Genomic DNA, 288,358 nt, shown 5'->3' with positions numbered 1-288,358 from the left:
GAAACTCACCCATAATGAATAGCACTGATTTAACAAAAGTTAATGAGTGGAGTGGATAAAAGCTAGAGATGTCTATTTTGCATTACAAAACATTTTAACATTTTTTTTTGTCTGGTTTGGAGCAAAACCAAATTAAACATTTAATGTTTCAGAACTTTTCATTATATGAGGACACCATCTAGAAAAAAGGCTGCATTTTTTTGAAAATAAAATTTTCCCCTCTGTATGTATTTTTCAGTTGTGCCTAACTTTTATGCCTACAATATTTTATGGCATATAGCAAGAATCAAAATATTAAATTAATTACTATATTAATATATTTATATGGACAGCTGCTTTTCATTGAATGCCATTTGAAACATCTTACTATTTAGATCTGTGTTACATTGGAAAATTTTGATGCTGATTAATATATGTGGGTGGAAAGTTTTCAAGATAAGTGAAAAAAGTTTTACATGGTAACATATGCTTAAATATTTCAGGCTAAAACTTTCTAAATACTGAAGATTATTTTTTTTTAAATATAAACAAATAAAATGTTTGGGAAAATCACAAAAATACATGGCAAAAGACGTATGCCAAAATTGGTAAAAGTGTTATTGGAGAAAAAAAGCATTAGTTGTCATCAGTGGAATTTCCTGACTGAAATTGTCAGTACATAGTTAGGACAAAAGTAATTTATATTTGGATGCCTAATCAATGGATGTTCTCTTTGGGATGTTCTCTGTGTAGAAAAATGTTTACAACATTCACATACCCTAAGAAAAATGGTGCCTTATAGCTCAGTGGAAAAGCTATGGTCCTGGCTCAACCCTCAGTTAGTAAAATACCGTTTTTACATTACTCACTGAAGTGCTAAGTTCCAGTTTTAAAAGGCACCATCATTTCAACCTCTGTGTAGATAGCAAAAAGCTAATCATGAGTTAAAAGTATTGGGAAATTAATATCTGGTTGCACAAATCATAAATATCTTGACATCATAAGTTTAATGTTTTCCATAATCAATCCAACGGCTTAGATTATTTACCTTATGAGTCCCACAAGAAAAAGAAAGCTGAAATACCTGTATCATAATATTTCTCATAACTGATTAATGTTTGCCTTGGGAATTACATGATGTTCAGTGTATTTATTTTTTGCTACTCCTAATGCTAGGTAGAACTTTCCATAAAAGATAAATGTACTCTTGGTCCCTTAAGCAATACAGGAGTAGCTAATATGTGTATGTTACAATAGTGAATAGGCATGCAGATGTATGCTATGTTTTCTATTTTCCAAATGAGTTTTCAGAGTCAATTGGGTTAACAGGAGAGGTAATATTTCAAGAGGAGTTTAAACAAACTGGTTTGTTAATTTTCCCTGGGGATCAAAAGCGGGAAATAGGGAAATGGCTAATAAGAGCAACCTAGAGCTAGTGATATTGTGCTGATAGAAGGAACTGCATTAACTTAAATGTGCCACATTGATTTAAGGTGTCTGTGATGTATTATAAAATGTGTTCTTGCCCTGCATATACCATTGGAAAAGAAACCATGCATTTTATTAATGTAGTATCTTAAGACCTTGGTAAAATCTTAGCCAAGGCAAACTTATCTTCACTGCCTTGTGTTTATTTGATTTAAGATGAAAAGACTTGAAAATATAGAAGAATTTGTAGGAAATGGTTAAAATACATAAATGGCTGCTCTGATTCTTTCTGATCTATAGGACTTCCAGTGTTTTCCAATGCTCTCTTGTGCATCTTTTTCTGAATGAGGGCAGTGTTTGAAAAAGGGCCCCACGGAAGCACTGTTTCCACAGTTGTTTGGTCCCCTCTGGAGGAAAAAGAATAAGTACATGGGCAGGGAAAGGTCCCTGTGTGCTTCACCTCCTCCCTGGGACATGGTATACTGTCAAGCTCGTTTCCACTACAGGTTGGGTGAAGCCACAGAGAACCCACACCATGTTGCTTCCAAGCCTGTGGATAGATTCTAATGCACTCAGGCAACGTGCCCCAGAGAGTCCAAAATATGGGTGGTTGTCACTCAGCATGAGTAAGGATAATGGGTATATGCTTGTGAGCAAATACAGGGAAAAAGAGAAAGGAAAAATTCTGTAGTGCCGCTTTTCTTCTAATTCAGTTACAAAGTAATAACCGTATCTTCCATTTAATTATAGATACTACTGTCACCAATATTCATACTAAATGTAGGAGTAAAATGTTACCAAACCATGATTAAACCCCTTATTTCTGTTTTATTTTGCATTATACTAAGAATCAGAAAGCAAAGTTTAGTAGCCATGTTGACCCTTACTTCTTACCATACCTTACAATTTTTGAGGGCCTAGTTTTTAAAAGTCACATTGTCTGTGACTTTATTATTTTTATAATTGTCCTTTTCAGTCCTTTGACAGTGATGGTTGTGTTCATGTGGAGAAGAATAAAAACATGACAGGAAATCTAGGCTAGTTTCTTCCCAGCTACGTTACTTCTGTCATGAACTTGGGTGTTACTTAGCCACCAAGGAAGAAGGACTAGCCAGTAACTCATCTTGAGTTATCTGATGTGCCAGGATGAATGTGGAAGTTGCAGAAATGATAGCCAGATTGGTATGGAAGGGCAAGGGACAACAGGCATGAAAAGATTTTCAGCATAAAGCTTTCAAAAATTATGTCAAGTACCATTGATACTAAGCAAGAAGGAGGGCCTTGGAGAGTCATTGTTGGGCACTGCAATGTAGAGTCCTATTTGGTTGTCCTGCAAATCACATATAATATTTTTAAACCATAGCACCCAAGTGTCTCCTACAGTATTCCTTTCCCTGCTCTTAAGAGCAAAGGCTGATAAGTAAGCTAACATGCTAAAATGGGAAAACCTACTGCCACCATAGTTGCACTGTCTGGCCTATGGTGTTCAGCAGGGCTAGAGTTTAAATGCTTTCTTCAGTGCACTGAGCTGAATGCTCCGTTCCTCAAAGAATTAATTAATTGTCTCATCTCCACAGTTACAAGGCTATTGATCCCCATTTGGTCATTGTTGTGTTTGTATTTCTGCTCAAAAAATCTTTCAGATCAAAATGTTGGTTTGTTTTAAATTCCACTGTTCATAAATGTTACAGTACTCACATTTAGCCATCAGAGAAAGCAAAGGAAGCATTGTTTCACTTAATGCAAACTGAAAACACCCAAGGGGAAAATTAATACATTCTATGGACTTGGAAAGGTTATGTCACATGTTTTGACAAAGATGGAAAAAGCAGTAAATCAAGACTCAGTTTGGCAGGCCAGAGTGAATATGGCATCAAAGCTGGTATTTTAAAGAAACTTAGGTGGTTTTTTTCTCATCAATACCGTTTATCTCTTCTCTGCTTTTCTTTTATATGTATTATCCTTCCAGCAAGTTTAAATTAGCTACTGAGCAGAGTACTTGCCTACTGCTGCTATAGGCTGCCACCTACCACAAGGCTGAAGATCTTTTCAAATGCTAGTTTAAAACTGAATATAGTGTAATATCAGAAAGAGATGATAGAGTGTTTTTCACTGACTCTTTTTATATGTGCACCTCTTCTTCTCATTCCTCATTACTTCCGTGTCTCTTTTCCTTTAGCTTTTGTTGTGCTTACATAAACACAGGAACCTTGAATATGAAAAGTAAATTAAAAAAACCCCCTCTTCCACCTTGGGATTAGGCATGGTGTTTGTCACAAGACTTGCGCTCTGCTGGGTTGTATCCTTTACCTCAACCATAACTTGGTTTTACCTATTGAGACTGTAGGCTTTTTGAGAGTCTTTTTGTTTCTCCCTGTTAGTAAAGCCTAGCTTTTGGGATTACCATTTAGTCTGTAGTAGACCTTAGGCATTGCCATAGTAAGTAAAATTGCAACCCAGAACAAATTATTCTCATTTTGGTTTTGTTACTGGTTAAGAGTTTAGGTGCAGTAATATATTACAATAGTGGTGATGCTGTTACTTCACTTATACCTTTCTTTGTCTCATTGTAATTTTGGTGAAATTAACTGCAGAAAAAGCCAGAAACCTTTTCTGACTCCTTTATTTGGACTTGTGTGCTGAAAACAGGACAGGATTATAATTTTAATAGTGCATTTTATGTTTTTTTCAAAGCTCTTCTCGGGCATTGGAAGGAATCTTTTCCATGCATGCCTAATAACACACCTAGTTAAAATATTCATTTCACTCATATTCAGTGAATTTGTCTGAAACTTTTAATCCTTTGGGGACATTCTTAACAAAAGTTTTGCAAATAGGTTTGAAACAAATACCTTTCCTGATTTTGTTATATGTGCCTTCAGGGCCCCTAGGAGTTATTTACATCAACCAATGATATGGGCTTCTCTGTATAGCCCCAAAAAATCAAATAGTATCCCACGCAGGATCTAGCCTCTTTTACATCTCACTACCTGGCTTACAAGGTTGTATATCTTTCAGCTGAATCATTTATGACAAGAGAAGCTGTTAAAGATTCTTTGGCACATTGTTTAGATGTAGCTGCCAATGAAAAGACATTAGTAAGTTAGCTCTTGCAGCTGTGCTTGGATGTACCCAAGGCAGTTTCAGTTTTACTATTATTCAAAAAATCTGGCAATTCGTATTGTTCCCCCTGTGTGTGCTCTTGAGCTGGGCTCTTCAGGTTCACCTGGTTCCAGAGCTAGCGTTAGTTTCTGCTTGTTTTAGGGACAGCCTTTTGTAGAGCGTGACAGGGAGCTGTGTATGGTGTGGTGTTGAGTGATAGGCTCATCAGATGTCAAGCTATAACAGTACAGGGGTCTCAGAGTGATGGCAATAGTTCGCAAGCCAGACTTACACTACCCAGATATGGCTCAACAAACACACTTGTGCCTTGGATTTTCTGCTGTAATTCTAACAGCTTGTTTTTCTGTCTTGCCCAGCTGAAGAAGATGATAGCGCTTTGTGTATGTGTGATGAATGCAGGTAAAGTGTATTCATACGGTCATATTTCAGTGACAGAAAGCCAGGGTAATCCCTCTGCTGAAGTCAGTGTAATGTTTATATATGTAAGTTAACTACTGCTGTCTGAGTTACCAAAGTGCCGCTTATATTAATTTGGGGTTTTTTTTGTGACTAAGTACTGCTTTGAATGTCCTGCTACAGAATGCAGAGATTCCATAAGGTGAAAAGCTGGCACTGGTCAGCATTGTTTTGTCACAAATGTTTGTGAGAACTTTTGTGTGGTCTGTCAAAAAGAATAATTATTAAGAGTTGCATTAATCACCTATATTTGGTGATACATTTGGATAAATGTAACAAAAACAGAAAAATATGATAAATATGTCAGCATGATTTATCTGCAGATGCAAAAACAGTTCAGTGAAGCTTTTAAATACATGCACTGAAAACTTCTCTAGAAAGGATGCACTGCTTATTCATAATCATTTGACTAGAAAAATGCAAGACACCATTTACATGATAGCCTTGGAAAGCTGTTTCTTTGTCTTTGTCAACCTTTTCCCTGGCAGGGTTGTTTCCTACAAGTTGTATTCCTCTACTCTGTCCGATTTAATTCTGCCACCTCGATGACTGCTGGAAAGTACATTGCAGCACTGACTTACCCAGAATGGCAGTTAGTACCAAGCAAATACGGCGAGCTCTATTAGCTCAATTTCTAGTACTCAGTATGGGACAATATTGTCTGCCATCCTCATTCTGCCCAGTGTAATAATTGTTTAGTATCTCCCGTATTGTCCTACATCCCTTCTTTCTCCTAGCTGCTCTGCTGCATCTGCTTCTAGTTTCACCTGCTGAGACGGAAAGCAAAAACCGAGATTCCTAGAATCATCCAGCTGTCATAGAAACAGACAGCTTTTTCAAGTTTACAAAAACCTCCCCATACTTTTCATGCTATAGGGAGTTAAATTTCAGATCCAACAAATGCACACAGCAAGCATAAAGTTTGAGCATCATAGAAATTCATGGTTTACTTAAAATGTGCTATTAATGACCTGATACTAGATTTTTTAGTAATTCACTTTTGGAAGGATGTAACTTTTTTTTTTTTTCTGCAAAAATCAGACTTTTTTATTAGATGTGTTTTGCTTTCCAGTTTAGGCTGTAAGAAATGTTTATCATAAAATATGAAACCCTAAAATTTTAATTATACACTGAGAAATCAGGTTAAGTGCAAGCAAATATTTACATAGGTTCACAGGTTTCTTTGTTTCTGGTCCTATTTAAGATGAAGCACTGAAACATTTGCATCTCTCTATCAGATAAAATCACTGATGCGGTAAAGTGCTTAACTGCAGAAGTTCAGGGGACAAGTCATGTCATACTGGCTAGACTCGTGTCAGGTTGAAGGGAGTTGTGCTGTTTGGTTCCTGGCAAATGATACTGGAGATCATTGTATGTAGCTGGGTACAGGGTTTCTCCCTCGTAGAATCACTGTAAACAGCTGCCACTTCTTATTGCGCAGCACTATTACTGTACCTACTGAACAATTCTTCCTAGGATTTACTAGTTAAAAGTTCCAGGCATACCTCTAATATTTCCTAAAACTGCTTTCAAAGCATAATAAATGAAACTGGAAAGTTTTCTTTAGCTGGATGCGCTTTTTAGTTGATGTTTTTTTTTTGTTTTGCAATGTTTTCTTTATGTTATCCTGAATGGTATAATTTTTCTTTTAAAGAATTCTGAGCACAATATTTGATAGTTTTATGATATGAATTTCAAGAAGAATGCTGGAATAGGACAGGACAAAACACAGATGTTCTCTTCTGCCTCAGAAATAAAAGTAGTAAAGGTCTAAGGGCACTCTACTAATATTCTGATAACAAAGATTGAAGTCTTATTAATATTGACTTCATCTGTGGTTATACAGCATTTGACACAATTATCTTGACAAATTGCTGTTAAATGGAACAGTCTTCTGTACAGATGTTTCTATGCCAGCCGGTCTAATAGCCTGGCTATTTATACATTCTGCTGTACATTCTGTGCATCTTTGTGATGGATTTCAAAAGAGCTAAATTGAATATCTTTGCCTAACTACAGTACGTTCTAGGAAATGTTATCCCATGGCTACTTGTCCTCAGTGTGTGACAGATGATACAAATCACCACAGTATGCCCTCCATTAACTTGAAACATTTGCCCTGATGTCCTCTGGAAAGTCTTGGTGCATCAGAAAATTAATGTATAAAGATTGTACCTGTTGCAAAGTTTTTTCTTCGCTTAGAAGTCCTGATAGGTCAAAAGAAAATAGATTTAAATGCTCCCTACTCAACTACAGTACTTAAAGTACTACTTAGTCAACCCCCGGTGGGTGCCTTTTGCACCCTCCTGAGTGCCTTTCTGAAACTGATCTAATACTGACTCTCCTTGAAATTTTTTAATGTTGTTATAGTTGGGAGTAGCAGACTGCAATCATTGGTGGTGTTTTGTGGTTAAAACTACCTGCAAAAAATGTTCAGAAAGTAGTGTTTTTATAGGAAGTATAATTGGGTTGAAGATGGTTTTCTGCCAAAGTTCACAAGGTATGATTGCTAAGTGCAATATTTGATAAGACACATAAGAGAATAGGCAAATATCTAAAAATAAGTTCAAAGAAGTAAAGAATCAGAAGAAAGTATGAAATATTAATTGAGATTTTTACACAAATGGAATGAAAAATATTAATCAACATAGAGCATCCCAAATAAATACTCAAAAATGTTTGCAAGGAGATATTTTGTCACAAAAATCAGACAGATGATACAAAAAATTTCTGTTTGTTTTTATTCAAAGGCACCATGCTCAGAATCATCTAATTACCTGAAGAAACTGCAACACAGCACATTTGAACATTATTTTCCTCCATCTTTTTTTTTTTCCAAAAGTATAAAATCCTCTTGATACACTCACATTCCTTTTCTATTGCGTTGTTGTTTATATGCTTCAAACAAAGATCATAGTTCCTTTGTGTTAGGTTTTATACAGACATGAAAAATGAATGTAGCATCTCTCCAAAGATGTTGCAATTTTATCACATAATGAGAACAAGAGTAAAAGAAAATTTTGGAGATAGATAAATTTTAGGAGTCTTACTGGGAACTCTGGAAAAAATATAGGAAATATAGAAGATTAAGAGTTAACAGTAGGCAGTTAATCTTATGTGCAAATACTTAAGATAGTAACTGCAACATAGGAACCATCTAAAATATATCTGCTTTGTTTGTGTAAATATATTGTTACCATACAGTATATGAAATTATAGACTGAGTTATAATGTAGATATGAAAAAACTGGTCCTAGTACAGCATCTGAATCATTGTTGACTGTCTTAAAGATAAATCTCACAAAAAGAACAGAAGAATTTGAACAAACACTATTACAACTGAAGAAAAAAAATTTAAAATATAGATTGGCTTTTGGACTCCCAGGTTGAGATTTGCTGCTGCCAAATTGTAGAAGCAGCCATGGTTTTCACTTGTAAACTGAGCAAGTTTGAGCTGTAAGTGAGTAGGAGATACATACATAACCCATAATGCTATTTGAAAGATAACAGCTTCACTTTAATGGGAACTAGTTGATATAGCTGGGAGAAAATGTCCTCATCAGTGTTTCAGAGAGGGTACTGGCTCATGGTAAGAGTTAATGCTCTTTATTTTCTTACTCTGTTCATTCTGGTATTCTGAAGTTTGGCTAACTTTATACATTCATGTGTACATACACACACATATATAAAATAATAAATGCATGTCAAATTTCATTATCCTTTCAAAGAAAAGCTGAGCAGGAATACCATTTTAAGTTGACTTCGTTAAGAAAAAGGATATTTAAGTTCTGAATCCTTAATTAACCCTGTTTTCTTAGGCAGTACTTATTTGTGAATTGATGACAGTATTACTCAACAGAGTCAAAAATTCTTTCCTTCCTGGAACTGACGTGATGAGAGAATGCAGGTCGCTGTGATATGACAACAGGTTCACTCCCATGTATGCTTTTGTGAACTTGGCAGTTCACTCCTAACTGGTCCTCACCGCCCGAGGTCAGGTTTCCTGCCAGTGCAGGACAGAGTAGGAAATTCCTTCCATCCTTTCTTTATCAGCCTTTAAAACACTTTTGATAAAAGACCACTTGAAACCATTTCCTCCAGCACAGAGTTAACATAACTTCCTGCCCAGATCCCATATAGTCTTTACCAGTCTCATCGCAGAACTGTGATTCCTTATTGCAGACATTTCTTTCTAGCCCAAAGAAGAGGAGGCAAAATTAATTCTGCTTTACCCCTGATGTCCACCTCAGAGAAGAAATTGAGAAGATAAAAACAGAGTGGGGGGAGAAACTTTAAGCATGCGTGAGAAGTGTGCAGGCTAAAAGAGGAACTGGGTTTTTTTCCATGTGCATATTCCTGCACGCGGTTGCCGTATGTTTGTTTAAAGCACAAAGATAATTTTATAGCAGTCCGTAAAATAAGAAGTCATCCCACGTAAAGGCAGTTGTCTATGCTGAATGGTACTATACAGCACAGCCATAATTTGGCTCGTCAGTACTGTATCAAAAAGTCTCCATAATTGCTACAATATGCACTTTGCACAATTTCAATGTGTTGAATTTTTGTCATTTATTCTTAAACTAATCCTCCCTTAAATGTTCCCTTTCTGCTGATGTGAATTGAAGAATTCTTTAGTTAACACCATTAGCTTTTCATGGTATCTAAATCTCTTCTGCCATGAGCATCAATACTACAGTGCTGCTGTCTCCAAGCAGTTCTGCATCAGTGCTTTTAGATGGAACATGACAGATACAGTAATGTTCTCCACGTAAATTGCTCTCTACATATAGGCAACAAGCAAAATAACATGGAACATTCATTGCCCTGTGACTGCAAAAATTACAACTGTATTCATTGTATGCTGGTTCAAATGCCTGAGCCAATCATAATATACAGCAGTCTTAGTGAATTTTAAAAGCCACGTTCTAAGCAACAATGCACTGTCTTGCTCCCACGGGGTTCCTGGAAAAAAGGATTTCAGTTGTAGACAAATTTCTTCCAATTTTTTTCTAATAGCATGGAATTGAAAGCTAGCTAAATAACTGGGTTACAAACCGGTTTTTAAGCTGGTGGTCTTGATTGTTCCCGATGGCTATAATACACAATAAATACACCGGCTTAACTATTCTGCTTAATTTTATGCACATATCCAAATCTAAATAAGCAACTGTAACTCAATGAAATACATAAACTTTTTGCAGAACCAAATGTTAGATTCTTTATAGAGTTGCAGTCATTCACTCCAGCCTAAAGCTAAAGCTGATAAAATTGTCATTTGCCATTTAAACGCAATCCTTTCCTTGTTGGAAGCGATGGGTAGTTTTGCTATGTATGTTAATGACAATATAATTCTCACTCCCCACCCCCACCCCTTTTTTTTTAAGATGATGCAATGGTGTCCATTATTCTTCCTTAATTTCTAATGAAAATCTCTAAAGAATACCTTATTCTATAGTAAAGGATGTGTTTTAAAGACACCGTCTCTTTTTTAAAGAAAAGCTGTGTTATATATTGTGTATTAAATGTGCTATAAAAAGTGGGATATTCTTGGTATGTTTTTATGGTGTGTATCTTCCTTACACAGATTTCTTTTTGTTACACATCAGTTTATCAGGAAAATGCAATTGAAGTTGCTGTTACATTTAAGAAAAGTAAGAAAGTTATGAAACAGAACATATAATTAACATTATTGAGCAGAACAGAGCATTTTAAAAAAACTTACCGTTACTCAGTTAATGTAAGAATACTTAGCATACTGTGTGTATTTTAAGTTACTGCCAACTAACAATCAAGCAGTTTAGTAGTAAAGTCCTTAGAATTTCAGTCTGCAAACGAGTTGTAGAAGAAAAGGCCTGCTTCAGTTTTCAGACTGTTTGGCAGTGCAGCTTAGTGATATCCCCCTCTGAAGTGGCATCTCTTGTCTTTATGAGACTGTATCCTTGTCAGATGAATCCTGGCAAGAACCTTCGCCTGTGATAGGCCAAGGTTCATTGTGGGAACATTGGACTGTCTGGCACAGAGCAACACAGGAATCACACCTGCTTGGCTCCAGGATATTTGTTTTTCTATATGCAGGGAAACGGTAGGATGTGAAAAGAAAGGAAAGAATGCTTAATTGTAAAGTTTTAAAAGATCACATTAATGGAGGGCACCCTTCTAACCCTGTCAATCACTTTTCCCATTTTCTTCCTCCCTGTCTACTTCAGATGATCACTCTTTGGTTTCTCATTCTCTTTCAAAAGTTTTTGTATGATTCCACTGTATTTTGATTGTCAGTCTGCCTGCTACTCCCGTTATTTTAAAATGTGCCATATTTTCCCAAAGAACTGATTTCCCACTTGATGATGTTCTAGCTGGTAATTTTCAGTCTGGCTTCTCCTTTCCAGTATGTCATGCTACTTTGACCCAGATTATCAATGTCCTTTCATACCTTAGTATGTTATTGCCCTTACTGGCTCAGTTATCTCTTACTCTTCATCTCTGTCTGTCAGCTTTCATGAATCTCCTTTCTTCATTCTTGTACTTTATCAACTTTACTAACAGCTGCTGCTCCTGAAAATGTTTGTAATGTAATGTTGGTACCTTTAAAATGTTTTCCTTGGTTTATTGATGTGTTTCAAGTTTCAGAACTAAGATCCCTTCTTTTTTTTTTTCTTTCTATCTCTGTATGACATTGTTCGATCCCAAAATTTTGGCTGCCTCTGAAACATAGAGAGTTCCTAATCATATACCAGACATTTTTGCTGCTCAAATCTTCCAGAGCTAATAATTTTGCAGATATTTTCTCTGGGATATCTGCCTGGATTTCAGATGAGCACTCTAGAAATGACTGTCACAGTTTAAAGTGTTGCTGCTGCTCTAATCCAGAAAAGGATAAAGATACTCTGAAGATTTAAATGATGGGAGATAGCAACAGAATAGTCACCCTTGTACTCAGAGACGGCAACAGCGTAAGTCTTTGTGAATATGAAAATAAATAACTCTTCTTTGACATAGTAGAGAAGAGCAAATTGGTGGCAAGATGGAAGACGATGGAGATAATCTAATTTAAGTATATGTACTAGCAGAACATTTGTAGCCACTTCTTGAACTGATGCAGGAGGGCAAGTCTTTTGTTTAAGACTACCCAAGAAGTGTAGCAGTTAGATCATGTGGAAGTCATATTCTAGCAGTCATTTTACCTGGGTGATGGGTTAGAGATTACTTTTTTCATGCTGCTGTAGAAAAAGAATTTGAAATATTTAGCCATTACTTGTACATGTGGACCTACAAAAAGGTGAAACTGAAGATCTGCCCTGCCGCTTGGCTGGAGTGCGATAGAAGATGTCATAGTGATCCACAGAGGACATACTGCAGAGAGCTTATGGGGAGGATTAAGAACCCTCTTGGATATGCTGAGCTTTTCCTATGGCTAAAATGTTGCATGAAGGCACTAACAAGCCTGAAACAGAGTTGTGGTTAAAAGCTACTTGTTCTGCATATGTGATGTCTGTATGACTTTTGTATTTCTGTTGTTCAAAGTAAAGCTTAGAGCTACTGGAGAAGGTCAGACAAATTAAAGATGGGATGAAATTTGGCTGTGGAGAGGTCATCAGAGACATTGATAACAACAGGTTAAGCTAAATGAAACAGGCTAAAACATGGGTTAGAACTGGGGGAGAGGAACTTTTAGGTACTGTGAACTGGTCATTTGATGAAAGCAAAGTTGGACAGGAGAAAGGAGACATGGTGGTAGTTATGGGAATCCAAGCTTATTTTTAAAGAGGACACGTACCTCATTTTCGTCACGAGGGACATGGTTAGAAGGCAAGGATGTGTTTTTGTTGGTAGGCTTTATTTTCTAAATGCAACTTAAATTACAATCTAAACCTAGCATAAAGTTTACTACTGCGTGGTAACTTCGGAAAATATTTTGCTCCAGTCAAAGCGTGCTTACGGTTTATGCAATCACAGAACGCATTTACATTATGTGTTAAGCCTTGTTTAGTATGCCAAGTCAACAGGCTATTTGTCAGGCACAAACAGTTGGTGGAAAATATCTATCTGACCTGTGTATTGTAAGATGTTGCCTTTCGGGAACTTCAGAGACGTATATTCATGCTGACAGACTGAATGAAACGAGTCTTCTGTAGTTCTCCTTCTGACTTCTGTTCCTTGGAGGTAAGCACAGCTACCAAAAATGGAAGGAAAAGGAAGAGCCAAACCCCAGCTGTCTGGTGTCATCTAAGCTGTTTGTGCAAGTGCATTTCCTCTTTGATGTTCTTGGCAATGGCAACTAACCAGCTGGGACGTGTGTCAGCTTTTTTCCGGGGAATGGAGGGGAGGAGGAACATTCATACACATACACTCTTGTCTCTGGTCTCTTTTGGGAAGCAGCAATTAACAGCTGAGAGGTTATTAAAAATTTCTTCCTAAATTACATCTTATCTATGGCTTGCTCCTTTTTAAACAGTATAACAAACCTTGATGAGTAGCAGGGCTCATTTTAAGACCATAAGACTAGAGGCAACAATTTCACGAGGAAATAAATCATAATCATGAACCTCTGGCCTAGGTCATGTCAGGCTAGCTCTAAATGTGGGCTAGCTGGTTCAGACAGCAAACACCATGAAACCATGGCAGCACCTACCACAGGTTTACCACCTGGATAATCATTCAGCTTCATGATTTCTGCGGCTGTTAGCTACTTCATTATCAGCCACCCAAATAAGCTAACAGCTCGCACACCTGCTGCATTTACCCAAGAAGCAGGCATGTCTGTGGTGGCTTTTGCCTGAGGTCATGATTATTTTTTTTTTTTATTTGCAAGAAAAAGCTGTAGCTATAAACCTTTAAGATGTGGACACTTCACTGAGACTTCTGTTAATGTGCTGCTTTTCATTTCACGCTGTTTATAAGCTCATTAGGTTATGGGTCTTATTTTTTTATTTCTTATTTTAGTAATATAAGTTTTATGACTTCATCCAGTTCTGAGAAATGCAGAATGGCAATAACTTTCCCAGGGAACAGTTTTGTGCAAACTTTGTATCAAGATTTGTCAAGGCCGTATAGGAATTTTCAATAGCAGTCACTTGACACATTTTCTATTTCCAAGAAATAAACATTACCGATCAAGTAAACAAAACGTTTTTCTTGCCTTTTATCTTTTGAATATAGAGATAGAAAATAAAATGTAGGACTGCATGAAATAGTAGATACTAAAATCAATCTGTTTGTACATCTCTTCTCCTCCTCTCATTTCCTAAACCCTAGTAAAGTTGTAGCATTGCGCTTTATTCCTCAGTTGTTGTATACCTTCTAATCTGTCAAATTAATCAGGCATCCTAAAGTTTTTGTCAATTTATCTATCATGTCAGACAAGAAGTATTGGACTAGCATACACCCATCACACAATGCACTAAAAATCAATGGAAAGTAACCCTGTTTACTGCAGGATTTTACACTGAGTGTAGTTAACATACTGTCGTTCAGTAAACAAAGTACTTTGTAATGTAGAATATATTAATTTGCTATAAGGTATTTCAAAATAAGGTGACATATTTCAACACTTTTCTTAGTGCCAACATTACAAGTATGAAGAGACAGATTTTTTGATAGATTGCGCAGCACATAGCAAATCAGAAGTTACTTTTGGTGGTTGCTCCTTTAATGAGATGTATCACACAGCTTGGATAAATTAGCTGCTGTGTGAAGCAACTTATCATGCCAGAATATACAGTATATTGTCATGGGCTTTTTTTCTTTTTTTTCTCTTTTTGATTCTCTGGTATTCTGATGAATTATTTGCAGCATTTCCCTTTCACTGCTGCTAGAATAATCAAGTTATGTTTCTTGAACATCAGTCTATCATTTTCATTGACTTCCTCCGTTGTCAAAGACATAGGGAGGAGGAAAAAAACCCCACTGCTTAATTTCACAAGACATTCTTTCTGTTTCCTTTGCTCCTTTGTTTCTTTGCTTCCTCTGCTTTCTTTGTTACAGCTTTTAACTTAGATAAGACTTTTAAGTTTCTCCACTTCAGTGTGAGCTAATGAAGTCTCATTATTTATTTATTTTCTAAATGAACTGTAGTTTCACTACCATGGTCCTCTGAGCTTTAGATGCTTTCTCGTCCATAGCATCAATTGATCATCTTCAGGATTATTTTTTTCTCTACGTACAGAATATGCTTAAGAACTTCTGTGGGTTTTTTCTTATTTTTTTTTTTTTCCTAAACTTCTGGCAACGAGAAAGCAACTGTTAAAATTCTCATGTTATCATATTTAGCAGGACTTCAGGCATAATTACTGGAGAGTCCACAACATATTTCAGCCTCAATTTCCTAGATTAACACAGTGGTAAAATTATTTATTTACAACCAGCTGCAGTAGAAAGTGTACATCTCTAATTGAACAATTAATGTCGTGAGCATTTGCAAAAATTTATTTATTTTAAATAAATAACACATCCAATTCACAAAGACCAACCTATAACAGTTTTGTTACAGCAGAGCATTTTCTAAGTGATTTTAGATGATATGTTCATTTCAGAGGAAATTCATTTACATTTCAAATTACTGAACTTTGCTGACCTCCTGGAACAGTTCTTACATCCAGCAGTAAAGATAAATGGATGTACCATTATTCCTTGGGAAAGTTTACTACACATCTCTCTGGAACATTTTTGAAGCTGAGTTGCTTCCAGCTTACCCAAGCCTTGTAAGAGCATCATGAAAAAACCAAGGTCACCTCTGTCTTCTTTGGGTGAGGTTTCTTAGAATTCGTAGAGTACATATGTTTGTATGATCCTACTGAATTTATCAGGAGATACTTCATTGAAATCTAATCATACATTTACTAGTCTGTGGGTATTATAGATGTTCTTCCCATGTTCATCTTCTATACCCTTTGGAAATTTTCTTTAAGAATTGCATTAGTATGTTCTAGTCTGACCAGATTAAGGTTTCACCTTTTTATATCAATAATTCTAATACTAAATTTTTTAGCTTTACTTATCTCCTAAACATTTAACTCCATTGATAGGACTGATGTTTATTTTCAGGTTGATGATACAGTCTCATGTGTACATTGTCACTCTTTCTTACGCAGTTGTCAAGATATCAACCTACTGTCAAAAACACAGATACAGACCCTAAACATAACTGTGGTACTGTGATAATAAGCTTTCCAACAGTTGAGGATATTTATCAATGGGCAAGTCAGATGCATATTGCTTTCATAGCCTTGCAGGCAACAAAGTCCAGTTTTACATCTTTTATTTTGTATGGTGGAAAAACTTAATCCCAAGGAACAGAACTCCCAAAATGGGACACAGCCCAAGAGGACAAGATTGCCCCACCAAATGTTAAGTATTAGACCACAGAGTCCTGCCCACAGAAGCGTGTTAGTTCAGTAACATAATAGAAAATCCTATGGCATTGAATCATCAACTGTGGAATTTCCCAGAGGACTTTCTTTATGTGGGGGTCTGGTATATAAACTAAGGGAAGCCAAATGATAGTCGTGATTACATAGATTTCAACTGAAAACACCAGGTTTCCTTTCTCCTATCTCCCGCCCCAGTGAATCAGTATTTCCTAACATACTCATTTATTTCTGGAAAATTATGAGTAAATTTGTGGGAGGGATAGAGTGATTGTATCTTTTCCCCTCCAGTCTTCTTTATAATATTCTTTGTAGACTATGGCTTACTTTTCCCCCTGTGCTGTAAGCTCAGTATGGGTCTTACAAGCTTAAAGAAAAAAAGTGTTTACATGGTTGGAACCCTTTGTATTGGATTTATTGTTTTGTGTATGCTAGGACAGTTATGGGTAACAACATAACATATTCCTTTAGTGTCACATACAGTACACTTTATACATGAATTTCTGTAGTTACGTCTCCATTAGCAAGTAGTGCAGTTCAGGGAGAGTGCATCTTCAGCATAAAACATTTGCTGCTCAGGACACAATGTACACTTTATATGTCTTTCAAAGTGGTTTACTTTGAATATCCATTAGCACCTGGAGCATGTTAGGTGTGCTCCTGGACCATGACTTTTGGTTCTGTTCAATTCAAAAGGAATTCAGATCATTTCCTAACCTTATACCGAATACAGGGGGATGCTGTATGTACACCATACAACTCATGGCGTATTCTCTCTGACCTCTATACGGGTCATGTAGGTTAGTTTGCCTATTTCATCATTATGTTTCTAATCGTGACATGACCATTTAGGGTTCAAATTTGTGCAAATTGGTCCATTTCTCTTAGAAATATCACCAATATAGACATACCTGGTTTTGTATTGAGATTGAGGCCAACAAGCTCCTTTGCTTTTGGCCATAAGGCTAATTTCAAATGTGACTGATATATATGCATCGATTTTCTGAGCCATAAAAGTAACACACTTAAAAATGCCTTTTGAAATACTTTATCATAAACAACTTCTCCTTATACTCTACATACAGCTTCTTCTGTAATTATTTTTTCACTTTGTAAACCACAGATTAAACTGAAAATTATGATAAGCTATAGCAACCTTAGTGAGCAGAACAGAAAATTTAAGAAGGGCTCTGTGGTTAGGCAAATGATGCAGATTGTTCAGTACACTACCTGACTCCGTACACTATCTCGCTGAAATAAATTTTTACAGGAAGAGAATAAAGACAGGAAATATAGCGGGATTTTGATGGACGCAATTCTGGCCATACAGTCAATCTTGTGATATTAAAGTTCAAACTAAAGATACGTTGTTCTGATCCACAATCCCCTGAAGTGAACTTCCAGTGATATCCATTTGTTTAGATCTACTTGATAAACTATATTTGTACAGCATAAGTCATTGGTATGGCTTTAGTCTTTGTACAAAGCACTAAAATTATGTACAGAGGGAAGTCTCATTATCTGACAGAGTGTGGAGTTAGATAAATATTTTTTTAGCTACTAGAAAAATAATTATCCCCCCAAAAGCTCTAATTTACAATATAATCTGTAAATATGCTTTTAATGAGCAAATCACAAATCACACTTAATGAAATCACACAAGCACCTTTTGGTGACAGAGGAGACAAAAATTTTACAAATTTGAGCCAGCCAAAAATATTTTTATATGTAACTCAAAATATATTCATAAGGCAGCTAAAATTAAAATATGTAGAATATCGTTACAATTAAAAAGCAGAAAACCACTTTTAATATATATTCAAAATGATAAAATAATTGCTAAATTATGCAAATTTTATGATAGACCAGAAAAACAAGTAGATTTTTATTTAATTGCCACCTTTTGCTGATTCAAGTATGCTAATCACAGGGAGCCCTAATAGTTCTATCAGGCTTTACTAATGTATTCAAGTAAAATGAACAAAATAATTAAATGTCTAAATATTGATTTTAAGTGCTCCAAGTATTAATGAAGTTTTGCTCTCTCCTTAACATGGGTTAAACTGGTTTGGATACCTTCATCCTTTGGGGTTGCTGCTTGAGACTGAGCAAACAGGATCTAAACATGATGCTGGCAATTTCTTCACCCCAGTGTAGAGAAAATGTATCCTCATCAGTTGTTGCAAGATTCTTATTACTTCTGTTTCCTGATAACCTCTGTAGGACAATAGACTATAATTTTCAAAAGCTTCTACATAGTGTATGATGTGTCTAAGTTTAGAAAAGGTTGGCACATATGCTGTTCAGTGAGGTGGGTGAAGAGTGGAAAAGGAGGTTCATGATTGTGTTTGTTAAGCCTTCAACACTTGGACACGGCTCTGGGGGAAGGATAAGGATTAAGACTGCTATCCCACCCTAGACAGCAAAAGACCAGTCAGAGGAATGATTTACCTTTGTGTGACTGGGATTAGCAAAGCTCTGCTACTTTCCAATTTAGCTCTGTGAACAAAATCCTCTTTTTCACTTATGCTTTTTATTATTGGAATTTAAGTAATACAAAACCATTGGAGACTGTTGTGGGGGATTGGTGTTGAGAGCAAGAACTCTTAAACTCTTTCTTTCCTTCCCAGCATATTTGACTTCATGTTATGTATAACACCTGTTCTCTGACATCCTATTTCCAGCTCCAGTATGTGACTGCGGCTAGTAATAGTAGCACTTCCAGCGCAGCCAGTGTCCATGTCATTTTTTACTGCCTTTACTCCTGCGTTAAAATTATTCCTCTACTATTCACGTAGCAGAGGATTTCATTATGATGCCATTTCTGGGATTCAAGTTAAGAGAATCTGTTGTCTGGACATTGTGGCACTTAGATGCTTCAGAACCAGTAGCCTCAGTGACATGCCTTCTTGAGATGGCAAGAACTGGGGGAACGTTGGTGCTTCTTATGGGCTACTCCCATGTGGCTTCATCCTAGTGCAAATTTTGTGCCTTTACTGCAAGAATACTCCCATGTTATACTGGGGTACCTCCACCACCACTGATGTCCAGACCTATGTGTGCTGGTTTTGGCTGAGAAGGGGTTAAATCTCCTCCCCATGGGGGGTCGGCTGCCTTTCCAGCTTCCCGCGCTCTGCCGTGTGGCAGGGGGGGCTGGGAGGAGCAGGGCCGTGGTGGGGGCAGCTGACCCTGACTGGCCAATGGCAGGTTCATTCCGTACCACGTGACACCGTGACCAGTATATTAAAGGGGGGCAGTCTGCGGCTCGGGGGAGGCGCAGTGGCTGGCTGGCGGGCGATGAGCGGCTGCGTCGCGTACAGTTTGTTTCAGCAGTTAATTCCCCTCCCCCCCCCACCCCCGGGGCTTTGCGCCTCTCGTTGTTCTCCTTTACATTGCATTTCTGTTGTTGTTTCTTTTAATTTTAATTATTAAACTGTTCTTATCCCAACCCACGAGTGTTACCCTTCTGATTCTCTTCCCCATCTACTGGTGGGGGAGTGAGCGAGCGGCTGTGTGGGGCTGAGCTGCCGGCTAAACCAGGACGCATGTTATCTCTACAACCAGTGAGAGGAAACAAGTTCTTATTGAGATATAGAAGTATGAAAGGGGTATTCCAATCTTACATTATATTGATAACTAAATACTAAAACAATATCCATACCGAAGGTATGCGTTGTGCTATCACCTTTGACATGCGGGCACTTATGCTGCAGCAGAATCTACTTAGGTTGAACTGAACACAAAACTTCTTCCAAGCTAGATAATTTAGTATGAAGGTTATGAAGGCTTAGGTTTTTCTGTCTGCTTCACAGTGCAGAATGAATCTCATTTCATCCTTCCTTGAGGAATCAAGGATTAGTAATTGTCAATCGGGTAATGTTCCAAACTCTGTGTGTAACTTACAACATCAGCAGAAAAAGAATAAAATAACACTAGTGCCACATCAGTCGTTAGCACTTAATGATCTGTGTCTTGATCATGGCATGATAGGCCCTGATTCAGAAAAGCGTGAATTCATGTCCTGTCCTGTTGTGCACCTGTTCCTAAGCAAAATATTGGTGCATGCAATTAGCTGGTCAGATAGGGCATACCATAACTAAATGTACACGTGTGTGTTTGAATGTGTATAACTAAATTCTGTCATTTTTGGATGTTCATCCTTTGATTTTATTGGGTTAATTGTTCAGAGGTTGGTAGCACACAGTCCTTCACCAATGGAATCGTAATGTGAATGTTTATAAAAACATGATCCAAAAGTCTGACTCTGGGCCCCTCTAGAAGGACTAGCTATTTAGGAAAATTTGAATTGATCTTAAAATATTAATTATTTTCATTCAAATTTCTGTCTCTGTTTCCTTCAAACTCTGGCTTAAAACAATGAAGAAAATTTTTTTCCATCATGAAGATGGAAGAAAATCAAGCACAAATACCTGTGGCTAAAGTCATTACAGCAATTCTTTCACATCATTTGTCCCTGTGTTAGATTTTTTGTTTAACATTTTAACAGTTCCTGAAAAAAATGAGACTGATGGAGGCCCATTGGGGCTGCAGTTTCTCTTTTATTATTGTTTTTATTGAATTAATGTCTTGAAGACGCAACTGTGGGTTGCGGTAACAGATTAGGAAGATGCTACACGGAAACAGAACAAAAGCATGACTTCAGCTCTAAAGAGTAAAAATTCTGGTAGTAATGAGCAGTACTAATAACAAACATTTCTCAGTTGAATCTGCATAGCCAACAGATGAGGGCCCATTTAATAATTCAGGGAATTATCGTATAATTTTATCATACTATGAATTAGAAAGACAAAACCAAAATTGATTGAAAGCTATAGAAGAAACATTAACTGTAACCTCTGAAGAAAAGAAGAAAGGGAGTCCAGTGTGCCAGCAAGCACTGGTTATAGACCTAATTTTGGTGGAAGAGGGGTCACTTTATCCTTGAGCTTCATACTGGGCCAGGATGTTGTTTATGATTAGAACACTCACTGACATTTAATATTTGCCACATTAGTTTTCAAGTATACATAGATTCTAGGTAAAGCTGTTATTAGATAAATGTCATCGTTTCAGTTATATAAACAAACAGGTTATTATAGAGTCCTATGTTTTCCAACTTCCACTACACAATGTTCTTTTGTATGCCTCAGACAATAAGCTGACAGCTCCATGGAAATCTCTTCCAACATTCAGTAGTCAAAAGTGTTATAGAGTTCACTAGAAATAGAAGAATGCATAATGTGTCGAAGCAATGTTTTAGGCATTTATATTAGACTTTTAATGGAAAAATTAAAAAGTAATGCTGCTTTGCATTGCGGTAACTGTACATCAACAGTATGTCTTTATTTCTGGCACATGAAGGGTAGTTTCCATAGCAGCAGCATCTGTAGCACTGAGCAACATGGAAATTGGATTTTTTTCTCTTGTATTTCACAGATTAGAAAGGTAAAACATATGGAAATCGGGGAAAGTAGATACTACAGAAATGATATCTTTAAAACCTGCTTTTCCTTTCCAGAATTCTGAACTTGTAATGGAATAAACAATTCTTGCACTTCATTCCTGCTTGTTTAAGCCTCATATATGGCTTAATAAATGTTTATAACAGCTATTTTTGTTTTTAACTGATAGAACTAGAAAATTGCAGACCTACCTCAGTCTACCTCCTGGTATGGTATAATTTATTAGCTGGCAATTCCTTTACTATTGGCCAAAAGTGAGTAATACTTAAGGCCTATATTGCACTGAGACTATGTTTTTATATTTCATTAATTTCTGTACTGATAGCACTTGATGTACGCTACAGATAAGAAATACCATGTGTGAAAAGTGTGTGCTATTTACTCAAATTGATGACGATTTTTCTATCAAATTCTTAAACTTAAAGCAGGGGCATACTTTGATTTTGTTATGTGCACACAACTTAAAAATGCAACTACATATTCTGAAGTACGCAGTCTCTTATTTTACTAGACACAGAAACATAATAGAAATATCTTCAGAACAGAAACAAAAAGACTGAAAGGTATTGCAGACCTAACCCACTTTGTTGTAGGAAAGCTTAGATCAGAATCAGAAACAAAAAATCCTGGTATCAGAGTTCCTTCTCTCTAGTTTAGCAGGAAGTGGCTCTGATTATTTTTCTTAATATGTAACAGCAAGATTTTTATTTACATTATTATATTGTTTTTAAATGGAGTGAAATGGTCACAGTTGCATAAAACACTTCTGAAGCTCCTTCCCCGTGAAAGAACATGAAAGAACTTTATACAAACTGGATATTGAAAATATTATTTGAAGCATGTATTATATGGCAAACTTAATTTCTAAATATTTTACCAAAAATTGAAGAGGAAGCTGTATAGTATTGAGGACTGGTATGTTAGGAAAAGTATACAATTATACCAGTAAGCCATTCTTTTCAGAATACTTTTGATTTTCATGTTTGGGCCAAATGCCTTGTGCAGATACTCCTCTGTGATGGTTATTATTTTAGTAGGGAATAGCAATTTAAAAATTATCATTTTATTGGGAGTTTGGTTCCTAACTCCTTTAAGCACTCTGAAAAGTTCTTTTAGTAACATTTTTAAATTTTGTTTGCATTTTGCAGTTCTTCCTACTGACTTGCTGTAAATGTTTAAGCAGCATCAAGTCTATAACCATCTTTTAACGGCATTACCTTGCAGTGTTTAGAGATTTTAAGAAATAGCACACCTCCTGCAGGATTCATTCATAAAGAATAGCTATTAGCTATATAAAGAATAAATGCTCTTTGTTTGTTTCATGCAGAAGTACTACTTTTCTTAAAGCACAACTTGTGTCTGCCTATTTCAAAGAGGAGACCTCTGTAGAGCTTGTTTAATGTATATTGATATATGCATAGAATCAAGCATTCCAGTCAGTGAACAGCATATGTCCTATGTATCTGAGGCATGGGAGAAAAAGCTTTACACATTTCATGGTGATTCAGACAGTATCTTCCAGTGTTTGGTAAATTTATATTTATATTGGTATTTTTTTTAATAGGAATTCATGGGGGAAGAGAGAAGAGTGAGTTTTAATTCAATTTTAAAGACCATAGCTTGAATCTTACATTATATTAAGAATATTTAAGTAAAATCATGCTAAGTTAGAAAGCTCTACAGTTACTACCATCTTTGCTTTCCTTCCTTTTTTCTGAGCTCTCTTCATCTGCAAACCTAATAACCAAGTATGTCAAAAGATATTTGCATCCATTTTTCAGCTTACAATACTTAGAGTTAAGATATCATTCCCAAATCACTGGAATTGGTTTACTAATGCAGAATCTATATAATATCGCAACTTTAGATTATGACTATTGTATTTTCCTTCATGCTTCATCATCCATATATTTGCAGGCATTACGTTAGGACGTAATGTGGCAATATTATCCTTAGTAACTGCATCAATAACTTACCGACACAAGTAAAGATAAGGAATGAAGTTTTATGAGTCGTTATTAGTGCCTGGCCTTTTGTGATGTACCTAAGATAACGCTTCGGTCTTATTCTAAGTTACACTTTTGGTGGATAGTCATGGCTCCTGAAAGCATGTATGTCATCGAAAGAGATTGTGTGAAGTTTTACTTTTCTTCCACCTTCTCCATTCCTTCCTGGATCTGGCATTATGGAAGACAAAGGAGCTAGTGAGTGCTGGGAGTTCTTCAAGAACTCTCTACTGGAAGCACAAAGCCAATTTATCCCCTACAAAGAGAAGGGAAGTAAGCAGAGCAAGAGGCCCCCATGGCTCAACCATGACCTCCTGGGTCTACTCAAATCCAAAAAGGAAGCATACCAGAGATGGAGAAGTGGAGGATTATCCGCTGAGAGCTAAAAGGGCATTGCCAGAGTGTGCAGAGGTGCAGTTAGAAAAGCAAAAGCCCAACTCAAATTGAAACTGAATGTAGACATGAAAAATAACGAGAAAGGTTTCTTCAGACATGTCAACCATAAGCAGAAAAAGAAGGAAAAACATAGGCCCACTGTTAAATGGAAAAGGAGAGTCAATCACCAATGACACTGAAAAGGCAGAGGTCCTCAACACCTTGTTCACCTCTGTCTTTACCAGCACTGTCAGGTCCCAGGCTCTGGGAACAAAATTGCCGGTTGATCCTAACACCGACCCACCATCAGTGAAGGAAGAGTTAGTACATGAATTACTACAGGAGCTTGACCCCTACAAAGCAATGGGCCCTGACGCCATCCACCCGAGGGTGTTGAGAGAGCTGGCTGACATCATTGCAAGGCCACTCTCCATAATCTTTGAGAAGTCATGGAGAACGGGGGATGTCCCAGAGGACTGGAGGAAGGCAAATATTACCCCTATCTACAAGAAAGGCTCGAGGGAAGATCCGGGTAACTATAGGCCCATCAGCCTTACTTCAATCCCTGGGAAAGTTATGGAATGAATCCTCCTGGGGGCCCTCTCAAGTCAAATGAAGCACGTGATTGGGAAAAGCCAACATGGCTTCTCTAAAGGCAGATCGTGCTTGACAAACCTGGTGGCCTTCTATGACAAAGTGACTTGCCTGGTTGACGTGGGGTGGGCAGTGGACATTGTCTACCTGGACTTCTCCAAGGCCTTTGATACGGTTCCCCACGGCCTCCTCCTGGAGAAATTAATGAGTTATGGCCTAGACAAGTGGTCTGTGCAGTGGGTGGGGAGCTGGCTGACAGGCCGCACCCAAAGGGTGGTGGTAAATAGCTCCTTTTCCAAGTGGCAACCTGTCACTAGTGGAGTCCCCAAGGAATCGATATCGGGCCCAATGTTATTCAACATCTTCATAAGTGATCTGGATAATGGCATCAAGTGTAGCCTGATGAAGTTTGCAGATGACACCAAATTGAGTGGGGAAGTAGACACTCCTGAAGGGAGAGCTGCTCTGCAGGGAGATCTGGATAGGCTGGAAGAGTGGGCCAACAAGAACCTTATGAAGTTCAACAAGGACAAGTGTAAAGTCTTGCACATGGGAAAACATAATCCGGGAGTGCAGCACAGACTGGGATCCACCTGGCTGGAGAGCAGCTCCGTGGAAAGGGACCTGTGGGTCCTGGTGGACAGAAAGCTCAACATGAGCGAACAATGTGCTGCTGCAGCCAAGAAGGCCAACAGGATGCTGGGTTACATCAAAAACGGCATCATCACCAGAGATAAAGAAGTCATTATGCCACTCTACTCAGCGCTTGTCAGGCCACACCTGGAGTACTGTGTACAGTTCTGGTCCCCGCTATACAAAAAGGATGTGGACAGGCTGGAAGGGGTCCAGCAAAGGACCACCAAGATGATCAAGGACTGGGAAGCCTGCCATATGAGGATAGGCTGGGAGAACTGGGTTTGTTCAGCCTTGAGAAAAGGAGGCTTAGAGGAGATCTCATCACCGTGTACCAGTACTTAAGGGGCAGCTACAAAGATGATGGAGACTCCCTTTTTACAAGGAGTCCCATGGAAAGGACAAGGGGGAGTGGACACAAGTTGCTCCTGGGGAGATTCCGATTGGATGTGAGAGGGAAATTTTTCACAGTGAGGACAGTCAACTATTGGAATAATCTCCCCAGGCAAGTGGTTGACTCGGCCACGTTGGACACCTTCAGGAGTCGTCTGGCCAGGGTGCTGGGCCATCTTGTCTAGACTGTGCTCCTCCTAGAAGGGTTGGACTAGATGATCCCTGAGGTCCCTTCCAACCTGTGATTCTGTGATTATCCACATGCAGAACATGAAAGAGCTTCTGTCAAAGGTGCCTGTTTTGAATGATTGTACTGCTTCAGACCAAACAAGTCTAGTAATTCTGACTTTGGTGGTCGCATGTACCAGACGCTTTAATGAAAAACTGTAAGGACAGAGGAAGTGCATCGTGGTAACTCCCCACTTTCTCCCTTCCAGCTTTTGGCAGTCGGCAGTGGAGCTCAGTATTATAGCTGTATGTTTTTGTTTAATACTTTTAAATTCATGCTTCTTTCATAAATTTGCCTAATGGTTTTTCAAAAGCATTTATACTTTCCAATTCTACAACATCCTTTGGTGATGAGTTTCACAGTTTAATTACATGTTATATAAAAAAAAGTGGTAAGTTGCATTTGTTTAAAATTTGCAGCTGAAAATTCCATGGGATACTTCTCACTTCTTCGACTGAGTGATAATTTCCAATTCCCCTCTGCATACCATTCATACTTATATGTATCTCTATCGTATTCCCTCTTAGCCATTTCCTTGTAAGCTAGTCCATTTAATTGCTTTTCCTATGGAAATAATTTTTGATCTCTGATAATCCTCTTATCCTTCTTACATCTTCTTTTGTTCTACTGTATCCTTCTTGAGATGGGGTGGCCAGAATTGCATGAATGCCACGGATTTCTTTAATAGCAATAAGGTTTTCTGTCCTAAGCCCTTAATGCTTTCCAAATAATTCCTAATGTTCTATTCTTATTTTTAGCTGCTGCTGAGCAGAGCTGACATTTTCATAGAAGTATCATTGCAAGATCTGCAATGGCTTCAAGATCTCTTTTCTGAGTGGTTATAGCTAAATTAGCATCCATCACAGGGTAGGCATAGTATGGCTTTTTTTTTCCTTCTCTGTGTGTATCACTTTGAATTTATCAAATTGAATTCTACCAAGCAGTTTAACATGCAGTCGCTCTATACTGTGAGATACTTGTGCAACTCTTTGCTATCACTTTTTTCTTTCTACTTTTTTTTTTTGCTTGTAATTATATTTTGAATAATTTTTTACTATTAAAAAATATCTACCTGCTCAAGTCCTTTCCAGATCTTTCAGAAATACTCTGAGAAGCATACATCACCATGGGATTCCACCGGTAACTCTTGTACATTGTGAAAAGTAACTGTTGAGCTCTGTCTTTCATGCTTACTGAAATATATTGATACATAGATACCTGTTTCCCACTTATTAATGCTTTCCTCTTAAGAAACGCCTTTAAGAAAGAGCCTTTGGTGAGGACCTTTGCCATAAGGTTGTTAGAAATTCAGGTGTATAGTATATATCAGCTGGATTACTCCTATCAAGATGCTCATTGACTCTTTCAAAAAACTGATAGATTTTGAGGCTTGACTTTGATCTACAAAAATGTCTTGACTGTTGCCCACTCAATCTTATTTACCTACTTGTCTTCCTATTCTACTCTTTATTATATTTCCACCAACATGTCTGTTGTAGAAGTCAGACTTACTGCTCTATAACTCCCTACAATCTCCTGGAACTTTCATGGAGAATTTGCTTCACATTTATTACCTTTCATTTCTTTGTTATCTAGGCTGATTTTTGTTAACCACCAAAATATATGAAATTCATACTTGCATTTCTTTAGAATTCCTGGATGAATTCTGTCTGTTCAGGACAATTTACTCTTGTTCATTTAGTTATTTTTTCCTATTACCTCTTCTACTGGCTCTTCAGTTCCAGACAAATCCTCTGACGCAACCTTCATAAAAAAGGCTCCTTTAGGGCAACCTCTCCAGCTCCTTCCTTTTGCATTTTGGTGAAAATAGTTAATTCTTCTGCTCTAGCCTCATGTTCCTTAACTGTTCTTATTACATTTCTCATGCGTAAGTCCTAAAGTATGTTTAATAATATTTTGTTTGAGAGGAATTTGAAATAATTATAGTAACAATTCTAGTAGTTTACATGCATTGTGTCCTATTTTCCTCTGTTTGACCATTCTAGGAATTTCTGTAGATGTTAGACGTTGATGAATTTCCTTTTTTTTCCATTAAAGCTCTATGATGATGTTGCCTAAATAAATAGCGTCCCTGACATCATTAAAATTTTTGTCCTTTTCATTGCTCCTTTTAATAAGGAGATTTCCTTTTAACAACAACTTCTCAGTTACACAGCTTTTCCTTCCTGAAATGAATAACTGCTGCAATAGAATTTTTTGTTAGGATGTTTTGCTGCTCCTTTAGATCAGAAAAACCTCCCCTTTCACAGCCTTCTAGGCAACACATAAGAGACGAAACAAATGCAGATTCAGTCTCACAATCGTGTATTAAAAATATTCATAGTGATTCCCTTTGGAATATGTCATGACTTCTGAAGTGTCTACCAACTCCTGATTCTGAATTTCCACTGTATTGCAAGTTCTTTATATCCATAGAAATGAATACGTAACGGTAGCAATTTATTTGACAATATTTAAGGCTCATTTTCCATGTATAAAATCAGGCGACGTAAGGTTGTAGACAACTTAGAAAGAAAAGCCTTAAATTTATTAAAATAAAAAAAATATTTAATGTGACTGGAAATGCGTTACATTAATAAAAGCCACTTAAATGGCTGGCACTGGCACTGTTCAGTTTATGTCTTGCACAGAGCCATTGCTGAATAACAGTCTATACTGGTCCTGTATATTATTGTTATCTCTTTTGAGGGGAAAAGTATAACTATATTCCATTCTGTTAGAATGTCTGTTTTATGAAATTTTGGACTTAACTGGAATATAATTTAAACATTATTTTGTTATTCTTTTAGATAGAAAAATACTTAATTTCACATTCTTTTTGTACATAAATATATGTCTTTCTGGAGGGTGGGAATTTTATGGATCATGTTCTGTTGTTTTTTGGTATTTTCCTCATATAGCTTCACAAAAAGTTATACTTTTTACTCATGTATTTACTTATACCATCTGAAGATCTAATATACCACTTCGTTTCTATCTTTAATTGTATTTATTCTGTAGACTACTTATTTGATCTTTGCATTTCAGATAAAGAAATAGTACTAGTATTAAAGATTTTATGCTATATAATTTTCTGTCATGATTTCAGAGGAAAAAAAACCCTAACGTGCCTAGGATGAAAAAGGAGCACAAACGTAGATGGCTGTATTAATGACAGATGTTTTGGAAGCCTCTTAGAATGTACCTGTAATATTTGCAACTTCTCTTTTTTCAAGGAAGTTTAGTACATTTAGAAAACGTCAAAGAGATTTGCAAATATAATTGTACTTTTTAATATTTTTTCCTCTCTCCTGATTTAAATAAGAAGCAGGTTTACCATATACGTGTATGCATATGACTCACTGAATTCCTTTCAGGTATCCCTCTCATCTTCTTGCTTTTCCTGTCTTTTATGGATGCGAGAAAGTGGGTGCTGGCTAAGAGAAATTATGAATTTGGAAAACAAAAGCTTTACTGAATGGACAGAGGACTGATTAATTTATTCAGGAAAGATTATTGATGCGATCAGGGAAAACAAATGAGTCCTATGAACAGTAAGGGCAGGCAAAGACAGCATCTGAATGGTGGCCTAGAATGCGGAGTGCTGAATAAGCAAACGAGTATTTGCCTAATCCAAGAGTTAGGCATTGTGTATCAGTAAGCATGTAGTTCTCTGTGACGCTGCCACTTTTGCTTTTTTTTGGGATAATGTTGATATGGACATGCATGCACAAAGATATGCGTACTCACACATGTATTTGCAACGCAGATGAAAAAGAGTGAAGCAATGTGTTAGCAGAAGTTTGTTTCTGTGCCCTCATTCAAGAGAACATACAGAAGTACTGATGCAGTGTTTGTATGGTTACAGATACACGTATTGTAGCTGTTAATGTTCATGCAAAGATGACCTACAAGGCACTTGTCTGGGCTGGTAAACTTTCTTGACAATTCCAAAATGTTAACAGGCATTTTAAAATCTTAATGTAAAATTAAAGGAGACTTAATGGACAGCATTCTTTTAAGGCATTTTCTAAAGGCAAACCCCCCAAATAACCCTTAAGTATCACATTTTTATTTTTACCCCCACCTAATGTGACACTTCTTAATTTCCTTTTGGCAAGCCAGTTGTAATCTTTAGCTGGTAACTAATTTGGTCATAAAATACCGAACCAGATTTTTCTGGATAATTAACAAGTCGGGCAAATCAGCAGAAGCAGGTGTAGTATATTTTCAGTACCAGTGGAGAAAAGCAGTTAGCTGGTGTTCTAATTCTCATTTCCAGTAATGAACTATGTAACATTCTGGCTGGCTAATGCAATTAGCATTGTCTCCTCCTCCCCTTACTTCCTCACTTTAAAAAAAAGAAACTCAAACCAGGAATTTATAAAAGGCCAAGAATTACTGACCTTTTTTGCAGTCTTCTTACAATCATGTTATTAACCTCCTAGACTGAGCCTTTTGCAGAACAGTAATAAAAAATTCATACAAATATGTATCACGTTACAAGCCGAGACAGAAAACAATGTTTCCATTCTTCAAGCAATTAATTATTGTGATTAATGTATTCCCCCTTCTCTAAGCACAATTCTGCCAGACAGAGCCAGCCCATTGACATATCGTAGAATTATAATGCATATCTAATTAAAGGTGACCTGAAAAGGCAGGGTGTTTAGCCTTCCCTGTCAGGACCAAGAAACTGTTAATCAGAAAGTGCTTGCTTTCCACACCACCCCACCCCTCCCTTTTTTTATTTTTGTGCTAATTTCAAATCTTCTCCCTGCATCAGTGAGCAGATGAGATCTTCAGCCAGCTTTCATCTTTCAGAAAAATGAATAGTGCAGAAAGAACATTATCAAATGAGCTGTTGAAGAAGTCAGTGAATATGTCATTGAGTGTGACTGCTTCCAGAATGAATTTAGATTTATCTCTGTTATCTTCCCTCTCCCGACTCTCCACACTCTGTTTGCACTCAGTCCACATGTCAAGCAGGGTGGGTCATAATGAATCATGAGGGACAGTTACTTGTACTATAGTGACAGGTCCAATTGTGATACAACTTGTTCTGGAATTAAGTTTGTTAACATTATAAATTGTCTCATTTGACCAGAGGTTTAAACACCTAGAAGCTTTTATGCATGCAATTTCTTCAAGTATTTCATTTCCATTAGGCAGCTGCTGCTTTACAGTATTCCACAAATGAAATTGTTTCATCACATCAATAGCTGCACAAAACAACTGTGACAACAAGGAGACTGTTTTTGCCCCCATCTTGCAAACAAGTATCATTCAAATCAATAAACTCTGGCAACTGGATAACACCAAGAGAAGATATTATTTAAGCTCCATTTTTAAGCACATCTCCAAATGCTTATGCTGATGCAAAATTCTGACACGAGCCAAGGAATTTTCATGCTGTCCTCTTCAGTTCCTGTAAAAATAATCCACTGAGTTAGCAACGTCTTAAGCAGAAAACTAATAAATATTTTCATTTTTCTTTTCAAAACCAGTAGTTATAGTTTTTTTCCATATGTGATGCAAAGTTGTTGTCACAATCAAGATTATTTTTTGCATGTGATGGAAAATAGTATGATTGAATTGCAATATTTTACCCACAGGGAGAAAATGAAAGACTAATATTTTTCTTTTCTTTTCATATGTTGTCAGTATTACCATGTTACAGAATGTGATATCAGAAAACCTGCAAAGTCAGCACACCTTCTGAAACATTTGTTGTATGCTGTAAACCCTTTGGGTACTTGACTACTTAGTTCATACTTGTAATCATACTTGACTAGGCTAGTCCTGCACGACAAATGTGTCTTAGATGCTTTTCAATTAAACAAAATTAACAAGTAGTATCACTGAAGTTTAAAAATATATTTTGTAATTAATTTATCAAAATCACCAGGACAACTTGTTGGTGCACCTGTTTGTTTTTTTTTTTTAAATCATAAGCCTCTTTCATGTTCAGAAGTCAGGGAAGTTTCTGCAAAGTTGTTTCCTTATTGATTTTTCCATGGGTTTGTTGTTTGGCAGGTGGAGGTTGGCATTATTAGATGTATATTTTTCCTCAGATGTCTGTAAGGGCATGAGTGCACATATATGCACGTACACACTGTTATCCCTTTTTTTTTTTATATGCACACAGAGTCCAGATGTCCCCTGGAAAAGCCTAATCGGTTGTGACATGGCCATTTATGCTTATACGTACACCTTAAGCTGGAGAAGGTGTTTGGATAGTAGTCCATCATAGAAATAAGCAGAAGTCCTGAACAAGTATTTTAGTGTGAAATACTCTCACCTTGAATTTGCTTTCCTTGTCAACCTTTGACATAACTAAGGCAGACTAGTTGTTTTCTATGAAAATGCCTATGAAAAATCATGTCCCATTTCCACTGTGTGCCAGAATAGGAATTTTTGGGTTCATCTGGTTGCCTGTGTCATGCATCACCTGTAAAGCTATTTGTCATTGTATTTCCTGCTCTGAAGTTAAGTATTGAAAATATGGTGACCCAGCAGTGATTGCTATTGGTCCTGTCAGTTGTCTTCAACTGACACCAGTCAGAGCTGCAGAACTGTCCATGCTGTTGTGGTACAGATAAGGACTGCATATCAAAAGATGGGAATGTTATCATGTACCTTACTGATCAATCCCAGCCTATCCTGCAACTCTGATAACAAGCATATGTTGTCTGAAAAGAATAACTGAAAGGCAATTAACATATTTTTAGTTTTGAAATTTTAGTTTTCTTCTGTTATTATGTCTGGGTCCCAATGCTTACACATTGGTGTTATTGATTAAAGGATGATGGACGTATAAAAAGGTAATGAAATCCAAATGCTAAACAGTGAATGGGTGGCATTCAAAATGCATCTTAAAGCCAGGGCAAGTTTTGGTCCTAAGATCTATCACTACAATGGGAAAACTGCAAAGAAGCATAAGTGAAAATACTCATTAACAACGTGATGTATTTACATTTCTTTGTATTTTTAGCAGTTCCAAATCATATTGCTATATTTTTTTATTCAGGGCTGTAGTTGCAAAAATTATTTACAACCTCTGAACAAGGAAAAGATTGTGTTTGCTTAGGAAGTGCTATTTTGCAGAAGAGAAACTGAGGCCTGGGCCAACTAAGCAATTTTCTAAAAGACACAGAGGAAATCCATCTCAGAACTGAGAGCCGAAATTCTTCCTCAACCTTGCCCATTGCCTTTATTAAAAAGTGATCTTTTCCTTCTGTCTGACCCTCCCCCATGCTTCTAAGACTGTGAATAACTAAGGAACATAATAAAATTGATAAGCTAAATATACTGAACATTATTCATCGTAGTATCTCCAACCATTAGGCACAAGCAAGTGCCACTTGTGTATTCTTCTGAAGCATTTATAGCTATGTAAGAAACTCCTGACACAGGTGAATGTCTACACAGATTATCTTCAAGTCTTAGAAATTCTAATCTTTTTTTCTAAACTCAGAAAAGCTGTTTTCCAAGTTATAGCATACAAAGGAAAATGTATGTTTTCTTTGCTCTTCATAATGATCAGAAGGTAGTTCTAACATTAAGCCATCCACAAGGAACATGTTTTGTTATCTTGGCCACAGCGTTAAACATCAGTTTCTTCTTTCATACAAGTACTTTGTTTTAGGCTATACATGTGTGCATATACACATACATGTGTGTATATATATGTACATACATTGTTGACTGTCTTCTTTCTAAACTTTCCCCAGCAAAATACTTCTAACTGATGAACAAGAACCATCCCCTACCATGCATTGCCACCTGATTTTTTGCTTGCTCTTCATTTGCCTAAGCCAGGTTACTATCACTATTTGCTTGGAGGTTTTGAGAATCTATTTATGCCCGTCTTTTAATAAGCTTTCCCCCCCATAATAAATTCAAATGAGCTTTTGGGGAGCTAAGTTTTCTGATGAGAAAATACTTCTTTACTGTGAGGGTGCCAGAGCAGTGGAACAGGCTGCCCAGGGGGGTTGTGGAGTCTCCTTCCCTGGAGACATTCAAACCCCGCCTGGATGCGTTCCTGTGCCCCCTGCTCTGGGTGTGCCTGCTTGAGCAGGGGGGTTGAACGAGATGATCTCCAGAGGTCCCTTCTAACCCCTACCATTCTGTGATTCTGTGATGTACAAAGCAGTGTATAACCCTTCAGTCTTCATTGAGTTTATGCGCAAGTAAGATTCCTGTTAATTTCAGGGGGATTTTTTGCTTCATTAAGGACTAAAGATTTCAGGATTCTATCCCCCCAGTCTCAGAAAACATCAAGTAAAATGTTTGTTGCAATTATGCCAGAAATAAAGCCTGCAGGTAATAAACTATCACAAGCACTGATAAATCACAGAACTAGAGTAAAGCATTTGAATAGATCAGGAGACACTTAAATAAGAATTAGATGTTGTCTGCATGAGCCCTGGAGTCACCAGCAGTATTTTCCTTTAGTCAGATAGTGCTACAATTGATTGTTTTGAAGGTCTTCTAGCTTTACAGTACAAATGAGAAATTTTACGCAAACAAATTTTGCCTAAATTTAAGAGACACAGGACATGAAAATTTGACACTGAAGAATGGTAACATTTTTGTTGCTTGTAAAATATCTCACTTGCCTAATTATTGATATGACACAACATAGATAATAAAAACATTTCCAAGGTAAGTTATACCCCTGTTAAAGCATAAAACCCATTTTGTTAATTATTCCAGAATTCTATTACAGAACACAGTTAATTCCAAATACTAGAGATTAAATGCCAGAACAGATTTAAAAAAGTATTTGTCATTTTCCTTATTGTGTGATGGGGAAATCTTCAAAATACTGACACAAAACCAAGGAAATGCTGAAATTTTGCCTCATGTTTTAAATCTCTTCATTGGGGGAAATAAATATCAAGAACATTTTTGGTTAACTGTCCCAATGCGTACATATTCCAGACACAAAACCTTTTATCTGAATGCTTATGCCTCTATTAGTCCCGAGTATGAACTCGTTACCCAAATGATGGACCTATTCAGGTCAATGAGTGATTTGGTGGAACATGAAACATGTACAACTTGGCCTGTGTAATGCTGATTGAATCTGGGTTGGCATCTCATTTCTCCATGTAATGTGTACTACTTTCATCTATCATCAGATACCTTAAATCAGCATGGAATTAATGCAGTAAAGTACCTTGGGCAAAGACTAAGCCAATGCTTTAAGCTTAGGAATCATCCATTTGAGTACTGCATGCCAGTTGACGCTTCAGTTCATATATACGACAATGACTGATCATAGCTTGAAGTAGCACTCAGCTCTGGTAAGGGCTGCTGAATCAGGTCCTGTTATTGGCAACAAAAACTGGAAAAAGAGGAGTGGGGTTGATTTCAGTTATGTGCATAGAAATCTTCGTAATTCTATTTAATTTAGAGAAGTCACTCCAGATTTACACCAGTGCTGCTAAAAATCAAAATCTGGCCCATTGTCTTAGCAAAATACACCAAGTCAATATCAGTTCATTACAGAGAGGGAGAGAGAAAGGGAATGAGAGAGAAAACAAGGATTTCGTTAGCAATGCATTCTGTAGTATAAAAGATAAAAAGGAATATCCAATTAACACACCACTATAATTGCTTGCAGACATTCTTTTTTATTTAAAGATGAAATAGCTAAGAGTTCTCATCAAAACTAGGGTCACAGCCTACATATTAAATGAAAGAAATTGATTGGGCTTTATTACACCCTGACTACTGCAAATGTGCCTCAATCACTGATTGCTATAAATTTATTCTTATAAACTACTAATTGCCCAAGTCATAATGGTAACAATGGTATAATGAAATTATCTTGATCAAGCTGATGCACAAATTTTGCTTGACAACATGAGCAGTGTGAGAAAAAAGGAAATAAGACATGCATACAAATACATAATGTTTCATTAAAATTAAAACCAATGTTAAAACAACTGTTCTCTGAAGTATACAAAGTTCTGTATTAGAAGGGCTTCCTTTAGAAAAATCATTTAAGAAGACAGGCATTTACATTTATAATAAAATGATCTTGCATTTTTTATTTGTCTTGAAAATTAATGACTTACTTAATCACATTTGATCAAAGGAGATAAGTTGATGTAGTCATGTGTTTCTGATTGCATTAAGCCTGATCCAGAGTGGCATGATGGATATTTAATAGTCTTGCTGTCCCTCTATATCTTGTCACCATTTCTTGATATGCATGGATACTGTAGAGTACACCACAGCACAAAGCTGTACTTTTAATAGAACACACTAAGTTTAGAAAAAAAGGCAATTCTGGTGGAGCTTACATGGTGGAGCTTTTAGATGTAGGTTATCCACCATAAAAATTTTTTTCTTTAAAAGACAAAAACCTCAGGTAACTCTCTACATAGCTTGAATAATTTTCTCCTTTTAAAAACACATTTTGCTTCTATGCTGCCTCTTTTAAAAGATATTGCTGTAGTATGTTTCAAGGACTAGGCAGAGAGAAAGTGTGTAGAAACAAAGATAACCATCCAGAAAATGTAGGAAATTTCTAGAAGCTGGAATGCAGAGCATTGCGTAAAATGCAAAAATTGATGCTATTTATACTGAGCTAATAGCTGTTTCTACAAGTATCAGCTGAGCCATTCAGAGGGAATGTTGGTATGTATGAGGAATTATTTCTGAGTAGTTCAAATGTAGTACCAACTGTTTCAGAATTAATCTCACCAAAAATTTTACTTCATGCCTAATTCTTTCTCACTGGAGTGTTTCATCAGTATGAAAATAGTCTTTTCTTCATGGCCACGTCTTGCTTAGTCTCTCAAAACATAGGTCCAAACTTTTATACAAGGGTACAATATTTTCATCCTTAAAAGAAATTGCTCCTAAAAATGGTATAGATGACACAATCCTATAGGAATGTTAAAAACTCAGAGAAAACCAAGCTGGAAGGGTTTCAGGAGGCCCTTTAGCTTAGCCGGCAACCCCTACCCAAGTTGGGCAGTGTCTTTGATAGGCTGCTCCACATTTTACATTTGTAACTATTGCAGTCTCTCTTTGTCCTATTGCCAGGAAGCTTATTCCTAACGGCTAACTAAATCCCCTTTGCTGCAATTTATACTTAGTGACACTTACTCTATGCACAAGAACCATGGAAAATGGTTTATTCCTTTGGTCTTTGCAAAATCTTTTATGTATGGGAGGTCTGTGGCTCTGCCTCTCCACTTGACCTTATGCATCCCGCTCTTCCTGCTTCCTTCATACAGGCTTTTAAGCCCTCATACCGTGACAACTGTTTTAAATATATATATATACACACACGGGCAACATTCAGGAGTTTAAGCCAGAAAAAACAAAACTGCCAGCCTTGTGGGAGTGAATTGCCTTGAGGGGTGCACGCAGAGGCCACCATTTTCCCACCCCTGCCAGGACCTGCTACCCGGGTCTGGTCCTCTCGGAGGCATGCTGAGGCAATGGCACCGCCGGCGCTGCCCCGCCCGCCGCCTCCCGCCCTGGAAGCTTCGCGAATCCCCGCGGCGCCTCAGCCCGCGGGGCGGGGCGAGTCGCGAGGCCGCCCCCTCGCGGACGCCTGCGGGCGCAGGCCGCCTGGTGGTGCGCGGTGCCTCCCCTCACGCTGCGGCGGGGCGGGGTGAGCGCAGGGCGCCTGCCCACGTCGCCAGGAGGTAAAGCACAAGGCGTTAAGCAAATTTAACGTCTGGGAGGGAGGGAAAAAGTATTTTGCTTTTATTTTTTTCTTTTTGTGCCTCTGTTCCCCCCCATTCCCAGTTTAGGGGTCCTCTACCTTTCAGTAATGGTTTCTTAAGTATGTGATTTCCAACAGTTTTTTTCACTTCAGCTGATTTCTAACGCGTGTTGGTGGTGGCTCTGTGGAAAACTGTAACTCAGTTGTTGTACTAACCTAGAATTTATCAATTTAAAACGGCTTGTGCATGTGAACATCCAGCCACTGGGAGTTTCTTGAACCAAAGTACTTTTTTTAACAGTTTGTCCATCTCTATCCACTGTATACTAACTGAATTTTCCCCAAAGGCTTCACTAGCTGGTAGTACTTTTCCTGTAAGATAGATGCATTAACTTGTTACCGCGAAGGGCTTGATTGGGAGCAGGTTTTTAGGATTGACTGGATTTTTTTCTTGTGAATTGATTTTTTTTGTTTGTTTTCTCTAAGAGTAAAGTAACTGCATGTAATATTTTAGAGCAAAAAATTATTCAAATTACTTATGCAACAAATGTGTTGTTAATTCTTTGGCACTAATCCTATTCTAACCAAGTGTGTGGTAGTAACTAATCAGATATTACTGAATCATATTCATGTGTTTAGTGAAGTGTTTGGGTTCTGCTGTGGTGTCAGTGCAGTTGTGGATAGGGTTTTTTAAATTCATTTTATGAAACACAAACCGATGGATTACTCTTCTTGGCCGCTCAGTAGAGAGATCAAGGGTTATAGAACAGGGAAGCTTTAAAATTAAGTTCTGTCACTAAATACAGTTTCATATATATTGGTGAGACAGCCTGTAGGTGACTGTCTCTAGGTTATGCGTTCCATGTGTATGTGCTATGCCAACATGTGTATTTTAATGTTCATATTAGACCAGATTTTGTGTTTTCCATGATAAGCATTCTGCAGTTACATGAACCGTAATACTGGATAAGTACTATGAATATTGATAGTTACTGTGTACTACTTGCTTTCCTTTTATTATTATTTTGCTTTAGATTGCTTTATTAGTATTATTTAGTCTGGATGAAATTGCTTTAGTGTTTTTTTAAACACTGTTAGATGGGACTTCCTGAAAACAAAAAAAAATGTTCACTCCTGGAAGCCAATTTTTAATTTTTTCTTATCATTATGTTGCTGATATTAGTTACTATTGTTGGGTTGACTTGTCCTATGTCCTATGTATTCTAAAAAGTACGTGTATCTACAGATGGACATGTTTATAGATTCAGGCTATATATGAGAGAGAAACTGGCCTGTACAGGACATAGGTGGCCTAAAAATGACAAATCTCAGAACCGGTGTCAGAGAACAAGAACCCATGTAACAATACTTACAAGAGAATGGTGGGGGTGTTGCCAAAATGTTACAAAATTGTGATTTTGATCTGTTATCTACTGAGAAGGGTGAGAAAGTTCCTTGATATTATTAATGTAGACACTGAATGATACCTGGAATGCTATGCTGTGCAATATTACCATTATTTCTGGAATTTGTAGAACAAGAGTGCAAAAGCTGGATTTTTAAAATGGCTTGTTCGTGTAATGCTGTGATACTTGTTCTCTGCCTTACTCATCCATTCCTTTATCCATCCATCTCTCTATCATGAAATGACAATCCTAACTTACTTTAAACTCTCCAAAGGTACATTCTTAAATTTTAATGTTGGAAAAGCTTCATGATGACTAGTACTTGGCTTAATGTGGTATAGCTTCTGACAGCTGCTGCTGTAAGAAAAGCAAAGGATGACTGCATTACTGTCAGTTTCTGTCAGATTCTGGTTGCCAAACTCTTGCAGGGATGATGACAGTGAATAAAACAAGAGTGACAAAAGGAGTCAAAGCTGTGATTTTTGAATAAGGAAGAGTGGACACTTGAATTGCATTTTGTTGGTGGTGTTCATTGTGTTCTACATGTGGACTTCTTTGTGGCATGGTGCTTGAGCCCTTGCATTATAATTATTTGCTCTTGAGGACTTGTACCTTCTTCTGGCACTCTTAGAAAAAAAAAAAACAACCCAAAAAAAACGTCGATGAGCACAGAGTAGGTCAGAGTATGAACAAAAGTATAGCTCTAACTGTGGAATGTACTTGAAGGAGAAGGCAGTCTTAGAGGTGTGACCCCCAAGTACACTGAAACCTGTCTGGATAGCAGCTTGCAGTTGTAGGTGCAATGAAAATGTGACCTTATTTTCAAGCCAAATAAGAGTGGGGGGCATATATTGAATTAATAAACTATCTCCTCATCGAACACCACTTAATTTTCTTTTTCAAGCTAATTTATGTATCTTCATTTATCCAAAGTTTGTTTTTCTGGATGAGTTTCTGAATAAAAGAGCTGGTATACTTCTCTGTGTTAGATAGAAATAGAACAATAGCTGTAAGTGCCATTTATACACAGGACCATTATCTGTCTTGTTCGATTTATTTCCAAGCTTTCCCACTCTATGATGACAAAGTAGTAGAGCAAAGGCATAGAAACAACCTGGTTTTACATATTACTTTTTTGTTGTGAAGTATAATAGTGTGACACAGTTTGCAACCAACTGCAAATCTGTGTAACTAAGTGCCAGCAATTGCCGAGGTTAAGGGTGAGGCTGAGGGCATTGCCTGGATCCTGGTAACAGAAGTCCAAAGGATGAAGTGAACCTTTCTCGCCTGATTGTATTTCCCTGCTTTCCCCAGTGTCCTCTGCTCCCTGTCCTTTCCATCTGTTCTTGACCCTACACCTGTGATGAATAGGCTGCATGGGAGATAATGACATGTATATGTTTTGTTGACTTGGGACCTAAACCAGATTTTGCTGTGTGAGGTTTCTGCAATGGTAGGTGAGTTTCTGCAATTGACAGACATACAGTTAAGCCACAGAAAAGCTCTGCATAGTCTTAACCGTTTTATGGATAGATAAGGTAGGAGGGAGTAAGTGGGACTGAAAACAAATCAATGGGCAAGTACTGTGACTAGTAATAGGAAGCAAATACCCTTTTGATAGTAATTTCTCATATTAGTTCAGAACTCTATCAAATGCTATTGAGAGTGGGTACCTGTGGCTTATTTTCTAAATTTATACGAGAACATTATTAGATGAAATCCACTATATGTTTTGTATTTTGTGTCATTGTTCTTCAAAGCTGAGATTCACTATTCCTACATGTTTTCTGATATTGCCAGCTGAAATGTGCTGTAACAGTCGCAGGAGAGAATACTGTGACAGATTGCAAAACAGTGTTGTTTATGTTTCAAGTTCCATTAGGAATAAGCTGATTTAAAAATTATATCAACTGTGGTATTTAAAATTCTGGGAAGTGTTTTTCAAAGGGCCTTGTACCGGGAGTTAATAAAAGATTTGTGTAGCTTGCTTAGGAAGTTTGCTTTGTTTTGAACTAGAGAGAATTTTGTAATGCTGAAAGCAGAGCCTAGGTGAACAACAAGGCTGATCCAGCTTGATGATGTCTGTGTTCCTAGTTCTAGAGCAGCATTCAGATATCTTTAGAAACAGGGATTTACTGAGAATATTTGTTATTTATTCTAGGAAAAACAAAACTATTGCTTTTCCCAATATGTACTTTTTTTGAGCAATGTAGTTTGAATGTTGTTTTGTATTTGTAGGAAGGGTATGTGTAGCGCTGGCTGAGTTCCATAGAAACTTTTCCCATGCTGGACTGTTTCTTTTTCCTCCTCTCCTTTCTTCCTCTTCCCTTCTTTTTTTTTTTTTTTTTTTTTTTTTTTTTAAATATCTCTTCTCCCTCCTCTCCTATTTTTTTTTTTCTTAGGGCTAACTTTGGTTTATCAGAGGTCAGAATTTGCAGTTAAAGCCTGACTGCATACAAGAGAAACTTCTACAGTCTTCCCTAGTCATGATGCTTAGGCTTCTCTGGAACAATAAAAGGTTATGTGTGATGAGTGTTTAGTTTGCTTTATTTTACCCCCTTTGATTATTGTAGTCACAGAATAACTGGTCAGAAGAGCTGTGCTTCTATCTCATCTGGAGTTTTTATATCATCTCAGTGTTTTATAAATGAGTTATGTGCTTGTATGTTGGAGCTATGATGAAGGTTTATGATATGATTTTTAAAATCAGACCATTAAATTTAGGGTATTATATGAGTGTAAAGCATGCCATGGGTATTATTTCAGAGATACATACTCTCACTTTTTAACTTTCTTCAAGCTTAAAATAGATGCTTCTAGTCCTAAAACAAGAGCATGATCGAAGGTCACATAGTAATTAGCTCTTGGACACAATTAATTGACATTAGAAGGGTATTCTTCAGTTGTTTTGTGATGCAGAACAAACGCTTCATTAATCAGTACCATATCAACCTAAGATTGAAAACTAATAAAATCAAGTGCTATGACTCGACATTGGTGGGGGACACCACTTAATACGCATATTTCTTCATGCAATTTTCAGCATAAATAGCTGGGTTTTTCTCTTGAATGTGAGGATTTTAATAGACTTTTCTTTAATAACCCAAGACTTGTGTGAAGATGAGAGAGAGCAAAGCTATCTTCAAAAACAGGAAAATAAGGGACAAGGATTTTTCTGTAAAACATCTAGACTTTTCATTTCTCACACAAATTGTAGAGGGAAAAGTATTGCAAAGACAGTGCCAGTACTTTTCTTTGCAAACCTTCTTTGTAATGTACATACCAATTCTTGTGTAATAATAAATGGTTGAAAGCAGAGCCAACCCAAACTTCGGGTGTTTGGTTTTTGAAAAATTATATTCTAAACTTAACTGGTGATACAATTTCAGCACATTTTTTTAATCTTTTGTTTAAAAAATAAAAATACACACAGGAATTATTTTGTTTTTAGTCTTCAGAAATTATTTAGGACAAAGCTATGTGACAGTCATTCTGAGCATCAAACCCATTAAGTGTGGGTCTGGGAATTTGGTTTGATTTATTTGGGAGCATGAGGCTATGTGTTGCAGAACCTGACTAGGTCAGAGTTAATTTTATTTAAAATAATAGCAGGAGTCTTTCCAACTCAACTGGCCGCTGCTCTTTGCTTTCTCAGGAAGGTGTGAGATCACTCATAAAAGGACTGCTTTAAGAAACCATGATCTTGGGAATTTCATTTGACCCAGAACTTAGACGTATGTGATCTTTGCTGTCATTAGTTATCTCTCTGCAGAACAGAATACTGAGCTTTATGGAGAGAGAGAGGATCTTCCACTCTTTTGTGAGGATTTTGAAAAAGTTTTGGAGAAGTTCATTCTTTGGACTTGACAGATAGGTTTTCTGAAAATTTCCGTATGTAATAGATAGAATGGATAACCTTTAGGTGAGATTTCAGGCTTGTGATTTCCTGATGAGAGGTAAAGACAACTCTGAAACTCTAGACGAAGTCGCTGTGAAAACTAGAAGACAGAGGGTATGGGTTCTAAAGGGTTGTACAGGTGCTTCTTGTAGAACCCTTCTGCAAGGAAGTTATGGAAAAAAGTGGAGTAAAAAGTACATGACAAACACTAGAAAGGCATTTTTATTTGTACCATATAGTGCTAGGATACAGTTTATAAAAATGTGGGGGAGGAGAAAAACATAAAAAAAGGACCAGAGTATTCTATGACTAAATGAAGTATGACGGGAGAAATGCTGCTTGAAACAGAAGGGCCAAAAAGCAAGATTTGTTAATTTTTTTGGTGTACACTGCAGATTGTAGCTGAGCATCGATATCATGCAGCCTCAGTCCTAACACCATCTCTGATTCCTAATCTGACAAAATTCTGAAATTTACTTCCATTCATTTGCATAAAGTTCTAGGATGAAACTGGACTCATTTCACTCAATTTTAGAGAATCTTGGACTAAAGGTGTATGTCCAGCACTTTGAAGTCTGAACTCCGATCTGCTCCCGCCAGCTTAAGGACCTGTAAAGACTATTACCAGCTCAGCTGCACAGGGGAATATCTGTTACATCCTTTGTCTTGCATAGGCACGCCTTTGTGAAGAGAACTTCACAAGCAATTTGTTTTTTATTCTGTGATCTATCACTCCATCCTCTTAATCTTTCTTTTAGTGCTGAACTTAGTCATCATATGCTTCAATAGTTTTAACAGTCCATAAATTATAGACAGTAAAATGCCTTGCGTTTTCCCACCCACCCATTTGCCCCCTTTATGTCCTTCATTGCCTTCATGTTCTATTCTTTGCTTTCTTCTGCATAGACAACTCTTGTCTCAATGGGTTTTACTTCTGTTTTTCAGGCTTTGACTCTTCAGTGTGCAAATTTCACTAAGCTAAACCTCTGTAGGGCTGACTCGGCATCCAGTGTCATTTGTCAATTTCATTGATCACTCTCTGACCAACAGTATGAAGGGATACTTGCAAAGTCAGCAGCTAGCTACTGGCCTTTTCTGGGATTATACTGTAAGAACCTCCAAATTAAAAATAAAGAGCTTTCTGATTTCTCTGCAGTGGGACTTTCAAAATGGATTAAAAAAAAGTCTCTCAACCCTCTTGCTTCGTTCAACTGTAATTTTTATTAATTCCTTCTGTTTTCCAGAAGATGACTCTCCTGTGGAAAAGGAAATCGTGCTTTACATGTTTATATAATATTACATTTTATTCCATTTCTTGTTATAACTCTACATCCGTATGAGTCAAACAAGAAAGCACTTTGCATACTAAAGTATGTCCCTACTCTAATTTTCAAAGGGGCATGATCTAAATTTAAAGATGTATTTTCACTATTTCCCACCCACCCCAAGCCCCGCCTTATATCATCTCTGTAATCCATATAGGAGAGTGTGTGTTTGAGAGAACAAATGGTTGAGTTGGGGTTAAATATGTTTCCTTCTCAAGTATCTGACAAAGAAACTATTTTATCATGATTTAAAAAAAAAACTATAGCATTTTGGCTGCTACAAATTCTACATATACTGAATCTATTTTCTTAGAGGATCCAAATTTTTTGAAGCATAAAGTCTTTCCTAAATAGCTCTTCGATGAGTATTTCCATGGGAGCTGGATAGAACAGTCCTTTTCCTGCTTCTCTGTCCCTTCTTTCTCTCCCCATATATATGTTCTAGACTCTGTCTCTTTGTTGGGAAGCAGATCTGCAGCTTCTCCATGGAAGTGTCATAATTTTGTCAGATAGAGCAGCTAAAAATTTGCACAATGGACAATTATGTACCTGTATCTTGTATTTTCACTTCCTGAATACTACTGCACCAGCAATTCCATGTGAAGCAGATGCAGTTGTCTGTAGACAGGATGTAGACCCTGTGCATTCCCTTCTCCCCATTGGTCTTTCTCCTTTCTGTCGCTATTTAATAGGACTCATACATGAAGAGGAGCGGAGTTAAAATCTGTGATTGTGTGACTGTTATTTGTATGCCTAATTTTGTACAATGTAGTGATAAAAAAATATACTCCATTGTCATGCTTGGTAATGATATTTTAAAATATTTAAATACTCACTTAGGGAGTAATTTCCAGTGTGGTTCTTTCTGAAGACACTGTAGGCTTCAAGCCTGCAACCCTTTGTTCAGGGGCTTGAATGTAAACAAAACTGTTTTCACTACTGAATTCAATAGTCATGAAGATTCTGTGCTTCATGGATGATCAGAATACCTTATTGGTCTCTTGCCTTTTCTTGATATAATACAGAGCTCTTTCGGAGCATCATCCTGGCAAAGTTTAACTTATTGATGTGTACTTCCCAGACTCATGATCGATAAGAATGGTGATAGTGCTGCTGTTTTGGAAGATGGCTTAATTGAAGTGGTTGTTCTAGTAACAAATTAGCAAAGGAGTCATATGTGGTGTAGCATCTCACTGAATTAGCTGACTGCAGTTCTTTTTTCTTAGCCAAATCTAAACTCCTTTCCTTCCAAACTGAATTGTAGTTTATGATATAAAAATCAAAAGAAGAACTAGTTTTGATTTAAAGATGACAAAACCTGCCTTTCATTCTGTAATGTTGATCATTGGTAATTGCAAACAAAAGGAAAACAGGCACAGGGAAATGTTACCGTGTTATTTCATTTTTACAAAACTTTAGCTACTGGGTCTTTTTAGTGAGGTTTTAGAAGGATGTCTCTTATAATGTAGATTGTCTGCTATGCTCTTTATCTAAACAATAATACATGAGCATCTTCCAAGGTGCCTACACCTCAACAAGGCTTAAATGCTACTTTAATCTACATTTTGAAGGTTTGTACATCCCCTTTCGTCATTGTGCTTCTACATATCACAAAAATATAATTAGTATTATTGTTGTTACATTTCTGATTTCACTCTTTCAAATAGCAAGGGAAACTAGTTACTAAAAGTTGCTATATATTTTTTTTAAATGTATACGTATCTTTTTCCTGTTTTGTGTCTTGGAAGCAAGGATAGGGAAAAAGCAAAACTGAATGCTGGTTGTGATCAGGATAGCTGTCAGGATGCTGAACTCCAAGTCTAAAATTCATCTACTAGATCTAGCTACTATAAAACACTTTGTTGATGAAGTACTGAGCTAAGGTAAAATGGAACCTAGCACTTTCAGGAAGCTGAGGTCACTCAGGAAATTTGAACGGAGTTATGGTGCTCAGTCTGAAGGAAAATGATACCAAATACTACTCTGAGTCAAATATGAGATCAATTTGTCACAAAATTGGATGGTTATAAGTAATAGTGACTTGCTAAAGTTGCAAACTGCAGCGCACATTTTTGATACCAAAAATAATCCTCTTGAATCCATGGAAAAACAGAACAGGTGTTTGAAAGGCGAATCTGGGAGTTCCATAATTTATTTTTCCCAAACTTAGCCTCTTTGTGAGACACTTGTTTCCCAGGTGAATTCTAGAGTGTTTTACTCAGGCTGTTGAAGGTTTTAATGTATTTAGTGTGTCATTTCTCATATATTCCTGTGATAATACTTATGTCATTAAATGAATACCCTAATCAGAACAAAATATTTCATGTAATGTCCAAATTATTGATAATGTTTGGTTATTCACCAGTGGCTAGATCAGGATGTCATCTTGACTATACGTCTAATTTTACTACTTTAGTAAACCCCATCTCTATACCTTTCCTGAATGATAAATGGATATCCCTGCTGTGTGATTATGACTTAAAGTTGTAGGGGAGTGATTTGTTGAGTTAGGGTGCAGGGGAGGAATGTTTAGGTTTTTCTGCCATTAAAAATCAGTGAAAATACAAAATGATGTGTTCCAAAGATGTTTTTGTTTTTGTGAGTGACTTTCTGCTAAGGAAAAGTTAGCACAGCTTTTAAGTGCTAAATTAACAGGAAACTTACCTTCAGTTTAACCAAGTTTATTATCATAAAAGTTTGCCTTGTGTGCTATACATATTATACGCCTGTGCCTTGTGCTCTTAGGCACTGAATGTTGTCTGAGTCAGATTCTAATCATCTGACTCAGCACAGTCACAGAAAGGAGAAAATAATCTTTTACTATGATTTACTAAACATGCAATTTATATTATAGGATTCATTGTAAAGGGGCAGATTATGGCTGGATCTTGTGAATAGCGAACAGCAGTAGAACTGAAGTTCCTACAAGGAAAGTGTCATAGGAAAAAAAGACACCTTTGGGAGAGCCAATGCAAGAAAAAAACCCCAACAACCAAACAAAAACCATAAACAAACTCAAAACACCTCACACTTTAGCTTCTTTCTTTCTTCCCCCCCTTGCCAAAGCAAGTGAAAAAAAAAGGTTAAAAACATGCTAGGGTAGTTTGGCAGTGAGCAGCACAGAAAGTAAGAATAAGGATTCAAACAGTAGTTACATCCTTCGTGAATTCAGGCTTGGCTGATGAAACCGAAGAACCTGTGGTACCCATGAGACTAAAACTCTCATTAGAGGTTGTGGCCTTTAGCTTTTTCTTTAGTTGTTTCTCTGCAATTCTGATGCATTCAGGACTGAGATTAGTTCTTTGCCATATTAGGTACTCATTGCAACTGGCTGGAAGGCAGAAGTATTGCTGAGCTCTAGAAACTGGATGAGGCATGTGTCCTTTGTTGGTCCCTGGTCTATGCTGTCTTTGCACTTTTACTCTTCCTGCCCTTAGGAAATATGCCTCCTGTCATCTTCAGGAATTCTTGTGCTTCTAGGAGTAGATTGTCAGTTGCCTTTCTTGTTTTATGCATCTAATGTCCCTACATACTAAAATCTTGGCGAAATGACAGATAATCTCTCAACCATGAAGAGAGGCCTTCCATCTGTGTGCTGTAATCTCAAAAGCAGATACTTCCCCACAGAAGCCTTCAGAGAACAACTGTGATATAACTGTTCCAAGAACACAAAAAATTTATGTAATATACATATTTTATTCCATAAACATTTGCATTAAGGTTAAACATTTAATAAACTTTTGCTAGTTGCCTTTGTTTACAGTAAGGAATTTACTGTGCTTTTTTCTCCCCCTCCACCAAGTAATTTAATTAGCTATCAGAACTGAAAGCATGAAATGTTTGAGCTGCAAAGTTCGATTGATTTTTAAGTAGTCAGCCTTGATCTTGGAACTAGTGTTATTTGAATAACAAATACCAGTGTGAAACAGAGACAACAGCTAAGCTATAACAAGTGTTAGGAACTTCAGGTAAACAGAAATTCATCTCAGTTCCACACAGAGTTCAGTCCCCAGCTTTCTCCCGCTGGAATGAGTAGGCAAAAGTCTACTGACTACATATACCACACAGACTGCTGCATTACTACAATTCCCCCTTCTAATAATGAGTGGTAGGACATGCAAAGCTTGATGTAATGGTATCCTGAGGTATATACAGAGTGGGAAATTAAATATGATGGATACTGTAACATGGGGACTGCAAGGACAGTATAGTATGACAGTGGTAAGAAATGGTCAGTGAGAATAAAGAGAAAATTCTGGTGGAAGATATTGCACAACAGTGTTGCTGTTAGTTCTTGCAGGCTTTTTTTGTTCTGAATGGTTCACCTCTCATTTTCTGTAACAAAGAGCAGTAGCTGCCAGAGATGTCTAAGGTCCATTTGGGCTCCAGATTCAAGGCATAGTTTGCCATTGTCTCAATCCAGATTTTCTTAAGCATAAAACCAGAACAATGCAGCAATAGCTAGAACTGAAGTCTGCAGTACAAGGTGAACGACTGGGTGAGAACCTTAAATACTGGGTTAACTTTAAAGGAACTTGGTTGGTTTTGGACAAGCAATTCATGTCAAATGTTGCCAGTTTATAATAATGGAAGTCTGAAAAAGCTACTGAAGAAGAACCTCTGAAAAATTATTTCAAACAAGCAGGAAAAAAAGTTCACAAAATCCCATCATTCACAAAGATGAGTATTTGTCTCCATGTCTGAAAGGAATTTGGGATTTTCAAAGCCACAAGCTTTTGGCAGTTTTCTTGTTTTAATCCTAGTAGAGCAGAGTTCAGCCCTAATGAAAAATAAAGCAACAATAGAAAGGAGGGAGAGTAGGATCATACTTCAGCCGTCAGTTTTTTTACTTGTAAGCAGTGAGCGAATTTAATAGTGGAAAGTGGAAAGAGGAATTACATCTAATCCCATCTGGAGACTCTGGTTCTCCATTTACTGTTTATGAGTAAGATGTCTTCCTTAGCTTTCGAATTTGTAAATACCAGTCACTTTTTGGCCATGACCAACACTTCTAGGATGAGAAGAGGCCTTCTTTCAAAGAGATTTACTGTCCTATTACATGTTGTGCCTCATACAGTCTATAAAATGAATAAAGCCTGAATATGAATCTTAAAAACATGTCAGTTATTATCTTTGATTACTAGAGAAACTTGCAGTCTTGTATGGACCTGCCTTTTTTCTTAAAATCATTAAATGTGCAATACAATAGTTTCTGGCAGTTTAGACTGTAAGAGTTGGACTCCCACAAGGCTAGGTGTTTTCATTGACTCGAAGGGTCTGAAAGAATCCTCTTTCATGACAGCAAGATAAATGTGAAGTTCAAACAAAACTGTGTTAGGACTCAAGTTGTTTTTAATATTCTTTCTTGCCACACATAAGACATACAGGATCGAGAAAATAATTCATGCATAAAGTCTTCCCTTTCTCTCTCATGAGTTGCAGTGACAGAGAATATGTCTGTGAGTGGGTAAAAAGTCAAACCTATACATCTAAGCATGGATTTACAGTTGATTTCTTAATGCAAAGTAATTTCTTGATACAAAGTCACTGCATACCTTCAAATAATATTTAAATACTCTGTTAATATTATGGAGAGTTAAACAGAGTTTGAAATGCTGCTGATCTTACACATTTAAATAATAATAATAAAAAAAATCTGCTGACACAAATGTATTAGAAACAAACCTATATAAAGGAGCAGTTAACCCAGAACTATTGTGAGATATATTATATATTGTTTGACATACTTTCATATAAGCAAGCAGAAGTACCCCATCCTTTAGACTGTGGTAATGTGCCTTATTGTTAAATTCAATAGGAAAAGCTATTCATACTGTAGTATGATTGAAAAGAAAATTGAATCCTTTTGATGTTATAAATGTGTCTATTACTGCATGTGCACACAAATTTTCCATGGAAATTATGGTGAAAGTAGTGATTCTCCTAGAAAAATGCATTAGTGTTGACATGTTCAATTTTAGCCACATCAGAATATAAATACCCTTTAACCATGGTCAAATTGTTGGGAATGTATATAGTGTATCTACATAAGTCAGTTGTCTGTCTAAAAATATATGTTCTTATAGTCCAGTTATGTTCTCTGTTTCAGCTGAAAGGGAATTAAAAACAATTGCTTACACATATCACTGTTTTCTTACAATACTGTCTTTTAAAACATTTCAGTATGCAAAGTATGTTTTATATAGCTGTTTGTGATTACTTTTAATTTTGAAAAACCACAGTATGCTTAACAGGATTTTTGTTATGAAGCAAATTATATGTGAGAGGTTGACTGTCCATTCACTTGCATGACAATTGGTTCTGTGTATGAAGTGCTAAATTTTCCTTGTAATGGAAATAGTCTGTGCTTCTCTTCATTGACAGTTGAATAAAAAGAATAGCTAAAGATTTATGGTAGTGGCACTTCCAAAGTTTGCAGTTTGTCCAGGATCATAACTGGAAAAGACAAATGTTTTTTTCCTATCTATGAAGCCCACTGTGTGCTGTCAGCTAAAATTACACACACTGTGTTAAAAAGTATCACTCAATGCACTTTGTATATTAAGGTATATTAAGTTATATGGTATAATGCAATAAGAACTAACCTGACATAAGCAGACATGAAAACATTATGTATACTGCATTGTAATTATATAAAAGCAGCAATGTTTTTTAGGAGGGAAAACTTTAATTCTTCAGATCTCACTTGGTATATCTATGGCGGTAATACTGCCTGTTGTTTTAACCCAATGAAAGGTACACAATATGTGTTGTTTTCTGGTTTGGTGGTGGTGGGTTTTTTGTGGTGTTTTTTTTTCAGGCTTAGCAGACAGAGATTTAACTTGCAGAGTATTCTAGCTAACTTAATAAAGTGATAGAAACTTAAAAGGGTCCTCAGAAGGGCTTGCATTTCCATATTTATATGACAGATAATTTTATTTAATACCTGTATAGTTAGAACCTGTCCTAACATCAGTCTTTCGTACTACTGCAGTGATTTATTCCGCCACTCCACTGGAGTAATGGAACTAGTTACGTGAAGGAGTGCTTCTACAAAGTTTCTCCTCTTGTGCACTTACATTTAGCAATATCTTCAATATTTTTAATTGAGAAGTATTTATTTTAAGGTAAAAATTCAGGTTGCTTTCCCCCTCCCCATCCCCTTCCCCTAGAAGGCTGAAGAGCCGAGCTGTAAATGTGTTTTTCTGTAAGCAGATGGTTTCCTATACTGGACCCTAATACAGTTGTTTGATAATTCACTTGAAAGGACACAATCTCCTAATATTTAGGACATATATATGAAAATATCTTTTCAACTTAATAAGAATCCTGTTAATTATTGTTGTCATTTAGGGCAGAATACTGGAAAAAATATGTAACTAGTTGGTCTAATTTCTCCATATATTACTACTTTGATGTTTAAAATTAAACAGTGAAAGCAATGGAACAGAAATAGAAGAGTGATACAACATGAAGTACAGAACAGTAGAAGAGGTTAGTTGGTAGCATTCTGATAATGGAAACAGCAGTCTGTCTTGGTAAATCCCTAAAGTTCTTATTTAGCCAAGAAGAGAGCTGCCACCAAATCACAGAAATAAATACACTAAGAAGGAAGCAATTGTGCATGGAATGTATGGAGAAAGAAAGGGTTGATTTAGTTTACAGTAAAGTGTGGATTCTTCTGACAAAATGCAGACTGCCTTCAATGTTCAGGACCATTGTAAAACAAGGAACTTGGTCATTAAATTATTTTTAACACCCTAACCTCCAAACTATGCTTGTGATTTGGACAGTGATAATGATTGAAACTCAGTTTATTGCTTAAAACTCGGAGTCATGTATGAGTGCATGAGAAAAAGTGAATCTTGATTCACAGAGGTGACTTTTTCTGCATTGAAAGAAATTATTGGAATTGCAATTGCAGAAGAAAATGGAAGAGAATGGAAGAGAGTGAAAATTACATTATTGTATTGATTAGCTCATTGATATCCTTTGTTCTAAATCATCAGGAGGCTTTAGGTTAGCTGAAGGAGGAGAGGTGAAAAATATTTCTCTGTTCTACCTTTCTCAAAGAACTAGGAACAATAGGATTTTCAAATGTGTTCTAATGGCTGGGGAGAGCAAATTCTTTTTCTGTTTGATAAATCGTGTGCTCTTAAACACTTAGGAGTTTTCCATAATCATACTGTTATTTTCTTTTTTCTGTGCGGTGTCCGCTGCCCCCCGCCCCCCCCCGCCATCTATCCCTCAGTTTCTGTTTCCGTTAATCTCAACAATAGTGCACAGTCTTAGCAGGTAACAGGCCATTGCTGAACATGGATAATGATACCAACAATGATTTTTAGGAATGAAAGTTTAAAGATTGAGTGCAAGATGAGCCTAGATGTTTGTTTAAGTAAATATATTATGATACAGTTTTCAAATTAGATTTCTGAATATACTTGAAAGAAAATTATTTAACAGAAAATAAACCTCAAGAAATATTGTAAACAATAAAAACTTACTGAGGCTTTGTTCAAAGAAAGAAGTAAACAACTTGAAATGAAAAACTTCAGCTTTGTGTGTGTATTCTGAAATGGATGAGCAAAGAGCTTCTAGAGAAAATCAAATGGAAGAGGGAGGTTCGCAGTATGTAAAAAAAGGTACTGGCAACTTGGGAGGAATGTAGGAATATTGTCAGGGTGTGCAGAGATGTGATGAGGAAGGCCAAGACCCACTTGGAATTAAATCTCGCAAGGCATGTCAAAGACAAGAAGGGCTTCTTTAAATACACCAGCAATAAAAGGAAGACTGGGGATACAGTGGGCCCACTGCTGAACAAGGAAAGGGCCCTGGTAATGCAGGATGCAGAGAAAGTAGAGTTACTGAATGCCTTCTTTGCCTCGGTCTTTACTGCTAAGGCTGGCCCTCAGGCACCTCAGCCCCCAGAGAAGAGAGGACAAATTGGGAAAAAGGAAGACTTACCATCGGTTGAGAAGTATTGGGTCAGAGACCACCTATGCAAACTGGATCCTCACAAATCTATGGGCCCTGATGGGATGCACCCACGAGTGCTGAGGGAGCTGGCGGATGTTCTTGCTGAGCCACTCTCCATCATCTTTGAAAGGTCATGGAGGACAGGAGAGATGCCCGAGGACTGGAGGAAAGCAAATGTCAGTCCAATCTTCAAAAAGGGCAAGAAGGAGGACCTGGGGAACTATAGGCCAGTCAGCCTCAGCTCCATCGCTGGAAAGGTGATGGGGCAATTCATTCTGGAGGTCATCTCCAGGCATGTCGAGGAAAAGAAGGTTGTCAGAATTATTCAGTATGGATTCACCAAGGGAAGATCATGCTTAACCTACCCGATAGCCTTCTACAATGGTGTGACTGGCTGGGTTGACGAAGGGAGAGCAGTGCATGTTGTCTATCTTGACTTCAGTAAGGCATTCGACACTGTCCCCCGTAGCCTCCTCACAGGCAAGCTAAGGAAGTATGGGCTGGATGAGTGGACAGTGTGGTGGATTGAGAACTGGCTCAACCACAGAACTCAGAGTCATGATCAATGGAGCAGAGTCTGGGTGGAGGCCTGTCACTAGTGGTGTTCCCCAGGGGTCTGTGCTGGGTACCGTCCTGTTCAACATATTCATCAGTGACCTGGATGAAGGGAAAGAGTGTACCCTCAGCAAGTCCACTGATGATACCAAGCTGGGAGGAGGGGCTGATACACCAGAAGGCTGTGCTGCCATCCAACGAGACATGGAAAGGCTGGAGGGCTGGGCTGAGGGGAACCTGATGAAATTCAACAAGAGCAAGTACAAGGTCCTGCACCTGGGGAGGAACAGCCCCATGCATCAGTACAGTCTGGGGGCTGACCTACTGGAAAGCGGCTCTGTTGAGACGGACCTGGGAGTGCTGGTGGACAGCAAGCTGACCATGGGCCAACAATGTGCCTTTGTGGCTAAGGTGGCCAACAATATCCTGGGATGCATTAAAAGGAGTGTGGCCAGCAGATTGAGAGAGGTTATCCTCCCCCTCTATTCTGCCCTAGTGAGACCATTTTTGGAGTACTGTGTCCAGTTGTGCACCCCCCAGTTTAAGAGGGATATGGAACTCCTTGAGCAAGTCCAGCAGAGAGCTACGAAGCTGATCAGGGGCTGGAGCATCTCCCTTATGAGGAAAGGCTGAGAGACTTTTTTAGTTTAGCCTGGAGAAGAGAAGACTGAGGGGGGATTTCATAAATACCTATAAATATCTGAAGGGTGGGTGTCAACAGGATGGGGCTGGACTCTTTTCAGTGGTGCCCAATGACAGGCCAAGGGGCAATGGGCACAAGCTAGAACACAGGAAGTTCCACCTGAATATGAGGAAAAACTTCTTTACTGTGAGGGTGACAGAGCAGTGGAACAGGCTGCCCAGGGAGGTTGTGGAGTCTCCATCCCTGGAGACATTCAAACCCCGCCTGGAGGCGTTCCTGTGCCCCTTGTTCTAGGTGTGCCTGCTGAAGCAGGGGGGTTGGACAAGATGATCTCCAGAGGTCCCTTCTAACCCCTACTATTCTGTGATTCTGTGAAATATGACCATATCTGGAGGAGCAACCCATTGAGCATTTTGGCATGTTTAAAAAGCAGAAGTCCAGATATTCAACTAAGATACACATAGGCTATTTCAGAGTGAAAATTACTTTACACCCATCGAATTCCTCCTCTTGTGCTGAGTTTAGGCTCTCAGTATATTTGGAATACTCCATGACCATTTTGAAATATTATTATCTCTCCAATAGAATGATAAATCATCTTCATCTGTAGTCAGTTATCTAATATATAAATTTTCTGCAGTAGTACCAGAACACCTTTCATGAAAATTAAACAGATGAATCTCTGTCTTTCAGTCCTGCCAGCATGGATGAACTATAAATGTTGAATGTAAAATATATTGTTGGGTACACATTAGTTAAAGTGTGAGAGCACTGCTATTTTGGAAAGGAATTATGTACTTTTCTTTGTTTCCATTCTTTAACTCCTCCCTTCCTTTCTTTCCATGCTCATCAACTAAGTTAGTGTATCTTTTCTAAATTGCTCGGAATCCAAATATGGGTGGGTATATTTACACAGAATGAATTATGGCTCAATGCGTTCCTATGTCAACATGTGCCATGATGATTTCTTATAAAGTAGATCATTATTCTGTGTGGCATAAATAGTATTACCAGACCAATATGATTAAAGCCAGTGAGTCATTAATTAGCATCTAATTAGAAGAGACTAGTAATGTGTCCATGTACACCATCTATTGTGTTATATTTTTCTTCACAGAAAAAAGCTATACAAGCTTGCATGATAATGTCAATTTTGCTGGAAAAGTCTGTGTTATATTTGCAGAAATGAAACCCTAAGTTGTAAGAAAAATATTCTTTGGCAAGCAATATCTAAAAATGCAAAAAGCATTTCTCTGAACACATTCAAGGTAGATGTTGTATTGTTGTGTGACTATACTAACACACATGAGCGATTTAACTGTTAATACATGTGGAGTAGAAACACAGCCTTTTTGTGTTCCAAGGCATTTGTAAAGTAAATTCACTGTGGGGGAGGGGAAGAAACAGTGTGAGCAAAACGAACCTGCTTAAGCCTAGACTGGCTCCGTATTTTCCACTTTTCACTGTCAATTGATTATTAACGAATCATAATGGTCTCAGATAGTGATGGTGATTCAGAAGAATTTCATGTAGATGAATCACAAAGCATGGAGACAAGGGTTTAAAAAAATCCATAAAGTGTGGGTGAAATATGTATGTTAGGCCAGACTGAGTATTTCAGTTGGACAGGTTTGCTTGAACATGAATTAAACAGTTTTACAGAATTGCATGATACACACTCATAGTTTCTTAATAAATAATTTGATTTTATTTCTCTGTTAAAAATATGTTATTACTATATGTTTAAGACTGTGTAAATGAAACTGTGATCAGAACATCATTACCATTGACACTTTCTTCTTCCAACTTTAAGACAATACTTTCAACTTGGTTTTGTCTTTCATGTTTGCAGCCCATTCTTGACACTCTAGATCATAAAGGTCAGCATGAAGACTGGAAGACTTTTTGCAAATACAGATTTCATGAAAGTTCTGATAAATCATGATTTCTACCAGTTTTTGAACTCTAATAATGACGCATCAGAAAAAGTTTGTGGGAAGGAATTTGTCCCGTTCAGAGCAAAATATAGGTTTGTTTTGGATCACCATCCAAGGTTTCAAAAAGGATAATAGAATCTTGCCTACAGATTCATAGGTGCAGAAAACAACATGTAAAAATTGAACAACTAGGCTGTATAAAGTAAATTATGCTAATTCCCACAATTTAGGTATTAACCCACCTTAGCAATCATCTTTGGTCATCTTTGTCCAAAATATTTTTTTTCTATTTAACGTTTTCACTGTCATTATCTACTATATCCAGGTTTCCCCTTTCCCATTATGAATGCCTCCTAAAGTTTCTATGATGTGTCTAATACACTAATGCTGTAATTTTAGACTAGTATATTTTTTTTGTTCGGGGTTTCTCAGAGTGCTTCCCAGGCATTAATTATTTAAGCTCATTAAATTCCTTTTGGAATACCTATTATATCCATGTTATACTTTTCATGTGGATAATTCAAGCCCAAACTACGATGACATTAAATTTAAATCAATGCAGTACTAGAATTTAGGTGCCTTGCTCCCCTGTGTTGAACCTTCTGTTACAGATTTAGATTTTTTTTTTTATGTAATGCATAACAAAAAAATGGAGCGAGATTCAAAATTTCAAACATGGAGCAGAAAATTAGCAAGTCTAAGATTTTGCTTTTCTTTCAGGGCTTTGGTTACATTCGTTGGGGCTGCCATGAGTTATACTTGTCCACTTAATACAGGGTGCTAACTTCAGGGTTACTGCCTATACTTTTTCTAAGTTGCAGTGATTAAGATACACTTCCCTTTCAGGAGAAGAAAAATGAGGGGAGGTGCTTGCCCTAGAAAGTGGGATAACTTAAGGTCAATTACTTTTACAGTCTGAGGTTCTTCAGTCCACATCTTTGGTCTTCTACTGCAGTTCCACACTTAGCAGCTCCAGGCTGGGTTGAAGAGGCTTCTCACAGAAGTCATTTTATGCTGTAGTAGCGAGAAATCTGCTCTGACAGACAAAGTGCAAAAGAAAGCATGATCTTCTAGCTTAATGGTCCTAGAGCAGTTTCTGTGTTTTCTATGAAAAAGTCTTTGTCATCCCATATTTATCTGACTAATCATCTACTTGTATAAAAAGATAAGCACAACCACATCACTATTGTAAAAGAAAAGTAGTAGGAGCAAATTCATTTTCTAGGTATCCTTTCCAGTGTTTATTAGAACCTCAGAGGACACTTGCTCTGTTGTAGTCCTCAGTTAGGCCTAGTGTCTGGATCTAAACCATGCTCAAGCAAGGTACAGGTGACAGAAGAAGTATCCTACTGTTTTAAAACCAGAGAAAGATGCATATTTTTTTTTTTTAATTAAAGCATTCCCAAAGTTAAACAGTTTTGAGAGGGTTGGTTTTGTTTGGGTTTCTTGTCCCCTAGGTGAACACTGCATTTAGGCAACTAAAATCTGCTTATTCTACTGTCAGTGCCATAGCCTTTGACCGGGCTTAACTCTAAATGACTCTTAAAAAGCAGGGCAAGGGGGCAGTGGCATACTCAGAAATAAAACTGGTATTGTCTTGACCTCTTAAATCTCTTTCAAAGACTACTGGAGTATTTCCATTCAAAGCTCCCAATTCTTGTCTTTAATTACTAAATCATTGTAGTTTTCCCCTCAATAGAGATTTCTGATTATAATGATTAGGGCTGTGACCGTTGTCAAACATGTTAGGCAGAGTTGCCTAGCTTATAGCCACATACTTATGCCTTTCCCAAGAAAACAATAGTTCCATTAGAGCCAGACTTGGAAATTTGTTCTTCTTTTTGGTTCTGGTTTGCTTGATCTGAAACCTAGGAATTAGATGACTCTTCTGACATCACATTCCAGATTTTTAGGTTAATCCACCACAGTAACGTTTTCAGTCTCTCATCTGAAAAGTATTATTATTGGCCAAAGTTAAGGTCTTCCAAGTTTTCAGAGGCTCTGAAGATCCTGAAGATACCGACAAATTTGACAAATGCAATGAGACCCAAACTTTGACAAACCTGGAATTCAAGTGTTTGCTTGTGTGTGTGTGTAAATCAGCATTAGGGCTTGGAAAATTTGTAGCTGAACCACTAAGTGAAAAATTTGGCTCTGTGAGAACAAGCACATGTTTTAACTGAGCTGCAAAATGCATTATTTTGGTTTCAGAAGAAAACTGGCTAAGTCTTATGATAAGTCATCTGGTGCAGACAAATATACTTACTATTCCAAAATGAGCATTCAGAATCAAATGGAAGTCATTACTTGTTATAGATATTATCTTTTTCATACTGATTTATACTTTGTAAACCAGAAAGTTGAAAGTAACCATGAAGGGTGTAAACCACAGAAACAAAATCGGCAGACTTAACATAGGTGCACTTCCCCACTTCTGGAGTGCAATTCATGGAAACAGTAGGTTTGGAAGTACTGCCAAGGTAGGCTTTAAAGTAGGTATGTATATACTCTTTTTTTGGGGGAGGGGGAGTGAAAATAGGGTGTTGGAGATGGTTGCTTTCATGAAGAACACAGAAAGAAACCCATGTTTCAAATACGTTATAGTAAATCTTGTTTGATCTATGCCTACAATGTAGTATGTTAGATTCTGTCACCTCTTTGGTTGTGACACATGGATAAGTTTCTGTGGGCTAACAAACCTTAGGCATCTTAAATTAATGCCTATATATACATCCTTGCCCCCCAGCACTTTTATGGTAGCTATACAATAGTTCTGCCTCTTTCACTGTAAGATTATGTGGCTTGAATTATTTCACATTTATTGTAGAATATACAGGACAGGAGAATGCTGGCTGATGCATGGAGTAGTGGTCAGCATTCCGTCTTATTTGCATGCACAAGCTTGCACTCAGTCCACATAATATATTTTTGTAATGATGATGCTCTTATTTAGTCTTACTAAGGGCACAAGAAATGATTGAGGATAGCTAAACATAGCTCACTGTGTACAAGTAGCACCCAGGAAATATCTAAAATGTTTAATAAACTTTTCACAGTTTTTTTTCTATCAACAGTTTGAATAATAAACAAGAAATTAAAGCAGCTAATCCAGCTGTCATTTATACTGGGGTAGGGCTAAGCCTGGAAGGCTATAAAATAGGTCTGTGTAAAACTGATATGAGAATTTAATTAGGCACGAAGTATCACTAGAGTGAGGAATGTAAGCAGGAATAGACATTGGTTGTTGCTAACATGTAAGAAAATTAATCTAAGTGTCTTTTTACACGACATTTGGGAAACAAATTACAGTCAATAGAATCAGTGATAAAATGTATTTGTATTCTAGGTCCTTCAAGATGCCAAGGAAAGTTTTTTCAGGGAAATATTCATTAGTAACCATACAGATGCAGTTTCTTCCCATTGAAATCCATGAAGCTGTGGGCACTCAGCATCTCATAAGGGACTGCACTGCCACCTCACAGCATAGGGGGCCTAATTGCCTTTCATCTCACTGAAGTTTTAAATAGAAAAAGGTACAAATTAGATTGTTTCTCATCAGTCAGCAAGCTGTTTATTGCAGTAAATGAGTCATGCCCCTGTATTTCTGCCATACTAGTTCAGAGGTCTACAGGTGTGATACCAACAATCAGAGATCTTATTATAGCCTGTAGGTGTAAAATTATTTTTCTTTCTTTGCATTCCTGCATAGATTTCATTTGCATTTTTTCCAGTATGCTTTCATATCCATCATCAGAAGTTCTCAGTAGTGATTACCAGCTTTTGTTGTTGTATGTTGCTTTTCTGCTATTTGGTAGTCTATTTTTAATATTGCTTCTGACTACTGCATGTGCAGGCTTGTCTCAGCAGTTCAATCCTGAGTGTCAGGCATTCAATTAAACAGGGTATTTTGTTTTATTCAAGGAGACTGCAGTGTGTCTAGCCCAGTAACTATCTAAGTGAGTAAGAAGTAAGGAAGACAAATAGTTCTCCTGAAAATGGCATAACATCTGCAGCCAAATGTGAAAAGATCACAGGATTAGCTTTTCTTTAACACTATTATTTCCTTTCAATAGAGTGTAAAATTTTGAGGGATGAAGTTTAATACTGGGTGTTATTGCAATAAGATTGGTTTTGCATGTGTGACATAGCAGCAATAAATTTGTATACCAGTTTTGGATAATACTACTTGGGAATATGCATTTTAGGTTTTTTTCTGAGCTCTTATACAAGACCATTTTAAGGTATGCATTTTCACGTGTGTATATACTGATCTATGTATAATATTTTGAAAGTTTTACATTCTGAGCAACTTTTTTTTCTTCCATATGCTTGAAGTTCTTGACTTCACTTGGACATTGAAATTTGAATGCAAACTTTATACAGATATGATTAAGAGTTTAAAATTCCATACTATATGCTACAAATATAGTATTAACAAAATACGTTCACATGAGCTGTGAACTTTTAAGAAGCACCCAATGACTTAGTAGCCAGTGGCCTGTTTTCAAAAACAACTTTATACATATAAGATTATAGCTATGTTGTCTGTTTAAATTTACCTAAAACATGCTCCTGAGGCTTGTCACTAGCATCACCTCATCATCATGCCGGCATTACCAACCCACTGAAGTAAAAATAGATGAATGTGTTTTAAATGGCTTAAATAATAAGGTTTTGCCAGCTTGACTCATGTTGGCTGAAACTGGTGACTGAGTGTTCCCAGGAGCAAGCCACTGTTGGAGCAGAGGGGACAAAGTTTGCATGAGTGTGTGTTAAGTAGCTGAGGACTCAAGTTTATACCCTGTTGTGGTTTAACCTGGCAGGCAGCTAAACATCACGCAGCCATTTGCTCACTCCCCCCACCCCCCCCAGTAGGATGGGGAAGAGAATTGGAAAAAAGGTAAAACTCGTGGGTTGAGATAAAGACAATTTAATAGGACAGAACGGGAAGGGGAAATAATAATAATGATAAAATATACAAAGTGAGTGATGCACAATGCAGTTGCTCACCACCCGCTGACCGATGCCCAGGCAGTTCCTGAGCAGTGGCCATGCCCTGCCTCAGCTAATCTGCCCCCAGTTTCTTTGTTCAGCATGACATCATATGTATGTAATATCTCTTTGGCCAGTTTGGGTCAGCTGTCCTGCCTGTGTCCCCTCCCAACTTCTTGTGTACCTCCAGCCTCCTCACTGGCAGGGCAGTATGAGAAGCTGTAAAGTCCTTGACTTAGTGTAAGCACTGCTACACAACAACAAAAATATCAGTTCATTATCAACATTATTCTCATCCTTAATCCAAAACACACCACTATACCAGCTACTAGGAAGAAAAATTAAGTCCATCTCAGCTGAAACCAGGACATACCCCTTCATCTACCCCAGCAAAAGATGGAGGATTGCATGTGCCCACAACATAAAGTGCCTTTGGTTTACTAGACACCTAAAAAACTGTAAAGTCATTATTGAAAATAGGATATGGAGTTATAGATTTTTCCCCACAAGAAACAGTCTTCCTACAAGAGTTAGTCATCCAAGTGGGGCATATATTGTGACATATATTCAAATTTAAATTTTGAATGTAAAATATCAAATAGTCTAAGTGATAGTATAACTAATAGTTTACAGATTATTAGAACATTGACAGCTGTTACTGTACGTTTAGATAACATAGGGTGCTAACTACACTGACAGTCTGAGTCTGCATTACAGTTAATTGCCATTTGGTAGCAGTATTTTCCACTGGAATTTATTTGCAGGTTAAGTGGCAAGAAACTGATGATGCAAAGTTCATAGGTCCAAGAAATTTAAACAGAACAAGACAGGCTTAATGTCTACATACAGGGCTAGTAAGCTGAACATTTCTTATATGAACTACCTAAATGGAATTGACATTTCTGAGCGTGATTTCATTAAATAATGCAGTCTTTCTTACATCCAGCTCTCAAAGACAGAAATACAGTAAAACTAGATCTGTTAGTATAAGCTATCTCTCATGATAAACTCTTACTTCTCAAGCTGTACTGTATTTTTCAACCTTAATAGAAGTCAAAAGGAATGACTTTTTCTCAACAACAGACTACTGCCTTCTCTTTTCTCTTCAGATAAGGATAATGCATTGTCAAGAGCTGAACTAGCTCCTGCTGGTGTATTAATTAATACTACCACCTGGATCTATCAACAGCAAGACAGCCAGATTCACACTAGGGGATAAAAAACAATCTGCACCTTGTCAGCCCTGCCACACTGGGAGTAGTCACAGGTCTGCACCCCCTGGTAATTACTCACCCAGGTCTTCACACTGCCTGCATTTCCATTTTGATTGTTGACATTGCACAGTACTGCCTCATCTGCCTAAAAAGGTGGGGAAAAGTGAACAAAGTGTGTCAGGCCTGGTAATTACACCACTGTCACCTCTCACTCTCCCAGCTATTGGACCCCATCAGTAAAATGATAGTTGTCAGTCTCCTGTTAACATTTTCATTAAAAGGGAATGATTATGTTGAGTTGAGTGAATGAGTTGACACTAAGAATTAACACGTTCTGAAGAGCTGTGGAAACGTTTGGAAAGGATTTATGTACCAAGACCCTAAGTGGAATGAGAAGGAAAAACTACAGGTTGAAAAAATTAATAAAAAACTGGAAAAAAAATCTTAATTCAAATTAATGTTTTGGGCTTGGAAGAATGGGTTCAAATTCCTGAGAAGAAAACAAACCTGTATTTTTAAGGGTCTGCATATGTTTAACAGAAAGCACATATGAAATCATGAATTAAACTCCTCTGAGAGGGATTCTCTGTGTTGTGCCAGCAGATTTACATTTCCAATATATTCCAAATTTTTTTGTAAAGTATTTGTGGTTTTCATCTGTTGGTATCAAACAGACCATTTATTTCAGGACAGGAGGAGGAAACGTCAATGGTTTATATGTGAACCAGAAAAACTAGGCTAAGTATATGTCAACAATGCTGACCCATATTTAAGGACTGACAGCATAAGTCAGGGCATGCTCTTGTTGTGGATTCCACAGGATGAATCCACAGTGTTCATTAAAACTCACTCATTTGGATTTGTTAATTTAGAAATTTGTTAATGTATCAAAACTGATTTACACTAGAGTTGACAGGCTGATTTGGGGGAATGTGCCAGTGATACAATTAGAGAACTTCAGACATGCTTCTACTGTGTTTGCTGAATTCTTTTAAATCAATTGATAGATAATTGATAGATAAGGAACCTGTTAACAATATTAGAATAGTAGAATCATTAAGGTTGGAAAAGACCTCTAGGATCATCAGGTCCAACAGTCAACCCAACACTACCATGTCTCCTAAACCATGCCCTGAAGTGCCACTTCTACACTCTTTTAAATACCTCCAGGGATGGCGAATCTCAGGGCAGCATGTTCCTATGCCTCACCACTCTTTCAGAGAAGAAATTTTTCCTAATATTTAATCTAAAGCTCCCCTGACGCAGCTTGAAGACATTCCCTCTTGTTCTATCGCTAGCGACCTGGGAGAAGGGACCAACAAACACCTCGCTACAACCTCCTTTCAGTAGTTGTGGAGAGCGATAAGGTCTCCCCTCAGCCTCCTCTTCTCCAGGGTAAACAACACCAGCTCCCTCAGCCACTCCTCATAAGACTTGTTCTCCAGAACCTTCACCAGCTTTGTCACCCTTCTCTGGACACGCTCCAGCAACTCGATGTCCTTCTTGTACTGAGGGGCCCAAAACTGAACACAATATTCAAGGTGCGGCCTCACCAGTGCTGAGTACGGGGGCACGATCACCTCCCTGCTCCTGCTGGCCATGCGATTCCTGATACAAGCCAGGATGCTGTTGGCCTTCTTGGCCACCTGGGCACACTGCTGGCTCATGTTCAGGTGGCTGTCAGCCAACACCCCCAGGTCCTTCCCTGCTGGGCAGCTTTCCAGCCACTCTTCCCCAAGCCTGTAGCCTTGCATGGGGTTTTCTGTGACCAAAGTGCAGGACCCAGCCCTTGGTCTTGTTAAGCCTCATACAATTTTCAAGAAAGACAATCCAGCAAGGTGAGGCGGGGGAGTTGCTCTTTATGTGACAGAGCAACTGGAATATATCGAGCTCTGCCTTAGAGTGGAAGGAGAATGAGTTGAGAGCTTGTCGGTAAAAATTAAGGGACAGCCAAATATGGGTGACACTGTTGTGGGTGTTTGCTACAGGTGACGTGATCAAGAAGAGGAAGATGATGAAGCCTTCTACAGACAGCTGGAAGTAGCCTCACAATTGCGGACCCTTGTCATCATGGGGGGCTTCAACCATCTTGATATTTGCTGGAAAAAAAAAACAAGGTGAGCCATGCAAAATCCAGAAGGTTCCTGTGGAGCATCGAGGACAACTTTTTGATTCAAGTGGTGGAGGAGCCAATGAGACAATATGTGCTGCTTGACCTTATCCTAACAGACAATGAATGGCTGGTTGAGGATGTGAGAGGTGGGGGTAGCCTTGGCTGCAGTGACCATGAGATGGTTGAGTTTAGGATACTGCGAGATAGAAGCAGGGCTATGAGTTGGGTTGCAACCTTAGACTTCAAAAGGGCCAACTTTGGCCTCTTCAAAGACCTGCTAGGAGGAATCCCATGGGCTAGGGCTGGTGTAGATGCACTTGAGCTGGGCTATCAGGTTCATCTGCAGCCAGCAGGCACAGTGCCATGTAAACCTTCCCATGATCAAAAAACCCAGAATTCCACCAATGACACCAGCCTCTGAGCTACATGTTGATCAGATGAATTTTCCTGTTCCTTTCAGTATTGTTCTTCCTTGCCACTGACAGGATTGAGGAAAACACTACCCGCACTCCACATAGAGTGATAAGGCATATATGGAGAGACAGATGTTAAAGGAGATCTTGTTTTAAGGCTATGAACATCTTCATCACTTGTGGGATATTGGAGGAGAGAGGCAAGGAGGTCTTTGTGAGTCAGAAATCCAGGATAAGACTGTTAAGCTTGGTGCTATTTATCTTCCACTTCTTAACAGAATGAATTGTCAGGTGAAGATCAGGTATCAGTAGTTTAGATATATGTGGAAAATGCTTTCTTGCATGCACCATTAAGATAATGTTGGCTAAATACTACTTAATGAACACTTAATGGTGTTTGTAACTCAAATTGACCACCTGCTGTACCAAGAAGAAAAGAATTCAGAATTTATAGTCACCTTGAAGTCTAAGGTATCTCCTGTTCATACCAGTAATCAATAGGACTTTTGTATTTGTTATATTTTATCAGAGAAAAGTAATATAGATATTTATAGCCAGTTCTGAGGACAAAGATTCTCTCATACTTCTACTACAAATAACCATCTTACCAACTGAACAGAAGGGTTACTGTGAGCTCCAGAACAGAATTTCCATGATGTCCATTTCTTATATGTGGCTTTATTATTATTGTTGGTATTCTTATTTTTATGAAGCATAGATATATAAAATTTCTGCAAGAAAAATCCCTTTTCATGATCAAAAATGCAAGTTTGTTGAATCAGAATATTTCAAAAAGGTTCAAGGAGAACACATAGCTTTGATGGAGGGAGAGCACTTTCTAGTGATTTCTTTTCCTTTGTTAGTGTTTCAGCAACACTGAGATTTGCGTTTTGTGCCTTCATTCTCATAGGTAAACTCAGTTAAATAATGTCTGTACATAGAGATGTACAGGAAACAGGTAGACAGAAACATTGCATACAGTCTGAAGGGTTTACTCCAAAATATTCCAAGTGGCAAAGAAATCTTTGTGTCTGCCACAACATCTGCAGGAACCTGGTATAGATGAGCTCATTGTGCAGATAAACTAGATTTTTACCTTTACAGCACTTTTACTGTTGGTTCTACAAAGCACCTCCTAGGTGCTTTAGTCTAATACAAAAGATAAAAATCAATACCAAAGCAAGGACCAGCCTTCCAAACAAAACAGAATTTGTAGTCAACCAGAGTCATTATATCCATACAAAGATTCCCCAAATAGTCTTACTGGGATATGCCACTTAGTAGAGAACACCAATGCTCAGTGCTTGGCTTTCCATTTGTTTCTCTTGGCATTCCTGTGTTTGAACTACAAATTTGACAGTTTTGGTCCTTGTTTGAGAAACACATCTCTGTGAGTTTTAAAGATCAGTAACAAAGGGGTTCACACTGTATCTTCCTCAAATTGTAAGAGGCAGATGTTGGGAGAACAGTTGAGGTCAAAAGGTTTTAACTTTTGAAGTTTATTTTAATTTGCTCAGGATTTTCTAACTTTTAGTATCTTCTGCCAGCTCTAAGTCAGGACGTGTGGCCATTGTCAGTGTATGGAGTGTGATGGATTGAAGAGATGGCTGAATGCATAGCTCTTCACTGCTTTGGGGGTGGAATACTTCTTTGGAGTTGGAAATGAGACATGTGTTGTTTCTTATACCATACTTTTCAGGCTATTTTGTTGCTCAGGAGGGCTGTTGCTTTTAGGGACTGTAAATTTTGTGCTTCAAAATACTGTGTTATTAAATCTCTGTTGCCCACTGTTAATGAAGAGGATGACGACCAAACCAAGAAATGGGTAGGCACAGTATTGGTTTGTCCCTAGTATGTTTTTCTTGTACCTGTTGCCAAAGTAACCAGCTGTGTGTTACTTTGTGTTTACATAGCGCCAAACCAAGGAATTCAGAAAAGTGCTCTAAGTAATAGTTAAACAAAACTTTTCAGCCAAAAATGGTTAATGCAAAATAAATAAAAGTTGCTTTGAAGCAAGCCTTCCTGAAATACAATTTGAATTTACAGTACAGAATTCCTTTATGAAATAATTTGCAGAAAGATAATGTTTATTTCTTATGTCAAGTTGTATAAACTGCAGGTAATATAGGTAAAGAGCATACATTGCCCTAGCTGTGTTACTGTTCTAAATAAATGTTGTGTTTGTGCATCTATTCCTTTTTCTAAAGCAGCAAAACAAATAGGCTGCTTAAAAAGCAATACCCTGACAGCAGTTGTGTGACCAAAGGTGCTGCTCATTCTAGCTCAGTTTTCTAAGTCTTCCATTCAACTTCTTTCCTCCTTCAGCCATTTAAGTATGGTTTAGTATGAGATATGCGGTGGTAATGTAGTACTTCACATCCTCCTTTTCTTTCACCTCCTGTTTTTGTGTGATTGAGATTAAAAAGATTTTGAAATAATTTTGTGATGATGCTTGTAAACCAGATACAGTGAAGTGCCAGAGACAGTAAAATTACTGCATCACAATACTGGCAAATAATTTTAAAAACCAAAATATGACTTTTGATTTTGTTTTGGTTTGAAATCTATTAAGGCAAATGAGTGGGGTCTTCTCTCACCTCCTCTTATTTTGTAATTGCTGTGTCAGGTCACAAACCCTTTATATAAAAGTCATATAATAGTAATAAAAAAAGCTCTCAGCTTGAACCAAATGAGTCAGTAGTTCTACTGTAGCAGAGTGTGGGAGCTGTTTTTTTAAACCAATGTGTAATATATCAGTATGCTCAGAAAAAGAAGAAAATGTCCTTTTCATCAAATATAATTCATTACTAACCATAAACCAGTCCACAAATAGATGCATCCCTGTCATCTTGTACTCTGCAATTTCTTTCCTCTCATCTGAGGTTCTGGGCATTCAGAAATCTGGGAGTACAAGATTGTCCCCCTGTCCATAACAATGGGGGTTATGGACAAAAACTAATGAACATTCAAAGGGACTGGTCTACTAGATACAACTATCATGATGCTGTTTTTAAGGAGTGATCATTTGCATTTGAAACACAGAATTGTTGACATAAGCCGTTCCCTTGGTATATTGTTTTGAGTTATAAACTTACTCTGTAGGGTTTTTTGTCTTAAGTTTGTTTTGTCATGATAAAACTTTCATTGATCAAATATCTTCTCCTGAACACCTTCCCTGTCTTTCTTACTTGTAATCTATTATTAAAGTGCTTATTTGAATTGAAGGGTAAAGGGAGAAACTGTTTTACTCTATTAAAAGTTTCTGAATATACAGGCAGGCATCTACCAAGTAGAACTACCCAGCTGAGGAACATATACCTAGTAACAGATATCAGTTAGATTTAGAGAGAAGTCTGGAAGTTATGTTTTGCTAATTCATGCATTATTCTAATATCACAGAATCACAGGTTGGAAGGGACCTCAGGGATCATCTAGTGCAACCTTTCTAGGAGGAGCACAGTCTAGACAAGATGGCCCAGCACCCTGTTGAGCTGAGTCTTAAAACTGTCCAATGTGGCCAAGTCAACCACTTTTCTGGGGAGATTATTCCAATGGTTGACTGTTCTCACTGTGAAAAATTTCCCTGTCACGTCCAATCAGAATCTCCCCAGGAGCAACTTGTGTCCATTCCCCCTTGCCCTTTCCATGGGACTCCGTGTAAAAAGGGAGTCTCCATCTTCTTTGTAGCTGCCCCTTAAGTACTGGTACATGGTGATGAGATCCCCTCTGAGCCTCCTTTTCTCAATGCTGAACAAACCCAGTTCTCCCAGCCTATCCTCATATGGCAGGCTTCCCAGTCCTTGATCATCTTGGTGGTCCTTTGCTGGACCCCTTCCAGCCTGTCCACATCCTTTTTGTAGAGCAGGGACCAGAACGATACACAGTACTCCAGGTATGGCCTGACAAGTGCTGAGTAGAGTGGGAATAATAACTTCTTTATCTCTGCTGGTGATGTCCTTTTGTTAGTTAGCTATTTTAGACGTTATATGTTCACAGACTTAAAAAGAAAACAAACCCAAACATTTTTAACAGCTTTAAGTAGACATGTTGTTTTTACATTCCCCTGATACAATAAACACTATAAGCGATAAATATAAATGTTGTGTAAAATAAAGACCAAATTTGGGGTTTGATAGGTTAGTTAGAACTAGAATTCTGATTTTTTTCCTTCATCTCACTGACGCATTTTTTCTCACAGAAGGCAGAGAAAACGTTCAGTCCTTGTTTCTTTTAATTTTGATATGTCTGTGATTTAGTCTGTAATATTTTTGTGCATTCTTTTTTCAAAGTATGTGTACAGTATGTTTTTATGAGTAAAAGAAGATGCCCATTTCATTTATCTCTAAACAGAGGAGATCTAGAAGGCAAAGCCTAAAACGATATTCCTTCTGCAGAATGTATTGTTCAGGTTCCAGTGATTATTTCTTTTTTTTCCAGAGAGCTACATTAGACAAGTTTAGGAAATGATGTTGTTTTAAAACTACTTATTATTGAATATTTTGATTATCAGAAAAGAGTCACAAAGTTCTCAGAGGCATATTTGCTTTCCATAATTCCTCCGCACCTCCATGCCCCCAGGACACAGTTTTAAAAAAACTCTCTTGATACTTGAGAGACTTTACTAAAAATTGTTGAGATGAAATGTGACAACCTGAAAGAAATTCCTTTTTTTTAAGTATATTACAAGGGAATGGAAACAGACATTTAAAAAGAACAAGCTTCAACAAGAAGTAGTTATGATATAGTTTTGGCAGACAAAACAAGATGTCTTCAGCTCAAATTTCTCAAGATCTGAGGCAGTAAATCTCTGGCTTAAAATGTGCTTAAATGTTGGACCCTGTTTTGCAGTCTTCAGGCATGGAACTGCTATAGAAGAAGTCCAGTTCCATGGACATATCTAATATGGAAAAATTACAATGCATTGGGATTAAGTCTTTAGGTATATAATTGTAGAGAGAGAGGTTCTCTTACCAGCTCTGTCACACACCATACTGTATCTGCATCTTGCCGAATTGAATCAGGCTGTAAGTCTGTTACAAATTCCTCTCTAACATGGAGAATAATAATACTTGCATCTTGATCTCGCATGGCCCTTGGAGTGGGAGATGTTGAGAAATTGCTATGATACTGTCTGTAATACAAAATCTTTACTACAGTGCATTTTATAGAACTGTAGAATTATTAAGGTCGGAAAAGACATCTAGGATCATCAAGTCCAACAGTCAACCCAACACTACCATGTCTCCTAAACCATGCCCTGAAGTGCCATGTCTACGCGTCTTTTAAATACTTCCAGGGATGGCAACTCCACCACCTCTCTGGGCAGCGTGTTCCTATGCCTCACCACTCTTTCAGAGAAGAAATTTATCCTAATATTTAATCTAAAGCTCCCCTGACGCAGCTTGAAGACATTCCCTCTTGTTCTATTGCTAGCGACCTGGGAGAAGGGACCAACAAGCACCTCGCTACAACCTCCTTTCAGGTAGTTGTGGAGAGCGATAAGGTCTCCCCTCAGCCTCCTCTTCTCCAGGGTAAACACCACCAGCTCCCTCAACTTCTCCTCATAAGACTTGTTCTCCAGAACCTTCACCAGCTTTGTCACCCTTCTCTGGACACGCTCCAGCAACTCGATGTCCTTTGTGTACTGAGGGGCTCAAAACTGAACACAATATTCAAGGTGCGGCCTCACCAGTGCCGAGTACGGGGGCACGATCACCTCCCTGCTCCTGCTGGCCATGCGATTCCTGATACAAGCCAGGATGCTGTTGGCCTTCTTGGCCACCTGGGCACACTGCTGGCTCATGTTCAGGTGGCTGTCAGCCAACACCCCCAGGTCCTTCCCTGCTGGGCAGCTTTCCAGCCACTCTTCCCCAAGCCTGTAGCCTTGCATGGGGTTTCTGTGACCAAACTGCAGGAGCCGGTACTTGGCCTTCTTGAACCTCATACAATTGGCCTTGGCCCATTGATCCAGCCTGTCCCGATCCCTCTGTGGAGCATTCCTACCCTCAAGCAATTTGACACTCTCACCCAGCTTGGTGTCGTCTGCAAACTGACTGAGGGTGCACTTGATTCCCTCATCCAGATCACTGATAAAGATTAAACAAGGCTGCTTTTTAAAAGCAATTTTATTCTATGTGTATTTGATTAGTCTATGCTAGAAGACTGTAGTAAAAATGTAACTCTAGATTTTTTAAGCTACAACATGTAGAGTATTTTTTACTTTTCCCTTCACATTGTCTAGTCAAATATCTCTTAACATTAGCTGTATGTAAAATTCTCATAATTCCTTAGGGTACAAAACCTAGACGATGATACCTGTTTGGCACTACACATCTAGCAATATGCTGCTGTGATAACAGTGTCTTGCAATTATGGATTCATTAATTTTGAGCAGCCAAAATCATTACACTAGTAACATATGACAGTTTGGGACTTTGGTTTCTTTCAGCGGCTGTAAATATAACAAAGCTTGTGGTGCTTTTCTTAAATTGTTAAACATATATTTTATACAGCCTTCCATATACTTCTTACTCTTTCTTCTTCACTGGCAGATTCCAGAGTTGGAAACAGGTGTACACATAGCATGACCAAGTAGCAAGGTGCTAAAAAACTGTAAAGTATTTATTTTGGCGTATTTTTTTCCTCACTAAATGATATATTTCACTACCATTATATGGAAATCAGCCACACAAATGACTTGCACATCAATACAGAAAATTAACATGTCTATTTTTAGAGATCCTGATTTTTAAGCAAATACATCAGAGACAGACAATATGCAACATAAGCTACGTGTACCTAGGCTGATTTTAACACAGTGACAATACATTAATTTCTTTGAACAATATTAATTTCCATATATTTCCAATTCCCAGTTGTTTTCTTGAGGTCTTAGTCCAGCTGTGTAAAGTCCATTTATGCATTGTATAGTAAAAAGGAGGCTCCCTTGCGTGAGAAGAGCTCCTTTCATCGTTGTGCCTGTGGAGGATTGAAAGTGAAGTGAGAGAATTGCTTCATAGTGTCACAATTCCAGGGATTTTAACAATAAACAAAAAAAAGGCAATTGATGATTTACAAGAATATTGCTCTCTCACTGCTAGTAACAAGGATCTCCATGACCTGTTTTGCTCCCTTTAAAAAGACAAAACCCAAAAAACCCTAAAAACACTAATCAAAACTAAATCAGGACAATTGAACTAGTGTACTGAAACTGTCTTAGAAAATGCAGTTTCTTTGCTGCACACTATAGATGTGCATTCTGGTTTTATTCCCCTCCAGACTTCTTAAAATCACATTGTTATCTTAGGCTTTGAAATGTAAAAATGCTGGGACTTCAAAGAAATATTGTGATGGTCAAATAAATTTAGAAGGAGAGTGTATATAATGAATACTTAACTCTGGAGGTTTACTTCATTTTTTTGTGAAGATATCCATTGTAGGAACTTAGAGCTGGAAAATGAGGCATGAAATTGTTTGTAGAAGGTTCAGTAAATTGAATGTTAAGCATTTGTATGTTTGCTGCAAAGCTAAGCTTGCAATTATAGTCATAATATGGGTATCTTTGCATTTGTTCTGTAGCTTGTTTAACAAAAAGCAGATAAGAAAAACTTACAGCAGTTGGGAAAAACATTTTGAGGAATATAAGAAGAATACAAAGACCAGCTCTGCAGGAGATACCGAGGAGGACAGCCTCCTTGATTAAAGTGGTGTTTTACTCTAGCTGAGGATCTGAGAAGTGCAGTGAATTAACCTTCTCAAAACTTCCACAGTGGGATTCAAACCCGCCGTATGACCTAGAGCCAGATAGACTGCCATTACACTACACAAAACTACTAAGATCTTCTGCTACCATGTTTATATGGCTTCTAGTATTTGAGGTTGCTTGTTTAAAGCTGGCTTCACTGCCTTTGCCAGTGTTCTTTATTCCCACATTACTTGCCCTTTAGCAATGTTCTGCTTGCAGCAGTCTGAAATCTCTCTTTTGATTCTGTTGCCTTTAGTCAATATTGCCTGATGTACAAACTTTCCCTAGGTTAATAGTAAGTTGCATCATGTGATGGGTGATCACTTTCTCCTGTGAGAGAGGATGTCATATGACCTGCCATATGGCTAGAGCTATGTGCACTTGGGGCTTGTCATGGTTTAGCCAGCAACTCAGCCCCACACAGCCGCTCACTCACTCCCCCACTGGTGGGATGGGGGAGAGAATCAAAAGGGTAACGCTCGTGGGTTCAGATAAGAACAGTTTAATAATTAGAATAAAAAAAACCCAACCAACAACAAAACTGCAATGGAAAGGAAAACAATGAGAGGCACAAAACCCGGGGCAGGGAGGGTGGGGAACGGGAATGAACCACCAAAAACAAACTGCACATGATGCAGCTGCTCACCACCCACCAACCCAACACCACCAGTCCCCAAGCCATAACTCCCCACCACGTGCCACATGAACTCAATGGACATTTTAATGGACATTTTACAGGGAAGGTCCATGAACTAAGGGGATGATGTCTGCGTATTATGTCAAAGGATGGGAAGGGGAGGGGTGGTGGGTGGTACGGTTGTATTGGATCGTATGGGACCTGGGTATGGCGTAAATGGTATGGAATAAGGGGTGGAGAATGTACTGGTTTTGGCTGAGAAGGGGTTAATTCTCTTCACTGTAGTGCCTGTAGCAGTCAGGGACCTTTGCAGCTTCCCATGCTCTGCCATGTGGGCAGGAGGCTGGGAGGGGCAGGGCCTACCTGGGGCAGCTGACCCCGACTGGCCAATGGGATGTTCATTCCATACCATGTGACACCATGACCAGTATATTAATGGTGGCAGTTGGCATGTGGTGGGGAGTTATGGCATGGGGACTGGTGGTGTTGAGTTGGTGGGTGGTGAGCAGCTGCATCATGTGTAGTTTGGTTTTGGTGGTTCATTCCCGTTCCCCACCCTCCCTGCCCCGGGTTTTGTGCCTCTCATTGTTTTCCTTTCCATTGCAGTTTTGTTGTTGCTGTTTTATTCTAATTATTAAACTGTTCTTATCTGAACCCACGAGCGTTACCCTTCTGATTCTCTCCTCCATCCCACCGGTAGGGGAGTGAGCGAGCGGCTGTGTGGGGCTGAGCTGCCGGCTAAACCACAACAGGGTGAATGGCATTTTTGAAATGGGAAAGAGGCATCATGGAGTGGTATGCTAAAACACTTTATACCACCTGTGATTTTCTACTCTTACCCAAGAAGCCCCTGGAACATAGGACAGCATAATGAAATTAATGTTCTGCTAGCCCAGCATTAGTCCATGTGCCTGCAGAATAGTCATCCCAGTTTCATATACTTTTTCTCCATATCCTATTTCAAGTAACAATAGCAGTTTTAAACTTGCGTGAAGGACAGCTAGCTCAAGCCAAAAGAATTACCCAGAAATTGTTTCTTATTTCTTCCTTACTCTCTCACAACCTTCTGAAAAGAAAAGATTTAAATAATTTTCTCATAGCACGTGGTGAGGGTAAAGCATTTCAGTCTTCTAGAGTCACCATAGTCTGAGGAATAGAATTGTGGTATTACCAAATTGCACAGACTCGTAGTAAAGTTGAGTCTGGGTCCCAGGTTTTAGCTGTGCACAAGTTACCATGTAGTGAAGCTAAGTCTCTGATTTTAGTAGTGCTTCTGGTAGTTATTAAAATATTCCGGGGGATAGATGTCATGGATAAAAGCAACCCTATGGCTTTCTGTATTATCTGATCTTTATACAGTTATGTCTTTCACAGGTTGCTCATACTGAGTTTGATTCTAATCTTCCTTACCCAATTTTGCAGATGTAACTGGAGGGGTTTTTATCATTTGTAAGCGGCAAGGGCATTGGTGAAACTTTGTTTTGAGCACATTGTAGAACTAGGGAACATGGCGATTAGTTGTGCCTGTATTGTGTGAATATTCACAACTATGCTAACTTCTGAAGACTCACTTTTCAGTGGATATTTGCACTACTGTTAGATAGTAGAGATTGTTCCAACTGTTTCTACTCTATTGTTTTAGATTCCTCAAAAAATCTTGAGAATGATGTGGCATGGAATCATTAAATAAAATTGTTAGAAACCCAGGTTAGTGGGCATATTTGTGAGACTCAGACAAATGTTCACTTGGTTCTGTGGTTGTAGCTTGCAGCATTGTCAGCATTAGATGCATTCTGAACCAGACAGAGAAACCCCATTAAATATTAGATTTGCAAATTTAAAATCTGCAAATTTATTTCCCGCTGTCTTCTCTAGCATTGTATCAGTTTCATTGAATTAATATAAAGCAGTGAGTGGGCATGTTAGTGTGAAGCTGGTAAAATGAAGTCAATGATCAAGTTCCAGTAATTCTGTCAGACTTGTTTGGACATGGAATCCATGGATTGTGGTCCAATGCAGCGGTTTGGGTTTGGGTTGCTTTGTTTGTGGTTTTTTGTTTTGTTTGGTTTGGGTTTTTTTATGGTTGGGGTTTTTTAATTTTTCATTTAGATGTCCTGCGTAATTTTCTGTTTCCTTCAGAAAACAGCTGAAATTCATGCACCCTTGATAGATGAATTTGAATGGTTTTATGTCTTTGCATTTTAAATTGTGCTAAAATTCTTATCTTGTACAGTATCTGAACAGGTATTTGGATCTAGCTACTAAACTTATAAACCATACATGGTGTTAGACATTCAGCAGGGCTTACTCTCTTCTCTCTGGTATGTTAACATCTCACATCTGTATTGAGATTGTTTTAGAGCTCTATCCTTTTTGATGCTGTTTAGTTTCTGTTAAGTCATGTTCTGTAAATTGTCGATAAAACTTTTCATGCCTACAAACGTACACTTGTGTAGGTGGACAATGTTGTGTTATATTTTGTCCTTCACCAAGGCAATTACTACCGTATTACATATCTCATCCAATCACAGGCATCTATAGAGACTCCTATTACTGCAGACTGCCATTTAGAATTCTTTTTTTACTTGTTATTGTCTTGCACCATTTTTCTTTTTCTTTTTCTTTCCATGACATTTTTAGAAGATTTTTGACATCTGAGGGAAAATATACATTCAGATGATTAGAATGTTGCTGCCTGGTCTCTGCTCTAGTCAATCACAAGACAGCTAAAAAAGCACTGGAGTAAGAGGAAGTTAAAAGGCAGTGATACGTGATCTCTTTTCTGTGCTGCTTATTGAAAGATCTAGGAGTATGTTATCTAGAAAATGCTTTTGCCTTTCTTGCTTGTTTTTTCATCAAGAGGTATTCATAACCATATCTTTTAATCGCTCTGTAAGTTTAACACAGACTGTTCTCCACATCAGCTGAGGTCAGTTTGGGTATTTTACCATTTTGTTTTAGTTTCCACGCTTGTCAATAGCAGTGAAAATATTCTGTGGTTTTGCACAATGCTTAAAACACTGACAGACTTTTCCAAAAGCGTTATTTTTGCCTTTTTCTAACAAGAAAGCAGGAATGCCAAGAGTTACTATAGTTACCTAAAGTTATCACAGGTCGCTATGAAGTGGGTAGAAAAAATTTGGTTTTGTTTAGTCCTCTGTCAGGGATTCTGTCAACACTAAGATGCTGATGCATCCAAACCTGACTTTTATTTTATTGTATAGGCATCAGTCCATCACAATACATTGTAACAGACAATCTGTTTACAGGACACATAACAAATATGAAATGTGTTCTTCTCCTCCAAAAAAGAATGTGAAAGGAATAGGCCCAAGGAAAAATAAGATGAAAAAAATAATATATTGCTTTTCGATGTTGCTCTTCTGCTTGCTTGCGTACTTGTTCCCCTTTGCACTCTGTGCTCCTGTTTGACTTATGTTCTCCATTTCCCGTGGACTTCTGCAAATACTGAATTTAAAGCTGATCACACTTAAAATACCTTTTACAAGTTAGCTTTTTTTTTTTTTTCCATTTTGGGCATAGATTTGTAGAGGAATACTAGTTGAACTAGTAAGATGTGCAGATTAGTAGAAATCATTAAAACTAGGACTCTTTACACATAAAGAATCTCCATCTCCAAGATATTTTTAATGAGCCTGTATGTTCCTAATTTGGGGATTAAAAGAAAGACAAAGTCAATGCTTATTTGAACCAGAATATGAAAGATGAGGAGAAGGCTGAGGTACTTAATGCTTTCTTTGCCTCAGTCTTTAATAGTCAGACTGGTCATCCTCAGGGTTGTCAGGCCCCTGTGCTGGGACATGGAGATAGCATGCAAAATGAAGTCCCAGTTGTTGAAGAGGTGGCAGTCACCGACCTGCTCCTTCACCTGGATGTTCACAAGTCCATGGGGCCGGATAGGATCCACCCGAGGATACCGAGGGAGCTGGCAGAGGAGCTTGCGAAGCCACTCTCCATCATTTACCACCAGTCCTGGTCAACCGGGGAGGTGCCAGATGACTGGAAACTAGCGAATGTGACGCCCCTCTACAAGAAGGGTCGGAAGGAGGATCTGGGGAGCTACAAACCTGTCAGCCTGACCTCAGTGCCGGGAAAGGTCATGGAGCAGATCATCTTGAATGCCATTACGCGGCACATGCGGGACAACCAGAGGATCAGACTTAGCTAGCATGGGTTTATGAAAGGGAGGTCCTGCCCCACTAACCTGGTCTCCTTCTATGATAACGTGACCAATTAGTGGATGAGAGGAAGGCTGTGGACATTGTCTGCTTGGACTTTAGTAAGGCCTTTGACACTGTCTCCCACAGCATTCTCCTGGAGAAGCTGGCTGCTCACGGTTTGGACAAGTGCACTCTATGCTGGGTTACAAACTGGCTGGCTGGCCGAGCCCAGAGAGTGGTGGTGAATGGAGTTGAATCCAGTAGGCGGCTGGTCATGAGTGGTGTTCCCCAGGGCTCAGTGTTGGGGCTTGTTCTGTTCAATATCTTCACTGATGATCTGGATGAGGGGATTGAGTGCACCCTCAGTAAGTTTGCAGATGACACCAAGCTGGGTGGAAGTGTCGATCTGCTGGAGGTCAGGAAGACCCTACAGAGGGACCTGGACAGGTTGGATCATTGGGCAGAGCCAACGGTATGAGATTCAACAAGGCAAGTGCTGGGCCTTGCACTTTGGTTGCAGCAACGCCATGGAACGCTACAGGCTTGGGGAGGAGTGGCTGGAAAGCTGCCCAGCAGGGAAGGACCTGGGGGTATTGGCTGACAGCCACCTGAACATGAGCTAGCAGTGTGCCCAGGTGGCCAAGAAGGCCAACAGCATCCTGGCTTGTATCAGGAATCGCATGGCCAGCAGGAGCAGGGAGGTGATCGTGCCCCCGTACTCGGCACTGGTGAGGCCGCACCTTGAATATTGTGTTCAGTTTTGAGCCCCTCAGTACACAAAGGACATCGAGTTGCTGGAGCGTGTCCAGAGAAGGGTGACAAAGCTGGTGAAGGTTCTGGAGAACAAGTCTTATGAGGAGAAGTTGAGGGAGCTGGTGGTGTTTACCCTGGAGAAGAGGAGGCTGAGGGGAGACCTTAAGAAGGTTGTAGCGAGGTGGGGGTTGGACTCTTCCCGCTAGTAACAAGTGATAGGATGAGAGGAAATGGCCTCAGGCTGCATCGGGGGAAGTTTAGGTTGGTTATTAGGAAAAACTTCTTCACCGAAAGGGTTGTCAAACATTGGAACAGGCTGCCCAGAGAGGTGGTGGAGTCTCCATCCCTGGAGGTATTTAAAAGAAGGGTAGATGTGGTGCTTGAGGATATGGCTTAGTGATGGACTTGGCACTGATGGGTTGGCGGTTAGACTTGATGATCTTAAGGGTCTTTTCCAACCTTAATGATTCCATGATTCTATATGCAGCATGTCTCTTCTTTAGGCTACATCTGCTTTCTAAATATTTGTGCACATATTGGACTTAATTTAATATTTTTCCTCTTCATTTTAATTAAGGTAGAGAAAATAGGTTGGCTTCATCTAAGTTTTAAATAATTACTTCCACTAAGAGAAACTTAGCTGCTGCATACATGGACCAGCTCAGTATGTGCTGTTTGACTGTGTCAGGCCCAATGCAATTTTGTCCCCCATTTACTCCAAGACAACTTAAAGCAGAGTCCTTCTGTGATATCATAACTGTCGAAAACATTTGAGAATATTTGAGAAACCTGTAAATTTACAACCCATTTCATCAGCATATTTTCATGAAGCTGTGAACCAAAATAAAATGTTAGTACAGCCAGAACTTTACTTCCAGGTGGCTTGAAAAATTCTACTAATGGATTGGGATGGACAGCAATACTCAGTATATCAAAAGAAACCTGATTCCTTCCTCACATATACCTTTTTTTTTTTTGACTTAAGGCTGATATCATATATGTGTGATGTCAAACATGCTTAGACATCTTTGGTTCAGAATAGTATTTTCAAGGAAAGACTCCCAGTATAGGCAGAGTTGATGTACAATGATAACAGTTTATTTTGCATGTTAGGTCTTTTGTAGAAAATGCATGTATTTGTTGAAAAATGGAAATTCTGCTGCTGTGCATGAATTCCTTCAGATGCCCATCTCAGATATACCTTATCTGCCTGAATTAGGCGTAGAAGAGATCTAATGTGTTATTGTTTGTTCAGTGGTCATAACTCAGGTACCAGCTTTATATGAAGTTTAATAATGTTATGAACCAGATATAAAATAAGTGTGTGTAGGTGTGTACATATAATTTTCTATTACCATCTCTCTGTAGATGCAATTCTCAGGGCATTAAGTACATACTTTAAAGACTCAGTGGTAATTTCAGTCTTCAGCACAATACTTGAGAGGGCAGTTAAAGAAAATCTATTATCCCTTCTTCCCTCAGGAAAGAAAAAAAGTGAGGGAAATTAGTTCTTATTGCCAAATTACACTTTATCCTGGAGGGACAGTTAAAGAACTGCCATTCTTATGTCATATATTGCACATTCTGACTTTCTTCATTCACTGAAAGTACCGGTTTACACAGCATGAAAGAACAGGTAAGGTAACGTCCAATCAGTTTCTCTCTCAGTTGCATGCACATCCATACATAATAATGTTAGTCAATTTTATCCTCAGTTTCATTCAGTTCAGCATATGAGATGAGTCTGGGCTTCCGTGGCCAGACTAAAATATAATTGTTTTCTTTGATCCCAATGGGCAATATACCAAAGACACGTTTAGCCTATGTGGATGCATAACATTTGTTTCTTCAAGCCATTTGGTGAAAGATGCTACCAATTCCAGAAGCTTCAGAGTTTGAGGACAGAATGAACATACTCTATATGAACAATCAGAACATGTAAAGTTGTTTTGCCTTTTTTTCACTGATATGATTCTAACTAATGCATTATCTTCTATGATTTTTAATTCTTTACAACTCAGTAATTTAAACTTGTGCCACAAAATTCGTGGAAGGATTACTACTCCTAGTTTGCTATCTCTTTTTATTCACTATGCAGTGACAACAGTTATTATATAAGATACCTAATAATGTAGAATCTCATCCAAGGTATTCATTCCCATCCACTCATATTTACATCAAATAAAGAGTAACATTTTGTACAGATTTATGACTGCCCTCATCCTTAACGTGGGGCCTAAGAATGTGACTGGATTTTCTGTTTTGATACATGAAGGTATAAAACTTCCATGCATACAACGGTTTAAATTAAAACAAAAATAAAGGGAGAGGGAGTGTAGGTAAATCAAGCTGATGGTAGATTTTACAATCAACAAAGGAAGTAAGGTAAGACAGATGACCATGTATGACACCGTAAGATCAGGCAGTGAGCAAACTAATCTACACTGGTCCTGCTCTGAGTCAGCAGTGTGCCCTTGTGGCAAAGGTAACCTCAGGTGCATTAGGAAGAGTATTTCCAGCAGGTCAACAGAGGTGGTTCTTCCTCTCTATTCAGTGCTGGTGAGGCTGCACCTGGAGTAGCATCCAGGTCTGGGCTTCCCAGTACAAAAGAGAGATGGATATACTTCCTAATGGTGAAGGGCCACAAGGATGTTGAAGGGACTGGAACATCGGTCATCTGAGGAAAAGCTGAGAGAGCTGGGATGGTTCAGCCTAGAGAAGAGACAGTTTATGTCCTTAAAATATGTACTTATAAATACTTAGAGAAGGCTTATATACTTGTCAATGTATATAAATACCTGAAGGTATAAAGAAGATCAAGTCAGGCTCTTTTCAGTCGTGCCCAGTGTCAGGACAAAGGACAGTGGACACAAACTGAAACACAAGATGTTCTGTCTGAACATCAGGAAACTCTTTTTTTCTACTGCAGGGGTCACTGAGCACTGATACAGGTTTCCCAGAAATTTTGTGGAGTCTCCATCCTTGGAGATATTAAAAAAATGTCTGGACGTGGTTGCGGGCAGCCTGCTCTAGGTGGGCCTGCTTGAGCAGGGGGGCCGGACAACGGCACCTCCAGAGGTCCCTTCCAGACTCAGCCATTCTGTGATTCTTTGAAGGCAAATTACAACTTCAAGGGCAAAACCCCTTTTTGTTCCCCAGAGGAATATATAGGCTATAGCTATTCCAATTTTAGAGGCTCTTGCTTTCCAGTCTAAGCAATGTTTAGTATCCTTCTAAGTACACATTTCTTAGTATTTTAGTTTGCGCTCCTATTTCTATCAGCAATATTTGGGGCTGAATCTAAGATTAATAGTTTTGGGGTGCTGATGGAAAGAAAATAAATTATTTAACACAATTATAGTTTTCTTATTTCGTAATTGCTTTTGTACTTTCTTGACTCATTTAACCAATGGTTAATTCTAATAATGAAGGATAACAGAAGTTTCTCTTTTAAGATTTGCTTGCTTTGTAAATGTACCACTCCTTTATTTCCTGTACTCATAGGAAGGGAAAAACTTTGAAGAACTTTGCTATTTGATTCTGATAAATACACAGTCACTTAGCCTGTCTGCCTCCCTAAGCAGAGGAGATCCCTCCTTTATTGGTGAATACTAGGCTTGGCTCTTTTTGTTATCCAATGATTTTGCCTTTTTGCTTCTGTGGTCTGTTCTTCTTTTTAGTATTAATGTTCCAATTGCATGTAAGTCTTAGTCGTGAGTAGGTCCCTGCTGTGCCAAGTGCTTTATGGACACATGCCTCAAACAACTTAGAAAAAGACAAAAAGAAACAGTAGTTCAGGAAAAGTCAGTGTTAGGGCTACAAATGGAGTCCAGGCCTATGTTTTGGACTAATGCGGTGTGTAAGGAAGGATGCTGGATGCCACTGGGTCCTTCTTCCAAGTCCACTTCCCATAAGCATAGACTATCTGGTCTAACTCTGTAGAGCAGGGGAAAAAAAAAAAAAAAAAAACAGAGCAAAAAGTTTTTTTGTTTTATCTTTTCAAAAAGCCAGGAAAGTTAGTACTGCCTGAAGTTACATAATTCGTGCTTCCTGAAATAACTTTGGACAAGTAGCTATGGGAAGCCATGTACCATGCTTTGTGGAGACCTGTCAGGAGAATAACTTCTGGAGAATACAGGAGAGAAGGCTGTTGGCTCTTCCGCTAGAATAAATAGGACACTGACTCAAATTTTGTTTCCTGCTTGTAGCATGTACTTGTACAGAGAAGGGAATTTTACATGATTATTCTGTAAACCTTCAGAAAAATCCCGCAGAAGAAATATAGTAGGATTAATATTATATAATTTTAATGTAAAGAAGGATCAATTTCATAAATACCTCTACAGATATATGATGTAAATTAGTGATATTTTTATTTCTGAATTTAAAACGTTTTCTCCTCCTAACAGATATCTTTGTTTTAAACAATATGAAAGAAGCTTTAGGAAAAAACTAGTAATATAAAATTAAAGAGATCCAGGACGACACGTATTCTTCTCTGTTTCGTGATACAGCTCGATTTGATATAGAATTTGTTTTAAAATAATTTTGGTTTTCTGCTGGGCTATTTTAGAGTCAGTTTGTGAAGCTTTTGTGTTCACTCATGAGCCCTTGTCTCAAGTAATTACACAGACTCAATGAAATTACTCCGGTGAGTAACTGCTTGGCAATATGAAGAGATTGTTTCAGAACCCAGCCTGTAACTTGAGCAGATAGGAGATAGTGTTAGCCCTCTGAGATGGTTGATCCATTGTTTGATTTTTATATTAAAAATATTTAAATATTTTATTAACCATTTTTCTGTTTTTCAATGTTTGGCTTTTGATTTCTTGAAAAATCCTGCCCTTAAGTCTTATTGAAAGCTTGAAATCTGAAGATTCTGATTCCAAATCACCAAAAAAATGATTGGGATGTTTTGATGTTCTAAGACGACTTAGCTCCATCACAGATTGCATTATTTGTGGTGCTTCTCTGCACTGAGCTGTACGTACTTACCAGCTGTTATCCATCACTCTATAAAGAAATGGAGAAAAACTAAATCTCTTAGTGATCACACTGTGTAGGTATGAATTGATGAATTATTTACAGGAGTAGTACTCTCTTATTTACTGACAAATAAGTCTAATATGAAGGCGGTTTTTTTTTCTTTTTCTTCTTTGTTCCGAACAGAGAATTTAGTCTGTGCTACCCAAGGCAATTATTTTTCTATAATTAGAAAGCAATCATATTATACAGATACCTTTTGGTCCTATAGGATAGAAAAATATTATCCATAATTTCTCATTGGTTTCTGGATACTTTCCATCTGTATTTTAAGTGAGCTTTTGTTGTTCCTGTTAACAACAACAAAAACCTCAGCTGGATTCTTAGCTACTTAGTAACAATGGCCCAGTTTTCATCTTTGTGTCCTTTCATTTCAAAATTGCTTGTGCAGGTGTTTGCTATACAGCTCTTTTCCTTTGACACAACTAGAATGCATGTGATTTGTTATCAGTTTGATTTTAGACCAGGCTGCTTTGCAGGGATTGCACTGGCAGAAGTCTTTAATGATTGATTCCTCTCTGACCACTGCTAGCACCCCACAGGACCATTCTTGGTGCCTGTTGTAGTGAGTCTTACTGCTCCTTTGATGCAGTTGAAGTCTGTTCTTTGCCACTTTCTTGGCGTCAGCGTTCAAATACTTTGTTAAGTCTGAAAAAAGTGGTTGTCTAAATGAAATTGCAGGACATTGCCTGCAAATTTGAAAAGCCATCTTTTCCTCAATAGGTCTGTGTCCTGTGTGGTCCCTTTCTCCTGATGTCTTCCTCCCCTTCTAGTGTCTTTCAGATGTTTTGCTAAAAATCCAAAAGAACTCACATTCCAAAGCACTATATCCAACTGAATTCTTTCATAACCATCCTGTTATTGTCAGAAAAAGGACCAGAAAAAAAGGAATGTTTCTGGTTGGGAAATTATATTCTACTTTCAAGATAAGTAAGGAAAATTATGTCAGTACCCTCTAGTAATGTTTTGACATGTACATTTTTACCTAAGTCATTACATCTATTAGCAACGAAACACAAAGCCCCCCAAATGTTTCTAGCAGTACACTCTAATCCTGACCCAGAGAACAAGCTAAATCATCATGGCGGTTTCTGATCTCACTGTATTATCTCATAAATGCACAGTGTGACTATGGTCTTTGAGATATAAACACAGTTCTATTTCCAGGAGACAGAGATCAGACACACATTTCACAGAGTATATAGCAGATATGAGATTATAACTGTGTGGGCTAGTCACAAAGTTCCAAGGGAAAGCTATTGAAACTTCTGAACTAATCCTGTATCCGAGTCACTCTTCCTAGACACTTATTCACAGGAATGCCATGTTTGTATTCAACCATTTTTGCATTAAGACAAAGTTGTTCATATAATGTTATTTGCTTGCATCATATTTGAGAATTCATCTTCCTTTATTTTAAATCCTTTTGATAAAGTAATTTCAAGTGTGTTGTGAGTTGCCTTTCCTCTAATACCATTAAGAGGAAGCAATCAAACAGCATCAATAAACTGCAGAAAGGGGAGGAAGAAATGAAGGGAAGACAACTCTACACTGCAGCAATGACTAAAATTAATTCTGTTTTCCCAAATCCATAGTAGACAGCCAGGAATTTTGAACTAGTAACACCTGCTTGTGGCAAAGCTGTATTCCTGTCTGATTTTTTTAGTTTTCCTTTTGTTTTTTTTTTTTTTTTTTAGTGGGATTTCAGTTATGAACTGGTATGTGTTTACATTTAAGCTCTGAAGTGGAAATGTGCAAACTGGTCTGCTTCTCAGAATAGTCTTGAAGTGTCATAACTGAGCTCCCAAAGAGCAAACTTCACACAGTCATTAGCTGTTTTGGAAAACCTTGACTTTTACACATTAGAGTTTGGTGATTTGGCAGGGAGGAGAGGGTGGTGGTGGTTTTTTTGCAGGAGGATGGCTGGCTGGGAACGGGGGATGGTTGAGCACGACAGCAGGCAAGGAAGAAAAGCATTTTCCTGCAAACTTGTTCCATTTCTATTTGACAAACATATTCCCCTAACTTCTACTGGACTTTTTTAATATTAAGAAGTTGAAAAAATTACTGTCTTGTAGGTTCCAATAAGTATACAGAGAACATCTGTTTGTCAGCCATCTGTTTCAGAGTAGGCCTCCTCTTTAAGTAGTGGTTAAAAGTCATCAAATGGATAGCACTAGAAAAGATGATTCTTACCATAAGGAGTTCAAGCAAATTCTCTCCAGTAGAGGGCGTTGATATTTGGACATACAAGCCTACATTCTTTGGGGATAATGTTACTAACAGGAGATAGAGGATAAGAGTGGCAGCAAATCTTTTCTTCTAGCCTACAAAACCATTTATAACTATATGTTCGCCTGCATCATGGTTATCTCCCTGGGAATTGGAGAATTTTTTTTTTTTCAGCAAAAAGCAATTTACAGCAAATGCCAATGATAAGCAAAAGAGAATGCTTTTGAGGACAATTGCAATTCAGAATCTGGGAATACAAGAGAAAGCAGTGCTTGGCGTATATATGAACTCAGTAAAAATGTGACCTAGCTATGGAGGAACCTGAATGAAAGAAGAAAGGTACAGGACAAATGTAGAAATGGTAACTGGCTCTAAGGTGTTTAAAATAGAAGTGGTTCTTTGTATAATTAAAACAAACTGTCTTAATGACTGTTTTTCTGATTCTAAGTAAGGCTCATAGGGTCTGAGTGCAAAAATTGTATACTCCTAACAAAAAGAGAAGCATATCATTAGGAGATGGCTAGCTGATGACCTGGTGTGACAGAGCTGCCTAGTGACAACACTGAAATCCTGTGTCTTGCTCTCATTCTCTAGCCAAGTAAATGTTCCTGCATTCCCCAAGCATAAACCTCTTCAAAATGTTGACTCTTGTTTGCAGACCTTCTGTCATAAACCTATGGTGAGAGTAAGTGAGAAGAAGTAACCTGATGCAATGGGTATTCTGGGAGGTGCTTGCAGTGCTAGATGATGCCAATTCAGTCTCTTATACTCAAGCAATCTTTTCTGTAAGGGAGCAGGGGAAGGAAAAGGTCCATGGGGATGATATTAGTTATCAACATACATTTTTTTGGTGTCTACAAGAGATCTGGGGATATTTTCCTGTAGGAATGTGTTTAGTTTTATAGCCTTGTTTCCTTTTGCAAGTAAGTGACTGTGTAATCTAGCAACCTGAGTTGAATAGCCAGTCCTTTAGGTCTTTCATAGCCTATGAATACAGTAAGAGCACTCAACCCTTCTGAAGATATGCAAATGTAGGCATTTAAAAGATTTACATTCATCTTTCACAGGCCTCAGAAATATAAATATGAAATATCCAGAACCTTGTCACTTCAGTAATAATTAAGCTGATGGCCTATTATGTTCGATTGCAAATCAATATAGTATCTTTTGGTGCCACTTGAGTTCTCGAGGGTTGGCTTGGGGCCAGCACTAGTTATACAATTGAAGAGCTGCAGCTGCATCGAAAACTTCTCTGCCATTTCCATTCAGAAAGAATAGACTGGTAACAATGGTGGCCAGCCTCTTCATAGTAATTGTGTGCAAGTACACATTTTGAAATAGTGTTTTTGTTCAGCAGGTGCTGTTATTTTAGTTTAATTTGAATTTTGAAATATGGAGGAAAGAAGGGGCCTAATCTTAACAGCATCTAACCTACAGCTGTTCAGAACAGGACAGCAAACAGCATATGTTGCTTAGATGAAAATCATAATTGCTTATTCTTCCTGGCATATTAGCAGACCAGTGCTGAGCCTCTGAAATTATCTAGCATTTTCAGGCTTTTACTGTACAAAGTGATCTACAGTACTCTGGAAGAACAATTCTAGAACATCTGACTGTAAGTTTTCCCACTGGCAGCTACTTGGTTTTACATCAGAAAATACAGAATGGATAGATAGGTCACCAAGACAGTGTCAGAAGCACTGAACTCTAGAAATATCATTAAAGCAATGCAAAGTCTATGTTGTTTCAGTCCACTGTAAAAGCTGAGGAAACAGCTTGTAAAATGGTGATTTCTTGGGAACTTCTGTCTGTTCATTTGCCTTGTCTCCTTTCAAAGGAAAGAAAGTCCACTGGGGTTTGAGGAGGACAGAAGTCATAAATTTTTGGAGTGTATACATTAGTCAAAAACTTTTACTGACATTTTTGTGCAGTTTTCTTTTTTTCTATGACCTGCTGTTTGGAGATTTAAAATCTGAGATAAATTCCTTGTATTTCTTGAAGAAATTTTCTGTATAAGTGTTAGAACACAGGATATACCAGAAGAGGCAAAATCAGAAAGACACAGAACAGGCATTATTAGAATCAGAGTTCAATGCTTTAAATTCCTAATATCATAAGTCTGTCTCAAAAATCTGAATAAAAGCATGTGATTAAAAAGGTGCTGACAATGACACTTACCTTGAAAAGTAACGGACTTGAATTTTAAGCATTCCATATCATCTGACAAAACATGCATGGTTTAAACTAAGGTACAGTATTTAGCTCTTTGCAAGATCAGGGCTTAAATGAGAATTTAATGTGAATGGACATCTTTAGAATTGGAATATTGTTATTTAGATGCCTTAACCCTGATACTTTTCCTCATGGGCGTCTGCTTATGCCCGAATCTTCTAGTGGTCATTACAGAATGAGTGCCATATAACTTAAGTCACGCAACAGTTTGGCTCAAGCAAATTTGTTAAAAGACCTCAATGACCATTCCATATATATATATATATATAGTACTATTTACTTGTTTCTACTTTGGGATTTGTAAAAACAATATGAGAGTTTTTTCGCAATTAATATCCTGACTATTTCATCAAATAATTTCTAGCTGTAATTTAATTTAGATCAATATCCTGAGGGAAGGGAGAGACATGAATGTGTATTACTGTGCTGCTCATCAGCCCTGCTGAAGATGCTGACTTTGAACTAACCTCTGAGGGAAACATAAAATAATACACTTGCAATTCAACATGCAAATAAAAACAAAGAATAAGGTTTCTTCATGAAATATTTCCCTGGAAATGCAGAGGTTTATATTGTTGAAAATGTTAAAGGAAAAAAGTATGATACATGAGAGAGGCACTGTCTGTTTTTGACAAAATAGCTTCTTTAAAAAATGAGGTGCTTTTTTCTTAACACTTTCCAAAGGAAGACAGAAAGTCAAAAGTACTGAATAATGTACAAGGTGATTTTTTTTCATACATCTTCTAGGAAGGCTGACTAGGTGAGGTGCTCTGCTAGGTCTGCTACTCATGAATAAAGAAGAACTAGTTGAGATGACAGTCAATGGCAGCCTTTGCTGCAGTGACCAGGAAATGGTGGAATTCAAGATCTGGAGGGAAGTGATGTATGAAAGCAGTAGAATAAGAACCTTGGTTTTCACAGTGCTTCAGCTTATTTAAGGAACTGGAATGTGGGGTCCCATGGGAGGCTGCCCTTCAGGGCAGAAAAACTGGTTAATTGCCAAGGGCAACCACCTCACAGCACGGCAGCGATCTATTCCGGTGGACAAGAAAATGAACAGGCATGGCAGAAGGCCATCTTAACTGAACAGTGATCTCCTGACCAGGCTGAAATGTAAAAAATAAGTGTATGAGAGGTGGAAGCAGGGACAGAGTGTGAAAGAAAAGCCTGCTTGCAGATGTGAGAATGTAATTAGGGAGGCCACAACTTGGATGGAGACAAAGCTGGCAAGAGATAGGAGACGTCAGGGCCTTCTACAGGTACGTCAGCAACAAAAATGAAGACAAAGAAAATTCTCGTCCCACTGCTGAATGGGGCTGGTAACCTTGTGGCGGGCTACTCAATGCCTTCTTTTCTCAGTCTTCACTAGCAAAATCTGTTCTCTAGCTTTACAGGTCTCTGGGCCTAATAGTGAAGTCTGGGAGAGAAAGGTACTATCTATGGCAGAGGAAGATTGAACTAGAGCTTAACTGAAAATGCTTTCAAGTCCATGGAGCCAGATGGAATGCATCTGAGGATGCTGATGGAGCTGGCTGACTCATTTAGGAGGCCTCTGTCTTCTTGGAAAGGAAGTGTTCACAGGGGAAAGTCCCTGAGGTCTGCAGAAAGGCAAACGCTATGCCCATGTTCAGAAATAGGCAAGAAAGTCGATCTGAGAAACAACAGGCTGGTCAGCCTAAGAAAATAACATCAAAAATCTTTATGGAAACCAAGTACATGAAAGACAAGATGAGTGTTGGGAACAGTCTGCACAGACTTACCAAGAGCAAGCGATTTCTGGTCGACCTCGTTGCCTTCTATGAGAAGATGACTGAAGCTGCAGAAAATTGGAAGAGCAGTGTGTGTTATTTACTTTGAATTTAGCAGGGCTTTTCACATCTTTGCAAAGTATCCATATAGCTGCAATTGAGAGACATGGACTGGATGGGTGGATTACAAAGAAATGGACTGACAAAACACCTCAGTGAAACTTGAAAAAGACAGATAGAATGACCTGTAGCTGGGGCAGAACCACCCTATACATCTGTAAAGGCTGTGAGCCTTTGAAATTACCTCCAGATATCCCTTTAAGCCTTATTTTTCCTATGATTTATTCTGGAATTTCATGCACTTACAGGCCATTAAAAACTGATCTTGACTCTTCTGCTTGGATAGGTAGGGACAGATTCTGACCTTTAACTTCTGACCCCAACAGCTTGGTGTATGGAGGAGTTTGTAGTAATCTTTCCAAGGGTGTTCACCTACTTCAGATTTAATGTGAGGGCAGAAGAACTATCCTTTCACCTCCAAAGTGACATGTTATTTGTGGGTGCATTGTGGTAGCTTACCTGTCAGCAACAAGTCTAAAAATGTGGCAATCCCTTGTTGAAGTTATGCCAGAGTAGAAGGTCACCACTTGACACCCTCCACAACCATGTGTGGTTCTCCAGTGGAGATTTTTCCTTTCTACCTAGTTATACATAGCTGACTATACATTCTGGTTTTGTCAGCTGGGCATTTTAACATGCAAGATCTTTCAGGGTAAAGTCCGCTAAACATATATAATCATCAAACTGTATAGCTGTTTTAAGAAATTTTGGGTATGCTTAGAAGGAATTTTGCAAGTGGAACATAAAGTTAAGTGAGGTTGGAATACACAGGTTTATCAGATACTCCAACTACCTGAAATGCTCTTCATTGCTGTCTGACTCAATATGAAATGATGATTGCAGGTAATCCCCCTTTATAAAACACAGTGCTTCTAGAATCAATAAATTCCAAGCATTGTGATTTTATTAGTGGATAGGCTACGAAGAAATATAGTTAGGGTTGTGCTGTTGTTTATAGGTCTTAGGAATTTTGTTCTGCTGTCATATAACAGCTTACCTCTGTAACAACTTCAGCTCTTCTTCCCACTTCCACCCCCACCCCCAATCTAGGCAAACCTGTAACTAGATGAATTGGTTCAGACATTTCAAAATAATGGTGGGACCCAGAAGTGTTAGAATTTTATATGGAATAGGGTCTATTAACCTCAGCATATCCTATATAATCCCAGCAAGTATTTTAAAATTGCAGTGATAATAAACATCAATTTTTGTAGTTGTGTTTTGCTTACTGTTGTACTTTTTCAAAGAACACCTACACATATCGCTTGGTACCTCTATTACAAAGTTTGCCTAATGTTTTGTTATGGACAATCTTTTGAGAGCTTAAAACTTTGAAAAAATGTTAGCTGCTGGATTTGAAGTTCAGCATCCTGACTGCATGCATCAGGCTGAATATTTTTGAGAATATCAGCTAAAATAGTTTTGCCATATTCAAGAACAAGGCAACATTTCTAAAAAAAAAGTTTTACATACATTAAAAACTCCTGTTGCTCCTTTCTTTTAAACAAATCACATATTTTAGTACTAAACATTTTTATCTTTGAGTGTTTGACTTTTTAAATGTAAAAATATTATCTGAATTGAGTTTTTCCTCTGTGTTTTCAGAAATGGAAGGTAGAGGGGGAAGAATCATGAATCAGGCCGCATATTGCAGTGTACTAAAGTTGTCAATGCATTAACTTATGATCAGCAGTAGGCCTGGAAATTGCAAGGTCACAAGTTTCAGTCTTTCTGTAGGGTATTTGCATAAATGTTACTGTTCTGAAGCCACTTAGAAAGTGCATCAGATGTGATTGAATGAAGCGACAGTAATGAACACCACTTCTTCATAATCGCTCTCACAATCACATGTATGTCTTTGAAGGAAGAAGCAGGGAATTAAAAAACAAACACCATTGCCTCCCTCTGCCCCAAATTATCTTGCAGAATTAAACCCTGAGCTTTTTTTTTTTAAAAAAAAAAATCTTATTTGTTTTATTCTGACTAGGGATATAGAATGCATAGTGAGAGACATACAAAGAAAAATGAAGAAGCAGGTGAAGGGCATAAAATAAGTACATATATAAACTGACTGAGAGGTCACGCAGTGGTCCTCTTCTTGTTTTGATGCCTCCTCAGTGGGATTTAGTGAAGTATTTTGTGTTGCTCAAATGTGTTTTGGCAGGTTGGCTGCAGAGCTGACTGGCTGAGTGTAGAATGAGGAGTGCTATGTGGACTGTAGCTGGCTGAGTTGGTGTAAGCACTGGAGGAACTTGATTTGTGCAGAAGAATTGTTAAGATCCATAGCTTGTTATGGGCTGCTCAATGAACAGAAAGTGCTTCTGTAGACTTCCCATAGTCTGAATTTGGAGAGATTTTTCTCTGGTGACCAGACCCTCTCAGGCTGACCGAGCCACAGAAATCTTACTCAGATTGTCTAGAGTGACATATACAAGTAAGAAATAATATTATGATAATTACTTTGAGCTTTCCTAGCAGGACCCCAGTCCTGGATGTTCTTGTGGCCCTTCTGTAGTTCATTAGAACCATCCAGACACTGTAGTAATGTATTTCTAATATCTGCTGTTTCATGATGTAAGCCTGAATCTCATTGCACTTTTTGTTTCTTGTCTCCACTGCTGTTAAGGACTACACTGAAAAAGTTTCCCAGTATTTCCACATTTCAAAGCCTTTTCTGAAATTTTATGGACCATTAGAGATCACCACAAGGTGTATTGGGCAAATAACCTTTGATAGCAATTATAGTTCTTCAGAGACTAGGGATATGCTGTGGAGAACAGAGGAAATTTTGAAAGTCATGCCATGCATCAGCTTAAAAAAATAATTACATCAATTCTTCTAGGACAACGAAACAAATTAGTTATGAATTATTTCAGCCAGCAATTTAGAAGCAGGAGACTGAAGATAGCCAGCAGATTTCAGCACCAATGAGATTGCTGCTGATGGCAGTTTTTTTGTTGTTGGTTTTTTTTTTTTCTTTTGTAAAAATGAGATCAGCCAATATTTTACAGAATCCTTTTTCCTACTAAAATGGATTCTACCCTTCAGTACCTTCCCCTTTTTCACTAGCAGGTCTCCAGCTGGCCTGGGAGGCTTATCACCTCTATCTGGTTATTAACAGTCCATTTGCTTAAGTACCTGCCATAATTACTTTGTATGGTTCCTCTGAGAGACACTTCATTTAAGGAACTCTAGGAAAAGTTCTGGTCTGACTGACAACCACACAGTTGCATACCTGCCACCTGCTAGCATCTCTTAAGCCAAAACAAGTTTGTAGGAGAGAGATCCTGCACTCATCTGTATTTTAAAGATTTTATTTCTCATCTCTCTCTTCATGTTCCCTACTCCTTTTTTAAACCACTTTTTTTTTTCCCCCAGCTTTAGCTCTTTACAAAGTGTCAGCACTGTATTCCAATTATAGGTGCTATTCTGAACTTTTTAGGTAGGATACTGTGCAACACACATAAACCAGAGGGATTGCATGAACTGAATTTAGCAGAATTTGGATCAGAACAGCCAGAAGAATGCTGTGAGTAAAGGTCCACAAAGCCTCCTGAGGACAAAACGTCACAAAATGACTGTACTGTGTAACACAAATTTGAAGAATGATGTAAGATGTAGTTCTGTTTGTTGATGGGGTATTTTTGTTAACCTGCAGAAGCTGTTCCTTTACAGGAAGCACAGGTTTCTTGCTTCACCTTAGCATATTCACCTAACTGCATTGTCTTTTCTACTCTTGCAAGACCATAGTCCAGAGAAAAATCTTTAAAGTTATTCTTTACTTATTCTTTATCTAGAGGATATAGTAAAACATCATCTGTAGCATGTCGTGTTAGTGATTTTATTTCTTGGTTGTTTTTTTTTAGTTTCATTCTCTGTAGGTTCACAGCCCCCACTTTCTTTAAACTTTACCTAAAATGTTGAAATGAAATGAAATAATGAAATCTTTTATTATCCCATTTAAACAAACAATACCACACGTTTCACATGACTTAAATCAAAGCCCTCAAGTAACTTCGATAAAGTTAGGACCAGGTTAACTCAGCCTCTGTATATTCTTTTCACAGATTTGCCCTGAGATTCAGGTTTGTAACAGACCTTGAACTATAAACGAGCCAGAATACCTAAGCCTGTGCCCAGACACAAATTTTCCTGAAATAACGTTGTCCAGGATTTCAGGCTTTTTATGCTCAAATGAGTACAACAGAAGGGATGAGACTGAAACTGGATTTGAGAATGTAAATATTGTGAAGAGTGACAGGTAGCCTTTCCCTTTTTGAGTAAGACACTATAGTAGTTAAATAATTTGTATTTTCACAAGTCTCTTCCTGAGTGAAAGTGTCGTATTAAGCCTATCAAAGACAATGGAAAGTCTTAGTGGATTTGGGTGTGAATACTATGTTTCAGACTTCATGTTTCCCTTTTTGTGCCTGTGTTCCTAAAAACAATTAGAAAAAAAAAAACCAAAACAATACACCACTATACTGTGTTAGGTTTAATAGATTCACTCCGAGATTTCTGCATATTATGCAACTGCTGTTTTCTGTAGGAGAACAACAATAGGATATTTATCCACTACATGTGACTGTAATTACTATAGCCATTGAAAAAAAAAATTAAAAAGGGCAAACTATCATTATGTTTAGGTTAGCCAATATGAAACATGAACATTCTTGTTTAGTCATTTTAATGCACCACAGTGTAAGTGCAGTAGATTTCAGTCTTGTGGCCAGCAGAGCTATACCTTCTCATGTATATCTTCAATGTATCAGTCAAATGAGTATAGCACATTGAAAACAAAATTTGGTCCCATGGATGAGGCAATAGTACACCTGTCAGAACAAAAAGTTGCCATAAAAATGGCCTTCAGCAGGGCATTATATAATTTGTACTTCTTCTGTAAGCCTTTTCTTGATAGTTCTAGAAATAGGAGTTTACACTGAAGACTGACAGAAGTTGAACTGGAGAGGTGTCAACATCATTACTATGGCAACACTAAATGTTGGGTATGTGAAGAAGTAGGTGAGACCCCTGTGGATCATCAAATGCCAACCTGGCTATTATAATGAATGGTAATTTGTTAAATTATTAAGCATTCTATTGATTACCCCACAGTAACTAAATGGCCTTGCAGTTGCTATATAATTACTGAATGACTGATGGTCTCCTTTCTCCTTGTGATTTTTGTAGAGTCTTGTCTGTTACGGTAACAAGAAGAGAGTCTAAAGCTTTCTTACCAATCATTGGTCCTGTAAGGTGCTAAATGCCTTTGATTCATTGATTTTATAATGAAGTTGCCATGTTGAGTTCCTTTGAGGATTGGCCTTCAGGGTACTATAAAACAAAGTATTGCTGCCGCAGGAAACTGGTCTTTCGGGTAAGGTACTGATCTGAGATTTAAGCTTTGTTTATGTTCTCTGCTAAGCCCAACAGAGAGCCTGGGTTTGTACTCTAATTTATCATGTATTCAGATTACTAAAGCTCTTATTATAGCTTTTACCTGCATAGGTCCCATGGTGAGTAGAAAGTTTGAGCACTTCATTCAGCTCTGTTCTATGCTTTGAACAGCTGCTGAGTTGTGGCCAAGAGTCACGTTTGAGAGATGCTCTTAATTGCCTCTGAGCCATTAGGTGCCACTTCTCTGCTGAAATCAAAGCCAAGTGCACATATCTCCTTTTCTTCATTGCTGAAGTGGCAAATTTGCATCTCATCTGGGAAAGGGATGCTGTTAGTCATTGCCTCCCATAGGCATGAGGGAGGAGTGCAGTCCTGTGTCCATGCTCAGTTTTGAAGTTGCAGCTAATAGCTACAACTTCCCCTTTGAGACTGGAACTGTAGTTTACCTCCTGCCCTCCATTACTGTGAGGCAAACTCCAGTATGAGCTGAGTGTTTTCTTAACTCTCACTGCTCAATGCTAGCAGAATTTTGTTCCCAATAAAGGAAAAGAAAAGGAGAACTTGGCATTCTTAACTCCAAGTTCCCTTGTTAGCTACTGCCGTACTCAATCTGCAGACACCCAAGTCTGACTTTGAACTTAGAACTAGTTATAAAAAGCAATTATGATTTTGCTCTGGGCAAACTCATAGTCCTTTGGCAAAAGGATTTTAAAATCCTGGATTCTCTGGCCAAATGTAAAGTGTCAAGCATAAATGAAGTGAACTGATAACAGGCCAGAATAAGCTATCTTCATGAAAAACAAAGTGGTCAGGGTAAATGTGCCCTTAAAAATAATAATAAAATTCAGCATCTTCCTTTGTAATGGGACTTCTGCTCTTTTAGGACTCAGCATCTCTGGAATGTAAGTGTCAAAGATAGCCCCCTCTCACGCCTTCATAGTTGAGGATGGGATTTGGGATTGTGTTTTAGAGGATCTGGCAAGTTACACTGATGGCGATAGCAGTGGGTTTCAATGTCTAATTAAGAAGAGGGACATGCCTACTAAATATTTAAGTATCACAGAAACACAGCATGGTAGGTAGGTGTTGGAAAGGACCTCTGGAGATCATCTCATCTAATTCTCTGCTTGAGCAGGCACACTTAGAACTGGGTGCACAGAACTGCTTCCAGGTGGGTTTTGAATATTTCCAGAGAAGGAGATTCTACAACTGGCAGCCTGTTCCAGTGCTTCGTTACCCTCAAAATAAAGTTTTTCCTCATATTCAGGTGGAACTTCCTGTATTCTAGCTTGTGCCCATTGCCCCTTGTCCTGTCATTGGGCACCTCTGAAAAACATCTGGCCCCATCCTCTTGACACCCACCCAGATATTTATAGGCATTAATGAGATCTCCCCTCAGTCTTCTCTTGTCCAGGCTGAACAAACCCCCAGGTTTCTCAGCCTTTCCTCATAAGAGAGCTGCTCCAGCCCCATAATCATGTTTGTAGCTCTCCACTGGACTCTTTCAAGTAGTTCCCTGTCTTTCCTGAACTGGGGAGCCCAAATCTGGACACTGTTCTTCACCTTTGAGTAAGTCTAGGACTGCAGTTATGGTAGAGATTCATGTTACAGTTAAGAATGACTGCAGAATGGATGGCTGATAGGGTGATCCTCTTAGATAAGATGGGTGTAGATATCAGGTGATGTGAATGGTTTCCACTTTAAGTCAGGAAATTAGTATTTCCCATCTTTCTGTTCAAAGGAAAGGTTAACTTCAGAGCTGGGCCTGAGCAGTCTGGAGTTGTGAAACCTCTACCATTAATGATTTCAATCAGACTGACAGACAAAAACTAAGAACCTCTCTCATGAATCTGAAATTTCATATTTCTGATGATAATTATATATAAAGAAGTATATGTTTTTCAAGTGGTGTCGCATGTTTAGGTTTTAGAAATTTTGAACTTTCAGAGTGTGATTTCTCCTGATTTCTGTCAGATTTGCAGATTTTACCTGAGATGGGTGTGACTCAGTTCAGCCTATTCTTGGCATTTCATTTAGTAGTGGTTCCTAAAGTTTCTCATTTTATGGATGGGATAGGATTTTAGGGAGAAAGGATTATAAAGATGGCATTACTTCTATTTTTTCCCTAGTCCAACATTAACAGATATTAATATTTCATTTTTTATTTTGGGGAGCATTTGGTTGGACAGGCACTAACAACACAAGGTATGTGTGAAGCAGTGGTGCATATACTTCTTCCTGATGGAGTTTGGCTCCACCACTTTTGTCTCCCATGTGAGAGTTCTAAGTATCAGTTTATAAGCAGGAATATGTTCTGTTCCCATGAAATAATTAAATGTTCATTGGACTGAAAAGGTAAACAAGAAGGAACTTTATGATCCGGTGGTTGGGATATTAGTGTGGAGACAGGTGAGTGAATCTCTACCTGCTGCTTCCATGAATATTTAACATAAAATACTGAGATATTTAGGGGAGCAGGAAATGGAAGCCTATACTTCCTCTGCCTTCCAGTATTACCTTCCTAACCAGTGGACCATGAAGTGTTCTTTCTTTTGTGTATTATTTAATGCAAACTGGAAATATGAAATTGAAGTTTTCTTGTCATGTAAACTGTATCTTCATAGTTTGAGAAATCTCCTGTGATTTAGACTGTAAGATTGCATCTTCTGAGATAGAGAAGTAATTATTAAACTTAGAAACCCTAGGTCTCCTACATTCTGAGGAGGTATTCCCACCACTGTTTTGTTCAGGTACAGACAGTTAATAGTATATGGCTGTGTTTTTTGTAAATTTTAAGTAGGCTCTGAGAATGCTCACCACAATAGAGTCTATAAACAGAATAATTAGAGGAATGTCTACTTCATGAATTCTTGCAAGATATAGACATGTTAGGCTGTTCATTGCTACTACAGTGTAGGCAGTGTTAACATGCTCAGTAGCAGGCTTTTTTAGAGCCTTAGTGATAGAATTATAGGGACCTTTGACCCTGCAGGGATTTGGCAGCGGTTGACAGGGATTAAATGACACAGAGTTTAAGCACTGAGGTGGCAGCTAGATAGATAGTCTTTTTTTTTTTTTTTTTTTTATCTCACTTCTATCACCCCTTACTCCCTTAATATCTGTATAGTAGTAGTTAGGCTGATATTTTAAACTGTTTCAGAGTTTGTTTCTTAAATGAAAAAGAAACCTCGGTAAAGAGTAAGAATCACAATTTAGCTTGAATTTACTGGGGAAAAAAACCTTTTTTTATATATAAAAGCAAACATAAATAGACGTAAGTAAAGAACTGTCATACGTTTTTGTGTTAAACCTGTTTCAGCCTCTATGGTTTCTAACAAACATGCTTATAAAAAAACCAGGAAATTTGAGAGAGCTGAGATGTGTTATTTAGGGGATGCCAGTAAAGAACCCCAGTATCAAAATTTCCAGCTTTTATTCTGTTAAGGTAATTATGGAGATGTCTTGAAATAAGTTAAAAAGGCACAGCAAGGAGACACACCAAACCCGTTCCCTTCATTTCTACCATAGTTTCTGTACATTTTTTTTGATGTGTTGAATAAGAAATATATTTTCTACTTCCCATACTGATTAAATGCAGATGTAATAAAGATATTTCTAGTGTTTCATTAACATCTATCATGATATCATTTGGCATGTTATCAATGGAAGAAGAAAATATAAAAAAACTGAAGTAATTATGCTTCAGTATTACAAGGCAGAATATGTATGCTCAATGGGGTTTGTTTTTAGAAAGTAGAGAAGAATTTGAGTTAAATTTTTGATGTAGAGATGAACTCTACATTTTTTTCTGAAAAAAAAAAAAGCATACTCTGAAACAGCAAAAAACATCTCCTGACCTATTTGAAGCCAGAGACTGCAATTTGGCATCTATTAGTAAATATAAGAGGATGTCCTGGACTTAAACTCTATAATAATACATTAAAATATGGATATGCAATCCTCTTGTCTTCAACATAAAAATGCAATGCTAATTGTTAGATGAGGCTGAAGTTCAGTATTAAAAAAAATCTGGCTTATACATTAATATGAATCAAGATTCCTCAAACTTAATTTTAAAATATTTTAATATATATTTATCATTAGCTGTCAAGACTTTTATTTTGCAAATCTCTGAAAAGTTAATGTTGTTTACCTTCAGAAGTTGAAAATATATTCCTTTCTAAGGAAGTGTCCATCTAAGAAATAAGAGATTAAGTATTTTATGTCTTATAACATGCAGGCAAAATCTCCAAATAAACTCTGCAAAGTGTTGTTTGTTTATGGTGTTGGGGTTTTTTAAGCAAATATATTTATGGTATGGAGATGGTGAAGGTTTTGCTCACAGATTTGTGTTTTTGAAAAAGAAGCCAACTTTTTCTGACTGTTACTATTGTGCATTGCAGACTGTGAAAATCAAAAGATCTGATTTTCCAGAGTGATTCAATTGACATTTCCTTTCCACACTCTAGACTTCCAAAATGTTAAGATATTGATTAAACATCTGGTATTTTGGTAGGTTTCCCATATCTTTAAAAGAACAGCTCTCAAATGGTTTGGAGACTCCAAAAGGCTCAAAAGAGGAGCGTGCTGTTTCTCATTTCAGTGTAATTGAACAGATTTGGGGGGAGAGAAAAACTTACGAAAAGTTTTATATATCCGGTGTTCTATAGATGTATGTAAATAGATGAACTAAATACTCTAAGTGGCATCTCTTTTCATTTTAGATTGCCATCGTTTTACTAATTTGCTGTGACTAAAAGGGGAGTACTTCTTTACCATCTTTTTGACAAAATGGCAACAATAATTAAAAATATGTCCATAGCTTGCTGCCATTATCTAAGAAGCCCCTTAATAGATTATCTCATGGCTGTGTCACCATTCTTCTCTCTCTAAGCATGGCCAGTAATAGACACCTACAAAAAATTTAAGAAAAAGGGCCAGTGTAGAGCCGTCCTTAGGCAGGTCCTGCCTGACCAACCTGATTTCCTTCTGTGACAGGGTGACCCTCCTGCTGGATGAGGGAAAGGCTGTGGATGTTGTCTACCTGGACTTTGGCAAAGCCTTTGACACTGTCTCGCACAGTATCATCACAGAGAGGCTGGTGGCTCATGGCTTGGACAGGTGTACTCTTCGCTAGGTAAAAAACTAGCTGGATGGCTGAGCCCAGAGAGTTGTGGTGAACGGAGCTAAGTCTAGTTGGCGTCCGGTCATGAGCAGGGTTCCCCGGGGCTCGGTGTAGGGGCCGGTCTTGTTTAATATCTTTATCAATGATCTGGATGAGGGAATCAAGTGCACCCTCAGTCAGTTTGCAGACGACACCAAGTTGGGTGAGAGTGTTGAATTGCTTGAGGGTAGGAATGCTCCACAGAGGGATCGGGACAGGCTGGATCAATGGGCCAAGGCCAATTGTATGAGGTTCAAGAAGGCCAAGTACCGGCTCCTACAGTTTGGTCACAGAAACCCCATGCAAGGCTACAGGCTTGGGGAAGAGTGGCTGGAAAGCTGCCCAGCAGGGAAGGACCTGGGGGTATTGGCTGACAGCCACCTGAACATGAGCCAGCAGTGTGCCCAGGTGGCCAAGAAGGCCAACAGCATCCTGGCTTGTATCAGGAATCGCATGGCCAGCAGGAGCAGGGAGGTGATCGTGCCCCCGTACTCGGCACTGGTGAGGCCGCACCTTGAATATTGTGTTCAGTTTTGGGCCCCTCAGTACAAGAAGGACATCGAGTTGCTGGAGCGTGTCCAGAGAAGGGCGACAAAGCTGGTGAAGGTTCTGGAGAACAAGTCTTATGAGGAGTGGCTGAGGGAGCTGGTGTTGTTTACCCTGGAGAAGAGGAGGCTGAGGGGAGACCTTATCGCTCTCCACAACTACTGAAAGGAGGTTGTAGCGAGGTGCTTGTTGGTCCCTTCTCCCAGGTCGCTAGTGATAGAATGAGAAGAAATGGCCTCAAGCTGCATCAGGGGAGGTTCAGGCTGGTTATTAGGAAAAATTTCTTCCCTGAAAGAGTGGTCAGGCATTGGAACAGGCTGCCAGAGAGGTGGTAGAGTCACCATCCCTGAAGGTATTTAGAAGACACGTAGATGTGGCACTTCAGGGCATGGTTTAGGAAACATGGTAGTGTTGGGTTGACTGTTGGACTTGATGATCCTAGAGGTCTTTTCCAACCTTAATAATTCTATAATTCTATGATTTTGTAATGTAGTAAAGATATTCTGATTTATTTTAAATCTGCTACATGGTTTTTTTCTGGGACATTCCTTCATTCTTGTGCTTTGTGAAATAGCAAATAATTGTTTCCTCTTCACATTCTCCACATAATTCATGTTTCTATAGATGGCACTTATCAGGTATCTCTTCTCCAAACTAAAAAATTTTTTATATTCTTATATGGTATGGAAACTGTTTTAATCTTTCTTGTTGACAACATTTGTGACCCTTCTATTTCTACAGGACCTTCAATTTTCTGTGCATCCCTGTATGTTTTTAGTTTGTTATTTTAAATACGAATAATTTAGGAGGCAATGAGAAAGGTAAGGAGTGGAGCAAAGAGCAAAAAGGGTGTCATGTTTTTAGCTGGGATACAGTTAATTTTCTTCACTGCAGCGGGCATAGTGCTCAGCTTTAGACTTAGTATGAAAACGATGTTGATAACACACCAATGTTTTGGTTGTTGCTGGGTGGTGCTTGTACTAGTCCAGGACTTTTGTAGGTTCCCATGCTCTGCCGGATGCACAAGAAGCCAGGAGGGGAGGGGGCACAGCTAAGAGAGCGGATTCAAACTGGCCAAAGGGATATTCCATATCATGTAACGTCATGCCCAGTATGTTAACTGGGAGGAGCTGGCCGGCGGAGGGAGGCAGCAATCGTGGCTTGGGGACAGGCAGTGTTGGTTGGTGGGTGGGGAGCGATTGTATTGTTTGTGTTTCTGGTTTTTTTCCCCTTTTCCCTTTTCCTTGTTGTTAAATTATCATTATTGTTATTATTATAATAATCATTATTATCATAATTATTGTTTTATTTTAATTATTAAACTGTTCTTATCTCAATCCACAAGTTTTTTTGCTTTTGCTCTTTTGATTCTCTCCCCCACCCCACAGGGGTGAGGGGAGTGAGACAGCAGCTGCGTAGTGTTTAGTTGCCGATTGGGGCTGAACCATGACAAAAGGGAAGGCTCTCCTAAATTCTACTTTCCTACTTTTCACTCTTCCACAGGAATTTTTTTTCCTTCTGGAAAGTAGATTGCTTGCTTATCCTTGCAAATATTTACATAAACTAAAAATGCAAAATAATAGACAAAAGGTGTAAACAACTCAAAATTGTCTGGAATTCTGTGCCATGAGTGGACAGAATTATGTTTCCTTTGCAGTGAAATTCTATTTCCAGTTTAAAAAAATGGCATGTTTTAAATCAGCTTCGGTGGGGCCAGATCTCGCTCTGGGAAATATATAAAACATTTCAGTTTCTACCATTGCAAACCAGTTGAGTAAAATTTGGGGAATGTTTAAGTTGCTGATGTGCTACTGCAGCTTTCTTGTCATCACTCAGATTTATCTCATGGTTTGGGCTGTAGATACTTGTTTGAATTAGATGATGCAATCTAAGCAAGGATCCTCAGAAGATTAAGAATTGAATTTTCTGTTTGATTTTATTGTTAAATGAGAAGAGTTTTCATCAGAATAAAAAACTTCAGGTTTTAGATTATACGCTAATTAATTCTAAGATTATTACCAGAGTCTTATGTTCTCAGGAAGGGAGGTAAAATATTCCCCTCTGTAAAAATTCCCTCTCTCCTTGAACGTTTAGCATTCACTTAGCATGCTTTCTCAGCTGTTAAATGTGTAACTTTATGGATGAAAGCCACCACTGCAATGTTCTTCAGCTGCTCTTAAAGTCTGAGGGCTGAATGAATTTCAAAACTGATACATCTCATATGTATGAGTGCCAATTCTCAATTTTTAACTCAAGATTCATTTCTCAGCAAACCTTTAACCACTCAGCCCTCAGCTGTGTGGTTTCAATCTCAGTATACAGGTCAGGAAGTAGTAAAAGGACAGGTTAGCTATATTAGCTGTACTGCTCCAGATACAAACTTGTCTCTCTCTTCTTTTTGGCCAAAATGTAGCTGAATAGCCAGTAACGGAAGCAGCTTTCAAGATGGGTAATGAAGGCAAGAAACTCACACTGAGGCTTAGTTATTCAGTAGGTTTTTTTTTTGCTGTCTTTCTCAGTCGACACCATGAAATGTGAGAAAGGGAGCAAGCAGAAGCTTGAAGAAATTTGGTAACAACAAGGTAATTGTTATATTACTAATGATCTTAGTGTTGCTTGCAGGATTAGGAAGACCAGCTATATTAATAAAAGCTAGTTAAAAATATTTACTGTGATAATTTTTTGTCCAAAATTATATTTATGTTGAAATCAAAGTGTTCTTTTTCTGAAACAGAAATATCTTGGTTTTGCCAAGATTCATAATGCGAAAAATCAAAGTAAATATTTGGGTTTTTTCCTCATGAAAAAAACATCTTTTTGATTTTACTCATTGAATTTCTTCTCGTTGTGTGTATACTTTTGAATTTATATCCATACAATGATATCATTATGTCCATTACCATTGTAACTGTTTAATAAATGAACTGTAGTTGCCACTGCAGTGTCAACTTTATCACATGGGTAAAGGTGTCTTGCTGGGTTAATGGAGAGTAGATGATCTGAGACACAAAAAGCATTCCCAGTAAGGCAGTTCTGTCTTTTTAAAGTGTGTGTATTTATTCCGTATTTGATACAATTTTATGTGATTTTCAATTATGCTGAGAGAATAGTTTTTCATCAGTAGGAGCACACACGTACCTTATGTTCTAATGTGGCTACAGGTTTCTGGAATGCTGCATATTGCTCACTGCAAAGCTCAAAGTTAACCTGTAGCTAAAACCAGCATGAATCAGTTTGAAACATTTTGAAGAGAACATTTTGAAGAAGATATTGGTAAAATGTTGGTGAGTTATGCAGGGTAAAATGAGCATATATTTTAAAGAAGAATAAATTGTTTCTGACAGAATTTAGCAGTGATAGCACTGCTGAAATTGTTCAGGTTAAGTAATAATTTCAGATTTTTTCAAGGCTGATTCCAAAGCTCATTAATTTTTTTCCATTGTCTCCAAGGGATTTTGGGTTGAGTTCTTACTGAAAAGAGATTGAAAGCAAGAGTTCTGGGATAGTGAAGAACTTTCAGTGGAGTTTTGATTTTTGCCTGCTTAATTCCAGCTCATTTGTCTCTTCTAGATCCTGAATTCTGGAGAAGGTAAGAGTAAACTGTCATGACTCAGCTTAATACAGAAAGCGAGAGTGGTTAAGGCAGTTAAGAGAAATGTGGAGTGTTATTACTACCAGTGGACTATTCTCGTGCTCTTTCAATTTCATTCCAAGAACTAAATGGATCCTTCAAAATCTGGCTAGCTACCAAGGACACAATCAAACATCTGTGCACCAGATGCATAGAGCAATATATCCAGCTGTGTTACTGCAGCTACATCTGCAGAACACTGCATATGTCAACTTCCATGGCCAGCAGGCTTTGGGAATACTATCTATAGGAATTGAAGCTTGCAGCAGAAGTGAAAGAAGTGGTATTTTGCTTTCCCCTATTTTATGTCTTCTGTTACGCCTCTACATTTCTTAACTGAATTGCTTGTAATTTTGAATTAATGGAGGGAAATAGCATGTGATGTTTTACCAGTAGAGACCTGATTTCAAGTTTTGATAAACAGAAGAAAAAGAAAATGAGTTTCATCTCATCCTGTACTTTCATTTCAAAGTTGTATTTTTCACTTAGAAACTATTCTAATGAAAGTATTCAGAAAAACAGTCTTTTCTTCTTTTGGAGCTGGTGGTGTCCTATACATTAGCTGAGGAAAATTGAGGAGCTTTTCTTCCAGAGGCCACCATAGCAAACTTCCAGAGGAATCTGAGAATTTCTGTTTGACGTGGTGAAGCAATGACTTTATATCAGAAGCAATGAGTTTATATCAGTAGGATATACTGTAGGTTTCCCTACTCAGAAGCATATTCAGGTTGTCTTGCTACATAAAATAGCAAAGCTGTGTCATTCATTGCAAGATTTACTTTACACATTTCCCTCCTTTCCTTTTCCATTCCCCTCAGGAATCTGTCGCAATTGTCGTACAAATAAAAGCATGGAAAATACTATTGTATCTGTAGATCTTTAATTTCTCCTTCCTATCAGTATTACTCTGCCTTGATAGGGAAAGGATTAGCAAGGTAGCAAAAGGAAATGAAAACATTTTTTTGCTCAAAAAGGAGCAGAAGCAGCACTTCATGGATGTAGATTAATAGCAGTGGCTACTCTCTTGAGCTGGTAATATTCCTTGCGATTCTTAGGCAAGTCTTTTTCAATTACATTTATAATTTTCACAAACTAAACAAAGTGCTAATTTCACACTACTGAATGCATAAACGATTTTTCATACTGATATGTTTGCATGTCTAAACTTAGCTGGTATATTTTTAATTTAAAACGTCTCTTAAACATTTTTAAGGGTAGAGCTACCTCAGTAGTTCTGAACAGTTCCCAATTTAGATTTTTTTTTTCACAAGAAAAAAGTGCTACACTAGCAACATTGAAAGTTATTGATGTACTTTTTCAGTTTTGTGTTGCTGAATCATTCTGTTCAAAGTTCTTCAGTAAATATTTATGTTCAATCAACTGTGTTCAAAGTTATGATTTTACTGATTGCAATGATACATCTTCAAAATTTGACCACATGCAAATATATATTGGTTTTTTTTAATTCAAATTTTTATTATTTGGGGATCATTTTGTACATACAGAGAAAATGCATTCAAACAGTTTAATCAAAACCATCTAAAACAGTGCCGCTATATTATGAAAAAAGAGCAGAGATTTGCAAGGAAAAATTACATAGAACCAAAATGTTTCACTTTATTAATGTATACTCATACCAGACCATTTATACAGCTGAAAATACTAATTATTGACTACATCTTACACAAAATTCCCTTTAGCTTTGATTGAGTGTTCTCTGTTTATTTTTGAACCTTCTCCTTCTCTGTATCCTGCTCTCCCAGTAGTAATAGCTAGATTTTAGACAAATCTTGCCCTGCATATTTGCCACGTCTGACACTGTCAAGAACAGAAGAGTATTGTGGTAGCAGGAGACATAAACAAGATAAAGTACATTTTCTCTAACTTAAATTACAGGCAGTGTTATCTAGGCTCTGAAACTAGTTTGTATCCAGATAATAATGGGAAGCAAGATGAAACATTTTTGTTTCCATTCCAGGCCTTTTAATAGCAAATATTTCTCTTTAGAAGAAATGTTTTTCTAACTTACTGGACATTTTCTCTCCAAAAATGGAAATTCCACTCTGTTAGTAAGTAACTCATTAAAGCTACTAGCTGCTTTTCTGCTGGTTTGTACACTAAACTACCTGGAACTGGAATATAGGATACAAATTGTGATTCACAGTATGGGCCTGCTGGTGTTGTTCAGTGACTCATACATTAAGGAGATGGCAGAGTCAACTGTATTTATATGATCTAGAATAAAATTTAGTTGTTGTGTGATGTTCTTGGTTAAATGGCATAAAGTTGTTAAGGTAACTTGTAATTTAAGGGAGGAGAGGAGCTGATACTGGTAGTCATAGTATTATGATATTTCAGTCTGGTTTACAGTAGTGAAAATGTACTTTTTGTATTTTACTTTTAAATGATACTCCAGTAACAAAAAACACTCCGTTTAAAACATACTCCGCATCTTATGCAAAACACATCTCAGATAAAATTACTGTAGTCAGAATGTGGGAGAACAGAGTTTTATTCCAAGATTACAGTGTTCTTACTAAAGTTCCAAACTACCTATACACTTCTAGAGTACTCCTGTATGGCTTTAAAATTTGATTCCTGTATTGTTGAAGTCAGCCATATCAGTCACAGTTGCCTTTTGTTTAGGGTGGGATTTTTTCTCCTGTCTTCATTGCCTTTGAAAAGATATTAGAGTTGTGTAAAAGTTTTCCTTTATTGCTGACAAATGCTGTTCCTTTGATATGACAGGTGTCTAGGAGCTGTACACTACCATGCTGTAAGTAAAAACATATCTGTAAAATTCTGGAACTAATGTCCACCATCAGATGTGAAAGAGTGCTCAAGACAGAGTTACTGTTGAAAGAATACATGGGCAGATTTGAATAAACAGAGAGAATAAGGATGAAATAGGTTACAAAAAAGAAATAATACTGAAGTCCTGATGGTCTGAAGAGTAGTATCTTTCCAGAAAATGTATAAAAGCACCTGGGAATAGGGAAGAAAAAACCCTCTGACAGCTGCAGTGAATATTGGAGATCATAAGGAGTATTAACAATGCTAGGTACAGCTGGGAGACATGGAAACCAAAATAGTAAAAGAAGCTTTTTTCATGGATTGTAAAGTAGACAAAAGAAAGCCTGAAATAGTTAACTGCTCAGAGGAGGTTGTAATCGCAGTATTATTGCTCTCTGTTGTATATTAAAAACTATGCTCACCTAATGCTTTGAAAAATAATTCTTGCATATTCAGATCTTTAACAGATCTAATATTTGTTTGAAAGTATTTAATAGATGTTAGAAATTTTTGTGTGTGACTCTATAATTGCTATCATAAATAAAAAGTACCTTGGAAGCAAAACTGAACTCCTGTAAATAATTTTGATTAATTCATTTTAAAATAGTCAGGAGTGATAAATCTTAAGTTCCGTGATTTACTTTGCTAGTACAGCTGTGCCTGGAATTTCAGGTAAGTGATACTTGTTACTATTGTAATCTCATCAAATAGGTCATGCAGAACTTTACTGGTAGGCAAAGGTGAATATGAAAGGTGTCTTCAAGTCTTTGGGCACATCCCTGGAGTACCTATGATACTCTGGCCTTCTCTTAATATTTTCTAAATTTTGTTCACAGATAGTAACAGGCAAATTTGAACCCATTTAGAAAGAAAGGTAAAATTTTCATTAAAATTCTCATACTTGGTGGTAAACAGCAGATGGCAAAAGGACAGGCTCTCATATCAGTAATTCTATGGTGGGCAAATAAAGTGCATGTCAAGGCAGTGAAGTAAGCTATCAGTACCGGTGTAGGTCTGGCTTTGTTCCTTTCACTGTTCACAGAATTTGTCTCTAGACATGATTCTGAGTCCGCCTGATGCAGATTATTTTTCCTGGCTTCCATTGTTCTATACAAACGTAAACTGAATTCCTGGAAGGTCCTTCTTTCTATCACTTTGTGCTGTAGAAGTAGGGTATTATTCCCATCCCTTTTGAAACCCAGGAGTGGTCTACACTTAGTAGAAATTCCTAAGAGCTGCCAAAAGTATTCATTGATACATGATGCGCTAACCAGTTTTCTATAAGGAATTGTTATTAGCACTACTGTCATCTTACACTGAGAGAGAAGGAAGGGGTTTAGGAAAGCATCATTCACTTCCTTGCAGAACAATTGTGAACAGTCTCCAGAATATTTGTTTGCATTTTTATGCAGCAGCTTTGTCTGGCCACCTAGAATATCTGTAGCTGCTTTTTTTTTTTTTGGCCCTCTTTACCTACTTTCCTTTTGGAATGCTGATGTTGCCAAGTTTTAAGCTACTAAGCTAGTTTTCAACTTCCCTTGAAAGATTCTAAGGCAATGGTTTTCCTCAAGCTAGTACCCTCCCACAGCTTGGCTAATGGCCATAGTAGTAAAATTTTCTAATCCAAACTACTTGTAGATAGAATCTAAATATTTTTCAGAATTTTGTAACAGTTTTAAATTATCTAGTGTATGGATGCTGGCGTTTGTCTGGGACACACTTCCTTTGAATGGAGATAGAAAGAAGTATTTAAAAGTCCTAATAAGAGATCAGGCAGAATCTCACCTAGAAGATTTCCATTAAGACATGACAACTTTGCTGTGAGTTTGGGTGATGAGGAGTTTTCACCCAAGAATCTTACTTAGTTATTCCTTAAAAATAGTAATTAGTCGTTTGTTTAGGAGGTTAATTTAACTTGTGGTACTGTACATTCTCTATGTTTTCAGTATCCATGGATATTCTGTGTCATGTTTTCTTCAGATTTGCGGTCATCTTAATCATCTTGTCAAGACTGGAAGGGGATTCTTGGTGTTTCACATAATTTTCATTCTTCCTGTTCACATGTGAAATATCCATGTCTAAGGAAGGAGTCATAAATCTGATATGTTGACAGGAATTTTTTCAGAGTTAGGAAACATCTAGTTCATCTTAGTTCAAAACTTTGTAATGACCCCTTGTTTTTCATAATTAGGACTGGTACAGCATTGTCATTTAAGTATTATTTTTTCTGGTAAAATTGATAAAAGGTACTGTGCTAGTTTCAGGTGTGAAGATACGGAATTTGAAACCAAAGATCATAGAGACCTTCTAGTGCTTGCATTTTCTGACCCTTCACTTTCCTAAGGCCTTTCGTGACCATATAGTTTACGTTTGTTTTTTTTTTTTTAAATGAGAACAACTTTTATGATATTTCCATTTGCTTTTGCAGGTAAGTTTCATGTAACCAAGCACAGAATTTATTTATTTATTTATTTATCGCTTGTAGGAGTGGTTATAGTCTACATCTTCCAAAAGAAAACCTATCTTAAAATTTAATAAAAACACTACAATAATATATTTCTCATTATTGCACTTTTTCAGCTGTAGAACTATTAGTCAGGCTGCTAAGTCATTAATAATGCTTCTTTCCTTTTTTTGGTTTTTTTTTCCCTACTTGTAACTTGTTCATAGTATCATGGATATATTTAATTTCATTTTCTTCCTTTTGTGTTCTGGCAATCTGAGCACTGAAAACATGATAAATAGAGATATATTCTGTGTGTTATATGCCAGTGTCAAAGGACAGTGTAAGCAACACGTGGTGCTATTACTATAACCCTCATTCAGCTATGGGACATAATTAAATGTAGTGGGAGTATGCAAATAGTTCAAGCCGTGTTCTTTCTGAACGGTGTTTAAAGGTAGTAATTCTGCCACAGATTTTTAAAAAGGGGTTGGTTTTCATATTAAGCAACTTTATTTTCTAACAGTCTGTATACAGTGGTTTATATAATAACTGTTAGAGATCACTTACCAGAAGTTCCTTGTGTCTAGTACAGTAGTATCATCCTCCTGTAAGCATGGGAGTTCTATTTTAAATTGTGGTACATGTTTCTCCTTGTCTTTGCTGCTTTTATTTTTGGCTATGCCACAGCATTGTGATCTGCTATGATTAACATCATGCCCTTGTAATCCAACATTCTCGCTATATGTATGATATTTTCCTTTAACACATTTCATAGAAGGGCAAGTTCTACTTTGTAGAGAGCATCACTTATTCAGAACTGGAAAAATCTATTTATTTGATCAAAGGTTCCAAGGTCTTCAATCAAGTGCAGATAATTTCTTAGCATCTGAATCTTTTTGTCACAAAAATTTCAAGTCATGGATTATTGTCATGCTTTGTTCTATTTTATTTATGTATTTAGTTTTATTCTGTTTTTTTTTTTTAAATGAACAGAGATTAAATAAAATATTAAATATCATAGGAATAAAGATTAAACTCAACATATTCTGTCATCTTAAAGCAAGTGCAAATTGTTCCCTTGCAGCCTAGCAGAGACTAAATGTCATCTAATGAAAGCTAGACACCTAGCCAGTAAGGACTGTGTTGATTGTTTCAATGCAGTTCTTGACAGATTAAAAAGAGAAAGCCACAATGATAGTCATGGTGAAGCCATTGTACAATCATTTAGGTTAAGCAGTTCCTCTTTCTCCTCAGTTACTTCAGTACTTTGTTTCTTCTTCCTTTTCTAATCTAGATCAATTCCATGATCTGCCTCAAAGCAGTCCCAAAAAGAGTTTTAGCACCACAGCTGAGTGGAACAGTTGTATAAAAACTGTTGTGCATAGGAATGGTTTCAGCTGTTTTTGCTATGATCAGCTTTGCATTGTCAAACCATGTCCTCAGCCATGAAGACTATATGAGCAAATAAAAAATTAATTTAACAGGTTGTAAATGAGAGAAACACAGGACTGATTTTTCAGGAAATCGAGAAATACTGCCTTTTGTATACAGATTGAGTGTTGTTTTAAAATAACGTAAATAAATTAGGGATTTTTTTTTAATCTTACATCATTGGTCCAGTGCTATTTGAATGGGCCTTCTAACATTAGCAACATGTATTATTCTAACAATAATTCAAGATTAAACTTGCAACTAATCCTCAAGACAGAAGCATATGTGGTCTGAAAAAGCAATATTTCTTAAGCAAAATGACTGGGTCCTCTGGTGGAAAATGCAGTACCGCTGCATCTAGCAAGGTAGAGGAATTGTATTCTGAGAAAATCCCAACTTTTTTCTTCACTTTTAGCTATGTATTTGAACAAAATTACAAAAAAATGTTGCAGAATTGCAAAGTATTTTGGCTGAGTTATATCTACATATTGTATTTCACTGTTATTGTTTCAGTTCATGCTACGGTACTATATCAAAATAGCATTAACATCCAGTTTTATTTCTGTTGGCCCTATAATTCAGTTAAGACATCAAAGACTTTATTTCCATTACTAGATCAACTTTTATGAATATCATCTTCTGAATATTTGTCCTCTAAGTCCTGCCTTAATGTGAGTGATCGGAGAGTGAGCGCACTTTCCTCAGCATTTTTGCACAAAGTAAAATTTGCCATCCCGATAGTTTTGCAAAACTGATCCAATTCTGAAGTTGAACAAAATATTACAGACCAAAACACTGCCTTCTTCAACTCTTTGATTAACAAGCATTTCTAAAAATACAGTTTGAAATTAAGCTAGTTTTTTCCTTCTTCAGAATAATTAATGCATATAAACATCAGTTATTTGCAGGACTATAAACTTCAGGATCCATTTTGGTGATTGCACTTCAGTTTTCTACCTCATTAGAATCTAGTCAGCTAGGAATAATATTTCTGATTTCTCTATGAATCACAAGTTTCTCATATACACGGACTTTGAAAAAGTTTTGCCTGTATTTTCAGTTGCTGTTCAGGCTGTTTCTGTAGCTGCTATCCAGAGATTGTTGCAAATTCTTGCTATGAATTAAAATTTTGTAACAGCTCTCACCATAATGTTTCTGATCCACCATAGCAAGAATTGGGTCTTCTGCACTAGTTTTACTATATCCTGATCGCTTTTCCCAATAGACTTGTTGTTATGAGTTAATACTAATTTTCTTTCTATAATTTGTTTTTCTACCTGACCCAAACTACTCAGTGAACTAGTCCTCTTTCCTGATACTTTCTCAAATGTCAGGCTAGATGTTTCATGGTTGTAAGAACATACTTTTTCTGTGTAGGAGCTGGACAAAGTCAGAGTTGCCTGCCAGAGCTGTTTAAACTTTGCTAAATCAAGTCCTTTTTCTCACCATTTTGACCTTTTTTCCCTTCTCTTACAAAGGTAGATCTGTAATTGGGTATTAGCAAAACTTCAGCAGAATTAGTAAATATGCTATAAGAAAATGTTGTTGGTGATCTTCTTACTTATATTTGTCACAAAAGCTGTGTGGCCGTGATGGGTTTTCTTAATCTTAGGATTATTTAATCTTTCTTTAGGCTTTTTGATTTCTCTCTTGCTCTTCTCAGAGTGCTCCTGTGTTTGCTTTCTGCTAAGGACTGGTCTTAAGGAGTCTCAATGTTGCATGATTATTTGCGGCTTGGCTTTCTCTCTATAGGCTTGCATTCAATTCAAGCCACTAAACTAACTGGCAGCTAGCTTCTCTCTGGGTTTTCGCATACTGCTGGGAGGCAGAAAAACCAGTTTTATCCAGACAGCAATGTGAGGATGGATTGCATGATATTACTTATCCAGTATGCTTGCAGAAAATTTACATTTCTTGTAAACATATGCATTGTCTATTAAAGGCATTTCTAGGTCTTAAAAATACTATAACATTTTAGAGAATACTATGCTATGTGGCACGACAAACAGTAGGTCTATTAAAAAAAAAGTCAGTTTTGAATATGTTACAATTTTAAAGTACATACTTAAATGGATGAAGTGGCATATATCTTACTACAGGAAATCAGAATAAATAGGTAAAATTGAGCAGTTACAGTCATCTAGAAATGGAAAGTAAAATGTTTTCTATAGATACTCCTCAGAATCTTCATCTGGAATTTTTTTTTACTTCACACTAAATATCATTAAGCTGCTAGTAGCTGCAAATCTTGTATGAGAGAATACAAGATAACCGCTTTTCCCCATCAGTGAAGGCATGTTTGCATTTTTGTTTAATAACAACTTTGATCCTTCTACTGTTGGCAATGGTCATTGAGAAATCCTGACATAAAGAAGGTATCTGCAAGATAAAGTTCTACAAGGGATGATTAGCAGCACTTAAGTTTTCTTTTTGTTGAAAGGAAGAATCCCTGATTGAACAGTGCATTGAATGATATGACAAGCAAGTACTTGATCCCTGTCCAGCTGGAAAGGAATTGTATTCATCAGCAGCTTTTTAGCTAAGGATGTCTTTATATTTTCACTCTTTGTTTGAGTCTCTCCAGATCCTCCCTTTACTTCATGTCAGCACTATATAGTAGGTATGCCAAGTGGTTTTGAAATTTAAATTACAGTCTCTTTTTCAGATGTTATTGGAAAGAACATGTAATTTATAACCACGTGTTAGGAGTACAGGATGTTCATGGTTCACTGCCAATTCTTCTTTTGTAAAGTTAATAAAACTTTCATAAAACACTTATACACTTGTATATTTCATGGTAAAGATTTTTTTATCTCATAGGCTAATGTAAAGATTTATTAAAAACATTTTTTTGTTAAGAGGAGTGTCAATAGTTTGCAGCTGAGTGTAATTTTGAATTCCCAGTAGATGACAGTCTGACTGAAAATGACACTAACAGCTTTGTTGATTTAGCTCTAAAAATAAAGGATTCTTTCAAATGATATAAAGCTCTAATACCCTGAGTGTGCTGAAATACACTTGAGACCCTTAAGTAGAGTTTCAGCGAAATGTTCGCCAGCACTATGGATTCCGGTGAACAAGCGTTAGCATGCTTGCTGGCACTGACCCATTGGGCTCCCACCTAAAAATTAATGTGAAGGATTGGGATACTGCACTAAGAAGAGAATCTGATATGTTTAAATATGGGAACCATCAGAGCTTTGGATAATGTCATGGAATAGACTTCTAGTAAGACCTTGTGACATCATTGTGACTAAGTTTTTCTTTCTTCTTTTTTTTTTTCCTCAAAACTTGATCACTTGAAATATTTAATTCAGTAGCAACCCAAAACTACTACCATCTGATAGCTATGAAGAAGTATGTGAAAAGAGTTGATGGTTTTATGCCAGCTTCTGGAGGATGGTTGTTCACTCTCTTTTTGTGATGTGATAATTGATAGCTTTGCTGGCGATCTTGGCAAAGAAACTGAGGATTAAATAGCCCGAGAGATGGAACTTTCCTAGTCTCCTAGCTGAGAAACAGACATGTTGGCCAGGCAGCATGGAAGAGTCTGCAGTGCTCCTGCTGTACTACACTGTACCATACATAAATACTGCAAGAAGGTTTTTCTCCATCTTTGAATGGTTTTTATTGAAACTAAGAATATATAGAGCTACATACCGTGCATCTTTGTCTGATTTTAGCCTATATTTCACTTGTATTCTGGAATAGGTCAGGTCATTTACTGACAAAAATATTTTCCACAGCTTAAGAGCCGCCTACCCTAAGCACCTACATCAATGTAAATGAGGTACAAAGCTCCACGCTTCTATAAATAACTGCATAAAGGAAAGTGAGGATGGGCATAACACCAGAGTTGTTAACAAGTGAGAGAGCACTGATAAATTTGTAACTTAGAGGATCCAATTTTTTACCCTCTCTGTTTTCATGGGAAATCTACAAAGATACTACCTCTCTCAGTCTGGTAGCTACTACTTTAAAAAAATAAATAAATCACTATTTACTCTAAGCCTGCCAACATTTGATATTTCATCCATATGTTGTGACTGCTGCAGTACATTTTTTGCTGTCTTTAGTATTTTTCTTAAAACAATTCACTCCTGATCCACAAGTGGCTAAACTTGGAGACAGAAGGGCTACATTTACAGACCCATAAATGGCAGTAATAATGATATCTATAAATGGTAGTTTGAGCTGTGAAACAGTAGCACTAAATAGTGTAGAAAGCAAAGAGAGACCTAGGAAAACCTAAGAATTTGTTGTATTTTTCCATTTTATCTTGCTTACATGATAAAATAGAAATGTAGATCCTTAGAGAATCAATTAGTGTGCATAGAAATAGGGAGGAAGTAATTATATAGAGGGAGTTAAAGACAAAATGGTTGAAAACCAAATGTGTTTATAAGAAAATGTTGAGTGGCTGCTGATTCTTGACCTAGATCATACAGTGGTCACAAATTCGATTTAAATAAAATCAGCTTTTTAAGGCATATTAAACATGTTTTATATAATGGAGCAGCTTTTGACTCAGATTGACCTCCCAACACAACATGTGGGATTTATATACACAAACTATGAGAACATAAGCTGTCTTTCTAAATATAGGTTGGCAAAATGACTGTATTGTGCTTTTCCTTCTGCAAGCATGACTTTCCAGAATCAGAAAAAAAATTGAGAGGATCTTCCCAGTTGTTATACAGGAATTACCTGCCATTACAAACTTTGCATCACTAACAAAGAGCATACTGAAACAATTTTTGTCCTATGTAAATGTAGCATAATAAACTCGAAATTCTGAGGTTTTGAAAAGCAATATTGTTAACTGATCAAGAAAAGCGTGGCTATTCTCTTCAAGGACCTCTGCTGTGCTAATTGCATTCTCATACTGAAGTAATCCTATCAGTTTTGAATGTCAAATGCAAAGCATAGTGAGGTTCAGGATATTTTTCCTTAAGCAATGATTGGGTTGCAAGGCTTGTTTGACGCCCTTTGCTTAGTGAGGCTTGTAGGAAAAGATAACACATATTAAATCACCTGAGAAAGCCTGAGAAAAAGAGAGCAGCCTTTGGACACATGAGCTCTTCAAAAAGATTGTTTTAAATGAATCATTCCAGATCTGGCTGTGAGCTGAACACCATGTTTTGCCATCATAGTAAATTCTTTCCTTCTAAACTTCCAATAAGCTAAATGTGTCTGGGGTATCTTTTGAATTTTTGAAGCAATCCCACCAGCTTTTCAGAAACCCATTTGTTAGGGAAGTTTTCTGTATTATATGAACATGAATATGCAGAGGAAATAGAATGACTTTAGTACCATTACTATTAATCTCCCTTAACGTAGTTAGAAAGCAGGCAAAACCTGTGTTAAACAACTGGGGAAAGATGTAAAATGTCTATGGTGGTCTTTAACACCTCCTAATTAGAAATAAATAGTTCTTATTTTTATGTACAGTTATTTTATTCTGTGTTAAATTTACAAACATTTAACCTATTTGACCATAACTTTAATATAACATTCTTGAAATATTAAAATATTCTAGATAACTATCATTAATATCTTTGTCTTGGTTTATTCTTCTGTAGATAAGAATAAAAGCAAAATGAAAAAAGGATATTCTTATAAACTAGTGACTAGAACTGAATGTAAAAAAAAGGATTAATTTGCATTTATCTGTGTTTTTCATTCTACTATAATCATAAAAGATTAAAAGATGAAAAAAATGAATCAGCTGGTCTGTGCATGGGATAGATCTGCTTCAATAGAGTGTCTTGTGAATAATGAAGTATAAGCTATTATAGCTGAGATCTCATAACTACATTATTAAACTCTATAGAGGAGTGGGCCTTATAGTAACAGGGAAAGGCTTTACCCTAGCGTTTTCCCTTTGTGACATGAATAGACCAATTGCCCATGCACACTGTGGTAAATCTGCACTTGTGCAGAAGACTGCTGCTTTGTGAAGTGGTGGTTCATAAGGGGCCAAGTAAGCCAAGTGCTACCCTGCTGTAATCTTCAGTGAAGACTTCCCTGTCTTCTTTATCTTATTCTATCTTGATTACTGGACCTCTTTGGAAGTAGGTCTGCCATTGGCAGACCATTGATGCTTCTGTTCCCTGACACTATCTGTTGTAACAGCACCTCAGACCTAGCCCTGGAGAAGGCTGCATGCTATGTTATTTTCATGCAGTGGTAGCCTCTTTCCAGCTGACCTCTTTTCTCTGGATGAATACTAGACCATTGTCTGCTAACAAAAATAGTAGGACTCTATAAAAACTAAAGGATAAATCAAACACATTAGGCATAATGCTTTCAATGGTGTAAACTTGTTTGTGCTAGTACAGACTTAGTTGAATAGTCACCAAAAATATCTTAAGGTGTTTTGAATTTTTTTGTTATAAAATATATGTTAGAAGATTAAAGCATGTACAGAACATTCCTCCCTCTCATTCATGTCAAAATGAAATTGATAATTGCCAGTTTTTAACCAGCTCAAAAGATGCTTTCACAGCCTTCCCTTTGCAGGAGATTGCTTATTGTTGCCTTTGATGTTGACATTATTTAATAGAGATCTTTTTTTCTTTATGAATTGTTTCAACTTGCTCATGCTGTCTTCAATTTAATGAAGCTTTTGAGAAGGGAACTGTAAACAAATGAGATAGGATGGTTTAGGAAGAATGTGAATTGTATTCTTTAGCAAGAATTGTTTATGACGATGGTTTCATAATATGTAAAACATATGGACCACCAGAAATCTATATGTCAGACTTTAGGTCTTTGATTTATTACTTCATGTAATTTACATTTTATTCTCTTTTTTTTTCTCCCCCTTCCTTTTTAATATTTCACTATTTGTAGCAATAGTATAGGTCTGAACAAGATATATTCCTGTTACAGGACTGTATATTGATTGAAACACATAAAAAATGCTGAAAGCAAGCTACCAAATGTCATGATTTTATAGCTTACATAGGGATCTAAGAGTGTTAAAATTGAAAGAGACAATAAAACTTATTTAGCTTTTCTTGTAATCTCCTTTTAAAAATGTGTTAGTAAATCCATCCACAATACAGTTTTCCCGAGTCTGTTTTCCTGAGTCTGATTACAGTGATTATATATACTTGCATAGTAGCTGTAAAAGCTGGTTTCTCACCTAAGAGTCATTCAGAACCACCAGATTTTATTGCAAGATAACCAGAACCAAATCACTTTTCAGTGTTGTCTTAGCTACTGGAACAATAAATCCAGTTTTCTGGTTTTTAATTATGAGTGTAAAAGTGTGCAAAAATAAATACAGATTATATAACTATAAAGTGACTGCGTACCACCATCTTCATTTGACGTTCATGTTGTGCGTTCTGAGTAGAGAAAAAGCGTATGCAACCAGTGCAAGCTACAGTCATGTATGAAGCCTATTTTAATAAAGCCCATACAAAATAGTGAGATTCAGAAGACTGAATTTGAACCATGACCCTTTGCTTCTGAGAGCTTGATTTCTCCTGAGTTTACTTGAATTTTAGCATTCTTGGAAAATTAAAATATGTGTTGCTTAGTTTGCTCTAATCCTGTAGACTTTTTGCTAACTAGCTATAAAAATTCAGATCAGGTGTTGACTAGCACAAATTAATTTGCTGCCCAACAAAAAAAAAATTGCTACTGTGGAATTGTCATCAGGGAAAACAGGAAAGGAAAAAAGTTGAGTAATCTTTGATCCTCCTTTCAGTAAACCTCTGCTGTACAAGTGAATGGGAGATCAAACATGAAAAGATCTGTGTGCTCTACTGTGCTATAGGAATCCAATACTCCAAGAATCATATGTAAGTGAAAATAGGAAATCTGCCAAGAACATCAAAATTAAGTACAAATTATAACTGAGAAATGCAAAAATGTGGTTTGCATGTTTTCCTAGGCTGCTGGACTTCAGCTGAAGGCAGCATTGAGCTACTGTCAGTTGGTGACGAGTGGTGTCCCTCAGGGGTCCGTACTGGGACCAGTACTATTTACTATTGTCATCAATGACATAGTGGGATCAAGTGCACCCTCAGCAAGTTTGCAGATGACACCAAGCTGAGTGGTGCAGTTCACATGCCAGAAGGATGGGATGTCATCCAGAGAGACCTAGACAAGCTGGAGAGGTGAGAAACTCATGGGGTTCAACAAGGCCAAGTGCAAGGTCCTGCACCTGGGTCAGGGCAACCCCCGATATCAAGACAGGCTGGGGGATGAAGGGATTGGGAGCAGCCCTGCTGAGAAGGACTTGGGGGTACTGGTGGGTAAAAAGCTGGGCATGAGCCAGCAACATGCGCTTGCAGCCCAGAAGGCCAACTATGTCCTGGGCTGCATCAAAAGAAGCATGGCCAGCAGGTCGAGAGAGGTGATTCTGCCCCTCTGTGATGCTCTAGTGAGACCCCACCATGTCCAGCTCTGGAGCCCTCAGTGCAGGAAGGACATGGACCTGTTGGAGTGGGTCCAGAGGAGGGCCACAAAAATGATCAGAGGGATGGAACACCTTTCCTATGAGGACAGGCTGAGAGAGTTGGGGTTGTTCAGCCTGGAGAAGAGAGGGCTCCAGGGAGACCTTATTGCAGCCTTTCAGTACTTCAAGGGGGACTATAGGAAAGATGGGGGCAATCTCTTTAGCAAGGCCTGTTGTGACAGGACCAAGGGGTTAAACTAAAGGAGGGGAGATTTAGACTGAATATAAGGAAAAAATTTTTTACTATGAGGGTGGTAAAACTCTGGACCAGATTGCCCAGAGAGATGGTAGATGCCCCATCCCTAGGACATTCAAGTCAGGTTGGACAGGGCTGTGAGCAACCTGCTCTAGTTGAAGATGTCCCTGCTCGCTGCAGGGGGGTTGGACTAGATGACCTCAAAAGGCCCCTCCCAACTTAAACCATTCTATGATTCTATTCTATTAAAATTCTATCTATCCAGCACGTTAGACTTTTGAGGCGCATGGTATCCAAGTAAAGCATTGCTCATATTGCAAATTATTGTATTTTTCTGGGTGTGGGTTAATGAAATTTATCTCTGAGTATTTCATAACCATTGCCATTATTGGTCTCTCTAGAGCTGTGTTTTGACTTTTTATTACAAAATTATTCCATTTTAGGAGATTTCTGTAAACAAATCAGTTATGTTGGGTATTATTATTTTCCTGTATTATTTTTCACCAGAATTAATTATTTCCCTGTTTTTAACTAACCTTTCTTTGAAAATTAAATTTTAAGATACATATCTTCATATACATAACTTCATATGGCCTAAGGTCATCTGTATACATTGGATTCTGGTATAGCTCATGAGGGTTACAGTAGGATTGTCTGGGTTGGTGGTTTGTTTTTTTTTCCAGTTATACTAATTGAAATAGTTCATACCTGTGAATGTAGTTATACCACTGACATATCTATGTGGGCATGTGTAATGCCAATGTGGCATGAAGCTAGACTGATAAAGGCATATGTACAGGAGAAGTATGTCTATGTGTTGAGGAAGAGGGGGTTTACACCATTTTACTACACCAGAATGACTAGGCAATGCACATTTTGTGTGTAGAGAAAGCGTTAGGTAAAGGGGTTAAAGGCACACTCTGTCTTGATGTGGGTAGCTGATAAATGAAAGAGGAGTAACTGAAATCAGTAGAAGGGTATTTTAGCTGAAACCTTGGAGTAGAATAAACCGTAATGCTGCTTTTTTATTTTACTTTTTTATTTATGATTTTATATTGTTTGGGATAAGGGGCTTTGTTGTTTTTTTTTGTTTAATAGCTGGCAAATGAGTTGTGATGTAGTTCCTCAACACAGTTAACCTGCTCACAAGGCAAGTAAGGTCTTTCTGCATGTTTTGGAATGACACCTGTTTCTGCAGCTTTTTACAGTATCCTGTGTGTGTTTGTATGTTGTCTGTGTGTTCATGTATGTCTGTTAATTGCCAGTTGAGGGTGTGTGTGAAATTTCAGTGAAAAGGAACAAAGGCTAAAAATCTGTTCCAGATGGCATCCACCGAAGGGCTGCTTCTACTCCTTCTGCTCTCAATTACATCCCTTTCCTTCAATAAAAATTACTCTTTCTTTAAAAACATTCTACACCTTTGAAAGAAATCTAAATATCAAAGCATCTGGATATGAACTATTTAGGGACCTAATCAGCTCCCTTCTGCCATGTATAACTCTTCATCATTGTCACTCCACCCTACTTATGCTACCCACCCAGTCTTACTTTTGTTCCTTTCATTTGTTCCACACCGCATATATTCTTTTTGATGCCTCCTATGACTTTGTATTGTGCATTAAATATATGTTGAAGGGCTTTAAAAGAAGTGTTTTCTTGTGGCATTCTAAGTTACAAGTTTGTGAGAGTTTTGTGGGTTTTTTTCCACAATGCACTATGTTGCTGGAGCAGAAGGATATTTTTATATGTAAAACCGGAATGCCTCTTTGATATTACAAAATGTATTGATAAGATGCTACAGCAGATTTCTTAATAGTAGCAAAATTATTTTTAACTCAAAGCAGGAGTCTTGATTCCCTTTTGCTTTCTCTATGTATCTATCTCTTGTTCTTCCAGGCTACGGCTCTTCAATGTTATTTTTCCAATATTATCTCTTTAATCTCTGTTCTCCCTCCTGTGATAATTAGCTCACTTCTCTCTGACTCAGCCCACTAGGCAGCAACGCAGCCTAGATCAGTGTTAGGTCACTTAATCATAATAATTGTGAGTGTTCTGCATACTCAAGAAAACAGGCCTGTGCAAGTGGCTCTGGCTGATTGTAGGGTAACAAGAGAACAGAAAGCTAGCTTTCAGCAGTAACCATAGAGTAGCTTTTGTTCTTGTGTAATAGCCTAGGTAATGTCAATTCATAAAAACCAGCTACACCAGGACTGGGAAATCTGCATATGCTGTATTTGAAGTGTCTCATATGGTAGTAGGAGAATAACAATTATATAAGGCCCAGCTGCCTGTCAGGAAAGATAAAGCAGGCTATTGCATGCTTAGTTCTCATTCCCGCAGCCTGTGCTGACTAAATCTGATCTCCACTGCTCTGAGCCATGATGTTAGACCATCATATGTCATATTGTAGTAACAAATATGCAAAATATCTCTCATTCCAAACAATGATCACAATGTTTTCCAATATCTTTGCAGTGGTTCAACATGATAGAATCACTTTAGAATATGAACCATCCATTCAGCCACTCAGTTCCAGCTGAATATAGATATCATGTCATAATAGTCAGGCTCTTACAATGTCCTGCTTTGTTATTGTGGATCAGAGTAAGTCTTTCAGTGCTCTTTGGCAACTGTGCTCTGGTATATCTCGGTGCGAACCTTGGCATATACAAATCTCATTGTGGCTTTAAATGCTGTAAAGTTGGTTTCTTCAGCACCAATGACCAAGGAGAGAAGTAGTTATATGTGGCTTGGATTTATTTCTATCCAGGAATAAACATATAATTAGGAGATAATTATGGCTATGAAATAATTTGATATAAGGGAGATGTAAATGTAGATTTTTGGATAACTGTCTATATATTAAAATTCTTATTTACCTGAGGTTTTGTTCAGGTTTTAAAAACAGCTCTTTCAAGTCAGGGCTTTTGATAGGAGGAATTAAGCAGTACAGAGCTATCCTTCTTGATGGTTTACAGCTTGTTAATTACATGCTAATGTTTCAGTGACAGATCTTTTTATTCTGCCCTTGTTGCCACAATGTCCAGATGACATTTTCCTGAGATGGTAGCAATTGTATCAGTTCTATGTACCACCAGAAACTACTGGAAACACACGTAAGTCTACTAGCCATAGGTGTTGACTATAATATCAAAGAAATACATATGCTGTTTTCCAGAGCTGGTACAAGGAAATATTAGGTACAACCTCCTGAGAAACAAGGCCTTTTGAGCTTCCAGGAGGAATGATTTCGAGAACTGGATAGCTGGTGTTTCTGTATAATTGGCACTTGGTTCAGAGCTGCATGGGTAAAACTCCCTTGTTAGACATTATACCACTTTCTGAGTTACTCTTGCCCCTGACAACTCCTGAAGTAAAGGGACTGGTCAATCTAACTTCTCTGTGGAAGATATTTAGGCACCTCGCTGTCAGCTAATTTCAGTTTCTTTGACAATCTTAACCTTTGTGTTGCTACCATCTTCTGTTTAAGTGTCTGTGTCTGTCCTTTGAAGGCCACATAAGAAAGTAAGTTCTCTCAGGACTGAACTTGGCACGTCTCTGGCACTATCAAGCTGGTTTCAGAAAATGGGGTTTCAAGAGCAGAAGGGAAGATACATTTTATATGCTACTTCTTACTGCCAAAGCATTTTTATAGCTGTTAGACCCTATGTTCACTACAGCAATGCAAACATGTGTGGTATGAAATCCTTCAGCTCTTAAATAGTTCAGAACAGTGGGTATAAAGAAAGGTCAGTGGCCTTGAAATGAAAATGGTGTGCTATATGTAGTTCAGTGTCTTTATTTTATTTCAGCCAAGACAAATCAAATAAGATTGATAATATTGATGTAAGACAGTGTTGGAAATTTTGCACCAAACAGCTCACGGCTTTCAGGGAAATACTGTTGTGACAAATATACTGGGAAAGCTGGAAGACTGGTTCAGACAACCAATCAAAGTTTACTACCAGCCAAACCTTACTTTCCTGTTATAGAGCTTGATATCCCTGGGAAAAGAGTAGAAAATCAGAACACTAAGAAAGGCAAGGAGGGAGCTCCTAACTTGTTATGGCCACTAGGTATTGGCTTTCACATGCTTACAGACACACCTTGGTCTTGCCAGACTGGAGCCTATTTCAGCATTAATAACTGTAGCTCTTAAGCTCTCTTGGACTGTGAAAATTCCATTTCTACAAAGTAAAAGAACATACTCACCTGCAAAGTATCTTCCCTAGTGGGTAAAATCTTGTGAGCTTTCTTAATGGCAATGGATTATTTCAGCTCCTTTATGAACTTGGGAGGAGAGTAATCCAACTTTTACCAGTTTCATTTTGTCTGCAAAAGGTTGTGGGTTTTTTTGGTGTGGGCTTTTTTCTTTTTTTTCAACTTTTTTTCCCCCTTCACAGTGCTACTTTTTTTTTCCCCCGTGTGCATGCCAGGATTTATGACTGAATAAACCAAATATAGAACAGACCACTTACATAATATTTAACATATGTTATAATGTCAGATGTGAGTTAATTTTAGAAAGAGTAATAGAGAGAACCAGACAAAATGGATCATCGCTCTTCCCTGAATGTGATTAAGCAAAGAGGAAGGATTCTATCCCACCCCACCCATGTATTCGGTATAAATTTCCTGCAAGTCCTATAGCAGAGGAATATAAAACTGACTTCCAAGTGAATGTAGACAGATGTTGGGTGGTCCTATTTCGCACATGATTACTCAGTGCTTTCATATAGGAACGCACTGGTTCCCATCCAAGTAAAAAGCCTGAAAAATAGCTTCTTCATCACATTGTCCAATCTAGAGGTAATATATTCTCTTAAGAAATAAAATTCAGCTAAAAAATGCCTCAGCCCTTAATGGAACATTGAAAATATGATTAAAACCTGTTTGTTGCAGAAATCTGAAATAGTGTAGGTGTTGTACTGCAAACTATTAAGACCCTTAATTTGCATGCATAATATGTGTTATGTTAATATATTTAAATAACTATTCATGTGAAGAAAATCTGTTTTGAAAATATATTAAATTCATGTCTGTAAAGAAGTAACTAAGAGTCAGACTCTGATCCATCCACTTCCTACATACATGAGTGGTACCTGATGTCTCTAGTCTCATATTAATAAATGCTCAACACTGTGCATAATGTGTTTGGGCCTAAAATGCCAAGGCCCAGTGTTTGGCAGTGTAGACTGAATCTGAAACACACTCTCCTGTGCAAAATGGTGAGATAATGAGAACTTTTTTCAAAGCCATGCTGTTTGTTTTCCTTTATTTTGCAAAGTACAGAGTGATCACACTTAGGAGTATCTGATAAATTGTGTCTGATCAAAGATGTGTGGAAAGGAAAATATAATGGATGTGATCCTTTTGGAACCCAGGGAATTTTCTGTGACACAGGATTGTCACTGGATTGTGTTTAAGGAGATAAAGATGTAGGCTCCTCTTATTTAGGAAACATAATTGTAAGGCACCCAAGGTGGTAGTTTGGGGGAAGAAGTGGAAAGCCCAGAAGACTCGCCTTACTATTCCACTTAATTTTTTCTTGCTCATGTGTTACCTTTTTTTACTGGTTATTTCATGTTGCTCCTTCACGTCACTCTAATTCTCACAATATCTACTACTACTTCCCTTAAAATACTTGTAGACCAATAATTTGCCCCATAGCTGTTTGTTTTAAGCCAAATCATCTTAGGTTCAACTTCTGTAAGTTTCAGTTCAATGAGGCAGTTAATACAGGAAGATCTATCTGGGTTAGTTATAAAAAGAATAAGATGTAACTTCTGTTATGTTATAACTTTAGTTTGGAAGTTCTGTAGAAGGCAATTTTACTTAAGATACAACAGTGTAATTGAAGTCTGTTGGAGCACTTCAGATGTTTAAACATGCTTCAGATAATTACTGGAGCCCTGGTTCAACTTGCTTAGATTTTTGCTTTGTTGCTATTTGTTAATTTAGTGACAAGACTTCAACAATGATAAAAGTATTTTAGAACAATATAGAAATCCATAGACTTTTTCACTTTAGTTTCCTTCTTAAAACCAATGAACCAACCAAAAAAAAACCCTAAAACTTCGAAGAACTTTAGGAAGTCACTTATGAGGGATTACGACACCATTCCTTTCAGTACTTTGGCAGCTGAAAATTACCAAGAATTCTGGCCTGCCCATAGATCCATCAGAAATTGTATTTTGAAAGATGTTACTAGAATTTCAGCTCTCTTCTCTTCCACTCATGCTTTACTGGAAGCATTATACAAGTTGAATTTCTTTGCAGTGCAGCAGTCATCACAAAAAGTATGAGTAGAGTTGGAAGGTCACCAGTTGTTCTACATTCTCACAGCTGTGATGCTACAGTATGTTTAGAAGAACACTCCTTAATTGCACATTATCGGAAATTAAGCTCATCCTTTTGTAAAGCTATCTAAAATACATTTGGTGACAGGATATTAAATGTCCATCCTGTGGGCAGGTTTCAGAAAAAGTGTCAGAAGTGAAAGCCAGTGTTAACAACTGTAGGAAGACAACATTCTTCTCCCACAGTGAAGCTGGGTTCTGTGGATGACAAACTTGTAGAATGTTTGTGGCCAGCATTCACCGTGACCTAACTCTGTGGTGGGCTGAGTCCCATGTAATGGCTGTAGAACCCTGATGAAAATGCTGGTTTGTTGTAGCATAGTTTATTTTGGTTAAATGAGGTTGCAGGCTACAAGCTTAATTTTAGGTTATCCCAATGGAAAAATTATATGTCACAAACCAAAGAGAGAAGTTTTGTTTGACCTTTCATAATAAAAGATTGGGCAGTGAGTGGGGACGTGCAGCGGGGTATGTATTAACTGGAAAACACAATTGGAAGCAATTTTGTATTCTAAATTCTGTCTGATTCCACAGTGAAAATAATAAAAATCACAAAACAAAACAAAACAAAACCACCACCAATTTTTTGAGGGTAAATGTGGGCTACAGGGCCATCTGGGCACAGATCTGAGGAAGCAGATAGTATTATTGTGTTCCAGGTTGTAATTTGTCAGCTGAATAACCTCACTTGATTAATGAATTTGCTATATTCAGAATCTCTTATTTTTTGCTATATTGCTGCTAATGAATAAAAGTGACCAAAAAAACCCTAGCTTAGTTTTAATTTATGGTCACAGTATCTGGAAAACAACACAGCTGTAATCCATAGCATATATAGCTAAACAGGTAAACAAGAAAAAACTAAATTGAAATTTTTTAATAAAGCAAATAATGGTTACGTTCCCTGCACATAAACACAGTTAACTGCTCATTCGTCAGTCTAACAGTCTGCTTTGGGATTTTTAGCAGTAGTTTTCTAGACAATCAAAAAGTGAGCTCAGGTTCTGTGAATAAACTAAACAGAAACTCTAGTAAATGCCTCATCCTGTTATCCTGTGTTAGTAGTAGCTGACCTGTTGATTCAAGATCAGGCTTTGAGTGCAGAGATTGCTCTTACTTAATCATATTCAAACTCTGACCACTTCACACTATTAAAGCAAAAATAACCAAAGCCTTGCTTTAGTTGTATTCTGATTAATTACGTCCATTGTAGATTGATGCAAGGTTTGAAGGTAAAAATCTCCTTTTATTGTGATTATAGAATAGCTTTAAAAGTCTGAACATAGTCAGAGCTTCCTGACTGGCTGTCAGTGATGTCATGGCCATGTCAATAACGCCCTTTAAGTGCAGGAGTCTGACTATCTACTTCTCTTTTTTGACTTATAAATTCCATTTCATAATAGCAAAAAGACACTTAAAGGAAAGTCTTCAGCTTCTTGCCTTATGACACCACCGAAGGCATATAATAATCCTCTGAAAATGCACTACCTGTCATGTCTTATTGCTTAAATATAGGCCAGAAAAAATCTGCCTTAGTAGACAGGATGGTGTAAGTGCTACATTGGAATGGACTCTGAAGGCAGGGAAAAGTCTAACTATATCCTTAGCTTCCATAGGAGCAGAATCCAGAATAGCTCCAATTAGAGTTTAGAAACATGGATGCAGGGAAGGAACAATCTCTCTTTTCTAATGTTGATCAAATCCCACAAATGACATTAACTCTGGGATAGGCTGATACAGCGGCAAAGCAGACACTTCAAGAAGCACATTCAGGGCAGACTGCTGCACCCTTCCATTACATAAGTAAATACTTTGGGGTGTCTTGGACTCTTCCTCATTATTTTTTTTGAAACAAAGATGCATTAAATGAAGGTGTTATGTAGATTTCTAAGAAATCTTCACCTTCTTAACTGAATTGTATCTGTGTTTTAAAGATTAGTATCCAAGGGATGTATTCACTTCCTATGATGATCGGAAGGGTGGGGAAGGAAGGAATACAGAATGAGAGTACATTCAGACAAAGGAACTGACCAGAGGAGTAGCGCTCTGGGTGTGTTGGCTTGCCCTCTCCATGTTACCCTTACCTGTGATGGAGATGCATATGAAATGAGACTGTTTGGCATTTGTTGCTAAAGAGAGGGCAGACTGTTACGAAGCAGACTTGCTATTGAAGGGCCTCCAGACTTACATGGTTTTAATAGGCTCTGGATCAGACGCTTAGGTCAGTGGAAATGATTGCAGTCGATGTCTAAGGCTGCAGAGAGCTTTTATTTGGACACATTCTTGCAAATACTGTAAGCAAAAAAGAAGTGTTTGGGCCAAAGTTATCTGTAGTGAGCTATTGTTAAGAACCCCATCCCTACCTTGTGGATTTGTCAGTTATTATTTTAGTTGGTTAATTAATAAAAAACTTGAGTCTTTAAATAAATAGGTAAACCAAGAGAGAAGGGGACAGTCTTTTATTTTCCTCTGTGAGGCTGTATTGCTTATTTCAAGCAAAGCTGGTAACATTCCAGTGTTCTGTTGATAAGCTTATTAACCAAGACCGAAGACCATGGGAACAAAAAGAAAATGGCATTGTGGGTATGCAAGTAAGCATTTTTGTTTTCATTTCTGTTCAAGATGAGTGGTATTGCAGGATGATACAGACCAGAACTCATTGTTAATGCATTTTTGCTAGGAAGTTCTCAGAAGACAAGGGGTCTCTGGAAACTAAGCTTTCAGACAAGGTCAAGGGTAACAAAATGCTTCTGGACACTATTCTTCAGGCTCGCAGTCTGGTCTGTATTTTTCTCATACACTGGCTGGAAATGTTAAAAATAACAGTTTAATTATCTCAGTTGAAATTTACTGCAACATGAAAAGTATACTGTCAACTTTGTTAAAAGAACTTGCAGGTACTCTCTCTGCCCTTTAGTCTGTGCCACTTTTTGCCGATTTATGGTAATTTTTCTACTTTAAAAATGGTCCTCTCTCATTGTTATATTTTAAAAGCTCTACCAAAAGATCAGAAATGGAGAGCACACTTGTGCTGTGATACACAGAGAATATCTAGTTAAATTAATTTAAACCAAACAGCTGTCAACAATACAAAGTAAACAAAATACATACACTGTGGTTTCCTACTAAAACCTTTAATGTGTATTTATAAAAAATGCTGCTTAGGATAACAGATGAAACAACCTACTTTATTTCTATGTACAAACTGTTCTAAGTTCATCATATTCCTTTAATTAAGGCATTCATGAGCTAGGCCACTTTCATAATAACAAATCTTCTGTCCTTTTGTTAGTCAGAATCTTTTGAAAGATAGGAGAGCCTAAGAAAAATGGAAGCTATTAAGACTAACATATTCATATTTAACAAATAGGTCTTTTTACATAAGCAATAAATCACCCAGAATATATCACAGCGTGTTATTTCCTGCAAATGGTCCTATGAAGTAGACCTTTTCTTTTTGCTGCTCCTTCAACATGACTTGTCTTCAGCTGCATCTTGGGAGTCCTACTCACTCTTCCCTTATCAGTAAGCTGACTTTTTTCATTTAAAGAAAAAACTCCTCTGCTTTCTTAGATATAAAGAAGCGTGTCTACATCAAAATTACAGCATTCACTTTCTGATTCTGTGAACAATGGGTTTACGGTCTAAAATTTATAGGATTCACTACCACAAATCAAATTAAATATGGATTCTTTGTTCTATGTTTTAGACCTTTTTGTTGTGTTCTCAGTACAGGAATGTTGTCATCAGTTTAAACTTCTTTTTAAAGTAAAATTTTTGCATATCTTAAATGTGAAAACAAAAGTAAACCCTCCCTCTGAAATAGAAAATAGTTGCCCCTATTTGTTGCCCCTTTGTACTTGGGCTTTGTTTTCCAGTGGGTGCCAATAAGTAATGTTCTCCTGACGGGTAGTTTTGCATAGAACTATCCTTCCTTGAAGTTGCTGCCAGTTACTTTTAATTAAAAGAAAACTTTCTGTAGCAACAATGCTCTCTTGCAAAGTGACTTCCATTTTTCTCAAGTGAAACTGCAGCCAGTAGCCCCAGAATTGGTGATTTCTGACAGTTAATAAATGTTTATTTCAGTTATTATTGACCCTCTGAGGAAAAAAGAAACAAACAAGAAAAGGGGATGCATATTTCGATTAAATTAATTTGAACCTTTGGCTGCAAATATGCATGGATCATTCTTGTGTGACTACTTCAAATAGAAACTGTAGAGAAAAATTAAACAAATTTCTGTCAATCTCTAATGTAGCAGTTTTGTAAGTTTACCACAACCATCTTCGTCAAAGGCATGTAACTGCTTTACTTTCAGATCACTGCTTTGAGGATTCATTGCATATTAAAACAGTATTCCAAGAACACGATGCTTTCATTTTTTCAGGCCAGAACACACTTTCTTATGTGGTACCCTCTGGGCACAGCATCTCTTCAATTACCATTACAGATAACTTCTATTATAATTCAAATCATAATCAGAGTCATTTGAACAGCTGTATCTGTGTTTTGGCTGGGTTTGGGACACTGTTCGTGGGAATGACCTTGATAACCATGTCACAAAGGCCCCTAATTGAGTGACTAGTATGCAATACAATCCTATTCTTATCCAACATCCACCCCTTCTTTACTCCCCACCTTTTGACGAAAACTGAAAGGGGCATGTTCTGTTTAAACACTTGGGTCTGAGAGGGTCCTCTTTCTTAGCCGTTCCTCACGAAAATTTTTGCCTGTTTGGAAAAACAGCTTCCTCAAGAACTGGTCAAAGATGAGTACTTGGAATAAGAGAGATGGTGCCTATAACATTTCAGAGTGTGCAGTGGTGCTTTTTTACCTCTGCTGTCAGAAACTCATAGTGCTTGTTGAAGTTGAAAGTTGAATCTTTGCCTTTTCCTGCTTCTGGTAGACTCACTAAGAAAATACCTAATACTCCTTTTGCTGTTCATCCTATGCCATCCCTTTTTGCTGTCTTCCCTCGTGTTGTCCTGGGGTTGGCTGAAGTTATTCTTTTGTTCCCCCTTTGAGAGGGCAGCAGGAGATGGAAAAGCCTGGCCCTTGTAGCTTCTGTGGAGAGAATATGGGACAATGTTTGCTCGCTAAAGGAGATGGCATGCTTTGTTTGGGTATGTGGCAATGCTTGCTCTCAGACTTGTGCTTCCTGAGCTATAGTCTGCCATTATCATCCCATTTATTCAGGCTGATAGTGTATGAAATGGCAGAGGCCGTATTGTGTGTGTCAATCTCTGAACTAAAGGTCCATTGGGATTTGAGGATACTACTGTGAAGCATGGGTTTGGGTTTGATACTGCATTTACTTCCCATTTTCTGTCTCTTGCAGAAAGTCAGAGTGCATAACTTGTCAGCCTTGAAAGGGGGGTTAGGGGGAAGAAAGAGGGATAAGGATGTTTTTTCAGGTTCTATGAAATGTTCACAGCTCAGCTCCATGAGTGGTCAACACAGTGAGGCTGGTAGCAAACTTTGCCAAGAGCCAGGAAAAGGCCCAGAGGTTTTAAACCAGCATTGCTACTGAACTCCCCATGTCATCAAACCATATCATCATATGCTTTTCAGAGAGAAGGTTGCGCTACTGTTAGCATCTCTATAGATATAGCTATGTATGGATCCTTCTTCTGCTGAAATATCTATGAAATTAATAGTTCTTGTACCCATGTCTTCTCTTGTTCACAAAGACAGCAGCTCTTTTTCAAAGTACCAGCCATTATTTTTACTCAAGAAACCTACTTGAATATGCATCTCACTCATTCAGAAATGGTGTGGTTACGGGCACTGCCTCAAGCAGTTTCCCCTGTTAAAAAATTCAGGAAGTCATGCAGGAGAAGCTAACACAGCATATGAATTTTGGTTAACAGCAATACACCCCTAACTTTTCTTCTTTTAAATTGCCAACAGTTTAAAAAAAAAAAAAAAAGTCATTTGCATGTAATCATGAACATTTTTGTTTTCAGTTGCTACTGAAAAGGATTCAGGCAAGTAATTATGGGTAGGTCTGACCAAAGGATGAAAATCTAATTTTGTGGCAACATCCGAAATTTCAGAATTTATCTCTTCAATGGAGTGAAAGCAAACTTCCTGAACACTTTTTGAAAAAACTGGAATTGAGTTAAAGTAGAAGGGTGCTTGAGTAGGTTGGGATGTCTGAAGACCCCTTTCCTCACTTGTTGCCACATAAAACTTTTTTGTCAAACCAACTGCATCTCTGCATTTTAGCTTTGATAAAACAGGCTTTTCAAAATCTGCTCTTTCTCTGAAGTTGAAATGTTTTGACTACTTTTACTAATAAGACACAATGAAATAGCTATTAATAATTCTTGCAGTTTAGACTATAATTCATTATAGTTTTCATTGCAGCTAAAGAGCAGAAAGTTTTGGGTTTGTTCCCACAATAGTTTTCACGTCACATTCTAGTTTGAGGACGTCATATGTGTGTAGCATATATACATAGTAATATGCACATACTCCACATGATGTGTCTTTGGTTCCAAGACTTGATCTAGGACAGAGCATCTGCAATAGCCTCATTGTTGCTATTTCTGCATGTCATATTTATTCTAAGTAGAGAAATGCAAACTGAACGATTCAATGGATTAGGGCTTTTTTTCTTTTTATTTTCCTGTAAAAAATAGGGATGAGAATGCTAATCATAAAGTGAGGAACAGATTAATCTGCTTCATGACGATTCACTGTTTTTAACACAGTGGATGGTATACTTCTGTAGCATTTGACTAATGAATACAAGTTGATCTGCATGAACCGCCGTGAATCAAGGGAATATGGGAAAATGAAGGACACCTGTCTCAAAGCAAAAGGCTCTCAAAGTTCATATGTGACTACTGTCTTTGGGTACTTAAACTGGTGAGCATTAAAGGTGTGTGTTTTTCATATAGGAGTTTTTCAGAGCTTTCTGTAAAGTGTGTTTCTTAAATCTGGCTAAAGAAAGCAGATCAGTTATTAGAAAATCTATGATACATACACTGCTTCAGCTTTATTAGGATGTAATATGGTTTTATTCAATTAAGCTATTTATAGAGAAAGCTCTAACTATATGCACAAAAAGTGGAGAAGTGGAGCTGATGATGTGTTCTGAAGCTGTCCTATCTCTTGATATTAAGAATGTTGACGCTGATCTTTTAATAAGAGAAATTATTTTGCAGGTGTAGAATAAACCATAAGTTATAGTGGCATTTTATCAGTAAGGAGAACTCTTAGGCCTATTCTTTTTGGCTGAATTTCAGGACAATCACATTCATTCACATATGCCTTTGTTTCCTGTGATTGCTCTTTTTGGAAAGTAATATTATTTGCCTTATAGAGTTATCTGTTTTTTCCAGGAATACTTGTGCTGTCCTCTGCTACAAAATACCTACAAAATACCTACTGATGTCCACCCTTGAGGTGAATACAGTTTGGAGACAGTGAAGAGCTTCTGGCTCACAGAACCTATAAATACCCCTTGTTACACTGCCTTGTTGGAAAGTGCCATATAATTTTAAAATTTCATTTCCTTTCAATTAGCAGCTGATTACATTTGATGAGCTACAACATTGTTTCCCCTGTGCAGATTATGAGTCAACACAGTCAATGAGCTGTTAAATTTTCCCATGCACAGAAACAATAGGAAGTGATTAAAGGGAGGCCAATCTGGTCATTACAAAGAACTCTCCTTATTATCAGAAAGTAAGAAAAACAAAAAGCTTGGTATTGCCTGTGGGTGTGCCCAAGGTAGATAGACAAGGCAGGTAAATAACTTCACCTAACAGCAGTCACTTTCCTGAAAAGATATGTAGAAGGCTGACAAGAATCAAATGGATGAGTTTGGTATTGATAAGAGGTCATTTTAGTCTCCCTTTTCATCAGTAGCATTCATTCCATCTGTAAATATGAACGTTTCACGTATGAATGTATTTTTGTACAAATATTGAAATGGGAATATGACATTTAAAGGATTCAAATTTGTGGCTGAAAGGGTTTTAGCCCTGGTAGTACAGACTTACCCTTGCAATTAACATAAATGGTGAGAATTCCTTCTCCATCATGACACCTCAGTAACATATTGTGTACTCAAGTAAGTTCTGCTGTGAGCAGATCATTAGTATCACCTAACTAAACCTTCTTCTGTCTTAGTAAGGAGGATTTCCTTGTAGTTTAGGCACAGGCCAGGGCCTGAGGAAATTTAGCTTCAGATTTCCTGTCTCAGAGCATGATACTGCTAGGTGAAGATCCTTTCTTTACTTAACCTCTTAGCTTTCAAGATTGCAAGGGCAGTTAACACTTTATTTCACTGACTGCCACCATGGGAAAGTTGGGGGCTAGAACCCATACACTGTCAAAATATAGGTACCAAGAAAGGAAGAGTAATGCAATGTTTTTACCCCTTTGTCCCTCAGAGAGATAAAAGGCAGGCCAGTTGTATTTTTAGATGGAAAAACAAATGGTTGCTCTTAAGTGTCTTGGGGTTATGATGTTGCTATGGTTTTTTTTTTTTATTTCATAGATTTGAAATGACCTAGTTTTCCAATTAATAAGCCAAGTATGAGAAATGGAAAGGAAATGGTTTCACAGTTCAAGTCCTCTTGAGTCATAGTCTCTGGTTTAGTCAAAGCAAAGGGTCATATTTTGCTTTTGATTTACAAAATGTGTCGTGGAAAACATAGTATCATGGAGAGCAATATGACATCATTTCCATTCTATTCTATGCTGTGAAAACTTTCTATGCAGCCCTATACGTTCAGCGGCATATGGCTGGACTGGGACAGGTATGGCTAGGGCACAACTGCTGTACTTGCAAAAGTCCCTCCCTTTTGTCATCCAGTAAAAATTCATGCAGTGAGCTTGTCATACACACCCCTCAACATTTTCATTTCCACTTGCAGCCACCATACTTTATAGAGAAATTACCCTCCAGCCATAATTTTCCTGCTTTTAATGACATATTTCTTGGGAAAGATGAGCAACTATTGAAGAAAAGCAGCCCACCATCTTGGCTCAGGATTATTAAATTGGGTTTCCTCTCTTCTGTCCCTCTGCTGTTTGAAGTCACAATATTTTCACCTGGATATAGATCCCAGTATTTTAATGTTGAAGGTAGTTCACTGAAACAGTCAACTAGAGGAGCTAGTAAGCTCACTGCTTCTTTGATATTTTAAAAATTATTTGCTGTAATTTCACATCTGGGGAAAATTCTACTGTTTATTTATAAAGATGTCAGATGAAACAATCACTGTGATCCTTTCTGGCTTTGGAGTCTATAGAGGTATACAGTAACTGACTGAAATTTACTTTAAGTGATTCCTTGTTTAGGTTGTCTGCTGATATAAAGCACAATAGCAGCACTGACTTAGCTGGGATGATTCCACTGCAGGAAACATGCCCCACGCTCATGTTATGATAGCTAGGCAGATAGTAGTTGTGGGAGGAAAAAAAATAAGGAAAACTTTTATTTCAGACGGCCAAGAAACCCACTGTATAAAAGCTTATGTTTTTCCTGGGCCAGCAAAATGCCTGTCTATTTCCATGAAAGATGTAAGTTTAAATAGAATTGGAGATTTGTATTCTTTCTTAGTATCCATTTCCACTTAGCATAGTGCTTACATAAGATCTCAACCCCATCAAAATGTACCCATAAAGGTTAACTACACTGATAAGAATGGACTGAAAATATGCTTAAAATTAAGCACATGCTTAATAATCTGTAACCTAAGATTTTGCACGAGATTTTTGTATAAGCTTTGTTTCTAAGTTTGAACTCCAAAGCTCTGATTTTGAGGGGTTTTAAAATGAAAATTTAGCATCAGTCAGTTCCTCCATCTGCTGTTGTGTTTCCAAGAACTCAGACATGGAAAAAAAATTTTATTTTTAAGAGCAACCTAACACATCTAATTTCTGCAATTTCTACCTATGGTTTTCCTCTTAAAGGTAATTTGTTTCCTTTCAAGTAATTACAAATAGTACATTTCCAGTCACATTATGCCAACATCAAGACTGATAACTAACTAGTTTGATTCCACTCTTATCAACATTTTATGAAAATTAGAAGTGAAAACATCACACTGGGACCTTTAGAGTTGCTTTAAGTTGTTTTGAATAAATAACAGAGTCTCTTATAGCTTTAATGATTAGAACAGCAAAAAAGATTCCACTGCAACATGTAATGCATCTCTCTTTATGCTTTCTAAAAGAACCCCGGGAACCTGTTTATCCTTTTTACTTGTACTGCATAGTGGCATTCCTAGAGATGTGCATAAATACTAATTTAGATTCTTGTATAGTTTAAGCTTTACTGGGTTAGAACAATCTTTCTCTAACTAGTATTTGAAAGTGATCCTATTTGGGGAGAAACATTTCCGTTTGATTTGGCGAATATTATCATTTAGTAAAATAATTTTTATTGCCTTCTTTTCTTCATATGAATTAGACCTTTAGTATTAAAATGAGCACACTTTAGAGGTTATCCTTTTTTTTTTTTTTTAAAGAAAGTGAGGAGCCATGGTATCTCTTTATCAGAAACTCATACATTAATTAGACCTTACCTTTATATTGTGTGAAGATTCATAGGGCTCTATTTTCAAAAGCAATTTCTAAGACCATGGCTGAAGCAACCAAAATCTCGAATTAAGTTTCTGGTTTGGGAGAGGGTGAAGGAAGCAATGGTAAAGGTCTCAAGCATGTTTTGAAGCTAAAAACAAAAACAAAAACCCCAACACAACAGCAACTTGTATTTTTCGCTCAGATTAGTCCTCGTAGTCTTTTCTAACATCTTTTTTCTACAGATGGAAAAGCACATTCTAAAATGCTAGTTTGAAATACTTGTCTCACAGTATTCATCTGCCCTTTTGCGAGATATTCAGTCAATAAATTCCAAAAAGAAAACCCAAGATACAATAGCAGTTCTCTGATTTCCTGAGAATCAGACTATACAGTTCCCTGTTCTAACTGTAATAAGCTTTTTCTACACATCTCTTCTAAGGTTGTCTCAAAGCACTTTCTAAACTGTAAAGAAATTCGTGCAAACACTGTCTTCAGGAAGACTAAGATCTTTTTTCTTGGAACATAAACCAGAAGTCTAGCACCCATATTGCAATCTCTTCTATATTCCTAGGAACTTCTGTGGGCCTCAGGCAAATTATCCAGCAATGCAAGATAACTGACTGTTTAGAACAGAAAAAACAAGTAAAGTGTTTGATTCTCAGCTTTGTTCCTGAAAACAGTGCAAGGCTTTTTCTCCAGTATCATACCTTTGCTTGGATAGTCACCAAATGGTTTTTATATTTCTTTGGTGACATGCTGAGGGTTTGTATGTATGTACACAAATAGGGCATGTGAATGATGCAAACACAGAAAGAAGATAATTAGAATTAGCAGATGTAGAGAGAGGCTGAGATGTACAAATGTAGTGTCTTTGCCAATAAATCACCACGCGAATGATTAAACAAGAAAGTACAGTATATACCTATTTTCCAGCTCTCTGATAAGCAATATGGTGGGAATAATTCTTTGGCTCTTGAGTTACATTCCATGTTAGTGGATTAGTAATGGGTCACACATGACTGATTTAACAGAATAAAGGCTAAGATTAGATTACTTCTTTTAATAAAGTGGGCATACTTTAGATGAGAATGTTTTGTCTATGCATCAAAATTATGCATGTGGTGCCAGGCATCCTCTTCTTTTAAATGTACCTCATTGAAAATACGGCAAGTTAAACACAAACCGTCTAAGAGTGTGGAAGTATATTATGGCTACTGTGTATTTTATATATGTCATGAGTGAAACAGCAGTGCTGCATATGAAGCTGGCTTCTAGATACTAGTTTCAAATACCAAACTAGTGCCTACAATATTTTCTTATGTATGTACATTTAAAAAATCCATAATATTTTTATGCAAATATTCAGTAGAAAAGAAACAAAAAATGTTCCCAAGCATAATAGATGAGGCTTTGAGGTTGAAATATAGACCTGGTTGTCAGAAGATCTGATTTCTGATTTTCTGTGTGAATTTTTATTTGCTTGGTTTTTTTTAGTCAGTCAAATTACTTCCAGACAGCCCCTAGTTATAACTAAAGATTCTCAAGCAGTTGCCAACTGCATTCCATTATTTGTAGAAAGGGTTAATTATTCTTCAGGACATCCAGCTGCTATAAGAATAGGTGACTTTTGAGTTTCTCAGATGCTAAGGAAAGCAACAATATTGGAAAGCATAAAATGTGAAATGAGGATGGCAGCTTGTCTATGAGGCAATGTATGTATTACCCTTTGATCACCTGTGAAAAGTGCTCATTTTGCCGCTTAACACCCAGTTCACATTTGCACTCTGAATGATTGAGGTTGGAATCATCTTGCCCAATCCCCTGGTCAAGCACAGTCACCCAGGGCAGGCTACAAAGGACTATATCCAGATGATTTGAATGTCCCCAAGGACGGGGACTCTACAACCTCTCTGGGCAACCTGTGCTAGTGCTTGTTCACCCTCACAGGAAAAAATGTGTTTTCTGATATTCGGACAGAACCTCCTGTGTTCCAGTTTGTGCCCCTTGCCTCTTGCCCTGTCACTTAGCACCACTGGAAAGAGCCTGGCTCAATCTTCTTTATGCTGTCAGGTATTTATATACATTGATAAGTATATAAGCCTCTCTAAGTATGTATAAGTATATATTTAAGTATATAAGCCTTCTCTTGGCTGAACCATCCCAGCTCTCAGCTTTTCCTCAGATGACAGATGTTCCAGTTCCTTCAACATCTTAGTGGCCCTTGGCCATTAGGAAGTAGGGTCTGTGATTCTGTGATTTTGATTTTCCTTTAATGTTTTACATATGCAGTTTAAGAAAGGGGCAAGCAATCATTTATTTCAGGAAAATTGAAGGCAAGAGCTAGGGGGGAGGCTGGAAAGTCAGTAGAGAGACACTAGAAGCAAGGTCTTCCACTAAGAGAATTATTCATGGAACCACAGAGTTAGAGGAATGTCTGTCAGGACTGGTTTAGATAAAGGACTAGATGCCATGTTTTCCGTGATCAGTTGGCTCCACACTGTAGAAGTCTCTCAGCTAGATGAGGATAGATGTAGTGAAGCTTTGGCCATTCTTCTGTCCTGAACCCAGCATGTCTTCCAGTTTAGTCCCTCAGACATCCCCTGCTCATGGACCATTGCCAAGCAAAGAAGGGAAGGCTATAATCACTTTGTGTAAAAGCTCATAGAGAAGCTAAGCTATTTTCTGGTGCCAATTTGCAAACTTAAATCTAAAAGTGTTCTTTGAAATCTATGGGTAAAGATGTTTTGATCTTACTAACTGTGGGAAAACAGGTTCTTCTGTTGCTCTCTTCTTCCATGAGATAATGACTCACTGAGGGACCTTACTTGGAGAAAAGATGTTGTAGGATTGAATGCTGGGCCTGAAGAAATCTAGCCAGCTCTTTACTATTATAAACTTTCTTTCTGCTTATCGGTGACCGTTACCTTCAGCTCAAAGCAGAAGTGCCACTTATGCCTTTTTATGACCTGTTGCATGTAATGTGTTTTTTGCTGCCTTCCATGAGGTCTAGGGGGAAAAAAAGCCTGACTGCTTAACACACATTGATCAAGTCCAATGGTTTGGAAGTTCTGCCTTGTTAAAGGCCACAGCTGGCTAGGCCAGGAGGTAAGGTTCAAAATATGGCACCTTAGCAGGTAGCACCCCTGAGGATACATATGAGGAGAAGACGATGAGGCCCAGCAACAGCTGGAATTAGTCTGGAAGTTGACAGCAACCTTCAAAATAGGTTGGAACAATCAATGAAAGAATGATGACCTGCTTTGTATGACATATTGCTGGGTAATGTTGCCAGATGAGTTAATAAAGCCATGGCCTAATTAAACCACATCCTTTGCATCATGTCTTCCTGCACAGTCAAGCTGTGTGCTTTCTGGCTTGTATGGTATCATCAAAAATACAGATTCAAAAACTAGATCATCTGTTGGTGGTGCAGGAGTTAAAATAGAATACAGCTCACTTCCTCTTAGCCGTATTTGGCTGTACAGAGCTAACAGGAGTAAAAAATGGTGACAATTTATTTTTATCACTTAAGTGAGTACACTTGGAGTGACTACATATGGAGAACAGATCTACTGAATAAGGCTTTTGCCTAGTAACTTTTTCTGACTGTAGCCACATTTAATAATTGTGGTTGAAATGCTGGCTTTACATTTAAAAAAATGTTGACAGAGTATCTTTCACAAATGGGAACATGCTCACATGATTCTAAACATATGCTACAGTCCTTTCCCACAAGTACATCTGTTTCTTTAATTAATATTGTATTTTAATTATTTTAGCTTATAAATACACACTAGGGCTGATAAACACATTTTCTATCAGATGTTTCTGGAAGGAAAACTGTCTCCACAGTTTGGTTTTCCTTAAAATATTTGTTCCCTATGACATTTTTTTTTAAAGCCCTCAAAACTTTGTAATGGAATTACTTCTGTTAGCTTCTGCTTGATAGAAGTAGGGCAAGGTGCCGTGTGTTCAAATCCAAATAGTGAGTTAATCCCCAAAGTAGAAAGGAAACATTGTAATAGGAGAGTATGTGCTACTGTGCAGTGCATTCATTTTTGCTCAGAAAGAAGGAAATGCTGGTATTATGAAAAAAAGATAAGCCACAAGTTAATTCCAGTGAATTGCAGAAGTAGCACAGCAGCAATGACACGTGCAGTAGTGTTCTAGCACTTCTTTCTCTCAAAACATGGTTGAAACAGCCTACAATTAGAAAAAGCAGCCACTACACATACTAAATTAGCCCCTTCCAGTCCTGAAGGTGTTTCTGTCTGAAGATCTCTATTTCACAAAGTTATTTGTTTGCATAGTACCCAGTTCCTTTCAATTGAATTCATGGTAGATGATGAAAGCTTAATTTTTCAGAGGGAAAGGATTAGCTATTATACCAAATATGGGTCAGAATTGTAAGTGATATTCTACCCAGTCTGGTGCTGATACTTCTAAAGGATTCCTTCAGTGAAGGCCTTATCAGTCAACTCTTCACTTTTATTTACTTTAGCAGTTGCTTTAAAAATTCATTCCAACATCTGACTAAAAACAAGAGAGAGGAGTGAATGTATCTGCTCTATCTCATTAGTTAACAGAGACGTACAATTATTTGATATTAGTTTATGTCAGACAATATTCTATAATTAAGCACAGACCACCATCAATTCTCTACCAGAGTGACCTGAGAGGTTGAAAGGGTTTTGTGTTTAATGAAACATAATTCAATTAAGATGAACAGTTTGGACCAAATTTTTTTCTGGTGTCTTGAGTCATAGCTTCACTGGAATCTATGGACTCTCACAGCAGCAGCAAATTTCCCTATTTATGCAGATGCCTTTTATATTTTAATTACAAAAGTTGCTACTTCTTTATCGTCAGTTGGTGTTTTAGTATTAGTAGTGAAAGCCATGGAACACTTTTGTTTTAACTCATTTAATGATTGAGTGGTGTTAGCATCTTAAAGGAAATAAAACACCCTGACATTGACCAAAATCACAAATTTGTCTTGGGAATAGCAAACAGCCTGTATTCCCACACTGAGTGAGAAAGGCTGGCATATCATGATTGAAATGCATGAATAAAGAAACAACTAATGTTATAAATTATAACTATTGAATCTAAATGTGGAATGTCAAATAAAATGTATTTTTTTAGGCCCCAAGTCAGGCTTACAGCTGATCTCAGTTCCCTTGGGATTCAAAAACTTCATCTTTGCTGAAAATAGGTGACTCCAGGCATTCATTCAGTGAATTGATCCAATCACCAGTGAATCCAGCGATGCTGGTCTTGTCCTCCTTTATAAAGCAATACTTAATGTTTAGAATACTTGCTCAGAAAATGGGTAACCTATGCTCAGTCCTCTTTTCAAACAGAAACTCTTTAAGCCTTCATCTCCTACTTCTTATACTAGGGCAGTTTGGTGATGGCAGCATTTTCCTTTCCTTTTGAACATGAATCACTTTACAGGAATGAACTCCAAGTTCAGTGGGAAAGAGAGGGAAGACATGAAGGGTCAAAGCACTGTAGTTCTGGGATTAATGGAATTAATGAGAGAAAGGAGCCTGGAATTTCAGTCCTCTGTCTGTAAATTGTTTCTGTAATTTACATTGGATAGTTACTGTATTTAAAAAAAATAACAACACAGCAATTCTTTGGAAAATAACCCAACCCTCTCTATACCTAGGGGAGTAATCGAAATCCCAGGCTATTTCTGAAAATAAGCATCAGTCTCTGAGTGCGATGCTGAAGTCTTGGAAAGTGGTGAAAGTTTAGAAAAAGGTCTCCATGTGTTTTTTTTTCCTATTGGATAGCTCCAGTCACTCTAATCTTATCTGTCGACATCTTACCTCTATGTGCCAAAATTTTGCTGCTCATTTCATGAAAAGACTAGATTCTGAAAGGGGTTTCTGAATGTACAGGCCGTTAAGTCCTTACCTATGTCTAGAGATTTTAGGTACTTTGGACTCTAAATGGCATAAAAATATATAAAATGTTTACATATTTAAGCAAGCACTGTTTGATACAGTGGGAGTGTTGATCTAGCTGTGGGCTGTAATCTCGAGCTAATTTACAGGTTAAAAGCCTTGCTGAGACAGATTTCAGCAAGGCCTAATGTATCGTATAGAGAAACACTGTAGACGTTACCCAGATCACTGAAGTGTTTTTGGAAATGTTACTTATTGTATGAAAATGGCTTTGGTTCATCTACCAGTATAATTGCTTGGTTGCAGTACTGTTTAGGGGAATGGTAGAAACATCCTCTGAAAGCATTAGTGATAACACAACTGGATTAACAGTTATGGGACAACACGAAATCTGTGCACCCTGTGTGAATTCAAATCAATCAAGTTGAATTAATAACAGAGTATTTCTACAGGCTACCTCACAGTGTATTGGAAAGGCAAGACTGATCTTTGCTCTAGCTGAACTGTGGTGTAAAATTGTGTATTAACGCTTCTGTACTATAGTCATCAATATTGAGTCGGGTAATTTCTGAATGCAAGAACAGATCCAAGTAACAACCCAACAGAGAGCCTCCCTGCCTTACAAGAGTGAAAACAGTGGTCTACATTTCTAAGAAAGAGCATTTGGGTTAAGGTCCCTTTCTTCTTCCTAATACGAAATATGACAGGAGCCTTCAGTAATGTAATCTGATTCAAATGCAGTACCATCTTGGCTTTGCCTCACTTGATAGTATGTCTACTAGTAATGCATTTCTTACTGTCACTGAAGTGTTTAAGCATCAGTTTCTTAGAACATCTATACATTTAATTTTCCCATAGATTTTGTGTAATAATGAGGAGGATAGCAGGAAGGTCTGACTGACAAACTTTTCCAGCCAGGTACATGAGCCTTCCTTTGGGTTGATGAAATATCTTGGGTGGACAAAGCTTCCTTATTAAGTATTAACCAGTGCCTCCCTGACAAAGCAATAGTAGAATTGGGTTAAGGTCTGAGGTATCAGAGCTGCCCTGAGCCTGTCACATAAATCAGATTCCAACACTGAAATATCAGGCCTATCTTCTGCAGAATACAGGTGAGATTAGGTATGTTTTGAATAGCAGATTTCAATTAATTTCAAGCAGTTGATTATAAAAGATTAATTTATTGAAAACCCATATTGTAGTGATATTTTTCCATAGAAATTACAGTCCCAAGCACAGCCATGGTTTTGTTTACATATTGAACTCAACATCCTGTTTTCTCCTTGCATATAGCAATTACGACTGTCAAGTCATTTATCTTCCCCCTTTTTAACTTTTGTCCAACATAAGTCTGTAATTTGGTCATTTGCATACAAATGCTTTTATGTATCGAGTTCTGCACTATTTGTATATTATTTTCCATGCATCTTTTTTGTTTTTCTGTAGATTTTGTTGTGGGAAATGCAACTGACGCATATGAAACTGAAGACCTCGTTTGCTCTCTTCCCTCAACTGCCAGGGAGCATGAGAAATAGCTGCAGGTGAAAAGGTTATGGCAGCCTCTTTTACTCTTTTTTTGTAGTGAAACCACTGTAGCTTCTGCCTGGTGTCTCTGCATAGCATGCTAAGTCATATCCAAGAAAGGGAAAGCAGCACATTTTCATCCTGGTTACATGGCACAGCAGGGAGAAGGCCTCCCAGCCTCATTTTCTGGAGAAACTGCTTACATTTGTGTCTAAGATTCTTGGAAGGCTCTTCAAGCTCAGTGGCATTTGCCCTTTAAGCAGCATTAAGTTTGGTTAGGTAAGATTTTGTATCCATTATACCTGAATTCTGCATAGAAATAAGCATTCCTGATACAAAAAGCAGACTGCTGGAGGTATGGAAGAATGTCACAGCTTTACTGCTTTCTGCTCCGTATGGCATGTGTTTCTGTCCCAAAGACACAAACAGATTGTTGAAAGAGAAACATGAGCGGTAGCAGCTCAGAAAATGCTGTTCCCAACACCCCTAGCACTTTGTTGCTCTTCATTGGACTCTGTCCAGTATGTCCATGTCTGTCTCATACTGAGGACCCCAAAACCGGGCACAGCACTCTAGGTGTGGCCTCACCAGTGCTGAGGAGATGACCTCCCTCGACCTGCTGGCAATGCTTTGTCTAATGCAGTCCAGAATACCATTAACCTTCTTTGCTGCAAAGGCATATTGCTGTCTCATGTGTGACTTAGTGTCCACCAGGACCCCTAGGTCCTTTTGTGCCAAGCAGCTTTCCAGCTGGGTGGCCACCAGCATGTGTCAGTGCCTGGGATTGTTTCTTTCCATGTGCAGGAATTTGCACTTCCCCTTGTTGAAATTCATGAGGTTCCTGTCAGCCCATTTCTCCAGTTTGTTGAGGTCCCTCTAGACGGCAGCACAACCCTCTGGTGTATCAGTCTCTCTTCCTAGTTTTGTGTAATAGCAAACTTCCTCAGAGTGCACTCTGCCCCACCCTCCGGCTGATTCATGAAGATGTTGAAGAGGATTGGACCAAGTATTGACTCCTGGGGTGCACCTTCAGTTACTGTCCTCCAACTAGATTTGTGCCCCTGATTACCACCCTTTGGGCCTGGCCATTCAGGCAGTTTTCAATCCATTTCACTGTCTGCCTATCCAGCCCATGCTTCAACAGCTTTTCTATGATCATCTTATAGGACACTGTTGAAAGCCTTACTGAAGTCCAGGTAGACAATATCCACTGCTCTCCTCTCATCTAGCAGGCCAGTAATTTCATTGTAGATGGCTATCAAGTTGACCAAGCGTGACTTCCCTTTGATGCAGCCATGCTGACTAATCCTAATGATTTTCTTGTCCTTCATGTACGTGGACATGGTTTCCAGGATTAGCTGTTCCAACACATTTCCAGGTATCGAGGTGAGGCTCACTGGCCTGTAGTTCCCTGGGTCATCCTTGCTCTTCTGGAAGTAGGGAATGACATTTACTTTCTTCCAGTCCATGAGGTTTCCCTCCAGTTCTTAGAGTGTCTGGTCACAAAAGGTGACCAATATATAACATCCGAAACACTGAATGGATATTAAAGTTGTGTTGCAAAATGACAAAAGCAAGGATATGCATAGTTAAGTGGAAAACCATAGAATGGTTTGGTTTGGAAGGGACATTTAAAGATCATGTAGTCCAAACCCCAAAATGTACCAGGCGTGACAGTACAATAGCACAGTAAATGAGGCACTTTAAGAAAGCAAATGTAGTGCTTTTGTTTTTCAGTATTGCTGACTTACTTTCTAGGCTGTAATGAAATCTTAGATCTGTAATAGGGCTGTTTTTTCTGGAGCTGACCCAGTCCTTCGGTAAAACCAGATGCATTGGGGACCTATTAGCGTGGTTGTATTAGTTCTTTAAAGTAGTCAGATCCCAGTACAGACTTAAAAAAGTTCATGAAATCCAAGTGTCTTACAACTTTCTGTTGTTAGGCTATACAATTTGTCAGCATATACTTATGGATATGATCACAGTGCAGGTTTAGGGAAAAACAAATTTGAGTTTATGGAAAATATATTGCCCTGTAAGCTAGCACAAACATTGGAACAAAAGAGTAAACAAAACCAAGTTAAAATCTAACTTCTCTACAGTTTTAAAATTCTGCTTTGCTGTTTGAACTTTTACTGACAGGTTTAGAAGCAGAGAATGCCTCAAGTTGGAAGGGACCCACAAAGATTAATGAGTCCAATGCCTGGCTCCTCACAGGACTACCTAAAACTAAACCATATGACTAAGAGCATTGTCCAGATGCTCCTTGAACTCTGACAGGCTTGATGCCATCACCACTTCCCTGGAGAGCCTGTTCCAGTAACCAACCACCCTCTCAGTGAAGAACCTTTTCCTAGTGGTGTCCAGTCCGAACTTCCCCTGATGCAGCTTCATTCCATTTCCTTGTGTCCTATTGCTGGTCACCAGAGAGAGGAGATCAGCACCTCCCCCTCTGTTGCCTCTCTTGAGGAAGTTGTAGACTGTGATGAGGTCACCCCTCAGCCTTCTCTTCTCCAAGTTTAACAAGCCAAGTGTCCTCGGCTGTGTGTCATTAAGTCTTGCCCTCAAGACTTCCACTGTCTTGTTCACCTTCCTCTGGACAGAGTCTAATAGTTTGATGTCCTTATATTGATGCAGCCAAAACTGCACACAACACTTGAGGTGAGACTGCACCAGTGAGGTGTAGACTGGGACAATCACCTCCCTCGACTGGCTAGCTATGCTGTGCTTCATGCACCCCAGGACACGGTTGGTCCTTTTGGCTGCCAGCACACACTGTTGACTGATATTCAATTTGCCATCAACCTAAACCCCCAGACCACTTTCCATGGGGCTGCTCTGCAGCCCCGCATCCCCCAATTTGTATGATATAACCGGGATTACCCCACTCTAGGTAGAGAATCTGGCACTTGCTCTCGTTAAATTTCATATGGTTGATGATGTCCCAGCCCTCTAGTCTCTCCAGATCTCTCTGTAAGGCCTCTCTACCCTCGAGGGAGTCCACAGCTCCTCCTAGGTTAGTATCATCAGCAAACTTTCTTAATATACATGCAGTTCCTGCATCCAGATCATTTATAAAAACATTAAAGAGCATTGGCTCTAAAATCGAGCCCTAGGGAACCCTATTGCTGACTGGCCGCCAGCCTAATGTAATCTCATTTACTACAACCCTTTGAGCCTTGACCCATCAGCAAATTGCTTGCTCAATGTATTATGGACTTGCCTAGCTGTGTGCTGGACATCTTATCCAGAAGGATATTGTGAGAGACGGTATCAAAAGCTTTGGTAAAATCCAAAACCACCACATCTACTGACTTCCTTTGGTCAACTAGATGGGTGACCTTGTCATAAAATCATTTCAAGAGATTGCTTTCGTATGCAAGGGTAATAATACTTTGACCAGAATTACTCTGAGCAGTCTCTACAGAAAATAATACCTTCTCTGTGTTAACACTTAGTGAACCTCATATTCACTTAATGTGAGCACAATGGGATCAGCTGTCTTGTCAAGTTAATCTATAACATTAATATAGTGTTTTATCCCTCTTTCTCAGGCTCCACACACATAAAACTTTAATATATGTATAGTTTTCAGCAGAATGTTCTTGTGTCCATCAGTTACAAATGCATGGTTTTACCTATGGACCAGTAAAGTGCTTCCATACTTTTCTGTGACTGTGTGTGATTGATTCCTAAATCTTTTACAAAAGACCATGCAAATTAAAATGTCTCCTGCATGTATTCCAGAATCAGTGTCTAGAATATGCTTCAGTACACATTGTTACTTACGCTGTATTTCTGGTTCTTGTACTAGTTTGATAGAAAAGCAACTCTTTTTGGAAAGGCCCTTTCTGAAAGGTGTTGTGACAAAGAAACTGGTATTGTCATTTGTAGATGGAGACCATTACTACATGTAATCCATTGAGAAGGCATACTTTTCATATACTGTTGCAGTGCTGTTATTACTTGTGGGCAGATCTGTAAAGAGGCATAATGACCACATGGAAAGGGCATTAGACTGGAAATCTAACTTCTGGCTCTTCTGTTGACTTACTGTGTGATTGCTAGTGAGTTATTGTCTCTTGTGAAAGGTTGTTTATAAAGGCTTGCTGTGGTACCTCCACATATAACAGCTCGTACTTTAGATATCATTTATCACTTCCAGCTCCTGCTGTAGTATCAGGAGTGACTTTGGAAGTGTTTGTTTACATTTTTTCTTCTGCTTCATTAGCAGCTTGCCTATATATTGGAAAGAGAAAATGACACCTGGATGAACAGATTAGAAAATAGGTTGTTAGGTTCACATATCTAGATACCAAGATAAATGAATGATATAACATTAATATAGAAAAGAAAAAAAAGTAGTAAACCTGTTATTTCTCAGTTGTAAAATTTCTGCAAAGCAACATCTCAAATTACTCATTTGATCAACAATTTTGTCTTAGAAAATAAGTTTTGTCCTGTATTTACTAAAAAAAAGAAGAATTTGAGTGTCATGATTAATTTGTCTGTAAGTGCAAGAAGCACAATGAATGATTGGTTTGCCCTACAAAAGACACTGCTGTTGTAGTATTTGGCTTTACAAATACGTAGTTACGTTGTTCAGGACTCAAGCACTGTATGAAGTCTTGTATAGCTCTTTCTCAGGCCCTCTGTACAGGGCCTGAGTTTCTTCTTTAATCAACAGCCAGCTGTTAGGGCTGCCACTGATTCCTGACCTGTAATTACCCCAGAACCTCATCCTGCTGGTTGGCTTCTCGGGGTTTCCTGATATGAATGCTACAAGGTTGAAAGCAGCAAGAAATCCTTTGCAAAGGTACCGAGAGATTTGTACCTTTGCACTACAAATCAATCCAAACCCTGAATGCACTAGACCTGTTCTTCCCGCACTCATTTTCCCCTTAAATTGTGCCTTGCATTTTGGGTTGTAATTAAGACTAACAATGTGAAATCAACCAGGTTTGCTTGAGCCTGCCTCCAGAAAAAAATCAATTGGCAAACTAAATGCACAATATCCTTGCTGATGAGATCCATGCTTTCTTCCTGGCCTGTCTGATTATGTATTTTAGTAGAGATTGTGTAAGGTTTCTAAGGCAATGCATTTATTTCAGTAAGTTGTGACCATACTTATATTCTGTAACTATTACAGATTCTAGTTGTCAGGAAACATTTCCTTCATTGTCAGCTCTATCTACTGTATTCTTGAATTTTGAACTACATAGCACTGCTAACCAGCAAACATGCATTTTTATTCCAGGATGAATGACGATTGCAAGCCATGAATTGGTTTCCGTTCTCTATCCCTTTCATCTGAGAAGAGCAGCTTGTTGTATAAAAAACACGCCATGTCCCTCAGGTATGTGTTTTAGTAAACACTTATTCAAAGGAAAGGCTAGAACAATTACAAGTTTTCATTGCTGTTATTACTAATTATATAGATAGCTCCTTTTACAGGTGGCCACAATAACTAGCTAAATCTAGAGTTATCCTTCTTGAGCTGAGGGAAATAGCCTCTCATCTTTTAAAAGATTATCACCTGATGAGAACATTTGAGATGAGAAATACTTTACATCAAGCTCAGGTCTCAGCAACACACACACACATGCTCACGCACACACACTCTGGGTTACTGCCACAGTACCTACGACCAGGATGCTCACATGAAGGGGCTGATATAATCTAAATACCTACATTTTAAGTACTTGGTGAACAGATGCCTAGGATTGTGGATTATAGGAGAGGCAGGAGACCTGGGAGAAAAAGATGAGCTTCTGTGCATGTATGTGTTTCTGGTCATTGGAGAATGAAAAGCAGATCCAAGAGTTTTTAGAAATTTTCTAGTTTTCCTCCACTAAGCTGTATGCTTATGACTTCTAAATGGCTCTGATCTTTTTTGCCAAGCAGCTACATTCAACTGAACGTTTACTTGCTGAGAGATGTTAGTGGGAATAAATTGTTGCTAGGTTATAATGAAATGCATCTTTCAGTATTTCTGTAGTCAAGGGGTTTGATTTTATCTGTTAAATTCAAGTATTGGATATGGGGAAAAAGTAAACTATTATTAACATGGACTGTTGAGAAAAATTCCCTTTAAAATGAGAACTCCAGGATGTAATATTAAGTATTTTTGTAGATAATTACATTAAGTCTAAAAAGATACTTGGTTCAGATCCACAGCTGCATGGCAGAGATTAAGACAGAAGTCAAACTCAGGTCTGATTTAGGGGTTTTGTGATTTGCCTTGTATTTTTTAGTTTTTAATAGCTCTTACTTACCTTTCATGGTCATATTAATGGCCCTTTTCTAGTCTTGTTTCCAGTCTGTATCTGAAATTCAACTACACATGGTACAAACAACATACGTATAACAATTTTCTCTTCACTGATTAAAACAAGGATGGGTATTATTTCCCTTTAAAGTTACCACATAGAAACCTTTCTCCATGGATTGAAGAAGGCAGTTAATAAGCAGTGGGAACAAAGGTTCTGCTATATAGTTCCTGAGAAATATTCTTCCATCATAGAAGAATGGACAGGCTGTAACTGAATGCTATCAATAATTTCACCTTGACTCAGAATTGTTCTTGAGTTTTTCCCTTTGCTTGTTGCTTAGAAGGTTACCTCAGTCTAAAACAAAAGGTTCTGTTTCAGCTCAAGAACCCAATTGCAAACCTTTAAAGGTATTTAGGTCTTAAACTGTTTTGGTGTCTCTTTTCCAAATAAATTGATAGAAGATAGGATCTGAAATAATTTTGTGATTCTCAGTCTAAACCTCTTAGTTGAGGAGCAATAGAATAATACTTGCTAGGGAGGGTGCAGTCAGTAGTGGAGGACAAATACTAGCAATGCCATTAGTGCAGACTGTTTAAATGTTTGGCTTTTAGAATTGTGTATGAATTTGCTGAAATTTAGTCATGAGGAAAATATAACTTTTTAAGATGAGTCCAAATGAATGGTATCTTCAGAGGAGACATACAATAATTCATGCACAGGTCAGCCTGTGATAATTCACAGAGTTGGAAGTGGAAGGAGGGAAGAAACAAAGTATCTCAAGTAGCGTAATTCATGGAGCAGAAAATTATTTATAGGAAATTAACTCCTAAGCAAAAAAACATTAAGCCATGATATAACTTAGGCATGAGGCATGTGACATACTATGTTCACTTTGCACTTTCTGAAATCAAGCTGGCCATCTGGTCAGTTCAGTTACCATACAATTCAGGCTGCCCTGGAGATGTTCAAAGAAGAAAGGGCAAAATGCTAAAGTGTGATCCCCAGTTATCAGAACAGCTACACGGGTCTGTGGCAAGTCAGAAAAAAATTATGGCAGCCATTAGAATGCTTAAGTATATATGTAATACAGCCAGGCTACAGTCAGTCTTAAAATCAGTGAAACACAAAAAAATGACGATTCTCTTTTTGTTTCCTACCACTGTATTTTACACTCAAGTATGTGGTGTATGCTTTTAAAATACTATTTGGTTTATTATACAACATGAAATTCTCCACCATTCTCCACCCATTACTCCATACCATTTACATCATGCTCAGGTGCCACACTATCCAATACAATCTTATTAACCACCCCACCCCTTCCATCCTTTGATATAATAGGCAGATATCATTCCCTTAGTCTATGGACTACCTCTGCAAAATGTCTTTAAAAAGTTCACAAATGTCCCCAAAGTGTCTGGTGAGTTCATTTAGTCTATGAATTTGGGCTCCATCTGTTATGGTGGTCGCGCAGGACAGGGGAGGTGGTGTGTTGCATGGAGTTACTGGGCATCAAAGCCAGCTCAGGTCAGGTCACTGTTGCTCTTGTAGTGCTTCTTGCAAGGCTTGTCCACCATTCAGGTGGTTCCTGCTATAGTAATTCCTACACATGCAACTCAAATAATGGGTTACAACAATTTAAAGGTATTTCCATTACAGTCTCTACCCCTGGCCCTTTTAGGCCAGGTTACAGGTTTTAACATTGCAGTGATCTCCTACTGCTCTCAGCCTGGCCAGCAGCAAGGGCTTTCTGCTATAGTAATTCCCATAACATGCAACTCAAATCCCAGGTTATAACAATTTAAAGGTATTTCCATTACAGTCTCCAACCCTGGTCCCTTTGGACCAGACCATTGGGTTTAACATTGCAATGAACTCCTTGCTCCTGCTCTGGCTTGGACTTATCCACAGACAGCAATCCCTTAAGAGCATACCTGCTCCAAGTGAGCCACAGACTCTTCAGGGTTCTACCTGCTGCAGAAGAGACTTATCCACAGCCACAGTCACTCTGAGGTGCGCCTGTTCCAGTGTGGCCTTCTCCATGGGCCACAATGCCTTTCAGAGATACACCTGCTCCAGCGTGGCCTTACCCACAGCCACAGTCCCTTCAGAAGTAAGCCTGCTCCAACATGGCCTTACCCATGGCTGCAGTCCCTCTGGGGGAGTACCTGCTCTGTCGTGGGCTTATCCATTACCACATGCTTTGAGGTGCTCCAGCGTGACCTCATGCACAGCCGTTGATGCTTCAAGGTGTACCTGCTGCAGCATGGTTTATCCACAGTCATAGATGCTTTGAGGTGTACCTTCTCAAGTATGGACTTATCCTTGGGCCACAATCCATTCAGAGATATACCTGCTGTGGCACAGGCATAACCATGGCCACAGATGCTTCGGGATGTACCTGCTCTGGCATGGGCTTATCCATGGCCACAGATGCTTCAGGGTGTGATCCTGCCATGTAGACTCATCCACAGGGCACAGTCTGTTCAGCTTGAGTAGATACTGGAGTTCCAGCCTGTCCAGTACAGCAGCACAGAAAGAGCAGTGATGCCCTGACCATATGCCTGCCCAGGTGTTGGCCATTGCTGTTATCAGTATCTTCCCAGGCACAGCAGCATAAGAAGATCAGCAGTACAGCAGTACAGCAAGCAGTGAAAGCAAAAAGCGCCACTAACGAGCACTAGATTCTAATATACAATAAGGCAAGCAAACCCCATGGAAAGAATAGGAGTCTATCACTTAATAGCTAAACAGCAATAACAGCTATAAATTCAATCTAGTGCATTCCAATAAAACCTGTTGTTATCTTGAACCCTTCAAGCCCCACGCTGGGTGCCAAAAAGGACTGTCATGGTTTAACCACAGCCAGCAATTAAGCACCACAGCTGCTCACTCACTCACTTGTTCCCCCCTGGTGGGATGAGGGAGAGAATCAGAAGAATAAAAGCAAGAAAAATCATGGGTTGAAATAAAGACAGTTTAATAGGCAAAACAAAAGCCGTGCACGCAAGCAAAGTGAAACAAGGAATTAGTTCACCACTTCCCATCGGCAGGCAGGTGTTCAGCCATCTCCAGGAAAGCAGGGCTCCATCACACATAACAGTTACTTAGGAAGACAAACAGCACAACTCCAAATGCCCCTCCCTCCCTTCTTCTTCCCCCAGCTTTATATGCTAAGCATGACATCATATGGTGTGGAATATCCCTTTGGTCAGTTGGGGTCAGCTGTCCTGGCTGTGTCCCCTCCCAGCTCCTTGTGCACCCTCAGCCTGCTCGCTGGTGGGGTGGGGTGAGAGGCAGGAAAGTCCTTGGCTCTGTGAAAGCACTACTCGGCAGTAACTAAAACATCCCTGTGTTATCAACACTGCTTCCAGCACATATCCAAAACACAGCCCCATACTAGCTACTGTGAAGAAAATTAACTCTATCCCAGCCAAAACCAGCACATCTCTTTAAATAATATTTTCTAGGTAACATTTGCCTACAGGGAGAAAAAAAAAAAAAAGGATACACTGTAAGATGAGAGATGAAGAAAATAAGATATCTGAAGTAAAAAACTAGGACTAATAATGCATTTTTCATTAAAAACGCTACAAAAGGTAGGACTTTTTACTATAGATATGTATTTTTTAAAAGTATAACAGTTCAATAAAGTGTTTTGTTCTTTAAAAGAAAAGTAAAGAAAACAAAACCCCACAACTTCTTGATAAAACTATTGTTTGTCTTTCTGGAAGCTTTGTAGGAACTGAGGAGAACCCAATCCCAAAATATGTTTGCCAGACAAGTCCACCTGAACTCAGCTTCTCAGTTTCTCATTCAGTAAGATGTAAGCTGGTTTCTCTCTCTGCAGTGCAGAGCAGCTTTTTGGATGAGTCCCAGATAGGCAAGTACTCAAGACAAAAATGGGAGAGGAGCAAGTCATTAACTATTGCATGGTTTCCCTTTCCTAAAACTTCCATGTCAGAGGATAAGTTGGAATGACAACTGCTGTTCTGCGAAATGAAATGGAGGCCCCCAAAAGAAGTGTTGCAGGACTCATGGGTGGGCAGGGACACCTTGGCCATGTACAACAGTGAATTCCTTCCCAGGCCTGTAAGATCTTACACAAAATTAAGTCCTCAGAATGGTGTGCAGGCTAAATTCAGTTTGAATGCCAAAGCCTTTGGAAACGAAGGTCAAAGAGGAAATGCAATGAAACTCATTGTTATTGGGTTATTAGAGTTGCCACTGTAATTATCTTTTTTCATAACATATTTTGTTTTGCTATGTGCACACCTTGATCTTTAATCTAAAGCCTTCTGTGAGCATAATTAATGAACATTTGAGACTCCACCACATTTTTAAGATTTTTTTTGCATAGAATATGATTTAAATGGTTACATACTTTGAATTATTTATCATGTGGTGTATATCTGTTAAGAGAATCGCCTTTGTTTTAAGTCAGTTTATGAAAATATTGTGTTTGAACATCTGTCAAGGGATGAAGATTAGCTGAATAGACATAGGATGCCAGTATATTATATTTTCTGCTATCCTGTATACTGTAATTATCTTGATCCTCAAACAACTCTGCGACAGTTACAAACACTTTTGCAGACTTGTTACTGCAAAATCAAAATTTATTTCATCTGAATCTAAATTAAACTGGTATGTCGCAAGTCTTTTTTTTAACATTTCTATCTGTAGATGATTAGAAAGCATTCAAGCACAGATTCAAATTTTATTTGAAAGAAAATTTTTTTTAAAAATTCAGTTTTGAGGCAGGATGGGAATCTTTCCCAAAATGAAATGTGTTTCAAAAAATGGATAAACTAAGTAGCCAAACTGGGGAGAAATGGATGCCACAGACAGAAGGTGTGCTTTGAAGTGAGATGTAAATCTGAATCATAGAATCATTGGTTTGGGTTGGAAGGAACCTGAAATAGCCTCTAGTCCAACCCCCAGCCATGGGCAGGAACACCTTCCACTAGATCAGGTTGCTCAAAGCCCCATCCAGCCTGGCCCTGAACAAACACATCCAGGGATGGAGCATCCACAGCTTCTCTGGGCAACCTCTTCCAGTGTCTCACCACCCTCATAATAAAGAATTTCTTCCTAAGATCTAATCTAAATCTACCCTCTTTCAGCTTAAAAACCCCTTGTTCTGTCACTAGACTCCCTAATAAAGAGTCCCTCCCCATGTTTTGTGCAGGCCCCCTTTAAGTACTGGAAGGCCACTATAAGGTCTCCCTGGAGCCCTCTCTTCTTCAGGTTGAACAACCCCAACTCTCTCAGTCTTTCTTCATACGAGAGGTGTTACAACCTTCTGATCATTTTTGTGGCCCTCCTTTGGACTTGCTTGAGCAGGTCCATGTCTTTCTTATGCTGGGGACCCCAGAGCTGGACACAGTACTCCAGGTGGGGTCTCACCAGCGCAGAGTAGAGGGGCAGAACCACCTCCCTCAACCTGCTGGCCATGCTTCTTTTGATGGAGCCCAGAATACAATTAGCTTTCTGGGCTGCAAGTGTACATTGCCAGCTCATATTCAGTTTTTCATCTACTTCATTTCATCTATTTCATCTTCATTTTCAGCTACCCCCAGGTCCTTCTCTGCAGGGCTGCTTTCAATCCACTCATCACCCAGCCTGTATCCGTATTTGGGATTGCCCCGACTCAGGTGCAGGACCTTGCCCTTGGCCTTGTTGAATGTCATGAGCTTCTCACAGGCCACCTTTCTTAGCCTGTCAAGGTCCCTCTGAATGGCATCCCTTCCCTCTATTGTATCAGCCACACCACTCAGCTTGGTGTCATCCACAAACTTGCTGACAGTGCACTCATATTGCCTGTTTCAAGAGTAAATGAATACGCACGATACCAGACCATACTTAAAAAGAAAGGGAGAAGAAATCCTTGATCCACATTTACAAAGGTCTTCTTTGAGTTTCCCTATTTACTCTTCACAGCCACTGACTCTGAGGATGTAAAATGCTGGGCATAGTCAATGGCAACAACTGGGAAAACAGAATTAGTCATGTCATCTTTTACTGAGGGTAACCAGCCAGAAAGTGATCATCAGAAAGTTGTAATACCTTTGGAGTAGCTTCATTCCCAGGGCAAGGTTAAGAATTCTTCCTTCCCTCCACCACAGAAATAGTCCTCATCCCAAGTCACTTTTTTTTCTGTCTTGGAAGTCATTTAGTGCTGTATAACGGAACCAAATAGATGCAATGAAAAGCCTGACAGGGTAGTGGGAAGAGGCCAAAGTCTCCAGGGCAGGCCAAGTCTTAGCTTCTGGGTCAGGACAAGTGTCTGAGGGAATGGGAGGAGTGGGAAGAGAGGAAAAGGAGGAAGATGGTCTTGAGTTCTGGCCATTCTGTCACATTTCACAAAAAGGGCAATAGAGTAGCAATGGAATAATTGTATGGAGTGTATAACCCATTACTGCTGATATGCACCAGAAAGAGAAAGGAACCCATCACTTCTGATGGCAAACAATTAGAAGCTCAGTATGGCGGTCATGTATTTCTAGAAATTTAGACCTGGTATTATGTTCATATGTTGCTTCTCATGACGTGCTGTGAAAACTACAATAAATTCATAGTACAAAATATAAAGGAAGACTATTTTGATGCATCCAGTAAAAACAAAGTAATCCAGCTTCGTGCAAGATCCTTACAATTTTCTGATGTGTTAAGCACAGAAATGTATACTGTTACCACATGCATTCAGCAGACATACTGCTTTGTGCAAAGTCCAGTGGGAAAGCTAAGGTACAGGGGTTAATGTTGACATAAAGGCCAATTCCTGATTTCTTTGATGTTAAGAGGAAAGTTTTCGCTGAGCCCAATGGGATTAAGATTTAGTGAACATGTTCTTGTTTCTTTCAAATTAGTGTAGTCTTAACATTGCTCAAATCTATTATATAGTCTACTAGTTCTGCTTTGTTGAATAAAAGCAAAATTTGTGTTCAGAACAACATATTTACTCCAATGTGTGTACCTGCCAGATACTCAAATTCTGATATTTAAAATTGAAGCCTCATGATACTGTACAAATAATTTGTTTCTTTTTCTTTCTGACCAAACAAAAATCTCAAACCAAGAGGAAACTGCAACTGGAATCAATATATATTGGTTTTAAAGTCTGTAATATAAGAAGTGTTTTTATGATTTACTTTTTAATCTGTAGGTGTCAATAGTAATAGCAAACATGAAATTATGAACATGCTAAAAGAGTTTTTATAACATATCTCTTTTCATTCCTTCAAGCATTGTTTAAAGACCTATTAGGTTCTGTAAGCAAACAAACATTTTATCTTTTACATTAAAGGATTTTTTAGAAACATTTTATAGTTAAGAAGCTTTGGTCTACAGATATTTCTTACCCAAGGTATTGGTGATGTAATAATGTAGGCATTAAACAGAAGAAGCGGCTTTAATGCAGATATTCTTTATGTGATTGACAATTACTGCGCTAGTGTTATGTCTGAGCACTAAGACACATCTTTTACTTAAATATGCAAGGTAAAATATCCTTTAAATTTTCTATGCTGGAGAAGCAGTTAAAAACAAAAACACTTACAGAAAGTCAAAACTGATATGTGTTCCAACATGAAGCCCAGAAGTGGAAAAGTAATCATTTGTGTCTTTGTACCTGGAAGAATACAGCTCTTATAGGAAAATACTGACTTAAAAATCAATTAATTTTTCATGTTTTTGAAGAGTAAAAAACCACTGAATGTGGCACAACTTGTAGATTTGAGGAACAGGGAGATAAATTTTGCAACAAAATTTAAATTTGAACTTAAAATAATTTTCTCCCAAAAATTTTTCCCAAGGAAAATAAGCTTATATTATTACCATAGATAAATATGCTAAATTCATTGCTATGGTTTAAAAAGCTTACAGTTGGAGTATTGGCAAACTAAAACTGCATTTTAAATTGCTGTCTAACTCTTAGCAAATTTCATTTTTGTTTCTTTGATACAAAAAATAAACCTAAAATTACGGTTACATAACCTAAGGCATTTGATATTAAGTCCTGGGAAGTAACTCAGCTGATGAAAAGATAGGGCTGAAGCAGTTGTACAAGCCCTCTGTCTCAGCTGGGGTAGCTTCGCATTTGCAATTGCATTTTAGAGATCAAATGCATTAAACCCTAAAGAAGCACAGAAGGGGTGACTACTTCAAAGGGTTTTTAAATTGAAAAATAAACATAAAACAAAATACAGTAATTTATACAAATGTTTTAGAACTAGTACAATTAATTATGTGTGGAAAAAAGTGACACCTGTTCAGAGAAACAATTTAGCTTTTAGATTTAAGCTAGCACTGCTTAACCATTTGTTATTCTAACTATTCTACTCAGTTCAGGTCTAAAATAGTCCATAATGCATATATATCGCTGCATATATCTGCATAGATTATGTACTAAGCATTTAAGTTTATATTTACAATTCAACTTCAGAGTTTCTCGGAAGTAGGTCTATTTGCATTGCTCCTAATTCTGCAGTAGGTGGCAGTGGGTAGTGGAAAATATACAAGAATATACAGTTTAGATGTCATCACATTTTTTAGGGAGGTTTAAAAATGGCTTTTCTGCTTTTGAGTTATGTGTGTATCAAACAGAAAGGAACAGTCAAACAGAATTTGTAAATTGTCGTGGTTAAATAGTACCTACGCAAAGTATTATGAAAATAAACTAAATGGATAATGGAGTCAAATACCGATACAAATACAGCACACATTTCTGTAAATTAAGTATGAAGCTGAGTATACACATGAAAACTGAACTGAAGGCTTAAACTCAGGAGAAGGTTTTGCATGGGTAGTTTTGTAAGTTAGGAGAATGTAGTGAACACAATTTACAAAGAGAAGAAGAAAACTGCTATTTCCCATTTTATCTGTATTTCTTTGGAAATTGTTTGCATTAATTTTCAGTGTTATGCTGGCTATTGAAAATAGCACTGTAACTGATGAAATGGAAAACAGTGGGATGGGGGTTTTAGGCATGATGGTGGCAGTGTGGAGTATTAACAGAGTTTTGATAGGTTGATTGTGTGGGAGGATTAATTGGGAAGATTACAAGAAAGCTCTGATTTTGCAATCTTTACACACCTGAAATATGGGAGCTTAAGAGTATACAGAATGTGAAATTGGATGAAAAAGTCTGTCAAAGAAGAACATTCTAAGTCTCGTTTGTTATTGATTCCTGTTTCTTGCTTATCTGAAAACCTGGATTGGTAGTTTTATATAGAAAGTGCTCAGTCAGCACTGCTGATTCTTCTCACATTTTCACCAGCGCATTTTGAGCTCCAAATAGAGAGATTAAGGCTTCCAGAAGTGCAAGGTATCCGCTAGCTCACATCTCAAATACTTTGAACTGGCCAGTAATTAGGAGTTCTTGTTTTGTTTTGTTTCCTGTTTTAAATCTCCAACGTTTAAAAGTATGCAGCTGGAAGCTATTGAGTGCACAGTGTTTTGAAAAGCATGGTCACGCATACTGCTGGACCTGGACTTTGGGACTAGCCAAGGTCAAACTCCTATTGAAACTGTACAACACTTTTTTCGTTTATGATTTTGTGGCCAAATTCTTCAGTCCAAGGACTTCACATAGTTACATAGTAAGAAAACATTAAGTTAAACAATATAGTTGTGCTTAATGTTAATTCTGTAATCGTAAAGGTTAGCCAGTGATTAACAGATATTATCTTTTGTATGAATTAATAGTTTATACTACAAGTAAGTATAAGCAATTCAATAGAAACAGAGGAAAAATGCTGACTCACTTAAAGTTGGAGTTTTGCTGTTGACTCAGTAGAAGTAAGATTACTGTAATCTCATTGTTAGTTACTCATCAGCTAGTTATCTGTAAAATTAAAATTAAGAGTAGTGTTTTGATAAAACTGATAATTATTAATTGCTTACAATATGTTTCAAAAAAGGAAAAATATGGAACATATGTAAGAAAGAACAGTCACCTTTTACAAGAAATAGGCACTTTATTGTGTCTTCAGCTGAAGGAAAGGCTACAAAGTTAGACCCCAAAGTAACAGTATTTTAATTAAGAAGTTCCTGGTTTACATTTAAACTAAAAGGAAATAATTGACCATATTAAAACATGATTGAATACTTTCTTGATTTATTTCTGCGTTATGTAGTTTTATGCTGGTAAATTGAATGTTCTTAATGAAATTGTGCTAGTTTAAGTTTGAGATTATGCATTAATGATTTTGATTGCATTTGTGTGTTATGTCTTATTCTTTGATATTCTTTTATGTTGATTAAGATGCATCAAACATTGCATTGTTGTCTTGCAAAATGAATAGTAGACATCTCTGTGATAAATCTTCAGTTATACTGAACAGTAGTTCCCAAGACATATCAAAGTTCTCTTTGAAATGTACCCAGATTTTCCATTTTCTATGTTGTTTATGGCTTTTCTTATAGTTTTAGAAATATTGAATTCTTGTTGTCTGATTAAATTTGGTTTTATTCTTTTTCCTATAAGTAAGAGGCTATCTTTCAGTGCTGTACATTTAATTTCTATTCATATGATTTTACCATCAAAGTTTCTGCATTATAAATCTTTCAATGACTACTATTGCTGTGAAAAATTGTAATTTTTTAGCAGTTTTTTAAATCAGGAAGTTACTATTTTTAGGCATCTAGGATTTCCTCATTCTTTCATGGACAATGACACAAATATCTCCAGTTTTTTCTAAGGGATTTAAGGGGAGAAATAAAAGGCATAATAAAGCATTCACTGCTAACTACAAATTTTGACATTCACAAATAGCTTTTGGCTTTAAAATAGACCTAACTGAAGCACTGATTCCCATGTGTTAAGTGTTGGGATTTGGGTTTGGTTTTTTTTCAGATTGATGACTTTGTAAAATTTTCCAAAATCAGTATTGAAAAATTCCACTCTTCTTTAGGTCATTAGAAGAAGTCCTGTAAAATATCCTGGAGCTGAATTGGGCTGTATGTCAAAGAATCAAGTATGAAATTAAGATATGTAAAAAATATATGAAAAATGGAAGAAAAAAAGTGATGCTCTCTAATACCATGTGGTTTAGATCTTTCAAGAAAAAAATGTTGTAACTGATTATATATGTTTTTAGTAGATTAATGTAAATAAATTAATCTAGGGAAATAGTAATTTTTGTTCTATTTATTGCGGACCTGCCAACATCTTTGTGCTTGTAAGGAAGAGTGCAGATAAAAGCTCTTCAGTACACATGAATTGTGCTTGCTGTGTCAGTGAACATTAGCTGAATATCTGGTCCAGATTAGATTTGAAGGCAAGGTATGACTTAATTTGCCTGTACACAAAGAAACAAGCAGAAACAGTTAATGACTGAGAACAGCCTAGAAATGGTAAGGGAGTGCCTAGAGGCTACAAGTTCTGAACTGGCCTCCTGCAAGTCACAAATGTTTTGCACCTTTTGTGCTTTGAAGCTCTTCTGCTGTGGCATGTGTAGAATTCTCTGTGGAGTTTTAAGTACCCAAATATTTCTCTCAGTGCCTCTCTGCTGTGCTTTCTTGGTCTGCCAGAGATAAGACACCATGTGTCAGGTTCCCTGATGAGATAAAATGAGATCGGAGCTGAATTTGGCCTACTCGCTGTCTCCATGAGATGGCCATTAATGTAACTGGTTCTCAGTAGTGAAATATGTCAGCTTTAGAAGATGAGTTGCCATCACCAGTTTAGCAGATGCTGAACAATAGTTATCCAGATTAACAGCCTGCTGTTGACAGAGAAGTGATCTGACTGAATGTCACAGACTTAGAGATCTGCAGATCTTCTAGATATCTAGGAGAACTATTAACAATGAGAACAGCTTCATTTTTGCAAACCTACAACAAGCTTAGAGCTGGGTAAGATGAATGATATAGAAAATGTGAGTAGGAGGCGGCATGTTCTTGAACGGAAAGTTCTCCAGCATACTTCCCCACCTCCCTACGCAATCTCAGTATTTAAATGTGTATGCGAATACATGGCTACGTGTCTGGTAGTGGAAAGACAGTTGTGACTTAATATTAGAACCCAAAAGATAAGACAGGAAAGTAATCTTTTTTTTTCTTTTTTTTTTTTGCCCCCAAATTGAGGCAAACTACCATGAAGATTAATAAGGACTCAACTTATTGACATAGTGTGAACAGTAGGATAAGTTTGTGAAACACTAAACAGAGATATAAGGATGCTGTTCCCTCTGAAAAACACACAGTATTAAAATTTTAAGCTTGGGAAAAAGGTATACTGCTAAGACAAATAGAAGAAGGTGACTTATGTTAATGCAATTGTTTCCTCTATGCACTGTTTTAGTTTTGCATAAAATATCTCCAGCTAGCCTTCCTGAATCTAAAATATTTAGAGAATAATTTAAAAAATAATTTTCTCAGAATTGAAACTATCCATAGTTGCCTTCCTAGCTACCATTGTATCTCTGGCTTGTTCATTCCTGACACTCATATGACTGATGAGTAATTGTTTCTCTTCTCCTTGCTTTCCATTTGTAATTGTCCCCGAATCCAGTACTAGTATGCATGTTTGATGTTTAAGTGTTAATTAAAAAAAAAAAAAAGTATAATTTGACTCGCCAAAGGACAGAGGTTGCCCAGCTGTTACATGAATAGAAGAGAACAGGATGGAAAGCAGTGTTAACATATGGTATGAAAATTTAACTCTGGCTGGTGAAAGTCTTTCAATTCCTTATTAAAATCAAAGTCCTGTATGAGGTCCATAAACTGCTCTGAAGTGAAATCTTGTACATCCAGTCCAATCCTTAAGGCACCTAAGAAGCAATCCAATTAGGAAGCTGCCTAATCCAGTGCAGTGAATAAGAACAAGTTGAGCTAGCCTAATAAAATTTTTAAAAAACTATCTGTAGTTCTGAGGCTCAGTATGTCTTACTATATTGTTGGTTGGAGACAAAACTTTGCATTGATTTCTTGTAATATGACAGAGGTCTATGGCTTATTCTTTTGTCTTTCTTCATAGCTTCCAGTTATCTTCATGAATGAGCTGGTTCTAACCTCTTAACATGCTTTTAATAGCTGCCAGAGGTAGCATGTCTCTTCCACTACTTGTCACTTCTTGTTGCTACTTACTGTAGTTGCCAATTTCCAGCTGACAGGATGGTGAAGAGGAGAATTTGCTGCACTTGCTTGTTATTTTGTTTCTTTTTTTCTAACTTTCTCACTCATTGCTTCTTAAGCATTTTTGCTTTAGAACAGGGCTATTTTTAATTGTTGAAGAAATATTCACTGAGTAAAGCTTTGACCAGGATTTCATAAACCATTTTGGTTCTATATTCTAATTCAGAAGATGATCTGTCAGAATTAATTGAGAATGTCTTAATATAATCAAGTCCAGTTCATTAGGCAAACACTTAAATTATTAATTTAAATACTGGGTAGTTCAACAGCATTTATGACAGTTACAAATACCAACGTATTTTAATTTTTAAATTCCTCCTGTGTACAGAAGTTGATGTCCTGCTATAGCTACTGCTGTTAGACATAAATAGTTTTTACCTTTCTAATGTTCTACCTCTTTGGAGCCTGTTAAAGTATTCTGTTCAAAAAAAGGCTTATGAAAGAAAAATGTAGCATTTTAAGCACAGGGGGCTTAAAATTAATCAAGCATAGAGTGTCATTTTCATCTTTGTAACTCTGTTTTGGATCAAGTAGAGTTACACCAGAGACGAACTTGAACCAGGAAGTTAGTGTCACGCCATTTCATTAATTTATAGAACACTGTAAATTAATGTATAATTATTTAGCATAAATCTAGTGCTTTAGTATCTTAGCTATTCCCATTGCTTTAGTGCTGAGAAAAATAATCTCTTCATAAAGTAAACTAATCCCATTCCCATTTTTAATTGCCTTCCAACTCTGTAATCTAGGACACAGTGATTCCCTGAAAAAGAAATAAATTTTCATTTCTCAAAGAAAAAAAATGGGGAGGGGAGAAGGGGAATAAAAGATGAGGGAAATGGGAGGGAACAGAAGAAGCAATAAAGTGAATAGTGATGGCTGTGAGCTGAGGACATAGCATGTCTTGAAAAGGTTGTGTTCATTCAATGCATTTCATAGACTGGTTTGGGTTAGAAGGGACCTTAAAGATCCATCTAGTTCCAACCCACCTGCCATGGGCAGGGACACCTTCCACTCATCAGATTGCTCAAAGCCACAGCCAGCCTCACTTTGAACACTTCCAGGGATGGGGCATCTACAGCTTCTCTGGGCAATCCATTCCAGTGTCTCACCACCCTCATAATAAAGGATTTCTTCCTTATATCTAGTCTGAATCTACACTCCTTTAGTTTAAAAACACCCCATCTCTGTCATTGCACTCCCTCGTAAAGAGTCCCTCCCCATCTCTCCTGCAGGCCCCCTTTAAGTACGGGAAGGCCTCCCCAGAGCCTTCTCCTCTCCAGGATAAACAACCCCAACTCTCTCAGCCTGTCCTCATAGGCAAGGTGCTCCAGCCCTTGGATCATTTTCTGTGGCCCTCCTCTGGACCACCTCAAGCAGGTCCATGTCCTTCCTGTGATGAGGACTCCAGAGCTGGACAGAGCACTCCAGGTGGGGTCTCACCAGAATGGAGCAGAGGGGCAGAGTCACCTCTGGCCATGCTTCTTTTGATGGAGCCCAGAATACAATTAGCTTTCTGGGCTGCAAGTGTACATTCACAGCTCATATCCAGCTTTTCATCCACCAGTACCCCCAAGTCCTTCTCAGCAGGGCTACTATCAATCCCTTCATTCCCCAGCCTGTATTGATATTGGGGGTTGCCCTGACCCAGGTGCAGGACCTTGCCCTTGGCCTTGTTGAACCCCATGAGGTTCACCTGGGCCCAATTCTTGAGCCTGTCCAGGTCCCTCTGAATGGCATGCCATCCCTCAGTCACGTCAACAGCAGAACTCAGCTTGGAGTCATCTGCAAATTTGCTGAGGGTGCACTCGATCCCACTGTCTATGTTGCTGATGAAGATATGAAACAGTACTGGTCCCAGTTTCTACTTTCTGTTCCCTGAGTTGCCCACCTTGGCAACCTTAGCAATGTTTGTGCACAGGGGTTTGTGTGATTGTCTGAATTATGCTTGCCTTAAACCATACCTGCCTGTGTGGATGTGCGAGTAGATTCTCTGGGGCTGATATACCTACTTGTGAAAACACTGGTAAATTGAGTGAAGGAGTGACAAGTGTCTTCACCTGGTGTTCCAGGGGCATGTGCTATACCAGCTTCAGGATTAGCAAAGGGTATTCTCTTCACATAAAACAAGTGGAAGCTGGGAGGCATGCTGCGGTTATTTCTAAAGTGTGATTGCTGATAGGCTCAAAGAATCTGTTGTAAAGCTAGTGTTGCCATATGTCACCTTTACTGTGGGAATTTTAATACACATTTTGTTTTATTTTTTAAATTATTATCGTTGTAAGAACTTAACTTTGGTTTCAGTTGTCATTCTTTACACTCAGATTCACTTAGCCTTTAAATACATTTACATTGTATGTCCGGTTTCTAGTCTTCGTTTTAGTAATTTGAAATGTTCTTAAGTTATTTTGGCCTAGTTTTTATTTTTTTAACTATAATAGTATGGTCAGATATTTCACAGAATATTACCATCTTTAATAATTGGGTGTGGGTTGCATTTTTTCTTTTTTCATGTTCTCTGGAGTATTAAAAATATATGTTTAATAGTAAGTCTTTGCCATTTTTAAATTGTAGCTTACATAGATTAAGTTTGGAGAAACATTTCATTACAAGAATCAAGGTCTTCACCCTCATTGTTTTCTGTGTTGTTGGAAGGAAAATAACTGTATCTGAAAAGAGGAAGCTTCACTAATAAATGGTATTCACAGAAATAACTAAAAGACAATTCAAGTCGAAGGCTGCAGTTTGAGCAGAGCAAGGATCAGTAAGCAATACTGAAGAGGTGGATTTTAAAAATCCTTCCAAACAGAATGTGTATGGCATTGGAGAAGGCACAGAAACTGAAATTAGTTTCACAGGTAGAGCAGAAAGTACTGGAAGAAGGCATAGAAATGTGTGGGCATCATCTTTAGAAAAGTCAAATCAGCTGGGCAAAAGTGGTTAGCACCAACATTCAGCTGATAAACAGGCATACCAAGTGCCATCCTTTTAGCCTGAGAGTCGCTCAGTTGGCCTCTGGCTTGCACTCCTCCCTTTGGTGCCAATTGCATGTATGCTGCCTGAACAACTTGCTGATATCTGTGTATCTGCAGAACCCGTGTCAGGGCTAGTCAGGAGCACATGACACGTGACGCCCAGCAGCAAGATGCAAGTGATGGTGCTCTACTACTCTGAGAGATGTCTCTCTTAGCCAGATGCACACAGAACAAAGCTTGGCAAGAAGGTTTGTTCCCCAGTAGCTTTACACCATAAGTCCTCTCCTGTCACTTGATCTAGCTCACACATAAACACACACACACGCATGCATGCAAGCACCTTTACATGCATGGTGGCTTAGCACATATATGTGCACACCTATTATGTGACCTGCCAAGCATGCCATTTTTGCCTTTCATCATGTATACTAGCATGTACAGTTTTGTGTCAGTACTTTCAGCAGTTGAGAAGCCTGGCTATGGAGGAATATTATACATGTAATAGTGCTTGGCTTGTGATTAACTAATTTTATGAGTCACATATTTAGATTTAAAATTTCCAATATTGTATTTCATCTGGTAGAAGTAATTAAGGAGGGGAAATTAACCAAGAAAATACTGTAAGATTAAATTTTTGTTTTTAGATTTACTGATTTAGATGATTCTGTTATTGGAAATGGGATGGAAAACTACTCTAGAAGCCTTCCTAGACAATATGTTTTTATTTAGCCTTATATTACTGGTATAATAATGCCATGTTTTATACGACTACTTAATACTTTTTACACCTCTCTGACAAGATTTCTGCCAAAGAAATATAAATATTTTTCTTTTATCACCTTTTATTCTGTATGGCAAAAGCAGTCCATAGCTACATCTGAGTAATTTCTGTTCTCTCTTGTCTTTCTTGAAAGTTTAGTATTTAATGAGGAGAGGGCTAAACAGACTTTATTTCCTATCTTTCCCCCATTAACCCTATCTTCCATTCCCTTTTGACAATGGTGCTATTTGACCTCCCGGTCAATGGCTTCCCTTCAAAATTCGGATGGTGTCAGAGAGAGGGGAAAACTAAGAAAGAGTTAATGAGGTGGCAGTGGGAGCTTAAGCATCTTTCCCAAATGTTTCATATTTTTTAACATTTTTGACTCCATAACTTCAGTGACTGTTAAAAAGTATTAACACTAAGCAGCAAATAGATTAAGCAAACCTCTTGTGAACAATCCACTGTTCGGATGTTATTCATGCTATTCAGCGTGTATGGGCACACCTCTGTATTTGCATGGAAAAGCACACAGAAAGTATGACAAAACTAATCCATTAGAAGTTTTAAATTTTTTTCTGTCTCAGACAATTTCCTGAGGAAGAGTTCCCCACACAATCAAAAGAAGGAAAGAGCATGGATTATATTAGGATTTATATATCGTGAATTCCATTGCTGTTTGAAAAACAATCTAGCATTTTGTATTTTTAGTTCTAATTTTTTAAATAAAAGTAACACAAGATTTTATTTTTCTCAATATATTAGTACGGTTCCATTAAAAATTCTGGCAGCTACAGGATCTAGGATTTCAATGGTGAGATTTGACCATTTAAATATCCCAATCTAAACTTACACTTTTCATCTTTGCCTTCAGACTGTTTTGAGCATACGACAGGATAAGTGCATTATCACGGTGGCTTTGTCTCACAGCAGCCCACAAATATTAGATAACCCTCTCAAGAAATGTATAAACAAGTTGTTGTTGTTGTGTATTATTAGACAGCTTTGTAGATGAGTAAATGGAGAACTGAAGGGTTCTTGGTCTTAAGCACATTACCTACCAGTTTCTTTGTAAAAAAGGACAGTGTTTCTTGAAGGACTACTGTGCATTTTATTACTGCTTTATATCACTTCAGTTCTTAGTGTGTCCAATGCATTGAATAATGAAATTAGGGCTTGTGAAGGATGGCTGAACTACAAAATGTCCCCTGGGGTGAGCTTACTTTTAATAGGGATCTTTTTTATTTTTTTTTTTTTTTTGGGGGTGGGGCACGGAATGCCTCCTCTTTTTTTAAAAAAATAATTTTCTGCAATACAGCCAATATCATCCTTTCCCTGCTCCCCTTCCCACCCACCCATTTGCCAGTAGTTTTCTTGTGTGATTGAAAAGTCCTTAGTTTTGCTCAGTGGAAAAGCCTCATGCTGAGAAGTAAGGGATCACAGTTGTACACTTAATCAAAGTGGCTTGCTCCACACTTTGTTTCTGAGTAATTTCCGTAGCAAACTCATGTGATCTGTACGTTTCACTTGCATGAATCAAGTCCAAAGTTTGAAACTGACTCAGTTGTTACTCCTGCTGACAGGCAAAGAAAAAGATTTTTTGGTGGAGACGGGGATGGGTTCAACTCAGTTCAGGTTGCTGGAAGGAAATGAAAAGGATTATTTGAAAATTACAAATACTGGGATGAAAGATTACAGGTACTGAGCAATAGCTGTCCATAGTAAATTGTTGATTGGAGTGTCTGTATTAGGTGATGTTTGTAGTCTCTACATGTAGGATGATGGAAAACACAGATTATGGCAGTGAAAGTAGAGCAACAATAGAGGCTGATTCTTTGTTTCCACTCTTCAAAGGCTTTTTAACCATCTTTTTTTTCTTTTTTTTTTTTTTTTTTGATAAGGCCCAGGAAATTGTTAGCGACATGCTGGTGGGAACTTACGGAAAAGAATACACACTGTGATGCAGTTCTTATCCCAAGAGCTGTGTTGGTGGGTGTGGGAATATCGTGCTTTCAGTGTGAGCTGTTGCAATGAGATAGCATTGAGAAACCAGCACAGAGAACAGCACAGATTTAGTCTAGGGAGCTAAGGGCTTTATCCAGCAGTAATGTGTGTAAGGACAGACAATGTAATACTGTATTTGGTTTAACAACAAAGAACTATAAAAGGATTTGATAGTAAGGGATTGGCAGAAAAGCTCAATGTATCTGCACAGTGCAGTAAGTATTTTTTTAAAAAGGTATTTAAGTGATATACTTACAACTAAAAAAGACAGTATTTAAAGTTACCTATAATAGCCATTATTTTGGGGTAGGGTCTTTTAACAACAGTGAAGACTTATTAAGTAAAGGACTCAAGAGACAGCTAGTATTTCATTGCAGTATGGGTTTGAGAAGCAAGAAGAAGCACATGTGGAAAAGCAGGACTTACAGATCTTTTTTACAAAGGTCTGTTTTCATTACTCCGTTTGATTTCTGGATACATTTATGGCCAACATCACTGGGAAATCACTGAAAAATATTAATCTCTATCTCCCATTCTCTATATGCCTATTTTGTTTTGATATTTAAATAACAAGTTTTGGCTGCAACTTTGGCAAGACACCACATATTTGTTGGTGCTACTTGGGCTTAAAATGAGCAAATGTCTTTATGAAGACTATATGGTAACAGGGTAAATATTGCTACAGCATATGCATGCTGGTTGTCCTTCAGAAGGAAATAGCATTTCTGTTGTCTGTATAGCAGCTGTTGTGACCAATTAAACTTAAAATAAGCTTTCTAAATCCTCAGTATGCCACTACTGGCATATTTGGCCAAAGGTGTGAGTGATCAAATGATCCTATGTGTCAGTAGCAGTTCTGCTGTGGGAAAGATTACAGAGTGGGAAAGGTTACAGAGTAGGAAATTCAGTATGGATCTGCCTTTTACCCTTGTGTCTGGAGACATGTTCCCCTTTTTCTAGCATAGGAAAATATTCTGGCAAGACAGGTAAAAATCAGGAATGTGGACAACTTTCTATGTTTAATATTTGGCAGTTGCTGGACAGAACTTTTTGAAGATCACAGCAAAGGCATCTCTGACTAAAAAAGATCACATAAATGGATGCTTAATTTAGAAGTATGTATATCACTGCATAGCTGGTGAAAATATCTGTTAAATTGAGAAAGTTATGTAGCTAACCTCCTCTGCAGTGTGTGGACTTATCTCTGAACTTAAAATACCAAATTGTATTTTATGGTTTTGTGACCTGCATGACTTCCATTAGGGAGTGAACAGAAGCATCTAAATCCATTGCAATACTCTTAAATTGAAAGATGCCCTTAGGAATCCCTCCTGTTGTGTACCAGAGTACAATTATGTGGTTAACATTTTGAAATGTAAGTGAATGGCTGCCACTCTGTCTGTTCTTTTACATTAATATTGTATAAAATGCTAGCTGCATTGTCAGTCTCCAGAACAGTGCATTTTGCACTTCTGATGTTCCAGAATAATATGGCATCTTTCTGACCCCAAAATAGCCTATAGAGGTCTTCAGCCAGCTTGCTAGATACTTGAACATTATATCATTTATCAGGTAAGATACTTAAAAACAAGAAATAAAAAGTTTCCTAAGGTCCATTCCAATCTTAAAAGAGAAAGATCAGAAAATTTTAAAAGGCAAATGTAACTAATAAAACTGGTTTTGCCTACATTTGCACAGCAAAATTGAAGGGAGAATATTAAGTTTTCACATTGTCTTGCATGGATTATAGAGACATTCTGTTAATTCCCAGTGAACAGACAGACTACGTGATGTATGTCTACAATTCCATACCTTCTTGTTGGACATTCACTGCCTGTCTGCAGACAGCAGAGAGGCTAAATAAAACTAATGAGGGAAAGTGGTTTTTGGATTGGAGGAAGGGAGGGTTAGAGACAAGATTAGGGTGAGCAGAGACTTCTTAACAACATATTTTCATTTATTTCACTGTAATATCTTTTTTTTAACTGCATGCACTTCAAAGATAATGCAAAATTGGAATTACGAATATCGCAGCTTTGTAGTGAATGTATTGCAAGATTCTTAAATAATTAAATTATGCAAGTTCTTAAAATTGAGTGTAATTAGCCATTAATGAGCAAAATCTGTTGCTCTGCAGAGCTGATACATGCCATGCAGACTATACTTAAGTTTTACATGATTTGGTTTAACTTCTAAATGCATATGTGTGGTGAAAATGAACTAGTATATATTGTAAGATAATCACTGAATTAGCTAGTAACTTACATAATGTATCAAATATTTAATTTTAGTATAATAAATTATAGATTTGTCAATGACTCCGTTTTCTGCTTCTGTTTAATGGGAAGCTTGGTTTAGAAGCATGGTAAGGAAAGGTTTGATACTAACAGGGATTAATAAACTTAAAAATGATAGGCCTGGCATGTGAAGCTGGCAGTTTTTCACTCATAAACTCACAGTTCAGATTCATGCTACCTACACAAGGTCTGCATGAATACAAACAAGTACATTATACTGCATCTTGTTGTTAGTGGGATAATTCTGAATATCAGAGTACTAATTTTTAAATTAGTACTAACAACTAAAAGCTTACCTTTTAAAGCGTATAAGCATACAGGGTAAGGAATGAATAGAACATGATTCCCTGGGAGGGGGTCAAGGCAGATGCACATTTGAGACATTGCAAAGAAACTTTTATTTCTGCCCTTGGACCAAATTCCCTAGTACTGAACTAAGCAGATGTCTCGTTAGAATCAATGAACAACTCCCATCCCTAAAAACCTTTAGGGTTATGTACCTTGCAGGATTAAGCCAACCAATAACGGAAGCTTCTTTCAATTGTTTATTGAAAGCAGTGCTTAATAAGCAGCAGCAAAATAGGAATAGAATCACAGACTATTTCATTAGGGAAACACAAATTTTCCTAATGTTGGCACTTCTGCAAAAATACAATCAATTTTAGTTAAGTGAATACCATGTGTTTAAAATGGTGGTTAACCTGAATAAATTGTAGGAGTTTGCTCCACAAGCCAGTCCATGGTGTACAGCACTGTCTCAGTGATCTAATTAAAGATATTGCAAAGATGAAGAGCTTTTTAGACTGGTGTCCTATGTTTTGTTACTTTTTACTTCATTTTATTTGTCAGAGGGTCAAATTCTTTTCCTAGTGGAGTGCTGAACCTTTGCTTTAGTCAGTCATACAAACTGGTTACAGAAGTGAAATGCTGATCTTGAGACAACATCATTTAATGTTTGCAAGAAGTCTCCTGACCCTTTAGTGAAATACACAGCATGTACTACAAAAGTACAAATACTTCACACTCAGATGACTTTGTCTGATGTAATCATATGCTCTCTTTATAGTGCCTTAAGTCATGACTAAATCTCAGTGACACTGGGCAGAGAATGCTGCTAGTGTTTCAGTAATTGCCATTTATTCTTCTTACTTGATATTGAAATTGGCATAGTATCAGGGGTTAGTGCACAGCAAATGTTCTTCATCAGAGGTAAAGGAGAAAAAAAAAAGTGATCTATTTTCCTTTGTTCCTCTTTCCTGAAATACAGGAAATTCCATTTAAACGTAAAACTTACATTTTATTTGGTTGGTTGGGTTTTGTTGCGGGTTTTTTTTTTGTTTGGTTGGGTGGTGTTTCTGTTTTCTTTTTTTAAACTGTGAGAGTGGTCAAACACTCACTCGCACAGGTTGCCCAGAGAGTTGGAGTCTCTGTCCTTGGAGATGTTTGAAATCTGATTGGACATGGCCCTGCTATAGTTGATTCTGCTCAGAGCACGATGGTGTAGAGATGCCTTCCGACCTCAGCTATTCTCTGATCCTCCAGTTAGAATGAACATTGTGAAATTCTGTGAAATTAGTAGAGATAGAAGTGATTAGGAAGAATTTTATTTGATTTTGCTAAAGGCACCAGTCCACCTAAGAGAATGAAGATTTTGAAATGCAAACGTAAGTTGAGATTTATCAGCAAAGAGACAATAATAGTCAGCATTTCATAATTCCAAAATATCCTTAGTCGTACACGCTGTTACCAGGCATGCTGTAGCTGGTTCGCTCACTTCAACATAAGTAGCCAAATGAGGAAAAATTCAAAAACTCTGTAAGAGAAAAGAACATGGAATTTCTTCTACAGCAGAAGAAATTAAAATTTCAAAAATAAGATTTAGAACAGACAGTAAAGAGATTATTTGATATGTACAAATTGTGTACAGGATTATATGACTGGTTTAGGAAAGCTCAAGAACTTGCATAAATAGGAGATAAGCAATGGAATGAAAGGCTAGAAATACAGGTTCATGAAAGGGTTGTTTCAATCAACGAACAATTTGGAAAAGGGAGGCTCAGAATACTAAGGTAGTTTTTGTGCTCTATTTTTCTGCAGTATTATTTAGATTACTAACAGTAAGCACATACATCATGTGTGATAGTCAAAGCAAGGTCTGATCTGTGAGTACAGAATAGTCCTTAGTGTGTATTATGCGTCCTAACTGTCCTAACTTCTATATTCATCTTCTTGCAGGAACATTCCTGCTGTAAGAAAGGGTAATACAGTCTCCCTGCACAAGAGGACCATTTGTATTTGATTAGGATATGCTACCAAGTCCATCCTTGCCCTAAGAATTTGAGATTTCATGTGAGGGATGAAAACACACAGTGGCCTTATATTTGCTGGATAAATTTCTCCTTTGTACAGTGGAGGCAAAACTGCTGTGGTGCTAGTTTTGCTTGTATTGTATTGTTGCTTCAAATATAGTCAACATCACACAGAATAACAAATGGAATTTTTTTCAATATGTTCTTGAAAATAATTGTTGTTAATCAGTTAACAGTTTTAAAGCTTTTCCAGAGGCTCCAATGGAAGTCACTGTAAAAAGTATTACCATTCAAGTATTTAGCAGTGATTGTAACTTATGTAAAAAATCTTCAAACTCTTAGAAACTGGTAAATTAGCTATTTTCTTGGCAGTGTTTGCAAAACCACACGCTGTAAAATGACTTGGTTTTAAATTTATGTTAAACTGGTAGCAAAAATACATACGGTTACTTTCACTGCTGAAGATGTGCTGCTGTGTGTTGATCATCCTTTAGTGCATTTTGAATGATAGTTAGTCTGTGGGGACCAGTGAAGACCTCCAATTAATTATTACTGGAGAACATGAAATCATAAACAAAATTCCTTGTAATAAATTTTTAAAATGAGATTGCATGTTTTATTTACGGTACTGGTCCATTTTGGGGCTTTAAATCTATGAACGAAAACAAACATGCTTTTTATCAAACTGAAATAAAAAATATCAATAGTATTTCTTTCTTATCAAAGTAGGACACAACATATGAACTGGACTTCTAAATAACTGCAGGGAGAAAAGCAAGGGAAGAAGAAAAGATTTACTTTTCTCTAATTCATAGAAAGTGATTTGGAATATATATAAACAATATGGAAAATAGCAAATGCTTCCAAGCATAGTGATGTTTATTAATCATTAAGGTAGCTGGTATGATGGAATTATTTTCTAGGAAGTGTTAAAAACAGAGCTATTAACTAAGAACTCCCATAATTATTGTATATATTTACAGCAGGAATTGGTTTTGTTGTAGACAGAGGAGCAGCAATGCTGAAGATGTCCAGTAGTTTCAAATACATTTAGAGACAAAATCCTGCTACAAACATACAGCTAAAGATGCTTCTTGTCCCATAGGGGTCATAGCTGAGACTACAAAACAAAGGAGGAAGTGATGATCAAATAATAAAATAAGAGCCAATAATCACCAAAATCTTTCACTAATGTCTTGTATCTCTTTTTTTAATTCTCTCTCTCATTTGTCTTTTAGATCTCAGATTCAAATAATCTGTCTGGAAAATGCAAAGTACACAATACCTGTTTGTTACAATTGTAAGATTGTAGCGTAACTATGCTGCAGTTTAATGGACAGATATTAATAGATGAGATTGTTGGCTTCTTCCATTGAAATGTGTGGAAATTCTATAGTCTATTTTTTTTCTCGCCATTGACAATTTCTTCCTGCCTTCCTACTACAAACAATATGCCTTCTTTCCCATGTTCCATGAAGATAATTTACTTTTCCCTTCACCCAGTCAGACTAGTTCACCTTCTTCTAACTCTGGTTCTAACCAATTAACCTAAACCTTCATAGGACATAGATATCTCAAAATGGTTTCTGGCTCTGGGAATTGTGTGGTGACAGCATGTTATCAAAATGTGTTTTAAGCAAAAAACTTTATCAGAGCAATAAGTGTATACTGGAGCCTGCAGACATTTTGGAGAGCTTAATCCAAATGTATCTACAGGTTTTGCAACCTGGAAACTGCTGGTCCAAGTGGACCCAGTAATTCTTCAACAAAGGATTATTTGGGCTCTTTTCCTTATCCTAACAATTTTTGCTCTAGCCAGATAGACAGCTATGTCCATGACCTACAGTGCTGCCTCTTTCTTTATTCATATGGAATTATAAAAATTATAAAGTTGTAGCAAAGTGCCAGGGCAGTGCTGTGTCTCAGCTGGGTTTTCTTAAATTCTTAAATTCCTTTAATCTCCTTGTGATGCAGTTCTGTCTAATTTATACAATCCTTTCTTCCTCATTAGAAAAGACCTCTCAAATCACTTCTCAATTTCCCAAAGATTTCTTCTAGGTACTGCCTTATTTTCATGGAGCTATGACTACCTGTCATGTATTTTCATCTCAGTTCCTGGATCACAAAGCAGTAGGAGAGCACAGTGCAGAAATTACATTTTCTTGGCTCTCCCTAATGATGGGATAAGCATTGCAGGAACCTCTCATATGAAATTGCTGTGTTTGACTGAGCACTGCAAATTTCTTCCTTCTCCTCCAGCTTGTGATTTTACTTTTCGTTCTGGGAATGAGAGGGGAGTGGCTACATGCAACCTTATTACTGTGTGGCTGCACCATGTTTGACTGGTCGACTCTGTTGTCCTTTTTTGTATTTGTTAAAGACACGTGCATATTTCTAGTCTTAGGTGATACTGTTCAGATCACAGCACCACTGGAACTTCAACACATTTGTTACTGTCATTTTTCACAAAGTGCTGTGAAAGTGCAACAAAAGTTCAGAATTCAGAAGCTGAAGAGGCGCTACCAACAAGCCAAGTTTATCAATGTTCAGACCTTTAATACATAGAAATTCAAACGTCCATTTAGGGAAAAAGCCAGTCACAATGCTTTTATCTCTGGGCCTGAAAAGTAGGGCCTTTGATGTACTCACTCTCAGTTTACTTTGTGTTTTTGTTAACGAATGGTTTTGTAGTGTAGAATTGCTACTGCAGTAGTAAAAATATGCAGAGGAATAAAAAAGTCCATTCAGTGTGGAAGGAGAGATAGAACATACTATTAACTCCTAATATGTAACCTGTGAAAAAATAGATTATACTAATGTATCAAGACAAGGAAAACATACTCACTTGCAGGTTTCCATACAAAGCAATGCAGCATAGCGTTATAAGTCACTATTTAAGGATAGGGTTACTGGGCACCATTTGCATGGTATTATATGGAAGGTTTTCCAAGATCTTGGGCATCACAAGATTCTTCCCAAAAGAAATTACATTTTGAATTGACACTAGGATTCTGTGAGTGGTATAGAATAGTGGAAAGGACCCCATATAAGAGGAAGTGGTAGTCAGCGCAAGCCTGAACATCATAATTAGGGTTGTCTTACATAACTGCAGTTGTCTAAAGGTTACTTGTCTCACATAAGCTATTCTTCTGGGCTCCGTTTATGGCTGAGGGAGGTAAAATAGGCACCTACAGACAGGAAATACCTCCAACTGTATCAGACAGCTACTTTAGGAATAAATAATCCGTTGGGTAAATCTACACAGCTGAGTGAGAAAACTAATTTTTTGATATCTAAAGATATTTAAGGTCATTATAGAAGGTGTATATACTAATGTATTTATTTGAAAGTGACAGAAGAGAGGTTTAGGACTTGTCTCCTTGAAGATTTTCAAAATCTGACATGACCAGTCCTGAGAAATCTGATTTAGCTTTGAACTTAACCCTCCCTTCAGCAGGTGATTAGACTAGAAATATATGAAATAATTTACAGTTCCATGAATTCCACCCTGGTGCTTCTTCCTTTGATAATTATAAAATCTAAGAGCTAAGTACTAATATCTGCCCATTGTCTTCTGTACTACTGCTCTGAAAAGTTTAGAGTTACCCTATTCACAATGAATAATTGTTTTTGTTATTCCCTTGTATCATATCCGTGTATGCAGAATTTTAAGATGTCTTTAGAAAATAACTGAGATAGGGCCAGAAGGATTTATTAGGGTAAACTTCACTTGCTGCATAATCTACTCATCTTATACTCTAATAGCGTTTGAACCAAATCTAGAAATTGGAAGTGTAATGGAAAATTTTGCAAAGATATGTTAAGTAATACCATTCTTGTGAGATAAAAGCATTTTTGTTACAAATAGAGTGTTTCTACTTTTTTTAATCTTGTTTTGCGATGCATATAATCTCTTTTCTTTCTCCTTCCACTAGTTTGAAACAATTCCCCTCATACGTTGCTTGTGCTTTATTCAGTTTGTTGTGTATTTTTTTTCCCCCCTCAGTGTTTCTGTGACACCCAGCTACAACAGCTTCTGAACTTCTCCCAACATTCACTTGGTGAGTAACCTTTTTTGCTATCGGGTTATTATCATCCAAGGACCACTACTGTAGTTTCACTTCAGTGTTCCTCCCTTTGCCCAGACTACTTCTCCCATCCTTAAGGTATATCCTTTCTCATTCTGAAGATAGCATGGCAATAACTCAGATGCTCTTCCTTCTTAATCTAGTTTTCTTCTTTCTTTCTGATCTCTGCTACTCAGATTCTAAAGAAATTATGTCTCTATTCTCACAAGCTCCCCACAGAGCAAAACTGGCTGATACATCAGGTTTTAAGTGTTTATTATTTTTAATGACTAATAAAGCTTGTAAGTGTGCTACTGATGCACTGGTGGTGCTAAACATCATATGAGACTTGTCAGGACTGAACCTTGCAGGTCAGCATTTTCTGATTTAGTAGCTGAAGATGAACCTTTGTGGATATAGCTGCATTACCAATAAAACCCTACATGAACAGACAAATGTGTATGAGTAAGAATTATAATAGACACATCTGTGTTTTAATAAAGTGATTTAGATCAGGCTGAGGAGTTGTACTACAGTGTTAGTATCTGAAGAGGACTAATGCACTGAGATGGGTATGTAGCATGTGCAAGAAACCACAACATAAGTGGTAGCTGTGTGTTGGACTGGCCACCCATGTAGTCAGCCCCTCAGACCCTTTCAATGTCATAGGAAAGTGGGCAGCTGAAACTGATTTTTATTATGATTCTCATACAGGCAAGTAGCCATTCCTCACACTCTTATTAAACCTGTGTGTTAGAGAAGTATGTTTTCTCCTCTGGCAACCCTCAACTAGTCCATTCAAGCCTAATCCTCTAGAGTTTTGCTAGTGAGAGTGAAGATGCTGTCAAGTCCGAAGTTCAGCAGTTTTGAAAAATGTCAGTGTAAGAAATTCACTTTCCCTTTATACATTTCTGATGTTTCTGAAATTTGTATTCAAAATGATTCATACTAAAAAACTTTTTCAACTATTTTAAAATTAACATTTTCACTTAAAATTAATGGCTTCAGATGATGGGAGAAATAAGAAGATGGAAAAAATATTCCTTTGTGGTAAACACTTGTTTTATAAAAGTAATCAAAATATTCCTGAAGTACTTAGCCATCAGTATTTGAGGGCCTGTGGCAGCATCCAAAAGACAAAAAGAAATAATTTATTAGTGGATTTTGTTTGATCTGCTCAGGGATCAAAGGGACAAATACTGTCTACAAGGATGAAAAAGTGGAGAACTGCTCTCCATACTGCCTCAGTTACCTGGTTATGCATATGCTCTTGCTGTATGTTAGGACTGCCTGTACCTGGCCTTCTGTCATGCTTGAGGAAAAAAAAAAAGGTATACTGTGCTGCAATTCTGAAAGGTTTCTCATTAATCAGACATGAAAAATGTAATTTACAGTCTGTAAGATGGAATATTTTTTATATGTGTTTCATGGACTTTAATTGTACATGACATAATTGTGGCTCTAATTTTTTTTAAAAAAATAATGCATGTGTTTAATTTCAAGCACAGGAATATACTGAGGACCAAAACCACCTAATCACCTGTTATTCTGATATGTTAGTTATACATCAAAATCCTAAGTGACAAACACCCTGTGTGTTCTGCTTCAGTTCTGCTTATTTAAATTTAAACAATTAAAAAAAAAGATGACTAAATTTTGAAGCATTACAATATTATAAAATACTAAAATTGAGCAAGGAATAATTTTAGCAATATCATCCTCTTCCCACAAATGGTATGTCTGGGATTTGGTTTTGGGATATCCTAATACACCATAGCGATCTACATATCTGTTTTATATACCGTATGATGATACAACATTTATCTTTTCTGTTCTCTCTGTAGATATTACTGTTTTGTTTGGGTGTATTCTTGTAGAAGGCATATTCAGTAACTGATGCACTTCAGAATCTCTTTTTTTTTTCCAAAGCAACTGATCCCTCAGGTCTGAATTTCTAATTAACTTCACAGTTAAGTGAATGGACATATGCTGCATTAGGATGAATCTGTGTACCAAGTGGTGCTTTTACTATAACTTAATTCCATTTCCACTTAATTTAGAAGTTACTGGGTTAATTTTTTCACTTGGAATAGAAAAAAAGTGTAATTTAACTTAGTGCCTAAATATGGCACATATTTCTTTAGCCACTCCTCTAGAAGATAAAAGTGTCTGTGAAGGCTATGCGAGGACTGACTGACTGGGCTCTGGATGCCAAAAGTGATCATGTGTTTTTTTTCTCTGGATGAGAAAAAAATAACATCTGTATGTGGGTCATTGCCATCTTCATCTGTTTTGTCCTAACATCCTTCCAAATATGTGGGATCCATCATCTAACTGAGACCAGTATGTGGCCATGGTCACTGCCAAGAGGAATTTAATGTAGTTCCAAACAGGGCCTGGGAGATACTTCAAGAGAAACACATTTACTTAAACAAATGTTTCAGACGATTAAGAGCACTTCCTGAATGGGCTAGGGCAGTCAAAGGTTATGAGATTCATAATAAAAGGGATTTCCACCTGCCCCTCCCCCACCAGTTAGACCTTGTGTTTGAAGGCATTTCACATTTTTAAGGTGGAGGAAGAAGTGGAGGAAAATGAATGCTGATGCTAAGTACAAATCATATGTGATGTTTATTCCGTAAAATCAGTGAGAATTTATTATATTTTTCTTTTGGAGGTGGAGTTGTTCTGGAATTCAGACTCAAAAACCTACCATCTATTTAAACTATGTCGTTTTGAACATTAGAATTGCATAGTAAATAACAGAAGTTCACACCCATGTCCTGCAGCTGCTCCCACAGAAGTTAGTGGCAACATTCTAATAGTCTTCTAAAGAGCAAACTCGTGCTGAATTAGTAGTTGACTTAGGTATATCAGATATTATGAACAACAGTATACATATCTATTTCCATGATTTTGTCATATGTCCCTTTGCTCAATAAAATAATTGAAGACACAATGAATGACCAACACTGGAAAGATTTTCAAATTTAGAGATTAAGCAATAAGTAACAGCCACATTTCCTACAAAAGTTCCTATAAAAAAAATACTAATGTTTTTTACTGTCCTTAGCTTCCATGTCTCTTTCTCCTTTTTTAAATAGAAGAAGAAATATTCTTCTAAATTGTTTTTCTTAATGCTGTTCTTCTGATACTAGACAGAATACTTACAGGCCAGAGTTTCGTGGGTCCAGGTTAATTTCTGAGAGAATCTAAGCTGCAAATTATTCTATCTATTTGTAACTTGAAATGGTTGTGTGCCACCACACAAGTGTTTTAAAGCTTTACAGCAGAGGACCAAAAAGCTTTGGGTATCTGTGAATCACTAGTTTTTCTTAATGTTTTTCAGTTACTATGTGAAACAAAAAGCCGAGTTTCCATATTTCATTGATTTTGATTGCCAGGAAATAGTTCTAGTCCTTCAAGTTGTTATTTGATGAGAATTTTAAGCCAACATAGGTGGCACTGCTGTCAAGGGAAGTATTATCACATCCCATATCCATTGATCCCATCCTTTATGTTAGCTTCTCCTTTATGTTAGCATAGCCCTTTTCTGTGACTCTAGGATAAGCTATATAATGAAACTGAATTAATTTAAAATTATCCTTTTTTTAAAAAAAAAATGATTTTCCTGTAATCATAAAATGGTTTGGGTTAGAAGGGACCTTAAAGATCCATCTAGTTCCAACCCACCTGCCATGGGCAGGGACACCTTCCACTCATCAGATTGCTCAAAGCCACAGCCAGCCTCACTTTGAACACTTCCAGGGATGGGGCATCTACAGCTTCTCTGGGCAATCCATTCCAGTGTCTCACCACCCTCATAATAAAGGATTTCTTCCTTATATCTAGTCTGAATCTACACTCCTTTAGTTTAAAAACACCCCATCTCTGTCATTGCACTCCCTCGTAAAGAGTCCCTCCCCATCTCTCCTGCAGGCCCCCTTTAAGTACGGGAAGGCCTCCCCAGAGCCTTCTCCTCTCCAGGATAAACAACCCCAACTCTCTCAGCCTGTCCTCATAGGCAAGGTGCTCCAGCCCTTGGATCATTTTCTGTGGCCCTCCTCTGGACCACCTCAAGCAGGTCCATGTCCTTCCTGTGATGAGGACTCCAGAGCTGGACAGAGCACTCCAGGTGGGGTTTCACCAGAATGGAGCAGAGGGGCAGAGTCACCTCTGGCCATGCTTCTTTTGATGGAGCCCAGAATACAATTAGCTTTCTGGGCTGCAAGTGTACATTCACAGCTCATATCCAGCTTTTCATCCACCAGTACCCCCAAGTCCTTCTCAGCAGGGCTACTATCAATCCCTTCATTCCCCAGCCTGTATTGATATTGGGGGTTGCCCTGACCCAGGTGCAGGACCTTGCCCTTGGCCTTGTTGAACCCCATGAGGTTCACCTGGGCCCAATTCTTGAGCCTGTCCAGGTCCCTCTGAATGGGATGCCATCCCTCAGTCACGTCAACAGCAGAACTCAGCTTGGAGTCATCTGCAAATTTGCTGAGGGTGCACTCGATCCCACTGTCTATATCATTAATAAAGATACTGAACAGTATCGGTCCTGATACAGATCCCTGAGGGACACCACTTGTCACTGATCTCCCTTGGACATTGAGTCACTGACTGCATATTCAGCCTGGAACAAGCTTGTGCTGGCACATGGAGAGGGTGAAACAAAGCAGAGACAAGCCACAACTTGTGGAGGAGAGGAGACATTGCACATTTTTTGTGGCAGTGATGGAGTATAGCCTCAGTTTATGAAACTGATTTTCAAAGTGCAGCTTAATATGTTTAAGTTCTGAGCCCCAGCTCCAGGCTGTGCAAATGAAGGATTTACCCACCTGTTCTACAGCCAGCTCATTGCTCTCCTGTATCACATTGGTAACTTGAGAAGAAGGGAAAAATTTTTACATATTCCATATGTGTTTTTATTCATGTGTTCACATGTACATGCACAAATGATGCTCCATTTTTATATTTTGTTTCTTCACATATTTCTCAATATTTTTTCTTTATTTTATGATTCATATTACTGAAAACTTGTAACAGCTGTTTTTGCCCTTTTGTCCTATGTTTGGGATGCTGTCTCCTTCACCTTTGGCTTTTAGGCCTTCTATTTTTTCAGTAATACCATCATTTATGCATGCTGAAATAAAGGCCTTCCCAGGCAAGACCAGTACATTAAGCCAAGCATGACTGTGGTACACATTTGTTTTAATAAAGACATACCACAATTGTTCCTTTTAAAAATAACTGATTTCAAAGACATTCACTTTCATTCTAAAGCAGGGCTTACTTTGTAACTCATTACAGAACTCTAACATTTTTGACAGTACTTCTATTTATTTCTGAACTGCTCATTTATCTGGTCATATAATGAAACAATATTGGCCAGGTATAGGAGCCCAGGTTAGGCAGAGTCTGAGTCTTAGATGAGGGTCAGAGAACACACTTGAAAAGACACTTTGTTCTACATTTAACAACAGTTCAGTTCCAACACCACTTCTTTCAACATGGTCTGATTTGAATCCTATCACAAAGCCTGTTTCAAATTGTGATGTTGGCCAGGCTATTCAGTTACGTAAATGTAGTATCCGACTTCCACAATTCTTTTACAGTTGAATGTTTAGGCTACCTCACCAAATCCATGACAGGCATTTGCTACTTTTCTTAATGTTTAAGCCAGAGACTGGAGCCTGAAACTGTGAGAACAAGGACAGTCATTCCTACTGGCTGTTAACTGAAGTACACTGTCTGCTAGTGTGGAAGACCTCTGGTATCTTGCCCAAAGGCTGATTAGAAAGAATTGGAAAGATGTCAGTCATCCACATGTCATCTACAGATCCTATTATATCTGGAGGATCTTTATAAATGTAGTAAAGTATATCAAAGACAAATGCATTAAAATTCAGCTTAATTAGGATTCCCAAAAATGTGTAATCGTCACCCTTTATGGTCCCTCACCATGTTACAGGTTGTTTTAATTTACAAGTCATTGGAAACACACTATTTATGCAGTTTTAGTTTATACTTTCTCCATACTGAATGAGGTCATGACAGAGAGGAGAGGTTTGATGATGGTCTGATTTCATCACAATGTCAGTCTTCTCTTTCAGAGTTTTTTTTCCAGTTATCCGCAGTTCTGAAACACAGGTATCCTCTTTCCTCTCTGTTTAAAGATTTGAGGCTTTGTGAAAATACTTGTTTGTTCCTTCTTATACAAATTCTTGCTTGTTCAGCCATGAGCCAAAAAACTACTCTTGATGTGTGTTCTTCATAGGATCTGCTTTTTCTGCATAAAAGCTACCTGAATAGCTGTTTGATGCAGATTGCCAGATCACCTTATAAAACTCCCTGGTAGCTGGAAATCAGGAGATGTCCTGAATGACCCTGGATCAAAACAGCCTTTGCAGATCTCATAAAAACTCTACCTATTTCTTCTGTTCATAGATAGAGTAATACCTAGAGTAAGTCTGGTCAAAAAGACTTACTAGGTTCTCTCACCACATGCAGGTTTTGCCAAATATTCTTCTTTTATTAATTCTTAGCTACTCCAAACTTCTATTACAGTGCTAGAAATCTGTCTCTAAGCTCTTTAATTGCTGCTGACTCACAAATTCCACTAGATTCACTGAAATGTGGATTTGAAGATGTACATGAGAGCACAAGTACTGATTTAAGGACAAAAGGAACATGAGGAAGAGTGTTGTTTTGTTTTTCCAACCCCTAAATTCTCTACGGTATAGTTAGCTAGAAAAGAAAATTAAGGAATTATGCTCTGCTCTCCTATTTTTTTCTAGAATTTTATTTTTGATGGGACATTTTCACTTGATTTTATTCCACAGCAACATTGTGTAAAGCAAAGTTTCTAAAAGCTTTGGGTTTTTGTAAGTCCATGTTTGAGCATGCATCTAAATAAGGTGTCTGTGTTTATATTATGTTATTTAATTTTTATCTTCCAAGTAACCAATGGTACATGTTATATTCTGATTATTTTGTTTATGGCACCCTCGTGTCACCATCATCACACTAATGGTCTGGAGAAGCCTTTACCTTCTGTGCCCTTTATAAAACTTTGAGATTCACAATGAAAGTTGAAAAATAGGAAGCATTGTTTACTACTCTTAAAGCATACCTCAAGCATTATGTAGTTCTTAGAACACAGGTGAAGAATTGTGTGTGTCTGTTGTGTGATGGAAACTGAGAGTCAGAGAAGCTCATTGGCTCACAAAGGAAATGTTTAAGCTGGTGACTGTGCTAAGTCTACCTATAGCATCCAAAAATCATATTGGTGTTCCTCTTCCTTTTCACCTGTAACCAGTGATCCTGGCCCTTCATTGTGACTGCAAATTAAATAAAGCTCTTTCATGATATCCTTCTGTTTGCATTCTTCTGTCTCTCCTTGCTCTCTACATGTATTTCTATGGAAGTTTTGTGGTGTAACTGTAAAGTAGCCAAGAGCTTCAGAGGCTTCTGCTCACACAGTCAGAGGTAGCACATCTGAGATTCATCAGCTTAATGTTTCTCTCTATGGACACCAAATACCTGATGTGAGTATTTGCATTGGCCTAAACTCATGCGTTAATTCCATGGTGGAGCTAAAAATCCACTGAAAAAAACCCTGCTCTTTCAGAATTTTACACAGCCCTATAAACAGGCCAAAAAATGACCCTTCATGTACTATGTGCAGTTTTGGGTGCCTTGATATAAGAAGGACATCAAACTATTAAGAGTGTGTCCAGAGGAAGGTGACCAAGATGGTGAAAGATCTCAAAGGCAAGACTTAGGAGGAGCAGCTGAGGTCACTTAGTTTGTTCAGCTTAGAGAAGGGTGACCTCATCGCAGTCTACAACTTCCTTAAGAGAGGCAATGGAGGGGGAGGTGCTGATCTCCTCTCTCTGGTGACCAGCAATAGGACACAAGGAAATGGTATGAAAGTGCATCAGGGGAAATTCAGATTGGTCATTAGGAACAGGTTCTGCACTGAGAGGATGGTCTGTCACTGGAACAGGCTCTCCAGGGAAGTGGTTACAGCACCAAGCCAGTTAGAGTTCAAGGAGTGTAAGTATGATGCTTAATCATATGGTTTAATTTTAGGTAGTCCTGTAAGGAGCAAGGAGTTGGACTTGATCCTTATGGGTCCCGTCCAACTCAAGATATTCTATGATTCTATGGTGAAAAATAAGTAAATCTATCACACAAAATCTCAGCATAGCCATTTGGTCCAAATCTATTTATTCTAATTGAATGTTCTGCTAGCATTTAAATGTGGGTTGATCACCTCCACAGTGCTTAATTTCTTTTCTCATGTCCACCAGTAATGTCTGCTTATCCTTCCAAAAATACCTTTACCATTATTATAACTGTATCTAATTTTCACTGAATTAAATGAGTTGATGAGAAGAAGAGGTTCTTGCCATTGTTAAATGACATCTCTGTACTAGAAATGAAAATCTGTCCAGTAAAATGCATCTTCTTTTTCTGGATGGTCATATTTACTATAGGGGGAACAAGATTTGAAATACTTTTATTTAAGAGAGAGGGCCTTCTTCTGTTGGGAAGTTTTATTTTGAATTTTGCCGGGTTTTTCTCCTTTCAACCCCTCAAAAGTTGAGTATCAGGATTTAAATTCGGTCTGTAAAGATTTCAGTTGATGGAGAAAACATCTGTAGGTTTTGAAGCAAGTCATAAGGGCTTAACATGAGATGTGAAAAAGATAAGCCATCCAACTCCAGTAAAATCTAACAGGAAGGATGTGAAAAAAGTTGTGGATAAAATATCATTTATTAGATTCAGGTAGCTGATATTTAGTTTTCCAAACCAAAATGTTTTTAACCTAATATTCAGATAACATTCAAATATTAATAATGATAGAAAATTATTCATATTGTAGTCAGAAGCAGTATGTTACATTTGAGTATATGCTGTGTATTAAATATTGGGGGTTTTTATGTTTTATTGTGACACTGTCTTTTATTATGCAAGCTCATGATACCCACAAAGCAATAAGGCACAGTCTTTACTGTTTAATTAAGGACAAAAATAGAACAGCTCATCTAATGTGGAAGTTCATTACTCATAACTGAGCTCTAAACTATTTGTCATTGGTCAGAAAAAAATGTATCTGCTTTGCACTCTTGACCCTTCAGCGGTCAGCATAAGTTGTTTATTCACTGAAAATATTTATGCAAGGGATCGGCGTAGAATAGAGGCTGAACAGAAACTTGTTCTGTGATGGAATAAGGCTAAATCTCATTCTTTCCCCGAAGTATTTGTGAAGTAAGATTTATTTAATCCTTTCAACCAATCTACAGCTTTCCTTTGCCACTTCCCCTCTAGACTTTTTAAGCAGGCGACTACCACATATCACATTGGGAATTCTTAGCAAGGTCTTCATCCTTCGTTGACTAGGTATGGATAGCCCCAATACCAAGCCTCTGCCGATACACAGGAGAACGTTCTGTTTTATTTAAAATTTACTACCTTCTCCTGTAGCTTGTTAAGCTCCACCCATAAACTTTTGGGGGTTTTTTGCAATCTTCAAACAAGCATCACAATGAAATCCCTATTTCTGAGCCCTGTAGAAATCTCAGTAGAACACAGGAATTTGCCTTTATTTAGAGCTTCTAATAGAAGTGTCAGAAGGGGATGCAGCTACCTTAAAGCATAACAGAAAATTAACAGTTTGTTTAACTGCCATATTTCTCAACAAGAGACTCTCTTTTGTGTTGAGAGACCACGTAAATGAGGCATCATCATGAGGAAAAGACAGGAACTCCAATGTTACTCTCAGATGGAGTCAACTTAAACATTTTCTTTATTACTTTTTTCTGGATTTAAGTTAAAGCTGTAACTTTTGGGAAATGGAATAATGCTAATTACTACATATTCAATACAAAGTTCCAAATTACCTGCTTGCATTTTTAATAATAACCCTTTTGAAGTGATATACCAGTAATGATTATACTAAAATGTCTATTTAAATCAAATAATCTAGCACAGATTCAAAAATGAAATGAGCCTTTCTCACACAGTCATTTTAAATTGTGTGGTTATTTAAGTAAGGGGAGAGGTATTTTAAAATTACAGGAAAGATGCTTTGTCTCTTGTTTACATCTGTTCTTTATGAGGCCAGTTGTAATACTACCATTTTTCCCATTGTGAATAGTGTAATGCACTTTGCGAATTTCCATTTCAATAAAGGAGCTACTTGTGAAATGAGATAGTGCTTGGCATGAGGGCAGAGGGCACATTCATCCTCTGTGACTACACTGTTTTATTCCCCAGGGGCTACCACGGCATAATTCCCAATAGTGGTTGCAGTGGTTGGTCATGTAATGCAGATAAAAATCCACAACTAGGATTAATCTCATCAAATTTTAGTATGCTGCAATAGATATTTACATCTGAACCACATATTCTGATGCACTCTATGGACTGTGGAGAAAAATAAGTCCTTTCAGGAGTGATTATTTTCATCCAAAGGAACAGCGATTGATCCACACCATAGGAAGGCCTGTTTCTCTCCACTGACTGTAGAGACAATCTAGACACCTAGCTCAGAAATGGACATATGCAATGTGGACACCTAAGCTTAGATGAGATGAATCCCAATTCAACTGGGATTCTCACTTTTTTGTGTAGAGCTAGTTGGAGTGACCTCCCATTATTATTCTCAGATAAAAGCTCCCGTTTCTGGTGCTGTGTGATCACAGAATGGTAGGGGTTGGAAGGGACCTCTGGAGATCATCTTGTCCAAGACCCCTGCTTTGAGCAGGCACACTTAGAGCAGGGACACAGGAACGCATCCAGGCAGGTTTTGAATGTCTCCAGGGAAGGAGACTCCACAACCTCCCTGGGCAGCCTGTGCCGCTGCTCTGGCACCCTCACAGGAAAGGAGTTTTTTTCTCATATTGAGATGGAACTTCCTGTCTTCCAGCTTGAGCCCATTGCCCCTTGTCCTGTCATTGGGCACTATTGAAAAGAGCCTAGTCCCATCATCCTGACACCCACCCTTTAGATATTTATAGGTGTTTATGAAATCCCCCCTCAGCCTTCTCTTGTCCAGGCTGAAAAAACCCAGGTGTCTCAGCCTTTCCTCATAAGGGAGATGCTCCAGTCCCCTGATCATCTTTGTAGCTCTCTGGTGGACTTGCTCAAGGAGTTCTACATCATTCTTAAACTGGGGGACACAGTACTCCAAATGTGGTCTCACTAGGGCAGAGTAGAGGGGGAGGGTAACCTCTCTGGATCTGCTGGCCACACTCCTTTTAATGTATCCCAGGATATTGTTGGCTGCCTTAGCCACAAAGGCACATTGCTGGCCAATGGTCAGCTTGCTGTCCACCAGCACTCCCAGGTCCGTCTCAACAGAGCTGCTTTCCAGTAGATCAGCCCCCAGCCTGTACTGGTGCATGGGGTTGTTCCTCCCCAGGTGCAGGACCTTGCACTTGCTCTTGTTGAATTTCATCAGGTTCCCCTTGGCCCAGCTCTCCAGCCTGTCCAGGTCTCGATGAATGAATTTGGGAGAGAAAGTACAAGTAAGTGCTATGACTCTACAAGACTGATTTACATGGAAGAAAGTTCTCTCTGATATGAGTCGATACCTCTCTGATATCTCTATGATATGAGCTCTGCAGGACTAATAGTAAAAATTATGAGATAAATGCAAGTGATGATAATATACTTCATGACAATTTCTCTGAAATAACTGACTGTAGTCACATTTGTAACAATAACCGAAATTGTCTGCACTGATTGAACTGAAAGTTACCTGTACACAGAGGTGTTTAAGGTCCTATTCATGATACAGCCCATGATGGAAATGCAAAACAGTTTCATTTGCTCCTATCAGACATGCAGTATTTGCAGGCAGATAGAAGTATCTGTCATGGGTCTTTAGTCTCTCCTGTAGTATTTTTAGTTGAAGTATGGCAAACAGAAGGAGCATCTGGAATGAAGTCTGTTTCACCTACTGAATATGACTAAGAGTGTCTGAATAGCCGGAACATTGTAAAATAACCTAATAGTAACCTCTAACGGCAATTCTGTGTTCTCAGTAACTCCTATGAATTAGTGACACCACAAATCAGGCACTGCAGTAGTACTGGATTGCAGGTACACTGCAATGAATTGTGAATTGGTACTAGATTCATTGATCTGGAGGTACAAACATCTATACCTACAGAATTAAGGAATTAAATTCATTGGACCTCTTTGTTTGTTTGTGTGTGTATGTAGATCAGATGAAACACACCAAAACCACTGAAAAGGGAAAGATAGAAATGCAATGGGATGATCTTATCAGTCAGTTTCTTTAATGAGCATCCATTTCCAAAATACTGTCTTTGAAAGAACTACAGCTTCACCACGAATTTTAAATGTAATTTATGTCTCGCCCCTGACTTGGGCACAGAACTACCTGCTTGCAGGTGAGGTGCTAGGGAAGAGAAAGTGTGGTGAAGATAGAATCAAAAGTTATAAAAAGTAGTAGTATGAAAAGGTATAAAAAGATTAAATGGTGTATTTCAACATTTTCAACAAAGTACGTACTTGACCGAAGCCAAGCTGCTTTGTAAACACTTTTTGTCGCATGAAACTTCTTAACTGGTAATGAATCTTTTTAGCTCCTTCATACTGCTTAGTGCATTCCACTGCTCAGGTTGCCTAAAGCGGAGGTTCGTTTCCTTGAAAGCACCTTCTTTTAAACCTATCCAACTTCAATAATTTCCTTTTTAATAAAAGCTCTTGCTGGCTATCTGTGAAGTACAAGACAGGGTAAGGTGATCCTTGCATATAACTGTTGTCATGTTCAAAAATTAGTGAAAAGCTAAAAATACTTTTTCTTAAATTTTAAAATATTTTTTTAAATGCACATGATAAAAATATGCAGCTAACAACACTTTAAAGCAAAAGGAGCACAACAGCTTGATTCTCAAACTTTCTATTATTCTGAGAGTCCAAAGAAAATTGTAACTGGGTATCAATGATATTTGCACCCATTTTCATTTGCTGCCTTGCCATAGTTTTAATGTTAGCATCATATCCTAAGGTCTTTCTTCCACCTGCCTGCTAGTCTTCCAGCTCTTTTTCCTCTCACTGTTTGATGTCATCTGGCAAGGAACACAGGGAAATACTCCCATGTTTGTGCAATTAAGCAAATCATGCACATATTCAGCACTTGTGTATTGGTAGACATACTAAAATGGGAAAACTTGGAAATTCATTATGCTGCATAAAGCATCTGAATTTTGATGTTATCAAACTTCTATCACATTGTAAAACCCAAGGAACCTTCGTTGCCTAAGAAAAATGGGAGATGTCTCTCAAGAACATTAGCAAATTACCTAATTTTTTGTTGCTGTAGACTGATTTTTATTTATGCATCACAGTCAAATTTCAGTCCAAGCTCCCAGCTTTTATATCTGTAATCCTATCTCATTTTTCCTGGCCATTTATTAGTAGTGTGAAATTGTGGACACAATTCTCTGTGGGTGAAAAATTGCACCTACAAAAGAGTAGGTTTGAGAATCAAGCTTCTATGTGCATTGATTACTACAGAGCACAATGTGGTATAATAGGTGAGAACGAACCATGGTTATAAAGATCAAGTCTATTGTAGGTACAAAAGCCTATTTTATGTACATTAAAGAGCCTTGATTATTTAAAGGCATTTGTGCTGTTGGTTACTTTACACAGGTTATTTACACTGTTGATTAAATTGCTTACAAAGCAGTCAGATTTCCATACACAAGTAGTCTAACAGAAATATTATGCAGCGAGCAATTTGCCAGTTGTCTGTTGACAAAGACAGAGAGTAAGCCACTTACTACTGTTTTTATACAATGAATCATTTTTGTAAAAATGGAGCAGTCTAATGAAAATTCAAATATATTGCTTTTCCTGATTCAAACAGAAATCCAAGCACTTCATATACTCTGCAAATAAGCCTCATTTGCCACAGTGTATCAACTAACAAGCAATTCCAGTTCTACATGCAGATTTGAAATAAAATTCTCCAAATTTAAACAGGTAGTTTCATTTTACTTGCATAAACAGATACTTTCAAAATATTTAGACATCTGTATATATTACTGTTTAAACTGTTTGTTCTAAAATGTAAATAGATATCTCAGTGTTTGAGTTACCACCTGATGTCTTTCTCATTTATTGGGAACACATGAAAAACTAATTGGGATAACTAGAGTCAGGAACAATTCTTACACAGCATGTCGGCATCTTTTATCGTGTCTTGATTGTTAGACTACTTGAAGGGGAACTGTGTGTAGACTGGTTCTCCAGGAGAGGTGAAATGCCCGGTCTCAGTGAATTTACTAGTTGCTTTGCCCAGGATTTCACCAGCGGTTCTATGCTCAGCTAACATAATTCAGAGCAGCGCCACTGTGGAGGAAGGTGTCTCAAAACTAGAAACAAGAGCATAAAATGACTAAACTTACAGAAGGGTTCCTGCCCCTTTGCATGCCACAGTGCTTACCAGGGTACCGCATGTCAGACCCAGCTATAGGATTAAGTCCTGCTAATTTTCCCTTTTACAGCATTCTAGAAATTGATGCTTTATTGTCACTACTGCCTCTATAAATGTGTAGGATCTTTCGAACATCTGGTATGCACTACTGTTGCAGAACGCTTTGGGATAATTGTCTTCCCTACTCACCACTGCCACCACACCATGCCATTTCCACCTGTCTGTGTGGTGCATGTCTGGTTTGTTGCATGTAGTGCACACATCTGTTATATTTCATATTTAATTATTTGAATTATTACAAACTACAAATGTTTTCTAATAGGTATTTATACCTAAAATTTTACTGTCTTTTTTGCACTAGATATATTTAGAATGTAGTCCAGCTCTCCATGAAGTTCATGGAACCTGGATCAGGTCCCGATCATCAACATTTTTTTCATGTGCCAGTTGGCAGAAATATGAAAGATAATCAGATTTTAACCATATTTATGTATTAGTGAATTGGAAAAGATTTATGGTATATTAAGAAAATAAATTTAGAAATGGGTAGAAATTTCATGTTTAATTTTATCTACTTCCAAAACAAAAAATCTATCTGAAAAAAGTTATGTACTCAGAAATATTATTTTTAAAATTTCTCTTTCCCAATGTTCTTTCTGGAATTTACTGTATATTATGAGAAATCATTCTTTTTATTTGGTTTCACAAGGTCTTTCACACAGCATGAGAGAATACAAAGACTTTGAGAAGCGTTCACAGGGTATGTGAAACATGATTGCAAACCCAGAGAAATTGGCACAAGCATTCAGACATAGATATAATACCTGAAACTGCTTTTGAATCAGAAATGGGAATTGACTGGATTATCAGCTGAATACGCCTTTTTAAAAAAAAAAAAAAAAAAAGAATAGGGAACTTGCTTCATCACTTTCATGACACCACTGTAGTGTTTGGCAAAATTTGCACTGAAATAGAGCGTGCTGTTTTTTCAACTGATGTATATAGTATGTATTAAATATATATAATACATACATCTATATAGTGTATATTGTGTGTTTATATATAGATCAATTTGCCCTCAGAAAGATTAGCTCATAGGAAAGTAATTTTGATTTTAAGATCAATTAATAACTTGTAAGAAATTAAAGAGTATCTACTGTCAAGGATATGCATTTCCACTCATAAAACCATAGGCCTCCACAAAGTGATGGAGAATGAAATATACTTGCTAAGCAATGAAATTTCAGCTAAACACAGCATGTAAACAGTTGCATTCCTGCCCAGCAAATCAATTAAACACGTGCCAAAGTTAAGCAGATGCTCTGCCATTTTGCTGAGTCAAGGTCCATGTAAAGCATTACTGGCTTTGGGTGAATAGCAAGTTGTTTCTCGGCAAGGGTTGAATTGCGGTTCAACTATCTGCAAACTTAGAGACTAGGTCACATCTTTTTTTTTTTTTTGTGAGAAAGAATAGAGTTATGGTCTTTTGTTGTAATCAATAGATATGTATGTTTTTTGAAACGCATTGCATACTGGTTGGTTGTTGCTGTTCACTGTTCACCAATGCTATTGGTTGAGCCAAGATATAGTCTTTTTTCTATTTATGTATATATAAATACAATATCCATTATATCTAACTTTTATCTAACTTCAGATATATTAGCATACAGTATCAGAAATAAAAAATTATACCTGAAATCTTTTTATCATAACCAGAACTGTGAAAAAACACATTATGAATTGTGTGCCTTACAGGAAGAAAGATACAATAATAGGTGCTGCATGTGCAGAGAGGATAGGAACTTGAGTATTGTCATCAAGAGACTGTGACTATGTGCTCAGCATGACTTCATTTTTCAGAAATAAGGATCAAGGAAGTGGTGTATTCATGATTTAGTATCAGGATTCTTCAGATCCTGCCCCCTGAAAGATCACGTGGTTCTTTGACCACACTAAATCTACCTTTTAGAGATATTCGTGTGCCTTGGGATTTGTTCGTTTTGTGGGTAATGGGTGGTGTGTGTAAATGAAAGTTTGAAAGCTGGTTTACTCTGTGCTGTTCTCTGTGTATGTGTAGCCCTATTTCAGAAGGTTGCGTGGTTTACATATTATTGACTTTTATTCCCAGAAACAGCACTAAAATGGCTTAAAGATAAAAAAAAATCTGCTTGAAAAAGTTAAAAAGAGAATTTTGGAAAATGTAAATAATCAGCTTTTATTCCTTTTCATTAAAAAAATCACACAAAAGTACTCTGGCTTGTGCTTCCAAAGTCGAATCAGGAGAGCAAAGGTTTTCTGAAATGTATGTATTTTAAAATTATTCTATTTAATTTCTAAAAGTAAGATTATTCCTGCTCATTTCTTGTTCTTGGATTTTGTAAAGCAGCAGCAAACCATATAATGCACTGCATATTTTTGAGAGGGAAGTATTATTTACATGTCTAGCTTGAGAATATTTATCACTGTACTATTGAAGTAAGATGTGCATTTACCGTCAACCCTGGGGGTATCTGTCTTTCAATTAACTTTACCTGAGCTACTAGCAATAAGGATAGAATATCACAATTAAAATTTGAAGTCTGTGTCAACGTTTGTAGTAATTTGTGCACAAAAATTAGTAGGGTGATGTGGATTTCTAGGTCAATTCATGCAACATGTATAATTTTACAAATGCTCCTTTATTGTGCCCAGATATAAAGCTGTCTCTTAACAGAATCAAGAAACAGGTATTAGATCTCTGTTGAGATTGCAGGTCAACATGATACTGTCTTTGATATGCAAGCCAGTTTAAGAGGTGCCTGTCTGTATTTACAGCCAGTACAGCTTGTGGCCTTCACAGTGGGCTGCTACAGCTGTTTGAAGGACAATGACACAAACACGGACCACCAAAATGACCCAGGCTAAAACTAACCTAAAATGAATCTTTGCAGGTTCATTTTTAATCCAGGTCACATATGAGATTGATCAATTTATCTATGTGTGTATTGAATATATGTGAGGGGACATACGTATGTGTTTGTACGTATTTTATAATATATGTTTGTACCTGTATGAAAAGTTCTATGTTAGAAGATAAGCACTATAAGCTTCCACAGAAATATTGAGAATGGCAAAGTCCTCTGCATCTCTGGAAAGAGTTTAGGGCCTAGAAGATTTGTCTCATATGTCTACTATAAAAATAGCTCTGAAAATTTTCTAGTAACATTAGTGATTTTTAAGGCAATACTTTTCAGTCATTCTTAACATACCGCTTGACTAGTAGAATCCCTCTGTGGATAATCATGAAAATTAATTCTTTTATAAACCCCCAAAACTAACGTAAATCATCTGCCAGAAGAAAATGGCTTTTATGTTAATCATTTGTGCTATGCAACAGCATAGAAACATCTATCTGAACTGTGTTGCTTTCAATGTATCTGTTGCTTATTTGCTTTGATACTGTGCTAGCAACATTTTAGTAGAGTCTACGGAAAAAGTCTCATTTGTAGCTGCCTAAGAAATACTTAATTTACTTTTTAATGAAGTTCATTACTTAAGACTTCATATGGTGCAGTATTGCTGGGAGCTGGAATCTGACCCCACTTTGCCTTTTCTTTCTTCACATATTTGCTTTTATCATGTCAGTTTTACTCAAGTGACACTGAAATATGGACATTTTTCCAATCTTTTTTTTTTCTCTCTCTCTTTTTTCAGAATGAGCTTATCAGTTGCAAGGCCTAGATTGTGAATGTAAGCTTTGATGTAACAGCCCCAGTGCCTTTTTTTTTTATTTGGGGCATTAAGTTCAATTACATATTCAAAGTATCTGTTCAGTGCGTTTGGTAGAATTTCTCAATAATTAAAATAACTGAGCTTTTTTAAAGTACTCTTTCCTCAGTGTTTCAGTCTCAGTAGAGATGTTACTCAGACCAAGTCCTGTTCTTTCTATCAATTTTAATTGATTTCAAATCTCTGTATTGGTGTTCTCAGGCCAGTGTAGCATGTTTTGAATGCAGTACTTTAAGAAGTTGTCTCAAAACACATCAGCCAAAAAATGTTTACTGTCTTTTGTTTTGTGCTGAATAAAATCATACACTGATAAAGAACTGCAATTTAGAACTTCTTACTCCATGAAAAATATGTTAGGTTCACCCTGATGTTTACTGACCAGTGTAATGAGAAGCGAGCTCTAAGTCTTTCGGTGTTTCAAAGGTGTTGTGCTTTATATGTTTTAAGAGAGAGAAAAAACCCAAAACATCAAAATAATTTTGACTGAATGGCCACATATAAGTCCAGATTTAAAAACTGCATTTGTTGACTAAACCTTTTAACAGTATTTTTGTAATCCATTTAGAGTTCCCATAACATCATAAGGTAGCTTATTTTAAAAAGAAATTCCAAAGCAGATGGAAGAGCTGTGTCGGTCTGGAGATGCTCTGTTTCCACTTCAAGCTCTCCAAGCAAACTCAAAGCCTAGCCAGTTTGCCTGCAAAGTCCCGAGCTGGGAAAATAAAGTCTTGAAAAAAATTGTGCCTTCTGTTGTTATAGCCAGACAGATGTTTTTTAAACTTAGAAAAGATTATCAAGCTTCATTTAAATCCTTCAGGAAGATAAAAAGAACACAAGGGGAAAGGAGAAATAGTCACAGGAAAAACAAAGAATGAAACAGAGGTGGCACTCCTGCTTAAGGGTAGTGTTGCTGGTAAAATAGGCACCAGAGTCTGAAACAAAGGATTTTCTAAAATTACCATTGCTGTTACTGCTGGCAATGGGCCTGACCTTTATTTCCTCGTATTTTTCCATGCTATATATTTACAGGTCTTTTCCAACCTTTGCTACTTCTTCTAGCCCTTTGAAAATCACCTCATTTCTGGCTTTTTTGTGTTATAAATCTTTTCAACCACATATAATTTCAAAATGTGGTTGATTTCTACATGCCCCAGGCCAAAAGTCAAACAGCTATACTTCCATTAAATCGTACCATGTTCAATAAATAGTGCTTTGGCCGTCAGTGTAAGTACTATACTGTTGACAGGATAGAAGAATCTGACCATAAATGAACAGGGTTAGAATATGCAGGGAGGCTGAAAGATGCATGAGTTCAGACTGTACTGAGAAAAATTAGAGATGAGTCAGAAGTGGAACTTTCCACTGACACCCACTAGTCCCAATTTCAGTGAGTCTGTCAAAATGATGAGTACCTGAACATGAATTGCATGTTTTGTCTTGGTTTGGAAAAAACCAAGATTCTACTGATGAGGTTTCTCAAAGCCAAACCCCTGACTTCCTCAGCTTATTTTCCATAAAAAACTATAATGTGGGAATGACTGTTAAGTCTAGCGTGAGCAGGTGAATATGCATTTATAACTAGTAAGTCAGGAAGCCAGGTATTCAACACAGAAGTTAAAGTATTTTGAAAAGATGAGATAATACATTCAACAACTTAATTGAAAAGCAGTGGTTTTGTCTGTTTTGTACAGAACAAGAGCTTTTCAGCTAATACACTATGAATTAATCTGACTGCCCATCCTATGATATTGCATGAGTCCTTTCCATGCCTTTAGAGGGATTGTTTTAAGTAAGCTGTCAGTTCTGCAGAAATTTCATCTCAGCCCAAATCAGTGGTTCTCTATTTTGAGGGAGTATATGGAGTTAAAATTATCTTGGCAGGAGAGTACAAAGAAAGTGCTGTTTGGCTTATATCCCAAGGGTGTGCAGTGGCATTAACAGGGAAGGATGCAATGGCAACAGCTTTTAGGACATCAAAAGTGTCAGCATCAGAAACAGCAGCAGCATGAGCAGACTGTGCTCATGGTGCTTCTTTCTTGCTCTGCCATTAGAAAGTTGACATGTGCCAACAGTTATCACAAAGTGGAATCCAAATTACCATAGTTATTTCCAGTCTGAAGTTTCAGGAAAGAGTTGCCCAGTATTGACAGGGATTGCAACACATCTTTCTGGTTACAAGGTCAGAGCCTCAGCAGGGGCTTCAGTGGAATGACATCAGTTAATGCCAGCTGGAGATTTGACCCCATGCTGTATGATCACCTACTCTAACGCCCTCCAAAGACACAAACTGGGTACTCTTACAGCCACAATCAGAGAATAGCATGATAATAGCTAAAGAATTAAATCTAACTCTTTGCCTTAAATGTAAGGCTTTGACCTTTGAAAGGCAAAGAGGAAAAGGTATGCAGTTGGCTACTACTTTCTAGGATGAGAGCTAAAATAGATAGGGAACATCCTCTTCTGGTGGAAAGTTTTGTGTAAAAAAGTGATAACTATCTTTGTTGTCATTTTGTTTGAAAAAAAAATATCCCTAAAATCTTGGGGAGGGTGGTTGCAATTAAAAAATTATTTTTATCTGCTAAACATTGCTTAGATCTTCCCTGAAAAGTCTTGAGAAAATTGTCTTCATTAATGATTTTGCAAAAAAAAATTAATGCTATTCTTTTGCTATTTTAAAAAAAAAGTTTGATTAAAGGTTTCTCACCAGTTGTCCTATAAATTTTTATGACTAATCTTAACATACAGGATGCTTAGGTAAATACATACAGAGATAACCAAGATACTGCAGTTTTACTAGGTATCTCACAGTAGACTGCATACGCATAATATGCTTTAGCTCTTTAACTCTTAGTTAATGCATGGCAACTCAACAAGGCAAAAAGAACTTAATCTCTGAGCCTCAAGTCTTTTTGCCTGTAAGTGCTATCACCAGTGAAATTACTTTTGTGATTAGACTGATTCTCTTCCGTGATCCGCATAAGCTGTTGAAGAAGTCAGTGCACAAAACTTTTCATATGTATTTAGTTTCCTCACGTAGTCAACTATGTGTATTGATAGCTTGGCCCCAATTAGACCAGTGGAACTTAAATAAGAAAATACAGCACTGCAAAAATATAAAGTAACATTTTGGAAATAGGAAGATTTGCAATTCTCTGATGGATGACTCAGATATCTTAGTAGAGAAGATCTTTTTCCACTACTAGGATTATATTCTTTCTACCAGACCCAAGCATCCAAGATTTTTCTCACAGGTGAAGGATGAAGTAATAAAACAGCTAAAATCAGCTCCCTGTGGGGTGACAGACCTGCCTCTTATAAAGTGGCTTTTGTAGTAACCTGTAATGTAGTCAGTGGTTGTAGATGAAGTTTTAAAATCAGCAGGATAATGTGAAACCCTCAAATATCAACAGAGTCTAAATATTTTTATAATCCCACTAAATGTCATTGGAATCATACACTCTGCATGGCTAGCAAGAATTATTCTGACACCATTAACTTTTTTGGTAAAAATATATCTGTTACATTTATAAAACCTTTCAGTGTATAGTGATTTTGGATCAGAAGTGATAGCTGAAGATGCAGTTAATATGTATTGGCAATATTTGTGACAAATTCTTGTTACTGGTTTCTAGGTCCTTGGATTTTTTTTTGGCTTCTTCATAAACGCACATTGGAGGTTCAGGTATTATTTGCATAAGATGTGATCTTGGCCTACTGGTGAACACAGTCAATACCAATTCTTTTTGTCTCCCAGCTTTCCTCCCTTCAAACGGGAGTGGGGGGGCGAAAATCCCTATAGTCCAAAATGTTGGCAGGCCTGTTTGTGGTTATGTTTTGTCAAGTACCTGTAAGATTAACACAGTAGTAAGTAGGTGATAAGTAAATCTTTTCTTTGGACTGGTGGGCTCCCATTTTAAGCCACTAGTAATTAAAAAATTTAAGCAATTCTAAATCTCTCTGCAGAGGCTAGCAGCAAGGCTGTCATTATGAGAGTAATGACTGGATTTGTATTATTAATTGCCCCTCCAATCTCACCTATTAGTAACTCAGAAAAGAGGAAGGAGATATAATAATCCTTAGGCTTATCTTCAAGCCTGTCCTCAACAAAACTCTTTCAGTATTTCAAAGTAAATGCAAGAATAATAGAGGAATAAAACAAAAGCAGATTTTAGTGCAGCAGCACATCTCAAAAACCTTGCTCAGACATTTTATTAAAGTTCAGCACAGGTTCAGTACAAAGGGTTCCCTTGCCCTTGCCCACATGAATTAGCCTTTCACATGTGTTTGGAGAGTGGGAAGAGGGCAGGGCAGTTAGCACACAACAGCAGGAAAAACATAAGAAAGATCCTATTCATAAGCAGTGGTGATTGGAGAGAGTGAGACTTTAGTGTTCGATGGGATTTTGGTTCAAAATTCAAGAGAAAACTCTAACCAGGTCCAGACATATGCTGTAATCTGGGCACTTTTTTGGAACTGCAGTAAGTTGATACAGAAACTGAAGTCACTCATTGCTAATGCAATTATAGAAGATTTAACATGAGAGATTATATATTTGGATAGTCTTTATATCATTTCATCATCTAACTTCATTTTTTCTGTTATTTCCACAAGGAACACTGTACTTGCAGACAGTCCCGCTTAGAAAAAAGTGAGGAAATCATGCCTAGCTGACCTTTTTCTTACCTACTCTAAAGACACAAGAATTTGACACAAATATCACATTTGCACTAACCAAATCAACACTAAATGCTCTGTGAAGTGGATTGAATGTGGTTTTGTAGCTGAATACAGCTTTCTTTGAGTTTCTTTTTGGGGCACATTGCCTTTGGTGAGGCTGAACGCAAGTATTGATGTTTGCCAGGGTATTTTGTGATTCTGAAGTTCCCTCTGAAGACAGCGTCTAGTCTGTCCACTTCTAAGCAAACAGAAAATAAAAAAGCAGGACACACTACATTAAAGCCGTGAATGTGGCCCATCTCTGAAACAGAAAAGTTTACATGGAGTTGGCTGCTGTAACAGCCTTTCTCTGATGTTTGGATATGAATGAGAGTTTAATAAGATAACTATTTTACTTCCTCAAAAAATGGGTAGTACTAACTGATGTTACACAAAAGTCTCTAAAGCCACTTTAGCCTGGATACTGACCTTAGAGAGAGTGGTACTTTGTGGTTACATATTCACTACGTTACACTGATTCCTCTAGTGCTGCATCAGAAGCAGTGTTCAAGAACTAGAGTAACGGGACCATACACACTGAACAGCATTCCCCTGACTAGTGGTGACCCCCAAAAAGTGTATCGTTGTCCAGCTGTCAACACTTCGGGATGTCTTTCAGATCAAAAAAGAGGCATGTAGGATTAAACGGTGAATGAAGAAAAATGCACTGGGGAGTTGTACTCCTAAATGGATGTCCTGTGCATCTGCATAGCTATGCTACATGTGATATAGGAAAGCGTGACATCCCAACCAGTGCCAAGAAGGCAGGGTATGGGGAGGAGGAGAGGAATATATCAGATATGGCCCTTTTTTTCTCAATCAGCATAAATCTATGCCTGATTTTTTTTTAATTTTTTTTTTTAATCTAACAGCCTCCTTTGGTAAGTATGTAAGATTTCTGATAAAGTGAGACCAAAAATGTGCTTGGGTGTTAGCTGTCAAACTGCGCTGATTACCCTCACATATAATTTGAATACAATTTTGTGGGCCAACTGATGCCATTAGTTGTACCAACACAACTGGTCTTAGATTGTTGCCTTAGTAATATCAGTGTCATAGCTCATTATAATGGAGATTCCATTATTAAAGACATTTATCTTTTACTTTCAAACAGACTGAACATTAGTGGAACCACAATTGTGTGCTAAGCCCACCAGGTATTGCTAAAAAGGATTGCTATTTAGGATAGGACTGTATTTTTGGTAGCCAAGAGTAATTAAATAGGTACCTGTCTGACTGCATTCGGTTTTCAGTACACTTTTACAGGCTAGAAGTACCTCAGAGAAACAAAGAGGGAACCTTTGGTTATGTATTCATGAACAACTCAGCCTACTCCGTATTTCCAAAAAGTGCTAAGTGCTTTACAAATATCTGTATGTAAAGGTCTCTAGCTTCCTGATAACTGAAGTCAGTGCTTTAGCTCAGACCTTTAGTTTGGAACACTGGCATTATACATAATGCCATATAGACAGTCATAAAATGTAGCCAATACTCATATCCTGGGCAGCAGGTCTCCTGATGGTAGTTTGTTCATGAGCAAATCATTCCTGGAAGCAAAAAATGTGTAGATCAGCTGCCCTGTAAAACTCTATTTATGCTGAACAGATCTTTAAATAACCAAAACACTACACGTCACTTGGAAATACTGGCCTGTCATGAGAAGGTAGCAGGATCACAGCAGCAGGAGTTCAAGTGTGAGGAAAATCCCAATGAGCTGGGTTTTTTTTACAGAAAAGGGAAAACTACACAGATATGAAAGTGAGGTGAAGGCTATGGCAGCCTTTCTCATGCAAGCAATAAGATGCCAATAGCTTACCAGTAGCGCTATCCCAGCCCACCCCCATCCACAGCCAATACTGCTTAGGAGTTACAATGCTTAAAATCTTCTGCCCGTCCGGAATAGCAGATGCATGAGAATTGACGTGTTTGCGAATAGTAGTACTGGCTGTTAGCATTCACAGAATTATTATTTTCCCCTTCCAACAAATTAAGGAGCATTGTGCTTTGAGAAATATGGTTTACCCAAGAATGGTGTTGTGGTGTTTCTGTACTGGTTGTGTAAGAGTGATTTAATTATAGCAATTTGTACTCACGGTCTTTTGGACAATGTAGTAAGCACTGAAATGATACATCTTACTTAGAAGCCTAAAACCTTCCAAGGCATGTGAAAAGCAATCAGATTACCGCTCCCCTTATTCAAGCCAGACAGGAATCTGTCAGATGAGCCACAAAAAACGTATAGGTGGTTGTTTCAGCTGAATCTTTGTCCACACTGCTGTGTTTACTGAACAGGCAGGACTTTTTTAGTATAGGCACCGCTGTGCATTGAGTTGTCTAATAGCATCAGGACCAGCAGTGCTTCATGCCCACAAGGTCAAAAAGCACACGTGGCTACTGTGTGAATCTCTGCACCTCATTTAGCTCACAGTATTTGCATCTTATGCCTCATGTTTGGACATCAAAGAAGGTCTCTACTAATTTTAGGAGATACATTGGACATAGCAAAGTCAACAGGCTGATGAGATCATCATATACAATTCTCTCTGTATATCTATAGATGAAAATACACAATCTAGGTGCAATGAACCTGGATAAGATGTGGTGTTGTTTAGATCAAAGTGAGGTTTTAAAATGCACCTTCTCAGATCATGTTTCTGAATAAAATCTCGAACCACATCTTTAACCAGTGTTGATACATTAAAGATATCTTCAAATTTGTATCACTCTTTGTCATCAACAAAAATTACTGTTCTTTTCACTGCTCTGGCACCTCTCCAGTTAGGAAAATACAAGCCTAATGTGATATTTTATAACACCATAAATGCTACTAGCATCATTACACACAGAACCTTTCATTTCACATGTTAACCCCAATCAAATTCTTATATTTTAATAATTACTATGGGTCAGTAACAATCGATGAGTATTGTGATTTTCATTATGAAACTCATACGTTTGTGCTAAGCACAAATATTTTTAGACTAGTTGCATTCTAGAATTATAAACACATTTAGGATTAATATTAATATTATGTGGCATGAGTTACATTGTGATTTCCTGCACAGAGAGTGTTACATTTTTGTAAAGTCATATTTATCCAAAGATGAGGCTAAACAATTCAGAAATGTGTACATTGCTAACAGGGTATAGAAGAACCTATTTATGAAATGGTTAAAATGGAGCAAATGGTATGGACTTAGAATATTCTGACTGACACATGGATTGAGTTTCACACTTCCTTAGAGGTGTTAGCATAATTAGGCAAAGTTGGGAGATTATTTATACTGTTCAAAAGTTACGCTTCATCTCCTGGTGAATCCAAAATAGAGATTAACTTTCATTCTTACTCAAAGACAAGAAGGCTCATAAAGGAGTACCTTGCTATCAGTGACTAACACCAATACTGTTTTGTGAGTATTTACACATATGCATGTTAGACATTGATGTAGTTGAATATGATCAAGGATTAATTAATTCAAAAATTTCCATTTGTTTTTTTCTGGGAGATTGGCTTACATTATTTGTTCACCTCTGAATGATTTCAGTATTATTGCTAACTCACGTTATACTAGGAGGTAGGCTGGAGCACAGAGTCACCTAAAGCTGCTTGAGGAAGCCTGTAGTAAAATAACTAGTTGGCATGACATAACATTCTGTTTTAATACATGTTTCTGTGGATAACCCTTTTGCATGTAAGGTCAAGTTCAGAGAGCTTTTCTCAGAGCTGTTGTAGTTCCTTGTCCTTTCAAAGAGCATATGTACTGAATATTTCATCAGAGTCCTGCAACTCATTTGTTGAAGTATAAGAAGACAAAGTACCTGCATTACATCAAGAAATATGTACAATCTTTATTAATGGGGGTATGGCCATTTGAACCTGAGTGTAGGGAGAAACAGGGACTCTGGTGGAGCAATATTGGTTTGGACAACAGTCACAGAATTATCAAGCTCTGAGAGACCAGAAGAAATCTTAATCCAACTCACTGAACTGAAGCAGGCTCACATGCACCTGGACTATCCACATTAGCTGTTTGCCTAGTCTTTTCTTAAAACCATTTGGATGAGAATGATTCAACCTTGTCACTAAGTAACCTGTTCCAGCATTACACAGCCCTGATAACTGTTTTTACATGTAGTTCCATTAATATAACTAGGAACCATACACTCAAAGATGGGTTTGAAATAGGTAGCAAGGCAAGTCATGAAGTCTCAAATGTTTCTAAGAAAAACATAGTTCTTATAGTCACCTTCTTCTTCAGTCCTAATGAAGTGCCTGGACAGCAGTAGCAGCTCTTCCCTTCAGTTTACCCAGTATAAAGGAAATGGAGTAACGAGGAAGCAAATTAGTTGTACTGTAATTCTCAGACTGAAATTTGGTGAGCAATTTTTATAGCTTAGTCTTTTTTTTTCTTCTTTTTTTTTCATAAATTATTATCTTTTCAGGTTGTTTTATGGAGATAGCAGTCATAACATTTGCTTTTTTAAATGGTGTCAGAATTTCCACCCTGAAGTGTATTTTTTTATTTACTGATCTAAATGGAGATCTAGTTAGATTTCTAACTGCTTAGTAAATTTGTTTTTAATTTAAAAGGTTTTTTTGACAAAAGTGATCTTACTAATTACATATAAGACTTTTCTACCATGTCTCCAACTTTCTTCGTGTAGCTCAGATATCCTAAAATATACAAGTGAAGAGATTAACACCTAAAATGTACTGAGCAAGAAAAGTTTTATGGAACACTGTGGACGATTATGATCTCAAGCATTATCCCATTTGCCCTAAATACTGTGTATGGTACAACAAGTTCAGATTTGAATTTCTGGTTAAAAAAAAAAAATTAAAAAAGCATGGGATTTTTTTTATTAAAAGTATACTTGGCATTTCTTAATAAAAGCAGATTTTTGTGAATGATTTTAATTCCATGTTTTTTTACTGTAACAAAAGTTTTATAAGACCTTGTTTTGAACTGTTCCTGGTCAATGTTATAATGAACTACTATGGAAAGAATATCTAGTAAGATATAGCAGCAACAGTGCCGATCCATTACCTCAACAGCAGATTCTTGTAGGCAGTAATGCTTGTTACATTCAGCAACAGGAATGATGGATCTGCAGGCTCAAGGGGGTTAATGTTGACAATGAGCAATTATTATTTTTGACAAGAATACCAAAGGATTTCAAGATGACTCTTCTAACTGAAAGCAGATTATGACTTGAGTTTTATTACTAACTGTCAAGCATAGCTGTCAAGCATATAAAAGTGTGATATAAAGGAAGATCATTTTATTATAGTAAGAGACAAAGCAGAGATCGAATTATGACCTTTTTTGTGGTTTTTTTTTTCAGTTACCCACAGGAAGAAGGAGGCAGAGTCCTCAGTATTTTAAAAAGGGAAATGCGGGGAGAAAACATCCGGGAGAGGACACTTTCCTACAGATAAAAAAACTGACAGCAAAAAGCACAATATGATTTTAATGAAGTCAGCATATGTGGATGTCTGTGGGTACTGGTGTGTGACTTCCGTGTCTTTCTTGTAGATATAATGTAATAGTATGGGGGTGGGACAATGTGCCTCAACAACCTTCCAAGGAGCAGTTCTCTGCCTGACTGATAATCACAGCTACAAGTGATTTTTTGTTTGGTCTTTAGTCAAGATTATTTTCCCCACTGGCCTGTTGGTATGTGTCGCAATCTCAATCTTAGAGATGCTGATCTCTGTCAGAGCTATTATTCAAACCACACTTCTCTGATGAAAGACAAAAAATATTTACTAGAGGCAGCTCCACCTCTCATTTGTTTTATGTGTGGCTGTGACAATAGCTGGTAAGCTTTGTTTCTGCTGAGAAGTAACAACCTTCTCCCTTGACCAGGACTCAACTATTTCTTTGGCTCCTTACTTATCACATCCATTGAAACACCAGTTTCTAATCAAAACACTTGAACTGAAATAACCCAGAACTTCATGAAGGTTTGACTCTAGATGAAAATTTCGTTACTAACCTTATCTGTAGAATGGGGGACAAGTAGAACCCCTTGTTAAAACAGCTTTTGCAGATATTACAAGGCAAAGACAAACTTTGCTGCTTTACTACTTGCTCGACTTACCCTTACGTGGAAGGGAAGTCATCTGCACTCTTCTGTGGGTGAACTTGACCAAGTAAAACATGCAGAAAGTCCAGAACATAGAGCATTACATAGAAGATTGTTAGAACTTCTTTGAATGGATACAATGATTAAATTTGTTGTGCCAGAGATTGTGCTGACACCTTTTGATTCTGTTCCCTTGCTCTGCCGGAGACCCCAAATCTCTTCTTTCTTTCTTGGGTTTTTTTGTTTGTTTGTTTGTTTTGTTTTTCTGCAAACAAATGGAAAAAGCAGTCTTCAAAAAATCTTTTCATGTAATTATTGATTTTTCTGACATTTAAAGAGTCATTTTCCTAATTATGGAAAATAAAACTAAATTGGCAAAGCAAGCTGAGAAACAAAGATGGTGTCTTACACCCGCAAACATTTACACTGAATCTGAGTTTTTGAAAATTGTGAGAGTTAATATCATGTGTACTGAAGATGCTGTGAGTGCTTTTTGGAGAAAATCAAGGCATTTTCATGTTTGAATTTGTGATGAAAGTAGGTATATTGTTGTAAAGGGCAACATGCCCAAAGTTAATTTATTCAGTGCTATAATTTTCAGGTAATTCTTTCATCTAGAGATGCATAAGACCTCAGGCTTCCCTCAACTGCTCTTTCAGATATGTTATGTAAGAACTGATCATAGTAGGATCCTTTAAACCCACACATACACAATACATAAACCTGTTTGTTCAGTCTAGGCCCAGAAGAGCTAGAGGTGACCTGAAAAGCCAATTTCTTCTCTTTTATGTTGAGTGGTAAGGTCAGTTCAGCTTCTGCCGTAAGCCACAGCAACACTGAAAAATTCTCATTAGGACCATTACAGTAGTCTCTGTGAGACTTCTATCTTCCAGAAACTGTAGCTGCCAAGGGCATAAATGGAACCTGTTTCTCCGTGGTTCCTACCAGAGTCAAAAAGTTCAGTGTGAGAGGAATGCCAGGAGGTGCATTGCCTGGTATTACTGAGATAATGTTTGAAAGCATTCATGAACTGTGCATAAAAATCTACTTTTATAACACTGTCAGCTAATAAATGTCTGTTATGTCCTTGCATGCTGTTTTCTACATCTAGTACTTCTTTGCAAAGGATGCTCAGCACTGTCCTCTTACCACCTTTGCCTCATCTTTAGTTTGCTTATCCATCTTCTCCGGTAGCTAAATGAAAGTATACTATGCAGTCTGGAATGTGTACTATAACCATATCTTCAACTGCCAGATGATGTTTAAAAATCCAGTTCAGAAGGGTTCAACATGTTTGAGAGGGTTACATAGTTTCCAAACAGGAAAGCTAGAGGTAAGAAGCTGTCATTCATTGATCTGCAATGAAGAAAAGTGCTCTGGTCTTTCAGTATGGAAGACGGTCAGATATCTTTAGTGCTTCCTAGACATTGTACTGATGATTTTGCAGGTCTCAAAGACATCAGCGACCATCTGCTTAGAAGTTTCTGGTTGAAACATAAAAGAAATAATATTTTTAAGTTTTTCCAATTCTTGCCATGTGGATAATATTCTTGCTATGCAGAACAGGCTTCACAAGTCTCAGTGTAAGCTTTCTCGTTTTTTTTAGGACTGTGCAGGAGGCTGTCACATAGAGGAAAACAGCAAGAACTAGACTAAGGGGGTTCAGAAGACTATGGTCTCAATTAGATAAAGGCAGAATCAGGAGATGCTCTGGCTCTACCTCATGCAAATTAGTGGAGGAAGAATGGACTCTTGCTGCAGTTCCTGGGCAGAAATACTTTAATCTGTGGTTGGATAGTGAAAGGTATATAAGACTTTCAAATCAGACAGGCTCTGGAGAGTCTTATTATAGGGGATTCTGAATTCCTGATTATGCTAAAGATGCTTTCAAGAAGGCACCCACACTTGGTAAAACTAAATGGAAGAAATGCCCCAACTCTGAATTCTGTGGTCTTTTTACCTTTGCCCAATAGTAAACTTCATGAAAAAGTGGTAGAAAATTAGATAAATTCCTTAGATTTTGATACAATAACATGTCTTGTCTCTTTCTCTCAGCATATATTCATGTGCGTGTGCACATGCACACGCACAGACACACACACACATATCTATCTGTCTATATATAATCCTAGGCGGAAGCTCATGTATAGGGGAAATTCTGGGAATAATTAAGAAAAGGATACTGCATGCTTCAGCAGACGGAATACATCTTTTTCATTTAAAGCAGTTTTTTTTTCCTTTACCACCAACTTGCTGCAATTAGGAGGTTGTTGGAGAGATATCAATTGAGATTTGGGAACTGTTTTCTGGAAATGTTTTGAATTAAAATCTAATTGGTAGCTTTCTTTGATAACTATTTTATTGTTGGGTGCAGCTAAATGGAAATCAACCACAAAGAGAACTCAATTTTGTTTGTCATTAATTTTAACTTGATTTCACAAATGATTTACATATACAGTATTTTCCCTATTTGTTCTGTACCGTTCTTGAACTCCTGTTAGGATCCCTTAGGCTGATGTAGTGTCATTTTCCCATTCATTTATGTTGCTGTAAAATACTCTGCATTACCTCAAGTGTGGGTTTGAGCAAAATGGGAGAAAGCAGTAAGCGGACCCAAGTGAAACTTCTTGCAGTTTATAAAAAACTGTGGTGTTAGTTGCCCTGAGGACTAAACTTCATTGTTTTTACCTAAGACATGTTTGAGTGTTGTGGTCAAAGGAAAGTAGACCTACACTGCAAATATACGGTCATAACAACACAAAATTTTGAAAATATCTAATTACATAGTAACCCTGTGAAAAGTCAAGGGTCAGATACACAGTCAAGTTACCCCAGTTAAACTTGTTACCAGGAGGACATCAACTGAACCATGGCTACATGTGATCACTAAGCAAATGTAAATGTGAGCTAGTTCAACATACCATATGAAAAAGGTGAAAGATACCTGTAAATAAGTATTGGAAAGATTAATGAATAATTTTATGGAGGGAAGATGGGGTACAAGAATCACAGCAGAGATGTAATTTTACTAACAATGAATGCCAAATAACCTGGGCATGCAGGACCCAAGCCAAAGCACACTTGACTGAGTCCAATTGACTCTATGGACTTTGGACCATGCCCATGGAATGTAAGACTAAACAGCCATTTGGGGAGGCCAAAATCTTTACAAGGGAGACATAGTTGATATCTGTCTGGAATTAATTAGGACTGTCATTAGTACCAGGCAAAGGCAGGTATATAAGGGTTTGGTCATTGTGGAAACACAAATACTGAAAGCTTTTTCTCTTAAAAATTGAGTTAACAGGCAAAACTAAAATAGGGGTTTCCTTGTGTGTTTGCAGCTGAAATACAGTTCTATTTAGCAGCAAAGAGGAGGGTATCATCTTGCTAAATGACTGTATGGGACCCTAGCATCTCCCCTCTTCCAGTTGTTTTATGAGTAACATGGAGTTCACTTAAAGGGGCATGACAACAGCAGAGACGTACCTTTCCCATGAGTCCCAAAACAGAATCACAGTACTGCGTCCCAGGACACTCCACTAGTACAGGCAAGTTGTCAGTAAGCTGAGATGACACTGTGCATTGCAGTTTCTTAAGTAAGAAAACAGCCACACCTACACTGCCTCAGTGTTGTGCATGGTGCTGCCTGAAAACCTGTTTGTAGCTGCAGTTTGGTTCCTGCTGTCATAAACTCTTGACTTTGCAAGACATTCTTTCATGTTAGGTTGCCTCTCTGCTTTATTTGCGTTATTTGCATTACTCCAAAAGGCATTTATATAAAAAGGCTATCTCCTCTCTTAGCAGATGTGCCCTGCAAGTGCTTTAAGTCAAAGATGTTACTGACTTTGGTGACTCAGATATTTCTCAAATTCTTTTTAACTGTGGTCGCATTGCAAACTGAGACTTGATTTATGTGTCTTCTATACATCATCAGTATACCAGGCTTATATACATGAAACTAGGGCTAAAAGTTGACCATGAAATGTCCCGTTTTCTTTTTTAATACTCATAGTAATGTATAAGAAAAGAGACAAGTGGTTTGAAAATAAAGTCTTTTCACTTCTAAAATAAGGAGCTATAATTTGGAAATTGCTGTGAGACTGTAACTGTGAACTACAGTCATATGGTTTTTATACTTCTCAGATGGAAATTATACATATCAATGTTGCCTTGCATTAACTTTAAAAATATTTGTCTTTTACAAAATATTTTTTCAGGATGTTTAATTAAATTGAAATGGATTTCCTCCAAAAAAGGGATTCCTTTGATAGTTTTATAAATTCCTCACTGTGAACTTCAGAATTAGGAAGATCTCTAGAGCTTTGAGATTGGCACTTAAATTGCTTTTTCATATGACTTCTTGCTAATTTTGCCTGTGCTTAGGAAGCATTTTGCCAATATTTCTTGATATCTATCTTTGCTCATCCAGTGTCTCTTTTGCCATTGTACAGATATAATCGCAGGTTAGAAAGGCAGTGTTTGCTCAAGAGGGTCATACTGTCAATGAATATCCAGGTTCTTCTCATTACTTTCTGAACAGAGGCTCTTTGCTCCCAGGAGGATGTGATAAGCATTTGTTCGTAAGTTTTCTTGTGAAAAGGTACCACTTCAGCAACAAAAAACAGTCCTTAGGCTTGCCCTTGTTGTAGGAAACTATATAACAGAGAAAAGGCCACTGGAGAGGTACCCATTCCCAAGAGGTTCTCCCTGAGATTTCTGCATGCTGACTGCTTTGCAGCTATTGCTATGATGTGAAGTGTTAGACCTCTCAGAGCGTTAGGCCAGAGCATGAAGAATTCTGGAAATGTACAGCAATGCAAAGAACCTGATGGGAAATAAATGTGTCTTTTAATAAACAGTACTGCTGTCAGTTTGATGAGCAACGAGAAAGAGAAGGCATTTCTAAACAAGACCATTTCTAAACAACAGTTGAAAAGATTAAAAAAAAATCAGTTATTGGGCAACTTTTGTCATCTGAGATCTAGTCTAGAAATCTGAGTAAGGTTCTTTAAGCCACTACTTTATAATTTCATCTTGGACTGTGAAAGACAAATCAGGATGGATGTCAGATTATGTACAGGTGACAGTTCCATACTCTGCAGAAGCTTTGGAAAGGGATAGAAAGGACTCATCTTTGCAGAGTTTTATCACTGAAAGCTTTTTAGAAAGAGGGGAAAGTCATCACGAGCCTCCAGAAATCGCTCTGTGTGTGTGGGACAGATAAAGTCTCCATGGCAGAACTCTACCCGGGACTGGTAGAGTTTGGCAGGTGTTTGGCATCTCAGAAGATTGTTTCTGTCCTCCTCGTAGAGCCATCTTTGTAAAACAAGTTCACGCCTGGAGTCAGCCTCAGCTGGGCACCAGCTTGCTATCATACTTAGTTCCACCAGGGTGTGCCAACTAAACAGACTGCATTCTGTTGCATAGGGATACAAGACGGTATTGGAGTGTATAAAAAATACAGTTAATCCTGAGTGCTTTTTTGCACAATCCACTTATGAAAGCATATTTTAAGGCTGGTAAAATAATATTGGACATGCACGTGACAGAAAAAAAAATAATCTGTATCCAGAGTATTTTTAAGTAAAGGGTTTTAAAAAAATCAGTGCAGACATGCTGGCTTTTTACCTCCTCTTGCTTTAACCTATGACTGATTCATCAGTTGAAGTATAAAGAAACAGATCTTCTTATGGTAATTGATTCTCAGGGGCTATTAGTGGAAACGTAAATGCTCGACATAGATGTTACGTAGGAGGGTGTTAGAGAGAAAACATAAATTGTCAGCAATATAAGGCAGTCTGTTCATACTGTAGGGTGAGAAAGTGAAGAATGTTAGAAATCAGAGACTCAGAAACACCTCCCGGAGTCGGCTGGGAGTGCAGTCTCCCATTGTGAGTAATTATAAGAGACATACTGTGCAAGAGTCGATTCTGGTCCTTTAGTTCAACAGGCAAAACTCTTACTTGAAAATTACAGAGATCTCAGGTGAGATTTGCAAAAGAGCTTACAAGAGTCAAACACCTGGCTGTCACTGGCCTTCTGTGGGAGGTGGGCACCTAAATTTTTAGGTATTCCTGAAAACTGATGTAACTTTATATTCTTCTATAGCTCTGAACTAGAATTAATTTTTCTTCAAAGCAGCTATGATTTTTTAAACCACAGAGAATAAGAGAATATCATACAGCGAAAGCCGAAGATAACATCCTAGTTGACCTAGGACATCAAAAATTGTAAGATCAACTCCAAAATACTAGAAGAAAAAATAATAACTGATGGTTCTTGCCTTTGTTGTTTTTGAACCTTTACAGTTTATGCTTTCCATCTTTTCTTTGGAAGTCTAAGAGTTTAAAACATACTTTCTTTTTTTTAACAAAGATTAAGATTTTGTATCATCCCATGACTTCAGAAATCAGATCTTCCAGGGAAGCAAAAAATAAATTTTAAGAGTTGTGATAAAATTAGGAGACTAAATCATACTGTGTTTATAATTCCTCTAAATCTTCTGGATAATATAATCTGCATTTTGAAGATATGCTGTGTGTATGAGCTTCTCCCTTGTGCTGCATCTGTCTTTATGGTGACTGCAGGAGGATGGCTCTGATGCACTCCTGTTACCACTGCCCAGTGTGAATGGTGCATGTACATCCTCACACAGGCCATACAGAATGAATGTGGTCAGCCCCTGCACTTAGCGGTAAGAGGAGGAAACGATCTTTTAAAACTCTTTCCCACCTTGTATACAATTCACAGTCCTCTTCAGAAGGGCCCTCAGGCAAAACTCCTAGGCAGTACAGGATCAAACCTGTACTTAGTAGGAGATATTTTACTTGCTTATTAATTGTGAAGTGTCAGTTCCCAGCAGCAAGCACATTCTAGTGTGTTGCCTTTATATGAAGATGTGAGAACCACAAGGAGTCTGGGTTTCTAAATTCCTTTCAGATCCTTTATATAAAAAAAAGTCCAGATGTCGCACAAAACATTTAAAGAACTTTATTTGAAAAACATTTTCTTTCTAAATGGGAGTTTATGCAGAGTACAATTAAACATGTTTTTCTAACTAGCATACTAGTTTGTATCTTGTGGCAGGGAAAAATAAATATGTAAAAATAAAAACAATCTGCCTCCAAGTTAATCATGTTGTGCCAGCTTCATTCAGATCCCTCAATGAAAGGACATGCATCTCTTCCTGCTGTAACCCCAGACTCCTAGACCTACCCTGAGGACCAGGGTCTTCAGACTGAAGCCTCCTCAGTCCTGCATTTGGTAGGGAATACATCTCAAGCTTCTTCTGGTCACCATTCTTGCAAATAGTAACATGCTAATCCAGGCAATTATATCTGTGAATGTGGGAAGAGAAAATTGTCATGTGTCCAATAAGTTCAAGGTGCAGTTTTCAGAACTGAACAATGATTTCTGTGTATTTAGTTTAGGACACATTATGCTTTCCTGGCTTTTTGAGGCAGGCGCCTTTCTAAAAGCCAGTCTACTTGAAGGCCCTTTTTCCCCTCTTTTAAAGACAGTTACTGTGTTTGCCTGCTCCGGTCCCGTGGGACATCCCCCAGCCTTTCTGTATTCTTGAAAATGATCATTTCTGGTTCAGAGATTACCTTGATTTGCTTTAAAAGAACTTTAAGGTGAATTTTCTATCAGGCCCTGCTGGCTGAAATGTATCTAACTCATCTGAACACACTTTAACTCATGCATTTCCCATTGCAGGCTTTACACATCTCCCTCTATTAAAATGAAAAATCTTGGCTTTGCAGCACCCTTTTTGATGAAGAATGAATTAAAAAGGGCAGAGAATACTTTAGTCTATCTATGACACCTACTTTTCTTTCTTTTTTTATGTCAAGTAATGGATGCTTCCTTTTTTCTTTTCTCATTTGTCGTGGATCAACTTTTTTCCTTATCACCTTGTATTTGTTTTGATACTGATGATTTTGTATTCCAACTTTTTTGATCTAAACAATACATGTCAGTCTATTTCTTTATACGCATCTTTAGTCACCACTGTTTCTATTTTGTTAATCTTTATTTTCTTTTGACTTATACTATAGAGGTCCTGAAGCTTCTGTATTGCTTTGTTACATTTCCTCTTTTTCTCCTCCAATGAGCCAGATGGCTATTGTGCCTTTAATATTTAATGTCATAACCACCACTTCCTCTGAAGTCCTATTTTCCATAAAATTCCTTCAAGGAAGAGTCTAGCTATCAGATCCCTGAGTTAGGTGTCTTGGTTTTTTCTGTTTGGTTTTTTTTTTTTTTTTTTTTTTTTTTGTGTGTGTGTGTGGTTTTTTTTGTGTTGTTTTTTTTTTTTTTTTTTAATCTGGTGTCCTACTCTGGTGTTTCTCATTTTTCTTGCACATCATGACTTCTTTTGGTTTACTATCATATTCACCTTCAGATTTTTGACCAGTCACTCCTCACTAGTTAGAACTGAATCTAAATCATTGTCTCCCTGCAACCTTTCTCCACCTCCTGAAACATGTCTGTAGTACATGCCAAAATGACCTGCTTCTGCCTTGCTATTTTGCCACAGATACGTGGGTAATTAAAACCTGCCTCCACCCACTTTTGCCTTCCCCATTGACACGGTTCTCCCTGTTCAAATAAGTGATATTCATCTCCTTCAGAATAAGTAGTCCATGATCATCATGAAATTGTGCCTGTCCTTTTCCTGTTCTCTCTTTATTGCTCTCATTCCAGGACTACAGGAGAAGTGTACGAATTCTTGGCACATATAGAAATGCTTTTCATTTTTCCCCTTCTTCTCCTCCCTGAAACTGTACCATTTTAGATCAGTATTGTCACCCTGTGATGTGTTCATCTCCAACACACCAGTTAAGTATCCATTTCATTATTCTATAAGGTTTCAGTTTATTCTCTATTACTTTTGGCTTATGCATATAAGCATTGCAAATATTTGTCAGGTTGTCCTGATATCCCTTTCTGTCTGTCTTGTGGTTCACATTTCCCTCTAGGAGTCACGATATTTTTAGTGATAGGTGGACTTTTACCATCACCTTATTTCAAGCCTTGTTTAAAAGGTTCCTAACTAGACTAACAGGTCAATGCCTTCAGATGAATTCCCTGAATTGTCACAGAAGACAGTTTGTGGAACATTGCTGTTGTTGAAGGTAAAGCCCTGGAATCAACATAATCTGTGCCTCAAGGTATTAATCTCTTTCCCTGATTATTCTGGTGGTCACTTCTGGAAATCACTGGAAGAACCAAAGATTTTATAAACACAGGTAAATTTAATCTGCTCAGGTTGAACTGCGCATAGCAGTTTAGACACAGCACTATGATAATGTGGCAAGAAAGCATGGAGTGGAGAGGGGAATGGCAACTTCTTAAGCAAGCTCAATTAAAAAAGACTCATAAAGCAACCTTCAATAGTGCTTCAAGAGGCAGGTATTGTTATTCTTAAATTCTTCCTGTGACGATAGCTGAAGATATATAAATGTAGTGCAGTGTAAAATGCAGTGTAACTAACTGCCCTTTCCAGCTGCCAGTGGTTTTACCAAGGGGTAATATCTTATATTAGGCCAAACCTGGAAAACACACAGGAGCTTTTGGGTACACTGAAATAGGAGGATCTTTGCTTTTGTTTTCAGCTATAGTGGTGGGTACATTTCTATAATCAGGCATGGTTTCATTTTGCTCACACACTTGTTCACACATTAAAAAGTTTCATGTAGTAGTGTTACCTCTGGGTCAACTGGTATATCATGACAACAGCAGACAAGTACAGTGGGAAGTTTCTGTTGAGGCCATTATGTTGATTGGATTTAAATTTTGAAAGATCATTTGTTCTCTTCCACTGTAAGGCTGGATGCAGCTGGCATTTTTTCAATCTACCGAGAAACAAACTCTGAATTTACAGATGACCATCAAGCTGGAAACTTATTTTGTTTTGACAGAATAGAATATCTTTATGTAACAACAGCAGCTTATAGTGGGAAAGAGTTTTAAGGAAAAAGGAAGATTTAAATATGTGTCATCTTCTAGAGATTATTTAATGTATCAATCTGATGGGAAGCAGCTTTATTTTATCTTAAATCCTATATGCTTCAGTTTTTATTAGAAACACTCTTATTGTAACAATAGTATTTTTATGTTTGGCTCCTGAGATGGTGATGTGGAGGGGATGTAGTACAGAAATACACATGCAGTTTTTATGTTTTGGTTTCTTTGTCAATTATTTTTTTATCTTATTTGCATTCATGTTGTCTTTCTGTACAAGCATCCCTTATACAACTGATGCTTTCTTTTATTGGATTCTATTGTGCTGTCAAGCCTGGTTTAAAACACAGTAATCTCATAGACACTTACAATTATGAACTTCTTCTGAATTCACAAACATATTAAAGATGTGCAGGTAGCAAATTAGCTGAGAGTCTCAACAAACTGCACTTACAGTAAATATCCTACTTTTAGAGAAGTAGGATGCCTTTAAAAGTCAACAGTTGTTTTGGAAGTACTTTGTCACATTTATGAAGCACTGCATCACATTTATGGCACACAGTGTCATGATATGTTGTCCAAAGTGCCTGTCAGCTTGCCTTACAAACTGAAAAAAATGAACAACTCAAAAGATTACCTTAAAGAGCAACAAGCAATCTTCAGAGGTTTGGTTTTTTTTTCTTTTTCCATGAGACTCAAGCAGTGTCATTAAACTTTCTGTTTCTCCAGCTTAATTTTTTTTGCAGTGTAATTTAATGGAAATTACTATTTTAATTTTCAACCATGAAAAGTTATAAATAAAGACATTTTTAAAAGTAAATAACTTTTAGGAGCTTTTTTAAAAGCATGCAGCTGTTCTAACATAAGAGATCCCAGTTAGCTATTTTTTTAATACAAACCACAAAGAGGTCAAAGAATCCAGAATTTTTTTACTACCCATTCACATTTAATGCAAATTCCAGCAATATATTAATGTTATTTCTTTAGGCACCTTCAGAATGCCAGCAGGTAATTGAGTAATTTGAGCTAATGGTGCCTCATGTCAGGTGCCTAAAGAAATACCCTGAGGATGACATTTGGAGCTGACTTATCATATACTCCTGTTTCACAGCTAAGAGGGAGATGAAACTATCAGAAATGTAAGGTGTAATAAGAAGAGGAAAGCGCTAATAAAAACATTTCTTTGGTAAGGATTTTGTTCATCGTGAATCTTCCACAGGAATCTATTCTGATTTGCCCAAAATATCATTAATGTGTATCACAGACAGAGTAGAATAGACAACAAGATGGCATTTCACAGCATCTGGGAAACATACTTCTTGGGACCATTATATCCCAGAATTAGAGCTTTATTTTATATTGTACTGTTGAAAAAGAAGGCTTTATCTTCAGGGTTGAAAAAAGGTTTTAATAGCAGATTCCATCATTAGAAGTTAGCCAGGAGAAAAATAGTGATCTTTGTGGCAGTATTAGGCAGGAGAAGTTTTGACATGTGAATTAGTCCTCTTACAGCCATAGTTACTAACATGCCAGAGTGATGATACCATCAATAATAGCACTTTTTTATTATTGTTTGCAAAACCAAATAAAAAGACAGTAAAACAAAACTCAAGGTGACTGGTCTCCTAGGGTAGAAATATGAGAGGTCATAGACAGTTTTAGTAGAAAAAACTAACAATTTAATTTAATTTGCCTAAGGAGGCCGCCAACTTTCTAGGTTCAAGAAAGTGCTTTTCTAGGGTGTGTCCTGCACAGCTGCCAGTTCTGGACTGTTGTGATATGGCTGCTCCTGACAATTGCTTCCACACTGGCAGCTGTTATATACCCCCCAAAAAAGGTTTCTTACTATTTGAGAACATGTAAATCAGTTCCTACTTTAAGACACAGATTTTATCTGAGGAGCTCTGCATCTCCCTGGCACTGAAGCTAGATACTTGAGGTTGCTGGGTTTTAGCCTTTCTTATTGCTTGTCAACTCAACAGTTTAGGGCCCTTGGCTTTCAATATCTGTTTTTTTCTTGCAAGAGAATTCATATAAATGCTTTCTGTGCAAGGGAGGTGGAGATAATGACCACCTTGTGCATACCTGTGTGCCCGAGCCACATGCACCAAGTTAGGAACCAGTGATTAATCTGGGGAAAACTCTCCACAGTATTTCCTAAGAAAACTCATTTAGCTAAATACATAAAGCAACAGAGTTATCTTCGGAGTTTTCCTAGTGCCAGCCTCTCCACTGAAGGGGTAACAACACAGAATGTTTTACTACAGATGAAGTCTTTCAGGTCTAAATTGCCAGCATCAAAGACCACAGCACAATTAGCGCTTAACTCTGTAACTGCTCTTAGAGCACTTTGTGGTCATGCTGCTTTGCCCTCTCTCCTGGCCATACCTGTGCCCTCCTGCTCCATATTTACATGCACCTGTCTCCCCATTAACACCTCGTAAAGGCACACACCTGCTGTGGTTTTACTTAAACCCACTACGACTGCAGCCATTAACCCTGTGTATTTTGTTATAAGGTACTCAGCACAATAGCAGCAGTGAGTAAGGCTCATTAATGAGTCATGCAGCCAAGAAAAATTGGTTTTGTATGGGTGTCTCCTTTTGGTTCAATTTCTTCACACTCCTCCTATTTAATAATTGATTGTATATTAAATATGTTTCCCAGAAAAATATACATGAGTGCACATGCATTAAATCCAGCTGGAACAGCACAGTTTTGAGACAAAACACTAATGGACAGAAATCAAATGCATATTTATAGATGGTAAGAAAGGCGACAAGGAAACCACAGCTCTAGGGCTTAGGAGACCTTACTTCTGTTCCAGTTTGTCAAACATCTGCAGCTTTACCAGCAAGTAGTATCATCTGCCTTTGCTACTTCCAAAGAATGAAGTGTATCAATATATGTGGTTAGGCCAGGATGTATACACATCCCTCACTGAAAAAAAAGTGAAGGGCAAAGTACAAACATCTACAGTGTCAACTGTGCTGAAATAAAAAACAGAAGAAGCAAAGTTCATTAATATTTGTAGCAAAAGAAAACTGGTGCTTGAGCAGCTGATATGATTGATATGAAGTTCAGAATGAAAACTGTTAGGGCTATTTCTCCAGAAGTTTCACTGAATTTGTTTTAAAATCTTCAATTATGGTGTGACTTGATTAGGAGGATAAACTGGATAGGCAAACATGGCAGGTACTTGCTCCATAACTGTGTAATGGAGAACTACCACAATCCATTGTTTGGTCATAATCCTATGAATCTACCACAAGGAAAAATCTAAGCTCTAGAGTGTCTTTTGCGTCAAAAAAACATCTCCTTCTTAGACAGCTAAATAAAATGATTGGATATGCTACTTTAATAGCATAATAAGAGGGACCCCCAGATGTATCCATACATTTGATCAATGATTTGCTGCAAATTACATTAAGTGGCCACAGATCAGTATTTCTTACTAAACACCCTTACAGAAGGGTAATTTTCTGTGTAATTGCTTTTCATTGCTTCTTTATCATGGACTATTGCTTTCCTTGGTCAAAGCTCTTATACTTACGCCACAGAAGACATAAGAGTTGTTTTTTGAAATTTCATCGTGCTTATGTTGCTGCGTAATAAGCATCTGCGTATGTGGGTAAACATACTGTGTGGGAAACTCAGAAGACCTCTGTGCTACCTTGTCCTGATTTCAGCTGGGATAGAGTTAGTTTCCCTCCTAGTAGCTGGTATAGTGCTGTGTTTTGGATTTAGCATGAGAATAATGTGATAACCCACTGATGTTTTAGCTGTTGCTAAGCAGAGCTTATACTCAGTCAAGGACTTTTCATCTTGCTGTACTCTGCCGGGTGCACAAGAATCTGGGAGGGGCACAGCCAGGACAGCAGACCCAAACTGGCCAAAGGGATATTCCATACCATATGGCATCATTCTTGGTATATTAAATGCAGGAGTTGGTCGGGAGGCAGCAATTGTTGCTTATGGACTGGCTGGGCCTTGTTTGGCAGGTGGTGAGCAGTTGCATCACTTGTTTTTCCTGGATTTTGTTTTTCTCTCACTTTTTGTCATTATTATTACCATTATTAGTAGTAATCTATTTTATAATATTTTATTTAAATCATTAAACCATTCTTACCTCAACCCATGAGTTTTCTTACTTTTGCCATTCTGATTCTCTCTCCCATCCCACCACGGGTGGGGTGTGAACGAGTGGCTGTGTGGTGCTTGGTTGCTGACTCAGGTTAAACCACAACATACTTGCACTGCAATTCTAATTGCAATTCTCTTTTCATTTTAGCAGCTTTAAATGAACTTAAATAGCAGGCCTGGGTTTTACAGGGATCAGCTCAAAGATGTTAAAATTCCTGCAACTGTAGTAAATTTAACATTTGATTTCTAATACATATAATGCCCATTTGATCCACTGTATCTTGATAACAGTTTTCCCCCTTGGTATCTTATTCTCTCAAGAAAATCTCTTTTTATTCTTGTTATTCACTTGACTGGTGCCCATTTTGATAGTGATCCTGGATGTTTTCACAGAATCAAAATATATAGAAAAAGCCACCATAACATATAGAAAAAGTAATTGTTCTTGCACCTCTCTTTCCAGATAATTACTTGGAATGGAAATGGTAATCTTTGCAAATATTAAAAGTACTCAGGTGCAGTGTAAGTTGATCCATGTATAAACCATCCCATTAAATCTGGCTGTAGAGTTTACACATTTCTTCAGCAGGGAAGCCCACCAATGGGGTGTTTTTAATAGGCATTGAAAGCTACACTTTATTATTCACTGAGTAGAACTGACATTGGATTTGATTCCGTAAGGAGCACTAACTGCATAAACAGATGTCAACTGCTATTTGGTCTGGTGACCATGGACTGGATAAATAAATGGAAAATCTAACAAGAAGCACAGAACTAAAGATAGGGATCTTCTTCAAATGACAGGCCAATGAGCTTAGTAGCAAAGTCTCTGGTATATCAGGTCAGTATCTCTCAATGTGCATCTGGAAAGAAAAAAATGGAGGGTAGGCTTCTCCCTATAAAGGAGAAATAAAGCAGCAATACAGTACTCTAGTTCTGAGAAACACATCCGTATTTCATGTATCATGGTCAGTATTTACTGAGGTTCATCAAAGAATGCTTCAGCTACCTGGAGCATACAGCAATAGAGTCCACTGAAGTCAATGGAAGGAGTTCTATTGAATTCTGTGGGCTAAACATCCAGGCCCACTTAGGTAGGGCAACAGAAGCAGACTCTGTTCTGTTGGCAGTAAATCTTGCAGTCCATTAACTTCTAGTGGCAGCTGTGTCTACATATGTTTTCTTCATCATGATCCCATATTCATATTAGTATGTAAACATCTGTCTCGCTACAGCAACAAAGGTTGTGCCCCATTCCACTAACACTGTTGTAAATATATACTGAATGACAAAATCTTCCCCAAATTGCTCAGTCCTAGGCTTGTCTCTGAATGCTGATCCCTTCTTTTGCTTCTCTGATGGCAGAGCACAAGATATCACATACTAAGCAGAATTATCGTCTATCGAACATTTTGTTCTGTATGGTGGAAATCTAACTGTAATGCAGAACCAACAAAATGCCAAGTATCAGAAACAGGGAAGGGAGGCTGCACATTATAGGCTAGCTGCTTTTTATCTGTCATAGTTGCTGGAGGAGGCAGGCAATTAAAAGTACAGTTTGGGGTACAGTTTTTTATTATACCTAATCCAGTGTAGATGTAAACTCTTGCTGAGAGCAGTAGCCCTGCTCTCCCCTCTCTCCATCTGCCCCAGCTGCAGGCTTTGCCCTTATTCTTGCATCGGACTGAGCTGCACAGTCTCCTGACTGCACAGCAAATCAGTCCAAAGCAGTGATCTGATTGACAGTGGTGGTGGGAGGGCAGGGCAAATTAAAAAAAAAACATAATCACCAAACTGCCCTTTGTATGACTTATGCTGCAGCCACACAGTCATTTGACCTCATGCAAGAGAAGTGGAAGCCTGTTGGGAGAGCGGGATGGTGCAGACCCATGCCTTTCAGGAGCCACTCACAGCTACAGCAGGTAAGGGAGAAAGTGAAACAGCAGCCCTTTATTTATGTTATGAGAACAGCAGACCAGGGTACAGCCCTTGCAGCCCTGAGAATGCGTTACACAGCCAAGTAGTTTAAAGAGAGCTTTAAAACCACTCATGGCCCAACCGTCATATGACAAGTGGAACACGATCGTTGAGACTTGTAGTCTCTTATTTCACTCTTGCTCACTCTCTGAGTCTGCAGGATCATGAGTCCCTTCAAATTCCATTGAATTCAACAGAAGCTAATGACATGCTCATTATTGGGACTTTAAAGCTTGCTCATACTATAAAATACTCTACTTGTAACCAAATATACTTTACTTAGCGTTATTGAGAATTATGTAAATAAAACCTAAACCACTTGCCAGACAGTTTTTATACTGGAGAAATAGAGTCTCAATTTAAAATGGCATTTTAAAATTTATGTCACTTAATAAAACAATAAATTTCCATTTTTCCAGTTTTGTCATTATGAAGCTTAAAGGCAGTTTCATGTGTGGCACCAACTTGCATTTAACTCATGGATTTATTACAATGAGCATCACTTTAAATAAAAACATTCCCATTTTCAAAGGAAAATAAACAGTTAATGGTTTCAGAATTATTATTCTTTTCCACACAATCCCATAAAAATTTCCCAATGAAAAAGCTAATAGACCAATGGCGAGACACTTACATATGCAAATATGTTTCCGTGAAAGAGTTAAAGTGCTTTATAATATAAATTTGCTTTCAGTGCCAATATAATTAGATTGTAACAAGCAAACCCCTGCAACATAACACAGTGAAAATTTGAAAATTTGATTCTGCCTGGCAAACAACCAAGTCCCTGCGTGTGCACAAACCTGACATTAATAAGCTACAAGAGATTACATGATTTAGAAAAGAAGCACTTGGTGTTACAAAATCAAATAATAGATCTCTAGGCTATAATTAGGAGAATTGGGATTCAACAATGAAGTCATAATAATGTAATTTAGCTGTAAGTAACAGAGCCATGGAGTCACATTAGGAGGTGTGATCACATCTTTCAGCAAAGCTCTGCTGTGTAGACTTATTGCTGTTCAGTTTAGTCTAGTACACAGCAACCTGTTGGCAGAGAGCTCAGGCTGACAGCCTCTCGTTCTCTAGGGGCAGTATGGCAAAGTGCCACCCGTGCATTTTTATTTCAGTCTTGTGACTTTTAAGTCAAAACAATAAAATTATATATACTGAGTGCAGAGTTGCTTGTGAATATTTGTATAAATTACTGCACAGCATGGGTTTAGGGGCCATTTAAGAACAAATATATTTTAAAAAAAGGCAAAATAAACGGCTGAAGCAGGGTGTTAGGTTTCTGGTAGGCTTGATGAACATTTACTGTGCAGCTACTTTAGTCATCTATTTCTGTTCTTAGGCAATGGCTCCAGATCTGCAACATATTCCAACTGTAGTCCTAGTCCTGAATCTCTTTTGCTTGATTCTTTTGCACTAGTGTGAGATGGGTTTTGCCTGCTTAGCCCAGCATGCAGGTGTTGCACAGCCACTTGAAGCTGGTAACAAATGGTAGTGCAGGATGCAGCTCACCAGAGATGCAGGCTTAGCTTGCCTCACCCAGCCACAAAACACAGCCCACCACACGTGGAAGGCAGCCACGACAGCTGGCCTGTTGGAAGGAGGCGTCAGGGGAACTTCAGGCAGGGAACTTCAGGTAGGGAACTTAGGGTAGCATGCAGCTACTCACGTTGGTGTTGACAGTACATCAAACTCAACTCTACAATTTTTGTAAAAGTTACCATTTGCTTTAAGCCATTATAGAGCAACACATCATGCCAGCAGCCCTTCTCCTCTGTCTGTGTATTGCCCAACTCAGGCCCTTTCTTTGGCCTATTATTAATTTAAGCTTATTTCACAAATTTTGGTCACAACTGTTTCTTCGTCATTTACTTGCAATAGCTAATAAAACAGATACCACATCAGTTTGGTGAGTTCCTCCTTTAGGAGCTGGTGTCTAGTTAGAAGTGAAGTGATACCTGTTCAGTCATTTATTAGCCAATCATTTTCTTCTCTCCCTGCACACTTCATGGTGCTTATGTTATAATTTGGGGGCTTTCTCATAGAGCCTCGTATCGCGTCCTGTCCTCCGCAGGCCTAGAGCCAGTTCCCTGAGCTTGCTCCACAGCCCAAGCAGGGTAACCCCAACAGCCCTGAGCACCAGTTTGTGTCCAGACTTGAAATCTGATTTCCACTCACAAGAGACACATGCAAAGATTTGGTTGGGTGTCGGGTCCTGAGGTGTTTAAATCAACACTTTTGGCTTTGGGGTGGGGGAAGGGGATTGATTTGTTTCTTTTTTCTTTTGTATAGAAATGGAAGAAACAGACATCAATTTTGCATCCAGACTGTCAGAAAATTTGAACACATTTGGATTAAAACTTTGAAATGGTTTGGTTACTTATTGTTACAGTTTCACAAGCTAGGGCCAGTGGTCCAGCAGCATTCCTATCTTTTGGGGAAATCCAAAAGCTTCTGTTTCCACTCAGTCTTTTACGTAACAAAAGCAACCACCTGTTGCTCCTCTTAGTGCCATTTTTATTTGCAGTTTCTTCCAATTACTGTTTATTTTATTAGTTCTTTATGGTTTTGCCATTTTTTTTGTTTTGATGACATTTTGATTTGTTTCAAACTGCCCTTTGTTTTAATTTTCTTTACCAAGCATGTTGATTTATGGTTGTTTCTTCTATTCCTTTTATGCTTTAAATGATCTGTTTATTTCCTTTATTTGCATAGCACTTACTTTTCACGACCTTTTTGTTGCTGCAGCTGCTGCTGCTTCTGGACTACTGGTGTTTTTCTCTTACTTATCAACCAGGAAACATAGAGTGAAGGTAAACCAAATCCCTGTGAAAACAAGCATCCAAATACAAAAGCTTTCTAATATTTCTTCATTTTTATGATTCTGCAGTGTCCTAAAGGTGTTGGGATTTCTCAAAGTGTAAAATCTAAAATGGTTTATTTCTTTTTAAAGCAACATAGTATAGGAACTCTGTATCTTCCTACCTAAAGATTGCATCTGAGCAACTTCCTTTAAGCTGGTTTGATACTTTGGCAGCTCTTCCAGGAGCAAAGACATTTGTAATGAAGGTAACACGAAGAAAATTCTAAATTGTGGAGGTCTGTCTACAACTTTTAATAGAGTCCTCATGGTTAGCGTAAAATACTGTATGGACATTTAAAAATTAATATACTTGCAGCTAGTGAAATGTCTCATAGGAGATGTCTACAGAACATTTATGCTTAATTATGGCTAATGAGTGTGCGCTACCTGACAGGTGTGTTTGTATATACATGGGGTGTTTGTGTGTGTGTGTGTGTGTGTGTGTGTGCCTTCTGATAGGCTATGTGTATATATATTTATTTTTATACACATGCACGCATACATATTTATATAAAATTATACATTTTGTCATCTGGTATATCATTACCATATCGGCATTGTTCTAGTTACCTAATATGAGGGTCCATATATAGGGCCTGAGTCCATTACACATTATGTTATTTAAGTGAAGGTATTAACATAGATGCCTTTGTAATCTCGCCTTTTGGACATAGTTTACTTTTATTCTGCAGAAGCTGATGCTACTTCAGAGTTTTCTTGGTGAAGTTATTGATACCAGAGCTATTCCTGAAATGGATTCTTTTGTTCACAGTGGAAAAGACAACCTCCCTTCCTTTAAAGCTGTTGTTATTATTCTTCTAACAACAACAACAACAAAATCTCAACATTGTATTTCATTTGGTTCCTCATTTTGTGGTGCTGTGTCACAAATTGACATCTTGCCAGGAAAACAGGAGTATGTATCAAATCACCATTTGAATGATAGATGTTTTGCAATGACCTGTTGAATGAAGTCTGCTTTAACAACATGCTTCTTGGATTCTCTCCCTTCCCCATGTAAAAGTTTCTTATTGAGCCCTCTAACATTGGTGTTTGCACCATTTTATGTGTTTATGTGTGTAATAGAAAATGTATATATTTACATACACACACGTGCATGTGCCTATAATGAACCAAAACCAGAACAGCCTCTGTCTCAGCTTGTTCGCACATTACGCACATTCTAGGGAATGAAGTTTGAATGCTGTTCAAAGAGAAAGTGTGTGAGTTAGCAGACGGACAGAAGAAAGGCACGTGCAACAGGTTACATGATTTTACATAACTGTTGGTGAAAAAAGAAGCATCTCATGTTATTGCAGAAAATAGAATATGTATGGTATAAACTGAATAGGGTTTTTTTCACTACTTCATGCATGTACTTCAGGACTGTACTTCAGTGCAGCAGCTTGTTGTTTTCACCATAAATAATGCACCTTCCCTAATATAATCCATCACCAAAAAGAAAGAAGAGAGAACTTTTTTTTTAGCCTTCCTTAGCTTTACTGCTCTGTTCATTTCCAGATTTGGCATGGGAAGATTTTGAGGGGTTTGAAGGCGGGTCACTCTAATGGCCTTGTTTTGGTCCATGCGGCCATGTCCTCAAGACAGTCTGGGCCAAACTAAAATAATTATTTTGGAGCGGAGTCTCTAGCTTACAGAGGGCGCCTCACTGCTGTCAGAGCTTCCTACCCATAGCTCCTCTCAGACCCCATCCTGACTTCCCCAGCTAACAAGTCCTTGCCATTGGACTTATGAAGATGCTACGGAAGAGGGCAAAGGGATTACACCTTGATGAGGGTGAGTGGGAAAGGGATCTGGTCCCTGGCTGTGTGGACAAGATGGCACATTTTTAACCTGATATACAGCACAGGACCTCAGGCATCTACCTCTATCCTGGCTCCCTTTCCTCTCGGCTCACAGGGAAAAAAAAAAGCTAGCAGTGATGGTGGTATGACTTCAGGGTATATGGGAGGAGTTAGGATCTAACAGTGAGTTATGCCAGCACTGTTAATTCTGCAGAAGTTCGGGGACTTCTTTTAGTATCCTCTAACGTATGCATGGAGCAGATCATACTTTTTTTAAAAAAAAAATCTTTATTCTATCTTTTGTATCATAAAAAAGCCTGAGTCAAATTTCATTATTTTCCTTCTCTGGAGGGAATAAATAGGGGAGGAACTCACACCAGGTACATATTGGTTACAGGCAGTGGGAAGAGAAAATGTATCCCTATACAGAAGAGCATATCTGAGTTTGATCTCTGATCTCAGCTTAAATAAACTGAACAGTAGAGATATATAGGAAAATGGGTCTGAAGGTACTCAAATATTACTGAATTACAGGGCAAAACATGCTTCAGGAATATCCATGGTTGTAGTTTTAGCATGCTTCTCATCCTTGTTTGAACACTAGTAGTTCAGGCTCTTACAGGACTTTATCCAAAAGTTCTGCATCTCTTGACTAGACCAACATTTATAGCAGGACTTGAGCACACTGATTGCCATTTGCTAGAATCATTTCTACTCAACTACTTTTGTGGGAGGCCTTTTGTTAAAGTTATGTGTTTTCTACCTTTAACTAATTGATGTTACTGGTATTAGAAGTAGCAATGCTGCATCTTTAATCCTACTCCCATTTCAGCACTAGCTGTTTCATTCAGATTCTGCTGCTGTGGCTTATTTGAACCCTGAGTAGGATCCTGGCTGGCTCTTACAAGTGCAGCAAGGACTTCCAATGCTTGGTGCCCTGGGGAGGCAGAAGCTATACCCAAGCATTATGAGCTAATGCTGCACCAGAAGAGGTCTGTGGGATCAAAAAGAGCCTGCGGATTGGAAGTGTGAAACAGGTTGGGTTTGGCACTCACTCAGGGGAAGTTGGAAACAGGTCTTGCATTCATGTCTCTGTAAAACCTGCTACCCTAAATTCTGTTCATAAAAAAGAAAAAATCAGAATGGAAGGAACCAGGTAACTCCCATGTTATCATGTTTAGAGTTTACAAGATCACTGGATGGTAACTAGACATTACCTGTCCCTGCACTGTCTGCCCTGTCTCTCCAGGTTCCATGCTCCACTCTTGTAGAATCTTTTAAACTTTCTATCTTCTCTGTTTCATTGTCCTAAAGGGGACATTGTTACTGAATACCACATGCCTAACTTCTGGATGTTATTGTTTATATTACCTTGTTGTTCTTTATCGCCATCTTTCTGTAGAAAAGCAGAGCGTTCCTTTTGACTAGGATAATTTCCTTTTCTTCTTATTGTCCACATTCAATTTATCATCTAATTATGGCTGGGTTTCTGATGTCAAAGAGATGGTATACAGTTGATTCTCACTAAGTCATAGAAATATGAGTGTATACAAGGTAGGTTGTTACATTCATTCACTTTGCCTGGGGCATATATGTGTGTTGATGGAGCAGTCTGAAGACTTGTTCAGACTTTGTTAATCCCTGGTTTTGGAGCAAGCCAAGCAGAACAATCAATCTTTTAAGAATTTTACTGTAATATGAAAGGGGCATCTCAGTGGTAATTGGACCATTGCCCCATGGCACCTTCCATTGTTGTCCTTTCCATGGAGAAGCATTGTTTCTCAGCCCCATGCAAGTCAACAGCCTGCTGATGTACAGGTTCTGCATTTCCAGAAAAAATCTTCTCAGTCCCATTGAGCTAAAAAACCCCACTCTAAATTAGGGAGCTTTAAATATCCTGTCCCAGTAATGGATGGCTAAACACTGGAGGTCTAACACAGGGAGAAAAGACTTTTTGTCATCTCTTGCCTATCTCCATTTCACACAAGCATTATAGTAGGACAATCCCACAATGTTAAAGAGAAAAAAAAAATGCTATGCAAATCTGTGTCTTTTCAAGGTATTTTTGTTTGTTTGTGGGGTTTGGGGGGGGTTTGGTTTGTTTTCATGTTGTTTTTTGCTGTTTTTTTTTTAACTATAAATACTCATTTTCTTTACCCAAAGGTCTAGAATTCTTTGCTCCATTTAATCATAATTATCCCATTTCCCTAACGTATTGTTTGATTTTGGGGAGAATGGTTGTTTCAACTTTTTAAGTTGAAGGTCAAAAAAAGCAGGGAATTCAAGTGGAGTCTTCAATAAAAGTAACACTGATTTGGGAATGGGTCTCCTCCAGCTCCTGCCCTGCCCGCTAGGAATTGCTGCAGTTTGGTACCAGTCATGTTTTGCTACTGTATTCAGTCACACACATGCACTCACCACACAAACACACACGTGCACACACTTATAGAGTCTCACAGATCATATGCAGCAATTACTATTTCTGAAGCACCCAGAAGTGTGCCAGGCCTTTCACTAAATACACAACATAGAGGCTGCTTCATACATGTAGCTCAGATTCTGATCAGAAGATCCTTATCCAAGTCTTCCTAAAAATGAAAGACTTCTTTTGATAGCATCAATGAGGATCAGGCCTAATTACCTAATGGATCAACTCATGGTCTTTTATGCCTCTGACAGGCTGGGTACTTAAAAAAGATAAACCTACTGTAACACAGTTATGCATTCTGAACTAAAGCTCCTAAACTGAGAATGTATCTTGCATGTGGAAAAGTCCTTTTGCAAAGCTCAGACTGTATTCACTGCTCTGCTTTGCGCTCCCCCCTCCCCCCCCCCCCCCCCCCCCCCCGCCAAATAGTAACTGCTTTGGAATACCAGTAAAGCTGCCATATAGCTAACTGACCTCCTATGCAGTTAGGCAAATTATCTTTACATAGTTCTACATACAAGCAATGATCTCATTATTGAATAAGTATTTTCTTTTTTTAGAGAATTGCAGCATGATAAATAAATGAATAAAGGCTTATAGCAGTGTATTTCACCACATATGCTGGGAAGCGTTTTATCAGAAAACTTTGAAATCACAATATTCCCTGTGGTCCTCCCAGTCTGCATTAAAAATAACTAAAGACTCTAGTAATAATTTTTCTCAAAACAAGAAATGCATTTTATGCAACAATGCCTCAGATGAGACACAAACTCAACAGAGCTTACAGATATGCAACATAGGCACTCTTCATAGCCGTGCTTCAGCTAAGAGGCCTTATTGGTGCCTCCAGATGCATCTATATTTTGTAAACCCAGTTTTTATATTAAAATTCATGAAAGATATCTCACTTGCCTAAATAAATCAAGGTGGCAAAAATAAAGTTTAAACATCCATGCACTACTACTATCATTTTGCCAAAATGACACATGGGATGACTACAAAATTTGCTGTAATACAGTACTCGAGAATAAAATTTGCCCTGATGTATTGCTGAAAAAGGTGTAAGTATGTATCCGTGGATTTAGTAGCCTATTAAACAGTCATTGGCCTATAGTTTTAGCATTACTGCGCACCCACATATCCTGCCAGATAGTGAGGTGACATATCTAGCACAGTCAAAATAAGGCCCTTGTCTCACAGCTAGCTGACATTCCCACTGTAATAGCAAACCAGGCCAGGCCATATGGGGAAGATGCTACAAGTCAGTTGCTCTTATTTAAGCTTATATATAACATTAATGACAGAAATCATCATACTGAACTTGGTGGTCCTACAACATGCATGGGGATTTAAGGATTAACACTCAACCTGTCTGGAATAGTTTTGTCATATGCTGGTTCATCAATACTGAAAATTGTGGGCGAACCTACTGATTTCCTCACTTTCACTGAAATGGATCTGGTGTCTGTGGTTAGCTTTCTGCTGGGCAGGGGAGGAAAGAGAGAAGCAGTGTGGTAACTAGTACTACTACATTTCCTGCAGAAGGGCAAAAAGATGTTGTGCTCTTCTGTAATCAGTTATAATATTTATATTGCATTCAGTAGCCCATGTTTTAAGTCTTCATTACTGAACACGTCTCACACTGATAAAAGTGAGATACTATTTATTTCTGAGTATCACCACTCACCACGACCACTAAAAAGTATGCTTCCTTTTTGCCAATGTTTGCACCTACCCACCTTTGGGGATATATATGTGCCTACAGAGGATTAGGACCCACTTAGTCTTCTATGCACAGGCAAGTGACTGCCATGTACAGCTGTGTGACAAATTCACTACAAATAGCTTTGACAGATGCTGTCCATCTTTTTTTTTTTTTTTGCATTCATGAATTATCTATGAACAGAACCAAAATTATTATTAGGCTGCAGATCATTTTTTTTAAGACATCCAGACCAGGAATAAATAGATAAAACAGCTAACATACAACAGACTGACCAGTCTAATTTATGAATAGTCAGGAAGAAATTCACTTTCAAGGCCTGTCTGTGCTAGTCTCATTCATGGTGACAAATCTACTTTGCATCTTATCTTCATGGATAGCAGGAAAGTAAGTACTGATAGTAAATAGCCACACAGGAAATAAGCAAAACTAAACCTCAAAATCTCTAGATTTATTATTTTTATTATTAGCCTCAGAAGTCTGCTCAAATGTTTCAGTGTTAGCAACAAAAACAAGAAAAAAGAAGGTTTTGCCTCCGCATATGAATAAATATTCATAAGCGTATTAGTTAGTCATGCAGGGTGTGATTCCACTAACTTGTTTAGTTGATAACCTCATATGACCTAGTGGGTCATCATCTCCCAGACTGAGTGCCTGGCTTTTTTTTTTCTTCCTCCTATATGCTAGCTCTTTTCTGATTCCATCTCCAGTAGAGCTGCCTTGTTCAAAAAAAACAGACTGTGTAAGCTGTAAGGCTATTGCTTGCATGTCTGCTTAACAAAGTATTGGGAGAAGATTGTTTTATGGTGGCAGGCTTGAGGTGCTAGGGATTTTTGTTTCAGGGTTTTTGGTTCTGTTTTTCTAATAGGGACTTATCTGCAGTAGTTTGTTAAAAAAATCTGTTGAAACTTCAAAATTGCAAACTGAGGTTAGGGGATAGGGAGAGTACTATTTTAGTGCTATTCAAAGCCATCCTGAAGGGACTGCTTGCTGTAGGAAGGCAGCTGTACGCATACTTCTCTATCAGCAGAACCATTCCATAGTGGAAGCACTCACTCTGTAGTAGGTCTGTGAAATGAATGTGCTGTAAACTTGCCTACAAGTAGTAGACTGGTAGCTTTTAAGTAATTTCTATTTTCTGAAAGAAAACAAGATTATTTTTTTTTAACTGAAAATTAACATGTCAAAGGGATGGAGTTAACTTTAGACAGATGGAAACTTGACAGAATGGTAGAAATATAATTGCAGGGATATTTTAAGTCATACTTTTAGTAGCTGTCAGACACCTGACAGCATTTCTTGATTCTCATAGCCTGAGCTAATTTTTTTACCATTGGCCTGCTACTGCACAGGAAAGGTGTGAACTTTTCAGGAAATCACTCTGTGACTCTGCTTCAAATCCAAAACGAATAGAGATGATCCCTAGGAAGAATATTATATGCCATCCAGTAGCTGCCATGCCCTCCATCAGGAGACCAAAAGGATCAATACAAAGGTTCTATATGTGTTTATGCCTATTAATTGTCTAGAGGTTTTTGTTGTCTTTTGTTCACAGGCATCAGAACAGTTGCAAAAGTCTTTACTGGGTTATTACATTAATTAGAGGAATGAAATTCTTCCCTGATGCTGACAAACTAATTACAGCTGCATCACTATTGGCACATCAGTAACGATACTAGTTAATTTCAACTGAGATTATTAGTTTGCAGGTGGATTCCTGTCCAGAATTGTAGCAAAAGATCTGGAATGAGATACATTTTTCAGTTACTTCAAATTAAGGCCAAATTTAAAGGTGCAACCTGGGAAAGAAAGACTTCAGAAACAACTGAACAACTGATAAAAGAAAGAACTGCATCAGTTATTGTCATCTTAGTTATACTTATTAAACCAGAACTTGACAGTAGTATAATATACACATGTACAAAATCAATAATTAGCCAAAATATTCGTATTACAGTTCCTGACCCATAAAAGGTCATTTCCAACCATCAGCTCTAGAGGCCATCTTACTATTTTTTTAAATATACAAAGACTGCAATGATGATAGATTTCTATGCATGGTCCCATGAGCTGTCTGCCTATGAACTATATCACAGAAAGTGATAGATGAGTATATTCAATGCACTGAGAATAGAAAGTTACCCTCTTTCATAGCTAAGATATCCAAGAATCTGATTTTCTTTTAGTATGCATTTCTCAGAAGAGGATTCCAAAGGAGGAGGGGAAAAAAGAGAAGTCAAACAAGACATCAGCATTCTCCAAACTAATATTTCCAAGTCTGAATAGTGAACATGAATGAACAGCTGTGATGTGTGCAATACAGCAGGGCATTTGCCTGGTACTAATGAACAGCATTGCCAATACACTGATTTCCTCTGCTGAATATAGCCATTGAGAAGCTGATACGTTAATGGTGGACTACTAATATAAATTAAAAACTAAAGACATACAGCTTTCAGTCTGCCTTTCCTCCTGTCACTCATTTTGTACTGCATGAATGAGCTATTACCTTCTTGTTTCCCTGAGATGTTGGTTCACTAGCGTAGAGTGAGCAGACTCAATTTCACTGAAAGTAATGGAGTGAGATTATCCAGAATTATTTCCAGTGGGCTAAGTTTGTTACATTCCTTCTGTTGTGAGAATATAAGTAAACAACTAAACACCTTTACTGAAAGCTGAGAATCTTCATAGTCATCACCTCTTCCTATTTCCTTGATTAGTCCAGCATTTTGGGTTTAGCCATGCTCAATTAACTCATCCAGGAACTGGTCCAGTCAGAAACAGTTGATTTAAGTGAGATAAACTGGGCATCTGTTTGGGAAAAAATGATTATCCAAAAGATGCTTTCATCGTGAGAGAATGAACTGTACTATCTCCATATTTAAAAACATATGCCTCAAAATAGATTAATTTCATTTGAAAGCTTAAGAAATAGAAAATAGGAGTGTGGAAACTGAAACAAGGAGCTACTAAGCCAAAATTAAGTAACCAGTGTTTAACATTTTAATGTACTGGAACTTGAACTTGGTACTAGCACCTTCATCAAACCACTATATAAACTGTATTGAATTAAAGCGATTAAAACTAGTAATAAAACCAGCAACTGCAGCAGTGATTGAAACACATGGGGTGCTCATGTATGTTTGTACTGGTGTTAATAAAAATACTGCCATATTGAGTCACCCATTTGCTTTAGGAAAGAAAGAAAATCAGTTCACAACACTCCCATCTTTTGTTTCAATTACTAAACATTTTTTCTTTAAAAATAGACATAAAATTAGAGATGGAGTTAATAATTAAGAGGTAATGTTCATGGCATTGGAGAATCCAAGGCAATAAATATTTTTTGTGGGTGATTAAGCGCTGAATTGAAGCTGAAGCAGTTGATAACCTCAGAAGCTGTTTATTGCAAGTGAATGTCAATGCTGCTGATATTATTGCTATGATATTGGAACATGAATCAAGATGATAACAGTTAAAAAGAAATAATAGTTTATTTTGGATGTTTCTCCTAATCTCAACAGCATTTGAAAATGTTTTGCTATTCCTTTCTAGGTCAATGAGATATTAACTAAATAATCTGCAGCTACCAGCAGAACTAAAATTTTTATTTTCAAACGGGCCTTAGTCCAGCCTCCAAGGACATATGCACAGTTTAAGACCATAGGCATAGATGGGTGCAGTGAGTAGATATTAAGCTTCTACATGTAGCATCTCAGTTACTGGTCTCCCTGCAGTTCAGCAGGGCTGACTATACACTCCAAATGAGACCAGTGATGGAAAGCCATGTTGTATATTTAACTACTTACAGCACTTAAAAACACCTGTTGCCAGATGTAAAAAGGTGTTTTATTTTATTTTATATATGGTCAAATAATGATATCATAAAATATATCCTCATATAATCATGTTTTAATATACCTGTTAGAAATGGATAGGCCTCAGCTGAATCTCACACACTATCCAAAGTATCCATTTGCAAATAATAAAGGAAAATTTGCCAATAATCTGTGGTAAAATATGAACATTTCTGCTAATTCAAGTAGCACAAATGCAACATGTGCCAATTTAGAAACTACATAAAGCTAAAAGGCTTCTAGAATCAGACCAATTTGTTCTGAAGTCATGGAAATGTTGGCTTGAGATATAGCATAGCAATGTGCTGTTTACAAAAGAAAATAGGAGCTAACCAATCTATCAGGAGCAGACATGCAAAATGGTCCTTAATGCTCCTACTGCAATCCAGAATCAGGAGAGCTAAGAGAAAAAAATATAAAAAGAAAGGATGTAATAATAGTCATACAGTAATCCAAATAAAGTAATTTCAAAATGACTAAAGAGCAACAGTAAACGAAAAACGCCTTTGGGTACACCATCTGTTTATCCATTCCATATTATACCTTTTCATCAGAATTACCTAAAGTGGTGTATTTGTGTTTCTGTAATGTATGGAATTCATTACATAGTTTTGCAATGAAATTATCACACTGTGGCTGGGACATCTGCACCCTGTCATATATCATTCTATTCATTTCTAGTTAATTTAATCCTAATATCTGCCTACATGACAAGACAGATGTTCGGCTATACTGTATCTTACATAGTTTTCTGCCTTGAAGAAACTTTAAGTCACTGAAAGAACTGACATCTTTCAAACAGACATCTTATGGGTTTGGGAAGTATGCATGTGCAGATGTGTGTATATGTATGTTTGTGTTTATATGCCATATTCCTTTTTTAAGGAATGTGTTTTACAAAACAAAAATCTTTTACAGCAACTTTTAAACATTTTTCATTTCATGTACACATAGGTTTCTTCTCAAAATGTGCCTCACTAATATTTTGGTATGTTTATTTAATAATATTCATAAATACAGGGTATTTCTATTGAATTAACTCCTTTGCCATGAATGGGACAGAGCTTTTTCCGTCATTGGTGATTAGAAGTTGTGGGTGGTCAGTGTCCCTCTTTGCCTTTTGAGCCTTGACCCTCAAAACATCAAATGGCAATCCTGCTCTATGGCCAATTGTGCCGCACTTCCTGTCAGACATGAATGTGCCAACCAGCAGCACATTACATTCTATGTGCCCTGAAGTCCTTTGTTAACAGCATCACTTGTATGAATCTAGGCCATTGGTCACTTATAGGGTATACAGAAACTTGCAACGCATCCACATGGGATAAGGTGTGCTGACCGCAGATGTAAAGCACTTGCTTTTCATCACTCTTGTCACAGTCCTCTTCAAGTAGCACTTTCAAGGCTGTCAAAGAGCTTTGTTGTGCTCCCCACTTATAGCACAGAACCTTTAGAGGATTTACAGAAGGACTTAGGCAGACTTTGATACCTATTCACCAGTCAGCTCATTTACCACTCCCAATCCCAGTCTTAACATGGACACAGTAAATTCCTTTAAGCAGGACAGGTCCTAACAATGTTTCCTCATTTTGACCTAATTAAAATCATACTTGTGACTTGATGGTTTTGGTTCTACAACCTTATCAGCCAAATCCCTTTTTTAAGCACATCCATGCAATGCTGTATAACCAATAGCAGTACTGGACTGCTTCATTTTTCAACCAGCCATTGCTTGGAGTAAACAAAACAGACTTTACTTGTCTGTCTTGCAAAACACATATAAATGTTTTAAAATTAAAGTGCTGCCACAGTAAAATAGTGCTGCCATTGTGTAAGCATACAAGTGACATTTTTAGCATTTAGTAAAAGATACTGTACTACTCAAAGCAATTACACTGCTCAGTGTAGTTCAACATAGTTGGGCACTATTGGCCCCCATGAAAGAGCAGGTCTGGAACACCAGGTGTTTGTCTGATCAGTGTTACATGCTATCTGCTTAGTGTTCCCAAAATCACCACGCTATCCTATTAAGCTGTTTGCTGGGTAAATACTGCAAATATCATCTGATGGCATTTTGCTATCCTACAAACAATACAGGCTAGTAGCAGTGGTTGGAGGCTCACAGACTGGGTAAAAAAGGTGCAAAACATATGACACAACTCAGACAAAACAGCAAACACTCTGCACTTAAGGGATTGCTTTCATGTTAACTAGTTTCCAACACCTTTGAAGAATATGTAAGTTTAAATTCTATGCCTGTAAACTGCCAGATAAGCTACAAGCAAATTATACCCAGCTGTTGTGTTGGATAACAGCAACAGATTGCGTAATGGACACCCAGATAAAAACAAACATGGATTGATTTAGAGTATTAATTAGCTAAAAATGGCAACTGCTTTTCAAGTTATTTGGCCTATGATGTAAAGGGTGAAGTAGTTCAGTTAGCTTATGTGTACCTCTGGCACTAAGGGGATTTGAGGGGAAAACAGCTCTGAAATTGCTTCTAGCCCTTTGAATGGCTTTCTTTAGGGTTTTCACACCTTAGGACCATGGTATTCCCGTTTAAATACAATCATTTTTTGTGTGTGCTATAGCCAATTTGAAGCAGGAATAGGCTAAACAGGGATATCAGACCAGGGACTGGCTAACACTTGTTAGCGTCCATTCGTATTTTCAAATGGACATTTACTTCTATATAAATCAGTAGGCGCTACTTTTCCTCTTGAGTCTTTGAGCTTCAAAAACCAAAAATCATTGCTTATGATGTATGTTGGTGGCATTGTAACACCATTTTCAAAGCTTCATGAAGGTGTATTAAAAAAACCCAAACAGCTGATGAGGTATTTCAAACTAACAACAGTGCAAAGAACACCAGTACCTCTGACTGCTGGTTAATTATTGTGAGCCTCTCTGCAAATAATACAGCATATGACATTTGCTAACAGTTATCAATTGTGTCTATTTCCACACACTTAGAAAAGGAAATAATTGCTGTGTACGCTGGCAAATATACAGCGTTCTGACTCTGTGGCATAAGGCCCTCAGTTTTTCAGTAGTGACCACTACAGCCGAAATGGCAACAATACAGCTTCAGTAACTGCTTTAGTGAGACTTCACTGTCACCAAAAATCTCAGCAGTCACCAATGACAAGTTCTTAAAAAACCCAGCCTTTTTCCTGCTGTAGAAGTGCATGGGATGACTATCAGGAATTAAGCCAAATTCCAGCTCAGAACGGCTGAGAGTTGGTAGGCTGCCTAATACATCTGAGAGGTTTTAGATTTCTAATATGGAATGGATTAACATTGGCAGGGGGCCTAACACCCTTGTGAGATATGAAACAGTAGCATAAACCCTGGGATCTTTTGGGGATTGTAAGATTATTTGTTTACTTAAATACATTTACATAGGATGTTCTTAAAACAAAGAAAACAACAAAAAAAAAACAAACAAAAAAAACCCCAACAACCTGAAAACCCTTAAAGAAATGAGAATTCCTGCCTAAGGCTGCTGCTTAGGATTCCCAGAACGGAGACAGCTGTCCCCCTTGGGGGCAGTTTGGGCTGTTTCATGAAAACATGTAACCAGGTTGCTCAGTCAAGAACATATGTACTTGAATGAAAACTGAGATACAACTGGAGTGAACACAGAGTTTATAAAATCAAATATCAAGTAGAAGATTAAATTATTAGGAAAGTGAATTTACAAAAAGATTAGACAAAAGTAGTTAGCACTGAAGATCATGCTGGGAGACTCCAGAAAAATAAGCATTTGAGTTTGTTAGATTGGATGGCTTAACCTATGAATATGATCATAAATATAGAATATCACTAATGCTTTTTTCTTCCACTACCTCAAGAACTTTTAAGCATTTTATTAGATGTGGGTGTTTTGCAAAGGTTTATTTATCTTGCCACACTGTTTGTGTGGGTGATGGTTGTACTTGTCTGCTAAAATACAACAAGGCATGATTGTTACTGTGGTCCAGCTGAACTGGGGTCTGTTTGTTGAGCAGCTGCTGTTAAATCAGGGCCCAGGAGCCTTTATAAATATGCTATAGAAGTGTGCATTCAGAAACAGATGCCAGTTGTCTTTATTCAAATTACTCTGGTGACAGTGCAGGCTTTTGACATCAGTGATGTCTGCGGTGACAAGTTTGAGAAAGTTTTAAAAGTTGGTAAAAATCTTCTGAGTAAAAAGATTTGTAAGTAATCTTCTTGTAAGGCACAAAATCCTTTTATGCTTCAATAGAAACAACTTGAACGTAGATACCTGCCTCTCCTCCTCTACTTTTGTTTTTGTTCTTGTTTTCCAAAGGGTTTGAATTATATTTGCAGTTACAAGTTGCTGCTTCTTTAATGAAGAGCAAGAAAAGAATGAAAAATCATGTTTTCCAGAGCAGACAAGGGTATTTTCTTTTTTGTAAAGAACTTTAAAATATGATTGCCATTTGTCTTTAGTATGCATTATTCCCTCACATGTGTGCTAAACAATACACACACTGCTTGAATAAGAAGGCTAGAAGTCAAACTTCCAAAATTCAACGCCTAGACCTGAGAACAGCCTACTGTGCCATCTGAGCAGAACTTTACTGTCATGTCTGCATCATCTAATGGTGATGCTCTTATATTCTTCAAGATGCACAGAAGCAAGCCAGCAAGGTACAGGTTTGCAAAGCTGTCTAGAAGCCTACCACATCAGACAAATACCCAGAATCACAAGGGCACCTTCATCCCACATGCAAGTTTACAGAGACCAAGGTAGGTAACAATAAAAAAGACTGTCAGTGCTGAGTATTGTAACACTTAGCTCTTTCCTCCTTTCTTAACAAAAGAAACAGAGACCTGAGGGAGGTTGCTTAGGGCTTAGTCCTGTCAGGCTTTACTTAAATACTTTTTAACATGTTGAAGAACTTTATTGGACAACAGTCTAGTAGCCATCAACCTTAGTTGGCTCTAGGGTGAGCAGACAACTAAACAGGGATTTAGAAGTTTTGAAGCTGAAATAGTAGATTAGATATACTTTCTTTTTTTGTGTGTGTGTGTAGCTAGCCCTAAAAGTCTTTGAAGTCGGTTCCAAAGAACATTAAAATACACCTGAAACAAAACCCCAGTATTTAGACAACTCCAAAAGGCTGGTAAGTCAAAATGAGAAGGGTCAAATGCATACAGGGGAAATTTATGGTGTCTGAGTCTATGCTTATATTGATATAACAGAAAAATAAATTTGACCTGCAAAAGTTAGAGATTACAGCAGGACAAGTCTCTCATTCAGCCTCCTTAATCAATTTGTGGAAGCACTGGATAATTAAAATTAAAAAATACATCCTTTAAAGCAAATCACTAGATTAAATAATCCTGGATTAATATAACTACACTGGTTATAATTTTTTTCACATATGTCTCTGTACAGGTAGATACATAAAATACAAATATTTTTTTTCCTTTAAATTTTTATATCATGTTCACTAGAAAATAATCACAGAAGTAAGAGCATGGAACAAATTTCCTGCTAGTATGTGCAACTGTGAAGGTTTGTGTGTAATTTAACAGTGATCTTAAGTGTCTCCCTCTGTACTAAAACCCTATGTGCAAGGGTCATTGGACCCTAGTGAGATGCAAGACACACAACGTTAAATAAAATCAGTTGGAAATGCGTGCCTAATCGTGTAAGATTCTAAACAGTCTCCAGAGTAAAATAATAAATAAACTCACAAGGGTTACATCTAGCATTGCGAGAAACATTTGTCATAATACTCCTCTGGTTTCAAGCCCTTTTCTGCAAAACATGAGACTTGAATCTGAGACAAGAGACAAGTGAGCTTGTGTTGATCGATGGCTTTGATACATAGTATGTGAAGCACATGGTTATATTTCTTTCCTCTCATAGCCAACTACAGTTTTAATAGCCAGGGACTACCTGGAGCGGCTTTGTCTTTTTAAAAATGTATAAAGCAAATAGCACAATGTAACCTCAGCGCTCGCTGGGAATGCACAAACCTATCATAGTATACATGTATAAAAAGGTAGAGTCACGCTAGAAAACTTCTTTTGGGTACTGAGTTTATTCAAACCTGAAAAACCCAGCACAAATCAATGGATGAGGATAAACAGTAGAAAAGTACTCATATAAGCCAAAATTGCATGTTATACTTGATTTAGCATAGGCTGGCTGTTCAGGGGAGTTTTACTCTAAGTTGAAGGTGATATACAGCATCCTGAATGGATGCTTTCTACTAATTTTGGAAATACTTCTGTTTTATTCTTTATTTTTAATATTCCTACCCAAAATAGTAAGATAACTCACGTTTTTAAATGCATTAAATATGTGCAGGACTGGACCCCTATCTTGATTCCTTGAAGGCTTCATTTACTACACCTCCAATTCACTTTAGCTACCTTCACAATACATATGATTCTGCTGACTGACTAGACGCTCTTTGGTCGCACATGACTTGCAGGTTTCCAAGCCAGTGGGTAGCTTTAAAAAGTGCCCTGAAAAAAACTTGAGGTTTCATCCTGGCGACATGCAGGGTTGGTTTTTTTTTTCCTGTTAGTTTTTATACATTTAAGTCATTAGGGAACTCTGAATGCATCAATTTGGTGCCTCAATAGTACTTGCTAAATTTATTTGGTTTATACTTGGTGATTAAGGGCGACTGATTCTCTTTTCCTGCCCTTTGAGGGAGCTCATGGTGTTATAGGGGGCATGCCAGCAATAATTAAGAAATATCCTGGTACAAATCCCAAAAGATACATATTTTTATAAATAATTCCCCATGGAAAAACTTTAAAAATGATGCACTTGTTCTGAAAATGCTTCAGGCCTTCTCTAAATAGATTATATTGCTGCTTTTTCAGGAGTGCGTGACTTGAGGTGCACATTTTGCTTGTAACTTGTAAAATCACAGAGCAGTTATATGAGGGGAAACACCGAATAATGTGCAGTGAGCTTCAATGCCTCACAAAGGATTTATCATTCAGACAATAACCCAGCTTCTTGTTTTATTCAGTTGTAATACAATAAGCATAACAGTTTCTTAGGCCACAACAAGAAATGAATTTTGTTGGCTTCATACTTACTACTTTTTTACAATGTTCTCATGTAGGCTTCCCCCCATTTGGGCTTCATGAATCAAATTTCTTTTTCTCTTTGGAGATTAGTCTTTTAGTGTATAATATATTTCAAAATGGTTTTATACTGCACAACGCCTTAAGCCTTTTGGTGGGGGTGGGGGTGCTTTACACTTCAATTTTCCCAGCAACTGCATGGAATAATCATATCACTTAGCAGGATATCAGCTACAGGTGCAGTACTTAAAACAATAACCTGTGCATCTACTGATTTAAAGATGCTTCCACTTTTTGGTTGTAACAAGTTTTGCCTGATTTCAAACAACTGAACATTGGATATTAAAAATGTTGATTCAAACTGAAACCACGTACCCTGTTGCATCTTCTACTAGAAATCAATGAAAGGAAAATAAGAAAAAGAAGGCAAATAGAGCACATATAAATTAAGGTGGAAACAGAACAGGAAGGTTAGAAGAGAAAAATTTGAATAAAGACAATAATTCAGTAAATCTGTAAGTATGAATTGACACTTCCCTTTGCCTGCCAGTCTTTGGTTCTGCACAGTGATGATAACCCTAGTGTATGTATGGACTTTCTTTAGATAGGAAGTTGTTTAAAGCCCTCAAGACTAGAAACTCAGACTTCAAGAAGTTTCCCTATTATCCATCACACTAGATGTGACCTATTTTTCCTATGGTCCACTCCTTGTTGAACAAATGCTACATGTTCCCAAAAGTAATCTCCAACGTGGAAAAGCTCACAGTTCTGCCACTATGGGATTACAGTCTGGTACTGCAGCCTAAGCAGTGTGCCTCTGTAGATGTTCAGGTGAAGATTTTTCAGTTAAGACTAAGTTGAATACTGACAGCATGCTATGTGGGCTCCAAAGCAGTTTAGAACCATCAGTTTAACTCATACCACCATTTTATCAGGTGAAATAATAACTGTTAAGTGATTCATCCCAAGAAACCTATGGCTAAGTTGGAATCAGATTCAATATTTTCTAAATATGAAGATATCATTCATCAAACCATACTTCTTACCTTGAAGGGCTATAATTCAGTTAATGTACTTCTTATCATGTATTAAAGCTCTATATTCTCTCTGCACATCACAGCAAGTACAACAACCAAATCCATTCTGGTTATTTAAGCAGCTGTTTATGGCACCTGTATTTATAACGCATATCAAAGCAAAATGGGCAAGGCAGAGGTTGAAAGAAGCAGATTCAAGAACAAAACTTGCTGTCCTTCAGGCAGTGAAGGTCAGGGCACATAATGGAGTAGTCACACCAAACCTCCTAAGGGAGATGCATTTGACACACCACATTTTGGTCCTATTTTCTGGTCTGTCATGGAGCTGTACAAAGCACTGAGCATAGTTAGGAGGCTGCCTTTTGCCTAGCTTTCAAAAGGGAGATAAAAGAGGTAATCACAAAGATTATTATATTTTGCATGCAGTGTCTTTCGGATTAATATTAAACTATCCACAAACAGCAAGATTTCAAACAGCAAGAGCTCAAACAGCTGAGCAAGTCCAGGATCCAGGAGTCCCCTTTGCCCTCACCCCATCAAAACTAATTATATTTAAAAGTAATCTTCTGCCCTCATGAGATACTGTGTGCTACTGGCAGATAACTAACTGAAATCTGGAACAGTACTATCACAGGGAAGTGACTGAAATATTAGAGATCAGCACATACCAATAGCATCTTATAGATGTACCAACAAATGGGTAGCACTCCAATCCTCTTGTTCTATTTCTTCCACGCGGATAAAGCAAGTAGGATTAGGCATAAGAGTAATTGCTCTTTAGAAAGCAGCTGACATTTTGTTTATTTAGAGGCATGGAATTCTATAGGACAAGAGACCTTAAAAATCACTTCAGCGTGTTTTTGCTGAATGAGTTTAGGAGTAGGGAATATTCTCTTCCCAAAGGCACAGCAGTAGCATAGAGCCTTGTAGATGCAGCAGCATCCCTGCCTGCTACATCCTTTCTTCTATTAGCATCCATGCCTGTCATCCGCACAGTTGTCAACTGCTTTGATCCATCTTCTCTCTGATCACAAATCCTTTCTTAAGCATTCAACAGGGGGTAGACTACACCAGGCAGCACACTGATGTCCAGAAGGAGGAAATCGCATCTCGGGTTTCCAACATCTTGCTTGTACATGCCCTACCTTCCTCACAATGGTGGGTTTTTTTCCCATTTTCAGGGCCTTCCTTTAATTTGAACAAATATCTCCATCCTATCTTCCTCTCATCTGTACCTTCTTGCATGGGTACAGATTGTTTTGTTCTGTAAAACCCTTTAGAAAGTCAAAGCAAAGCAACTTTAGCACTCTTCATAAGAGCAGGGATTCAAGAATCTGGCTCAAGTTTTCTTTCCCTTTGATCTTCCCACAGTCTTCTAGTCTCACTTCCAAGTGTTATTACAGTTATGATTCAGTAAAACTCAAATTAAGCTGATGTTTTAGAAAGCTGGGCTGGAATGTTAGCATATGCTTAAAGTTGAGTGTAGGTATGAGCATCTAACTGAATAGTCATGACTTAAGATCAATGCTCAGAAATTGATAGTAATCAGAATTGGATGCCAAGCAATCAGGGGCTTATGCAGCCTGCCGAAATGGGGTTCATATTACATGTCAGCAGTCATTTTCTGTAGCTTATGTCAAAAGTGACCACTTTCCTAGATTAGCTACAAAGCCAGTGCAGAGAATATGATGACAGAAAACCTTTGGTGACAGTAGTTATTCTTTTAAAAAATTACCGAAAGTATCTTACCTTTACACCAAAAAAAAAGGCTGCGATGATAAATCTCTTACAAAGAAAAAAGCACAATTTTAAAGTGAAATTCAACATTAAGATTCAAAAAAGATTATTATAAAATTAGAACTGTGCTCTACACATTGACCTGGAATCTTAGATCTTAATTTTTAATTTTCTCAAGTCTGGTTTTTTTTTTTTTTCAGTTCATGAAGAAACTGAGACATGAAAAATGGCATTTTTAGCCAGTAACTCATACATTTAGATTTCTGGGTTTAGGTTTTGGAAAAAATGCACCTAGTTGTTTTCTTATTACAATACTGCTGGTTTTGTTCACCGGTCCATGTTTTTCTTGGAATGTGGTAATGTGGAATGTTTTAGATTAGGGGTTTTACTTTTTACTATCCAATGTCTACTAAATAAGTCCATCATCTAATTCTAAAATTGTGAAGCAGCAAACATACACTTGTAGCCAGCAATACATATATTTTTACTCCAGAGAAATGCTCTTCTGTTCTAAATTTACTGCAGAAAGTTTTGGAGACAAAAGAAAGGCTCTTTGCCAAACCTAGCTTTTCTTCTTTATAATAATACTTTAGGTCTCTTCAAATATCCTAACTAAATACTATAAACTGCTGAGAAGTTTCCATCAAGGTTATAATCAATAATAACAGTTGCTAAGCTTCAGCTGACATAACATCAGAATCTTTTGCATACAATGGTTTCAAATGAAACTATGGAACAAATGAAGGCATCAGATTGGATGTAAATATTAATCAATTGAATGCAAATATTAATCAAAGTCATATTTGAAACTCCAATTTTAAACAGTTTTTTAAATATGAGCCATATGTTATATTAAAAAGATACAGGATATTATCCCTGCTACTGCAACCCACTGCATATTTTGCCCCCTACCACAACAATCACTATTGTCTGTTGAATACACATGCTGTTTGGAATATGTACTGACGGGTGCATTAACAGTGTTGAGAAACCCTCAAGAGGTTTGGATTTGGGGTTTGGTTTGAATTTGAAATTTAAAGCTGGAATTATAAACTGATACTTATTTGAAGCTCTAGAAGATTACCCATACAATTCCTTCTCTTAAAATCAAAACAGTTGACCTTGCAATCGAGGCACTGGATTCGGTTCCTTCCAGAAAGGGAGAAAAGGAATTTTAAAGTTTCAGTGTCTCTCTTCTTAGCAAGACATTTTGCCTAATGTAAGAAATGCATTTTGCCTAATGCAGACTGAAACAGCACAGTAAAACGCTTCCTAGATTGTCTTTCCAAACACCACTCAGCATGACGCTCCCTGTCTGAAAAAGCATACCAAACAGTCCAGTACTTGGAATTACAATGGACATCTCAGAACCACAAACTAAGATCACTTTCAGTTTGATTTGAGTGCTCTTTGATTGACATTGATAGTGGTTTTGAAGAGGATTTGCTAAGTAAGAACCAGAATTGTATCACTTTAGAAACAGTTCATTTGGAGAACTGCCCGCCAAACTTGTGTGATAGCTGTGAAGGTACATTCATTTTCCTCCATATTTCATAAACCACTAGTCCAAGAGGGCCCTAATTCCACAAAGAAAAAGGAAATTATTCCTCACCTAGCTTTTTAGAATTCTGAAATAGGTACTGTCTTGAAGACCACAGACTTGCACATTGCAGATTGTGCTGAAGAAATACTCAAGCTGTCCCCTCCGTCTCATCCCCTCCCCGACTTCCCCCCAGGCAAGAGTTTCTAATAGTTTTCTTGAAAGGCTGAAATAATTCCTATCTGTAGTGCGGGTGTTGAGCAGGTGCATGTGAAGAACAGGATAGTTCTCATCCAGGTGGCATTAGCTTAGGAGTTGGTGCTGATGCACTATCAGGGTGATAAGAATAAGAAATAATGCCACTCCATGGGTAACAATTCTCATATTTTGTTTTCTTTTAATTAGGATCAACACTTGTACAGTCCAGCTGACAGGGCTGTGGACAAAACACCTGTGTGTTTTATTTTATAGCACAAGATAAGATAGGTGGGAACTTCTGCCCTTTAAAATCCCATGCAAAACCCTTCACAACAAAAGAAGTTGGCATGTAACGATTTCTCATTAGAAATTGTTATTCTCCAAGAATCTCTGAGCCAAACCGATCACCTCTCCCCCCTCCTCCACACTTCCAGCACTATTGTATTTGTAGATTTGGAAATATTTAGATTTAAGGTTTTGGGTTGGTTTTAACACACATAAGACCACAGTCAGGAATAACAGAAGCCTGATGGTTTATGATTTCTGTGACTAACATCAGCCTGCTGGGTCTAGTAATAGGCCTAGCGTTACCTTGAACTGCTCTTGGACTGAATTTGTACTAGAAGGACGTATACTCACTGCAAGGGTTGATATATGGAACTTGGAAAATCAAACGAGCAGGTTAAGATAGTACTACTATTCTGTTCTTATGTTTATACTTCAGCTTCTAGTCAGCTTGTATAATAAGGAACAGCTGCAGAACAGGAGGATCTATGAATAAAAACAGAATCAACAAAATCTCACATTGTGATAGCATTAACTAGTATTTTCATGTGTGTTCATGCTGGAGGTTGTGCCAAACTATTCAGCTGTAGGAACACTCAGAATTCCCAAAACTTTGAAAATAAAAATTAGTTTCAGTTACTATTCAACCACGTGGTCTTTCAGGAGGCAAGATTTTCACCACACTCACCAGAATGCCAGTAACTGAAGAAAATAAAATAAACTGAAGTAAAAACTGAAAACAACAATTCAAGATTTATTCTTAATAACATTGGTGGTAGACAAGGTTTTTCCTTCCACAAAATGAGTTATTCTTTTTCTTTAATAAGTATGTTGCCAGAAGGGCACTGGAACAGATATTTACATTCAGTACTATGTTTCCTTAGACCACTTTTCAGATACCCATATTTCCATCAGAAATGCCTGGGATGTCATTTGCAAATATGATGGGAAGGATTTTTAAAGAACAATGTGAAATTAACACATGCATCCAGATTCACAGCTCCCGTTCACATAATTTGTTGTATTAAAATTCATCTCTCACAAAGACATCGGTATGTCTTTATAGAGCTGTGATGCTTGAGAATTCTTTTTAACCAACCACTTCTTTGTGTTCATTTCCTATGATAGGACTAGAACAGTGCTGAATAGTATCCATATGGGTAACTCAGTCCCAACGTCAGTGCTTTGGCTTATTCAGATTGCTTAACAGGTATATTTCCTTCTTTGGAAACAGACTTCAAGATGAGTCTTTCTTAGTACACAACAGTCAAAAGCATTTCAGTTCTGTACTGAGAGTCAGACAGGTAGGTTTCTGCACCTTACCTGTAAAGTACTGCTCAATAAAGGTTTCTGTTTCCAGACAAAGAGCAGATTTCAATATCAGTAAGGTTGAAAATTAATTTCTGCTAATACGAACGACTTCATTCCAGCGTCCAGCGAAAAGCAACTGTATACATACAATGGAGGAATCTGTGATAATACTGTGGAAGGAGCAGAGTATGGCAGAGATATTTTCCTTAACAAATACATGGTCTCAGCAATCCAAAATTGCACTTAGTTTTCCCTGCCTGAAAGTAGCATAGTAGCTGAAATGAATTGTATCATTAACCTACTCACTGTAGGTGAGATTCCAAATTTTGCCATTCAGGCATTGATCTGTGTATGATAAGGTAACTACAGCTCAGAGAAGATGTGATTTTTAGTACACACTATACAAAAAATGAGCCAAAGAAAATATGAAATGTAGATTCTGTTGCCCATTGTTTTAGTTGAAGATGTAGAAAACAACCAGGCTCCAGTTCTTTTCCACCTCAAAAAATAATTACTTCTGCAAAATTGAATGGGCCTTGTCTTGGCACATGAGTAAACAGGGTTCCCTCATTGCCTTTCCAAGAAAATGATATTCCAGTCAAAGTACTTAACGGCAGCTGAAATGTAGCAGCATTAGGAACTTCTGTTTGAGGGGCCAGATCCTTCCTTGTTATTTTATGCTAATGGATTATTTATGTTAACGGGCCTGGCCAATTTCATCCACCTTCCTCTCCTTATTCCCACAAGCAAGCGTCATTCTTTATGGATTTTACTCTTTGGTACTTAAAACTCAGTCCTTGCATTGCATAGAGAGATTGGATGCTAAATGTGATATGAATTCTCCAAGCTGGCAAAGTACTGGAAAGAACTGTTTTACAACAAAAAGAAAAGTTACAATCCTGAGTTAAATTTGTGATTCTCTCTGTGATTACCTTATTAAATATATCTTGGTTTTGACATGTCAATTACAATTTACAATTGTACATGTCTTAAAAGTAGAGCACAGATGCCCCAAAAACATTTTCGCATTCTTTGTGCTAAACACTGCACAAGTACGCAATGAAACAGTTCTCACTTCAACAAACCACATAGGCCTGCAAGGAAAACAATTAAAAGAAGCTTGTACTGCATACTTCACAGTTAAAAAACCCACATAGCTCCTTTTCCTGCCAGAGTCATAGTGCTAAGACACTGTATCTTCACAGTAATTTAAAAAATTATTTCTTAAATAGGAATGCAGCTGATATTTTACTGGTTCCTTTTACAGATTTCAGTGGCAACTATTCACACATATTATACATGTATTTAATTTTTTATACTGTGATTTCAAGATGAGGCTTGAGCCTCAAGGTGTCTTCATTAATTAAATGTGTCAGTTTAATGTGAGCACACACACATACACACAAAAAAAAAAACCAAAAACCACCACCTTACTTGCAACACTGTCTCCACGTGTGTTATTCCAGAATTTAGAAAGGGGAAGGTGGCAGAGGGAAGTTAGGTTTTACCAGTAGTTTTATTTTTTAAATGTAAGTGAAGAAATCTAAAGGAGGTTGTGTCAAATGTACTCACCAGTTCTGTTGTGGTCTAAGGAACTTTCAGTTGTCAAAGGTCATCTTGGGTTGTGGTTTGGGTCCAGGTTTCAAAGGCTCATGTTTTTGCACCAGTGGCAGGCACAGAGGGGAAGCAAAAGAGGGTTTTAGACACCATAACACTATATATCTTCAGGGACCATTTGGGGACCTAACCATCTCTCGATGCCCTGAGGATGTTCTGACAGGCGCCTTACCTACTAGGATCCTGTATGAGCTCCTGCTGTGTAAAACAGCAGAATAATTGTTGAGACCTACTGTCAGGCTGCAAGAGATTTTGAATACTGGCAGGTGCACAAGCAAGGGAGGCCCTGTGACAAAGGATTGCTCAGGGACTGTTTCCATCCACTCTTCTCTGGCAGTAAATACTGTTACAGAGGTGGGATTTTTGATAGCCTGAGCTATCTCCTTCAGTTATTGCAATGACACAATGGTTCACCCCCTTCTCTTAATTTGCTGAGGTAGTAAAAAAACTCTTAAGCCTTTGAACACAGCCTGGTCTCCCTGGCATGCTCCCTCTGCTTCCCACCTCACCCCCAATATCCACTGTCAAAGAATAAAACAATATGAGGTGACTAATTTATTGCAACACATTTTCTTTGCTGATGTCCTAAGCAAAGAATTCGGTCTCTTAAATTTCTCTAGCATAGTAGTATTTCTTGCAGGTCTTATGTCAAACTGAGTTCATAAAGTTTCTGTGCTAGGCTTCTGTCAAGGTGGAGATCTTCATAAAGTTACTGGCTCAGAATATCAAGCTGCTGGTCAGATGTGAAGATGTAAGCCTCTCTAACATCACTGGCTAAGAAGGCCTTGTTGAGTTGTTTAATGTTGGGAAAATACTCTTCAGCAAGCTGTTATCATGTTGAATGGTGGCTGTGTGTGATGTCAGCTCCTTGGTACCTGGAATGATATGAAAGAATAGGCACTTCTGCAGTTGACGATATGAAGAACACTACTTCAGTAAAGACTGCATTAAACCACAACCCTCTGGAATCTTACCTCAGCTCATAGCTAGTCTCTGTTCTTAAGGCTATTTCTGCATTTTAGCCACTGACAGGGCAACGTTCAACGCATGAGTAATTCTAGCAGTAGCATTCAAAACTAAGCTCAGGCCTCTCTGACTTGCTTGTTACACCTCTGTTATTCTGCATCCCTCTGGGATTTGTTACAGGAAGAAAAGTGAAGAAAAACTCCAAACCACCTTGCCAATACCTTTATGAAATGCTTGCCTCCTCTCCCTCCCTCCTTCCTACTTCAAGGACAGTTCTCACTAGGAATCTCTGTGAAGAAAACAAAAAAGCAGCAAGGTTAAGGCCAGTTTAAAAAAAGCCTAACTCTTCTCCAGCTTTTCAAAGACAGCCTGACATAAAAAACTGAAAAGTCATTCTATCTTACTTGCATAGTTAATACAGTTAACAGGATGGTTATTTTTACAACCAGATTTACAGGCATAACCATCCACTGAGATATCATAGAATCATAGAACGGTTTGGGTTGGAAGGGACATTTAGAAGCCATCTAATCCAACCCCCCTGCAGTGAGCGGGGACATCTTCAACTAGAGCAGGTCGCTCAGAGCCCTGCCTTTACTCTCAGTAAGGCTGTTCCACCAGGCAGAAAGCAATGTAAACTTGAGAAAAAAGCACCAAAGTCTTAATCTTGTTCCGTATCCATTTATTAGTAATATTATACATAGAAGCATAGAATAGCTGAAGTTGAAAAGCACCTCTGCAGATTCTTTAGTCCAACTCATAGCCTGCTCATAGCAGGGTCAGCTACAGAAGGTTGCCTAGGACCCTGCCATTTGGGCTTTGAATTTCTCCAAGGATAGAGACTCCATAACCTCCCTAGGCAACCTGTGCCAGTGTCTGACCACCCTCACAATCAGAGTGTTTTTTATTATCTTTAATTAGAATTTCTTGTGTTTCAGTTTTTGCTCACTACCTCTTATCCTTTCACTGGATGCCACAACCCATAGTGATGGTCCATATTTTGCCACTACAGCACTAAGAATGTTTTTTTTTTCCCCATGTCATGGTTTAGCCCCAGTTAGCAACTAAACACCACACAGCTGCTCACTCACTCCCCTCACCCCTGTGGGACAGCAGAGAGAATTGGAAGGGCCAAAGTAAGAAAACTCATGGGATAAGAACAGTTTAATAATTAAAATAAAACAGTAACAGTAGTAGTAGTAATAATAATAATATAATGAAAAGGCAAATAATGAGAGAAAGAGGTGGAACCTCGGAAGGAGGGGGAAAAAAAACCAAAACCCACAAGTGATGCAACCACTCACCACCGATGCTGCCGGTCCCCAAGCTGCGATCACTGCTTCCCCCAGCCAGCACCCCCAGTTAATAAACTGGGCATGACATGATGTGGAATATCCCTTTGGCCAGTTTGGATCAGCTCTCTTAGCTGTGCCCCCTCCCCTCCTGGCTTCTTGTGCACCCGGCAGAGCATGGGAAGCTGGAAAAGCCCTTGACTAGTACAAGCACCACCCAGCAACAACTAAAACATCGGTGTGTTATCAATATTATACTAAGTACAAAACACAGCACTATACCAGCTACAGTGAAGAAAATTAACTCTATCCCAGCTGAAACCATGACACCCCAGCATTTTCTTTTTCCCTTTCATACCTTCTACCTCAACGTAAGTTCAGCTCTGACCCCCATATCAGGAGCCTTAAAGAACTATAGCAAGAATTGCTTTATTCTAATATTGAACCAAGTATTCATTAAAGGTATGAAGTCTCTCCTCCTTTGTCAGCCTTCTTACTATAACCTTCTCTGCATATCTTCTAGCACCATTTCTGTGACAGGAAATAAACAGCATAAAGCACAGCATTCTGTAAGAAGGCCATATTCTGATCACTAGAGCTCTCTGTAAAGAGTTATCCCAGACTTCTATTCCCTCTGCTAACCATCAAATAGCTGAGCTATTTAAAAATTAAAATATTTTTTTTAAGCCTCTGCTAAGCTGAGATCTTTTCCTGGCAAGTTCACGGCTGGAATCAATTTTTATAGCCACGTTACCAAACAAACTAAAAATACAGGACTTAATAATGGAAAACCTGACACCACCTAAAGTATAATAGAGCAGACGTGCTGCTATAATAATTCTTTAAGTCTACAAAAACTAAGCAACGTTAATTATTAATCAAAAGCAAAGCACTCATTTTAAACATTTTTCAAGGAGATGTGCTCATTTAATTTTTTGCTACTATATACTATTTTATATCAGTAACTGTCATTCAAAACCAGAAACACTTACACAACTGCAAGGACACTGATCAGAAAATAATACCCACAACACACGTGACACAAGGCGTAAGAAAAACTGAACTAATCAGCTGTGCAATCTTCTTGTCTTCCTGTGTTAGTGTCTCTTCCTCCTCATGGCTTTGCCCACCCAAGCACTCCCTATTTACATGAGCTGCTGTCTTTTATTTTGTCCTGTGAATAGTTCAGAAAATGAGCACCCCTATTAGTAGTATATGGTTTAGTCACTGCAGCAAAGAATACTTAAGAAACAGATACTGGGCCAAAACCAGATTATGTTTGTTTCAAACCCATGGATACCAAGGAAATTTCTCTAAAGGTCATTTTGTTCCACAGTGTTCCTATTTCTTAGCCTTTGTTGTGGAACACAAGAAGTAGTTTCATCTTCTCTTGTTTCTTGCCAACCTCTTACCTGGGAGAGATGGAGAATATCAGTTTGATACATAATTGCTTAGTTCTGAAGAAACATGGGAAGGAGAGGTGAAAAAAAGACCACTAATGGAATGAAAACTGTAGTCAATAAAAATTAATGTAATGTGGATTTTAAATTGATACACTGTCAAAGGCTTTATAATGCAGAGTTGAAATGCTCTTACTTCAATCTTCTCGTATTCATTCTTCATCTTCTCTTATTCTGATCTTGGTCATCAGTCTGGAATGAGGTACTATTTTCTCAGTGCAACCTCAAGGTTGCTGTGAATTAACTGTATGCTTCTTTCAGTCCTCATTACAGTCTTTGACACGAGAATGAGTTTCCACAGAAGTGAATGCCAGGATGTTCTGATTCTCATTGAATATTCTCATTAATCCATTCTTAGGACAAAGACTAATGATAAAGAATAAGCACAGATATTAATTATTTTATTTCTCTTGGCAATCTTGGGGATGTAATGAGAATGGAATGATCGCCCCTTTTTGGTTGTTAAAGGAAGGGGTTTTCAAGTATAGAAAAATATTCAAAACTAATTTATTCTTGAAATTAAACTGTGATAAAACCAGAGGCTTAAAACACATCACATTAATTTATTTTCGTGCCAGTTTTAAGGGCCCAAACCTCTAAGTGCCAATTAGAGTGAACAGAAGCAGAGGATACAGGTCAGTGGAGAGTAGAGCTTCACAAATTATTTTTTTGGAAAATTTATGTGCTAGAAATAGACAACAGTATAGTCCTAAGATGGCAACAAGATGTAATAACATTATACATTACCACTATTTGCATTTCTATTCATTTGCAATAGATCTTCTGTACTGGTGGCTGTGCATTAGCACAGTTCTTTAGTTATCAATGTCTTTTACCTTTGTATGGCTGGCATATTGACTTACACTATAGTTTGTCACAAGTCAATGAATAGTTAAACTGTACCTCATCAGATAAACACACTGATTTTAAAAGACAGCTAAAGCTATCATTATTATTTTTGAGAGGCTTATTACACAGTAAAATCCATAGAGTTTTCATGACCTATCCATCCTTGAGAGAACAAATACTGGGCAGAGGGCAAATGTTATCACATGTGGGAAAGGCATTAAGGAACTCTAGGCTGCTGAAATTGTTCAGAAGAGGACAAGGCCCTGAACTCTCAACAGCTTCCTCTACTGGCCCTTACTTCTAGAAAGTTCTTTTAAGAAAGGAGAAGGTAGGAGGACAAATTCTGACCTTCTCTTGTATTCCATTTAAACCCCAAGCCTCACACTTGTTTCAGCAGGAGGCAGATGAGAGGTTCTGACTACTGAGGTCATTAGTGAATTACGGATAATGTTGTAATTTCTATTGGGACAGGAGAAGAGAGTGAAGAATCCTAGCAAGGCATGTCTTTTACTTCCAAACTTTTCTTTAAATGAAGTTTTTCGTCAGTCCTTTTCTAAGAGCATCTTTGGTCTTTCCCACAGCTTTTGTGGTTTTAGTATTATGCTATAGGCATATTTTGATTTAGAGCAGAAAGAACACATGACTAATTTCAAAATAACTCCAATAATTCAGAAGTATTCCATTATAGATAGGAAGTAACAAAATATTACAAAGTGATAGATACTCTGTGTCATATTGTGGCAATGCACAGGGTGAAAGCAATACATTGCCTATGTGCTCATCCTATTCCCAGCCTATTCCAGCTCAGTATTTCAGTGATGCAACTCACCTTCCACATACAAAACTCAAGGACATACTTGTGGTTGACTTGCTCAGGGATCCTTGAACAAATACAAGGACTTATTTCCCTGCAATTACAAGTGCTAAGTATTCATTGATAGTTGCATGTTTGCGCTGTGCCATCCAACAGTTAGTCCTAAAATCATAAAAGAGAAACGACAAACAGGTTTTTCTGAGAATGTCTGTTTTAATATGGTAATTTTCACTCTTGTTGACATTAATATAAGTATATCACTACAGCATTCCTTACAGCCTGTGAAAAATAATCTAGTTTCTAAGCATTATACAATAAGGTGTTTCTCATGACAACCAAAAAAAAAATGTACTCCATAGACTCCGTCAAAGTTGAAAAGCAATACCAATGTACTAAGAATTCCTGTCCTATCTGTATTCAGCATAGATAGATAGAATATAGAATAATAGAATAACAGATACACCGGAAAGCCATCTGCACACTTCAAACCTAACCTGGTCTCTCTAATCCAGGCACTTTTTTTTTTTTTAGGAAAGAAATGTTAGTCATTTAGAAGTGTGTTGTTAAACAGGAACCCACCTACTTACCACAGGTTCTCTAAAGACTCCCTGCAAGAAGGGAAAATCATCTAAATATGCCAGAACTCTGGAGGATGTTGAACCAACAAAAGGATTAGCAAGACCTTGCAAAGAAGTTACAGTATTTGTTTCTTAAGTAAAGTAGTTTTAAAAGCCCTGAGCCTAGAGAATCTCCTGTGTAAGAGTAGAGGGAAATAATGCAGGTTCATGTTTTATTTGAAAAATTTTAAACCTATTTGACTTATTTTTCTCAGTCACTGCACCCAGCTGGGCACTAGGAATAAGCAAGAGGTACGCAAGCAGAGACCAATGGAAATGTTTGTGGTCATTCTGCTTACAGTGTTTCTATTGCAAAATGAGAGATAGGGTGGCAATAAGGAGATGCTGAAATCTAGTACAGAATCCTCTGGACAATGCTGTGTATGTAACACAGCTCTCCACCCAACTAAAGGAATTAGCCACAGCTGCCCAAGCTGCTTGAGATCCATGAATGAAGAGTGCTATAATCTAAGCTAGATTTCATTAAAGTATCTGAATGGGAATCACGAGAGATTCATCCCATTCTTTGGTAGGTTATATGGGCTCTCATCTCATCTTGAGCAGTAAATTAAAATTAAATTTAGGTTTAAATGTTGATTTGTGCAGTGTAAATCTAACTTTGATTTCAGGGAGCTTTGCACAATGGAGATGAGGATAATAAACATATTTTTGCTGCCCTAGCCATTCAGGATGTAAATTCTAAACGGAGTGATTTTTTTTTCTTACCAGTGTACACACTGTATCTAATTCTATTTTGGCTTTGTTCATGTTCGCTTGGTGGGTTTTTCATGAATATTCTAGCAGGCTAGTCAAGAAACAGGAATGTTTACCTACTCACTGAATTTGGAGTTTGATCCAAGTAACACTAGAAGTAATGGAAGCGTTTATGGAACCCTTACGCTTATATGCAATACTGCATTCACAGAACTTCAAATTTAGCAGCATCTTATTCACATGAAAAACTTAATTCTGAGATTTTTTTGCATCCAGTAAGGAAACAAAAGTTTAACATCTGACCCATTTTTTTTTTCCTCAAAACAGCTTAATTATTGATTTGTACAGGCTAGATATTTGCAATGAATAAACCACAGACCAGCAAATTAGTTTCCAAATAATTTCTAATTATGAAGAAAATCATAATTTGCAGCCAGAAGAGAGGTGGAGACTCACAGAATAAAGTACTGGTTATAGTCCCTTCTCCCAACTTTGTATCCATCATGTTAAATTTCCTAAAACAGTATGTTCCATGAATGAATTTATCTGTTGTATTACCTCATTGGCTGCCATTTGAATTGCCTTCCATGGCATAACACTAAACGTGAATGTAATCTTATGTCTTTTTCAAGGGTTCTATTCCTAGTCAAAATGTCATGGGAAGGCATTAAGTAGAGTGCTTTCCCACAGTACTGTAGCACTGGCTGGGGGAGGCCAAAAGAAGGGAAAATACGCCTTTGGGAGTTGGCAGAGAATGCACTGGGACAGGTAAAAGCTTAGAAGATTTTGCAAGAGAAGCCAAAGACTATGAGAAACTTTTTTTTTGTTTATAAGTACTGTTTTAAATAAAAATTTCAGACTAGAAATTAAAATTTAAACAATGTAAGTGCCTCAGAGAACCAGGCTCTAAAGCAGTCCCTTAATGGGACTCCAGCACAGCCTTTATTTTTTAATGCGAAGAAGGGAAAGGATTTGTCATTAAACTTTAAAAATAATCAAAATAAAAATCCTTCTTGTTTTTGTGGGCTGACAGTGTTACTAAGAACGATTGTGTTCACTTAATGGGTGTCCATTGGTAAGGGAGAATTCCTTCTGTGTAACAGGGTTAGATTAAAATTTAAGCTTGTCTTGGCTGTCCTGGAGTCTATATTTTTTCAATCAATTATGCAGAATATAATGTCTGAAGTATCTGCTCTTTAACAATTACATCTTAACCATTAGTATGTGTGTAAGCTCTTAAGGACTCACTGCTTTTAGAACGTGAAATAAGAAATAGCATGTGAGACAACTGTATTAAATGGATGTGATCTGGAAGACCAACACTTGCTGTCTTTCTTATTATTTGCTGTAAGGAGTACAACACACACACTTTAGCATCATACTGAACACTTTTATGCTAGACAGTTACCCAATTCAGCACAAACCTTGAGAAAACATAAAACTACCCTCTTACTGTTCTGCTATCCAAACATTAAAATATTCTACAAAGGAAGATGTTACCCATTCTTTAGCCCCTTCTTTTCAGACTCCCTCAGTAAGCTGGTCATTGTAATAAGCAGAAACATATAGAATATAAACAGGAGATGCTGCAGTTGAAGAAAAAAGTACATTCATAATGAACAAAGCAAAGCAAGCCTGTAGGAGGAAACCTTGGCGCTGGGGGCCTTAACTTCAAGATCAAGTCTGTTAATACAGTAGGGTACCACTTAAACTGAGCCTTTACTACCTCTATGTTAGTAATGAAAAGTAAATGAAAATAAATACACAAGCAATGCTCCTTGATCCACACAAGGTTTAATATATGCTGTTGAGCATCAGTATTTCCAACAACAAAATTATGCCTTTCTACTCATCACTGGTGGACGTTGTTCTCACAATATTGTGACTTATTTTGGTACTGAAAGTCATTTGAAAGTTGAATCTGCAAGTGAATGCACTGTGGTGTACACAGTGCATAGTTCCCATAAATTTAGCACACAGGAATTTATTTCAGCAGCTACAGCTTTCAGTAGTTCATCAGTTTTGTTTTGCATGAATGTAATTTACCTTTCAGCCACCAAAGGCTTACAGTACAGGTCTTGTATTGAAACAAAACTAGTACTGTAACAGCACTCACATCATGCTCCTGAAGGGGGGGAAAACCCTCATATTTATTCCAAAGTTTTCCACGCAGTTAAACTCAAACACAGATGTATATCTCTGCACATTTTTAGAGCAGTGTTAACATTCTGGTTGCACAGGGCTAGCAAAATTACTGTTTCAATAATGCAGCTGTAATTATTTCTGTAATACAAGGATGCATAGTCTCTTCCTTTTTTTTCCTCTTAAAAAAAAACATGGGAAAAGGAAAGGCTATTGAAATGCCATCATTGTATAGTCACAGGTTTAAGGGAAAAAGAAATGCTGCTGTTTAAAATGAAATAAATCACTGAGTTCAGAGGCAGTCTTATCCATTGAAATGGCCACAAATGAAGGGGAAGACAAAAAGACATTTCAGACCTTGAAAGTGCAGAGATTTGCAATGTTGTTTGGCTTTATCGGCTTTCAGGAAGAAGGACCCATTTCATAAGTGGAAATTTTACCTTACTAAAGCATAGAGAATTTGGCCAAGTTTCTGCTATGCATGTTAGCTTTTTTTGATAAAATATGGACCCACCTCGTTTTTGTTGAAGTCATTGGGGTCTTTGGCATTGATTTCAAGATGAACAGCCAGTGGGTCCCAAGCAGAGAAGATGAGGAAAAAGGCACACTACCTCCTACCCAAAGTACAGTTCAGTGTGTTTCCTGATGCTCTCTTCATGCCTTAGACATTTCTGTTCACAATAACAAATGTCTATAGCCAATTTTACAACTACATTTGTGTTTTAGAGAGGAAATCTAATACTAACCATGGAATCCTGTCAAGAATTCAGTAAATCAAATGACTTTTTATGGCATTTTACAAGAAAGAAAACTATTCAGGTAAACTGACAAGTCCAAATAGGAAGGGAGGCTCCAGCTAAGGCGTATGTTATGAATCATAGCCTACTACCCCTGCTGGGATTGAGAGAGAATCTCCAACCCAAAATGAATTCAAACCAGTTCACAGGGATTCTTGAAGTTTTGCTAAAAAGGGAAGCCAAAATGCTGACAGCTTTATTAGAGCATATAACTCAAAATAAGAACCAATGCATTTTAAGACTTCAAGGGTACCTTTCAATATTAATCTAATTCCCTTACTGAAGACGGTTGAACTTCCTAAATAGTACTAAATTTTGCTAAAAAGTTATATTTTCATCAGAATGAGGTATTTTTCTAGCTGGGCTAAAAGATGCCTCTTCAGTAAATATTCCAGCAATATATGCTGAGTTTCAACAGTTTTTTGTCCAACCAGGACTGCTATGAGCCTTGAGACTACAGTGTACAGGGCCATCTAAGAATCTACAGAGTTATGATACCTTTGCGTTGTGAGACCTTCATATGAAAACAAATACAGCTAAGATGCTATACTTCTCTGCTTCTCTTTATGTACCAGGTTCTCTCCACGAACACAGTGGAATTTTGCCTAAGCAATCTTCTACAACTATAAAGAATGCATACATCAGAGATATTTATGGTCTACTTTATTTTTGTGGTGCATGTGCACATACATATATGTTTTAAAAATCTTTTGATCTTTTACTGTATCTCTTAAAGATTTGGTAGAGCACTAAGAAGCATTTTTGTGGCCATGCAAGGAGTGCAAAGTAAATGCTGTATGGACCCTTCTTGACTAAATGCTTACTGCACATCCGTATGTGGCTCAGGGGGAGAGGGGAGTCACTGGACTGAATGTTCTACATAACCTCTCTTAGGTCTGTGTTTCTTTTGTGTTTTACTTGAAAAAAAAATTTGAAATGGGCTTCAAGCACCTTTCATACATGTCCCATCTTATCTCTATCAAGTAAATGTCATGATAGGGTCACATAACAGATTAATTTAAATCAAACAAAATAAATATTTTAAAGTATAAAATAATATGAAGGATGCTTTACTGTTATAAAAATGTGACAAGTTAATACATTTCTTATGTCATCACAGAAAGCAAAGATAATCTGCCCTCCCAAATATACAGAATACAAATAATTTTTAAAATCTGCATTTAGTGTCCTAATAAAGAAGAGGAATTCTTTCTTCAAGATTGCTTCTTTTAGATTGTTATAATGTAGTGAGGCCTGAGAATATTACTGGAGTGAAAAGAAAATCATCTCTTATTAAGCACGAAAGATCAAGTATCTTAACTAAGTTATTCTATTAAATGTCCCAACAGATAGAATGGACTATTTTAAGCCCACCAAAGGGCAAAAGCCATATTTTATATGATGCAAGACAGACATGCAGGCTAAATCAGTGCAGGTTCTTTGGGATAGGAGACATTCTTCACTGCACCCAGTCACACAAGTTTTTTTGATACTTGAGATGTTCCTCTTCCCCTGTCCTTTACCACTCCTCTTATATCCCCAGCTGTCTCCTGCTTCACCAGTTGTTTCATTTGTATTTTATTTCCCAGAAATTTGAAGTGTACTGTAAATAACATCCAAGCCTGACCCAATAATGTCTGGCAAACATCTTAATAGGGATACATGATAGTTTAATTGATTTTTTTAAAAAAAACCAAACAACACTAGCAAAATAGGAGCAACATTGTAACATTATGAACAATATTGGAAAGTAGTTGCAGGTTTTTTTCTTTTATTTTTTTTTTAATGCAGAGGTGGCAGGAACAGCAGCTGACAGAGCTGCATACGTACATTTGCTTCGCATACACTCCAAGCCCTTCCTGTCTTGTCCTTGTTCTAACTACAACCACATTAGCCTCCTAACTAGCTCTATAACCAAGGCTTTTTTTCAAGCAATATTGGGCAGAACATTAAGGTCAGACTGGCAGTTGCTGACCTCTTTATTCACATAGTAAATCCTGATTATTCTAGGACTACAATTCATTTATATAACATCATTGTTATATACTTTATTGGGCATTCACACCTAGCACGATATTTTGCTAACTGTATGAAAATAAAATACATCATAAGCTTAGGTGTTGTGGCACAAAAAAGAGAAAAGAAAACAGGCAAGCAAGTGAAAAATTGAGATGATAGCTGTAGACCTATCAAAAAACGTTCACTATTACACAGTGTAAACAATTAAATAGAAATAGTTTTCCTCAAGAGTTTTCTGTAAGAAGATACCTGTTACAGATTCCCCAAAACAAATAAAAAAGGCTTTGGATTAGAGTATCTCACTTTATGTTCAGTGAAAATATTAACTTAAAATATTCTCTACAGGTATAAAAACTGCATTCTGCAGTAGTAAGAACTACCTAAAAACCCATCAGTTGATACAAAAAGGAGTAGTCTCTATTCTCAGAAAGAAAGAGAACACCATGCCCATCGTCTTGCCACTTCCCCCTACTATCACCAATATTGCTAGGAGATAGTATTAAAATTTGTTTAAAACGATGTTCCTGCCCCTCTTCGTCTGCCACAGAAGTCTCAAAATTTTGCCATATACCAGAGATACAGGCAAAGGGCTCCTGAACTCCCATAACAACCCCTTAATCCAGTACAGATGAATTTGCCTGTATGAACTATTCTGAAGAGTCTCTAGTTTGTGCCACAGATAATACTGCTGTCAGTAGCCTAAGGGGAGGAAGAAGACATGCTGTCTTCACATTTTTATGTTTGATAGGATAGAGTTGGGCTTAAAATCAAGTGCTCTATGGTATCTAATGAGAAGCTTTTGATTAAACAAATATTCTATTCAAGAATGAATACTTTTCAATAAATACCCATCCTATTAAGTACTTTTAATAGAAATCTTTAAGTGAGAATAATGGGGTTTTTTATAAATTTTTTTCCTCTCCAACATTCAACTCTCAGCAAGCTCATTCATCACAGAAAGTCAAGTTATCTGTTTAAGAATGCTACAAACATTACTATTTTTCATCATTTCCATTAAAATTTTGCACAAGGGTAAAAGCAAGTCTTTCCAACTTTGGTAGAAGCTTTTTCTGTTTTGTTTTCTTCATAGAGATACAGTCTAGATAGTTAGCGATTACAATTCAGTTTTATATATCCAAAGAGAAATGCAGTCAAACACCTTATCTCCTGGGTTTGTTACATACCACCTTCTTTGTAAATGGCTTATCTTCACCTGCATAGCCTTCCATGACCAGCGTATTCCCATTTCATTTTAAACTTATAAATAGAAAAATTTCATATTTAACTATCTGAGGCCATCTTGACTCTCTTTTTCACTGTCAGTATAGTCTGAGAACTTACATGTCACCTCTGGTTACTTCAGGCCCAAATATAGTACAAGCTGAGAAAGTGCTTTGCTCAAAAAAAAAAATTATCTATTTAACGGTCCTTTCTAGGAAATCACAGAAAGAAGTAAAATCTAGGCAGTTTTGTACACAATGCAAAGATGATGACCTTAATCACGAATTAGCACAGAATAAATCTGCAGCTGCCACCTAACTAGGAGGAGAGGCTACAGTCATCAGAACTAGGAGTTCAGAATGAACCTGATATCAAATGACCTAAAAATAAACATATCAGTTTGGAATGCTCCATGTTTTAAATGCCAGTTGGAAAAAGCCAAGAGGTAGCAATTTTGCCAAAAGTGATTCAAGGGAGTGGGTGTCATGGGTCACAAGCAGATCAGTAGTCAGCCATGCTACAGTTGTGGGTGGAAAAAAAAAATATCACAAAAAAACCCCAGTACACTTGGCTAAGCATAAACAGGGGTATTATCAGAAAGACAGATAAGACACAACTGGAATACAGTGTCTGGGCTGGGGCATTCCATTTGAGTAGAAAGGAGCCCCCGCTTAGCCCACTGGAGAACAACAAGAATGACCTGGAAAATGCATTCTCTGAAGAAAGACTGGAAGAACTAGGGTTGTTTAGTCAAGACAAAAGGTGACTGAGAGGAAGCATAAAGGCAATATTCACATACACAAAAGGTAGCTCCAAAGCAGACAGGAATAATTGTTCTTGTCTGCTCTGGATAGAACAAAAATGACAGGCTTCAATTGCATCAAGGGACATGTAGGTTGTGCCTTAGGGAATACATTCTACAATCTACTACTACAGTAGTGATGGTAGGCTAGTACCCGAACAACTAGGAACACTATGGAATCCCAAAGCCTGCTGGCTTTTAAAGCACTTCGGGTATAATCAATCCAACCTTGAGGCTGGATACGTCAGCTAGCCCATAGCAAAGGACATATTTAAGGTCCCTTCTGATCTTACTTTTAATTGAGTATTAATGGCTGCACACCCCACACACCGCCTGCCCCAGTATTCAAGAGGGTATAATTTCATATCCACTAGCTGTGGTGTAAATAACAACAGAAAGCAAGGCAATGGTGAGCGAGGCCCAGTATGATATCAGAGATGGCCCAACGTGAGCAGCATGCTGTTTCAGGGCTTGTATTCACTGCCCCACGTAGCTGCAAGAACCCAACTAAAGTATTCAAAAAATCCCTAAACCACGTGTGGAAAGATGTGAGCACTTCATTGATTCTAACTGTGATTGAGATCAACTCTGGGATTACGCTTTTATACTGAAGCCTTGCTTAATTTGTTGGCCCAATGGTAATTTTTGAGGTTTCTTCATGGTTGGGTTAGTTTTTCAGAGGAATCTATCTGCTCCCTATACATGAGATTTTTGCATGCATACGTGTGGAAAGAACATGAATTCTCATTCTAATAGCACACCCATAATTTGCCTACTCCATTTTCAGTGAGGCCTTACAGCTTTCTTATAGAACTACAACTTTGTGATTGCATGGTTTATTCTTCCTGGACTGAACAGACTTGAAGCTCTGTTTCAGATCTCAAAACAGCAAGAGAACATGAGTTATCACGAGTGAAAAGACTGGATTTTGCTACTTGGAAAACACTTCCAAAACAAACTTTATGGTTTCTTTCCTTGTTTCCTATGAAAAGTTTAAGGAAAATCCATGTGCTGCTTTTGCCTGAAATTCATTTGAAAACTGTAAGAGAGTCCATCCTACTTATCCACATTTAGCATGAAAGCCACAAGATCAAACAATTAGAATTGCATCTCAAATCCATGTGTTTGCTAAATGAATTTAAATGTAACCTTGATTGTCTCCTCCTCTATGTTTGGATCCTGACTCTGTGTAAACAGTGCTTAGATCAAGGCATGAAATGGTGCCAATTTCACCCTGCCTTTAGCGAAATTATCATGATACTACCAGTTTAAGAGTAAAATAAGGTGCATTATTTACTGTTTCTATACTTTGTGTTTTACTCTTCCAATGTGACACAACTAACAACAGAATTGTATGTTACCTCACAAAAACCCGATTCTGAGAGGACTTATGCATTTACAGTAATTGCCTTAAAGGCATTTTTATTTCATGCTTATAAAAGATTACCTTGGCTTTGAAAACTTGATGCCACTATTCAAGGTTATTTATTTACATTCCTACTTAAAATTAAATTATATTTGTGTATGCAAATGCACTATGGGGGAGGGTTTAAAAAATTGGCAAGTAAATCCTAGTGCACTCAGAGGTGGAAATTATTATCCATTTATCTATGATGATTAAGAGTTAAAATGCACTCTCTGCTGTTCCCTGTGTCTCAGGAAGAACAGAAGCTTTTGTTTTCCTGAAATAAAAAGCCACATCTCTTTTTACAGTAAATGCCTTAAAAGGGGGGCACGTCACTGTCATGGCACCAAGCCAGAGAAATTTAAAATTCACCCATCGCATACTGAAGAGTTAGTTAAATCCATGAATCTTGTTTATGAGACATTAACACAAATATATGTTGAAAAAATATGGAATTATACTTTCCTGATATGCATTTACTTGCACAGGATATTACAGAAGGGGTACGTGTAAGCTTTAAAGATCAGCTCAAAAAGTCTGAGTGTTGCATATAGAGCACGATAAGCCCTTCCAAGGGTGGGGACAGGCCTTAATAAGATGACACGGTATCACCTATTTTAGAAACAACATTTTGAGTTGGCCAATATGCAAAAATAAACAGATTAAAAAAAAAAAAAAAACAACCTGAAAAACGTAACCAGATGACTTTGGAAGCATTTAACCACCCATAAGAAAAACAAAAAATCCAGTTACAAATAAAAATGAACCATCAGACAACATTAGAGCACATCCACTTGCCCAACTGACATTATAAGGATCTCTTGGCACTAGTAAGGAAGAGGGGATGGGTTTGATTTGGTTTTCTTTTTTTACAGAATGATTTTGCCTTTTTTTATTTAGGCTTCACACTTTTCCTGGGGCCTCTGGGCTCCTGTCCAGGCCAAGATACTTCACAATTGACTTTGATTTTCTGAGGTAAGTGATCTGTCACTTTCAGAGCAGTTATAGGAGGGGTCAGGAGTGAGGTGGCGCAGTACGGCCTCACTCTGGCTCCTGCCTCTCTGACATTGTACACACTAATGCAATGTGAAGTAGCACGTCTAAATAGCCTGTCAAACTTTTTTGATGTTAGCAAACCCACAGATGGGATTCATTTCCACACTGTTCAAAAAACGTAAACGATACAAGGACATTAAAGAGCATTAAACTACTTGATGACATTCTGGTCACATTAATGAAAAGTGGCATTTATAAACTACTAGAAAAAGGTGGGGGTTGGGAAAAGACAGAGGAAAGGAGAAGTGAGGAGGGGAAAAGGAATTAAAATCAATCAAAAAAACCCCAAAACAACAGACCTGGACATCATCAAAGAAATTAGGACCTTAAAATGAAATAAAACCCAGAGTGAAATTTTCACTGTGCCCAGGGACCCCAGAGTAGGAAGTGTAACTGCCTGTTCAGGTATATATTTGTATCTGTTCACTTATAGTGATTAGTAGCTTCCTACTTAAGGCATCCCATCAATGCCAGTGACCGAAGTGTTGCAGAATATAAGAAAGGGTATCAAAATCCAGCCTCACTAGCTTAGTCCCACTTAGCTCAGGCCTAATTTGGCACTCAGTGTCTTATATGAAAACATCTCCCAAGCCATCCAAGAGCATTAGCTCACACTGTAGCCTATAAAGCCACAAGGGACTCTAGTATGCAGATCGAGAGGATAAGAGCTAATGACAAAACCCCATTTGACTATGGAAATTACTGAGAACTATTTCTGCCACTTCTACAACCTGTTAGGCACACTCAAACAAGGACTGGGACCCATCTAGGTATGAGGGTTAAACAGTTGCTGGTTCATCTGCTAGAGCAGCAGAGGCCTTGGAGCTGGCTGCACCAGGATGCCAGCCTTGCTGGGAAGAAGGGCAGACAGGAGACATGCTGTGCTGGCTACGCCACTGCCACTAGCAACCGCAGCATATTTTTTTTCAGCATTCGTGGTTACATTAATTGTTAATGACAAAGGCAACCTTCACTCTGTGTGGTTTCCTGCCCATATTTGGATCCTTTACAAGGCCCCCCTTTTTCTTCCTTTCCTCCCCCTCCCATCGTCCCTTCCCTTTCTCTGATAGGAAATGCAACCCGAGATGTGCGAAAAAACAGTGCGCATATTGTAATTTAATTGGCCCCTTGCTCAGGCGCATCGGGCCTCAGCGCGTGTGCTGTAGGGTGTCTGCTCCACAACAGGAAAGAATAAACCCAGACTCAAATCATAGGAAATTCATCAAATATGCTTCTTAGAGTTCTGTCTTTCAAGGTCTGTTTCCCTGCCATATGATCTCTATAAACCAAATTACTGCTGGCCTGAGTACAAGACTGGAGGCGCCTGGGGCTAACGTATAATGAATGCCAAATGCATGTGACAATAGACTGATCATGGAGAAGAATTGAAAAATTTTTAAGTAGTTCTTTTATTTCATTTATAAAAAGCAAACTGACTACACTTAATACATTTAAAAGGAGCCAATCATTTCCCTGCAGTTCCAGACCTGTGTAACAAACCTTTTAGATCAACCCCATTAAACAGCTAGGACACCAGATACATTTGAATAAGGCTGAATAAAGTATAGAATAGAAAATAAATTTAAAATACCTAATTTTAGTTTGGGAGGAATGTATGCATTATTGAATTAGCTCAATTTTTCCTTTTACAAGCCTCTGCGCATAAAGATTCTACCCTTCCATTGCAACGCAACAAGGGGGTAAACTCCTCCTGCTGGGAATGTGTTATCTGAGAACTGCTGGATTCTAGAAAAGTAAGAAAGCGGCTTAAAGGCTAGAGTGATATAAGATGAATTATTTTTAATAATTTGTGCAATTAGCAGTCAACCAGAAATTTTCATCCCTGTGCTGCCAATTATTCTAAATAACCTAACAAGTTCAAGTGTTGCTATTGCAGGATCACAGGCAATGCGAAATCTCCAGAAGAAAATATATTATACTCTTTTACTATAGACAGAGGGTAATTAATATTGCTTTTTAGGTTTTAGAAAATACTACACTTAGAACTGCAAGTCAACTAACAGACCTTCTATAACCTATAAATGCTTCCATATTCACAGACATCAGCAGTCTTAGAGTTACAAAAAAGTAATAATACATACATATTAATAGATCACATTTTGTCCTTTGGGGAGTATATTTTTTAAAATGGCTAAGGCAGCAATAGTAGCTCCTCTAAAAATTCTAAATGCTCTAATTGTTTTCTATTAATTACAGTGCTCATATTAATTAATGATGAATGTTTTGTATATGTAAGTATTTGATAAATACAGCCAAAGAAAAAAAAATAGCCTGCCTTTTAAGTTGACATTGAAAAAAAAAAAAAAACCAAACAACCAAACACATTGCTGTTTGAAGGTTTGGAACTGGTTAAATACAAGATTATTTTAACCACATTTCAATGAGGAACATGAAATATAGTCCATGAGGTCATGCAATTCAGCAAAACATTTCTTCCTTCCCTTTTTTTTTTCTGGTTAAATAGAAACAAAAGCAAAATTGCCGGAATACCTCTTTCGTCATATTTTAATCAAAGTGCTTAAGAAAACTGCCTGTAGCTAATAAAAGGTTGCATCCCTAAGGCACTCTGTCAAAAGAATCTAAAGAGGCATTGACCTACTCTTGAAAGAAGTAGCTGTGTTGGGCATGTCAGGAGCACACATGGACACTTAGGTCTCAGTCCTTATTCTGGGGAGCTGCTGCATGGAGTGAGGAGATGAGACACAGGAAAGAGAAGAATTTGCAGGAACAGGGTTGTAATTCTGAAATCTAACTCTAATATCAGTTTATTAGATGGAGCAGAGCAGTATTCTTTTTCAGAGGTATTGGGTGTATCTACATTGCTGTAGAGAGCAGGTTCTATTCTTCTGTCAGTGTGAATCAGTTGGAAATAGCTCTGCAGACATCAGTTACAATTAACTGACATGAAACCACTAGCAGTGAAACATGGATCAGTGCTAGAGCATTTGTAGCGTCCTTTTAAAGCACTATGGAAAGTGTTTGCTTTGGTGTGTGTGAGCAAAGTAAAAGCTTGTTCAAGTAAAAACACAACAAAATTGTGCTGTCCCTATTTTCAAGTTGAACAAGTGAATTATTTTAAATTCAGTTTCAGGTATTTATTTCTATGTGTAAAATGTCTTTAACCTGGTCAGAAAAACAGGAACTAGTAAGATATTAGCTTGTATAGAATATTTGTCAAATACTTGTTTCTGCTTTCTTTATGCAGGATGCCAAAATGTACATGTACACAAATGACTAGTCACTCTGGACTATAGTGACAGCCGTTACATGATTCACATTCTTCATATTTCCCACACAGACATTTATATACAAAAAAGGATATCAATGAGCTACTTATATAAAACAATGCAAAACAAGCCAAAGAATGACTATAAATTATGGTTTTAAATGCAACAAGAGAGCAAAATACTTTTGATGAAAAGTTGCTCTCTCTCACAAAATCTCTTCCATAATTTTAAAACAGCTTTGCTTCCTCCTTGATAAAAGCTCTTTCAGAACTTTGTCTAAATGTATTCATAACTAATTTATATCAATTTCATCTTGTACGGTATTTTCATATTCATCATCTGATTTACCTTAATGTCTGTAAACATCCTGTTTAAACAAATTTAGGACTGACAAGTCAGCAGAATGGAACTTTTCTCTCCTGGCCATTGCTGGAATGAATCTAGGACCCCTGTTTGCCCTGGAGACAGGGACAACCAATATAAAGTCCACCACATCATCTGTAGTGCCACATGGCTGGGACACTAACCCCTATCCAGCCACCTCAGCCAGGCCGCTCCTTCTGTAGTGTTTGCTGTCTATGAGGTGCAGGATGTTTAGCTCTAAGCTCTATTCGCACGCAACATGCTGAGTCTCACAAAAGTGCATGGCACCGGATCATGAACTTGCAGCCTGAGAGATGTTGAGAGGAGGTACTCAAACATTTTGTCTACAAGTGTGGCAGACTGGTGCATTTGAGACACAAGGTTGCCTAAGGCATCACTGAATCCATAGAGATTCAGACAGATATTCAGATGTATCAACAACAGTACAGTGCGGTTGAAAAAGCTATCGTTACTTGGAATTGCCACTTCAGGCTTTGACATTCTTTTCTACTTATATACATCCTCCTGGCAAATTAAACATATAAACAGCAACAGAAATAGCAGTCTCTAAAAACAAATAATCTAGATTATCTCAAATATACTTGGTCTCTTTCTTCAGGGACACATATATTTAATTATTTTCTGAACATAATCAGAAATAGAGAATTTCATACTGGTTGTGTATTGTATTCTAAGTAACTGTGTATTACTATGGGTAAAATTCAAGACCTCAGAGCTATAAATAACAGAATGAAAGTTGCCTGCATAAATTATATTCAGCCTCCTTACCTAAAACTTTACTTGTCAATTTTCTACAAGATCCTATAGCAAAGAATACAAAGGATTACTGGTGCAGCAGAATTTTCTTTTCTCCTTGTTGTTCAGTGTACTGCCTCTGACTATACAGAGTATTGTCCAAGCCCTGTTTTGGGGAAAAAAAAATAATTCCTCTATGGACTTTTGGTGATGCTTGTCATCACAGTATTCCAAGGTTTTACATTAATACATCTCCATGAGTTGAAGGAATATTATCAGCTTTTAAAGATGGGAAACTATGGCACAGAGATTAAAAGTATCTACCCTACTTCAGTTCTAAATATGATGTTCCAAGTACCTGATTTAGATAATTTAGCATTATATATCACTCAGTCATTTGCAACTATGCATATTTCGTCAGATGAAAGTACCATGTCTCAAGTTAGATCTTCGAAAAAGAAGAGACAAATAATGACTCCTTAAAAGCATAGCTTGATTGGGATTTGATAAAAATGCTATGGTGAAAGACAAAAATCCTATACCATAACCAAGAAAATCTCCTTTTATCCTTGTGCTCTTGTGGTTTAACCCCAGCCAGCAACTAAGCACCACAGAGCTGTTCGCTCACTCCCCGCCTGGTGGCATGGGGGAGGGAATCAGCAGAGTAAAAGTGAGAGAATTGGTACGTTGAGATAAAGACAGTTTAATGGGTAAAGCAAAAGCCTTGCACACAAGCAAAGCAAAACAGGAATTCATTCACTGCTTCCCATCGGCAGTCAGGTGTTCAGCCATCTCCAGGGAAGCGGGGCTCCATCATGCACAACAGTTACTCGGGAAGACAAATGCCACAAGTCCAAACATCCCCCCCTTCCTTCTTCTTCCCCCAGCTTTATATGCTGAGCATATGGTATGGAATATCCCTTTGGTCAGTTGGGGTCAGCTGTCCTGGCTGTGACCCCTCCCAGCTCCTTGTTCACCCCCAGCCTGCTCGCTGGTGGGGTGAGAAGAGACTCTGTATAAGCACTGCTCAGTAATAACTAAAACATCCCTGTGTTATCAACACTGCTTCCAGCACATATCCAAAACACAGCCCCATACTAGCTACTGTGAAGAAAATTAACTCTATCCCAGCCAAAACCAGCACAACTCCTCTACTAAATCTACTGAATACCTTCAACTGCCACACCTGGAATACAAGGCAGGAAGTCTAAATATTAAGGTACATAATAAATTATGTGAGATATATCTGTGAACCTTAGATACCAAATATTTAAAACTGGTTGATCGGGGGTGGGGGGGGGAAGTGGTCATTTATTACTGATCAGAACCAAAATAATGGGCTACTCCTGTGTGAGCACAGCAGCACCTTGAAATTAGGGAACTGCTTGTCATAAGGAAATTAAAAAACAAAATCAGTGCTTAAAAACAGACTTCAGCAACTGGAAGACCATCACCTCCACCAAATGCCTTTTCAATAGGTATCTAGTCCTGGAAGGCTTTAGTGAGAATCTTATTTTACCTGGAATTCCTTGAAACACAGTCTCTGCCTACTTTTCTAACAGCTCACAGAAGAACTTCTGAAGCAGCAATGCTGGAGGGGCAACAGTCTCATTTCTACTATTCTTCTCTTCCTGAAAGTGTTTGTGCAAAGTCATTTGAGAAACAAAGACCTGAAGCAGTAGAGCTTAGAGGCCCAAGTGAAGGTTGGGACCCAGCTGCAATATATACTGTCTGAACACATCGTGGAAGGAAACTCCACTCTGAAGAAATTTCACTAGCAAGGCAAAGAAAGCAAAAGATAGCAAGGAAACCAAATGTGAGAGAAGGAACTAGACCAAGCTGTACATCAGATGACTGGCACTTCTGGGAACAGGCTCTAGGTTTCCTGAATCCTTGTCTGCTGCTGTTGTTGGCATCTGGCAAACACTGGGGGGTTTGGGAGGGGGTGTGTTTGGGTTCTTTTTTAAAAAAAAAGGAAAAAAGCTCATATTGTTAATGAGATGCTTGATTTGACCAAATATAGAAATGATATTTTCATTAAAAACACTCAAAACATTCACAGCTGTACCCTGTACCCATTTTATTCAATAAAAAACAAAGACATTTAATTCCTGTTTAAGTGTATAAAGGGCTGCGATGCTAACTCTAGTCATAATCTCAGCCTTAATAATATAACAAATAATTTTATCATTGCTAATGGTAATAAGGTTTAACATACATACTACTTTAGAGTAACTGTTGTTAAAATCTAGCTTTTAACAAAGTTAACAAAATATTGCAAGAACAGTTATCATGCATTAACATTTTAATGGCAACCACCGAAACAGTAACTTTCGTATACACTCATTCTGGAAATTCATGAACCATAGATGACTGAGAAAGAAAAATCAAAACCTGCCTAAAGTGCAAAGAGTGTGGAAGCTAAAGAGTTACACATATGCAAAAATCCAAATGAGTCAACAATTACTGTGAGAGTGCCAAAAAATAGTTTAGTTGAACATGTGTGCTTCTTGTTTATGCAAGCTTTTCAGAGAATGTTTTTCATAAAAGAGATGTAGCACTGTTCAATGCTCAGTCACTGTGTTTCTGGGGATACGTCTTGGCTGCACTATGATCAAGAGTTTAGACTGCTACTGAAGGAGGAAACAATTCTCTCCTGAGGCGGTTATGATTTAAATATCCTATTAGGGTGGAGAAGTTTGTTTTATCCTACTTTTTTCCCCTCCTTTTTTGCTGCTATTGGGTGCACGTGGCATCCATCAATTTCTTGCTGCACATTTTGCACGCAAATACCAATAGACAGAAGCATGGTATTGCAGCTGCAGGACAAATGCATGAAAACATAAATTCTTAAAGGCCAAACAATGCATAAAAATATTAGAAGTTCTAACAAATCATTAATGCAAACATCTGTAAAATACGTGGTCATCATCAGATGAACATTTGATTAGAAATGATAGCACATAGATTTGGTGATTTATATTATGATGGGCCGAGGAACAAGAAACAGGATTTCCTTATGTACTCCTGAATGGTCTGCGGGTTTCAGATTGCTTTACCTCATTGGAGTCATTCCATGCTATTATAATATAAAGTTAGCTAGAATTTCTCAGGAAGAAGGAATCTCTTTTTAATTTTATCCACTGCTTTTAGCACCCACAAATTTTTTTTCTGCTTGAACAGTTGCCCTTTAAAAGCACACAGCATGAATTAATGCTCTTACTTATCCTATATTCTTCAAAGCATACAGTAAGTACTCCTAAGTACTTAGTGAAACTTGTCACTGCTCACCCCCCCCCCAACTCTCTGTTGAAGTCGATGAGATTTTTGTTACTGAATTCAGTGAAGGATTTCATTCTTTCTCATTAGGAGGTATTCAGACACCACAGGCTTCGTTTGGCAAGATCTAGTTTCCATTTTATCCAAACCACCAGAGCTCAGGGAACAGGCAAGGTCAACTCCCAAATGAATTCTGAGACCAACTTGCGTTCCTCTTGGTCAACTACAGAATCGTGCTCACTCGACCCTCAGGTATTCTTGAAAGTATTTCTTCGTTAGATTTTAAGCATTAAACTAAGACAATGGACAAATTCTGTTTCCAGTAGTCTTAACATAAATTTGAAGAGCCTGAACTTATACTAATGAAAAATAAGATACATAGCTTTATTCCTCTCTTTGTGACAGGGATACTAACACAGCTTGAAAAGCTGCAAAGCAAAATTTACTCAGCTTATCTAATTGATTACCCTAATTCTTGAAATAAAGTGTACCTAGAACACAAGTAAAAATGGCTTTTCTGGAAAACACAGTTCAAGTACACTAGTTAGTCATTAAGAAGTATACACATCAACATTGCTATCCACAGCCTGTATTCAAGTGCTTTGTAAGTGAAGTCCTCCAATACTTAACTCTGCACATGAAGAAAAGTAATTGTGCAATTGTCAAATTTTCCTTGTCTTAAATTTGAGAACCTTAGCCATAAGGATGGCTCGTCATAGCCTGTTAAGTCACCAAGACAAACTAGCTGTTTTATACGCAGGGTAAATCAGTTAGTGATTTCATAGCCATTTCACTTCCAGAAGTGTCATATATGTAAGTGGGTGAGGCCACCCACATGGTCCAGTGTTGTGGTCTGGTTGCTCTGTTGGAAAAAGTAGTATAAAGTCAGTTTTTTGGCTTCTGCCAGTGCATCCAGATGATTTCAATTTGTTAGGATTCCACTAGAGTGGTCAGCATTACTTTGACAAAGCTATGCCAACAGACAAGCCTTAAGAATTTCAGTACACACTGGGACCAGACAGAGGTACAGAGCTATATGCTTTACAATCCATTACCCATATGGCCTCTTAAATTTGGGTCCACTAGGTAGCTCCCATATATACAAGTGTTTACTATGTGGCTTACACACAATAAACACTTCACTGAGCTCAGGTTTCTACTGATGGAGTAAGGAGAGATTATGACAACTGTTGTACCTTAGGGAACCATATATTGAGTTCATTTTTAAGTACAGTTCAGGTTCCTGGAACTTACAGTAAGATATTAGACTGAACTTGCCCATTAACAGTCAAATCAGTAAGTGCCAAAAAAACCTGTTACTACAATTTTTATGCTTGTTTCTAAGTAACTTAAATTTCTTACATAGGACGACAATACCACAGAGGTCATTCTCTTTTCAACTTATGTTTGGCAACCCTACCTATAAGAATGAAAAGTCCTTTGGATCATAAAAGATTATCTGTTGATCACAAAAAAGTTTTAAGTATTCAAAAGGTGCTCCTTGAATCTTCTGATGGAGTTTTACTGCGCAGTAAATTAGAGGAAATAGTCTTGGCACTTCTTATGTTCCTGGTGTTCAGCAAGTTAACCATCAGCATGCGTCCAACCTCATATTGGCAAGAATCTCATGTTCTCAGAATTTCCATCTACTAGTTTCTATTTCATTAGGGAGATAGTGTGTGGAGAACAAATGGGTTCTTTTTCTAGACATTCAACTGTTGTATAGGTTGTTAAATCATGAGAGGAATTAAGTGTTTTAAAAGTATTCAGGACTAAGACTGCAGTGCATAACATGTAAGAACCATTCCTTAGCTGAGTACTGCATGTACTTGGAAAAGCAAACAACATTGCTGATGCCACTGATTAACTCATTACCTGCAACAAAATTTCCAGCTTTGGAACCAGTCCCCAGGTAGCAGTTTACTGTTCAGAATTGACACCAAATATCTTGCCTTTTACTTCCTCACCTTGTCCTTCTACCTTCACCAAACATGTAAAGATGACTTCTAGAAAGTGAGATGTTTCTACAACAAAGTAATATACAGGTTGAGCCCCTGGACAGAGGCAAAGATCATTTCATGACACGCTTTTTCCAGCAGTCAGGGAACAAACCCATCAACTAATAGTAACCCAACTGGTAGGCAGACACATACTTTCCTGATTTTTACTAAATTTATGGGCTTCCTGAGCCAACTAAGAATTTTGTGTTTACAGAACTGCTAAAAGCTTGGAACATTTTACAGGCCTAAGACTGAGTTGATATTCTACCCAAGTTAATAAAAGTCTGATGCATAATGTAAGTGGTTTTTACTTCCCAGTAACAACTTGACCTATTTAGCAATAGGAAGCCAGGAACATCTCAATGTCTTTGCATGTTTCTTTTGGAAGATATAGACAGTAAGTAACTGAGATCACTATGAATTGACTGTTGTATGCAGCGGTAGAAAGGACCAAGCAGACAGTAGTTCTGACTCAGCAAATACTGAGCTGAAGTCCAAACACAGTGCTAACAAAGCTATTATAGTAGTTCAGTCTTGTGAACAGTTAGAAACGGAAGTTTATGGACTCTATAGTTTCTGCGCTATATTCCCAGAGTTAACTGGAGAGATCACTGGTTTCAGGATCTGTAATTCTGCCAGGTGTAGGAGATGTGCAAAGAACAGAACATAAACCCGCATCTTAAACAAATATCATAAAATCATAGGCTACAAAGTCAAAATATTATCTTTCCAACACTGTAGAAACCCATATAGAAGAAACTGTTCCTATCCAATAAATCAAAGACACAGACCACAGACACAGACAAAGACACTACCCAATAAATCAAAAACAAAGACTATTATTCTTCACCTACATGTAGAAACTAACAGATATGCAGATCAAGTCACCCAAACACACAGTAAGGTCCCCTTAGAGCTGAGGCTGTAACTCTAAGAACCTAACAACTGTGACACACTGCTAAATTCCCTACAGTCCCAAGAGATTCATGAAAGGTCCAGAGTACCTCTCCATTCACAAAAAGGCAAAGGCGTTCATCCTTTCTGAAGTCATTCAGCACTTATCTACACTTACTGTGTTAAAACTGCTCAGTAAAAAGGGTAAATTGGTAATGAAACATAGGCTGAGTTTGTCCATTTATTTGAAATAAACAGATTACCATGGAAATATTTTCTTGCAAGTGTTCTCATCTCACTGGAACTAAAGAACAGCCAGCTGCATAGAAAACCTTGCTTAAATATCATTTTGGGAAAACTTAAAATATCCTTATATACTTTCTACCTATTTATGTGTATTTAAATGAGCAGCAACATACCAAATTTGAACTCTTGAAAGTCTGAACAATGTAATTTCTATATTTAGCATAATAGTAGTCTTGTGCCAGGGTTTAGTCTTTAGGATATTTGCTGCATACATATCACATACATGTTGCTACAAGAAATAATGAATATGTAACATCTGACATTTTTGTGTTTCGGTCTCAAAATGTGAAAAGTAAATGAGGCATTTTTGCACAAACTAAAAATGTACAATGCCTAATAGTAGTACATCCGGGCTTACCTAAGGAAATAATCTAATTGCTAACACAGGCTGTTCTCCAATCTCACGAACACAGGGCTTTTTTGAAAGCACTGAACCCCAGCTAATATTTCAGCCAAGCCTGTCTGATCTACTTTGTGACAGCAAGCCATTAGAACAGTGGACTTCACTTCTTTTTGCTCACATGGGACAGAAACGTTTCTGTTCTTAAAGGTCCATCCAACAGTTCCAGTATTCATACTAACAGAATTAAGTTAGTTTTATTTACCACTAAATATCATTTTATTCAAAGAGAAAAGGAACAAAGTTATCCTGACCTAACGGTGCCTGGACTTCAATGAACGTGCTATGCCAGAGTATCTTTAATACGATATCCTGCAAACTACTTTTTTCTAAGTGTTTTATTTTCTTCTTCCATAGGATGGGAAGGGTACAGATCAGGCAGAAAAAATCTGAATCTGGAAAAGCTGCATTCAGATGGTAAGCACAAGAGACTTCAAAACCAGTACTGGCAGTGCATCCATCACTAGTTTGCAAAAAGAGAACTGATGAGGATGATTAATCTGTGATTTGTATCCAATAAAAATATAGGTAACAACAGGATAAGAAATTATTGAAAGCATAAAGGAGACTAATTGAATTCAAACAGGCCTTAAAAAGATGGTCAGATATTTAAAATTGCACCTTTGTCTAAAAGTTGTAGCGCTGACCACTGCATAATAGAATGGTCACATTTAAGCTTATTTTCCAATGATATTTTTTAAATCCATTTACAAAGACTTTATTATCGATACTGTATATTTGGAGCTGATTGAAAAAAATCTCTATGATTTCTTGCCAGATACAAATCATATGCCTTGAAAGGATTAGCTGAATAACTCACAAGTCCCCTAGGGAAAATATGTTGTACAGACTACTTCTCATAAGTGGGGATTAATATCAAATCCCACAGGAAGTCATGCACTGCAGTGTTTGTTTTCATTTCGTTTTATATTTACTGGCAGTTTATACAGTTCTTTCAGCTTGTGTTTAACAGACATTGCAGCATGACAGATTTTTCAGCACATGTAACATCATGTCTCACATTTTGGCCATCTGATAACATTTACTAGGTATAATTGTTGTCCAGTGGGTCACACAAAATTGAAGATGGCATGAACTCAAGTTTACCACATGGCATATCTTCCTTTATAGAATTTTTATGCTTAAAACAATTCCAAACTTAATACAGTATTGACGTGGCAGCTGCTGCCACTGCTCACCATTAATCTCAGTGGTGATGTTCTCACCCTCAAGCAGTCTTCACTCAGTTTTCACTCTTGTTAAACCTGGATATTTTCACTGTATCTGTAAATTCCCTACTGCTTCAGCTTACAGCTTAGTTTATGCCATTTCTGGCCAGCTCAGATTACTCTTTTTGTACCTTTCCCCACATTTTCAGAACTCAGTTCTTCCCTATCCCATCACCAGCCTGTCCTCTGAGATCAGAAAACAGCTTCTCATTGACATAAATGTGAAATAATGTCATACAAAACAGTGTCCAATACATCCCAGCACTGATACTACAAGATCATTTTCCTCTTCACGTATTCAAACCAGAGGAATTGTTTGAGCTATCTAATCCAGTATTCTGCCATCAGCTAATTTTAGATACTTTGGTTGTTGGCATAAAAACAAACAAATCCAATGGCAGGCAATTTCTACTATTTTTCTTCATAACCCTTCCTTCAAAACTTGACTGGGTATGATCTGCACTGCCACGATCTAACTTCAGTCAGCCCTGCTTTGAGTGGAAAGGGTGTGCAGATTAGCTGATCTCAGGAGGTCCCTTCCACTGAAATTTTTCTGATTCTATTCATTAACTACCACCTGCCTAATACCCTAAACTGTATCTCTAATCATGAATTTGTGATTATAGCCATAGCAAGATCTCATTTATTTAGTGAAGTCAGGTAAGAAGAGCCCAACATAAGAACAGATGCATGAACCAGAACACTTATTACTGAGGTTAAATGAAAAGTCAACCATTACCCCTGCAGAGCTTCTCAGGAAAGGGAGAGGAAGAGGGTAAAGTGATCATGCTAATGGTACTTTTCTATGTACGATCTTTTGACATGGAAACCTTTCTAAAAAAGTGGTGTCGGAGTGTAGGAGAAGAGCTTGTCATTCACTACAGAGACTGTGAATGGGCAGTACCAACTGTTTTACCTACTAATAAATGCCAGTGCAGTAGACAAATCTTCCATCACATTACCTCCATGTTTCCAAGTACCCATTTGACTTACTAGTCTTATCTTTATGAAATATCCATATGCATCAATGTTATAGCATTGTATACACCACCCCTGTCTGCGCACACATTTATCATCTGAATTATTTTAGGTTTATCTTGTTGTCTTCTCAAATTCTCTCTAAATTAAAGAAATTTTCTTTCTCAATAAACTGTCTTGGCCTGCATTACTGAAAGGCTATTGCTATCACTACGCTGTACAGGAACCTGTTACTGTGCATTTCGTATATGTTGCACCTTCAGTCTCTCCAGAAAAAGATAACGGAGAGATGGTATAAAATGAAGTACATCTGATTAATAAATGATGTTGTATCATCACATAGAAAATGTCCTTGTATTAAAAACAGAAGTCTAGTTATCCATTCAGTATCGCAACAACAGGCAGATAACCTGTGCCTAGAAAGGTAAATTTTAAGGCATGGTACTGCATCTCTGCTAACTTAACCCAAGTAGCATAGGCAAAGGAGAGCGAAGGCAGTGACAGACTCTAGCATATGCTAGCATGTCCTTAAGACTTTGCACTGCTGTTGCCAGCACAAGCTAAACCTCACATTGCATGCAAGTGCAAAACATGGTAGAAACCTTAAAAAATTCCTGTTCAGTAAGATCATGTGTGAACCTTCCCTGCAATGTTCTTCATTCCATGACTGCTGAAAAACCACTGTAATATCTTATTTAATAGTTTATCTTTTATTGTAATAGTTTTTATTGCAAACAATAAGAAGAAATCCCTTATAATCACCAGAGTTGGTCATCTAAGGTCTTTCTCTCATCAGTGTGGCAAACACCCATTAAATGCTTCAAATGACATTGATGAACCGAATTTAAGGGTATAAAGGAGGGAGGCAAGGAGGATGCAAAGGAAACAGTGCACCTGTCTGACCAGTGGTTTGCATCTAAAATATTAAATGTTGCCTGTGACCAATCAAAATTAGCATAACAGAAAAGCCACCTACAGATAGACAGAGTTTATATTTGCACCTTGCAGATTTGAAGTGGGGATTGGCTTTTTAATTGTTTTTTCACAGTTGGATTTTCCAGTAGCAATTTTAAGCACAACCCTTAGGCATTAGAAGACAATTGGATACAGGGTTGAGAAAATATATCCACCCATCTATACATTGTCAAAGTATCTTGGTTTGATCCTATAAGGACAGGTAACAATATTCAAGCCTTGAAATTGTTTACGAAGCAATCAGCGTTTAATTTGTTCCGTTCAGATTTTAATTATATACCATGTGTCTTCCTGAGAGGACACTACAAGAAGTATAGCTGTCAGATGGAAATTAATTTGCTGGTAGATGACCACATACCTCATGAATTATACATGAAACTTTGTCTCACAGTGACTGTTGCTAAAAGATTCTTTCATCGCTCTTATGTTTAAACAAACCACAATAGTTTTTAACTAAGTCTGATCTGCAATAAGGAGATTATGATAAAGTGCTAAGAATTACTTATAAAATAGTATTTGAGGCACATTTCATATTGATGTGTTTTGCTGCAATTTGGGTCATGTTCCTCTGCTCTTAGTTGTTAGCAGAATGACGGGCAGACCATTGCATTCACTTTCAAATACAACACTGATAGCTGGATTTACATTTCTTTTTAAGACTCAGTTTTTGCAAACAAGCCTTAGATTTCAGACATAATTCTGTTATTCAAATGGGAGAAGAGTTTGATAGCTATGCTAATCACTTTTATCTGAGAAAACATAACTAATAGCTTGGTTTACATTTGCCTGCATTTATGAGCATAATTTTAGCACATAATTTTATTGCACTATAAAACATAATACTGCATTAGTCGGCTCTTAAAAAAAAGTTACCTAAGAGTGATTTGCACTTAAACCTTCACACTACATCTAAATAACGGTATCATTTTAAAATTCTGACCTTTTAAAATCTTTTTTTTTTTTTTTTTAAATCTCATATAACAATTAATTCTACAAGGCTATTTTCTGTAGAGATAATAGTCAGTGAATGTATTTAAGGTAGTCATAGCCACATTGATTACTGGACTGTTTTGAGTCAGTTATTCTCATGTATAAATGGACTGAATTAGGATCATTTGTTCTTGCATGGCATCAAAAGAATCTCTTAAAGTTCTCCATTGCTATATACATTAACAAATTATGCGGAAGAAAAGAGGAATGATCCACACGATCTTTTTTTTTTTTATTCAGTGTTTTCAGCACTGGAAACTGAAAAAGAAATAAAGCCTTATATTTTAAGAGGGTCAGTTATTACTTCCAGTGGTGCATAAACATAAAGAAAATATGCTCAGAAGAGCTCCATTTTGTCGTATTGTACTTAACGTTTCCTCTTAGTATAGTCATAGCTAATAATGATATGAGAACTGTTTTCCAGGACACAACTATGCCAATTGACACAATATAGGGATCTTATTATTCGCAACACTTTGCACATACATAGCATGTTTCCTCTCAGAATTTGAAAATATATTTACAAATTTAACCTTAGAATTCCCTTGGAGTCAAGAAAAGAAAGGTACAGAAATGTTAGACTCCCTGTGATACCAGGAAATTATCTGTTGCGGAACCTGGATTTTCGTGCAGCTCATTTTCTAGCTAGTCAAAGACCTCTTCTAAGAAACCTCTTACAGAGTCAACAATTGGTCTTGAAATTACCTGCAGCATGCAATGCATTTTATCCTTCGCAAAGCCCCTTCTCCCCCACAACGGGTTTTCTTCTGCAGTACGGATTATTACCAAATTAATACCTTTGTTCCTACAAAGAGATATCCAGAAGGTTAACCTTAGCTATATGAGTAAGTACACATAGTTTGTATCTTAAACACAGGCATATTAAGGGGATATTTTGTCTTCCTAATATTACAGAAAAAATTGTTTTGAGATGGCTTGCTTGCTTACTGATGCAAATTAAATTACAGTACTAAGCTATATTTTTGATACTTGGTTTGATAAGATTTTTTTTTCTTTTACTTTACAGGATCATGGTGCTCATGGAATACTATATATGATGTATTGCATTAACTATAATACTAATATGGCTCGACTGTAGAGTTATTCCATGACATTACAGACTCTTCTCAGATTGAGACATTGAGAAATATGCATGCCGAAATTACCGCTCTACTGAACAGAACCTTTTTACTGTAGCACCATGAAATCACAGTAAGGACAACAGGGAAGATTTGGACATATTATTTTCGTTTAAGAATAAGATCTCCCCAACTGAATCAGAGAAGTTAAAACACTATGAATTTCTAACCCAGAAAATATAAGCTGTAAATTTAAAACAACATAAGCAAATACAGCTTTCAATTCATTTCAGTAAAAAACACTGCCAAATCTCAATTATAGGCAGATCTTCACTGCTTGTGAAGAGAGGTACTGTGGCCTAGCTGTAGATGTCCAAAACGAAACTGCTTAGGTCCTGCTAATGGACCATTCAGCCCATATTGCTATGGAATATGGCACTCACTGGTGATGTTTCTGCCTCCATCAACTGTAGAGTTGAATTGGACGATTTAACTTAACAGAAATCATATCAAGCAATATGAACTCCAACTCCACCAATCTTTTCCTTTAAAAATGCAGTTTCTCTATCACATCGTTTCACAAGGATCCTTTTTTTCTATTCTTTATCAGAAGAACATAAAGTTCATAGCCTCATGGTTATGAAAAAAAGCCTTGAAAACATGACCAAAAGTCAATTAGCCAGCACAGAATGAAGAAAGCATAAAGGAATGCAAAGAAATAATTCAAATAAGAGCGCGTAATTCTAAGCTCATACTATGACTTCTGGCATTAAAATCCAAATACCTGGAATGCTAAATCTTATTTCAAATCCATTATTGCTAATAATGTCAAAACTGTGCAAGGCAGGTGAAGAATAGCCTTGAGTATGACAGCACAGGTTAAAAAGTGTTGAGCAGGACAACAGGAAATGGGTATTTTCAGTAGTTCACAGAAAGAACTAAAAGGTTTTCTCTCCCTACAGTAGCATGAGATTCTCTAAAAACTTCAAGAGAGTGCAAAATAATTTTTAAATTAGTATGGGTGTGTGTGGTGTAAAGACTTCCTTCTGGTCCTTTCTTTTCCATGATGCACCTGGAGGAAGGGAGGAAAAATAGAGTAAAAATCCTATTCCTACGAACCAGTGTTCTTCCACCCAGAACTTGCTGCAGAGCCCAGTTAGACTGTTGGTGGAACAACCACTCTACAAAGAACTACTTCTGCTACATAACAGTGCACCATACAGAATTTGTCCTTATCCACAATGTTAGGCAGAATTGTGATGGTTTCCATGTAAGTTTGATGTGAGAGGACATTGGGACTCATCGTATTTGCATGAATTTGATCACGTTACCTTCACACCTAATGCTAGATATTTAGTATGTAAGAATAAAACAGCAGCCTCTTTCTTCTACGGTCAGACTATGGTGGTCAGTGTGGTTAATGACCTCAAACACAAAGCACCATTAAATCTTCCACCAATAGAAAAGGCATAATGAGAAAGATAACCTCCAGAAGGGCTCACTTACAGATACTTACACCAAATATATCTTTTACATACATACGTATACACACACCACATATATTACAGGATGTTATAGACTGTATTTTTATTTTATATATATACACACACCCCCTTTGAATTCCTGAAAATTCTCACACAAAAAGATTATTTCAGAAAAGATATTTCATAAAAACACTTCAGTTTTACGTCAGTGTTTCTCCTTCCATATAAAAAGATGTGACTGAATTTTTTTAATGGGAAAGGTTTGTTGACACCAGTATATACCCACTTTTGACTGTTGGACACCTTTCATTCACTTACCACCCCAAAGAATTAATCATGGAGAACAGAGTATGGGAGTCATATATGTCAGCAGAAAGTCATGAAATTCTAATTCAGTTTTGATGTTCCAATGTTAATTCGCATCACTGTGTGCACCGTGGTGTTGAGGGGATTACGGGGGGGAGGCCAGAAATTTTAGTTCCCTAGCTATCTTTAACTTAACCAAGCTCTGTACCAGTTCCAAAGACAACAAAATTGCACTTGCTCTGCGCTGTGACTGACATTGCCTCGATATGTCATTAAAAATTAGCTCTATTTCCTTGGGCATTTTATTTGGTTGAAGGCTGAATTCCCTGAGAAATGGAAATGATTGTTCTCTTCAGTACAACACCTTCAGTGAACAAAGCTTTTCAGAGCTACTGTCTTTCAGCACCGTTGGCTTTTTTAAATATCCATAATATGTGTCTAAATTGGCCATTGTTAATTAAGAAATTTTCAATTTTTATTACTAATGCTGGAATCCATATTTAAGGAGCAAGCCGGAAGCAATCTCACCAAGCAATTTGCACAAACATGAAAATCAAATTATTTTATTTAATTATCACATAAATAGCTTTAAATTGAGAATATTGGTGACATCATTTAGCACTGAAACTATGGGAGCTATGGGTGGGAGGTGGGGCAGACAGCTCTACTTTTTACATGGTGGAAATTATTAGCTTGGAAACACGGCCTACTGTTATAGCGATTTATTCAGGAAGTCTTTTAAAGGTCTCACTTAACAGTTCCTGGAAAAATTTATTACAAACTAAAGACTTTGAGTTTCTAGGTCTGAGTCTTAACATTGTCCTCAGTGGGCATTATCTATCTATCAACTCTCAAATAGCTTTAACATATGAACTTGTACTGGGCCAACACTTTACTGAGGATCACAAGCATAATAAATTAACTTAGTGTTGACTGATACCTGGAGAGGTGAAATGTCAGTGCCCCAAATAATCACAGTTTCACACTCATACTCACCTGAGAAAATAAAATTATTCTATTCTATGGACACAAAAGTTGAGGAATGAGGTTATAAAAGACTGGAAGCAAGATTATATTGGAAGTCTGCATCAGATTTGTGAGAAAAGCCTCAACTAAAGTGAAGATTCCAGAAACCTTTATCTTTGAGGGCAGGGGGTATGCATTTGTCCATTCAATTTCTTTTTTTTTCCCCCCACGTTATCTCCTAGATTCATTTCTGCATAGTGTTTTTAATCACTTAAAAGAATCAGACTCTTTAAGATAATAAAACCAGCATGTTTCTGTGATAAAAACTTTCAGAGACTCTGGACTTCAAAATGGATGCATTGCTAGACCTTTTACAAAACAGCCTGATATAATATCGACAGGATAATATCTAAGTAGCTGTTCACTTAGCAGTTAATAGTTCATTCATTTCTATGAGAACTATGTTCATGTCCAGATGATGATGAAGCTTCCAGTCAGACAGAAGTGAATAGGAGCTGGAGTACAATAAGAATGTAAGAAAATTAGAGAAGAAGGAAATTGGGAAAGCCATTTTGTCCGTGATGGGCCATCTAATTATTTCCTAAATGGGAAAATGCTTTTGCCTTACCTAGTTGGCCACTGTGCACATTCAGCATGAAAAATGCTTCCTGACATCTGTTCTGAATTTTCATCTTATTTCCATGTATGCTCCTTTGTCCTGTCATTGTGTCAGCCTGCAAACAACAACATGAAATGACAGGTTCTAATCACTTAAATATTGAAAATTGTCCTTTTACTTTTTTTTTTTTTTTAAGAAAAGGTTTCAATAGCAAACGGTTTCCTCTATCTCAGTTAAGTGTCTTCTAATTGCTGTCATGTCATAAAGTTCAATAACACAGAACCAAACAGAGGTTTCTAACTGGGAAAATAGGGCTGCAAGACACACAGAGTGAAATTCAGATTTCCAGAGTGGAAATTGGGCTCATTGGCAACACTGATTACACTCCCCCTTCCACCAGACAAAACACTTTCTAGCATGAATGCTTATTTGCAGGTCTGTCTTGCATTTCTAAAGTGCCCATTACTATTATTACTATCACTCTTCTGGCACTAACACAAAGAGACTACATAGCCTGAAAAGAAGCTGAAGTTGCAGGATTATCTCAGGATAAGTCTCATGAGTTATAGTCTTTCTGCTTTAACTCCATACTAACACAGGCCAATGCCAGCAGGCAAGATAGTGACACCTTCAAAACCTCTGAGCTTCACTGCAGGATGTACATGCCTGGTTCGGTTCAGATACCTGGTAGAACCTAGAGACCGAAAGAAGCTAACAAGCACATGGATTATTCCCAGTGTTTTACAATAGGTAGGATTCCAAATAATGGTAATTTCTCTGTCAAGAAAATATGGTTTGCCAATCAGTCTGTTTTGAAGACTCTCTTGAGCCTCTCTTGTCAGATGTACCATAAAGAGAGCAAGGCTCAAATATCTAAACCATCTTCCCAGGCTCAGGCAATTAGACTTGCAGTCCATGCTAATATATGGGTATATAGATAACAGAACTCAACATCCACATTCCCATACAAAGACAAGCCTTAAACGAGCAAGTATTTTTACTGAACTGAGACTATCATACACATCAGCTTGCTGTAATGTTTCATCAAGAAACTCAAGATAAGCCTGCTGAACCCTGACTAAAGGTCAGGGTTTGGTTCTGACCTTTTTGTTCCCCCCACCTTCACTAAAAGGCTAAACAAACTTAACATGAGACCTGGTGACTAGCACCAATTTCAGATAATCTACCTGGTTACAAAGTAGTCGCTAAAATATTTAAATTGTTCTCTGATATAAGCCTATACAATATATGCTATTTGCTAAACTCAAAATGTAAATCCACATAAGCATCTCTAGGCCTGATTTAATGAAAAGTAAGTTTCACACACAGTATATAAATTATCTTCTGGCCAGTAGCTGACAGCATCATTATTTTGCTTCCCACAAATGAAATACGGGTATCTGGAAGGTTACTTTTTTAATCTGTAAGAAAACCAATGTAATGTTTGTAGCTGGAATTTGCATCTAGCATAACAATAGCTATCATTGTGCTGCTCTGCTGCACTGAGAAGTATATCTGAAGCAGGCTTAGAGTTCTCCTTTCATCTTCTCCTTGCCTGTTC

At 37.6% G+C, this 288,358-nt stretch overlaps 1 long non-coding RNA gene across 1 annotated transcript; it reads left to right on the top strand.

Moving 5' to 3' along the window:
• Window positions 1–149,580: 149,580 nt before the first annotated feature.
• LOC135313701 (uncharacterized) lies at window positions 149,581–285,501 on the top strand. The gene is made up of 6 exons (XR_010373238.1): window positions 149,581–149,674; window positions 178,082–178,136; window positions 223,135–223,235; window positions 266,770–266,844; window positions 278,529–278,588; window positions 283,371–285,501. It is a non-coding gene; the product is annotated as an uncharacterized LOC135313701 (long non-coding RNA).
• Window positions 285,502–288,358: the final 2,857 nt, after the last annotated feature.

This window comes from Phalacrocorax carbo, chromosome 5, assembly GCF_963921805.1.
Source record: "Phalacrocorax carbo chromosome 5, bPhaCar2.1, whole genome shotgun sequence".
NCBI lineage: Eukaryota > Metazoa > Chordata > Aves > Suliformes > Phalacrocoracidae > Phalacrocorax > Phalacrocorax carbo.
The sequence above is the reverse complement of the archived record's forward strand: the minus strand, read 5'-3'. Positions and strand labels throughout refer to the sequence as shown.